We start from the raw sequence: 280,183 nt of genomic DNA, 5'->3' as shown, positions 1-280,183 counted from the left end.
TGCATTGTGACCCTGAAATATCTTTATTTCATGACTCTCACCAAGTCTGTAGCCTCTCTGGGCCTCAGTCTCCTCATCTGTGAAATGGGCGCAAGAGGGGAGGCCTGAGAAGTGTAGCCCCATGAGTGCTTTCAAGGCACCTTCTCCGTGTGCGCTCACCATGGTCCTGAGGGGCAGGAGCGATCACGAGTCCCATTAGGTCAGGAAGCTGAGGGTCTGAGAGGGGGAGTGACAACTTGTACGTTTGTACAGCTTGCAGATGTCAAAGTCAGAATTCAAACCCACGTCCCTGCTCTTAGGCAGGATGTCAGCCAGCCTCCCAGAGAATCTCTTGTAAACTGTAAAGTCTATATGTATTCACACGGTGGGATGTGTTGGGGAAGATCAGTCAGGGAGGGAGTTCCTGGTGGGGCCCCAGCAGAGGCACAAGTGTGGAGGCTGAACCCACTGCCCTCCCTTACATGTCCGTGATTGCCCACTGGTCCTGGAAGGCCGGAAATAGGACGAGGCTGAGACACCCGGCCTGGTCGGGGCCCCACCTGCAGGCGCCCGTCCCCCGCCGTGGGCACCGCCCTGGCACACCATCACCCTGACGCCCCGAACCTCCCCCCCCAGATCAACCTGAATGAGAGCATGCAGGTGGTGAGCCGGCGGGTGGTGACAGTGGCCTACGGGGAGCCCGTGCACCACGTCATGCAGTTTGACCCAGCAGACCCTGGTTACCTGTATCTGATGACATCACACCAGGTAAGGCCATAGCCCAGGCCTGACAGGGTTCCCAGATATGCGAGCATTCTTCCTCTCTTCCTCCCAGCAGGAGCACCTTCCTTCCCCGTCCCCTTTGTCGGCTAGCCCTTCCCTTCCCAGTGTGGTCATCACCTCTGCGGGGAAGCCCTGTTTCCCCACACACCCCCTGTTATAGCCTCAGTTTCCCCAGCATCTCAGGGCCCTGGCCATGGCTGCTTCCCCATGGAGCTGGGCCCTCATCTCTGCCTCCAGATGGCCAGGGTGAAAGTCGCTGCCTGTGCTGTGCACACCACCTGCGGGGACTGCGTGGGTGCCGCGGATGCCTACTGTGGCTGGTGTGCCCTGGAGACACGGTGAGGCTCCCTGGGGCAGAGGCTGGGCCCGGGTGGCCGCGGGGGGGCGGGGGGAGGAGCCCACCGAGGGCCTGACCTGTGCCCTGCCGCTCCAGGTGCACCCTGCAGCAGGACTGTGCCAACTCTGACCAGCGGCATTTCTGGACCAGTGCCAGCGAGGGCCCCGGCCGCTGTCCCGCCATGACTGTCCTGCCTGCGGAGATCGACGTGTACCAGGAGTACCCAGTGAGTCACGGGAGTGCCAGCTCTCAGCTTGGGGGCGACACGGGGCGGGAAGCCGCCCTTCACCTGGCCCCCAAGCCCCGAGAGGTAGAGACTCCTGCCATGGGGGCCCATGGACCCAGAGGCCAATAATGAGAATGGCTGGGCTTTGCTGAGCACTCACGAAGTGCCAACACTTGCTCTGCACATGGTGTTCGCCTCTGTTAGGCCTCACACAGCTCTATGAAGTAGACTCTCTTAACACCCCCATTTTACAGATGAGGAAATGGAGGCGCAGAGACGTAAAGTGCCTTGCTCATGGTCGTACAGCTAGGGATTAGGGGAGCTGGGATTTGAATTAGGGGAGGCGGGCTTTGGAGTCTCAGGAGGGAAGGCGCAAGTTGGAGGGTAGAAGGAGAGTGAGTCCCTAAGCCCCATCTCTTCTCAGCCCCAGTACAGGGAGGGGGCAGAGGGGCCACCAAGTGCCAGGCCACTGTTTCTTGTTCTCAGATGAATCTGCCCTGTGGAGGCAATTGACTCCCTGCCTTGCCTTTTCCCAGGGAGGCCTGGAGCTGCCACACCCCCTCCCTGCCCATAGCAGGCTTAATGGGGACAGGGGCTGAGGGACAGACAGGCCTGGGTCCCACCGACCCCTGCCCTCAGTGACTCCTCCGAGGCTGGGTATCCTCATCCATCAATAGAGGGAGATGATGGTTCTAAAGGGCCAGAGGGGGCCTGGGACTCCTCTGCACCCCTCTCCCCATTATTATATATCACAGAGTCCTTCACACGCTTTATCTCATCAGTCAGACTGGGCAAAGTTCGTCCGATCATTCATTCATTCATCAAATGTATTATTGAGCACCTACTATGTGCTAAGTGCAGTTCTAGATTCTGGGGACACAGCACTGAACGAGGCGGACAAAGCCCTGGCCCTTGAGCGGCTGACATGCTTGTGGGGGGTGAGGGAATAGGCAAGATAGACTGCCAAGACAGTGAAAGTACGATGGGGAAAACGGAAGCAGAAGAGAGAGGGGCAGAGAATGGGTGGGGGGATCGTTGACATTTTAGACCAGGTTGGAGCTGGCCTTGTGCTGCAAATGTTGCCTTTGAGCAAAGATATGAAGTAGGTGAGTCAGGTGAGTCTCTGGGAAAAGTGTTCTGGGCAAAGGAAATTGCCCTGCGGTGAGAACTGGTTGGTAGATTTGAGAGACTCTCAGGGGAAGGGGTCAGAGAAGTCACAGGGACTCGACTGCTGTCAGGTGGTCCATTTCATTGTGCAGCTGGGGAAACTGAGGCCTAGAGAGCCCCAGGTAGGATATAGCCCTCTGGCCTGGAGTCTCCGCCACCTGTCCCCCCTTCTCCCAGGGTTGTTAGGGTGGGGGCGGGGCCGTGAAAGGAAGGGCCTGCTCCCCACTCCCCCAGCTGAGGGGCCCTGGCCCCGCAGGGCATGATCCTGCAGATCTCGGGCAGCCTGCCCAGCCTCAGCGGCATGGAGATGGCCTGTGACTATGGGAACAACATCCACACCGTGGCCCGGGTCCCAGGCCCTGCCTTTGGCCACCAGATCGCCTACTGCAACCTCCTGCCGAGGGACCAGTTCCCGCCGTTCCCGCCCCACCAGGGTAAGCGCCTCACTGGGCGGTGAGTACAGCCCTGAAGAGGTGGAGTGGTGGAATGTCAGGCACGGGGTTCCTGATATCACAGCCTCCGAGGTCGCTGGAGACCCCTGACCCCTTTGTCCTTCTCTCCCTGGTTCCCCCGGGCCATTCTAGATCATGTGATTGTTGAGATGTCTGTGAGGGTCAACGGGCGGAGCATCGTCAGGGCCAATTTCACCGTCTACAACTGCAGCCGCGTGGGACAAGTGTATCCCCGCACAGCGTGAGTGGGTCAGGCGCTTGCCTTGGGGTGCGGGCGGGGCGGTGCGGAAGGGTCCTTGCTCTCAGGAAGGCGCTTGGAAGGCAAACCGTGGTGTCCTAGAGGCAGGCTCGGTTACTGTGCTGCAAACCCTTGCCTGGCTGCCGTGAGCGCTCAGGCTGTGGGGGCAGAGAGACGTGCTTTCACTACACTTACTTCCATCTCCTAAGGGCCCTGCTTGTCTCTTCCCTCCTTGCATCCCTCTCGTAGCAGGGAGCTCACTATCTTACAGATGCAAAAGAGCTTCTTCCCCCCGCTGCGTTGGGATCCGCCTCTTGGGTCCCAGTTTCTGGGGGCAGGGGTGAAGTGAGTCGGGGGAGCTGAACGTCTGCGGGGCCCTTGTCTTGCAGCTGCACCAGCTGCCTCTCGGCGCAGTGGCGTTGTTTCTGGTGCTCCCAGCAGCATGCCTGCGTCTCAAACCAGTCACGGTGTGAAGCCTCGCCAAATCCCACGGTAAGTTAGGCCTGGGGGGGATGCCCTCTGCCACTTTCATTACTTTTTTTTTTTTTTAATATGTTGAGAACATTTCCATGTCATTATATTTTCTTCCGGGCACCAGATCTAGCAGCTGCGCTGGGCTCATCACATAACAACACATTTAACAATCCCCTGTTGTTGGATACACTGATCGCTTCCCATCTCTTTCTTGTGTTCTAATGTAGCCAGGGCATGGTGTGCATCCTTGATTATTCCCCGGAGACCAGTTCTAGGCACTTTGGGGATGAAAGCATGGCCATATTTTTACACCTTTAACTCAACTACCTCTAGAAAGCCTGAGCCAGTTTAAACTCCCACCTGCAGTAGGAGGCCCCCTTTCTGCACATTTTGCTATACTGGCTAGTTTTTGCATTTTTTTTTTAAGATTTTATTTATTTGAGAAGAGAGAGAGAAGGAGCACAAGTGGGGGTGGAGGGCAGAGGGGGAGGGACAAGCTGACTCCTTCCTGAGCACGGAGCCCAACATGGGGCTTGATCCTAGGACCCTGAGATCATGACCTGAGCTGAAGGCAGACGCTAAACTGAGCCACCCAGGCACCCCAATACTGGCTAGTTTTTGATTTTACCTGTAACATTTTCAACAGCCCTGTGGGATCAGGGCAGTTGTCCCTGAGTCCAGGAAGTACCAGGCTGGGACCTTGAATCCAAGCCCCTCTGGCTTGGAGCCCATGTTCTCCTGCCTTCCCCAGATCAGGAACTGGGCTGAAAGGCCCTCACCTTGGTCTCCCGATGGGCGCCAGGGACCCCGGGGCAGGTGATTCCTTGGACATAGGAGGTGAGCTGGCCTCAGGAACCACATGCTGCCAGGTCCGGTTGCTTCTGTTGGTCCCTCGAGCTCTACAGCTGGCCAGGACCCAGGCCTCCCGGGTGCTCTGGAATGGCTGGATGGAATCAATTACCCTGGGGTGGGCTTAGTGGGGAGCGTTGGGGGACAGGGAGAAATACAAATGAAAATGCCACATACCTTGTGGCTGGTTGGTTTCTGCGGTGTGTTCACTCACAGGGTGGCCTCCTGCCTTTGCCCAAAAAGCTTCTAGGGCCACCCCAGCCTTGGGCCAAGGATGACCAAATGGGATTCCTGAGGCTTTGGCTTGGGCCGTCATGCTCAGCCAGGTGGGATGGCTAGACTGAGGCAGGGGTGGGGGTGGGGGTGCCGGGGTTCTGAGACCAGAGCTTATCCCCTCTTAGACCTCTGTCTTGTTTTAGAGCCGTGATGGGTCAGGGTAAGGCACCAAGTCCCTGCCTGAGGCTCCTCTCTCCAGGAAAGGGATGTTCCTGCCCATTTTCCAGATGGTACGATTGAGGTAGCCAATATGGTCCTGGGGGCCCTGGTTCCTAATCAGAGGAGGTCACCCTGGGCATGCGTCCCAGGGAAGCAGCCTCAGTCCCCAGAGCATCTGAAGCCCCAGCCTCGTGGCTCTGGGCTCGGAGAATTTCATCAGGAATCCTCCAAGTAGGTGCAGAGATCAGTGTGCAGGTGCTAAGGGGGTGCTCCGTGACCCTCACCTGGAATCCTCTGGTCTCTGCACCTCCTGCCTGAGCCTCAGAACTGCTTTGAAGAAGAGTCATCTGGGAGCTTAGGTCAAAGGACTGACACAGTAACATGGGGCTTCTGGCACTGGGAGAGCCCCAGGGGAGTCTCTGTGGCCAAACCTTAGGGGAGATCCCCAGGCCTCTGCATTGGACGCCAGGTTTCCAGTCTGGGCCAACCAGGACTCCTGTTCTCGTTTGGGGTCCACATCTTCCAGCCCCCAGCCCAGGGCTCGGTACATAGTAGGGACTTGGTGAATGTGAACGTAAAGCATCTGTGTTGTCAGCCTGAGTCCTGTGCTCTAACCTACAGGGATGGTGGGGTGAGGAGGACCCAGCCTCAACACGGTTCATTCAGCATTGATTGGGTACCCTTTGTAGGCCTGAGTCTGCACGAGCACTGGGAAAGAAGCCAGTTAGACACAGTTCTGCCCTCCCCATCATGAGTCAAGAGCCTGAGGTGTGACTTGTGGCTGTGTGATCCTGGGCAAGCTACTGAACCTCTCTGTGCCTGTTTCCCCATCGCCTATTTTACTTGCTTCCTGTAAAATCATACATTTTCCGCTATAAAATGGCCTTGCTTCGCTATGCTGGGAATCTGGAACCGCACCCGTGAACACTAGCCCATGTAGGGCCCGTAGTAGGGACTCGCTAAAACAGTGTCCGCTTTGCTAGGTCGGCCAGGGAGCCCTTCTCTGGGAAGGGGCCCTCTGTGCAGGGTCCTGACGGGTGCATAGGAGCTCACCAGCCTGGACCTGTTTCTGTGGTAGCATCCTATAAACCGTCTCCCCTAGGTCTGCAGCTCTGGGGGCCAGGAACCACGGTGGGGAGCCCAGGGAGGGCCTGTCTTAGAGGATTATGATAATCTCACAAGAGAAGAGGCAGCCCCCTCCCCAGGCCTGCAGAAGGCTCTGACTGATACTTAAGTTGGCACTTAATTACATCTCAGTTAGCCATGTGGGCGCCATGCTCCTGGTCAGGGGGTGGGCAGGGGAGGTTTGCACATCTGCCCACGCCCCTCGAGCGCTGGGAGGAGACAGTAGGGCTTGGGCTAGGCCGGGGAGGTGTCACTGGGGCGGTGCTTGGGGCTGAGTCTCCTGTTACTTTCCCATTCCCTAGTGGGTCCCAGAAGGAGAAAGTAGAGGAGGGGAGAAGAGATGGGAGGGCAGGCCCCCTCGATGGCGTGGGAGCCAGTGGGAAGAGTGGTTTAGTAGGAGAAGGGGACAGCTTAGGGGGCTGTGAGGGTACAGAAAAGTAGGAAGGGATCTGCTGTGGTGGATTCAGGGCCCCTGGGCCAGCCACGTATTAGGACACCAGTTCTTGACCCTTGAACATGGGAGACACTGAGAAAGAGTCTGTGAGTGCCAGTGTGGGGACAGGTGATGCCCTCTGTGAACCAGCACACACTGGGCTCCCATTGGGGTTGATAGTGGCTCCTAGCACGGCTGACCCAGCATGTGTCCTCATTCCTGGTGTCCCATCTTCTCAGCTCTGCTGGAGTGGGGGCAATTGGCCCTGGTTTCCTGAACCAGCAGGCTGTGTCCCGCGTGGCACTCCAGCAAAGGGGAGAAGCCACTCAGCCTCTTTCTGAGGTGTCCATGGCTTGGCTTGGGATGGGACAGGGAGGCCCCTGTCCTTTGGTTACATGTAGGGAAACCCTCATTCAAGCTGGCCTTGCCCCAGCAGAATTAATTGACTTGCGAGTGTGAAGTCTGGGGGGTGCATCACCTTCAGGTATGGCTGGATCCAGGGGTTCCCACCATGTTGTTGGGGCCCCCTGCGTCTCTGGGTGGGCTCCATGCTCAGGCGGCCCTCTCCTTTTGGTCGCCAAGTCGGCCTCAGCAGCTCCAGGCAGCCTCCTGATTTCCTGGCAGCCCCAGAAAACAAAAGAGCTTCTCTCTCCTATTGGTTCTACAGAAGTCCTGTAGCTGACTTTCACTGGCTGAACTAGGGTCACTTATGCTCCCTGAACCAATTGCTGAGGCCAGGGCAGGCCCGGGACACCCGCCTGTCCCTGGGGCTAGGGAGTGGAGTCAGTCTTCCCAAACCACAAGCCTGTGGGGGAAGTTCCCCAAAGGCCAAGCCAGACTTGGAGGCAGATGGTGGGGGCTGGAGGCTAGCAGCAGATGCTCTAGCTGGCCCCATGGAGGGTTAGCCAACTCTGGGGGGGGAGGTACAGAAGGAGGGCAAAAGTGTGCCAGGACCCTTAGCCTTGGTTCCACTCCTTAGAATGGGTACAAGCATCCAGTGGCCAGGGGATCATAGATAGGGATCAAGGAGAATGGGGGGCCCTCAGGGGTGGTCCCATGTCATTCCCTCTGGAGGACCTCCTGTAGAAGCTCCCCTGCTCTGACCCTCACCCCCCAGCCCCTCCTGTCAGCCACCTACCCACTGGTGGGGTGGAGCTGGGAGGACAGAGCACAGAGCCCCGGCCAGTTGCAAGGCAGAACTGGCAGCAGCCATGAAAACTGATTGCAAACATGTGGGTTCCATTCTCTGAAATTCCATGGGGTTTACACACGAGACCACGCCAGACAGCAGCTCGGAGGGACAGAGATTTGTGTGTGCTCGCACTGAGCCGGACATAAGCTCCTCCCTCCCAGCCCCGCAGAATGGTCAGCTCAGGAGGCCTCACCCGGGCCTGGCCGTGCCGCTGCTTCAGCCAAGGCCTCGGCGGCCCACGCCAGGCGCCGCTCCCGGGGAAACTGACCGGTCTGGGCGAGGGTTCTGGCCTGGTGCTCAGCAAATAGTCGGGACAACTAGGAGGCCTCTGGTGCCGCCCCTTCCATCTTGGGCAGACTGCTCTGCTTCTCTGTGCCCTGATTGCATAGTCTGTAAAATGGGCGTGATGACTGTACCTACCTCGCAGGGCTGTTGGGAGTTAGGATTTGGTGAATGAATAGGGCGCGGCGTGCTCAGAACCATCCAGAAGCGCAGGGAGGGCGGTGTGCGCTAGAGGCTAGCGCTGATCCTGGCACGGCCATCTTCACTGGGCTCCCCTCAAGGCCCAGTGTTATGCTGCGTGCCTGACGTACCCCTTGAGGAGCTCCCTGTCTGATTAACAGTAAGGGGAAAAGAAGCCAGGGAGGCCTCCAAATTCTATCCCCAGAGGCCTTTGCCCTATTTGGGTGACCTCGAGGTGGACACACCTGGATCACTGTGTTTCCAGATCTGTCCTCAGCCAGACTTGGGCAGGAAGCGCTCGGCTGGAGAGTGGTCAGGCCTTGGTATGGCGTGATTGCTGCAGGGTCTCCAGTCTCCTGTCTCTGGCTTTCAGTGGTCGGCCTTGGAGTGTGAGGAGACAGGACATGGCCCACCAGGGCCCTCAGGTCTGAAGAGCCTAGTGCAGGGTGGGACTTAGAGCTCAGAGAGGTCACTAAGGTGGCAGGGTGGGCCCAGGCCTGCCCCTGGTCTCCGCGCCTCGCCCGAGGCCTCGGGTTCAGGCCTGTTTCTGGCCTGGCAGGTAGACAGTGGGAGTTCAAAGACCAGCCCCGCCCTCTGACCTGGGTATATCACCATGTTTCTGAGCCTAGGGTTCTTGCCTGCCCGCCCTCCCTCCCTCCCTTCCTTTTCTGAAGTAGCCCCTACTGCATCAGGCCTCAGTGGCCATACCGCCAACGTGGGAATGCTGATGCCCAGGCCTGCCCCAGGACTCTGGGGGCTGGCGCCTCTGCCTGGGGGCTGTGACTCTTGCCTGTGGAAGTGGGGAGGGGTGTGGAGCCCGGTGGCACCAAGGTCCTCAGAGCCCGTGTCCCATGGACCATCCAGAAGTCTGGAGTTTCTTTTTGCTGAATCATGTAACGTGTGTCAGCCTGGAAGCCGAGTCTCAGAGAGTGGGTGCAGCCCCTCATTTTATAGCTGGGAAAGATGAGGCCCAGAGATGGGGAGGGGGCCAGCCCTCAGCCCCAGCCTCCTGACCTCCTCGGCAAGGCATGCCCCCGGAGCAGCCACGGGGGCACTGCGTCCATCACTGGGCAGCTTATTTCATCACTTTGTGCCTCAGTTTCCTCATCCGTAAAATGGGGCCAATAAAGCCTTCTGCCCAGAGGTTTGTCTTGAGGGTCAAATGAGATGGTGTGTGGGAGACGCTGCGCACGTCGCCTTTGGTGGCGGCGGCCGTCGTGATTTTATTCCTGGTGTTTTTGACTGCGCAGGCCGGCAGGCGTCTCCGTGGGGAGGCAGGCTGCCGTGGCCGTGAGTCCCACCCCTTCTGAAATGCTCCCGCGTCACCCTCGCCTCCTTGTGTTTTGACTGCAGAGCCCGCAGGACTGCCCCCAGATTTTGCCCTCACCCCTTGCACCCATGCCCACAGGCAGCTCACGGAGCATCCCAGTGCATCTGGCCAATGTTGCCTTCCAGGTAGGTGGGGGCCAGGCCCAGGTGGGCGCGGGCGGAAGGCTGGGGAGCATGCCATCCTGGATGGGGACCCACGCTCTGGGCCCTCCATGCAGCCTTTGGTTTTGTGTCTCTAAGTTTCCAGGTTCTGTTTGAGAAAACCCCAGTGTGGTTGCAGGGGCTGGAGGAGAGAAGTGGGTGGTGAGGGCCCAGCCCAAGGGACAGCAGGCTGCTGACAGCTGCTGGGTAACTCTGGCCAGGACCCGCTGTGGATGGAAATGCTTTGGCCGGGAGCCCCAGACTCTCCTACCCTCTGATGCTCTCCTGGCAGAGCTGGGCTGCAGCCCACGGGTAGCCTGGTCCATGTCCTCCCGCCCCGCCCCTAGGCTGAATTGTGATTCTGGACACACTTCCACAGTTCAGGGCTGACCTGTCTTACCTGAAGAATGCCCTGTGCGGCCCCATTCCCCATTGTCTAGATGGGGAATGTCTAGAAAGGGGAAGTAGGTGTACATGACATAGGGCTGGACTTGCATCTTAGCCCTGGACTCCGGAGACAGTGCTCCTCCCTGCAATCTGCCTTCACCTCCCCACCCCCGCATGGGGAGGAGGAGATGCGGCTCCTTTCTGGGTCCCTCCTGGGAGGATGTCTTGGGTGGGAAGCGTTGACGAGTTCTGGAATTGTGCCAGCCATCCCCCTCCCCACCTCCTAGGGAGTCACCATCTGTTGCTTCCAAGGGGGAGCGGAGGCCTATGACAGCTGTCACACGTGGGGGCCACGTGCTGGGCATCTGGGATGTGTCAGGCAGCCTCGTGGCTGGGGCTGGAGCTCTGCGAGGGGCAGGTGCCCTCGCCCTCTGACTCCACCCTGCAGCGGTTGGGACAGAGCCTCCGGAGCACGAAGGGGCCTGGGCTGGTGTGGAGGGCAGTGCTGCTTCCTGGGGTGACAGGAGCCTGGCGTTTGGATCCTGGCTGCTGCTTCCCAGTTGTGGAATGTGGGGGACACGTGTCTGCCCTCAGCGTGCCTGAGTGCTCCTGGCCCTCCTGGCCCTGGTCCTGCTTCCAGAACACAGAGGGAAGGGCGGGCAGAGCCCCCTGCCTGGGCTCTGCAGCAACCCTGTTTGCTGAGCCTACCCCTTGGGGAGCCTGATGCCTGAGCTCAGAGCTCAACAGCCACCTTCCCATGTTAGTTTCAAAGTGAAGGGGGAGGGGGGCAAGCGGGAGGGGGAGGGGGGTGCTGACCTGTGTTCTCCTCAGGGTGTCACATCTGCTAACAACAGGGACATAAACAGGAAGTCCTGCCACGAGGCTGGCCTAACACACATGGAACCTGAGTGTTTTCAGTCAGCAAATATTTATCGATACTGTTCCCCAGAGGCCTGTGCTGGGCAAGATGAGGCTGGGGAGTCGCGCCCTGTTTATTTAGTCAACAAACATGTATCGAGCACCTCCTGTATACTAACAGTAAGCATATATTACTTACCCACGGTGTGCAGCCGGCTAAAGAGACGTGATTTCCCGTTTCCCCAGCAACCCTACAGAGTCGGGAAGCCTGTTTTTACCGCCAAGTTTAGGAGTAGAGAAGGCTCAGAGAGGACAGCCACTAGCACAGGGCTGCACAGCTAGGAAGCAGCAGAGTGGAGGATTCAAACTGAGCTCATTCTCTGCCACCCACGGCCTTGGAGGTGTCGCAGGTGCCTAGACCCAACCCCAACCCTCCCCAGGGGGCAGGGAGACCAGTGTAAACAGAGACTGGGCAGGGGGATAAGGGTGGTCCTCAACATACAGGGTGGGGGCAGGCTTTAGGAACTTCCTAGAGCCCCTAACATGCACCCACCCCCTGCTAAATGAACGAATGATCTAATGAGGGGTGCCCACCTGATGTAAAGGGAGGGTCTGGGAAGTCTTTGGAACATGGAGCATTTGAACTGGATTCTGAAGGCTGTGTTGAGTTTTGCTGGGTGGTTAACGGGGAGACAAGTTGTTTGGGTAGGAGGAATGGACCGGGCAAAGGCCCGGGGGCAGGACAAACCTGTGCCGTGTCAAAGAGTGTCCTGCTATGGCTTGGGCGTCGGTCTGTGGGACAGAGTAGGGGCTGTAAGGTTCAAAGAACAGGTGGAGGCTCACTGGGATGAACCTTGAAGGCCAGGCATGCTGAAGAGTCAGGACTTTATGAGCTGAGTAAAAGGCCATTGGTTTAGGCCACTGGGGGATGTTGGTGAGGTTTTTGGTGGCATGGAGAGAACAAGCCAAAGTTCTAGGATTTCGTGTACTCCTTGTTTCCCTCAAACATTGGACATGAAGGCCGGGAAGGGCATTCTGCGGGGGGTGGGTAGGGGTCTGGAAGTAGGACTCAGCCCACTTCTCAGGGCAATAGGCCATGATGTGCTGCTGACGGAGGTAGAGGGTAATGAGTGCTGATCTGACACTTCTCAACACCCCCATGTCCCCCAGGGTGAAGCCCTAGAATGTAGCTTTGGGCCAGAGGAGATCTTTGAAGCCATATGGGTGAATGAATCCACGGTACACTGCAACCAGGTGGTGGTGAGTGGCGTGGCCCCAGTGCGGGGGGGCGGGGGGGCGGGGAAGGCCTGCACAAGTCCAGATGCTGAGCTCCTTCCTTCCCACCTATTCCCTTCCTCCTTTGGATCCCCCCATCCTCAGCAGCCCTGCCCTCTTCTCTCTCCATGACATCCATCCCTTCCCCCAGCAGAGACCCCGACACCACCCATGACCCTCATGCTCTTTCTTGTCTTTTTGCAGCTGCACACGACCCAGAAGAGCCAGATCTTTCCACTCAGCCTCCAACTAAAGGGGCAGCCAGCCCGATTCTTGGACAGCCCTGACCCCATGACAGGTATGGGCCCCCATCTACCCCATATGGCCAAGGGGATTCCGCCTTCATGGGTGGGACTCTACCTTGGGGGACTCAACCAGTGCTCGCTGCACAGTCACAGGTGTCCCATCCTATCGTTCCCTAACACCCAGGTTCTCAGATCCTAGCCTTGCTGATCCGTACCTGGTCCCTGGCTCAGTGCTTATTCACCGAGCAGCTACTCCGGGCCAGACAGCTCTGTGCTGTTGGCTGTGCAGCTGCGGGCCCTTGCTTAGCCTTCCCTTTCTGAGCCTCATCGTCCCCCGTGACAGGAGGCACAGGCCCTTTCAGGGAAGGCTTGGTGAGGATTTGCTGAGGTGTTGCACGCAAACCTTACACTTGTGTCTGGGACATAGTTAGCACCCCCAAATGGTGGCTGGTGTCCTTACTGTTCCTACATGCATTGAATCAGTTCCCCAAGAGCCTGTCCATGGGGAGTCTCGTATATCCCTGATGGACATGGGGGCCCCCCACATCCCCACCATGAAGGCCGCAGAGAGACTCCATACCCAAGGCCCTGAAGAACCCTCCCTGTACTCCTTTTGGGCCATTCTGAGGGTCTGAGGCCCTGGTGCCCACAGAGCCCACATTGCTCAGTGGTTCCCCAGGATCCTGGAGCCCCGCTGGGGGGTAAACAGTCCCACTCAGGCCTGGCTGTGAATCCCAGCCCTGCCATTCACAGGCTGTGTGACATTAGGCAAGCTGTTCCTCCCCTCTGAGCCTCAGTCTCTTATCTGTCAAATGGGGCTAGTAAAGAGCTCCCCCCAATCGAATCATGGTGAGGACAGATGATTTTAATAAGGCTGTGGCTGCACTGTGCTGAGCGCAGGCCCTGGAGGGCTTGGAGAGCCAGGACTCACCTCTGGGAGGGACGCCACAGTGCGAGGGTGGGTGCAGAAGGCACCGTGGTCATGGCCGGGGGTTGCTGACCCATGCTGCCTCCGTGTCTCTCCCAGTGGAGGTCTACAACTGCGCCATGGGCAGCCCCGACTGTTCTCAGTGCCTGGGTCGGGAGGACCTGGGACACCTGTGCGTGTGGACTGACAGCTGCCGCCTGCGGGGGCCCCTGCAGCCGCTGCCTGGCACCTGCCCTGCCCCCGAGATCCGCGCGGTAAGCACCCCCACCATGGAGGCCCGTCGTACCCACGTGCCTACCTGTGCAACACACACGGCAGCCCGCACGGGCCCTCAGACCTGTGGCTCGTGTGCTCCACACGACAGGGCGTGTGCGTGCAGCAGTACCTCCCCAGCACGTGCTGGGGGCCGGGCCCCCTCCGCGCCAGAGACGCAGCCATGAGCGCAGCACAGTAGCACCCTCAACACGGAGCTAATGGGGTCGTAGGAGAGGAGGATGGGCAGTAATAAGTAAGGAAATAAATAATTTACATATAGAAGATGGTAAGTGCTGTGGAGAAAAATAGAGCAAAGAGGGGAGGCTGGGTGGGAGAGATGCTAGGGCTCGGGTCTAGTTTTTATAGTGAGGTCAGGGAAACCTTGCCGATAGGGTGGTAACGGAGGTTGGCAATAACCACCAAGCCCCGGTCTTAGGGAAGAAAGTCTTAGGAAGGGATTGTCATTGACTTAGCCTGGGTCGGGTGCCACTTAGCTGTGGCCGGGGTGCGAGATCACGTGGTCAGACATGGCCACTGGGAGCGGACCTCACTGTCCCCAGGATACCCCCCCAAAGTATCATTGACTTTGTGCATGCACACTCACATCCCCACACCCATGTGGGAGCAGTTACCCGCACGCACACCCTCACCGGCAGCCCCAGGGACCTGTCAAATGAGCAGTGGTCCCAGCCCTGTCAGAGCCAGAACCTTCTAAGCAGCAGGTGGCCGTGGTCCTGCCTCCTCCTGGGTGCGTGAAGTAGTGGGGGAGGGGGGAAGCTGCTGACGGGCCAGCCTCAGAACGTCATTCATCCTCTGTCACCCGGCAGATCGAGCCCCTGAGTGGCCCCTTGGACGGCGGGACCCTGTTGACCATCCGAGGCAGGAACCTAGGCCGGCGGCTTAGTGACGTGGCCCATGGCGTGTGGATTGGCAGCGTGGCCTGTGAGCCCCTGGCTGACAGATACACGGTGTCAGAGGAGTGAGTAGTGGGCAGTCCCGGGATGGTTCTGAATGACCTCTAGTGACCCGCGCCCAACAGCGCCAGCCACAGCTCTGCCCTCCCCTCTCCCCTCGGCCGTTCCACCCTCCTCGGTGGCCTGCTGCTCCCCAGAAATGGCCCACCGCCAGGTCTCCTGGACCTTGCTCAAGCCATTCCCCCTCCCTGTGTGTCCTGCCCTTTTCTGCTCTGGCCACTCCCCTTTAGCCTTCAAGTTCCCATGTTCCCTCCCATGTTCCCCTAGACCAGCTCCACTTCCACAGAAGCCTTGCGCTGATAAAAAAACCAAACAAAGCAACAACAACAGTGAAAACCTTGCAATTAACAAAGTGTGGGGCTGCTGGTGTGGTACAAAGGTCTGGGCCTACAGCTGTGGGACCTGGCCCAGAGGGGCTCTAGAAAAGTCAGGAGTGAGCTGGATTTCCTTTTGCGGGGGCTGTAAGTCCGGCTGCAGGAAGGCCATCAGTCTACCAGCTACCAGCCTAGCCAATGTTCTCATGGTTGGAGAATGTTCAGGTCCAAAGAGACCATCTTAGCCAGCCCCTTTTCCATATAATTGCAGAACTGTGGAAAGTCATGGGGTGGGGGTAGTCCTGAGGAAGAGCCTGGCATCAGGGTGACCCTGTTTTCCAACTGATCAGTATTTTGATGTGGGTGATGCTGTTGGGTGTCCTGGCCACATGGCAGCCCCAGCTGTGAGTGGGAGGGGTGGGTATCTGAGTGCAAGCGTGGGGAGCTCACACACCCTCAGGGTATCCTGGGGGGCATTACTCAAGGGAGAATACCCAGCCCCTGAGACCCTCCGGCTGCTCTGCTGACCAAAGCTGCCTCCCCCCAGGATTGTGTGCGCCACAGGGCCAGCCCCAGGGACGTTCTCAGACGTGGTGACCGTGAACGCCTCTAAGGAGGGCAAGTCACGGGAGCGCTTCTCCTATGTGGTAAGGGAGGACGCGCCCACCTTCCGCCCAGCCCACCAGGCACACTGCTGGGGGATAGCCTGAGGCCTGACCACCTGTCTTTCTGCCCACAGCTGCCCTTGGTCCAATTCCTGGAGCCTGACAAGGGCCCCAAGGCCGGGGGCACCAGGATCACAATCCATGGGAGCGACCTTCATGTGGGCTCCGAGCTCCAAGTCCTGGTGAATGACACAGAGCCCTGCACAGAGCTCGTGTAAGCCCCTGGGCCTGGGCCACCTCTTCCAGCCCCGGGCAACTGGAGGGCTGAGGGGCTAAAGGAGTGGAGGGACATCCTTGCACCAAGCGTTACTCGGGTCCTCACTGGTTCTGTCCCTTTGGCCAAGCCCCTCTCCCTCTCTGAGCCTCAGTTTCCTCATCTGGTAAGAACAGTAGTTGTGAGTAGTACTCTGTGCCTGGCATACAGTAGGCGCTTCATAAGTGACAGTTGCAGTGAAATGGTGATGTTTGTACACATTCTGAGATCCTCTGGCTGGCCCAGGGGTGTGTTTGCTGGCAGGGGTGTGGTCTGCAACCTCTTGGTGAAATGCCTCTGTCTTTATTATGCACTTAGCGCGTACCAGGCCCCAAGGATGGGCATTGCTGCGGATACCAAGAAGAGCGCAGCACAGTCTCCACCCTCATTCTCGGAGCCACTCCTCAGCAGGGGTGACCATTGAGAGAGGAGCTCTGGGAAGGCTTCTTGGATGATGTGGGATGGGGCAGAAAACGGGGAAGGACGGGCGTTGAGGAGGCCTGGCACCCAGGCCGAGTGCGCGGGCTTGCGCCCTGGGCGACGGGGCAGGCAGGAGTGACCGGGGAGGGGGGGCCGTGCTGACGATGTCCCTGCCCTTCCGCAGGCGCACGGACACCAGCATCGCCTGCACGATGCCTGAGGGCGCCCTGCCAGCCCCTGTGTCTGTGTGCGTGCGCTTCGAGCGCCGGGGCTGCGTGCGTAGCAACCTCACCTTCCAGTACATGCAGAACCCGGTCATCACAGCCATCAGTCCCCGCCGCAGCCCCGTCAGGTGAGACCCCAGACCCGGTCCCCCCGGCTGAGCTCGCTCTCTGGGGCTGCAGGTGGGCTGATGGGGCTTGCTGTCTCCCATAGTGGCGGCAGGACCATCACGGTGGCTGGCGAGCGTTTCCACATGGTGCAGAATGTGTCCATGGCCGTGCACCACATCGGCCGGGAGCCCACGGTGAGGGGGCAAGGGGCCGCGGCGGGTAGGGGGCAGCCCGTACCCTGATTGACCAGCCCTCACCCTGCCACATCTCCCCTATCTCTGTCTCTCACTCTTTCTGTCTCCTGAAACTCAATCATCTCTCCCCACTTCTCCGGATCTGTCTTTCCATCCCCAACCTCGGCCCTGGCCCTCCCCTACCAGCTCTGCAAGGTTCTCAACTCCACCCTCATCACCTGCCCGTCCCCGGGGGCCCTGAGCAATGCCTCGGCACCCGTGGACTTCTTCATCAACGGGCGGGCCTACGCTGACGAGGTGGCCGTGGCCGAGGAGCTGCTGGAGCCCGAGGAGGTGCGGCGGGGCAGCAGGTTCCGCCTGGACTACCTCCCCGACCCGCAGTTCTCCACGGCCAAGAGGGAGAAGTGGATCAAGCACCACCCCGGGGAGCCCCTCACCCTGGTCATCCACGTGAGTGCCAGCGGGTGCCGGGGTGGGGGGCATGAGTGGGGCCGGGCTCCGCCGTGGACCTCGGCAAGCGCCCCCGCTCTGCTCCCGCAGAAGGAGCAGGACAGCCTGGGGCTCGAGAGCCACGAGTACCGGATCAAGATAGGCCAAGTGGCCTGTGACATCCAGATTGTCTCGGATAGAGTCATCCACTGCTCGGTCAACGAGTCCCTGGGCACAGCCGAGGGCCAGTTGCCCATCACGGTGAGTGAACGGGGCGCCCCAGGTGGAGGCGGCCTGGCCCCCGGCCCTGCCCCATCTGCCTGAGTGCCTCCCCTTCCCTGCATGTCAGAGCTAAGCATTTTCGTGCTCAGTGGATGAGGCAAGGGGAGCAAAGCGGAGCTTTACATGCCCGCTTGACAGATGAGACCCAAGAACTTAGTGACCTGCTCCAGGTCAGTGATCAGCCCCGGACAGGTCTGCGGGGCTGGACTTTCAGAGACCATAAGCAGTTGCCCCCGCTCCACCTGATGCTCCCCCCAGAGTCTGGGTTGCCAGTCACCACGCAGGGTCACAGAGGGGAGGGAAACAGGAGGAGAGCAGAGAGGGCCCAGAAGTGGGACCTTTTCTATGCTGTACCTGCTTGCATGCCTCCTGGGATGGGGAGCTCCCTCCCTCCTAGGCAGCTCATGCTGCCCAGCATGGGCAAACTCTGACCGGGAAAACTCCCATTCACCCACACCCCAGTCCCAGTTATGCCCTCTGAATCCTCAGACTTTGGCTGCTCCCCGGGTCCTTGAACAGCCCTCCAGGTACTGGCTGTGACAGCAGCCTGGCCCTGTGAACTGCCCTGCCTCTGGCTTCTCCATCGCTCCTCACAGGCTGCAATAATAAACACAGCCCCCTGTACTGTGTCCCCTCTCTCGGCCAGGCCTGCCAAGCAGCCTCTCATTTAGCCCTCAGGGCATCCCCAGGGCATCCCTAGGAGGTGGGCGTGGTTATCTCTGTAATAGATGTGGCATCTGAGGTTCAGAGAGGTTAGGTGGCTTGCCCAGGACCCCACAGCTAGTGAGGAGAGGAGCCAAGGTACAAGTCCGGGGAAGCTATAGCCCCCTCCCCCCACCTCCACACAGATCCAGGTAGGGAACTTCAACCAGACCATCGCCACGCTGCAGCTGGGGGGCAGCGAGACGGCCATCATTGTGTCCATCGTCATCTGCAGTGTCCTGCTGCTGCTCTCTGTGGTTGGTAAGGAGCCCTTCACTCATGACGCCTGGGAGGGCAGACCTGCCCCACCTGGTCCCAGCCCCTCCGAAGACTGGCAGATGGGAGAAAAGTCATGATGGGCTGGGGACACAGCTTGAGCGAAGGCCTGGTGGTGGGTCACTCACTGACAGGTGTGCCCTGGCTATGGCTCACGTGGGCGGAAGGGGGTAGATGCTGGGGGACGTGCTGTGTCCAGGCTGCGGGGCCCTGAGTTCCTGGCAGAGGAACTTGGAACCTTGTCCTCTGGGCAATAAGGAGCTACTGAGGGAACTTAAAAGAAGGTTGTTCAGGGAAGATCAACCTACATATTTGGTAGGCTATCCCACTATTAAAATAGTGGTTATGAAGTTGATACAGTTGATCTTTGAACAACGTGGGGTTAGGGGCGCTGACCCCCGCACAGTCAGAAGTCCATGTATAAGTTTTGATTCCCCCAAAATTTAACTACTGGTAGCTTCCTGTTGACTGGAAGCCTGACTGATAACATAAACAATCAACACATATTTTTTGTATGTTCTACATATTACGTACTGCATTCTTACAATAAAGTAAGCTAGAGAAGAGAAAATGTTATCAAGAAAATCATAAGGAAGAGGGGCGCCTGGGTGGCTCAGTCGGTTAAGCATCTGCCTTCAGCTCAGGTCATGATCCCAGGGTCCTGGGATGGAGCCCCGCATCGGGCTCCCTGCTCAGCCGGGAATCTACTTCTCCGTTGCCCTCTGCTCCTTCCCCCCACTCGTGTGTGTGCACTGTCATCCCCCCCCCAATAAATAAATTTTTAAAAATCTTAAAAGAGAATCATAAGGAAGAAAAAATACATTTACAGTTTTTACTGTATTTATTTTTAAAAAATCTGCATCCAAATGGACCCGCACCGTTCAAATGCAGTTGTTCAGGGGTCGGCTGTGTGTGTGTGTGTGTGTGTGTGTGTGTGTGTGTGTATTTCCCCCTTCCCCACCCCAGAAAGTTAATATAATACTGCTGTGTAATCTTTTAAATGTTTCATAGTTTTTTGATCTTTTAAATGTTTCACAAGTTAACACCTGGTCATTGTGGAAAGAATTGAAAATGATTAAAAAAAAAAAGAAAGAAAACAGCAATCATTCATTAATTCTCTCACCCAGGGAAAGTCACTGTTTTCCCCTATTTTTTATTGAATTATAGTTGACATACAATATTATATTAGTTTCAGGTACACAACATAGTGATTCAGTATTTTTATAGAGTTACCTTCTGTCACCTTACAAAGATATTACAATGTTATTGACTATATTCCCTATGTTGTACAATAGGTCCCCGAGGCTTATTTATTTTATAAGTAGAAGTTTATACCTCGTAATCCCCTTTACCTATTTCATCCAATCCCCCACACTCCTCCCCTCTGTCAACCACAAGATTGTTCTCTGTATCTATGAGTCTGTTTCTGTTTTGTTTTGTTGGTTTGTTTGGTTTTAGATTTCAAATATAAGTGAAATCACATAGCATTTGTCTTTCTCTGTTGGACTTCATGGCATAATACCCTCTAGGTCCATCCATGTTGTCACAAATGGCAAGATTTCATTCTTTTTCAGGGCTGAGTAGCATTTCATTGTATCTATACACGGCATCTTCTTTATCCATTCATCTATCCATGGACCCTTGGGTTGCTTATGTCTTGGCTGTTGTAAATAATGCTGCAGTGAACAGATGGATGCATGTATCTTTTTGAATTAGTCATTTCATTTTCTTCAGACAAGTACCCAGAAGTGGAATTGCTGGGTCCTAGGACAGTTGCATTTTTAATCTTTGAGGAACCTCCATACTGTTTTCCACAGTATGATGGCTGCATCAATTTACGTGCCCACCAGTAGTTTACCAGGGTTCCCTTTCCTCCACAGCCTCACCAACACGTGTTATTTCTTGTAATTTTGATACCAGCCATTCTGACAGGTGTGAAGTGATATCCCGTTGTGGTTGTGATCTGCATTTCCCTGATGATTAGTGATGCTGAGCATCTTTTCATGTGTCTGTTGGCCATCTGCATGTTTTCTTTGGAAAAATGTCTATTTAGGTCCTCTGCCCATTTGTTAATCAGATTGTTTGTTTTTTGTTTTTTTAGTTGTATGAGTCTTTATATATTTTGGATATCAACATTTTATTGGATATATTGTGTGCCAGTATTGTCTTTCATTTATTTAGGAAGTTGCCTTTTTGTTTTATGGATGGTTTCCTTCACCGTCCAAAAGCTTTATAGTTTGATGTAGTCCCATTTGTTTATTTTTGCTTCTGTTCCTCTTGCCTGAGGAGACAGATCCAAAAAAATACTGCTAAGACCGATGTCCAAGAGCTTACTGCCTACGTTTTCTTCTAAAAGTTTTATGGTTTCAAGCCTCACATTTAGTCTTTAATTCATTTTGACTTTATTTTTGTATATGGTGTAAGAAAGTGGTCTAATTTCATTCTTTTGCATGTGGCTGTCCAGATTTCCCAACACCATTTATTGAAGAAACTGTCTTTTCCCCATTGTGTATTCTTGCTTCCTTTGTTGAAGATTAATTGACCATGTAAGTATCGAGTTTATTTATAGGCTCTATTCTAGTCCATTGATCTATGTGCTTGGTTTTATGCCAGTACCATACTGCTTTGATTATAATAGCTTTGTGGTATAGTTTGAAATCTGGTAGCATGATACCTCCTGCTTTGTTCTTCTTTCTCAAGATTACTTTGGCTATTTGGGGTCTTTTGTGGTTCCATTTACATTTTAGGATTACTTATTCTAGTTCTGTGAAAAATACCACTGGTATTTTGATAGGGATTGCATTGAATTTGTAGATTGCTTTGGGTAGTATGGGCATTTTAACAATACTTCTTCCAATGTATGAGCAGTGTATAACTTCCCATTTTTTGGTGTCCTCTTCAATTTTTCTCATCAATGTCTTAGTGTTCAGAGTATACTTTTTTTTACCTCCTTGATTAAATTTATTCCTAAGTATTTTATTCTTTTTGATGCAATTGTAAATAATATTCTTTTCTTATTTCTCTTTCTGAATACTTCTTTATTTGTGTATAGAAACACAATAGATTTCTGTGTATTAATATTACATCCTGCAACTTGACTGAATTTGTTTAGTGGTTGTAATAGTTTTTTTGGTGGAGTATTTAGGGTTTTCTGCATGTGACAGTTTCTGCAAACAGTGACAGTTTTACTTCTTTTTTTCCAATTTGGATGCCTTTTATTTCTTTTTCTTGCCTAATTGCTGTGGCTACGACTTCTAAATGCTATGTTGAATAAAATTGGTGAGAATAGGCGTCGTTCCTGATCTTAGAGGAAACACTTTCAGTTTTACACCATTGAGTTTAGTATTCGCTGTGGATCTGTCCTATATGGCCTTTATTGTGTTGAGGTACATTCCCTCTATACCCACCTTGTTGAGAGTTTTTATCATAAGTAGATGTTGAATTTTGTCAAATTCTTTTTCTGCATCTATTGAGATGATCATATGATTCCTACCCTTCATTTTTATGTTAATGTGGTGTATTACATTGTGTGATTTGTGGCTGTTAAACCATCCTCTTGTCCCTGCAATGAGTCCTACTTGGTCATGTAGTATGATCCTTCTAATGTATTTTTGGATGTGGTTTGGTAATATTTTGTTGTGGATTTTTGCACCTTGGTTCATCAGTGATATTGGCCTGTAGTTCTCTTTTTTTGTAGTGTCTCTGTCTGATTTTGGTATGAGGGTAATGATGGCTTCATAAAATGAGTTCAGAAATGTTCCTTCCTCTTCAATTGTTTGGAATTATGTCAAGAGGATAGGTATTAACTCTTCTTTAAATGTTTGATAGAATTCACCAGGGAAGCCATTTGGACCCGGACTTTTGTTTTCAGGGAGTTTTTTGATTACTGATTTAATTTCATTACTAGCAATCAGTCTATTCAGATTTTCTATTTCATGATTCAGTCTTAAAATATTGTATATTTCTAGGAATTTGGCCATTTTTTCCAGGTTGTCTAATTTGTTGGTGTATAATTGTATAGTATTCTCTTTTGTATTTCTGTGGTATCAGTTATAATTTCTCTATTTTCATTTCTGATTTAATTTAGTCCTCTTTTTTTTTCTTGATGAGTCTGGCTAACAGTTTGTCGATTTTGTTTCTTTTCAAAGAACCAGCTCTTGGTTTCATTGATCTTTTATATTTTTTAGTCTATTTTGTTTATTTCTGCTCTGTTCTTTATTTCCTTCCTTCTCTGAACTTTGAGTTTTGTTCATCTTTTTCTACTTCCTTTAAAATTAAATCATTTGAGACTTTTCTTCTTTCCTGAGGTATCGCTATGAACTTCCCTCTTAGGATGGTTTTTGCTGCGTCCCAAAGATTTTGGACTGTTATTTTTTTTCATTTTCATTTGTCTCTGTGCATTTTTTTATTTCCTCTTTGACTTCTTCATTTTCTCCTTGGTTGTTCGTAGCATGTTGTTAAGTCTCTACATGTTTGTGCCTTTTCCCATTTTCTTCTTGTAATTAATTTCTAGTTTCATACTGTTGTGTCAGAAAAAATGTTTGATATTACTTCAGTTTTGTTAAATTTATTGAGGCTTGTTTTTGGCCTAACACGTGACCTATCCTGGAGAATGTTCCATGTGCACTTGAAAAGAATGTGTATTTTGCTGTTTTTGGATGGAATGTTCTGTATGTATCTGTTAAGTTCATCTGGTCCACTGTGTCATTTAAGGATGATGTTTCCTTATTGATTTTCTGTCTGGATGATCTATCCATTGAAGTAAGTGGGGTGTTAAAGTCCCCTATCTTATTGTGTTGCTGTCTATTTCTCCCTTTAGGCCCGTTAATATTTGCCTTGTATGTTTAGGTATGTTCAGTGCATCGATCTTTACAAATGTTATAATTCTCTTGGCAGATTGACCCCTTTATCTTCCTTCTTTGTCTTTTATTACAGTCTTTGTTTTAAAGTCTATCTTGTCTGATGTAAGTATTGCTACCCCAGCTTTCTTTTCTTTTCCATTTGTGTGAAACATGTTTTTCCAGGCCCTTACTTTCAGTCTGTGTGTGTCCTTAGATGTGAAGTGAGTCTCTTGTAGGCTGCCTATAGATGGGGCTTGGTTTGTTTTTGTTTTTGTTTTTATTTTTTTAATCCACTCATCCACCCTATGTCTTTTGATTGGAGAATTCAGTCCATTATTTTTAAAGTAATTATCGATAGGTGTGTAATTACTGTCATTTCATAAATTGTTTTCTGGCTGTTTTTGTAGTTTTTCTCTGTTCCTTTCTTCTTCTCTTTCTCTCTTCCCTTGTGATTTTAGTTTTCTTTAGTGGTATGTTTAGATTTTTCTTTCTTTCTCTTCTTTTGTGTATTTTATATGTTTTTTTCTTTGTGGTTACCATGAGGTTCACATATAATATCTTATGTATATATGTCTCTTTTTAAGTTAATAGTAAGTTAATTTTGAATACATTCCAGAGCTTTATGTTTTTACTCCATTATATATATAAGATATATATGTATATATATTTTAAGACTTATTTATTTGAGAGAGAGAGAGCAGGAGAGGCAGAGGCAGAGGGAGACGGAGAGAGAGGATCTCAAGCAGACTCTGCAATGAGCATGGAGCCCGATGTGGGGCTTGATCTCACAATCCTGAAATCATGACCTGAGCCAAAACCAAGAGGCAGATGCTTAAACCAAGACCCAGGCACATCCCCCACCATTTTATATTTTTGATGACCACATTTTACATGTTTATTTTATGTATCTAATTATCGTATTTTAATAAATTTTACTACTTTTGTCTTACCCTTTATACTTGCTTTATAAGTGTTTGACCCACTATCTTTATTTTATGTTTACCACTATTTTAAAACACACACACACACTTCTTTTTATAAGAATGGGACATCAGAATTATTTTCCTGGGCGTTCCCCAGCCCTTTACCCTGCAGGAGTTTTCAGCCCACCAGGGAGGGGAGGACTGCAGGCTGAAGGCACCCAGCCACTTCCCACACCCTGCCCAGAGGAGGTGGAGAGGAAGCCAGCAGGACCTCTCCCTCCAGGCCTGCCCTGTATATGGCCACGGGCCAACGAATGTTTTCCAAAGGGCTCTCCAGGCCTGACCTGCCTCTCCACTGCCCGCAGCCCTGTTCGTCTTCTGCACTAAGAGCCGCCGCGCGGAGCGCTACTGGCAGAAGACTCTGCTGCAGATGGAGGAGATGGAATCTCAGATCCGAGAGGAAATCCGGAAAGGTAGCCGGCGGGGACCACCGAGGGCTGTGGACCTTGGCTTTGCCATCTGGGGAATGGGTTTGAGATCTACTCACAGCTCCCTGCCAATCCTCCAGGCTTTGCCGAGCTGCAGACGGACATGACTGATCTGACCAAGGAGCTGAACCGCAGCCAGGGCATCCCCTTCCTGGAGTATAAGCACTTTGTGACCCGCACTTTCTTCCCTAAGGTCAGCCCGCGCCCTTGCCAGCCACCTCAGGGGCTCCTTGATCTCGTTCTGAGCCATGCCAGACTAGAGGGCATTTTTAAGCAGATGGGAAGACGTGGTGCCACGTGGGCCCCTTGAGCAGTGCGTAACCTGCATACATGCTCATGGCAGCCTTGGCCACGTGCCCTCACCTGCCAAGGGAGGGGGCCCAGTTTCTCCCCTCATTTTTCTTCCATACTCATTTGATGTCTGATTGTCCATATGGAAGCCGGCTACTAGCCCCACTGTCCTCCTGGGGTGTAAGACTGGCCTCTCCCTTCACTGAGGGGGCGAGTAGAGGTGTCCCAGGCTCTCCCAAGCCCCCGGTGTCCCACCTGCCTCTCTTAGTGCTGGGTCCCTTCCCAGCCAGGCTTTGGTCTCTACATTCCCTCCTCTTGCCCACTGGACTCTGCCTCAAGCCTCCCACCCCTCTTTGTGTTCTAGGGGCTACCGCCCTGTCCCTTCCCTGGCCTGGCCAGAGCATTTATGCTGGTGGCCGGTGACCTGCCTCTTGCCCTGTCCACACTACTCACCACGCAGCAGCCCCAGCAAGGCCATACCGTGGTCCTTGCTGGCCTCTCTGCTCTTTCTCCCATTCTGTGCTGTTTCTTTTGCTTCCTCTTAAGCCTTGTGCCCTCTTACATTGAACACCCTGCATCATGAGGTTCTGTTCCTTCCTTTTCCCCCACGAAGCCCCTCGGGCCACCCCTCCCTGCTTCTCTGGACCCTTAAGGCCCCTGGGCATGGCCCACTGCCTCTTCTTCCTTTACAAGTTATCCCTTTGCATTTGTTGAGTGGCCCTGGCATGCCAGTCAGGGGAGACCGCAGCCCTGCTGAGATGCCGGGGGGGTGGTCTACCCCTACAGTGCTCCTCCCTCTATGAAGAACGTTATGTGCTGCCCTCCCAGACCCTCAACTCCCAGGGCAGCTCCCCGGTGCAGGAGACGCACCCACTGCTGGGAGAGTGGAAGGTGAGTACCCCACGCACGTACGTGCATATACACACAGGGCTGCCTCCGAGCCACCCCTCTGGGCTTCATTTTCCTGTTCATCTGATCCATTGATCAGTGGAGTTGGGAGGAATCAGTCATTGGAAGACAGTGAGTCCTCCATCCCAGGAAGCATTTAAGGTATAACACCATTCAGTGTGTTAGAAGTGCTGACCCTAAGCCAGGTGACGAGGGAGGAGGATCGGGCCTTTCTGGACATCCCACTCCACCTGCTGCCTAGAGAATGGAAAGCTAGAGGGTCCTAGGCACAGGGACTCTGGGTTACCTCCAGGCACTGTTGACCTTCTCTGAGTGCCACTTTTCAACTCAACTGAGCCATTATTCCCAATCATGGGGTGTGAAGAGACATCTGGCATGAAAAGGTAGTGGGTTTCCCATCCTAGGAGGCATTCAAAGAGCCATTCAGGGCATTATAAGTGCTGACTCCGAGGCCAGGGAGAGGCAGCAGACCCCTGTGGACAGCACCGATTGCTTCCGCAGATCCCGGAGAGCTGCCGGCCCCACATGGAAGAGGGGATCAGCCTGTTCTCCTCATTGCTCAACAACAAGCACTTCCTCATCGTGTTCGTGCACGCGCTGGAGCAGCAGAAGGACTTCGCAGTGCGTGACAGGTCAGGCCGCGGGCTCTGGGAGAGGGACGGGGGCCGCTGGAGGCCGCACAGCCCGACCTGGCTTGGCCTGGCCAGACCAAGTCCCCTTGCCTGCCGGGCAGTAGGCATCCACCCGGCGCCGGGCCCGCGCGTGCCTCCCTTTCCTGGGCCCGGACGCCCCAGATGGGGGCCCACAGGCACAGGGGCTGCTGTGGACGGCAGAGGCGGTGGCCCCTTCCCCGGGTGGGTTTGAGCCGCATTCACCCGTCTGCCAGACGCCACCCACGCAGGCACGCCTGCGGCCGCCGGGTGCACAAGGCCGCGCCGGAGCGCCACGACCCGCGTCGGCTCCCGGCGCGCAGCGGGTGCTGACGCCCTGCGCCTGCCCGCAGGTGCAGCCTGGCCTCCCTGCTGACCATCGCGCTGCACGGCAAGCTCGAGTACTACACTGGCATCATGAAGGAGCTGCTGGTGGACCTCATCGACGCCTCGGCCGCCAAGAACCCGAAGCTCATGCTGCGGCGCACGGAGTCGGTGGTGGAGAAGATGCTCACCAACTGGATGTCCATCTGCATGTACAGCTGTCTGCGGGTGAGGCGGCTCCCGGGCCGGCACCCGGATCCGACTCGGCGTCAGCCTCGGGCGGCTCCGGGGGGACGGGTCCTCGCGCCCTCGGTGCCGACGAGGAAAGGGGCTCGGGGAGCAGGGACCGGTCTGTAGGGGCCCTTCTCCAGCTCGGGGACGGCCTGGCTTCCCGCGAGGGCTCAGAGCATGCCCAGGGGCTTTGTTCCAGATTGTTTTCTTAGTCATCAAACCCTCCCTTGTGTCCTTTGGGCCACGGCTCTGGGTTCAGATGGTAAATCAGGCCCCGTCCTAGCCCTTAAGACCCCCTCAGGCTTAGGGAGACAGATGCGGAAATAGTGATTAAAATACAGGGCAATAAAGGCCACACAGTGGAATTCAACCGCTGAGGCCTCGGACCCAGCTGGAGGGTTCAAGGTGGCTTCCTGGAGGAGGTGGCTCTAAGCTCAGGTCTGGGGCATAGTAGGAGGGCAGGGGTATGAGGCCCAGCCTGGCGCAAGATGCTCTACACTCACCAGTCTGGGATTTGAGACCACATCCTGTGCCCTGGTTCCACCTTAACTCACCCTGGGCGGCTTAGCGGAGTCATGGGCTTGGGAGCTGCTGATTCAGGTGTCAAGTCTAGCTCGCTACTTCCCTGCTGGGTGCCCCTGGGCAGGCTGATTGTCCTTTCTGAGCCTCAGCAGTGAGGGAAGAGTTGCTGGATGATCAATTGAACGCGCCTATCCACAGCCAGTCCTCAGAGACGCGGGGAAGGGGGACAGAAGGCAGGGGGAGATGGGGAGAGTGGCTCTAGGATCCCAAAGGGGGGTGGTACCCAGGCAGCCATGGTGGCATTGGTAGAGGGGAGGGGTGAAAACGCTCCAGATGGGGGCCACAGCAGGGCCAAAGGTTTGGGGGCTGGAATATGGAGGCTGGGCTTCAAGGCAGTGGGGTCTGGGCTGGGCAGGCTGGGCCTCAGCCCCTGACAGCCCCGTGCCCACCCCAGGAAACAGTTGGGGAGCCATTCTTCCTGCTCCTGTGTGCCATCAAGCAGCAGATCAACAAGGGCTCCATTGATGCCATCACAGGCAAGGCCCGCTACACGCTCAACGAGGAATGGCTGCTGCGGGAGAACATCGAGGCCAAGCCCCGGGTGAGTCAGGCGGCTGGGCAGCCAGGTGGGAGCCATCTCCCAGGCTGGCTGGGCGGGGGATCCACATGCCTGGAGCACCCCGACCCTAATCATGACCCAGCTGTCCCGGGCGGGTTGTTAATCCCGCCTGGGCCCAGGGTACTGAGGGGAGGGGCTTGCTGACTGTCTTCTCTTCTCTCGGGCAGAACCTGAACGTGTCCTTCCAGGGCTGCGGCATGGACTCGCTGAGTGTGCGGGCCATGGACACGGACACGCTGACACAAGTGAAAGAGAAGATTCTGGAAGCCTTCTGCAAGAATGTGCCCTACTCTCAGTGGCCACGTGCAGAGGACGTTGACCTTGGTGGGTAGGAACTGGGTGGCGGGCCTCAGCATTGGGTCACTCCAGTGGGAACTGTCCCCCGCCTTGGTTGTATACTCCTTTCACTCAGGAAAGGTACATTGGTTGTGGCCCTGGGGACATAGAGGTGATCAGACAAGTTGCCCATCACCAAGGAGCTCCTGTTCTGGCAGGGAGATGGGTCCTGGGTGAGCAAGCTGCAGACAACAGCAAAAAGTATTCGGGAAAGGCTTGCTCAAGGAGGGGAAATGGGAGTGGGTTTTGAAGGATGTGTAGGAGTTCTGGTTCAGCCAAAAGCTGCCATTCGTTCTAGGACCACAAGGCCTGTTCCAGGCACCAGGTTGCGATGATAAATAGACGCAGTGACTGCTGTTCAGAGCAGGGGCTCACTGGGTCTGGCGAGCAGGAGCCGGGATAGGCTAGGAGATGAGGTTAGGCAGGCACTCAGTCCCCCAGAGCCTGGAAGGGCAGAGTCAGTACCTAAGGACGGTGGGAGTCATGGAAGGTGCATTATCCCTTTCACACATGGTACCTTTTTTTTATTTCATCAGCAGTAGTAAAGTAACAACCTTGAGGATGAGGACATTGCCAGGCCTCCTGCTTTGTGCCTACCACCCCCCTCTCCTCTGGACCTTTTTCCTTCTCTGCATTTTACACATGGAAAAATAGAGGCTCAGAGAGAGGCATGGCTTGCCCTAGGTTCCAGAGAGAGAGCGAGGGGCCTCTCCCTGGGTGGGCCAGGCTGGTGCTGCCCCCTCCGGCCAGCCCCTTGTCCCTGACATCCTGTTTCCTGCCCCCAGAGTGGTTCGCCTCGAGCACGCAGAGCTATATCCTCCGGGACCTGGATGACACCTCAGTGGTGGAAGACGGCCGCAAGAAGCTCAACACACTGGCCCACTACAAGGTAGGGTCCCCAGCCCCACCCATCCCCCACTTGCACCCTCCCTAACCTCTGACCTCTGACCTCGGCCTCTCCCCTCCTGTCAGATCCCTGAAGGTGCCTCCCTGGCCATGAGCCTCACAGACAAGAAGGACAACACACTGGGCCGAGGTAGCACCGGTGGACATGGGGAGGGGGTCAGGCCAGGCTTCGGCCCCTTCTGAGCAGCCCTAGTAGGGAAACTGAGGCTCCAAGAGGCAGGGCTGGGCCGGGCTATGGTCTCCTTTATCGGGGCAAGGACCAGGCCAGGCCCCTCTGCCCCAGTACTGCTTGGGCAGGGCCTGCTGCCAGGCCTCCTCAGGCTGGGATCCTGCGGGCAGCCAGAGAGAGGCCCCGAGAGGGCGGGATGTGGTTTCAGGAGGTCTGGGCAGCTGCCAGGCTGGAGGGGGAGGCTGGCATGCCCATCTGGGCTTTGGGCTGTGTCCCTGCCTCAATTCCACCCCAGTCCACACCCTCAGGCTCCCAGGCCTAGCTGCTCAGCTGCCAGGCATGGGGTCCTAGGCTCTTTGGTCTCAGGGTCCCCTGCTGAGGTCAGGAGCAGGATCTTGGGTCTCTCCCCGCCGCTTACAAGGTCTGCGTTGGCAGGAGCTCTGGGCTGGGCAGTGGAGGGGGTGAGGGCAGCCATCCTGTCCCCTTGTGGGGGTCTCCCCCATGTCCCTCTGTTTCTCCTTTCTCCCTGTGTGCAGCTCTCTCTCATGGCCTTTTTCTCTCGGTCTCATTCTCTGTGTCTCTCTGGATCTCTGTCTCTTCCCTCTTTCTCTGTTTGCATTTTTATGTCTCTCACTTTCTCCAGGTATTGCTTTGGGCCTCTCTCTCTGCCTCTCTCCATTTTTCCGTCCCCATTTCTGTTTCTCTCTCTCCCCCCTCCTCTCTCTTGTTTATTTATTGTGTTTTCCCTCTCACAGTGAAAGACTTGGACACAGAGAAGTATTTCCATCTGGTAAGTGCCCGGCCTCTGGCCCTGGGGGTGCCCACCCTCACTGGGTGTGGACTTGGCTTCCTGCCACCCTGGGGCTCTGGGGACAGTACTCCCAGGCCCTGGGAAAGGCTGGGGACTGGGGAGCAGGGATGGGTCCCAGAATCACCCTCATGCCTTGTGCACCACGAATCATCTGTGGAGCCAGGTAGCTGCGGGGTGCGGGACAGGACCTCCCACAGGACGGCCAAGGATGGCGCCAGGCGCCAGCCTGACCACTGCCCCGGCCTCCTAGGTGTTGCCCACAGACGAGCTGGCAGAGCCCAAGAAGTCCCACCGGCAGAGCCACCGCAAGAAGGTGCTACCGGAGATCTACCTGACTCGCCTCCTGTCCACCAAGGTGGGCCTGGCCTCTCCTCCCGTCAGCTGTGGGCATGGGCCTGGGGGCGGGGGAGGAGCTCCCCCTGCGAGAGGCTCAGGGCTTCACCGTTGCTCCTGAGGAGGGGTTTGCTCTCAGCTGTGAAAGCTGCCTGACGCCCTCTGTAGTAGCCAACATGACAGGGCAGCAGAGGCCCACATGGGTCAGTGCTGTCCCTGAGGTCACACGGCTCAGGTGGCAGAGCCACCCCCCCCAGCCATACCAATTCCCCCACCTTGTGCCCCAGTATCTGGATTAGTCCTTACAACACCCCTGGGAGGAGGACTTCACTCACCCATTTCATAGACAAGAAAACAAGGCCTGGAGAGGTTAGGTGATCAGCTCGATGGTACATGGCTTTCCCAGTCGCCAGCCCAAGCACTTGGGGCTCCCTAGGGCTAACAGAGGTGCCACTCACCTTTGCCAAGTGGTCCCGGGCTGACGGCAGCCACCCCACTCCTCTGCAGGGCACACTGCAGAAGTTTCTGGATGACCTGTTCAAGGCCATCCTGAGCATCCGTGAAGACAAGCCCCCACTGGCTGTCAAGTACTTCTTTGACTTCCTGGAGGAGCAGGCTGAGAAGAGGGGGATCTCCGATCCTGACACTCTGCACATCTGGAAGACCAACAGGTCGGTGGGCAGGCAGGCAGGGATGGGTGGCTTTATTGTTTCAACATGGGCAGTACTCGTGCAGGGGCGAAGAGCCTGGTCTGTCAGCCCACCTGCCTGGATTCAGTCCCTGTTTGCCACTTCATAGCTGTGTGACCTTGGGTAAGTGACTTACCTCTCTGTGCTTTAGTCTTCCCAGCTGTAAAACTAGGGGGATAAAAAGTAGTCCACCTTACTTGTAAGAATTAACCAAAAGCAAGCATGATAGAAGGTTTGCCCTCAGCATCATTTCTCTCCCCACTCCTCTTGTGTGGGCACCATCAGCTCTGTTTTACGGATGAGAACAACGGCCCTCGCAGGGGCAGAACTGGGCTTAAACCCACCTGATCAGAGTCCCATACCCAGTTCGTAGCTTTCCTTTAAGGCACATCTTTCTTAGCTTTCTGGGTCACAGAACCCCACAACTTCAGCCTGAACCTCAGGAGAAGTGACACAGCCTAGAAGTTTCTGTGCAGTTGCAGGGGCTTCTCAGAGCTCTGGTGGGCGTGTGTGGGGGGTTTGTCCATGCACTTCAGGCTGCTGAGTCGCTGGGCGGCCCTGGGACAGGGGTATTACCAATCCTCTCTGGCCGCCTGAGGCCAAGGACAAAAATCCAGACCCCCCCCCCCAGCCCTTTCTGGCTGCTCCGTGGCCCCAGCTAATGGTGGACTTCCTGCTGCTGTGCAAGGGCCGGAAGGAGGAGCCGTGTGCTGCCAGGCAGGGCGGGGTTGGGGGGTTCTTCTAATGAGAACCAGGACCTGGCTTGAGGCTCCGTCATGAGAGCAGAAGGCTCGGTGGGGGCTGGGGGCCGGCGTGAAGGTAGCCTGGCCCTGGCATCCTGCCCCACTGCACACGGCAACCTCCTTGGCTCTTGGCCCCTCTGCCACCCCAGCCGGCGGGGGTGGTCGTCAGCCCCCTGCGTGGATGAGCAAACTGAGGTTCCCTCTTGAGTCGGAGCCTTTCTGGCCTGGAGGGGTAAAGCCAGCCTGTCCTCAGCGCCTGGCTGCCTCCCTCCTGTGAACCGCCCCTCCCCCGCCCCGCAGTGCCTGCTTCCTTTGCTGCACATCCTCAGGGTGGACTCACCGCGCCTCCCTCTCCCCCGTCCCACAGCCTTCCTCTCCGGTTCTGGGTGAACATCCTGAAAAACCCCCAGTTTGTCTTCGACATCGACAAGACGGACCACATCGACGCCTGCCTCTCCGTCATCGCTCAGGCCTTCATTGACGCCTGCTCCATCTCTGACCTGCAGCTGGGCAAGGTCTGCCGCTCCAGGGCTGGCTGCCACGGGCCGGGCAGGAAGCGGGGGCGTTAGATCTTTCCGGGAGGGGAACCCAAGGAGCTCGGGTTTGGGGAGCATGGGATGAACAGGGACCTTCCAACGGGGGCAGATACCCAGCCTGGCCCCCATGGTCAGAAACTGCACCTGCCTCAGGCGTGCTTAGCACCTCCTTCCCATACTTAGGCCCTAGAGCCGGGCCCGGGCAGCCAGTGTCAGTGTGGGAAAGGGGCGCGGTCAGCTGCGACATCATGAGCACTGTCAGCCAGGCTCCAGTTAGCAGGCCCCTGGTCTAGAGCCCTCCACGTGGGCACTGAATGAGGGAGTGGGTGGGGGAACAGGCAGCCAAGACCTCTGAGCTGCCCACAGGAGGACAGCCCTGAGAGGTCTGTCTGCGGGGAGAGGATCTGGCGGGCTCTGGAGACGGGGAGAGGAGGGTGAAGGGGCCTCTAGGCAGCGGGAGCTACCTGGCCCAGGGCAGGGCGGCGTGAAGGCGTGCTGGCGGCTGTGAACACTAATGAGATGGTCTCAATAGATGAGCACTGCAGGATGGTGGGTGCGGCCGTGCCATCAGCCCCTGACTTTCTGAGGCCGAGAGAGAGAGAGAGAGAGACAGACAGACAGACAGACAGAGACAGAGACACGCAGAGAGAGACACACACACACTATGAATGCCCTCCTCACTTCTCACATACGGTCTCCGCAGGCAGGATGCCTGTGACAAAGCCCTGGGAGCGCACTTGGCACGTTTTGCTTTCGGGCGTTGGAAACACACAGTGGGAAATATTCCACTGAGCCAGCACTCAGGCTTCCAGCAACCTTAGCCACCAAGACCCACAACCCTAAGCAAGGATGTAAACGAAACAGCCTGCATGCAACAAAGAGCTGGCCCACAGCCCGTGTACTTTTTCCCCCAAAGAAAGCAGGTCCCCCTCCAGGTCATCCCCTGACAGTGCCGTAGAAAATAGGGCAGGGGTTCCGTGCCAAAGGGCAGCACCGGGAGCGGGTGAAGAGCCCCGGCCTGGTCCAGAGCCGGCTGTGACGGGGCCGTGTGCGTGGCAGTGGGGACACGCGCGGGTCCAGAAACAGGTCTGTCCGGTGTCCATCCGCCACTTACGCCCGCCCCTCCTCTATGCCCAGGATTCGCCCACCAACAAGCTCCTGTACGCCAAGGAGATCCCTGAGTACCGGAAGATCGTGCAGCGTTACTACCAGCAGATCCACGACATGATGCCGCTCAGTGAGCAGGAGATGAACGCGCACCTGGCCGAGGAGTCGCGGGTGCGGCGGGCTCCAGAGGGGCCGGGCGGGCGCAGGGGGCGCTGCCTGCCAGGGAGGGGCTGTGGGAAGCTGGGGGTTTGTGTGTAACCGCCCCCACCCCGCCTTCTTCCTCGTAGAAATACCAGAACGAGTTCAACACCAATGTGGCCATGGCTGAGATTTATAAATACGCCAAGAGGTATCGCACACAGGTGGGTACCCCTGCTGGGAGGCACCCACCCTGGGGGCCGCGGTGCCCCCCTCTCAGCCCTGCGCACCACCTCCTGTCTGCTCAGGAGAGCCCCAGGAGAGGCTCGTGTTCAAGTAGTCACACCCCGGGGTGTTGGCGCTGTAGGGCCGCTTACCAGCCATAGAAATCCAGGCATCGCTGCTCCCCACCTTCTGCGGTGGGGGCCTCTGGGTCCAGGGCCTCGCACCGTGACCCAGCTGTCCCTTGCTTCCCCCTCAGATCATGACGGCCCTGGAGGCGAACCCCACTGCCCGGAGGACCCAGCTGCAGCACAAGTTTGAGCAGGTGGTGGCTCTGATGGAAGACAACATCTACGAGTGCTACAGCGAGGCCTGAGCCTGGGGCAGACGTCCGGGGAGGGGCACACCGCCCTCCACGTCACCTTGCGCCCCGGGCCTCAGGCTCCGGCTGGGAAATGACTGAGCAGGGTCGGCTTCTGGGGGCCGTGCGGGGAGAGGGGGCGGGTGGAGGGGCTTCTCTGAGCCAGGCAGAGGAGCCCCCAGCCCCGGGCTCCTCCCGCCTGCCCCCCAGAGCTGATCTCTGGGTTGGGGACTTGAAAGCCACAGTCAGCCCCTGGTAAGGCTCCCGCCAACCCCCAAGCACAGCCTCGATGGAGCCCAGGCTCTGCCGCCACCACTGCTGCTGAGAGCCCCGCCCCACAGGGCCCCGCGCCCTCCCCCGGAGACGAGCCCCCGGCCCAGAGGCCGCTGCCAGAAACACTACCTCATCCAATGTGGCGGAGGGGAGGCCTCCTCGAACCAGCCCTCAAGTGGATTCGGCTTCAAGCATCCAAGTGTTCTCTCCGTCTTCCGTCACCCAGAGAGGACCCTGGCGACACACAGTTCACCCGGCATCAGACGCTGGTCGCTCTAGCGGCTGCTCGTGGAGTGGGCAGCGCCCACTGCCCGTGGGCAGGCTCTGGGGGCTCTCCCACCAGCCGGGGTGGGCAGAGGACTAGGGGACAGGTGCTGAGCGCTGCTGGCTGGAGGGGGGGAGAGGGGCTAAGTCGTATCAAGGCTGTAGCTGGGCTACTTGATCTTGCTGGAAGTGTTTCTAAAGATAGCACCACTTTTTTTTTTTAATTTTAAAGCTTTTATATATTAAAAAACTTCTCACGCGCCAACTGTGAATAGCTGCCGCTTGTGCAGAGGACCCGGGGAGGGGTCCCCAGGGGCTCCCACCACAACACTGGAAAGGACTGTTCCAGAGCACAGGCAGACCTGGCAGAGACACCCCCCCCTTCCAAATCCAAGGCCCTGAAAAAAGCACCCATTCTCTTCCTGTCAGAAGCCACCCTCTGTGGCTGAGCCGGCTCCCCATGCAGCAGACCCAGCCAGTGCCGGGACTGGCTCCGAGCCCGCAGGGCTGGGCTGGAGGGGGTGGCTGGGAAGCTCTGGAACCTTCTTTATAATAAAAGCCTGATGGGAAAACCTGCTGTGGGCTCCAGCCTTTATCCAGAGATGGCCAAAGAGGGAAATGTGTGTGTGAGTAGAAGGGAGAGGGGCAGCTGGGTGTAGAGCTTTGCCTTGGCCGTGCTCCTGCGTGAGGTTTGGGCAGACATCGGACTTAGCCCTGGGGAGGCAGCAGCAGGGTTCAGTGGGACAAGGTCTATGTGCCCTGGGCCTGGCCCACAGCTCACCTTCTTGGCCTTGGAGGGCACTCAGGGGACCTCCAAGAAGAGGCCATGGCAGCCATGTGCCACCTATCCCCGGGCAGGCCCTGCTCCTATTATCTTTATAACAGGCCTGTGAGGAACGGGACATTATGCCCATTTTACAGATGTAGAAATGGAGTCTCAGCATGATGGACGGATCCCCACAGGTCATAGAGCCAGGGAGCAGCAGAGTGGGGACCCAAACCAGGTCGCATGGGCCCCCATACCTCTGTTTTGTGCTTCTTCCAGGCAGTCTCCACAGTGGCCCCCAAATGTGTGGGGAGGTCAAGGTGACAGCCCTAGAAAGAGAACTGGTGTTTACACATGCCCCCTGAATTTCTCATCAATCTTGAAAACCCCATTTTTTCATGTGAGGAAATACGCAGTTTCCCCAAGGCCAGTGTAACCCTGGACTGTTCCCAGTGGGGCAGTCCGTTCCTCAGGATGGTTAAGCTGACTTGGGGTCTGCACTTCCACAGAACCCCCAGCCCACCCGGTGGGCTCTGGGCCTGAGCTGGGGGTGAGGTTCATTGCCGTCCCCCAAGAAAAGGTCGTGAGAGAACTGGCTCCAAATTAGAAGCAACTCAAGTTAATCATCTTTCCATCATAATGGGGAAAAACGAAGCACCCATTTATCAAGAATAAGAACAGGACAGAAAAATTCATACAATTTAAAACAAAATCCCACAAATACCAGTTCTAGAATTAATGAGGACAGAGAAGTGAGAAAAGAAAAATAAACAATTTTTAGCTTTAAAAATAGCCTTTTCCTGTAGGGGCTTCTGGGTGGAGACAGATTCTTTATCTTTTCAAATTTTATATTCTGAGCACTGATTCCGTTTCATTAAGCAGATTTTCTAATTTAAGTTATTGACACATTTGATACGGATTTTTTTTTTTTTTGGTCTGATTTTAGAATGTGTTTCCTGCAGACATGTCAGGAAATAAAAGCTACCCTAACCCGCCCATGGTTCGTGCCCCAGAGCATGCCGGCCCAGATCGTGTGCCCGCCTGGATCGGGGGCTGAGGAAATCCGGGACACCATTCTGTAACCTGCCTTTTCCCCCGTGCAACAGTATGTCAGTGACACCTTCCCGCGGCATTAAATATTCCGCAGCCTGATTAACATGCAGTTCCTTCTTGAAGTTTAGAAACACATTGGCACATGGCGGAAAACTCTCTAGTTTCTGGGGTCATTTCTAACACAGAAGGTGGGAGACTTCTGTGAACCGCCCACAGTTCTTATCTGGGGCCCTGAAGACTTGCCTTGCAGCGACAGGCGTCCCTTGGCTCTCTGAAGGTCATGGGAGGTCATGGACACTGGCACCGTGTCCTCAAGAGGGGCGGAGACTTGACCGTGTCTCACGGGTGCTGGATGCTCTGCGTCCCCTCCCAGGCCAGGGGTACTAACTCGCCCCAGGCTTGTGGACGCATGAGACCCAGGGATGCCATCCAAGGCATCGCAGGGTGGCTCCCACAACCCCCTGCCAAACCGTGAAAAGGAGCAGAGGCACAACCCCCCCGCCCCCCGCCGCCCGCGTAGGAAGTGCCAGCCCCACCCCTGCCATCTGCTCACAGTACCCTCGGGGGCCTGCTGGCAGCCGCACTGCAGATCCCCCAGGGAAGCTGGCAGCACAGCTAGACAGCACCTCACGTGGGATTCAAGGAAGTGAGGGCAGGGTTGAAGGAGCAGGGGCAGGAAAGAGCTGCCTGATGCCCCATGCCGGCCTGCATCGCTTTTCCTTTGTGCCCTGTCTGCCTGCTTTCCCAAGTCCCATCCAGTTTCCCACCTCCTCCCTTCTAACTCACCCCTTCCTTCTCCGCCCCTCCCCGGCTCAGCTGTCACCCCTCAACTGGTCTCCCTCTCCGCAGCCTCCCTCCCGGGCAGAGCCGTCACCCCAGGAAATGGTCACCCTGGAGTCACCAGGCTGTGTCCACTCCAACCTGCAGACTCATCCTTGACCCCTTTCTTCCACCCAGTACTTAAGCAAATCCCATCCACCCTGCTTAAACTTCTACCCAGAACCCACCACTTGCAAGCCCTCCCTCCGTGAACAGCTGTCCTCACCTGGACCACGGCGGGGGCCCTCTAGCTGCCCGTGTCCCCTGCAGTCGCTCTGCTGCTCTCACGGCCCTTCCTCGTGATTACAATGAAACCAGAAGTTCTTCCCCTGGCTTACAGGGCCCTGCCCACTCTAGCCCTGGCCACCCCACTGGCCTTGCTTGGCTACTACTGCTGTGTAACAAACCACCCCAACCCTCAGGGACTTAAAACAATAGCATTTACAGGAGTCCCCCACCCCCGGCCCCGCTTCTCCACGGGGCATACATTCCAAGACCCCCGGGGGCAGCCTGAAACAGCAGACAGTGCGAACCCTACGTATACTATGTCTTTTCCTAGACATACATACCCACGATAAAGTTTGATTTATAAATTAGGCACAGTAAGAGATCAACAAGTAGTAATAAAAATCGAACAATTGTAACAATATACTATAATCAAAATTACGTCACTGTGGTCTCTCTCAAAATAACTTACTGTATCGTACTCGCCTTCTTGTGACGGAAGAGGAGAAAATGTCTGCGTGAGGAGGTGCGGTGAGGGGCCAGACAGAGGCAGTGGGCCGTAGCGGTGGGCTACCACCAACCTCGGGCTGATACCTCAGAAGGAAGGTCACCTGCTTCTGCAAACCACACCAAGCGAAACCGTGGGTAAGGGGACACTGCTGTTTGTTCCTCGTGCATCCACGATTGGGACAGGGTTCGGCAGCGGAAGCTTGTCCCTGTTCCACGTGGTGTCAGCCGTGGCAGTTCAGCTACAGCTAAAAGTTCCGTTTCCGGCGCACTCCTCTGGCTGGTAAATTGGTCAGGGATTGCAGCTGGGGCTGAAAATCGGGGTGCCTCTGTTCCTTTCCTGTGGCTGCTTGGGCTTTCCCACAGCATGCCTGTGGAGTTCTAAGAGCAAGTGTCAAAACAAAAACAAAAAAAAACCAGGATACACAAGGAGTAGAAGCAGCCAGTCCCTTAAGGTCTGGGCCCAGAGACTGTCATAATGTCCTTTCCACTGTATTCTACTGTTTAAGCAATCGCAGATCCCAGAGGTAAGGGGCAGGGCCTGCACCTTTCCATGGGAAGAGGGTCACAGAGATTTTTAAAGCACCCTGGGCCTCATCTCCCACTACTGCCCCTCCTCACTGGTCTTCAGCCCCATGGATCTCCTTGAGGCTCTCTGAGCCTGTCAAGCAGGTTTCTACCCAGGGCCTTTGCACTTTCTCCTCCTTCTGTGGATTAGAGCAGGGCCCTCTCAGTAACTAGTTGTTGGATGGTCCCCTCCGTAGCCAGAGGGCTTTTTCTAAACACACACTAACCACCTTAGTCTCTCCCCGGCCTATAACCCTCCCCACACCCCCTACTGTCTACCTTCCCTCGTCCACCCCATCCCCTCCCCTCCCCTATCCCCCATGCTCCTCCCAGAGCCACAGACCCCCTCCCCTTCCATCACACCATCCAACCCCACCTCACATGCTGGGCCTTCTGCCTGTAATGCCCTTCCCCCCTCAGCTGTCTCCTGCTTATCCTTTAAGACCAAAAGCCACCTCCTCCAGGAAGCAGTCCCAGATCTCAGGCTGGGTTTAACACCCCTCCTGTGCCTCCACAGGCCCCTACATGCCATGGACCCCTGAAACAGCCCTTTACATTGTACAACCTGTTTCCGCCAGGGAAGGAATCCCTATCTGGGCCTGAGCCACAGATGGCCAAAATACTTGGACCTCAGCCTCCACCCACATGGATTTGTGAGGGAAAAAAAGCCTTTATTGATAAATAGGTTACAAAGAAATAAATAGAGTGATGGTTTGTTGGGGAATAAAAACTTGGGCAGGATCTCCGTGTCTCCACCCCAGCTCTAGCTTCCAGCCTCCGCCTTCCTACTGGCCAGTTTGGACGATGAGGCTTTGGTGGGCATGCCTGGCTTCTTCGGGCCCTTGGGGGCCTCTGTCTTCCTGGCCAGGGGTTCAGGCACCGTCTTAGACCCGCCACCCCTGGCAGGAGCAGCCGCCTTGGCTTTGGGCCCCTTCTTGGCTGCATAGGCAACGAACTCTTTAGGGACATGGTTTTCCTTCTTTTTGGCTGGAGAAGCAGCACCATTCTTGCCCTATAAGAAAGCAAACCGGGAGCAAGAGGACAGAGTGGGGCAGGGTTGGACACATAGCTTGGAGCCCACAAGGATAGGGCTGAAATCCCAGTGGGCTCCAAGGAGTGGGGGGAATCTAGGTGGCTTTGGGCCAGGGACCCCACCTCTCTAAGCCTGGGTCTTACATGTGGAATGGGGCTGAGGACCCTCAGAGCACTGGAGGGGCACACAGAAGTGAACCGTGCTTTGTACAAAAGCAAACTACCCCCTTCTCCACAGACCCTCCCAGGGGCTGGGTGTGGGACACCGGAGCTGTGGCCTGCTCGGCATGGAGATCCAGACCAGGGAAGTCAGTCACGCAGGGCCTACCTTAGGGACCGTGGATTTTGCACTCCGACTCCCAGCTTTTGTCTTCCTGTGGGCCTCACCACCTGTCAAAGGGTGGGGGAGAGCCTGTGGGCAGGAGCCCTTTCAGGAGGAGCTGCTGGTGGGCAGAAAGGTTCAGGGGCCCCAGTCCTCACTCTGACACTTACAGGCTGTGTGACCTGGGCAAGGCAATTGGCCACTCTGAGCCTGGGTCTGCAAACTGGAGATAACAGCATCTCTCTCATGGGATGGCTGGGGGATTAACTGGGTGGTGGAAGACCATCTCTCACCCTGAGCGAGGCACCAGGCAGAGGCCCCCTTGCTTCATGTTCACCGCACAAAGACCCCTAACTGGTTTATTAGTCTCTAGTCTTTAGCCTGTCTTCCACATGGCAGCTGTGATACATTTAAAAAAATACCTTGTACCCTAGCTGTCCCCTGTTCAAAGTCCTTCCACGGCTCTCCATTGTTCTCCAGATCTAGTCCAGACTCCCAGCTGCCCTCCCCAGGCTGCCCCTTCTACTTGCCACACTACACACAGAACTATTTGCACTTCCTCAAAACCTCTACCTTCTTCATGCCTCTGGGCCGTTGCACAGGCTGTTGTCCTCCTTGGGATACCTCCTCCAGGAAGCTTCCCTTGACTCCTCTCAAATGAGTGAGGCTCTTCTACTCTCTGGGTTTCCCCTTCCCTAAACCTACCCCCCTCCCCAAGCTACCATGAGTTCTCCAACTCTCCAGGTCAAGCCAAGCACTCAGACACAATTACTAGATAAGGACCCCCTCCCCAGAGCAGGCCTCTCCCTCCCTCCCACCTCATATCCAGTGGCTGCCACAAACCCCTGTCCCAGGCCCTCTTCTCACCCCACTCACACGCCTACCTTGGCTCTTCCTTCTGACTTTGACCTTTGACTTCCCACTGGGTCCGGTAGCACTGGGAGGGGCGCGTGTGGCCTTGTCTGGCTGTCGGGAGGCCTTCCTGGCCTCATTCACTCTTGTCTCTTGGTCTTTGGTCTGGCTGCCTTTCTTGGGAGCCTTCTCCTTGGCTGCACCTGGTTTGGGAGGAGCCGTCCTCACTTCTCGTGGCTTCCTGGGTCCCCTTTTCACCTCGCCTGGGTTGGGAGGGTCCTTCTTTGCCTCCCTTGGTTTCTTGGGGACCTTCTCCTTGGCCTCACTGGGCTTCCTGGGGGCTGTCATGGTGGATGTCTTCCTGGGTTGGACTTTCCTTTTATGCTTGGGAACCAACTGGTGGAGGATAGAATGGGGTGGAATTGAGAGTAGAAGTTCTCAGGGTCTCACACCCCTACACCCTACACAAGCTCAGAGAGGAAGGCCTCCTTCCAAAAGAGGGGGCGAAGAAGGTGGTCAATGGCATGGGGAGCAGATGTAGGACCACCTCTTAAATGCCTGATCCCAAAGACACGTTCTATCCCCGTATTGCTCTTCGAGGGAGGGGTGTTGCCATTGAGGAGCTGGGGGACCTGAGTCTCCTAGACATGCCCTAGGTTCTCTTACCTCCTGTGCAGGTGGCTGTCAGGAGGGCAAAGGCACCCCTCCAACCCCCCAAGCCTGGAAATCTCAAAGCCAGGCTCCTGAGACTAAATTGCCCAGCACACACTAGGAGTCCTGACCCCAGTCCTCTGAGATGCTAATCCACACATCTCCTTGGACCTCCCACCCCACACACCTTCACATGCGTGGTGGCTCTGACTTCCGCTCCTCCTCCCACCCAGGCCCCGCTCCCCCACCTCAGGCCTCACACCTCGATGCCTCCCTGAGTCTCCCTTTCTCCTTTTTGCCTCTTGGGTGGACCTTCCAAGTCAGACAGCTAAGAGTTCACAGCTTTCTGTGCAACTCAGCCAAGTCTTCTCCCACTGGCCTCAGTCTTCCCATCTTTACTATGGGGCCATCAGGGAGTGGGTGAGAGGCAGGGGGATGGGAGGGCCCCTGGCAAACAGGTGGTCTCATCCTTCTAGAGCCTGCCTCTAGTGATGTTGCTTGCTCCCTCTGCCCCCAAAATATCATGGCTCCCCATTACCATCAAACCCAGAAACAACCCCCTCTCCTAGCACACACACATTCCTAACCCCATGACACTCCGGGCTCCCTTCCCCACCTCCCCTCCCCTCCCCTCAGCCTTTCCTGATGGGCCCACTTTCCTGACAGGCCCTCAGGTCCTGCACCCTAACCCAGTCATGCTCACCACCCTTGCTCTCTGTCACCCCACCCTATGCACCTGGACTTGCCATAGCTTGTGTCTAAGCTCTGACCCTCACCTGGGAGTTCTACGAGCAACTTGCTGTCCTCAGCCACCTGGTTACCACAGGGACTGGAACATGGTAGGTTGAGAAAGTTCCAGTGTTCTATGGTAACTGTCAGAGCAACTGCCACATGCTGGGGCCCAGCAATGACAAGACAGACCCAGTGTCTGGGTCCCTGAGGTTTCCCTGGTGGCAGCTGGCCATGACAGTGCTAGCTGTCCCTGGACGGCTCCCCTCCAGGACCCTCCCCTCTGAAAAATGAGGATAGGGGTGGCTCAGGGAGGCGCCAGCCCTGGTCTGGAGACCTGGGGTTTAGAGCCAGAGAACGAGGGGAGCAAAGCCAACTGTGGCCTTCTAGAGCCCATGGTTGGGTGTGCCTTGTCCGTGATGGGGAATTCCAGGTGGGTGCTGTGGGCACTAAGGACTCAGACTGAACACGGCTGAGATGGTCTCTGGTCAGTGGACACACGTGACAGGGAAGAAGGTCGACACAGCGGGGGAACTGAGAAGGCCCTCAAGGTCCCACCACTACCCTTCCTGGAAGAGGGGGTATCTCCAAGAAGGCACAAGGAAGACAAAGAGAGAAGCAGGGGGAGGGGGAAGCGAGGTCTCTGGCAGGGGAACAGCCCGGGGGAGGGAGGGCGGAGCAGGGACTGAAGCTCAAACTCCGGGGCCCAGTCCCTCCCACCCCGTGGCCTCCCCGCACCCCACTCTGCAGCCCCAGCAGGCTCACTTTGAAGCTGCCAGTGGCCCCCCTGGCCCTGGAGTTGGTGGGCCTGACGAGGAGGCCGCGGTGCATGCCGGTGGCCAGGGCCTGCTTCAGCAGGTACTTGAGGCGGAGGACATCCACCGCTGGGTACTTCTGCAGGATGTAAACCTTGATGGCCGCCACGGACGTGCCCCGGCGCTGCTCTCCCGCCTGCAGCGCCTCCAGAACCATGCGCAGCACGGGGGGGTGGCGGCGCGGCCCGCGGACGGTGGGGCGGCTGGGGCCTGCGGGGGGACAGCAGGATGTCACCCGGAGCCCCCACCACCCGCCGGCCCGACTGGCCACAAACACGCCCGGCAAAGCAGCCGCCGGGCACCGGCCAGGCCCCACGGCGGGCGGGCAGGGGATGGGGGGGTTCGGATGCACCCCGGGTCTGTAGCACCGCAGGCGGCCTGTGAGCAGCCCGAGGGCAGGGTGGGGCGTGTGGCTTGTCTGGCCACCATCTCCCATGTCCCGGCCCAGGGCTGGGCCCACACGGGGCGCTCCGTAGAGAGTCACTGAAAGAATTAGAGTCCTTTTAGAAAACAGAATTCATCAGGTCAGTTGTCTAAATCTAACTACCAGTTTGCAGGAAACCCAGGGGCTCGGCCAGAGGGCCACAGGGAGGAAATCAGCAAAATGCAGACTGTGAGGAGCTCTCCAGGACACACAGCCCGGCCTCTTCTACAAATAAACAAGGAGGAAAAGAAGAAGTGGGAAGGGGGCCTGGGGATGAAGAGACTGCAGAGCCCTTTCAACCAAATGCAATTTGGGATCCTTTGCTCAAACTCAGAATGGGATTTATTTATTTATTTAAGATTTTATTTATTTATGCGACAGAGATAGAGACAGCCAGCGAGAGAGGGAACACAAGCAGGGGGAGTGGGAGAGGAAGAAGCAGGCTCCCAGCGGAGGAGCCCGATGTGGGGCTCGATCCCAGAACACCGGGATCACGCCCTGAGCCGAAGGCAGCCACTTAACGACTGAGCCACCCAGGCGCCCCCAGAATGGGATTTAAATGAGCCAACTGGGGTGGGAGGAAGGCAACCAGATAAATATGAACATTGGAAGTATTTGATGATATTAAGGGTGATATTTTTTCGGGTTTGCTGATTGTATTGCAATTACATTGTAAGAGGCTCTTTTCTTTTAAAGATAAATACTGAGGGCAACAGAAGCAAAAATAAACTATCGGGATCATATCAAACTGAAACACTTTGTATAGCAAAGGAAATCCTCACAAAATGAAAAGGCAACCTACTGGATGGGAGAAGATACTTGCAAATGATATAGCCCATAAGGGGTTAATATCCAAAATATATAAAGAACTCCTAAACTCAATAACAAGAAAACCAATCTGATTAAAAAACAGGCAGAGGATTTGACTAGACATTTCTCCAATGACACAGATGGCCACCAGGCACATGAAAAGTGGTTCGACATCACCAATCATCAGGGAAATGCAAATCACAACCACAATGAGACAGCACCTCGCACCTGTCAGAACGGCTAATAGTAAGAAGAAATAGGGGTGCCTGCGTGGCTCAGCCAGGTTAAGCGTCTGACTCTTGATCTCAGGGTTGTGAGTTCAAGCCCTGTGTGGGGCTCCATGCTGGGCATGGAACCTACTTTACATATTTGTCTGAAGAAAACAAAAGCACTAGCTCAGAAAGATACAAGCATCCCTATGTTCATTGCAGCATTATTGCAATAGTCAAGATACGGAAGCAACTGGTGTCCACGAATAGATGAATGGATAAAGAAGGCATGGTATGTGGATCCGGTGGAATATTAGTCAGCCCTAATCTTGTCATTTGCAGCAACACGGGATAGACCTAGAAGGTATTATGCTAAGTGAAAGAAGTCAGACAGAAAGACAGTTTGATTTCACTTACAAAGAGGGTAACTACATTTAATCATGGTAAGCATTTCATAATGTATACAAATAATGTATCACTCTATTGCACACCTAAAGTTAATACTGTATATCATTAAAAATAGTTTTAAAAATCAAAGACGGGGTGCCTGGGTAGCTTAGTCAGTTAAGCGTCTGACTCTTGATTTCAGCTCAGGTCATGATCTCAGGGTTGTGAGATCAAGCCCTGCCTCGAGCTCTGGGCTGGGCATGGAGCCTGCTTAAGATTCTCTCTCTCTCTCTCTCTCTCTCTCTCTCTCTCTCTCCCTCCCTCCCTCTGCCCCTCCTCCCTCCCATCCCCCTGCCCCCTCACCCCGCTCCTCTCTCTAAAAATAAATTAATTAATTTAAAAAAATAAGAAACAAAGATAAATGCTGGACTTTTTATAGGTGAAATGATAAGCCTGGCATTTGCTTTAAAATAACACCGTAGGTGAAATAAGATTAACCAAGAGCTGATAAGTGTTGAAGCTGGATGACAGCTGCACAGGGAAGGGAGTGGGGGGTCACTCTATTTTTGCACACATTTGGAAATTTTCATACATAAGAAGTTACAAAAGAAGCCTGCTCCTAGGTATGTATATCCAAGAGAAATGAAAACATATGTTCAAATGAAGATTTGTACACAAATGTTCATGGCAACATTGTTTATAATAGCCAAAAGTAGAAACCCAAATGTCCATAAACTAATGAATTGAATAAACAGAACATGATATGAACCATAAAATGGAATATCATCCAGCAAAAAGAAAACATGCTTGAAAACATGCTCAGTGCAAAAAGCCAGTCGTGAAAAGTCACATATTGTAGGATGCCATTTATATGAAATATCCCAAATGAGCTAATCATAGGCAGAAAGTAGTCAGTAGTGGCCAGGGGCTGGGGATCGTGGGTGGGGAGGGGAGTGACTGAAAGGGCTACAGGTTTTCTTTTTAAGGGGATGAAAATATTCTAAAATTGGCTGTGGAGATGGGTACACAGCTGTGAATATACGAACAGCCACTGTACCCTTTACATGGGTGAATTGATGTGAATTATTGAGATATCTCAATTATCTGTTTTCTTTTAAGTTGCAAAAGAAAATCGGATCAAGGGGAGAAAAGCTGTTACTCACTGTAAGCTGCATAAAAGTGGTTTATATAGGAAACCTGATTTGAATGTGGTGATGAGAAATGTTGTCTTCTGATCGATTTGTAAAAATTAAAGACTTTTAAAAAGGAATTGATTGGCTAAAATATATATATGTAATTCTAAAACACATTTTAAAGTAGAAAACAAAAAAGCAAACTGTAGAGACCTAATCCAGTTTAACTACTGCTTCCTCCTGGCCAGGAAGAGCCCAGTGTCTGGGAATATTCATTTTGGGCCAAAGCTTGTGAATGGGTGGAATCCATTCACCATCCAAGCCACAACCAGGACCTTGGGGGTTTCACTCTCCTCTCTGGGCCTTAGTCTTCCCATCTGTACAGTGGGGATGGGGTCTCCAAGGAAGTTTGCACCCTCCCAGCTGCAGTGTCCTCCGGCCTGGCCTGCATGGACAGTTCTAACCCCTCCCCTGCCTCCCCCAAGTCAGTCCTTGTCCCAGAGAGTCACCCCAAATCTCCTCCCTCCCCAGTCCCTACAGCTGAATTCAGTTCCTCATTCTGCATTATTCAATGCTGGCTAGATCCCGGGATGACCAGAACAGAACTCACAGCTCCCCCAAACTTGTCCTCCATCCTCTCTCTCCCAGAAATGGCCCCCACCACACTTACCTGGACACCGAAGCAAGAACCTGGAGGACACCCTGGACCTTGACTCCCACCCCTTCTTCATGGACTTCTCCCTCCACCATTCTGAGGACACCAGCCTTCTTCCCACTGCACCTCCCCTCCCTCCCCTCCCCACTGCTGTCAGTGTAAGGGTCCAAGGCCCTGGCTGAAGCCTTGGAGGCTCAGGGTGGCAGGTCCTGCCCCTCCCCTCCTCCTGCCACGCCACTCTGCCCCTAGCCAGAGGAGGGCCTGTGACTCCCCAGATGCTTCCCCAACCTCCTCACCCCTGGACCTCCGCCCACGCTCTTCCCTTGCCTGGGTGGCCTTTGTCCCCGTGGTTACTCGGGTAGCTCTCACTCATCCTTCAAGGCCCACACAGCACCATGATTTGGACACCTGCCCTGACTTCTCAAGCCAGGGGGAGCAACTCTGTCCCAGGCTCCAAAGCATCTGGAGCCCAATCCAACCTTTCCTCTGAAGGAGCCTTTACTCAGGACAATTCCCCTGCCTCACCTTCTTTCTCCTGGGTGAGACTTAACCCTCCTTCAGGGGTCACCTCCTCCAGGAAGCCTTCCTTGACCTCCCAGAGTGGGTTAGCAATTCCTCTGGGCTCCTACAGCCCTCTGCATTCCCGACGTCAAAGCACATGTCACATTATGAAATGACATCTATTAATGAGGAAGTCTTGCCCATCAGACTGGGAGCTCCTGGAGGGAACGAAACTATCTATATCCAGAGAAACCCTGAGGCATTGTTTGTAGATGGCCAATGGGGATGCAGCCCTAAATGCAAGGCTGAGCCATCATTTCCTTCGCTCCTGTTCCTCCAAGGAGCTGCCCTGCAGCTGCAGCGTGACCGCCAGCCCTCCCCCAAAAGGAAATGGGCTCCAGCTGGGGAGGCCCGCTCTGCCCTCTTCCCCTGAGCTGGGGAAGCCTCAGCCCCCAGACCAGAGGGCCCCTGCTACCTCGGGCATCAGCTCTTCTGCCAAATGAGCATGTGAACTCCGCGGCCTCTAGGATAGGTGCTGGGGCCGGGCTGGGAGAGGAGGCTTGGTGGCACGAAGAGGGTCCAGGACACCCAGGGAACGGGCTCGCAAGGAGCTGCCTCCTTTACCTACCTGGCTCTTCAGACCCAGACACTCCGGATGCCCCCACTGTGGAGGGGAAGGAGGTTGAGGAGGTCGAGATGTCGCTGGAGGCAATGCTCCCAGGAGCCATAGCATAGGCAGACGCAGACGCTGAAGATCAGACCCCCTCCCGAGGCACGAGACCTGCAGGCCTGCTCGCTTCTCTTATATATCAGCGGCCCAGCCCCTCCGCTCCAATTAGCCCCTGATTGGGCTGGGAGGCTCTGAGTTGCTGATTGGGGCGGGAGGGCTGGGAAGGGGCACTGCAGCCCTGCCTTGGGTGCTGACACCCCAGCTTGGCCACCCACTTCTATGTGACCTTGAGTGAGTCCATTGACTTCTCTGGGTCTCAGGCCCGTGGCAAAACGATGGGAGCTGAGACGACGGGCCCTCCGGCGCCCTCTGCCCCCACAGGGCCTGGAGATGCTGATGGGGAACTGGGCACACCTGGGGTGTGGAAGTGGCCACCGAGGCCTCCAATCCCACTTGCCCCAATGCCACCCCCGCTCCCAGGCCACCGCCGACCTTGTTTTTTCAAGAAGTGGCAGTTGAAGGCCGACTGGTGGGTTTGCCTGGAGCAGTCACCCCCAGATCAACCTGCGCCCTCTTTTTGTTTTGTTTTGTAAGAAAAAAATTTTAAGGGCTGAATGAACAAGTTTTATTATTTATTATTATTTTTTAAGATTTTATTTATTTGAGAGAGAGAGGGCATGAGGGGGCAGAGGGAGAGAGAGAAGCGGGTTCCCCACTGAGCAGGGAGCCCAGCACGGGGCTCAATCCCAGGACCCTGAGATCATAACCTGAGCTGAAGTCAGATGCTTAACTGACTGAACCATCCAGTCACCCCTAATGAGCAATTTTCAAATAAAATTGCCTAGCAAAAGTGTCCATAAATTGGTAAAAAGGACAAAGAGTATGAATAAGGCAATTCACCAGAAAGCCTGACAAATACAAGAAAATATTCTTGACCTCCTTCGCATTCAGGAAAATGCACACTGAAACAGTGATAAGATCCTATTTTCCCACCAAACTGACTACAATCGAGGACAGTGTAGGCAAGACTGCGGGGAGCCAGCCCTCCGTGCCTCCCTCATGGGTGTGCGTGGCGTGCAGCCTGCTTTGGAAAGGTATTCCCTTGAACTCAGCAACTCCACTTCTCCGCCCTAGAAGCGCGTTAGTCAGAAAAGAAACAATTGATGCATTATCTGGAAAAGACAAAAAAAAGAGAGAACTAACTTCCGGATGAGTCCTTCCAGGCTCTGCTGAAATACTCCCTAAGTACAGAATACCATGCAGCCATTTGAAACGATGCGGTGAATTGATAAGAGCGTGAGGGGGTTTTCCACGCCCGCTAGTGTGACAGGTGTTTGGATATCGATCAACGCTGGGCGGCCAGTGCGGCGAGAAACACACAGCTGCTGGGAGGGAAAGCTGGTAGTCGTTCTGGAAAGCAGTGCGGTGACGCCTAGTACACCAAAGCTAGATTCAAGCCACGTCCCGCCCGTGGCACTCCGGGGACACGTCTGGGAGAAACTGAGAGAGAAGGATGCTCACTGCAGTCTCAGCAAAAGTTCAAAACAACCGAAATACCCACCAGGAGGAAAATGGACAAGTAAACCATGGTCTGTTCCCATGGTAGAGTAGTACATGGCAGGGAAAATGAGTGAGCCAGAAGGGCGCCTGGCCGGCTCCGGCAGTGGAGCACGCGCCTCTTGATCTTGGGGTCATGAGTTCGAGGCCCATGTTGGGGTGGAGCCTACTTTAAATAAATAAATAGATAGATAGATATCTAGATGATAGATAAATAATTTTTAAAAATGAAAATGAACTAGAATGTGTCTGTGGAATATGCTCTCCTGCCCCTGCTTCTAAGGAGAGAGAATGTGTGTGTGAGCGTATGACTGTGTGTGTGTGTGTGTGTGTGTGTAAGTGAAGGCACAGAAGAAGGTCTGAAAGGATTTACACCAAGGTAATAGCAGTGGTTACCTCTGAGGAGGGTGTAGCATTTGGAGGGGACAGGTTTGAAACAGACTTGCCTTCTTCTCCCTGTGGTCTCCTTATCATTGGGATTTTTCCAGGGGACTCTCCATGACCAGATGTCTGGATTGAGGGAGGTGGAGGCCATCAAGGTGTTCTAAAGTGAAATTAGATACCACTCCCCGGCCTAGCACCCTTCATAGCTCCCCACTACCCATAGGTGGAAGCTTGACCTCTTGAGTCTGGCTTATGGGGCCCCTTTCCCCCTGGAACCCCGCAGTCCACCCACTGTGGCTCTTGGAATGGAAAGAATGTCAAGAGCTGGCCTTTCTCCTTTGTGTTTCTTGTGTGTGTGTGTGTTAGATGGATGCAGAAATGGCCCCAGTTTCTCATCCCTGCCCATATCCACGTCCATGTGCATGGAACTCTGCAGCTCTTCTCACACTCCTTAAATCTCAGCTGGGCTTGTGACTTGCTTTGACCGACAGAATATGGTGGAAGTGATCCCATGCCAGTCCCAATCCCACGTGAACAAGCCCTGGCTAGCCTGCTCAGAGGCACACAGCTTAGTCACCCCTGTCACCCAGCCCATAGCTGGCCCACCAGCTAAACAACCAGTTGACTACAGATGCCTTAATGAGCCCAGCAGAGATTAACCAGGCTGAATTCAGATCAGCAGAACCACCTGGCTGACCCACAGAGTCACAAGCAACAACACATGGTGTGTTGTTTTAAGCCATGAGGTTTGGGGGCTGTTTGTCATGCAGCATAAGCTAGCTGATACAGTCTGCCTTTCTTCACCCCCATCTACCTTTTCTGGATTGTTTCCCATTCATCCTTTTGGCCTCAGTGTAGCTCAGAAAAGCCCTCCCTGACCCCTTGGAGGTTAGGATCCCCTCCCCTGGTTCCAGCAGGCCCTGGGACCTCCAGCACCCTGAGGTACAGCTCTCCCACACTAGCCCCTGAGCTCTGGAGGGCACGGGTTGGGGGGTGAGCAGGGCTGTTTCTGTCTTGTTCCTGGTGGTATCCCAGGTGCCTAGCACAGCGCCTGGCATACAGTAGGCGCTCAGCACCCATTGCTGTGGAACCCCAGTGCCAGAGCCCAGCCTGGCTGAGCGGAGGGAGGTCTGAGATCCATCTGCAGGAACCATGTTAGAGCAGGAGGCAAGATGAGGCAAAGAGGCACATGGTGCTGGCAGAAACAGGGGCAGCAATTTTGATCACATTGTGGGGAATTTCCAAGAATTGAGAAATAGAGAAAGACTCAGAGATACAAACATTCCCACAAGCTTCAGATGAAACCCTGCTCCCTGGCTGTGCCAGGATAGAGTTTTGCATTTGGAGGGAAGAAGTTCTAAAATGCGCTGCAGATCTAAAAATTCTTCTAGAGGATTGCCTTTTTACAGGAAAATGATAACTGTAAGGCTCAGACTGCTAGAGAGAGGAAGGGCTGCTCTGTGTACTTATGTGATTCCTACTGAGGCCAGTATGGGATTTAAGTCCTGCTGACAACAGTTTTACCATCTTCGAACACTGAGTGGGGGCCTCCTACATGTGACCTCTCTCATAGGTCTGAAGATTTCGGTTCTAGACTTTTAGAAGCTGTGATGTCTGTTTTGTGTAACTTGAGCCCCTGTAGCATCAGGGCATTTGTGACTTTAGTCAATAAATGCATAGAGGGCAGGGTAGAAATAGTAATGGCTACCATGATCTATGTCCATATACATTCTTATATTCATTATTTTATTTATACACGAAGGAGCTAAAGTTCAGACAGGGCCCGCACGGGATCTTCCTGAGTCCAGACCCTGGGCTGGAAGCCAGAAGCCCTCTGTGTTGGTGAAGAAACCAGCTATAACTCCAAAATAACAGTGGTTCAAACAAAAAACCATGAAATCATTCTCTCATGAGACTCTTTAAGAGTAAATTGTGCAGGGCTGGAAGGCAGCATGGGAGACCCAGCCAGGCTCCTTCTTGCTTGCTGCCGTGCTGTTCTCTGACCACAGATTCCCCCTCATGATACAAGATAGCTGTTGTAGCTCTGGTCATCATGACCACATTCCAGCCATCGGACACAAGAGAGGGGGAGGATGCCTCTGTTCTCTGAAATGTGCAACCCAGAGCTGCACATACCATTTCCGGTTATACCCCACTGGCCAGACCTTGATGTCATGCCACCGCAGATGCAAGGGAAGCTGGGAGATGCTGTTCTGTGCTGGGTGGCTAGGTGCCCAGCTAGAACTTGGAGTGATATTACTAAAAAAAAAGGGAATGAGTATCGGGGGGCAGTTAGCACTTGCTTCCGCCTTTCCTGAGGCCCCATTCGTTATTTTAATCTCTTGACCACCATTCCAGGGGCTCAATCTCCCACCACACCAGGGGCTGCTCCTTTGAACTTGGCTCACATCTCTGGGAAGGAAACTCGCATTTATCGAGTGTCTACCCTGCACTGCAGTTTTTATAACAATAATCTCATTAGTCTCTACAGACAATTCTACCAACTGGCATGAGTCTTGTCTTTAAAGCTGAGGGGCCTGAGACCTAGTGAGGTTCGGGGACATGGTCCAAGGTTGCATGGCTGGGAAGGGCACCCACTCTCTCCCTGGGGGCACCCTGGGGTGTCAGGAGTGCATGTCTCCACTGAGGGTCATGAGGAAGGCTGCCATCAGGCTTTGCCGACTTGGTGGTGGTGTGGGGGTGGGAGGGTTGGTTCATGCTCTCTCCTTCCAGAGGCAAGATCAGGGGTGCGAGAGCTCTGTGTCCTTGAGGCTGACCAGGTCACAGCCCAGACACTTGCTCCCTCCAATCCATCTGAGTCCCCAGCCCATCCTGGCCCAGGGTCAGCTTCCTTAGATCAGGTTGAGTGGAGATATGATCGTATACAGCAGGTATTCCATAAACCTGGTTGCTACCCAGAGCTTGGAGATGAGGGGGGTAACACCCTCAACCCAACCTAAGTCAGCAGCTGTTTGCCTTTATATATGGCAAGTGCCCCTAAGTGGCTGTCAGATCAATGATAAAGAGGGAAAGAGGATTTCCTCTCTACCCGGAAAAAACAGAGACTTTTCTTATTTGAGAGTAAATTTTTTCCTCTGGATGTGGGGCTGAAACAAGCATACCACTCCTCAGAATAAGTGGACTGAGGTGGGGCAGTGAGGAAACAGGGATGCCTGCAAGGCAGGGCAGCTGAAACACCACCGTCCCTCCCACTGCCACACCTGCTCAGCACATTTGAAATGGGAGAGTGAGACCTGCGGGACCAGCCACGGCGTGGGAAGGAGGCCTGGTGGAGCCGGACATCACCCACTTCCACAGAGGCCAACCCCTCTGGGCCACTGTTAGTTCTTCCCACTCTGCCTCCGGCCCTCCTCCTTCTGGCAACGATACCCCCCAGGTACCCTTTGGGCTCCTTCCTGTCCCCACCCTCACTCAGACCATTTGGTTTATGTAGGGCTGCAGGGGGTGATCAGGTGACCCAGGCCTGGCCAATCAGAGGATGAACCCCCATTTTAGCCTGGTGATGGGCTCAGGAGTGGTCGGGTGACTCAAGGTGGACTAGTCAGAGGATGAATCCCATTCTAGCCTGGTTCTGGGATTAGGGGCAATCAGGTGACCCCGTCCTGGCCAATGAGAGCCCTACCCAGGAACTTTGCAGGAACTGTCAGGAAAGAGCAGCTCACTTTCTGCAGGGCTTGCTGAGCCTGGGACTCCTGGTAGCAGTTTGTGCCACCCCTTGGGAACAGTGAGACTGTGCGTGGAGCCAACACAGACAAAAGTGTAGCCAGAAGGGGAGATACAGAAGTCTGAAACATCTGAGCACCCGCATCCAGCTGTGCCTGAAACCCTGGGCTTTTTGTTTATGGGAGCCATAAATTTCTTCCTCTTGCTTCAGCCCTATTTAGATTTCCTGCGACTTATGGCTGAAGAGATCCTGACTGACATCACTTAGGGAGGCAGACTAAAGATGGGCCACAGTAGAGATCCCAGCTATTATCTGCTCCAGCCCCGCCATGGCTCTGAGGACCTTCTGTCTCAGGCTCCAGCCACCCTTTCCCACCTTGGAGGTTGAGGGTAACTCTTGGGACTATATCTCCATCCTTGTTCCCCTTGTAGATGATGTTCTTGGTAAGGCCTGCTCTGAACTGAGGCCCAGTAATGTCAGAAGTCTCCCATCGGCTGCAGTGTGCCAGGAAGTAGGCTAGCCACGTGAAGTTTGCAGTCCTCTTAAGCTCAGTTTAAGATTCCCTTTTGCAGATAAGGAGACGCAGAGAGATGACAAAACTTGCTTGCAGTTTCACACGCCACGTGGGTCTCTGTGACTCCAAAATTGGGGGTTTTCTTGTTCCCAGGCCTGCTCCCTCTACCCCGTACCCTGAGGGGACTCTGCTGGTTGCCCAAACCCAGCATCCTGGGGGTCAGGGATCAGGAAAATGCTGCCCACTTTCAGTCCACTCTGCGGATAAAGAGCTTGAGAGCAACAAAAACCACCACCGTTAACACCAAGTACAGGAGCTGAGCTTTTAATGCCCCAATTTGCCTAGTCTCCAGGCAGAGCTGGGGAGAGCTAGAACTCCAGCTTTGGTTATGTGGAGGAGGGGCAGTTATGGAGGCAGCTCAATTCTGATGCCCAGAGCTCTGGTCAGCTTCGCAGCAAGGACTCTCCAGAATGGAGAATGGACTGGAGCTACCAAAGACAGGCTCACCCAGCAAGGGAGCTGGAATCTGGGACCTGTGAACATCCCCAGGGAAGGTGGGCCCATCTGAATTTCCAACTTTTTGTTTCTAAGCTCTTTGAAACAAGGGTGACTCAGCTTTTCATTAAATGTGGGTAAGTCAATATGGCTTCTAGAAGCTCCAAGCCGGCCCAGAGTTGCTGAGGCCTAGTTGCTGGGCAAGAGAGCAGGTGGTTTGCAGACACTGAAAGAAAGGCCTGTCTCTCCCTAGGCTGTCTTGGGAAGGAAAAGCACCAGGCCTGGGGCTCCATGCCAGAGGTGAGACTCTGGGCCTTGGCCCCAGACTCCAGTCCCCCGACATTTTTTCAGTCCTGATGACTGCATTCCCTTGACTGTCCCTCCCTGCAGCCCAGCTGTCAGCCCTGGTCTGGCCTTGACGCCTGGCTAATATTAAAAAACCTGCAGAGTCTGGATGCTTAGGACTTTGCCCAATCTCAAAATGGTCACTATCAAGAGGAGATGATCATAGTACTTCATTAATGATATTAATTGATATGATTCATAATGTTAACTACAATCTGTACAGCTCTTTACCATTTACAAAATGCTTACACTGTCACACACACACACACACACAGGCACACGCACACACAAAATCCTATTCGATCTTCACAGCAGCCACATGTTGGCAGGGCCAGGGATTTGGGATTTCCATTTTGCAGGGAAAGAAAGCGAGACCCAGGGAAGGAAACCACTGCTCAAGGTCGTCAGCTGAGGGGGAGCAGCTGCTAAGGTGGCTTTGAGAGGATAGATATGCTCTCCCAGCCCATTCATTCCTTCACTCATTCCTCCATTCGTTCCTTCCTTCATCCATTTAGCATTTATTAAGCACCTACTGTGTGCCCCACTCTGTGCTAGACACTTATCCCTAAGCTGGGACACTTTTCCAGAGAGCAAGAGTCCTTGTGTTCCTGAGAGTTGAGTTGGGGGAGGAGGGGCAGAGATCCCCCTGGTCCCTGGGAACTCAGGACTCCAGATGGGGCATCCTGGCCGAGTGGGGAGTCTCATCTTTCTCTCAATAATTCTTTTTTTTTTTTTTTTTTTTTAAATTCAGGGAGCCTGCACGACCTGGTTCCGACAGGCCTGGCTCCTGCGGGGCAGCTGTGGCTGGGGGTAGGGGTGGGGAATGGGAGACTCCTACGGTCGGCTGGAGAGTCCTTGGCAGGGCTTAGGCCGGTGCCACCTGGCTGGTTTCCGTCTTGGAGGCGCTGGCAGAGGCCTCATCATCACCCAGGGGGTTCTTGCCACAGCACAGGGTCGTGATCATGCAGTTCCGGAACTGGAAGGCAAGGGACACGAGTCAGGGTCAGGGTCCACCAAGAGTGTGTGGAGCAAACTGTGGTGGTTGGCGAGATTTGCCTCCAACCCCTCCCCTGCTTCTGGCCCTCACAGGCTCCACTCCCCTCTCAAATCTGGCACCCCTGGTGGGACCTGAGTGAGCACACATGGCCCCACCCTAGAGCCGCCAGGGACCAAATCCAAGGGGGCTTTGCTACTCATGACATTCCATGATGCCCTCTGGGTACCAAGGGCTATCTGTAAGTTATCTTATTCAGCCCTAGAGTCTAGGAGATTCCCCTCTCTAGGAATGAAGACACTGTGGGCCAGAGAGGGGAAGTGATTTGCCTAAGGTCACACAGCTAGAAAATAAGAGCTGAGATGTGAAACTGATGTGCCTAACTGCAGAGACCATGTTTTCCCCGCAGGATCATGGATTCTGCAGAGAACTCACCGGTCAATGTGAAAGAACTGCTTTATCCCTTCATCCCTCCGTATAAGACTTAGCTCCTTGTTCAGCTTTGTGGAGACTGGCACCATCCCAGTCCCAGGCTTGGGACCTAGACTACTTGACTTTTAAAGTGGGCTGCCAGAACCATCTGGACTGGCACCCAGAAACCTTGTTAGAAATGCAGGTTCCTGGGCCCACCCTGAGCTTCTGATTCAGCAGGAATCTGCATTTCTCCCAGTGGACTCTGATGCCCTGCGAGATACCAGCCTCCCTGCGTGGTTTTGCAGGCGCAATGACCGAGGCCCAGTCCAGGACACGGCTTGTCCTCTGCAGGCCATGCCCGCAGCCTGGGGCCCCCAGACCCTCCTGCCCCACCATCAGGCACCTGCTTGTTCATCATGATATAGATGACGGGGTTGTAGATGGAGGAGGACTTGGCGAAGAACGCTGGGATGGTCATGAAGATGGGGCCGAAGTTGGAGCCCTGGTGGGTGAAGATGTAGAATGCGACGCCGGCGTAGGGCAGCCAGCAGATCAGGAAGGCGATGACCATGATGACGACCATGCGTGTGACCTCCTTCTCGGCCTTCTGGGTGGTGGCTGACTCCTGCTGCTGGGCCGCCGCCTGCGAGGACACAGGGCCTGCTACCCAGACTCCCTCGGGACGGAGACCGGGCTCCACCCGACCGACGCGTGTGTCCCCAGCACCCAGCCCGGGACTGTACCTCCTTGACCGTGAAGACGAGCTGCCCGTAGCAGAAGAATATGACAATCATGGGGATGGAGAAGTGCACCACGAACATGTAGATGACGAAGGACTCGTTGTTGACCTCCGGCTTCAGCGTGTAGTAGTCGATCCCGCACGAGCACTGCATGCCCTCTGGGATGTACCTGAGCGCCAGAGGGGTGGGACGGGAGAGGGCGGAAGGGAGAGCCACGGGTGAGGAACCTGGGGACAGGCCGCAGCCGGTCAGGGCCCACACCTGCTGGGTGGCTGGTCTTGCTCTGGGCCTTGCTTTCCCCCCCTGTGAAATGGGCGTGATAAAATATCTGCTTAGCTGCCTGACTGTAAGGGTCAAATCCACCGAGATGAGGGATTGAAATGCCTCTGGTGAAAACAGTGTGGCTTTTTCTTACGGCCGCTGTGGTATCACAAGATGGCCAATCCCTCGCCTAGCAGAGCCCGGACGCTGCCGACCTGCAACCTGAGCTGTGTTTCCTCACCAGACCCACTGCTCCCGTGGCTGGAGGCTGGGCCTCAGGCTGTGCAGGGCAGAGGTTAGTGGGGAGAAGGGAAAAGCTCCCAAACTCTGTATCTGAGGCACTTCATACAAACCAGGGTCTTATTAACAGCGTAAGGGTATACTTCTAGGCCAAAGACGGCACACAGGGTAACTGAGGGATCTTTGCACATTTTCTAGAACAAGAGGTCCCAGGGCCATGTGATCGGGATGTTTCCATGAATTCAGAGGATGGTGACAGTGGAGTGGCCGTTGGCTAGCCTGGGGAGATGGAACTGGGCAGGACTGGAGAAGACAGGGAAAGAGGCTGGAGCGGGGAGCTCAGACTCAACAAGGAACAAAAAACTGACCCCAGGAGGCTGAGAGAGGAGGGAAGGGAAGAGAGATTGGAAATTTCCTGGAAGTAGAGGGACACAAGGCCTCTGGGAACCCATAGGTCACCAGCCCATTTTCCCAAACCTCTGTCCTCCCATCTCTCATCTGAGCCCCTTTTGGAGATGACGGACTAGAGTCTGTACAGGACCCCATTCCCAGGGCCTGCAATGTCACCACCTGCGCTAGACAGGCTTGGCCTCCCCAGGTGCTGAGGCCCAAGGTCAGAGGGAACTGCCTATGGGGCAAAGAGGATTGGAATCTGGCCCTGGCTTAGTCAAGGATTAGGGTCACAGCCAAGGTGAAGGGTTGGGGCATCTTGGATTCTCCTTGCCATGGGGGCTCAGGAGGTGGGACCAGCCCTCGTAGCAACGCTAGAGTCTGCTTCCCTCTTCCCCTGCCCCAAACCCCTCCCTTGGGAGAGCTGCCAGGGTGGACGTTTGGGGTAGGGGGCATATAAGCTCAGTGCCCAGAACCAGACTGCGCCAGGTTTGAGTCCTGGCTGGGGGACCCTACAAAGACCCCCCCGGGGACTCTTCTCTTCTGCTCAGTGTCCTTACCTGGACCAGCCAACCAGGGGGGGTGCAGCACAGGCCAGTGCCATGACCCAGGTGAAGGCGACGCCCATGATGGCATGGTTCTCCCCGAAGCGGAAGTTGCTCATGGGCTTACACACCACCACGTACCGCTCAATGGCCAGGACCACCAAAGACCACAGGGCAATTTCACCTGCAAGACCGTCAGGGATCAGTCAACACACCACCTGCCTGGCGCCTGCCGTCTGTCTAAGGAGGGGGCACGCCTCCTGGGTGGGTGAGGGCGGCCAGGAAGGCAAGCTAGGGCAGGAAAGAGCCAGGACCTGGGATGGAGAGGGCGTGGACTCTGGGAAGAGAGGCGAAGGGGCCGTGGGGCAGAAGGACCAGTATGCTGAAGGAGAGTGAGCAGAGCACCCCCCAGGAAGAGGAGTTAGTTCAGCTCTGGGTTTGTGAGGGATGAAAAATCAGATTCCAGGGTCATCGTTAGACTGGGAGCCCCGTAGGGAGTTTTTACAGAAGAACTTGTGCTTCGTGGGGTGACAGGCAGAGGGCCTGTTGGAGTTGGAAGGCCTTCCCTCCCTCTGTGCCGTGACCTCTCCCCTCTGGGGAATGAAATACCCTGGGCCTCTGGGTCCCCCACCTCAAAGCCAGGAAGCCGGGGAGTGATTTACCCAAAGGAAGAAGCAGGAAAGAATGGGGCAATTCAGACATCACCCCCAGACACTCACTAGGGAGGTTGGCCATAGAATTTATCAACCAAATCGGGACATTTCTGAGAGAAAGTGAACACGACTATTACTCCAGGAAAATAATTGTAACTGGCACCAACTCTGCAGAGATGTGCCCGCACGTAGCACCCGTTTCACCCCTGCCTTCTAGCTGAGACTCGTAGCCCACTGCCAGCCTTTTTGTGTGGGGAAGCTCCTCCCCTTGAAAGAAACCCCTTCCATAGGAAGGCATTAAACTGTGAGGTGATCTGTAGCTTTGAAAGATGCTTTCAAATAGCTTCTTTGGAAAACCGATGGGGTTGCTGCTGAGATAACAGATCCTGTTTAGCAGCTGAGAAAAGCTAGGCCCGGAGAAGGGAAGAGACACATGCAGGGATGNATTGAGGAGCCTGATGTGGGGCTCGATCCCATAACGCCGGGATCACGCCCTGAGCCAAAGGCAGACGCTTAACCGCTGTGCCCACCCAGGCGCCCCTGAAAGATGCTTTCAAATAGCTTCTTTGGAAAACCGATGGGGTTGCTGCTGAGATAACAGATCCTGTTTAGCAGCTGAGAAAAGCTAGGCCCGGAGAAGGGAAGAGACACATGCAGGGATGTGGCAGGGCGGTGACCAGGACCTAGGCCTTCCGGCTCAGATCCAGGAATGGCCCCCCTTCTCTGGGACGTACAGGCTCTCAGGCAAGCACGAGAGAGCAGGGGCAGCTGGCAGAGCCCAGCACCAGCCACGAGGACTGCTCTGCCTCCTTGGCTTCTCTTCCCTTCAAGTGTCCAGGACGCCGTCTCAGCCCCATTTCCAGGGAATCTCGAGCCATCACCAGGTGTTTATCACTTTCGATGACCACAGATCACCCAGCCCCAGGCCACAAGGCAGGGGTGAAACGGGGGTACCACATACAGACGGACCCTTCTCCGCAGGGTCGGAGAGATGCTGGTGGGGAGAGACTGAGCCCATTGCCCAGCACGGGCAGAGTCCAGTGGCTGGAGGACTGGTCATCTGTGTCCCCCCCCGGGGCTGAGAGCCCTGAGCACAGGGATCTGTCTTGTCTGCCTCTCTCCCCACTGCCCGGCATGGGGCTGACCCAGCCCGGCGGCTCCGAGGGAAACAAAGCAAGGCCCGAGGGCCCACGGCCATGTGGGCTGGAAACTCAGCTCTATCCCACCACAGTGTGACCCCAGCAAGGCCCTTGACATGCCTCATGCTCCGTTTCCCCACGGTGACCCCCTCTACCTGAGATCAACAGTGTCCAATGGCCCCCCTCAATAAACAGCCTAGCGTATCCTCCCCAACGGTGTTTGTTGACCAAGCGACAATGCTGACGACTGTAGCGGGGAGAAGGCCTCTTAGCCACCAACCCCACGCATGGGGCTATCTCCAGATCCCTGCACCCCCCGCCCGGGTCCTGGACCCCCTGCCCCGCCACCCCTCCCCCGACTCATACCGCCCAGGGTGGCGAAGAAGCCCTCCAGATTGCACCCCGTGGGCCCGAAGACGAAGTATCCGTGCAGCGAGGTGTAGAGGGTGCTGGTGAAGCCGCCGAAGACCATGAAGAGGTTGGCCACGGCCAGGTTGAGCAGGATGTAGTTGAGAGGCGTGCGCAGCTTCTTGTGCTGGACCGTGACGTAGAGCGTGAGGAAGTTGATGGGGAAGCCGAGCACGATCAGCAGGAACATGTAGGCGGCCAGCATGGAGAACTGCCACGGCTCAGCCAGGTAGTACTGCGGGGACTCGAAGGGGCTGCGCACCACCCCCGTCTTGTTGGAGAAGGGCACGTAGAAGTTCGGGCCCTCCGTCCCGTTCATGGCTGCGGTCCTGGCGGCTGCCCCGTGGGTGGCTCAGACCCAAGAGTGCTGCTGAGGCCTGAGCTCGGCCACCCAGGGCTCCGGCTGGACGACTCCGGGCTCTGACCCCCCCCAGGCCCTTATAAAGTGACCTCCCCTCCCTAAGCTCCTGGCTGAATCAGCACCTGGGAGATTGGGGGCGTTATTAATCATATTAATCCCCACTGCTGCAACTGGGGCCTAATTGGCTTCCAAGAGGGGCCAAGGTGACTCTAGACAGAAGCCTGGGGCCAGAGAGGGGAGGTGCTGGGGACCCTGGGAAAGGGCAGGAGGCCCGCCCCCAACTCTTCTGATCCCCAGGAATCTCTGCCCATATCAATCTGGTAGCCGTGGACTGGCATTGGGACTGTTGACTGCATGCCATGTCTCCCTCACTTCACATGAGCTGACTATGTCTCCCCACTGGACCACGAGCTCCCCCAGGGTAGAGGCTCTGGTTACGCTCTTAGTTTCTCAACCCCTCACTCAGCCCCTTACCTGTTTCTTCCCCACCTGTCACCTCCTGGCTCGTCCAGGGGCCAGGCCCTGACCCTAGCCCACCTCACCAGATCATGAGCTCCGTGGGGGCGGGGGGGCGTGTCCTGCCAGCTCTGGCGCTCTCCATGCCAGACACACAGCCCGGCCTAGCCCAGGAGCTCAATAGGTGTTCAAGTTGGAATTCACTCACTCTCTCATTCATTAAACATTTATGATCAGGCCACTGGGGATACAAAGATCCAGAAAGGAGGTGGTGATGGGGTGAGGACGACTCTGATGTGGGAAGAACAGATCTAGGGCCAGGGAGGGGCTTCCATAAGGACAAGGCAGGGGAGACTGTCTATAAAGGGGAGGTGTCTGTGGAGGGGAAGTTTGGGTCTTTGAGGAAGAGGAGTATTTTGCTGGGTTGCCAGTGGGGAAGACAGGGGAGACCGAAGACAAGGGCTGGCAGAGGCCTGAGGCCTGTCTGGCTGAGGCCCCACCTGGGCTCAGGGGCCAGCTTTTGAAGGTGCCCAGCTGAAGAGCCCAGGCAGCGGGCAGTGGCTTGGCCAGATATTAGGAGCAGAAATGTGGCTCAAATGCCCCCAAAGATGTATTGGAGGAAGTGAGGGTAGATAAGGGGACCAGGGAGAGGGTGACTGGAGCAGGAAGGGGGCAGAGGCTCTCAAGGCTCCTGAAGCAAGGCCTTGCATCCAGGAGGTGGCTATGTGCCAGGTGCTGTGCACCAGAGTGCTGCCATGAGCAAGGCAGGCTTGGTCCTGGCCTCCTGGGGACTCCAGTGTGAAGGCAAGGCTGAGCCTGGACACAGAACTGGTTGGACACTGAGGCACACAGGGCACATCCAGGGACATCTGGTGAGACTGGGCTAGGTCAGTGGGCCTTGGAAGCTGTGTGACAGGTAACGCCATGAGGGTGGGTTCTGGGGGCAAATGGAAGCTTGGCATGGACAGGCTCCCCCCATCAGTGAAGGGAGCACAATGAAGCTTCTGAAGAATGACGAGGGGCAGATGGGAGTGCCCGACACAAGGGTGCTTGATGACCACCCTCCAGCCACAAATGTGTATGGAGCACCTGCTCTCCTCCACACACGGTGCTCAGTTCTGAGAAACAGAAGAATGATTCCCGCAGGAAGAATCGTTCTGTGGGGTTGGCAGGACTTACACACAAACATGTATTGAAACCAGTGGAATAGGAAAAGTTCAGATCGCGACCTACTCCCAACACACTGTCATTTGGAGCCGCCCAGGAAGGTGACGTTTGCACTGTCTTCAACTTGGTGATGGAAGGAGCCAGCGTGGGGAAGTGTCCCTGTCTCCAAGTCTTCCTTCCCTAGCACTCTTTCGTGCAGCCTCTTCCCGCCTGGGATTCCCAGACCTGTTCACTCAGGAAAGTACCCCTTCGCTCCAGCCCGCCTGGGGCTCCAGACCCCACCTGTCCCGGGTGGTATCAGGACTTGCATGTTGGGGGCTGATGAAATGTGTGCTGGTGGAATGAATGAGCGCAGGGGAGGGCAGGCCGTGTGACCTCTCACAGTTTAAGGTGCCTGGCTCAGGGGATTAGGCCCAATGCTAATGAGGTCAAGGTGGAGGGTTTGATTCTGATGTGGGCCCAGCTGCCAGACAGAGGGAGGATCCCTGATTCCCTGGGCCAAGACCAGCCCACACACAGCCCTGTGCTGGCCGGGGTGAGCCCCAATCCTAGACCTCAATGCGTTGCCTTCACCTCCTCCTAACGCTTAAGACAGCCTGGAAGCTTTTCATTTATGTTCTGTTCATGTGTTTTTTGTCCATCTCACAGGCTGTCATGTGAGCAAACAGGGGTGGAAGGGGCCTGCCCAGCTCTCAACAGGGTTCCCGGAGCAAAGCACGGTGCTCAGCACATAGCAGAACGCTGTAAATCATTTCCCCATGCACTGGAAAGAGCTGGGATTTCTGGGATTTGTTCACGGATGCGTCATCCTTAGGGTCTGGCGCATAGTCGGTGCTTAGCATTTGTGGATCAAGTGAATAGATCTCGGTTATCTCAGTCAGTGCTTCCCTTTCTAAGTCTCAGAGTTTAATGACCCTCCCTCACTGGACCATGGCCATGGGGACTTAAAGGCCTCACAGGGTGACATTGCACTGTATTCTGTGAGGCATGACAAAGCATCATTTTTTAAACTAAAAATGCTCTTTGTTCAGAGCAACAGGCTCACAGTGACCAGGAAGTCATTAGAAGTCACCTACTCTGACCCTCCCTGCTACATTTCACAGGTGGAGAGACTGAGGCAGTAAGTCGGTAACCAAGGTCACGTGACAAATCTGGGCTATCACCTGCTGGGCCTTGCCTCCCTCTCCACACCAGAGACAGCTCTCAGGAAAGATCTGCTAGCCATTCACACCATGGTGTAAATGACCAAAAAACGGTTGTGCTGGGCTGATGCGAAAGCCACTAGCCTGAATCACACAGGCCTGGGGCAGCAGTGGTGGCCCAGAGCGCAGGGGGTGGCACTGGACTCTAGCCTGGGGAGTCCCACTTCCCCTCTCCAGCCTCAGTCTGTTGGAACTAGGTAACCTTGGGGATCCATGCCCATCTGCTGGGTAAAGGTGACCTGCTTTCCCACCAAGGCCCAGTCACAGATCTTCAGACCTTACAATTTAGGTGTCATGGTCCCCCTCAGTTGGGCATGTCCCTTTATACTTACCCTTACATCTGGACTGAGACTCTGTAGGCCCACAGCCTGGGCACAGCCCAGCCCCCTCCCTTCCCTGTGCCTCAGTTTCCTACTCTGCTGCCTATAAGTGATCAATGACTATTGCTGACGGTGTTAGCCTCTTAAGAGTCTAACTTAGGTTCTGAAGGTCTGGTCTCAGTTTACAAAGCACTCCTTAGAGAGGCCCCCAACTCTACCAACCAGGGCCCCCAATCCATCAGGTTGGTTTTCTATTTAGTATGTATCACTATCAGCAATGGTCTTATCTGTCTGCTTACTGACTCCCTGCCCCCTCCCTCCAGAGTGCAGGGCTGGCCTCGTCTGTACTTCACTGCATCTGAGCTGGCACTTGGAGCAGCAACTCAGGAAACATCTGTCAAATGAATGAACAACTCCTGGCCCCTTGTGAGGAGGTCTCACTCTCTACCCTCTGACACTGAGTAAATGGGCTCAGAGGGTTAATGTTCCTCAGCAGAACCTGAAGTGAACCGGCTGTCTAACTCCCCAGCCCAAGCTTTCTTCTCCCACGCCCTCCCAGGGAGGCCCCGGGAACACGCCAAGGGACAAGTCCCAGTGTAGGTGACTTTCTGAGCCACTGGCCCCTCAATTAGGCTTGGGGATGGTCTGTGGAGGTGGGGAGCTGGGGGTGGCTGTCTCTGAAGATGGTGGCACCTATCTCCAAGCTTCCCTTGGAGCCCAGGTGCAGGGCTCTGACTTGGCCACGGGGATTAGGGGCTTAGCAGGTAGCGCACAAATAGCTCTTAAGCCTCTGCATAGAGGTGCTGCTGGTTCAGCAGCTTCCTCCTCCTTTCCTCCTCCTCCTCCTCCTCCTCCTCCTCCTCCCTGCCTCCTCTCCCTGGTTTAGCCCCACCTGGCTGCGTCACCATGGCCCAATGAGGCCTTAGACTGAGCTGAGAATGTCAAAGGGAAGAAAGGAAGGAGACAGACCGACTCTCTTCCCTTTCCTTCCTCTTCTCCTCCAGTCCCACTTCCTCCCTGCTCCCCCCCCCCACTTCCCTCTTACCCCAACATTTGCCAAACACCATCTACATGCCAGGCTCGGGGCTAGGTGCTGGGGACGCTCAGGTGAATCCTGTACATTCCCTGCCTTCAAGGAGCTCCCAGTTTCAGGGGCCAGCTGACAAGGAGAAAATAACCACAGGAGGCAAGGCTCTGCTCCCAGGCCCAGCGCTGTGGGATCCCAGAGCAAGGTGTGGACCAGGAGGGAGGTGGGAGGCCTAGGCAGGGGGACAACTGGGTCAAGGCACAGGGAGCAAAGGGCCAGCTGGCCCTAGGGCCTCGGGTGGAGTGACAGGCCAGGGAGGGCAGGCCTAGGAGTCCGGATGCTAGCCAGGAGGGTTATAAGCAGGGGAGGGACATGATCAGGTTCCCGTTCTAGAAAGATATTCTAGAGTCTGGGTGGAGTATTGGGATAAGTGCTTGACCCAGGATGAGAGCCCTGCCCAGCGCAGGCCTCTTTGCTGAGGCCCCCACCGGCCCTGTGGCTGGCACAAGTGGAAGGTCACCTGGTATCTGCCATAAGCAGATGGGGCCTTGGAGATGGGGCATCTCTGTACCTGTGTGAGAGCCACAAGGGGCTCCTGGGTTCAGTAGCCTCACTGGGGGTGCATGGGGGACACCCAGCTGGTTGAGGCCAGGCTAGAGCCAGGCCCACCTACGGCCTGGCCTGGGGCTCTATCTGGGCCCCACGATCCCCCTCTTACTAGTCCTTCCTTCCAGGGACATGGGTAGTGTTGGGGACTTGGAGGATCAAGTCACAACCTGAACAACCAAGCTGTGCAGCCTCCAACAGCCATGTCTCCCGCCAGGCCCCAGCGTCCTCTTAGTGAAATGGGCATCTCAACATCCCCACAATGCCTTCCTTGTTGCATGAGAAGGGTCGTCAGGCTCATCAGATAGAGACTGAGGCTCGGGCCTCAAGGTCAGAGCTGGAGTACGCCCTTCTGCACACATGAGGAAATTGAGCCTCGGGGAGAGAACGGGCCTGATCAAGACCCCGTCTAGTCTGGGACAGGGGAGACACAGAACAGAATGCTTAGGTGCGAAGTCTGTGCCTGGGTATGAATCCTGTCTTGGCTCAGTAAGTATTTGTTGAATGAAAGGAGAGAATGCTGCTGAGCCTTGGTTTCATCATCTGCATAATGGGCAGCCTTGGAGGCTGTCGAGGATTAAATAAGATGACGCATGGAAAGTGCTTAGCATGGTGTCTGGTACTCAGTGAGCATTTGATTTAAAGGCAGCTACAGGGATTGTTTCTTAGACTCAGACCTCCAGAGCTCAGCTACCCCACAGCAGCAGAACTTGGCATGGCACACCCCGGTTTTTGTGTTAGTCGGCTGAGAGGCTGCCTGCTGGAGTCTCAGACTGGGCCCCCTCCCCCTGCCTCTAGCCACGGAACCATCTGATCTGTCACTGTGATTGACGCCTGTTGGGTGGCTAGGGCTGTTTTCTCTCTCTCCCCCTCTTTTTCCCAGCCATATGCAAATGATTTTAGTTCAAGTAATGCGCTAATGGAAATCCTAACACATTAATAAATGTTTAGCAAGAGAGAGAGCATGCATGATCGTAAGTAATTAGACACTCAACGGAGGAGTTCTGTTGGCACAACTGTCTGGCTCCCTTTCTTTATTTTCCTCCATCATCTCCAAAGAGAAATGCAGAGGGAGGCAGGGGGAAAGGGCTAGGGCAGGGGGCCAGCTTCAGCACTCACCACTGGGTGGCCTCTGCAGCCGTTCCCTTCTCTAGGTCTCAGTCTTCATCCCCCCAATGGGGACATTTGTCCTGTTCTGCCCACTTCAGAGATGAGCTGTAAAGTATCAATATCTAATCACGGGGTGGGTTTCTTATCTGACAGCCCAGTCTCTTTCCCCTGCTGTCAGGACTTCACATAAAGCCCTGGATCATTGACACCTCCAGGGAAGGTAGAGTGGAGGGCAAAGAGAGCCGGGGCCTCACAGCAGGACAGATCAGGGGCTTCCACTCAAGGCTGGGTGAGCCCTTGGGCCCCCATACCTCCACCCAACTTCATGGCTGCAGAGTGGAAATCATAACCCTTCCATCACAAGGCTGGTGTGAGAACTGAGACAATATATGAAACTCAGCTGGCACAGAGAAGGTCCCCAATAAATGTCAGCTCTCCCTCCCCAGCCTCCCATATGCTACCCACTCTTGCCCTTAAGCTGCTGAATCCGACATTGTTGATGCTCAGGGGCAGGGACCTTTGCAGACCCTCAAACAGACCCTCTGGCTTCAGGAGCTGGAGGGAAGGGGAAAGCCTCAGTGGAGTTGGGGCCTCTGTGGGGCTGAGGGAGGGGGGCCTGGCCCTAGCCAGGAAGCAGAGGGTGGGCTCTAGAACCTCTGAGGAGAGACCCTCTTTGCCATCTTCTTTGGAGCCAGGAACCTTATTCTCTGGTCAAGAAGGAGCCCCGCTAAACCAAAATAAACAAATACCCATTCCCCTACCCATTCCCATATTGCCGTTTCGATTAGATTACATTTTAAGAGCAGGCAAACGTAATGTTCCTCTCAGATCAAATTAGAAACAGGTGCACTTTTGCATAAGGAAATTAAGTTGCAGACAATATGAAGATTTGCTAAAATGCAGACACTGATGAAAATAAGTAGCCCTTTTATTTGTAATTATTGAGGCAATCTGTTCGCAAAGTGTACATGTTAATGGTCTGACAGATCTGTGGACTCCAGCAGGCTGCCACGAACAACTCAGAGCCTCTCTGAAAGTAACAGATTTTTTTTCTTAGAAAATATATGTACATTCTCTTCTCCATCTCCTGGTGCTATTTACAAGGCACGAAATGCCATAAATAGGAATTCCGTGGTTACACAAGGCCCCTCCCTAAAATACACACTTGATCTGGGCAGAAGACACATTCTGACAGTTTAACTCTTTCTTCCTTCGACAGCCCAGCCAAGTGCGAGGTGGCCCTGGTGGGAGTGGTGGTTCTGGGGGGGCCAGTCACGGGCTGGGCTCCTCGATGCGCCTCCGACAGTAGGGGCAGCAGGTGTGCTGAAGCACCAGCAGCTCGTAGTCCTCCGAGTGGAACATCTGAGGAGAAACGGCCCTGAGCGTGATCGAGGCCCAAGCCCTGAGCCTGGCAGGGACTGCCACCCTTCCAAGGGAAGGAGGCATGGCAATGAGTCAGGGCTAGAAACACCAGATCCAGAACACCTTTGTCTAAGGACTGAAAGGGACAGGGAGAAGGGTTTGGGGTCTGAGGTCCCTTTTTTCTAAGTGAAATTCAAAGGTGCCTCACACCTGCCTGGCCCTCCCGGATTAGAGGCAGGTACAGAGAGCACAGGGTCAGGGGCAAGCCCGCTCCAGATGGCATTCGGAACCCAAGTGAGAGGAGGGAGGGACTAAGCATGGCCAAGTCTCTTCCCAACTCAGAGCCTTAGCCTTGGGATCACTTGTGCTCCTCCCAGATGCCATGTGACCCCAAGGGGACACTTGGGAAATGGAAAAGCAGCAGAAAGAAGAAACTGGTAACCACACATGAGCTGCAGGCACAGTACCTGAAAGCAAGAGGGGCACATGGTGATGGAGGCATCCGGCAGGAGCGAGCGGAAGTACTGCCACTGCAGGGGCGGGGGCCAGCGCTTGATGAGGACGTCCCGTCGGCTCATGGAGCGCAGCACTGACCGGCTCACCACCACGGGCACAAACTCGGAGCCACCTTGCTGCAGGATGGGCAGGTGGGAAGCAGGCAACACCGGTGTTCTCACTCAGCCAGGGCGACGTGTTTATATGGATCATGATCCCAGAATCTTTGAGGCAACCAGGGAGGACCCCAGAGACTTCCCCTGCTGGGCTCCTTCACAGAACCGTGCCAGGTCATGTAGCTCCTGCTAGCCATCTCTAGCGATGGGGTGCCCACCACCTCGACTCCACCATGGTGCGGACAGGGAACAAGTCCACTTCATGCCAAGGAATGAGTATGGAGAAGGGACCTCCAACCCCCCTCCCAACAGGCCTCACGTGCCTCCACAGCCCATCACTCAGAGAGGCAGCCTCACCTCAAAGCTCAGTTTTGCTGTGAAAGGGTCATCATCTCCCATGGAGTCCACTGTCTCATCCAGCCTCAGAGTCTGGGAATCTGGAAGGGTCTGGTCAAGGACAGAACCTGAGGCTGAGTGGGAAATAGGCCCCACCCTCCACTCAACACAAGATTCACAGGAACTCTCTGTAGGCCTGGTATGTTTCTCCATGAGTCTGTCTGTGGAACAGTTTTCTAGATGGAGGGAATGCAGGCCAGGGAGGAGACAGTCCTGGTCACACAGAGGCTGGGACCACGTGCCAGTGCACAAGCGGGAAAGGGGCTCTGATGGGACCTTTGCTGCCACACACAGACCACGCCATGACCCACGCAGGTCTGACCAGAGGCACCAAGCGAGCAGAGGCTGTAGGCCTGCTGTGGGTGGGAGTAGAAATAATGGGCCAGCTGGAAACCATGGCCAGCAAACTTGGCAATTCCTGGAGAGAAACACTTAGTAATCACCAGGTTGTCTGTAGGCAGGTCCTACTTCATGGAGAAGGGGGTGAGCTCCTGCAAATCCTAAGGCCAGCCAGACCAGGCTGAAGGTGCCTGAGGAGCTGCGCCCTCTGCCAGGCAGCGGTAGAAGAGCTGATGTGAGACCAGGGTGGGTGGGGTTCCCACAAGGAAGGGCCCCAGGGGAGTGGAGGCTGCTGGTGCTGAATTAGGTACAAGATGCGGTCCCACCAGGCAGCAACAGCCCAGCCAGAGCACCTGATTTGTCTCCCATCTTCCGCAAACAGTACATACTTTCGCCTCTGCTCCTCAAAATGCAAAATGTGGCCGATGGACCCGTGGCCAGTGCTTCCATTACCTGGAAGCTTATGGAAAGTCAGGCTCCCAGTACACCCAGACCTGCTGAGCCAGCCACTGTGTGCTAGCAAGGTCTGCAGGTGCTGAGCGTGCACAGTCACAGGGGAAGCCCCCCTCCTGTGTCTAGCTGGGACAGGGAACATGGTCCTAGCCAGAGGCATACGCTGAGGTGTGGCCTTTGGCCCAAGCTGTCCTGGCGAGGATGTGCCCTGGGGTTTTTTGCTGTCATGCTGGGAGTCAGCACTTTGCAAGGATTTTAAGGTGGACAGGATGCAGGGTTGGTACTGCTGCTGGGATGGGGTGGGTGCTGCCAAAGAATGAAGCCACCCAAAAGGCAGCAGAGCCAACAGGGTAGGAGACAGCCTCCCACCAGCACCGAATGAGCACTTGGATCCAGCTGAGTGTCCCGTCTATGGCAAGGCTCTTTACACCCTTCTGTTTGCTCAGCTTGATTGTGGTTTCTGTCTCTCATACATAAAAGAGACCTGACTAGAAAAGCTGATACAGACATCATATGCTGTGTTGGTTGCTCATCAGCTGTGTGTGGCCAGAAGCACAGACGGTACCTTTTAGGAGCCAGGTGGGTGGGAGACCCTCCCAGAAACGAAGCAAAGGTGAATACCAAGGAACCATGTCCTCTTCCGCATGCCCCTTCTGGGTCTGTGGGCATGTACTGTCCCCTCTAGTATGTCTGCACACTGGCCAGCTCTCGGCCCATTCCCAGCCCCCGTCCTGCCACCATGTGGGCCTCTCCAATCACTAAGCAGCGGCCTGCCATGTCCTTGCCTCCACTGGTCCAGCCAACCCCCAATGCCCTCCTGCCTCCTGTCTCACACCCAGGCCTTATGCTCAGCTGACACACACAGGGGTCCAGCCCAGCATCCAGGATACCGTTGCTTGTGATCTCTTGCCATTTGTTCTCACGCTTGTGTCTTGGTGCCTCCAGGTCAATGAGGGAGACGGCTTCTTCATCAGTGATCCCCTCTTCCAGGTAGAATTCAACCAGGTGCAGCACCTCTAGAGGGCACAGGACATGGGGAGGGGCCATGGGATGGCTGCCTCAGGGGGAGCTAGGGCTTGGGATGCTCTCACCAGGCAGCATGAGGGGAGGTGGGAGGATGAGTTCTTCCCCACCCAGCAGCTGGCTTCTCTGTAAGCAAGGAGACAAAGCAGGGCCACCTCTTTTTGCCCACCACATGTCCGGAGGAAGGAGGTGCGTATGCATGTGTATGCATGTGTACATGTGTGCATGGGTAAGAACGTGGCCTTCAGCCCCTCCTTCCTGCTAATAGCTGGATGGGTTCCTTTACAAGGGAGGAGGAACAGCCTCTGCCCAGCTACCCGGAAGGGGCTTCTGATTCTTTGTCAACATAGAAGGAACTGGGGCACCCATCTTAGCCTCCCAGACCAAATGCCCAACCAGTGGCATCTGGGGCATTTATGTCATGCAAAGCCCCACCCCAGGTTCTGAGGGGTGGATGCTTCAAGTTTAGGCAGCACTGGGTCCTATTTCTGGGAACCCTTAGTGGCTGTGCATCTGGTGGGGTGGGTGTCACACTGTCCCCAATTCTAATAAAGGACATGTGTGGCCAATCAGCAGTGGCTAGAGCCCACCATCCACTGGCTGCTCCATCTGCACACGCCAGACTCACCATACGAAGAGGCAGAGAAGACGAAGGGCTGGCGGCAATTGATGCAAACGTTGCCCAGGTTGTTCAGCAGCGGGTTGTTGGTGGAGCAGCGGTAGCACAAGGGCACCAGCTCCTATGACAGCACAAGAACCACAACTGCCTGAGGGCCAAACCCAGAGTGAAGAAATGCTCCGCAATGCTCCGCACTCTGATTTCAGTCTCCTGGGGCCTGGCTGCCAAGAAGGAAGGCCACCTGTGTGGGTGGGGAAGGGGCACTGGGCTTGGGGCTCCATGCTGTGGTGACTCAGGAGAGGGGCCTACAGAGAGGCGTCGGAGGCCCTGTCGCTTGGGTCCCACTGCCATGGACACTCCTTCACAGGTAGGGCTCAGCAGCGCGTTTCTCCAGCAGGAAAGACAATACCACAGCCACCATGTACCGGCCAATTAACGTGCACCACGTGCTCGTTGAGCACATTATCTGGGCTGGCTATTTATCCTGTGGGAAAGCTATTATGTGTGTCCCCATTTGATAGAGGGGGAAACTGAGCCTCAGAGAGATGGAGACATAGCTAGGAAATGGTGGAGCTGGGATCTGAACCCAGGTCTGTTTGATGCCAAGTCTCTGCTTTGAGCTTGAAGGAGGGGATTGTGAGAGACAACAGGTTAAATTGGAAGAAAGGAGGCTGGGGCACAACTGGGCTACAGATACATGGAAGAGTGATAACCTGGTTCCAGAAGGAAGGGAGCTAAGGCAGGAGCTCCTAGGATAAGGTGAAGGCAGAGGCATCTGGGCATGGAGGAGCAGAGGGAGGTTAAGGGCAGAGCAGTGTGGGCTGGGCTGCAGCCAACTCAGAGCCTCACAGGAGGGCTAGGCAGCAAGGGAGGGCAAGGCTCTGGGGCCCACGGGGGCCAGGGACTGTGGCTGGAGCACAGCAGGCTGAAGAGAGAACAGAGGAGGCAGAGAGGGAAAGGCAGAAGGAGTAAGCAAGCTAGGGCTTGGGCAAGGGAGGAGGGCACAGAATCCTGAAGGCATGGTAGCCATCTTCCAAACAGAACCCGGCCAGGAAAGGAGGCATCAGGAGACATCCAGGAAGAAGAGGGGAAGCCTCCTGCCTGAGGGAGCTGTGCCCTCACCTCGCTGTCATGGAAGGGCTTGGAGCGAATGGTCAGGCTGCCCAGCTCAATGGATTTCTGGAACCTGGCGGGGATCTGCAGACCCTGCAGTTTGTCGTAGGCATGCCGGGCCAGCTTGTAGGCACCCAGGGCTTTGCTTTGCTTGGCCAGAGTGAAGAGCGTGTTCCTGCAGATGACAGGGTTAAGGAGAGCAAAGGCCACACTGGGTCCAAGAGCTGGCACTGCCTACCCCCAGAATGAGCCCCGTGCTGGAATGCAGCTGGTGCTAGTGCCAGGAGGGCATGAGCAAGAGCCTGAGGAATACTTTGCTCATTTGTGGGATGTAAGTGTACTTCTCGGATATCAAGGCATAGAGATTTTTCCAGAGATAAAGACAGTGCAGTTTCCATTAATATTTTAACCTTGCTTAGGTTTTCTGGGCCTGCTGATGGCTCATCTTGTACCCTAACTAGGCCAAAATGGCTCTCCCTACCTCGCTCAGCCTGCCAGCCAGGTCCTAGGAAGCCCAGCACCAAATGCCATCCTGCTCTAGCCTTGCCAGGTGGGCTGGTCCCAGACTGCCTGTGGCGCTCACTCAGATGAGCTCACAGAGGCCACTGGGTGCAGGGCACTTCCCTCTGCCTGCACTTCACCAGGAGCCACAGTGATTTCTGAGAGGCAGCCTCCCCTATTCTCTGAGACTCTCCTCTGAGCTACTCAATCTGAGGCCACAGGCCTTTGTGCTTGATCCCGGGTCACCTGAAATGCTGACTGCACCCAGGCCAGGCCTGCCCTTCCGCCCCTACCCTGCCTGTGAACTCCCTTCCCCACTTCTCCCTGGCAAGCCTCAAGTACCATACCTCCTTCCCACTCTTCCCCCATGTTCCTGCTCCCCACAACCTCAGTGTAGCTCCTTCCACTCCAGAAGTTGCATGGCAGTAAGTTTCCTTGTCTGTGTCCACTGTCACTCCTCAAAGTCAGGAACCATGTCAGGAGCCATTTCCAGGTCCCCAGTGAACAGTATAGGGTGCAGCTTAGGGCAGGGGTTCAAACTCTGCTGACTTGAACAGAACTTGCTGGAAAAGTTGGGCACAGGTGCTGAGGCTCTGGCAGGTGTGGCCTTGGCCACTCCTCTGCAAAGGTCTCAATGAAGGTACCACTTGATTCCCCTGAAATGTAAATGATGGGCCTGGAACCCTTTAGAGAAGCCATTTCTCACCGATCAATACCTCTGAGGCCTCTCCTGGGAAGGTCTTTTCCTTACAGAAAGAAGGCAGGGTTGGGACTGGGAAGGGGCTGAGAGAATATATGATTTAAAAGAGGACAGGGAGAATTATGACTTTTACGACTTCAAAAGATTTTGGTCATTTCCTGATAGCTTCTGGCAGCATGGGTCCTTAGCCCCCTTCTTTGCTTACAGCCCTTTAATGGCCCTCACAGGTCCAGAGAAGGTGAGGCAAACTCACGTGGAGGCCCTCAGGCCACTACCTCTCCAGCCTAGGGTGGATTTCAGCTCCCCCCGTACAACCATGCTTACTTCACTTCCGTGCCTTTCCACGTGCTGGGTGCTTCCCTGGAACATCTACTCTACCGTCTTCTCTGGTAGCTTTATGGGATAGACATCAGCTCTTCCAGGCAGCCCTCCCTGACCATGGCCCCAGCCTTAGCTACATTCCACCCTTGGACACAGCACACATCCCACTGTACTAAGCCTACTAGATGGCAGCTTTGTCACCTACTGCCTGGCCCGGTGTCTAAGGCACAGCAGGTGCTCCATCCCCTGGGATGACCCCCACCCCCAGGGAAATGCCCAAGAGTCCAAATGCTTCCCGTATTTCAGCTATACCCTCATTTATGGATTCCAGAAGGGCTTGAGCAGTGTACTAGTTAGAGACCCACTGCTGGGCCAAGGGCAGCGAGCCCTGGAAGCTAACCTTCTCTTGGCACTGGCCCCTTGGCCTCCCGGCTGAGCTGCTTCTACAGCAAAACAGTAGCAGCAGGACAAACTCTCTCTCTTCCCTGAGGGCTACGGGAGAGAGGGAAGGTTCTGCCAGTAAAGTGCTCTGGAAAGAACTTCACAGGGGCCATTAGACAAGAGGGGTGGGACAGAGAGTGGGGGTGAAAGGATACACTTTAGAGATGCCCAAGGGGGTATCTTTGGTCAGGCTGTGCAGCAGGAACCTGGAGATGTTGAAGAGGGTTTCAGGAAGATGGAAACTGAAGGGCTCCTCCTGCAGTGAGAAAAGCAAAGAGGGCTTGAATTCCTCAACAAAGCATCTGCTGGACTGGCCAAAAGGCAGCCACCAATAATTCCGCAATACCTCAGTAAAAGAGCAGTGTCCCTTAATGAGCATCTACTACGTGCTGGGAGCTTTACAGCTACTGTCTCGTGTGGTCTCGTGTGGTCAGTACATCTTCGCTGTACTGATGAGAAAACTTGCCCAAGTCACCCAGCTAGGAAAGAGCCGAGCAAGGATTCAAGCCGGTCTGATTCCAAAGCCCAAGAATGCCTCACTCCTAGGCTGTGCTGCCTCTGGGGTTGGTAAGGATTCTATTTCCCTGAGCTCAAGTTGTCTCCAATTAGCTCTGAGAGAGAAGACCTTTTGTGCAATTTAAGACATGACCAGACCAAGCATGTCTTTAAATGGAGGCAGTTAACTCTTTAGAGCATGAAATCACGAGCCTCGTCTCAGCCCTCCAGCAGCAGCCTGGCCGTCTGATGCGCACCAAATGTGCACCTGAGCTGGGGCTCCTCAACTGCTCATCCCTGCCCCCCCAGCACCTGGCAAGGGCCCTAACAGACCAGGCACTAACACGCATGAACAGGTCTTCTGTACCTCGAGGCTGCCAAAGGTCCATACAGTAGACCACGGGGAATTTTCTACCATGAGGGGGTCCGTAAAAGGTTACGAATACCATTTTGAAGGTATATGGCACATTGTATGCAAACTGAGACTACTTTAGATGACAAGATGAAAGCAGGCCAGCTCCCCTCCCCCTTGAGCATTTACATGGTAATAAACTGACATTTCCTGAAGGGTCTTACCAGGACTTAGGCCCTAATTGGTCTAAATTTGTAAGGACTTACTTTATACTACTACTTGGGTTTGGAGCCCAGCATTCCCTCTTTAGCTCTCATTTAAATTTCTACAGCCTCTGTTATTTCCAAGTACCCAAGAAAATCTGAGACTGCATCCTTTTTTGGGTGAGAGCCAGGGAGAAGCCTGCCTCTGGTTATATTGCACTAGGTGTGGAAGCTAAGAACCGTCCCAGGAAGAACAGAATTGGTGGCGGGGAGTGGGGGGTGGGGTCCTCAGGATTAGCACCTCTCCTCTGGGAAAGAAGCCATTATCTCAGGAAAGGTCTGGTGCTTCCCTTGGCAGTCTGCTCTGACTCAAGCTGCTCTGCTGGGCCCTGATGCCAAACGCTAAAGTACCACCCACCTCCAAGCCTCTGCACATGCTGTGACCTCTGCCAGGAATGCCGTTTCTCTCCTCTTCCCTTACCCCATTCTTACTAATCTCCCTCCTCTTTGCTTAGGTTCACTTCCTCCAGGAAGTCCTCTTGGTCCTCTTAGTTTCTCCCTTAGGAGAGCTGGGCTACACCTACTTGTTCATAGACTACGAGCTCTTCAGGGGCAGGTATAACATCTTGCTCACCACTGTGTTCCTCAGCAGAGGGCCTGACACACAGGAGGGATTTGTTGAATGAAGAAATGGCCCAGTGAAGTCTCAGCTGGGATGAACAGAAAGATACCCCAGCTGGTGTGAAGCTACTACAAGTTCACAGCTGTATGTAGGTCCTGGAGCAGAGCTCAGTTGTTACAGAAAAGAGACAAAGAGCCCAGCTCCAAAGTGGCTCAGCAAACCAACACTGAGCGGGGGCCCTGACTTTCCAGCTGGAGTTGAGTTTGGGGTCTTTTTTGGGGTGGCTTCTTTCCAGGTGAGCACCTGACAGAAATGAGGGGCCCTGAAAAGACTGTAAGGGAAGATGAGTTCCCTTGAAACCACTGACCGTGGTGTGGGGAAGAGATGAGATGAAGGACTGACAGCTGGCTCAAGCAGAACCCAGGACAGGAGTCTTTCTTGCCAGACTTTCCTCAGAGACAAAGAATGCTCAGTACAAATGTGGGGGAAAGAGGTGCCCAGTGTGGAAGGGCCCTTGAGATGGTCAAAGAACTGAGAAATGCTGGGCCTGCTGGGGAATGCTCGGCCCATGGAAAACGGGTTGAAGCCTCCACATAGGGCAGGAGGAATAGCTGACACTCATCTGTGCTTTTCCAATATTAACTCATTTAATCCTCACAACCCCATCAAGTAGGTAGTTATCACCCCCACTTTAAGAGAAGAAAGCTGAAGCACAGAGGCAAGTAAACAACTTCCCAAGGTCACACAGTGGAGCTGGGATGTGAGGCCAGCGGTCTGTCTTCTCCAAGTTAGAGGGTGTGGGGGATCAGAGGCTAAGAGCACAGGCTCTGGAGCCAGCCTGTCTGGGTTCCAGCCTGGCTCCTACTTACTAGCTGTGGGAATCTCTGCTTGGTGCCTCAATCTCCTAATCTGTAAAATGGGGATGACAGTACTTATCTCACAGCATGATTGAAAGGATTAAATAAATTAATATAATAAAGCTTCCGCACATTGCCTGGTAAATAGTAAGTGCTCAATAAAGGTTGGTTATTGGCATTATCCTCCTAGCTTATCAGCAGAGGATAAGCTCACCCTGAAGGCGCTTAATCAACATTTTTTTTTGAGCGATTGAGGATATACAAAATGAGGAGGCTGATAACAACCTATCACCTGTTCCCATTGTCAGGAGATAGACTTAAAATGGCTAATCAAAAGAATCAGGGAGTGACTAAAAAGAACTATTTGGGTCTCTGGAGATCAAGCCCACACTCATTTTACAGACAAGGAAATTGAGAGCCAGAGAGAAAGTAAATTGCTCAAGGACACACAGCAATTCAGTGGCAGGGCCAAGGAGAGACCTCAGGCCTTTGGTTAGAGCTGGGCCTTCGCCATCTAGAGCGGGACAACCACCCTTGATCATTTTACTTTATTTTTATTATTTTTTAAAAAGATTTTGTTTATTCATTTGAGAGAGAGCAAGAGCTAGGGGGAGGAGTGGAGGGAGAGGGGGAAGCAGGCTTCTTACTGAGCAGGGAGCGCAATGCCAGGCTGGATCCCTGGACTCTGAGAATCATGACCTGAGCCGAAGGCAGACGATCAAACAACTGAGCCACCCAGGGCTGATCATTTTAGAGATAACCGTTTGTCTGGCTAACCTGTAGTCTCCCTGAGTCTTACAAACATACAGCCGGCAACAAGAAAGGCCCATTCTAGCTCTGACTCACTAATTCAGAAGCCCACAGCTTGCAACAGGTCAGAAAGGTAGCTAATTGAGGAAAATCAAAGTCCCAAACTTTGTCTCCCAGGAGGAGACCAGAATTTCTTGGCAAGTCATTCTGTCTGCTGAGTTTACTTTCCATCCAGAGATCTGCTGCTCTGTAAGACATGCCCAGGGCCCCTAGCTCAGTAGGCAGCACCCCCACCAGGCCCCCGTCTCCTAGTCACCTTACCGTGTACCGCTGAATGGCATGGTAGCCGTGGTACAGCTCGGCCAAGTGCTGGAAGTGGCGGAACTTGTCAAGCATCGCGTCCTTCTGGGCAGGGTCTGAAGTATGCAGTGGGAAGGGGGAGGGCAAGAGGGGGAAGATGTGTCAAGCCATGCCTACAAAGAAGCGTGAGGCAATGGCAACATTGCCAGTGTCAGCAGAGATGCAGTGATAGGAAAGGTGCTGCTTAGGAGCTGGGACTGTCCCAAGACAGGGAAAGTCTCAGCTGGGCAGAGCATGTGGCCATGAAAAGTCTGAGAACATTTCTTGCAGGTTCTCCCAGATCTGACACTACAGCCTACCAGGTCATTTCACTGGGGAGCACCAGCCTGAAGAGGGTGATCACTGGTACCCAAACATACCAGAGGAGCTTGGCGTGGAGGACGAGCAGATGTCAGCTTTATTCATCTCACCTCCAGCCTCTTCCTTCTGAGCCATGCCTTATCCAAAGCATAGACTACTGGCCAGAACAGAAACAGGACACCTTACACCTGGACCTAACAGTTTCCAAACTATAACCACAGCTTCTGTGAGGCTCACAGCAGCCTTATGAAGGAAGCAGGATAGGATTACCCCCACACCACATACGTGAAGGTAGAGTTCAGGAAGAAATTGTGACTTGTTACAAGTCACCTAGCTGCCTCCAATTCCAGTGTTTTTCCCACTCTGGCATGCTGGCCTTAGTCCAGTGAAGAACATCTCCCTGTCCCCTCTGCTTCCAGAACTCCCTCAGTGCATCATGGGAAGTCTCAAGAAAGCAACACTGAAACTATTTTCCTGCCTGGAATGAGTGAGAATCTGGAGTGTGTTATTGTAAAGTGATCTCTTTTTCATCTTTCCATTTAATTATTTAAAAAAGCGCTCACCTGGGTCAGTTACAGGCTCCCAGGTAACAGGGGAGAGACATATTCTGAATTAGCAACACAGGGCAGGACCTCCCAACCATAATAACCCCAGGACAGTCCTCATACCACCATTAAACTTATGGGCAAACTGGAAAAAGATGACACACCAGATTATGCTGCTGCAAGACAGGGTTACGGACAATACACCCAATAAAGAAGCCCAAGGCTTTAATTAAAACGTCCCGGCTCCTTCGATGTTTATCTTGGTGCCAGAGCAGGGCTGGGGAAAACAAGCGGCCTGGCTGATGTTTACTTACCTTGAGCTATATCAAGGCACTGCATGGACAACATCCAGTAATAATAGGCAGCGTCATTAAATCTGCTCTCGACCACAGCATTGTGTGTGAGCTGCTCCAGCACCCTGACTGCTTCCTGCTGCCGCCCGGCCTTGTGGAACGCTGGAGGGGCACAGAAACACACACAATTTGGGGAGTGGGATGGAATTCTGCAGGCTTGCGAGGGGCTGCTGTACAAGTAGGACACTCACTGGGAGCATCTGCAGCACTTCGTTGCTGGGATGCGCCTCTCAGGCCGAAGGCTATAAATAACTGAGGCTACATCCTGAAAAAGTACAGTGAGATCTATCCCTTCCTGGCTGGGAAAAGGCAACTGACTTCAGAAAAGCATGGCAGAAAGAAAACCCTCAGGGCCAAACTGCAGGGCAAAGTCTGAGGATAGCACTGCTGCCCAGCATCGGTGAGGTCTTACCCTCAGCCCATTCCAGGACAAAACTTCGTGACATCTGGGGTGACACCAGTAGCACCTGACATTTGAACAGGCTTACCAAGTGTTTTTGTTGCTGATTCCTCATTGGATGGTCACAACAGACTTACGAAGGTGGAGGTAAAGTAGCATACCCAAGGTTACAGAACCTAGCCCCACTCAAGTCCTCCATCAGTCTTCAACTGCGTGCTTTTTAATGACAACCTTGAAAAATATGGCTCTGCTCTAGCAACCAAACATTTGTGAAAACATGCAAAAAAAAAAAATCTCTCAATAATTCCTATATCCATTTAATAGAAATTTCCTCAATCTTGACTGTGTGGCCAGACCCTCAGGAAGTTGGAGGCTGCCAGGGAGTCATTTCTAGCTGTGACACTTGCTCACAGGTGGGCACTCAGATGATTCAAATCCTCTGCTTCAGAGAAGGAAAAGGTCTGGCCTTTGTTCCAACCTCATCTCCAATCTCTTGTCTGAGTACCAAGTTACTATGGCGATGGATTCTTGGAAGGGCAGACACAGACAGATGGATAGGTTGATGTGTTTTGCCCAAACATGCACATACTTCAGCAACTGGGTGCTCTGGAAATGCTAAAGCAGAAGAGAACATGCTGTCTTTCGATGGGGCTTTTAGCTGAAGAGCTCCAACAGGGAGACATTTGTTCCGCAATGTGTCCGGAGGTGGCAACTGTTACCATATAGAAGTGTAAATGAGATGCTATGGAATACGACACACCCAGCTTCAATTAGAAGACTTCTTAAGGAGGCAGCAAGACCTAGTCACAAGAATCAGGTTCCCAGGCAGATAGATCCCGGTCCAAGCCTGGCTCTGCCACTCTCTCTGGCTTTGTGACTTTGCAGGGCACAGTCAGCCTCGGCGTCTCTGCAGGGCTGCTGGAGAGGTTCAGGGTTATGTAATTAAGTGCCCAGCCAGTGCCTGACACAGAGAAGGCAGTCATATTTTAAAATTGCTATTACCAGTTAAAGCTCTATGCCTCCTTTTGCTCCTATCTCAGATACTGCCATATGTGGGGTGCAGCCCACTTTACCAGTGGAAATGCCAAGGAGTGGAGGACCTTGTTCATCTGAGCCAAGTTACTGTTTGCAGTAGAGGAAAGTGGCAGGTGAGACCATGCTGGACACTCTGTGGGAGTTCTCATATTTTGTCCCCATCCCAGCCTGGCTCAAATTCCCTCTCTGCCACTTCCTTGCTGTGGGACTTTAGGCAAGTCCTTTCACCTCTTCCAACCTCAGCTTTCTCATCTAGAAAGCAGTACCAACATCATAGGGCTACTGTTAGGATAAAGTGGGAAGCTACATTTGAGTGCACGGTGCTTTGCTCACAGAACAGACAAGACCTGCCTGAGGTCCAGAGGCAAGTGAGTGATGGACCCAGGTGTGTCCAACTCCAAAGCCCATGTTCTTTCCACTGCTCCCCAGTCTTTCACCAGGAAACACATCACATTCCCAGGACGAAGTCGTCCATCTTCAGACCTGTGATGGGAGGGGCTTAGCAGCCTTCCTGAAATGTGGGTCTTGGCAGTACTGTCTCCTGCTCCTTCTGCAAGGCGCCAGTCTGTGTGGCCTACCTTTTTGGGCTTCCTCAAAACGATCATTCTCTGCTAGCCACTGAGCGTAGGGCACATAGATGTCATCCTTAAATTCGGGATGCTTCTCACCCAAAGCAAAGGCCTGGAGGAAGGAGCAAATGCATTCTTAATAAAGCAGCCCCCACAGCCACCATGAAAACATGGCACTTGGCTGAATCCATTAGGGATGTGTCATATTTTGCCAGCCTGACAACTCAGAGGGGGAGAGTGCCTCCCCCTACCACCACCCCCAGAAACACAAAAACAAATCAGCTCTTTGAAAACAAAAGGCAATTAACAGCAATATGCAAGCGACTGGATTCAATAACAACACAGTCTGTTTCTGGACCACAGAAGCAGCACAGAATCGGAAACATTTTATTTTGAGGGTTTGCGTGGGCTCCTGCAGCGCTGCAAACAGATTTCTTTTAATTGCAGATGACACCTAAGGAAACAGAATTGACATTATCATCATTACTGCTTATTAGCTGTCAAAGATGACTGTGGACTTGGTGCTGTATGGGACCCAGCGACTGCTTTATCTAAGCCCCAGAACCACCTGTCAGGCCAGGAGAACTGGAAATGAGTCATGAGGGACAGTATGTAGCAACAGAGAGAAAGTTTGCCTGATGCATAGTCAGGACCAAGTGTTTCTAAAATGCTCTAATTTATGCTGCTTGAGAAATCTCCTAATAAATTTGTCTTGAGAAGGCATTATTGCCTCTGTCCTTGGCCCCACCTCTTCTCATCAGTGACCTCGTCACCTCACCAAATGGAGCCACTCAGAGGGCGAACAAAAGCCAGACAGCTTTATCAGAAAAGATCTTGGGGGCGCCTGGGTGGCACAGCGGTTGAGCGTCTGCCTTTGGCTCAGGGCGTGATCCCGGCGTTCTGGGATCGAGCCCCACATCAGGCTCCTCCGCTATGAGCCTGCTGCTTCCTCTCCCACTCCCCCTGCTTGTGCTCCCTCTCTCGCTGGCTGTCTCTCTGTTGAATAAATAAAATCTTAAAAAAAAAAAAAAAAAAAAGAAAAGATCTTGGTATAGGTCTGTAAACTAGACCTCAGTGGGTGGATGGGTGGGTGGAGTGGAGTGAGGACCGTGGGTGCAGCCCCTGATCTTCTCAGGAATGAATTTCAGTCCAGAGCACAGGTAGCCAGTGACCTAGAGGGTGGGAATCAAGCCACAGAATGGGCAGCATATTGGCTGCTTCTGCCAGCCTGGCCTTAGCCATCTTTCCCTCTGGCCTGGCTAATTCTTCCCATCCACCCCTCACACCAGAGGAGTCCAGGTTAGAGGGAAAGAAGGAGGAGAAAGAGCTGCCTCTGAAATGGCTTTGGCAGCCTGCACCTGGAGAGTATGGGTGGCATTTTCTTCAAATGGCACCCAGCAGGTTTTGAAAACTACACAGGTGTGTCTCCATGTCAGAGATCTATCAGCCTGTGGTGCTGGTCACAAGCAGCTCAGACCAATAGCAGGCACAGGGCTGTCCTGTTAACTCTCCCATCCCTGATGTCTATCACAGGGCTAACACGAAGCCAGCAGTGCATAAAGATTTTCTGAATGAATGAATGAATGAATGAATGAATGAATGAATGAATGGGTCTATAAGAAACCCCGGCTCAGAGAATTCGAGGGTTAGTCTCCTGATTACCAGGCCAATGTTCATTCTCATGATGAGGGTAGCTGCTCTCCATCTAAACCCCAAAAAGCCCCCTGTGGTCCACGGCTCATGTGGGGCTCCCTAGCACATGAGGCATGCTCTACCCTCACCTCGTCCCAGCGCTGGGTCTCCACATGCAGCTGAACCAAGGACTTCAGGTCACCAATCTTCAGGTAGGTTTCAGCAGCATAGCCAGGGTTATCCAGTTTCTTGAAGTAGTAAGCACACATCAGCAGGGGCTCCCGCTCGGCCTTGTCCAATTTACGGGCAATGTCGATTAACCTGTAGAGGTAAAAGCACAGGGACGAGATGGACTCCTGTAACAGGAACCTGATGGAAGAAAGCAGCATGGGCTTTTGGGTAGTCTTGAGGGCAGGCTCCATGTCAATTCATGTTGATGTCCCCAGTGCCCAGTATGGTGCCATGGTCCCTGGTGCTCGACAGGTGGTTATTAAATGAGTGAATATATAATCCAGTGACCGGGAGAAGTCACTGGCTAAAGGACACCATCTCCCCCACTTTGTGCATGCCTTTCACAGAGTCATTATCTATCCAGTGGTATCTGGGGATAGAAACGAACATCTACTGATCACCTGCTGGTACCAAGCACAGCACCGTGAGCTTTCACATGTGTGATCTCATTGAATCTTCACTGCCCTAACAGGTACTATTATTCTCATCTTACAGATGAGAAGATGAGAGGCTAGGCAGAAGGTGAAGCAGCCCTCTCAAGACTGCAGCCAGGAAGTGGCAGAAGGCTCTTTCCACTGTTTCAGGAATTCTCATAGGAAAGCAGAGGTAGAGGTGTGAGAATTCTTCAGTCAACAGGACTTTAGAGGAAGAGGCATGTGTGGAGCCTGCTCTGAGCTCTGGAAGAAAGGCCTCAGGAAATCTTGGCTGTGCCTCTCCTGCTGGCCAAGGTGCTGACCACGGAGGAGGGGCCACAGGGACCACTGGGGCTCACCACTTCTTCCCAGTGGTAATTGGCCCTCCCACTACTCGTGGGGACATGGGGGGGTGAATGAAACACGCTTGTTCCTTCTGGTCAGGCTGGGGTTTGAAGTAAAACCAGCTCTCTCAGGGGAAAGGGGTTCTACCCAGCTTGCTCTTTGTGAAAAAAGAAGGGGGAGCAGCTGTAACAGATCGCTGTCTCAGACACAGGCAAGCTCAGGGAGGCCTGTCAATCTGTACTTAGAATAATAATGGCATCTAAAAATAACATTTCTTAGCAGAGAAAGAACACATTTTTAGGGAAAGGTGGCACAGCCAACCCCTTAGAGCCCCCCAGCCCCTCCCATCAAACCAAATGTCCCTGGAGAAGAGGCACCTTTTACAGCCAGACCTGGAAAAGGGACAGAACATGCTTAAATATCTCTTTACTGAACTAGTCAGATATCTCCAGGGTAACCTGATACATGTCAGTTGCAAATGAAAGTGACATGAAAAACCAGAGGGAAGAGCAGGGCCACAAATCTGCCTGGTTCTCTCTGGTACCACTCCTTTTGTGAAAAGAATAATTTTGGAGGCAAGATCTGTGCCTCTATCTTCAAGAAACTTCTTTCTTGCACAAGAGAAAGATGGGGTGGTAGGTCACATACATATGGCATGTATGTGAGGGGCATACATGTCAACTACATGGTGGGGTTCAGGGAGGTAACTTAGTCATTAACCAGCCCTCTCCTTCCCCAGGCCCTGCCTAGGCCACCATTACCTGTGGACCACAGTGTGGCTTCCAGAATAACCAACAGCCTGTAGGGCTCAGACTGAGCCACCCTCAGGAGCTGCTCCCTCACCTGTTCTTTGCCAGCTATGGCAGTGTGCACCTGTATGTGTACACACACACACACGCGCGCGTGTGAAGTCTACCTTCCTTGACTATGCGAGAAGAAAGCCCTCCCCCTGGAGGTCTGATGTTCTAAGAGTCTCAAAACTGAATCCATCATCTCTCTGGGCAGCCCCACCACATGCCCGCCCTTCTTCTGTTCTCTACGTTGGTGAGTGGCATTATTGACCATTAGGCCCAGAACTCAGAATCAGCCTTCAACTCCCTTGCTGAGTCAGCCCTGACATCCACATCCAACTGGGTCCTGCCAATTGTGGCTCTTCCATGTCTCTTTCATTCCCTCAGCCACCATGTGTCCCCCTGGTGCACTGCACTGGCCGTTTATCTGGCCTCCCTCCCTCTCCTTTTCCCTCCCATTCTACACCCACTGCCTGCATGGGCTTGCAGCAACACAGCCCTGACCCTATTGACAAATCTCAAGGCCTCAGCATGGCACCCAAAGCCCTCCACAGGTGGCCAACCCAGATCCACCTGCCTGCAGCCAGCTGTCCTCCACTCTCCTGCCCCTATACATGTATTCCAGCCCCAGCCAACTCCTGGTTTGTGCTGTTCTTTTGGCCTCATGCCCTTCCCTTCCCTACCACCCTCTACCTCTTAAAATTCAAGGCCCTTCACACAAAGACCACATCCATGGTTCCTCCCGTGAAAATTCTTGTCTCCTTCCCTGGTTTGCTTTAGAAGTATTCTTGTTCTTTTTTGATTCCTACCATTACACGTGCTAGGGGCACTGAAATCAGCCGGGTCAGTCTGAAGATGATCTCCATGGTTTCCCAGCTGTTTTGCCTTGTGTGATCACCTGGTCCTTAAACCTTGGTTTCCTCATTTGGAAGCTGGGCATGGAAACACCACAGCTTAGGGTGTGAGGGAGAATCAAATGCCTGCAAGATATCGCAGTGCCTGGCTCCTAGGGAAGGCTCAGTGAATGGCAGCTCTAACGCCTGGGTGTCTGCCCCTACTCCTCCCCCATACCCGACCCTTTCCCTAGGGATTCACTAAGCTCCTCAAAGGCAGTGACTGCCTTGTTCAATGTCTGTGTCTCCCAAAAACCTAGTCACTATTACATTTGGATCATATACTCAGGGAAACTATTTTTTCCCTTGTCAGTCAAAACCAAGAGCTGACATGACATGACATGCTGCCAAATGCTTCTTGGGGCAGGGACTGAAAACCCACGTGTCAACCCAGCCATGGTTGCCGCTGATCTCTATGGCCTTGACGTGCTCTCCTGCTGAGATGTACATCTCCACGGCAGCTTTAGGCTCATTGATATTTCTAGCCCAGTCAGCCTGTTTGGTGATTAGCATCTTTGTTTCTTTGGGGTCTCCAGATCCAAGGAAATCCTGAGGAAGCACAACAAACAAAAACACTCCAGATTAGAACTTCCTGCTGCCAGCATTACGTCAGGCTATCGAAAGCTGGAGCAAGGAAGGGCTCTGTTTGGCTGAAGCAGGCAATCAGGATGCAGGCGTGAGCCCATCCCTGCATGGCTGACTGGGGGGCAGTCCCAGGTGTCAGGGAGGAGTGCTCATAGGCTGCCCCACAGGTGTTCCTCGGGAGTATGGGACAGTGTCAAGGACTATGGCCCTGAACGTTTCCTGCCCCTCCCACTAACAGACATTTGTTCTTCGGCTAAATAGTACTTTCCGGACTCTTTGGAGTACTGTACACAAACTGCAGTGCTGAGGTTTTATGATCAGGTTACTTTGTCTCTCTGTCTCTCTCATACAGAGTCGGATATATGTGTGACTGTTCACATATAGTGACTCTACAACCTGGTTGCCTAATTTCCAATATCCACACTTACAATCTTTATTCAGATAATAGAGATGATACCACATGCCTCCGAGTGAGGGTAAGCATGTGATCCCATAAACCTAAATGGACAAAATGACGTACAGAGTTCTCAGGGAGCCCCTCTACGTCCTCTCCTCAACTGCCATCACGCAAGAAGTACTTGTTCACATCTGTTTTCTGATTCTGTTCACATTCTGTTGCCTGAACTTAGGGCATCATCCCATTGGCTTCTCCCCCCATTATGTGCCTAGAGCAGATAAGGAGTACAAGTGTTCTTGGTTAGGTACTTTCCAACTGGATGATATCAAACCCTGTTCTGATATCAGGTCTGTAGAGATGGGGCAGCAGGAGGCCACGGGGGAGGTGAGATGGGAGGAAGCGGCCTAGAGAGAACCTGGGAAGGAAGAGATGTTCTTCAACCATAATAGGGGGCCTCTGAAGGCCCATGCCCAGCTTCCCTGGGTTAGCCCTGGAATGTGTGAGAAAGAGCCTCAGAAAATCACCTCTTTTCAGGATATAATTACTCCAAATATATACATTGGAGTTTGCCATAGTTGAGGCAGTTGTGGTGCTGACATTTTTAAAGGTGGGGCTTTTCAAAAAGGGAAATTGAGAGTGCTCAGAGCCCAGATGTGCATTACTAGTAAGAAGTGGTTTGTCTTAGGAATAATGTACCCTGCAGAGAGTGCACTGTGTCAACCTCACAAAGTATAAAAAAAGCATTCCTTTCCCCAAGATTAGCACTCATTTGTCAGGAAAGTACAGTCAACGTATGCTAAAAACCCACTTGAACAATTAGCTCTCTTTTTTTCCATTTGCTTTCAAGGGTAATTGTGTAGCCCCTAAAATAATATATTGGATTGGCCTAAGACAACCAACTGCTGTAAGGGGAGGATAGGGCATCATTTACCCTGATGCTGAGGATCCAATAAAAGACAGGCCCATCTCGCTGGCCTCTGGTCTCTCTGGAGTTCACACATGGGAAGAAGCTTGGAAAGCATATACTCACAATCTGAAGGTGCCTAGTTTGGGCTGCTACAGACACAGCCTTTACTCTTGGCAACTAGTACAACACGTACTGTTTTTGCCAGCACAAAGCCAGAAACTCTACTAACCTGGTTGGTTAAATGAGATTAACAGCTGGGGAAAACAGGCATCATAAGATAACAGAAATGTCCTTCAAAGTGAGTGCTCAGTGGACTCGGGGTGACTGTAGTGAGAAGGATCAGAAGCCATGAGCAAGCCACAGATTTGGGTCATCAACGAGGAGACCAGCCAGACACACAGCTCACAGGCTTGAAGGAGCCACCTCCAGCCCAACAGCCCAGCTCAGGGAGCTCTGACCTAATTGAAGCTGAGTCTAAATGATTCCTTCGAGGCTCAGCAAACTGGGTTTTCAAAAGTTCTTTGGTTCCATGAAGCTAATTTACATGTTATCTGGGGCCATGGCAAAGACTGTGTCCTGGAGTGGACAGAAAGAGGCTGTGCTGAGTGATGAATGAGACTAAACAGTGTTCTCATGCTTGGTGATTTTGATAAGGACATACTACATAAGAGTTAAGAGCATTATAATTCCCTTTATCACCATATAAACATGTCACTTATCCGGAAAGCATACAATTTATTTGTACGTGGGAATGTAATTTAAAAATTTTCCGAAAACCAGATTGAATCTTGGGAAGCAATTTTCAAGTAAACAAAAACATGCCATGTTAATAAGCACTGTATCCCCCCCGCCCCCCAACATAATGTGTATGTACACATTTCCTCAAAATCAGACTATTGGGGGGGATTGAAACAGAACCAACCTACTTGGAATTGTGATCAAAAACTAAAACCAAAACAACCCCCAGAATATTTACCTTCATAGAGAGGCAGACCAGATGGAGTATGTAAGTGGGCTGCATTTCTGGATGGGAGATGGTGGGTGCACAAAGCCCACCCAAGGTGTGAGGAGGGGCCTCAGTGTAGGGAGAGGAGTGGGGCTGGCTGGGGAGAGGCCTGAAGAATAGCCACTCTGTGGTCACATTTAGTCCTCTCATTTTCCCAGCCTTTCTATAGTTTGGCCTTTGCAAAGGGCTTCCTCATATATTATTTTGTGCAATTCTCAGAACTGAGCTGTAGCTATGTTACCCTCTGAGAAGAAAATGGAGGCTCAACAAAGTGAAGAGGCCAGGAAGGACCCACAGGAAAGACCAGAACTCACACCGGCTCTCCAAATGCCAAGGTGAGCACCACGGCTGCCGACTGGGAGGCTTCAGAGATTCCAGGAACAACCACATCCTGCTGTTCCTAACGCCTAAATTCTACTCCTAGGGATTCAATCCTTTAGTTAAGGTTTTGTCCTCAGCTTAAATGTTGTTATCCCCAGAAAAAGACACACCGATTTAGCTGTTCTCAGTGTGAATGCAATGTTAAATTGTGTGTGTATGTTTGTGTGTGGTGGGAGTATAAGGAAAAGGTAAAAAAGTGGAAGAGGACAAAGTGGGGGAACCTCAAGCACTCGGATCTGGGGGATGGGGTGAAGGAACCATCAAGGTAAAGAGACAGGCTAGGACCAAGGTGCTCATTCAGATATTGATGACCAGAAACCCCTGGGCCACATCACAGTCACTGAGATGCAACCTTCAGCCCCAGGATCTCACAGGTGAAGGATAAAAGAGCATAGCCATCTTTGGGAACAAAAAAGGAGAAAAAAATGGGGAAGATTTTCCATCTTGATCTTGTGAGCTAGATAATTACCATTAATAGCCACTAATTGGTTGTGGGTGATGACTCACTTAATAACATTCTGAAGCCTACCCTGACAGTACTAGGAAAGGCAGGTTAACAAAGGCATCTCTGCGGAAGGAAGAGCCTGGTTGCTCAATGCACCCAAGGCTCTTTTCACCTTGCATTAGGCTGAACTACAAATGGCTTGATAGCCTGGGCTCCCCAGTGGGACTTGTTCTCACACAAACCATCAGGAGCCTGCTCTAGGAAGACCCCTGTCATGTACCCAGACCAGCTGGGGACTAACCTTAACAAAGGACCTGCAAATGCAAGGGAAATCTCCACCATCATGTGCATACAGATGCACCCCTGGGGTGACAGGAAGCATACTGAGCTAGTATTGGAGGGCAGGGACTCGGTCATGGTGTCTTCAAAGCCCAGTGTAAAGCCTAGTACCAATCAGAGAGCTGACACTTAGGAAACCTTGGCCTGTATAACCATGGTAGAACCAGCTCGTGCCTGAGGACACTGATTCTCAGTGGCTTCTACAAAGGTTTGAGAGAATTTGTGGGAGAAAGACCTGAAGCCCTGAACCCTGAACACTTAATGAAGGGACCATGCGGGTTCAGGCTCACTCTTCAGACAGTCCATCCAGCTCTGTCACTGACAAAGGTCTGAACTGTCATACTCTTGTCCCTTTGATGAGCCTAAAAGGTGAGTTTTAGGTCAGCTTGAACCAGTGGCCATTGATGGTTCCTTGGTTTTCCAGTTTGTCCAAACCCTTTCTAATAGGGCAGTTGCTATTTTCCATCTGTATCACTTCTTGGGGTAAACATCTTGGGCAGCACAGTGTCAGAACACTGGTGGGTTCCATGTTGCAGCTTGGGCCCAGGATGTGGCTGGATTACCTTGGCATACTCAAACATGCGGAGGTCAGTGTACATGTCAAGTGCAAGGTTCTCGTGCTCACTCCTCTTGTACAGTTTGGCAGCTTCATGGAACTTCCCCTGGTAGGAAAACACATCTGCCAGAAACAGGTCATTGTTGGTCTCTCCCCGCTTCTTCCTCTCCTGGAAAAATTAGAAGCACAGGAAATAGCCCCTGTAGCCATGGCAGGAAGCAGCCTTTACAAAGGTTAGATGTTGCTATTTCAAGTTAAGCCCCTGGGCCTTTCTACTGGAACCTCCACTTGGCTCCTGGGCTGTTGTGTCTCTCACCTAGGTTTCTGGTGGAAATGCCTGACAACAAAAGCAGATTTCTTTCCCCAGATGAGTGAACATCAAAAGTAATGCAAACTTTTGTTTGTTTAGTGGAAATTCCTCAGGGCTGCTTTCTTGTATATTCTTCCAAGGAAACAACTGTATAGTTAGGATGGTGTATATATTTTTCTAAAGATTTATTTATTTATTTTAGAGAGCAAGAGCATGCATGCATGCAAGTGGGGAGGGGCAGAGGGAAAGAGAGAAAATCTCAAGCAGACTCTCCACTGAGCACAGAGCCAGATGCAGGGCTCGATCTCACTACCCATGAGATCGTGACCTGAGCTGAATCAGAAGTTGGACACTTAACCAACTGAGCCACCCAGGCACCCCTACGATGGTGTGTATTACCCACCTGTTGGTGGGCCCCAAGCCCCTAAGATCTCCCAAGTCCCCAGGCCTGGTTTGGCTGAGCTGTGACCCATTATGATACAGACAAGCAAAAGTTTAGGGTCTTTTCCCAAGAAAAGAGACCAATAAAACAGGATAATGAGTCTTCGTACATCCCTGTCTCTAACGAGAAGGTGAGTCACATGCTCAGCATCCACTAGGTGCCGGGTATGCACTTGCCACAAGGACCCAAGGGTAAGTGGTACCACCCAAGTAGTACCGCCCTCGTGCTGAGGGAAGCTGAGATTCAGAAGAGGGGCAGGTCAGGCTCATACAGAGCTGGCATTTGGACTCAGTCTGTCTGACTCCAGACGCTCTTTGTACCACAGGATACCACCTCCGGAAACAAGTGACAGTCCCCAACAATATACCTGCACACACACACACACACACACACACACACACACACACACACACACGAGCAGCACTGAAGGTGAAGAGAAGTAACTGGCATATTCCTTCCTTCCATGTTAGGGAACATTCATTAGTCTATAGCTCAAGTATTTGTGAACACTCAATAGCACCCAATCTCTCATCCCCAGCAGTTTCCTTTTGCTTGTTTTCTAGCAAGTGTATCACAGTGGAGGAAGATGAGACATTGAATCAAACTCCCAGACAAGCTGGTGAAGTTTTAACAGCTGGAGGCAACACGCTTTCCCACTGACAGAAATAATTTTTAAAAACCAAAAAAACCCCAAAAAACATAACAAAAAACCCCCCTATACATAGTTTAGGCTAATCAGTCAAATAAACTAATTCCTAATTGTAGGGATTGAATCAAAATCTAGCAGTGAGATTAAAAAAAGTTTTACTAGGCATGGAATTTAGGCCTAGGCCACAGAATATCACCATGATCAGTAGAAATGATTTACATAGATTCAGTATGTACGTAGCCATAGGGGCAGATTCTCTTTCTCCTGTCATCAGTATGGTTATATCTCCCCTATCAACTGAGTTCCTGTCTTAATGCCTCTTCTAGTGTGCTATGAGCTGGGCAGTTGGTTAAACTTGTAAGAATTGCCCTTTGAAAAAGAGCAAATTGCTTTCAAGTGATGATCCATTTTGGCTGCTCTGAGACCTTTGTAGCTTGCTTCTGGGCATTTGGCATTATTCTAGAGAACCAGCGTTCTTTGCTAGGCTCCTTTGGGATCAAATGCCCAGAAGCAAGCTACAAAGGCCTCAGGGCAGCCAAAATGGATCATCACTTGAAAGCAATTTGCTCTTTTTCAAAGGGCAATTCTTACAAGTTTAACCAACTGCCCAGCTCATAGCACACTAGAAGAGGCATTAAGACAGGAACTCAGTTAAGTCATGATAAATGGTGAGAGGTTGCCCTCACAGAGGTCAGTTACTTTTGCATAGAGAACATGTTCCATGGTTTCAGGTTAAGGCCCCTAGATCCAGACCAGTGGATTCCCAAATGCCAGCCCCTGAGAGTAAGCAGTACTGGGCATTACTAGTAGATGGCTCTTCACACATGCACATAAGTAAGCAAGGGAAGATACAGATGCTTCCTATGAAAGTACTGGGGAGGGGCGGGTGTGCATCAGAAGCAACTTCTTAGATGGCAATATGGCCTCGAGTAAAGATAGCTTGAGCATTAGACAGAACTAGCTTTGAGTTCCAACCAAGATTTTGCCCATGGACCCTTGGGGATGTGACATAGCCTTTCTGAGCCTTAATTTCATTATTTTATTTATCAAACAGGAATAAGAACAGTATTTGCGCTTCGTTAAGTCAGTGTGAGGATTTAAAATACAGTTGACCCTTGAGCAACATGAGTGTTAGGGGCACTGACCCCCACACAGCTGAAAATTGAGGCATAACTTTGGACTCCCCAAAATTTAACTACTAATAGACTACTGTCGACTAGAAGCCTTACTGATAACATAAACAGTTGATTAATACAGATTTCATGTGTTGCATGTATTACATACTGTATTCCTACAATATTAAGCTAGAGAAAAGAAGATATATTTTTTAAAGATTATATTTTTAAGTAATCTCTATACCCAACGTGGGGCTCGAACTCACAACCCCAAGATCAAGGGTCACATGCTCTACTGACTGAGCCAGCCAGGCGCCCCAGGAATATTATTAAGAAAATCATATAGGGCACCTGGGTGGCTCAGTCAGTTAAGCATCTGCCTTTAGCTCAGGTCATGATCCCAGGGTCCTGGGATAAAGTCCCATATTGAGCTCCCTGCTCTGTGGGGGACCTGCTTCTCCCTCTCCCTCTGCCTGCCACTCTCCCTGCTTGTGTGCTCTCTCTCTCTGTCAAATAAATAAATAAAATCTTAAAAAAAAAAAGAAAAAAAATCACATAGAAAATACATTTACAGTACTGCTGTATTTATCAAAAACAATCCAAGTATAGGTGGACCTGTGCAGTTCAAACTCATGTTGTTCCGAGGTCAGCTGTAGTGTGCACACTGATCATGCATGGGACATAGAGCAGGCACTCAACAAGTGGCAAATATTATTCAGCTGAGCAGTCTGTGAACTCCTGCAGGCCTGTCTTCCACTCAGCTCTTTGCCCATGGGGCTCAGCACAAGGTTTAGCCCATGACAGGTGTTTATTATTCTGAACTGAATTGCAGGGACAAGACATTTGCTGATTTCCTCCCTGCTTCCATATGGGAATTCAAATGTATCTCACATTCCCTCAGACTCACAATAAATCTGTTCAGGAGAAAAAATATGTACGCCTTTTTACAGAGAGTCACAGGAATTAAGAGTATCGTCTACAGTTACCCAGCAAATGGTGCCCACAGAACCTGCCTCTTTGGCCCACCCCAGCCCACCCCAGCCCACCCCAGCCCACATGGCTCCCTCCCCAGGTGCCATTGCTGTGGGTGGGGAGCAGATCATGTGCATTTGGGAAATGCTTCCTACACTGGCACACTTTTGGTGCCCTAGAGGATGGTAACCACCTAACAACCACTGTAGGGATGAAAACCAGTTACTGAGAACCTATTTAATCCTCCTGGCAACCCTAGGAAATCAACCCGATTCAGAGAAAGAAACCAAAACTCAGAGAGATTAGGGACCCACCTGCCTCGCCTCACCCCACTACCAAGTGACAGACTGCACTCCTTGCTCCCATGTGCTGTCTCCCAGCCCCACGGCCTTTGTACCCCCAGAGCAAGGCTGTGGTCCAAATACCCAGACACCAGCGGGCTCTGTTTATGTGCCTTCTTGTCTGCTATAAGAGCTCCCTCTAGGGGCGCCTGGGTGGCACAGCGGTTAAGTGTCTGCCTTCGGCTCAGGGCGTGATCCCGGCGTTATGGGATCGAGCCCCACGTCAGGCTCCTCTGCTGTGAGCCTGCTTCTTCCTCTCCCACTCCCCCTGCTTGTGTTCCCTCTCTCGCTGGCTGTCTCTATCTCTGTCAAATAAATAAATAAAATCTTTAAAAAAAAAAAAAGAGCTCCCTCTAAGCCACTGACAGTGAGTCTGTGCTTTCTTAAGAAGGAAGAACATTTTGTCTTTTACCTCAATGCTGTTGATGAGCTCTAAATATCGGAGGTCTTGTACTCTGGTGAAGGCCTACAGAGGAAGAAATAAAAGAATGAAATCAGCTGCCTTCTGGGCTTCAAAAGTGGGTGACTGGCTGGGGGTGGGAAGTCGAGCTTTAGAAAGTGAGCCAGTAAGGAGGGAAAAACAGCATTGATTAATCGCCATGTGTTCAGGAGGGTTATACCACCCAGTGAGGCACGGCTTTATCCTGGGATTAGTCCACACAAAGAACAGCAAAGAAGTCCTGGTTGCATCAATCACTTTGGGATTGGGTAAAACAAAACTATGATACTGCAGTCTGTGATGGTGCCCGCTTGGAGGAATCTCTATGCAGAAGAGAAGAACAGGGCAGTCTGATACTCTGAGGCAGTGTCATCGGAGTGGGAGTGGGGAAGATGTACTGACTGAGGAGAGACTGCTATACATCTTGGTGACTAGGATGGAAAGCAGGAGACAGCTATGCTTACCAACAGTGCATAAATACAAGGCACCCAGAGCCCACAGTACCAGCACAGAGGAAGAGGAGGAGGGGAAAGCTGAGAAGGAATAAAGATGGTTTCTGGAAGGGAGGGGGAGGTTAGGGAATAAATCACTCCAAGTCCCTGGAAGGCAAACTCTTACGTAAATCCTAAAAGTGTAGCTCTTGCCTTGGACTCATAGAAAAGCCAAAGACTTTAACCCATGGGCTCCTAGAAGTTTCTAGGCAGCCTTCCTCAGGAAGATTGGTGTTAGCTAAGTCTGCTTTGGTGCTTTCTGATTCTGCAAGGGATTTAGAGGACTATAACCCACCATGTCAGGCTGATATTCATATGGCTTTGCTGTCAATGTTTCTACGCAAGTGTGCTGTTTTACAAGGTCCCATTTGAAATGGGCTGACACACACCTAGAGGAAGCAGCAGGCCCAGGAGTCCTTGAATATGAAATGCAGAAGAACCACCCTGACCACTTGCAGCCTCGACTTCGCTGCATGACATCCACCATTCCCAAAAGACTTGGGGAAATGAGCAAGTCATCTGGCTTCTGGCTGCCTCACAGAGGACCACAATGTGACTTCATCTTTTTATCCTGCAGGGCCAGCCATCCTGTCGGGGACTAGGGTTCCAGAGGTGAATATGTCCTGTCCCCCTCCCCATTCAGGGGCCCATGTTCTCAAAGTGGGGGCACGTAGATTAAACAGATCATTGAATCTCCATGAGCTAAGAGCTATGCAGGTATGAACTAGATACCCTGAAGAACACCAATTCACTGTCTGAGACAGCCAGTGGCAGAGGCAGGATTATGAAGAGCATCACAGAGTAGGAACCTGGCAAATGGGTACTCCTGAAGAGGAATTCTTTGAAAGGGTAAGGTAGGCATCACATGAGCAAAGGAAGGCTAAGAGTACCTGTGTTCCTTGCTAGAGGTCTTATAAGCTATCTTCTAGATCTGGGCTTCCTTAAAGCAAAAGGAAAGGGGAAAACCTGGAATGTCTGGCAAAGGGGCAGAAAGGAAAGGAACGTTCTAGGTGTCAGTCCTAGCTCTGAGATTTTACAGCTGAGGGGCCCTGAACCTACCTCTTCCCTGCCTCCAGGCTCCCAGTGTCTGCCTTAAGGAAAGGGGCAAACTAGCAATGCCTTCTCCCAGGTCTTTCTAGTTCTGCTCTGCTCGGATTCTAGGATTTGCCACTTTGAGAAATCTGTTTCTGAGTTCCTTCGACCCTCACACATTCTGCAGAGTCAGGGGTGCCCTGGTCGGAGTGGTCAGAGTCACGAGGCCCGTGAATAACCTCAGCAGAGGAAGTGTGGGAACAGGGAAGCAGCTGCAGTTAAGCTCACCACAGCGGTCCCAGGCGGTAAGCAGCTCTCCACTGTCATCTAGTGGGGACACCAGTTTATTGCTGGAACCACCCTCTATCTCCCGTGTGCCTGAGTGATGGCAAAGCAGAAAAAGAAAGGCTGGGGATTCGGAATTTGGATAAAATGATCTAGCTCTAGTCTATGTCAAAATCTTGTGGCCTTAATACAATAATTTTTTTTCTCAGGGAGTGTTTGGGGAATACAGACTGGGAGTTAGTGTTAAACAAACGAAGGGTTATTCCAATTTTGTTTTGATCCATTCAAACATTTGCTGAGTACCCAACCCCATGTTGGCTGAACTAAGCTGAGGTAGGTGTTTAGTTCTTGGGTGTGAGGAGATGACAATCTCTAAGAAAAACTTTAAATTTCATTCCAGGCTGAAAACAAAGAAAACTTAGTCTAGGAATACTTTGTTATTCTTCATCCCTCCTGACATTTTTGGGGGAGGGGGCAGGAGAGGGACGCTCCCTCCATGAGAATGTTTCCTCCCACCTCTGAATTCTTAAAGCCCTCCTCTATTACAAGTTTTCTGACACTTAATTGATATAAAAATATCATTAAGTAACAGCAATTTTACTTGTTTTAATAACAGCTAGCATTTGTATAACCATTGCTAGTTCTGGAAGCCCTTTTACAACGTGGTAGTTAAGCCTAATGACCCTGTGTCAGGAAGGCAGGGCAGTTAGCATTTTTACCATCCCCACTGCAGACATGGGAGGATAGAATCTATGAGAGAAGCGGCTGGCATGGGGTCATCCAGCCAATATACAGCAGAGCTGGTATCTGGCCTTGGTTCCTCTCACCTTTCATGCCTACAAGTCTTGACCTAGCATAGGGTGGGCATCACATACTCCTGCGATTCCTTCCCTGCATGCTCAGTAATATAAGCAAATGAGTATATGATTAATTGGCTATGGGAAGATAAAGAGGGAAGGGAGAAGTAGGGGAAAGAGAGTTGAAGGCCATTCCTTTTCTCCACCTCAGGTTGTAGATGAAAACCCACTAAGAGCTGGGCTTTTTCTGATGCGTGGCAAGGGGTCAAATGTTGTCAGCCAGTTTCTGTAGTTTTAATATACTGGCCAGGAAATGACACCACAATTGAAGCCATGAAGGTATGTGGGGAGTGACACTGCTGTCAGAATCCGAGAGCTTGACCATCTCTTTGGCCATACCTAGCAGGGTACAAAGAAAAACAGCACTGTGTAATAAATGGCTAATACCAATACATGCTCATACCAATAATAAAAGCTACCCTTTATTGCATCCCTATTATGTGCCACGCTTTCAGCTAGGTGCTTTACATAATGATAGCTGATAAGGGTGACAGCTAGAATCTATCAGATGTTTCTCCTGTATCAGGCTTTACAGGCATTACCACATTAGACCCTTAGAACTTTGTGAGGATGGGGCCAATCATCACCCTAATTTTATAAATGAGCAACCTCAGAATTGAGTTACCTGCCCAGATTCAAGAGGCAGCTGAGCTGAGATCTGAACCCAGGCCAGTCTATCTCCACAGCTCACTACAGTATGCGTCTGCCTCTTCGTATGTCACCTGGAGTCCCTTCTGCCTCCTCAAGGGACCCTCTAAGGGCCAGATTCCAGCTCAGGGTAACTAGATGCTTACCTTCTTTGCTGTTTCAAACTCTAATCCTTCTAAAGCTTCCATAGCCAGCTCACGCCAGTCAGTGTCTGTCACTCCCAAGCAAGCAATCTGGTAGGCTTCTTTGAACATTTTCCTATCCAGGTACTGGTACATCGGAGCAGACTGCAGGATTTCATCAAAAGGAAAGAAGATTGTTTTCAGAGCAATGGAAAAAATCAGTCATACAAAGCCTGACTCCAGATGTGTGCCGCTGACTTATAACAAATGCCCATACAGCAACACTATAAAGATTAATCAGTACTCTCCTCACCCCACACACCCCACGTGCCTTCCAGCCACCGCCCCCTTTCATAGCCAAAACATAGTGTTTAGCAGCACAAACTTCTTGCCTGTCCTTCCCTCTACCACCAGCTTTCCCCACCTCCAGGTCTGCTTTATCACAAGATATCACCCTTGTCTAGAATGCCCTTGTTCCTCCTCACCCTCTGGAAAGTACCTATTTGGCTCTGAAGGCCCGGTTAAAAATGTCACCTCTTCCAGAAAGTCTTCACTGACCCCTCAAGGAAAGGAGTCTGAGCTTTCTCTGCCCTTTATCCAGATCTCAGTTGTGCTGTAATTACAAGCCTGCCTCCCTCACAAGTCTGGGCATAACCTGAGGGTAGTGGTGGGGTTGTACTTACCTCGCCCAGCAGGCCCTCAGTCTATGTTTGCTAGAGTAAGGAACAACATTACTGTGAGGAAGGGGTCTGGGATGGCCTCTTACAAAGAGGGCTGAGAAACCATAGTATCCAAGAAACCTAAGTGATTTGCTCCAGGTTACTCAGAAAGGCACATCTGTCTGAGTTCCCTAGAGCTGGGAACCTTCTTGCTGTCCCTCCTTCCAGATGGGGCTGCCTCACTGTGACACCTGTGAATGGTTCCTAATAACTTCTCTTCTTAGGTTTACATGGTGCTTTTGGATCTGTCCCAATGGGTCTGTGTTGCAGGTTATTATCAGTTCCTGATAAAATGGTCTGAGGACACAGAAGTGGCATAGGGAAGACCTGGGGCTTGAGCCTGGGGTGAGCTGAACCCAGGTTCTGAGCACTTCCCTGGCTCCTGGGTATGGGGTATGTGTATGTGTGCATACAGGAGAACAAGTCTGAGCTGCATCTGGCATCTTGAATAACGAAAGGCCCTACCCTTGTTTTAGGCCAGCATGCTGAAGGGAACTGAATCTCTCCCAGGCAATAGAGATCAATCAGCTGTACCTCACTCATGCTAATAGTTCCCAAATGTGAAGCTGGAAGTGCTGTTTTCTCCATTTGGAGCCTTTATCTTTGAACTTTCCTGCCTCATTTTTTACCTTTCAAGTTAAAGGATTCTTTTCTTCTTTTTAAAGCCATTCTGCTCTCTGATAGCAAGGTGTGGCTGCTTCAGAGTGCTCATCTTTTCTCCTGTACTATTCCACCTACCTATCTTCCCTTTAGTGGGGTAGCAGGGTATGGATGGGAGCAGCTGCGCCAGAACCCAGGCCTAGCTCAGCCACATCCTAGCTGTGTGGGTTTTTTTTTGGCTAAACTGATTAACTCCTGTTTAGATGCCCTGCCCAGCTCACAGGCTACCAGGGGCAAACAAAAGACATGCTCAGTACCTCCACTGTACTTTCTCAGCACCAGCTCCTTGCCATCTCCCCAACTCTCCAGACTTTGCCTACCCCCAACGTTCCCCATGTCTGAAACAACCTCCCTGCTCCTCTCTGCCTTCCCTGACCTTTCAGGGCTCAGATCAAGTGTCACCACCTCCTGGAAGCTTTCTCAAACTCCCCATGCACAATGAGCTTTCCTTTCTAAACTCCTTTAGTGAGCACCCTTTGTTCCAATGTAGTTCTGTTTTGTAGTGTTTGCTGCTTTAACATGGCTAATAACAATAGGAATTGGGCCAGACAAAACCTGAAAGATAGGTATATTTAACTGCACAAAAAAGAAGTGAGTCCCCAGAGAGTGAAAGGAGTTGCTCAAGATCACAGCTGGTTCAGAGTCAGAACTCAAAGCCAGTGCTCTTTCCCCTAAACTGCATAGCTTCTTGCCATGCTGAATGCCCCACGAGGCTGGAACAGGGACTTGGACAGGCATATGAGAATCAAGGATACGATGAATGGTTAACATTTGGGCTTGTTTGGGAGGCACAATCTGAGAGTGGAAGTTTTAAAAATATCCTAACTGAACAAATGCCCTCTGAGTTCTACTTTATCTCACTGTTGCATTCCAAGCATGAAGTCACCACCCGCCCTGAGAAGCCTGACTAGGGCTTGCCGCCCTACTTGGCAGCCCTGACAAACCAGTTCTTGCACAAGATGATGTAAATTTCGAAAGGAAACCAGAAATCCCCAGAGTGCGTCTGATGCTCTCTCTCTCTCCTCTCTAGGCCAAAACCACAGGATGGCTGGAGGCAGAGGCAACAGATAAATAGCCTTTGTCTTGAGGCTGCCTCTTCTAACCCTTGGCAGTTCTGACCTGCTGCATCAGCAGGATGGCCTTGGTGAAGCCATGGGGGCTGTGGGGGACTACACGGGGACTCTGGCTTCTGAATTTTAAGGGCTTGGCAGAGGAAGCCCCAGGCTGTCCCTCCGGCTCCTCTTGGTCAGCCGAAGTCAGGGAGCAGCAAACTGCATTTATCTTTGAGGTCAGGATGGCAGTCTTGGGAGAAAAACTTTTAATCAGCATAGCCTGTTTGGCACGATTAAGGAAGATTGGGTTTCTGGTGGATGTGGTGCATGGGTTTGGGATGGGGAGCAGATGAGGACTACAAGGAAACAGTCCAGAAGGGGCTGTTCTTGCCCCTCCTCCTGCTGCCACTTCCACCTCTCTCCCTTCTTTCTTCCTTATTCCTTTTCCTCAGGTCTGAATTCCACTAACATTTATTGAATAATTGCTCTGTGTCAGGCACTAATAATTTCTACACAATGAGTAAAAAGTACCATCAGCTTTGAGGAAGAAGCGGACCCCAGTCCCACCCTTTACAAGAAGCCAAGTCAGGCTTTTGGTGACTATGAAGGTGGGGGAGATCCTGGCTGGGCTGAGGACATAGGATTTCACTGTCCTCCCAGCCCTGTGACCCTCCTCTTGAAGCTCCTCAATAAAATGGTTTGATGCCCTCCACCCCTACCCAGAAAAAGGAAGCCGAGCTAGGGAGAGTAAGGCAAGTGTGTGGAAGGAACATAAGATGGATGTAGCTTTGCTGAAGGGCAAGCTAGAAATGTGTCTAAAAATCTGTCAAATGTACATGGCCTTTTATCCAGCAATTTCACTTCAAGGAATTCACACCAAGGAGCTAAGGTGGGATAGGTACAAAGACTTGACAAGAAAGATGCTATCTACGATAGCAAAAAAGCTGTAAGCAGTGTAAATGTCGAACGACAGGTACTGGTTGAGTCAATTGTGGAACATCTATGTGATAGGATAAAAAGCAGTCATTAAAAACAATGTGGGGGTGAGGACAGCAGGGAGGTGGGTGTGGTTATAATAAAAGGACAACCCAGTGTCAGAGATCTCATGGGTTGGTGGTGGTAGCTACATGAACTTACATAGATAATACATTTGCACTGTAGTTCTGTAAACTGTTACCAATGGGGAAGCCGGGCAAGTTGTACAAGGGATCTCTGTATGATTTCTTACAACTACAGGTCAATCTACAGTCATCTTAGTATTTTTAAAATGCTAGCAAAGTACATTTATTGATGAGGAGCCATGCTTCCAGTAGATTGCTGAGAGAAAAAGCCACACTGCTAGTTGACAGCCAATAATTCACACAAAGTGATGGGTCTGCAATATGTAAATGTTAGGTTAAACTGGAAGATAGTAATAAAGGACAGTGATTAAAAATCTCTCTTATTTGTGGTCCACATTCAGTAAAGGAAGTATAGTAAATCTGAGGTTTCATTTATAGGAGCAATATTTATAGATAAAAGTCACAAAACAATATTTACAGTAGATTCCACTTTTGTTTAAAATGTTCACATAAAATTGTATACTTATATATTCTGCATATATTACATATACATACAGAAAAGGCCTGGGTGAGTATGTTCTAAAATGTTTAAGACTGATTCCCTCTTGAGGATGGGACTCTGAGGGCTAAGTCTCTCCTTCGTGCTTGTCTTTACTTAAGGCAGTTCCACAGTAAGCATGATTCACTCGGGAAGCATAAAGGCAGCTGGGACAGCTGGGATTAGGCCAGCCCTCACTTGGGTAGCCAATCTCTGCCCTCCTGTCTGTGTTTCTGCCCTCCCCCATTTGTGGCTCCATGCCCCCCTTTCTGTTCTGGCCTCCTAATTTGAGGGACTTGTGCAGATAGTCCCATGTTCCCTTCTTGGCTCTCAAGACCTCAGGCCCCCTCCCCATTCCACCTATATTCTCTTTCTCTCACACCCTCCCCCCACCTGCATCTGTGCGTACACCCTGCTGGACTCCCAGCTTTGCTGGCTTACTCCACTCTGCCCCAAGCACGGGCTCTCAGTGAAACACACTCTGTCTGAAGCCAGACAAGCCTGAATACCCTCCCTGTCCCAAACAGGAAAGGGGAACCAGAAAGAAATGGAGGCTCAGTGAGGTGGAGCTGTTTGCCCAAAGACACACAGGTTGTACAGGTGGAGAGGGTTTCAGGTTCTAGTCCAGAGTACCTTCCATGACATCATAATGCAATTCATCTCTCTTCCCTCTCCCCTCACCATCCATCCCCCAACCCAATGCATCAGTGAGGGGCCTGGCTTTCCTGGTCTTGCCCTGCCACTCACTGCTGAGAGCTGACAAGCACCCCAGTTACCTGTGGCACCTCCACAGCTGACATGGAGAAGACATGGAGGCAGAAGATCTTGGAGCCATTGTAGCCCACCACGAAGCCCTGTAGCTTCTGCTGGTGCACGGGGAAGGTACTGGCTTTGATGTTGAGGTAGCCTCCTCCCGAGAAGCAGAGCATGTCCTCACACTGGGTATTCCAGGCCACGCTGTTGGCATTTGGTTCCTGAGGGACAGGGATAGTGAGGACCCTATGACAACCACCCTGGCCTTAGGTACCATTCCTGCACTCAGTCAAGCACTCTTTTTAAAGCCTGAGGCACATTAAACTGCTAACAGTGAGATGGGGGGAAAGCGAGGAAAAGGGAACCAGAAGAAAAGGCTAGAAGCACAGAGGCAAAATCCTCTATGCACTTGTTTATGTTAGAACTGTTTTTAACAAGCAAGCATTACTTTTGAAAAAAAAATATTATTATCCCAAATAGTAATCGTTACACAGGGAGAAAATGAGCAAAGCAGTTTTACTTCTGTTAGAAAATGGGTATACACAGCTATGTATAGAAAATTTAAAAGGGATATGTTCCAAAGAATTAACAGTGATTGTTTCGGGGTAGGTGGAATTGTGGGTGCTTTTTATTTTCTATGTTTTTTGTTTGCCTGAAATTTTCTTTTGGTCATGAACATCTATTGTTTTTTTTATAAGACAAAAAGTGTTATTTTTTACATTAAAAATAATATATTGCCTCTGCATTTAAAATTCTCACACTGTAGAAATACAGTCACCCTGGGAGGCACCCCTTGCCCCCTACCTCCTCTCAAAGTTTTCTGCTTAGCTCTGGAGCCCCAGGGACTAGCAGGTGTTCATATCTTTCTGCCTAGAATCTTTTACAATGTCTGACTCTTTTATAATGAGCATGAATTACTTTTACAATGAGAAAAAAACAATATAGCTGTTTTCATTTGCAGGGGGCAGGAGCAGCAGAGAGAAGAAAAAGACAGCTGGGAATGTTATGTCTCCTGGCAAGGTCTGAGAATTACCTTCCCTAGCCTACTACAGACCCTCAGTGGGGACAGGGGAGGACATATGCCCTTACATTCCTATATGGTTCTAGGTTCAGGCACAGATTCACAGCTGGGGGCCTGCTAACCTACCTACAGGAGGTGGTTTTGAGGCTGCGGAGAGAAGTTAACGGTTAGGGTCCTGTTTTGTACCAGGAACCGAGCTAGGTACTATGGTATCTTGTTTAGTACTATAGCAATTCTGCGAGGGGGCATTTGCTAGTTCCATTTCTGGGGTAAGGAGAAATTTAGGCTCGGAGAACTGCACTGACATGCTAGCTATCATACAGTAAGTGGTGAAAGCAGGACTGGAGCCCAGGTCTGTCTAAAGACAAAATCTGTGCTCTTTTTTCCCCCTTAACCACTCTGCCTTGATAGAGATGTAAGCAAGTTGTTATTTACTGGACTCACCTCGGGCTAGCAGTAGCCAGGTAGACCCTTCCAACTGACAGAGGCAGCTCCCTAGACTCCAGCACCCTTCTGCCCTGCTGATTGTACTCCCAAGGACAAAGAGGAGCCCTGAGAAGGGCACTGGGAGACCTGTTGTGGCTGAGAAAGCTAGACAGGGGAAGTTTCAGCTTCAGGGAGAGCTTGCTCCAGGCAAATGGGTCCTGACCTTTTACAAAGTCCTAAAGAGGCAAAAAGTGGCACTGAGTATGGCAGAAAGCCAGCCAGGAGCTGGGCATGAAGCCTTTGGGCTCTTTTCTCCAGTGACACACTTCTACCAGCCATAGGACCAAATGGTGTGTAAACAATGCTTATCTCCTAAAACAGTTCACATTTTGTTGGCTCTTACAGCATCCTCATGAAGTAACTGGAATGGAGAACCCTTCCCTCATCCTTTCCCTTCTTTCAGATATCAAAACTAGTCCTATTTCTTTACTGTGTCTTCGGTCACTTATAGATACAGGCAGACCTCCAACTGGCAAGAAGCACTTTTGCAAAAGAATCATCCTCACATTAACCAATGCACTGAGAGCCTACCAAGTGCCCCACTTAGATTTACTATTATTCATTCACTGTTCACAGAAAGAAAGGTGTTACTTGCCCATCATACCTTTGAGGAAAGCAAAGTTCAAAGAGGCTTACCCAGGTCCTACAGCTCCTGTGTGGGAGGAGTGGGCTGTGCCCTGGGGCTTCTTGGGCTCTGTGCCCCTGCTCAAAGCCTACACCCCTACACGTCACTGCTCTTCCCAGAGACCTGCCTGGGAACCAAAGGGTGAGCACCTCCTGCAGGGACTGGGAAGCTAGAGAAGGAGTCAAAGGACCATGTCCTAGAAACTCTCTGGGATTTTACCTGAAAAAGCAACTCCTTGGTGTGGATGTCATACACCAGGCACGTGTCGTTTTCATCCACCACGGCCAGCTTGTTACGGGAAGCACTCATGTCCAAGCAGCGCACCGCTGTGGCCTGCTTCAGCAGGACAATGGCAAAGAGATTGTCCACAAAGATCTTTAGGATCTGGCGAAATTTCAGAAAAAAAAGTGTGAGTCACCATGGCAACAAGACCCTGGAACTGTGCCAGGCTGTTGGAATCCCATGTGTTCTACAAGAACAACTCCCACTAACTTCAACAGAGGCTCCACGCAGAGAAGAGGACTTATCAAGAGAAAGAGAGTGAAGGCTTATCCTCAGGAGACCAGAAGTGTGGTTCATCGAGGTTGCCAAAGTAATGATGGGGCCAAGACATGACAAATTTACTTGAACGTCTGCTTGACTGGGGATTTGTTAGCAACATTACCCAAACTGTGGGATTAGGAGACACCACCTAGCGAGATCTGAATCACAAACTAACACAGGAAGAGGCTACTTTAAACTCTGACAAGACATCCGGTATAACCACAGCAGAATAATGATGATGATGATGAAAAGGATGACGACAGCCATCAGTTATTGACTATTTCTGACAGCCCTCTGAAACATGAGGCATTATCCTCATTTGCAAAACCTGAGCCTCAGAGAGGCAAAGTGATCTGCCCAGGGTCACACAGCTAGTGAACAGCTAAGCACAAACATGACCCCAAGTTGACCTGCCCCCAAAGTCTATGTTCTCAGGCCTCACACTGGAAGTGACAGCTGACCGTGAGAAAGAAGCAGACTTTCCATCCCTTTGGTATTGCTACCCTTGCAGCCCCCACTAATTTCATACTCCATGACTTCTGTCTCCATGAAAGGCCTGAGAAACTTTAGCCACAAGCCATCTGCTAGACAGCCTGGCTCTCAGGCTAATGCAGTTATATTTTCACTTTCAAATTTCCATGTAGCCCACTTAGAGCTTTTCTTATTTCGAGCAAAGAACACACGCACAAATCTGTTTAACTTTGTATAACCTAGATTTTCCACATCTATATGAGCAAAGGGCCCATTTTTCTTATAACACCTAGTAATAGCCTAGTAATAGCCCTCTAAAATACAACACTGCCTTAATCCATTCATTGCCCTAACAGGGATCTGACCTAAGAATGAGCTCTGCCTCCCTCCCTAGCCAGCTACTGTAACTGTATGTCTAACAAATTTCCCATCTTCTGGGTGCCCTTAAACCCACTAATCCACTCTATGGGCACGACACAGTGCCAACTCTGTAGCACACTCTAAGTCTAAAGGCCACTGCATCTTTGGCCTGAAGCTGTCCTCAACAAATGAAACTCTGGGCTGCCCTCCAACGTGCCTATGGTGAATGTGGGGTGGGGGAAGTCCTTTTTTCTACCCCCAGAAAACCATCTTGGGTCATAATGAATCTGATCCCTATGTCTGCATACAGACAATCAGCCTGATGGGAGACACATAAGAGCACTCACCTGTCCATTCTTCAGGCCTACTAACAGACCTTCCCTTCCTGGAGGGCCACCAATCACCTTGATGTAGCGAATGAGAGACTCCATCTGCCACTCCCGCTCCTTCAGTCCACTGAAGGACAAGCACTGTAGCCGTTTCTCCTAGAAAGCAAATTCAGCTCTGCATGGATATTCAACAGAGTAAGTGTTCCCAGCCCTCTCAAGGAGGTCTTCCTGCATGTGAGGGATGAAAAATACCTACACATTCAGTGTCTACTGAACCCCATCTAGTCCTCATGATTGGCATTGTTCGTTAATTCTTCACATAAGCCTTCACCACAGAGACCAGCTCAGCCTCACATCTTCTGTGCAGACGTCTGGGAAGCCACAGAGGCAGCATCCAAAATCACACTTTTTTGCCACATCTGTAACTTGTGGCACCTCTAAACTGCTTGAAGTTCTAGACTTTCAGAGAGATTTTAATTATATTTTACATATAGTGATTTCTAAAGGATTTCTTCTACTTTATCACTTTCAACAGACCTACTTTCGTGAAACTAAATCCACCTCTACTTCCAAGAAAGATGCTGGGCTGGCCTTCCCTCAAAGTCTTTCCAAACTTCTCTTAGCATTGCCCTAGACATTTTGTAGGAAGCTCTAAGTTGAGAATTTTTTTCTGTGAAAAAATCTTTCAGAAAGTAAAACTTCCTTTACTATTTTTGGGTTGATGTATACAATTTTTTTGTTGTTTAATAGAAAGATATTATAAATTTTTATGTGTATATGTTTACCAAAAAAAAAAATCGATCTTCATTTCTATCAGTGTATGCTTTGAGTCATTAAAACATGTATAATCCTAGGATAGCAAAGTGCTTTGCAATACAAAAAACTATTCTCCAGGTTATGGCCCAGGACTTTCTAGTAGAGTCTAACTCCTCTAGATGTCAATAAAATTAAAGCAATGAACAGCTATTGAGTTTGATGGAAAGAGACTTGTTTTTTTTGTGCTCAAGTTTAAAACCATGATTTTGGTACCCTATCCTTGGAGGAAACATGAAGAGGATTCAACCCGACCCCTCCGACCTGCCGCCCACCTGGCAGAGGATGATATGATCGGCACACACCACCAGGAGGTTGCATTCAAACTTCTTGACAATCTTCTCCTTCACCCGGTAATGCATATCTGATGAGTCGTCTGAATACAACTCATAGATGAGGATTTTCTCTGGCAGTTGGATAGCTAATCGATTTTTGTAGATGGCAATTTTCTTGACAAGCTCTTTACATTTAATCCGAACTGTCAAAGAAAAAAAAAATCCAGCTCTAGCAAGAGATTGTTAAGGTGGAAGGCAGGAAAATTAAAAGCTATCATTTACTTAATGTTACTGGCAATTAAAGGAGACACTCTCATCAAAAAATCTTTAGAGTGTCTAATATGTACAATCAGCTCTACTAAACACTGGGATCCAAAATCATATACAATCTTTATGGTCCAAAGCTTACAACTGAGTATGGAAAGTAAAATTCTTAGTGCTACCGTCGCTTGCTGAATATAAGTTTAAACTCCTCTGCACAGCATCAATATATTGCCCCTGATGATCAGAAGTCCATCTGGATGACTACCCACGCCTCTAGCTACTCCCCACCCACCACCCTCAACAACAGGGAGCTGCATGTAGTTTCTGGTATATAATAGGCTCTCACACTCTAACTGCAGACCAGATGGAGAAAATGTCCCCAGAAGGGAAGCTGGGGAGCTGCCCAGGTGGCTATACCCTCACCAGCACAACTGGAATCTTCAACCAGAGGTGCTCCCAGATGGGAACCAAAGGATGCCAGCTGAATCTGTAAGACAACCCTCAATGTGTATCCCTACACACAGGCACTGGGCAGGGCGCTGTGGCCAGCACAGCTGTCTATGACTACGCTTCAAGTAAGTGGATCCTTAGCCCATTTAACCAGCATGGTAACTTGGGTGGATAGTGGATGAAACTGAGGTTCAGACTGACTGTGCTAGGCCTGGAACTTGGATCTTCTGACTGAGCCTGTGGTGACTCACTGACCCTGCTTACCCCTGGGGTAAGGACCCATCAGGAGGCAAGTGGAGATGAAGCTGAGAGAGAAGCCCTCCAGTATATCCATATCAGAATGGATACAGGTCCACAAAGACCTATGCAGCTCAGCCACCCTGGCTCTGATGTGCCACACATTATCCTCCCCTAGTCAGAGAGTCCATGTTCCCCCTTGGAATTAGCAGCAACCAAGTGAGTCTGTAGCCAGTTTTTTTTGTTTGTTTTGTGTGTGTGTGTTTTTTAGGGAGGGTTTATTGCTCTCATTAGATTCTCAAAGACATCTACATTCTCCCCTTACCCTCAAAAAAACAGAAAAAAGAAAAAAAGCAAGAACCAATGGTCCAACGTGTTTCCAAAAGACTGAAGAGGAACATTCCCTATCATTTCACTTGCCCTATCAGCAGCCCGCCCAACCTACTCCTCTTCCCAAAGGCTGGAGGGCAGAGGGGCCTACCTGCCTTTTACCTTTCTGCTCGGTGATCAGGTGCTGCACGATGACATCAGTCATGCTATCCCTGTAGGCATACCGGTCCTTGTAGAGCCCATGGACAGTACTAAAAATAAGCTGGTAGAAGGAAATGGTGCCATCTTGGCAGCCTACCACCTGCAGGGAAAGAGAGTTGTTAATTCCCAGCTCTCTGTGGAGAAGGAGTCTGCCCTTCCCATTGTCAGGAGCAAATGTCAACGATCTGACTGGCTACACATGGCTGATGTCTGTGCCTGCTCAGGCAATGGTCCAACAGAATGAACTTCCTCTTCTTACCACGTAGTTGGAGTCAGGCTTCACTTTACACGTCCACACCCAGGAGTTCTGCTCCCCAACAGTCCCAAGCCGCACTCCATCCTTGGTGAAAAGGGATACTTGCTTGTCTGACCCTCCCAGCAAAATGTACTCCCCTTTAGTAAAGTAGCTGAGGCAGCAGGGGTCAAAGTTCAGTGACCGATCCTTCCCAATCTGAGGAAAGAAAACACACACCAAGGGAAAACCCACTCATGAATCCATAGTATTCATAACACAATGTAGGGCTTTTCCTACCAACTTTAATGAGGGGAGTCAAGAAGACAAAGGCACGCTGGTCACCATTACCCCCTGTGGGATTCCATCATGAACACAGGCTAGTCTCCTCTGGAACACCTTACTCCTCCCCTCCACACAGATGAATCCTCCACTGCTAGGGTCGGCAGCGTCTCCCCCAGTCCCACTGGCTGCTCCAGGTGTATGTCTCAGCTTCTCAACCAATCCAGACCCAGGGATTGGTCTTTCTCCCATAGGCCCTCTTCCACACACAGCCCTTGCAAGGGGGTTCAACGGTTCCCGTCAGCTTCTTTCTTTTCTTTTTTTTTAAAAAGTATTTCATAAAGCCAAATACATCCAATTTAAAAAAACTGTCCTCTATTCCGAAACTATAACCATCCTACTTCTCTTTATAATAACCTTATTAAGGTATAATTCACATATCATACAATTCACCCACTTAAAGTATATAATTAATTGTGCAAACATCATCACTAATTCAGAACATTTCTATCACCTCAAAAAGAAACCACATACCTGTTAGCTGTTGATCCCAATTCTCCTCTCTTTCCCTGGCAACCACTAATTTATTTTCTCTGTCTATAGATTTGCCTACTTTGGAGATTTCACATAAATGGGATCACATAATTTGTGGCCTTTTGGGACCAATTCATCCATATTGTAGCATATATCAATCCTTCGCTCCTTTTCATTGCTGAATAATATTCAATTTCATGGATATACCACATTTTATTATCCATTCATCAGTTGGTGGCCATGCCTACTTTTTTGAGCATTATGAATAATGCTGCTATGGGTTTTTGTGTACAAGATTTATGCAGAGATGTTTTCATCTCTCTTGGATATTAATACCTAGGAGTGTAACAGCTGGATCTGTAGTAACTTTATGTTTAACCTTTTGAGGAACTGCCAGATTTTTTCAAAGTGACGGTACCATTTTATATTTGTACCAGTAGTATATAAGGATTCCAATTTCTCCATCCTAGTGGGTGTGATTTTGATTTGTATTTCCCTGGTATCTAATAATGTTGAGGATTTTTTATGTGCTTATTGGCCACACGCATATTTTGTTTGAAGAAATGTCTATTCAGATCTTTTCTCCAATTTTTAATTGGGTTGTCTTTTTATTATTGAGTTGTAAGAGTTCTTTATATATTCCAGATACGTCCCTTATCAGATAGATGATTTGTAAAAATTTCTCCAGGTCTGTGAGTTGTCTTTTCAGTTTTGGTAGTCTCCCCTTATCTGTTAGGGTGAAGGTCAAGCTCCTGAGCTCAACTCTCAAGAGCCTTTTCTCAGCCAAAATGAACATCTTATAATTTGCCAAGCAGACCATTCTCTTTCAGGCCTCCATGTCTTCATAAGTGCTATTCTCCACACTACCCCAGCCCCAGCCAGGACTGTCCTCTCCCTCTCTCTTTCTACCAGGTGTCAACTCCTACAGAAAACATCTTGCAAACTCTCCGCCCCACCGAAGGCCTGATTTAGTGCCCCTTCCTCTGTGCTCCCATGGCCCTGTGCTCACCTCCCCCACAGTACCTCTCTCACTGCTCTGTAGTTACAGGGTTAATCTGTGTCACCCACTCCCCTTACCACCCATTAAAGTCCCAGCTCCTTATCATCACTAGAGTTTTTTGCTGCCCCTGAGGAAGCTTTTTGTGAATAAAAAGATTATTTGTGATTGCCATTATTAAACTACTAGTTTATTAAAGAAATAATTCTAAAAACCTGGTTTCTCATTAAGTTGAATTTATAAATATTTTCCTACTTATTAGTATAACAAACGTAAACAACTAATTGAAAGGGAGCCTTTGATTACCATTTACTGAATTAAATTCTGAACAGACTTTAAAATCCCTTAGTGTTGGGGCACCTGGGTTGCACAGTTGATTAAGCGTCCAACTCTCGGTTTTGGCTGATCTCAGGGTCATCGGGCTCCACACTCAGCCTGGAGTCTGCTTGGGTTTCTCTTTCCCTCCTTCTGACCCTACCCATGCCCCATGCTCACTTGCTCTCTCTCTCAAATAAAGAAGTAAATCTTAAAAAAAAAAAAAGAAAGAAAGAAAAATACCTTAGTGTCATTTACAACTTAGATGATTCCTTTAAACTAATTTAAACTGCAATTATTCATTTCATATATTTAATTTTCCTTTATAAGAATTTCAAATGCCTTGGGCACCTGGGAGGCTCAGTCGGTTAAGTGTCTGCCTTCAGCTCAGGTCATGATCTTTGGGTCCTGGGATCTAATTCTGCATTGGGTTCCCTGCTCAGTGGGAAGCCTGCTTCTCCCTCTCCCTCTGCCTCTCCCCCCCCCCATGCTCGTGCATAAGCACTCTCTCTCTCAAATAAATAAATAAAATCTTTCAAAAAAAAGAATTTCAAATGCCTAACAACAAAACTTCCCCTAGTACTTATATAATGATAGTAAATCTAGTAAGAAAACTAAAAAAATCTTTTTTTAAAGATTTTTTTTATTTTTGAGAGAGAGAGAGAAGGAGAGCAGGAGGGGGGGGACAGGGAGGGGCAGAGGGAGAAGCAGACTCCTCACTGAGCAGGGAGCCCAATGTGGGACTCGATCCCAGGACCTGTGATCATGACCTGAGCCAAAGGCAGACACTTGACCAACTGAGCCACCTAGGTACCCGAAAACTAAAAAATCTTATGAGTCATGACACGGAAGGCTTGCAGCTTCTGGTAATGACTCACTAGTGCCCACTGGGCCAACTCTCCTGCAGACAACTATAAACTCTGGACCAACTATAATTACAACCACCGGAAGGCACTACAGAGCAAGAAGCAGACAAAAACTGAAGGCACAGGGCATTTGGAAGAAAGGACTGCACTAGGTGAGTTTCTCACTTTTTTAATAGCTTTTTGCCTAAGGGCGGGCCCTATCAGCACCCTGCTGGTTGAGCACAGAATCTGGAGTGACTACAGCAGCTTGAAAATGAGGGGAAATCCCAGAAAAGAGACAGATGCAGAGAGAGGAGGGAGAGACAAAATTCTGCACATACACTCTGTTGAATATCTGGAACTCTTTGAACTACACACATGTGGGGCAGATGCCAAGCAGCCGAGCAAGGCTAAAGAACTCAACAGAGACTTCAGCGGCTGCTTACACTGGAAAGATGGGGTTTGAATGTTGAGTCCAGCAAAGTTAACTACTTCTTTTTTAAAAAACCCAACTACAGGGATGCCTGGGTGGCTCAGTCGGTTAAGTGCTTGCCTTCGGCTCAGGTCATGATCTTGGGGTCCTAGGATCAAGCCCTGCATCAGGCTCTCTGCTCCGTGGCGAGTCTGCTTCTCCCTCTCCCTCTGTGATCTCTCTTGTTCTTGCTCTCTATCAAATAAATAAAATCTTTAAAAAATAATAAAATAAATTAAAAAATTAAAAACCTAACTACAGTGCTCCTTCAGTAGCACAATTACTAATACTGGAACGATATAGAGAAGATTAGCATGGCCCCTGTGCAAGGATGACACACAAATTCATGAAGCGTTCCATATTTTAAAAAAAGCAAAAACAACTACACAATAATCCTCAGAGGAATATGACAGAAATGCATTATTTACAATGTCCAGAATATAACCCAAAATTCCAAAAAGCAGAAAAATGTGAACCATACTCAAGAGAAAAGATAATTAGTAGATATTGACCCCAAGATAACTCAGATACAAATTAGCAGATGAAAATTTTGTTTTATTTTTTTGTCTGTTTTTTAAAAGATTTTATTTACTTATTTGACAGAGAGCGAGTGAGTGAGAGAGGGAACACAAGCAAGGGGAGTGGGAGAGGGAGAAGCAGGCTTCCTGCTGAGCAGGGAGCCCAATGCGGAGCTTGATCCCAGGACCCTGAGATCATGACCTGAGCCGAAGGCAGATGCTTAACGACTGAGCCACCCAGATGCCCCAGCAGATGAAAATTTTAAAATAGCTATTATAACTATGGTCAAGGACATAAAGGAAAATATTCCTATAATGAATGGACAAATAGGAAAAAAGAACCAAATGGAAATCTAGAACTAAAAAATGCAATAACTGAAACAAAAATTCATTGGATGGGCTTCAAAGAAATACTACAGATGACAGAAGAGTCAATGAAGTTGAAGACTGAGCAACAGATCAGAGCAGGGGGGAAAAAGATTAAGAAATGAACAGGGCCTCAGTGACCTGGAGAACAATATCGAAAGGTCTAACATATAATTGGAGACCCAGAAGGAAAAGAGAGAATGAAGAAGAAAAATTATTTGAAAAAATAACAAAAAATTATCCCACATTTGGTGAAAGAATAAAGACATAAATATATAGATTCAAGACCAGTAACTATCCCCCATCCCACCCCAAGCCAGAAAATATAATGAATCTCTTTAACATTCCAGTATTAGGTACTTAACTAAAATTTCATATACCTTTCAATTTAAAATTGGATGTATAAAATTGATTACTCAATTACAAGTTTTAAATGGTCATCACAAGACAGATCTGATAGATATTCTAATATGGATTCTAGCACCAGTCTGCCTAGGTGCCAAACCAAACTTGGCTACTACTACCCTGTATGGCTTTGGGTGGTTATTGAACCTCCCTGTACTTCAATTTTCTAACATGTAAAGTGGTAATAATAATAATACATATCCCACAGAGTTGTTACAAAGATTAAGAGTTAACCTTGTAAAGAGTTTATACTATATAGAGTAAAAGAGTTTATATATAAAGAGTAAAATTCAATAAATGTTAGCTAATTCAGATACCCTTAAACATAACAAACACTTAAAATGCCAAAAGTACACAAATTATACCTAACACAGAAGTATAGACTTGATTTGCTTCATCATCCTATATTTAATTCTAAATCTTCCTAGATTTAAAAGACACCCAACTAAGGAAACAATTTACTGTCCCAAGCCAGTTGGGTTATCTCAGCAGAGTGAGGTTGCTTATCATTCAAAAACTCTGGGCCACAGCAGGAACTCTAGTGCTACATACATGCAAGAGATTGCTCATGGCCCTGACCACCAAGTCAGGTTCTTTCTTATTTTCACTATAGCAACAAGACTCCATTCCTTCCCTGTGAAGTGTGGTTATTTGTGCCCAAGAACTTCCAATACCCATGTCCAGTGCCTCATACACAATAGATATGCCAATAAATATTTGTTGAATAATGATATACACACATTAAGTGAATGAACAGATAGGCTAGGGCTAAATGCAAGATAATTAAAAGTGAGGGTTTGGGGAAATCAGCCAAGGCAAACTCAGAAGACACTTCACTATCTACCTTTACCTTTTTTTTAATCAGCTACCAAAAAAAAAAAAAAAAAAAAAAAAAGACCAATGGTAAGATGAGGTAGAAAAGAAATGGCCTCAAAGCTGGGCTACACATAACTGAAACCCCTCCGTTCTAGCAGGACATGTTCTGAGGAATAAGGATATTGTTAAGCGAAAGGCTCCACTGAACAGGCTGTATTTCTCACCTGCTTGGCTGTGGTACCTAAGCCATCCCCGCCACCTTCACTCTAATCCTTGGTGTCTTCTGCCTAACAGGTTTTCCTACCATCACGTTCTATTTTAATCCACCCTCCACAGAAACAAGGAATTCTTCTGAAACAGGAATCGGATCAAGTCACTCCCTACCTACGTTGACGGCTCCTAAATACTTACAGCATATGAAGTTCAAACTCCTAATTCACATGACTCAGGTCCTTTAGAACCATGTCCCCATCTTCCTTTCTAGTTCCATTTTTGTCTACAATTTTTGGGATCCAGTCACTCTGAACAACCCACTGTTCCCTGAGTTGACAAATATCTTCATTCTTCCCTGCTTTTGCACATGCTATTTCCTCTGCCTGAAACACTATTCCCAATGTCTTCTCCCCAGCAAATTCCTATTTATCTTGCTCAAAGGTCACCTCTACAAAATCTCCCATTTCCACCAAGCAGTGACGTTATCCTCTTTTGTGTCCCTGTAACAGTCTATCTGTACATCTCTTTAGGATGCCATGTATCGTGCTGCACTGGGGCTATTAGCTATCAACTGTGCCCCTACCAGCCTCAATGCAGAGGCATTAACAGCTCTGTCAGTAGCACAGGTGAAATGCTGGCCTACGTGGGTGCTCATTAACATTTGTAGAATGCATAAAGCAAATAAAAGAAGATAGAGTCATAACTAAGACCAAGTCTTTAGAGTCAAAACAATCTGGGTTTCAATCTCAGGTGCCACCCATTTACTAGCAGTGTGGAACCTTAGGCATAATCTTTATTCCACTACTCTGAGCCTTGCCTACTCATTTCTACAAAGTTGATAACCAATGTATCGACTTCACAGGGTTTTGTAAGAATTAAATGAGATAAAGAATGTAAAACACTGAGCACAGTACCTGGTATTAAAGTAAATGCTCAATAAACAGAACCTAACAATAATAAAGTATAATTACTAATAATATAATCTTCGAAAGTGAAAATAGATTATAACACGCATGACCAAAACTGTATTTCCCACTGGGTTTCTATAGAGCTACATACCTGTTTTCCACTTAGTTGATAGAAGGAGAGTTTCTGTCCCCAATCAGCTACAGCCAGGATGTCATTATGTTCCTCTCTAATCAACAGAAGACAAAAGAGGTTATGTGGGGCCATGGCCTACTGATAACTGTAGCCCTAAGGGTTTAACAAACAACAGGAAAAAGAAAGTGCTGGCCAGACTGTCAGACTGCCAAATGTTATACAGCAATACTGAGGCCAAAAGTTGTAATGTGGGCCAACCCATCAATCAGTCCAGTGGGATGAGGCAAGGTGATCCTCCTGGGATCTGCTACTTCACGGAATGCCCTACTATGTGGCTCTGCCACAGCGAAGAGGCTAAACCCCTCATTTCGAGTCTTCCTGAGAGCAGTGCTAAGAAAGAGCAAGGTGACAGACCCAAGAGTGCTTTTTTGCTTATGTACTACAAAATGTGGGAGCATGGGTGGAGAAACAGGTCAATTGCAGTGGAAAGGCATGTGCTGTCTGATTTTTTAATGGACGAAGAGGAAGCTGGCTTGCTCTTCCTGAAGAAGGAAAACTAACACCTAAAGCTAAGTTCTCTCACAGCTGGGGTTCTCAAACAGGTGAAATGGTTTCTGACTGGATCTAATAAAATATAGTGGGCTCTCTGAAGACCAATCATTGACTTTGAAACTGAGTACCTATCAGTATCCGTGCCTTGGGACAAGGGCTGTAGGACCAGCACACAGGAGAACCCTCTTCAGCTGAGGCTGGGGATCAAGCTACTTGGGAATCTAGTTCAAGAGAGAGACGTTCCCAGTCCTTGAGACCCGGTCTTACTCTACCTAATGTCGCCTCCTCTTTGATTGATTATTAATTCAAGCTTTTCAAGCCCAGGGCCTGCGGTCATCTGATAGCACCATTAGATATGCTGGCAAGGCATGGTGCAGCGTCACCTGCAAAACCCAGCCGTGGGCAGCAAACTGGCAAATATAGGCACTAATTCACAACTAAGGGAAAAAAGACAAAGATCGACAGGGATGTTAACGGGAAGAGACCCGCAGGGGAACTCTGTGTGATTTGCACTGAGGTCCAAACACAATCTAGGAACCCAGCCCTATGGTAAGCCTTCTTACGGAGGCCACAAACATGACCTGGACTGGTGCCTTTCAAGTTCCTTCTCCCCTTTTCCCTTTTTTATTCCTGGCAGTGGGACTCTTTATCAAAACAAAAACTCATGTCAAGCAATAAAAGGGGCTTTTCTGGTTGGAGCAAAGATAGGCATCTGAAGCCCACCCTTTCCTCCTTTTCTTGTCCCCCACCTCCACCTCTTCTTCCAAGAAACCCCACGTACCATAGAGCAGCTTCACAAGTCCCAAGCTAGATCATTTTTTGCCCAATCAGAACATCCTGGCTCCCCCAGGTCTCCCCAGTCCAGTCTGCCAATGTTTTCCTTATAGGTAAACTTGATCAAAAAGAAGAAAGAATGCCTAGACAGCCAGGATTTGGGTGTGAGGATTGTGGGTAAGGCAAGGGCTCCCTCTCTGATACATGTCCTATCAAACGCAAGGTAAGGTACAGGGAAATAGGCTAAGAAAGGTGTCCAGTAAAGAGGAAGTGTTCAATGAACTATGGTGTATCTACACAGCACATCCTATGCAGGTATTAAAAATCATGTTTTTAAAAGGACCACTAATGTTACCAGAAAGAGTTTACTTTATGATGGTCAAGTGGGAGAAAAGAAGGTCGGATATGACTTAGTTAATCATATGAACACACTGAAAGACCGAGGGGAAATACACTAAAATGCTAACAATGGTTCTCTCATGGGACAGTGTTTTACAGAAAAGTTGAACTTTCTCCTTTAGATTTTTCAGTATTTCCTAAGTTTCCCAAAGAATAATTTTATAACACAAGTTATAAGGGTGTGCTCCCCCTTATTGGAGGAGATTTCACCAACAATTCCACCAACCCAACTTAGAATGGAGCTTCAGAGCAGTATCTGCCCTGGCAGGTCTACACTGGGGCCTGGACCCCTCCAAGGAGGGTTCTTGTTCCTCGGGACACACTCACGAGTTGTCGTCCCTGGGACTGTCGTCCTCTTCCTCTGGCTCTTCCTCCTCTGCCTCACTACCCTGACTACTGTACACTGCTGACTTCAGAGTGGAAGGGATTTCCTGAAAATATCTGTTGACAATGACTTCCTCAGCATCCTCGTTTTCTCTGTTCATCCAGAAATTCTCCCATCGGCTGTAGACAGTAAGCGGTTGTTCACAATCACGTTGCCTAGAACTGCACTAAAGCTATAATTTCAAACCTGTCAAGGAGCCCCTAAACCCTGCCCGGAAGAGGACAGCAACCAGGTACACTGGGCATCCTGCTTCTCATGAATTAAAAATGGTACCCTGAAGCCACAAAGTCATCTGTGGCCACAAAATCAAACAGCAGGAACTCTGGGGTAGGCTAATGGCCTTTGAAGGCATTAGACATGCATGGTGCAGCCCTGGGCTGGACCCAATTATTCAGGAAGAAGCATAATAATCTGGTGTAAGAAAGGCAATGGAATCAAACAACCTTCTAAATCAAGTAGGTACCACCTGTAAAATGACATTGGGCTGGTAAACAATGAAGTCCTTTCCCTTCAGATGACTCTTTGGGGGATACTGGGAATTTAATATTAGAGAATTATACAAAGAGCACCTAAAGCTATTAGTCTACCTTTAAAGTCACATGGGCCGAAGAAGGAAAGCGTAAGGTTTGAGAAGGTAGATGCCAATTTTTTGTGGAACTATAGGCTTTGGGGACACTTCTAGACTTAATTTTTATTTTTTGGGCAAGGGCAGCAAAAAAAGGCTCATGAAATAGCTATTTATTATCGGTGGGCACATGTTCTGCCCAGACTTGGAGGGAAGAAATTAAAAAGGGAAAAGACCAAAATAAAGCCACAGCAAAAAGGTGAGCTATTAATTCATAAAGAAATGGGCTTTTTGTAGCATGCATGCGTGTGCGCACACGCACACACGCGCACACACACATTAGGCTGGCCTAGATAGTTCATCTGCTTTGCTACAATCTCTGGGATTCATTCCAAAACTCAAGATGGGCTCTTAAAAAATTCCATTCAAATGGAATGGGTTCCAAAACAGATCAGTCAAATGGAGTGAGAAGGTTTTGAATGGATGGAGACCTTAGGAAGAGAGAAAGAACTCAGCCTGCAGAGAAAGCCCTTTTTCTTAATAGTACTTGTCCTAGAAGGGGAAGAGCTATAAGATCACCTTGAAGGGTTCCAACAGATGGACCATACAGGGGAGAGGGAGCCCCCCGGCCGCTCGATCTTCACTTTCTCCTCGCCATTTTTATTCCGTATGCTGATGATCCCATTGAACATCCCAAGAGCCAGGTACTGACCATCATTTGTCCAGCTGTTCATACAACCACCAAAGGGCATGGGAAGAAGGAAAGGAACACACAGAAGAGAAGAAGAGAAAATTAATGAGGATGATGCCTTGGTTGAAATACAGTCTGATGTGGCAGCAAGAGCAGAGCTCATCCTGGTCCTCATGTAAAAATCAGAGGACCAAACTTCAAACCCCATTTATTTTTAGAATCAACAGTGAGACGTGAAGGCAGCAGCACCTTTTTCTGAGCTCCCACAGCTTTCTGTACATACCTCCATGACAGTCCTTAGCTTGTGCCCCATCACTGGGGCAGCCTCCATTCCCCACCCCATTTCAACCTCCTCCCACTTCAAGAACACCTAAAAACACAATCTGTGTCTGCCTAGCCTCTCAAATAGGTAGATGCTTAACAGATGTTGAGTGAAAGAAAGGCTACACTCAGAAGCTGCACAGACAGAATAACTACCACTTATAGAGTCTCTACTGTTTGTCAGTCACTGTACTGTTTGCTTTACATTCCTTAGTTTGTGTGCATTTCACAGCAACCTTAATAAGTCAGTATTTCTATCCCCATTTGTGAAATGAGGAACTTCCTAGGGTCACAGAGCCTCTCAGTGACTAAATCTGGATTCAAATCCAGGTCTAGTATCAAAGCCTGTGCCTTCTCTAACATAGATGCTGCCTGGACAAGGACAGCCTTGCACTTCCAGAAAACCTCTACTGAGTGCAGCTGCTGGATGAGGAGGCTTGTTGCCAGGTAATTGGAGGAAGGCAACTTGTAGTTTTCTTTTGCTTGATGATCAAAGGCATGGGTCCTTCCCATCAAGGAGACCATGAAAGAAAAGAGAAAATACAGGGGCCCAGACCACCTAGGTCACAAGAGACCTCTTCCACTTTGTGAGCTAACTAGAGTTTGAGAGTCTGTTTGGGAGAAGGGAACATAAAACCTACCTTCAGAGCTGCCTTTAACTCACCTGCAGCAGGTGATCTTGCTATTGGATTTGTGCTTGGAGACAGACTTCTGTTCAGGAGACCACAAGCCTTCAACACAAAATAATATAAAAGAAGACAGACTGGATGGAATATTTCTCAGCAATAAAAAGGGAATAAACTATTGACACACCTCCAGGGCTTTATGCTGAGTGAAAAAAGCCAATCTCAAAAAGTCATGTACTATATGATTCCATTTTATAACATTCTCAAAATGGCAAAATTCTACAAAGATGGAGAACAGCTTAATGGTTACCAGGTGCCAGGGGTTAGGGAATAATAGGAAGAGGATGGCGATAAAGAAGTGTCTTTGTGGCGATGGCAATCTACACAGGTGATGAAAGGACAGAACGGTATATACATGCTGTACCAGGCCCCGTTTCCCGGTAGACTTCTCTACTACCTTTGCACCTGACGGAGAATCTATAATTATTTCAAAAGGATAAAAAAAAAAAAAAGGAGGATAGATTGGTGAATTTCTAAGTTTTCAGAGCTTTAACTCAAAGAAATGGCAACTCCACAGTTCTTAACTATTACACTGCAACCCGAGTACAACTTAGTATTTGAAGTAATGAACGATGCTTCCTGAAAATCAGTTTCCTCTCCCGAGCCTCACCCACAGCACATGATCCGGTCCAGGCTGTGCCTTGTCCAAGGTACACTGGCCACTTTTGGCTTGCTCCCTCCTGCTAGTGGTTCACTGCCCTACAACAGGTGTATGTCTAGGCGACATGAGTAAATTCTACCCTTTGCCTGAACCGTGAAGTATGGTCAAAAAGGTAAACGTAGGGCAATAATGTAGTTACATAGTAAAGTGCAACATCAAGCAAGCTATTTGTTTCCCCCTCCCCCTGGTGCAGAATGCCTCCCCCAAATATTTCAACCTGTGCCTATTTTATCTATGCTCCACTGAGCCTGTCTGGAGCCTCCAGCGGAGGACACCTCTTTCTCCCAGGCCTCCCTTAGCACTGTTGGCCAGATCATGCTCTAGATGCAATCCCATGGCCTAGGTCCAAGCCCTGGTTCCACCACTTATCGGCTGGGCAACCTCAAGTGAGTCACCAAACCACTCTAAGCACCAGTTCTTCTTCATCAGTGGTGTGAGAATGAGAATAATACCTGACCTCAGGGGTGGTCACAGACCTCCAACAGGAATTCATTTTTACTATCAGCACAGTGTCTAGCACATCTTAAACATTCAACAAATATTATTACTTGGTGTTATATTTTTACAAATTCTACCTCCCCACCTGCCCCAAACCACAAGCTCTTTGAGGACAGTGATTCTATTTTGTCTTTTTAATCACAAAAGTAAGCACACAGACCAGTGCCTCACATGGAGGAAATGCTAAAAATTTTAATGAGTGACTGTCCCTTTCCCTTTTATTTATACAATGTGCTTTCCGTTATATTCTCTCTTTTGAACCTCAGAAATCTGTCAGTGAGATAGATAGGGTAGGAACGTGTTCATCTGAGATAAGGACAGTGAAACACTGAGAAGGATTACATGGTCTCTCATTCCTTGATAATGTCTGTTCTGTTGTACTCAGCAAGGAAGAAAGAACAGATGAGCTGAAAACCAGAATGGACGTAAAATAGAGATAACCCATAGGCCTTTGCTCCTTCCCTCCCTGCCTCAATGGCCATTCCACTGGCCTCTCCTCTGTGCCAACACTATGTCAATGCCATAAATGGGGCCACAGTGAGCTCCTCAGGAAGAACAGCTGCAGCCACTGAACAAGTAATGGTGACAAACTACACAAGAAGCACAGCTGAAACAGTGAAGAATTTCACACACACACGGATGTTCGGGAACACAGAAGTGGGGATAATGACCTATGCCTGCCAGGTGATGTGGGTAGGCTTCCCGGAGGTGGCAACACCGTTATACCTGTGCTCTCTCACCCCTCTTACCATCTTCTTCCCTGGGGCCCTTCCTGCTGTCTCCCAGATTTCTTATCAGACTTAATGTTACCATTCACACTCTCGGTTTCTACATAGTTTAAAGAATAACTGTCAGCCTCCCCTCAGCCACTGAGGGGAGAGAAGTAGCATTAACTCTGTCAGGATGAAACAACCACATTCTGGATGGGTTTCAGCATTTTTTGCCCAGATTTTCAGTAATTCCAGGACAAGACATCGGGAATCAGAACTTACCAAAGTCACTGGAGGAACAAGATGCCAGTTGGTGGGTAACAGGGTTGTAGGAGACACACTGGATAGAATCATTGTGTCTAAGAAGTAAACAACTATAGATTATTATACGGCAAACCACAAATGTTTCAGTGGCTACAAATGAAGATTTTATGATGAGCCCACAGTCTCTCTGACTACACACCACAAACTCTCATGCAAGTGAACAACAAAAAGTGCTGGGATGAATTCTCCTGCCCTGGATTGCCCCTCACCCACCATTTTCATCTCTTAGACATTACCCATGAGACTGGGCTAGCTTAAATGCTACCCCCTCCAGGACCAGCGTGCTAGGTACCTCTGGTTTGTGAACTGATAAGGTAATGAAGTAAAGCACCTAGCCTAGCACCAGGTGCACAGGTGATGGCTGTTACTTTTCGCTTTGTGGAGGCCTGGAAATACAGGATGGAGGTGCAATGAAGATATTATACGCCAAGATTTGGAAACGTGGCAAATCCTGAGACAACAATGAAAGATGAGTAAGCCATGTACCACACCTGGCATCTCAGCCTGTTTTATTCCTTCACTTCTGGGTAACACTTCACTTATAAGCTCATTCATCATTCATTCATTTATTCACTCATTCAGAGTTGTTGGTCTGTATACCCACGTTCATAACAGCAATCAAAATAGCCAAGAATTGGAAGAAACTCAATGTCCATCAATGACGGATAAATGGAAAAACAAAGTGTGTTATATATATACACTAGAATATAACTCAGACATAAAAAGAAAGGGAATTCTGGTGGCTCAGTTGGTTAAGTGGCCGACTCTTGATTTCAGCTCAGGTCATGATCTCGGGGTCCAGGGACTGAGCCCCACGTTGGGCTCCATGCTCAGCAGGGAGTCTGCTTGAGGTTCTTTTCCTCTATGCCTCCCCCCACTTACTCGCTCACTCTCTCTCTCTAAAATAAATAAGTATTTAAAAAAAAAAAAGGGAAGGGAATACAGACATATGCAATAATATGGATGAACCTAGAGAACATTATACTAAGTGAAATAAATTAGTCACGAAAGGACAAATACTGTATGATTCCACTTATATAAGGTGCCTAGAGAAGTCAAATTCATAGAGACAGAAAGTAAAATAGTGACTGCCAGGGGCCAAGGGCCCAGGGAATAGTTGCTGCTGTTTAATGGGTACGGAGTTTTAGTTTTGCAAGATGTAAAGAGCTATGGAGGTTTTGTACAACAATAAGAATGTATTTAACACTACACTTAAAAGATGGTTAAGATGATAAATTTATGTTATGTTTATTTTACCACAATTAAAAAGGAAAAAAATCATTTGCTAAGTACCAATTATGGGCCAGGCATTGTACTAGGCACCGGGAACACAAGAGTTAGCAAAAACAGATGCAATGTTTGCCTTCATGGAGTTTATAGGCTGATGGGAGATATCACTCAATCACCACAATAACTGTGAAACTACAATTGTGAGAAACGCCAGGAAGAAGACCTGACTGAGTCTAGAGGACCTGGAACAGCTTCACAGAAGAAGCAACATCTGAGCCTGAGCTCTGCAGAGCAAGTAAGGGTTAACTTGGTGGAGGAACGGGGAAGAACATGAGCAGAGCCCTTACAGAGAGGAAGCCTGGAGCACACTGACCCCAGGTTTCTGGCTGTTGAAACTGGGTAGATGTGAAGCCAATCCCTGAAATGGGGACATTAAAAGGGGACAGGTTTGGGTGGGGTGGAATCTGTTGTGTCAGATTAACTAAACCGAGATATATGAAAACACCTAGCTCAGTGCTGGCCAGGCTAGGCATGCTCAAGAAATGTTCGTTCATGTATTCATTACCCAATCTTCCTATACCCACCATATACTCCTACAACTTAACTTCAAGTTCAACTGCAGAGAACAAAGTTCTTCCTAATATTATTTCTAAGGGGCCTTTGCTACAGTAGGTCAGTAAGAGTCAAAGCAACATTACCGTACACCTAAATGCTTACTTACGTGTACTTCAGAATGCCTTCCAATTTTGAGGTCCAGATAATAACACTTTTGTCAGCTGATCCAGAAGCAAAGCGTTTGCCTAAAAGGGTTTTAAAAAGAAAACTGTCACATTTATTGTAAACCAGCATTTCCCAAAGAGTATTTCTTAGAAAACTAGCTCTTTAAGGTAACTAATAAGTATCAGCTGTTTCTCTACTTCTTTTTCTTATTAGTACTGGATGGCAGTCAGGAAATTTGGGTTCAAATTTTGCTTTGCGTGGGACTGAGTAAATATGATGTACTGAGAGCCTACCACATGCTAGGTATCATGTTCTGTGCTAAGGATTAAGTCGTGATTAAAGCACATGTGATCCTTACCTTCACAGAGTTTAGTCCATTGGGAAAAGAAGGCATTAAATGAAATTAATCCAACACAAATATAACGTACTAAGAGTGAGTCCTAGGAAAGAGAATAACTGGGGGACCTAATTTAGATGAGGGAAAGGATTCTCAGAAGAACCTTCAGCTGAGACCTAAAGGATAAGCAAAGCTTAGCCAGGTGCAAAGAGAAGCTAAAGACCCATCCACAAGGACAGAAAAGATATGCAAAGGCCCTGAGGTAGGAAAAGCCTGGTATGTCTGAGGGGCTGAGACGTACCATCATGGAGCACCAAGGGCCAAGGGGCAGGTGGGTGGAGGATAGATCTCTAGAAGCTTCAGGGTCATAGTCAAGATCTGGCTCTTTATCCCAAAGAAAGGCTTTAAGCAAGAGCAACAAATGAGATTTTCATTTCCACACTAGTTGGGTTTTATGAAAGAATAGGACTAGAGAGAGGCAACATATAACAAGTAATTACTTAATTACGTTGTCACAAGTTTACAAGTACTTAGAAGTGGAGCAGGGTATCATGGCAGCAAACAACAGGGAGCCTTCACCTACTCGGATGAGAGGTGAACACTGAGAAGTAACCATGGGCCAGATTTTGTAAACCTTGTTAAGGATTTTTAGACTTTGTTCTTAAGGCAAGTGGAAGTTGACCTTGGGCAAGTCACTGTTTTCTGAGCTTCTACATCTGAAATGTAAAGGAATAATAACATCTTTCTCACAGGCTCTGTATAGGGAACAACTAAGATAATATTTGTAAAACACCTTTCATGATGGCTGGAACGATAGATATTTGGGTGAGCCATACAACATTGCTGCATCTATTAAATACAGAAGCTGCTTTTATTTGTTATTATTTCTGTCACTCCTCCCTCCACACTGGCAGACAGCAGGTGATGAAGAGTGTGGGCTATGGGCTCAGAGTCTGAGTTGGAATTCCTAGTGATGGTACAAGCTGCAGGACCCAGAACAAGTTCCTGAACATCTTATGCTTTCATTTCCTCATTTGAAAAATGGATGTAACAGAATTTACCTCATAGTTGTTGTGAAGATTAAAGGAGATTAAAGTATTTTGGACAGTGCCTGGAATAGAATCAGTACTAAAAAAAAAATTAGCTATTATTAGTACAATTATTCTTTATTGTCTTGTTTTTCTTGAACCAAAAACTAGCTCTTTCATACCTTTGTATCATGGTTGCTCATTAAATATTTCTTAAACTAGGGGAGACACTGGAAACAAGCAAGCTTTAAGAGCAATACCATAATTCAGAGCATTTCCATTGCTAGGATCCAAGGGGAAAAGACCAGGTTAGAGGAATTAAAAGGCTTCTGAATCAAGATGTAATGTCCTGGAGAAGCAGCGTGATCTACAAGAAGGGATGAAGGCTCTGCAGTCTGAGGACCTGGGGCAGGTCTGCTTTGTCACTCTCACCTGTAATTGCTCCAAGCCTGTTTTTTCATCCATGAGAGGGGCTAAGAATCCCTCCCTGCCTGCTTCAGAGGACTGTTCGGAAAGTCAAATTTGATGATGTGTGTGTCAGGACTCTGCCAAGTGTTGATAACTGCCACTAAAAGTAGGCCACTCTCTGACACCCTCAAGGCCCCTAATGGTGTAGGAAGCCAAAGGACCCCTAGGTTTATAAACTCCAGAGGCCCCAAAGGCATCCTCACAGTATTACTCTGAATTTGAACTCAAACACGCACATAAAAAACAAAAAACAAAAAAACCCATGACTACTGTGGCACAGCCCACTGACTATGAGGCAAGAAAGAGTGTTGTTTTTGCCACTAACTTGCTGCATGATCTTAGCGAGTCACCTACTTCTCCAGGTCTTTAAGTAGGGCTAAAATGAAGTCACTGGGCTAGATCCGATTAAAGCTATACTGACAAAATTGCATGTCTACATAAAGAATGTGCACTTTTCTACAAAGAGGTCTATAGCTTTCATTGGATTCTCGAAGAGGCTCATCATCCAGAAGTTAAAAACCTGGAATCTGAATGATTTCCAAGGTTCGTTTAAGCACTGTTAACATTCTGATTCTGGGTCTTCTCACCAGTGGTCACAGAATGTTACCTCTCCTCCTATATCCATTTGACACAAGAGGAAATTGAGACTCAGAGAGACTCAATAACTACCTCAAACTTACTAGTATCTTTGGTATTGGAACTTGGAGTCATCTCATGCCAAAGTCCATGTTCTTCTCACTAATCCCACACAGAGGATGACAGAGATTTATTTTTAATTCTCAATATCAATTTCATGCACCCATTCTCTGACTACCACCTCTCCTCTTTTTCACCTCACCCATCCAGTAACCCCCAAATCCACCAGGACCTAGAACCTCTCCACTGCCCCACCCCCTGTGGTCCTCTAACCTCTCCCCCCGCAATTACACAGCCAGCAGTTCAAAGTCAGTGTGTATAATTACTCCTTTGCATACACCCTCCACTCCCTTGCCCTCTTATTTCATCTTCAGATGTGCTTGCAAACCTACCAATCTGGTTAAACACAACTCTCCCCAACCCTGCATCTATACAGCTCAAAGTAGTGGAGAAACAGACATAATCACACCAACTGATCTTGATGTCACTTTCTACTGATGATCAGCTTCAAGTAGGCCCTTCATGTTGCTCGGGATTTCACTGTACATCTACTCAGCCATTCTCCTAAGTGGCAACTTTCCATTTTTTCCTTGCTCCTCAACTCTCTGACACCTCCCTCCCCATCCTTCCTCTGAGGTGATGCTGCTTCCTATTTCACTGAAAGAATGGAAGAGAATTTCTATTAGATTCCTAATACCACATGCCTCCACCTGCCAGCACCTGTGGTGACACCCTCTACCTTCCACCATGCCCCATCTAGGTCCTAGATCCCATGTCCTCTTGCCCACTCAATGACTGTTCTGACAAGTCCTCCCCATCTCTCATTGATGATAAGCATCAATGTTTATCATATTCAACATGTCCAAAACTGAACTCCTGATCTTCCACTGTAAGTAACACTACCTGCATTCTTTCCCATCTCAGTAGAAAGTAACCTCAACCTTTTCAGTAGTTCAGGTCAAAATCTTTGCAGTCACCCCTGCCTCCTTTCTTCATACCATACACACCATCTGTCAGGCAATCCTATCGCCTCCAACTTCAAACCACATCCAGAATCTGACCACTCCTTACTACTTCCTCTGCTCCCACCTCTCTCAGAGGTCCAAGCCATTAGTGTTATAAAACTTGCCTGGATGATACTTCTTCACTGGTCTCCCTGCCCCAACCCTCACCCCTTGCAGGCTGTTTCCAAAACATCAGCTAGAGGGATCCTTTTAAAATATAAATCAGATCAGTTCTCTCCTCTGCTCAGAAGTCTTTAGTGGTTCCCCATTTTCACTGAGAATCGAAGTCAAAGTCCTTATGACAGCCAACATGATCTGGCCACCCCATCCATACCTTACCTCTCTACACATATCCCTTACTCCTCCCCCTGATTCTCTCTGCCAAAGCCCCCAGGAAGACACATTCTCACCTGAGCCATTTGCAATGGCTTTTCCCTCTGAGAGGAGCTCTGTTCCCCTAGATGCTCACTATCAGAATCTCACTGCCTCCCCACCTTCGTCTTTGCTCATCTGTCCCTGTCTCAATAAGCCCACCCTCATCACCCTACTGGTTCTTGTACTCAATACACTGCCCCACCCAACATTCTCAATTCCCCTTATTCTGCCCTACTGCCAGCATACTGTTTACTTAATTATTTCAAGCACCTAGAATAGTGCCTGGCACATGGATGGCCCTCAATAACTACTTGTTGACTTGAATGATTGAATTGAAGCCTAACAGACTTAACTATCTTCTGCAAGTGTAAGTTGTATTAAGGAGTGACTAAGGAGAAAAATGAGCAGTTATGACGCCATTACAGACAGTGTAAAATCAGAGCAGACTCTTACCATCCTTTGCATATGCCACACAGTACACCGTATCTTTGTGTCCCTTTAGGGGCTGAAGTAAGGTGCCATCAGAGGTGTCATAAACCTGGTAAAAAAGAGGGAGAAGTACAGTGGCGCCTGGGTGGCTCAGCTGGTTAAGTGTTCGCTCCTGATTTTAGCTCAGATCATGATCTCAGGGTTGTGAGATCAAGCCCCACCTGCTACAGGCTTAAGATTCTCCCTCTCCTTCTCCCTCTGTGCCTCCCCCCTAAAAAAAAAGAGGTAAAAGTACAGATTATCCACATGACATCCATTAGTTAGAATTCCTACAGGTTGCTGCTATGTTTGTTTATATAACAAAACATTTGTCAATATTCTAAATTTGTACCAAGTAAAAACTACACTGAGAAACCAGAAAGAATGTGACTTAAAGTAGAGAAACCCAAAAGTAGAGGTCCCAACTCTGTGAATTACATGGCCAGGAACATGCCATTAATCCTTGAGAAACAGTTCACTCTGTGGAACTTCTCTGCAAAGTTCACTCATCTTATGTGAATTTGGATATATGACCAATCAAGCTAGACCCTCCCAAATAAAGCTAGCACACACAAAGAGCCAGCTACAACATGATTAAGTTTTAGTACTAGCCCTGCTCCAAGTATGAACATCAGAGAGAGAGGTTTCATATCTGCTACGAGTTTGAAAGTCATAGACCTGAACTCCGGGTTTGCAAATCAGAGGAAATATTATAAAACCTAGCTGTAATTTGGATTTAGGATATTTTGTAGCACTGTGACATCTATAAATATGTGGAAATTTTAAAAACACACTGAGTAATCAAGGCAAAACCCTCCAGAAATGGTTAGTGTTGGAGAAGATAACCTTTGAAAAAAAAGTAAAAGGATTTGGATTGTTTATCCTGGCAAGAAGGAGTCTGCAGAACAATTTAACCAGGGTTCTAAGATTATGTAGTTACCATACAGAGAATGGAGATCAGTCAGTCTGCATATCTGGAGACAACAAGGGAGCAAGGGGAAGTGCACTTACGTAGGAGGAAGGAGAGATCATACAAAGGTTTTTAGGTCAAATATAAAGAGTTCTCTGAAAATTACTTTTATATACTGGGATAGGTTCCAGAGGGAGCTTATATTCTTTGAAAATCTGCAAAAAGGACAGCATCCATATGGAATTGTTTAGGTAGGCCAATGCCTAAAAGTTGGGGTCAGGCTATCTGGCTTCTCAGGGAGGGGGCCCCTCCAGTCATGTTGCCTGAATTTTTCAGGGGGACAAAATGTGAACTGACACCAGTCCAGTTTCAAAGGCATTTTGATTAATTGTTTTGAACTCTTTCATGGATGTCTCAAAGTAAAAAAGGAAAGATTAATGACTCCAAAGGAGGTATTGTTCACAGGTTCCTATCTGATAGACAGTTTACTTACCTGTTTTAAATAGCCCATTTCCTTCCCTATTAAAAACTAATGACTGGTTTTTCCGCCCTTGCCTTTTTTATCTTAAAAAAAAGGGGGTCAAATTTCAGAGCATTTACAAGAGGGAGAGGGAAAAAAGCACTTAAAAAGGAAACTCAGACACAATCCTACCAGTAATCTGTTTCCTGCAGCCAAAATCAGTTGCGTTCCATCGGGCTTAAATGCGAGGTCATATATACTAAACAGGAGACAAAACAAGACAAAAGGACAATTAGGAACCAAAATGATGAGGTCTGCTAATGGTCAGGAAAGCAAACTTTATTTCCATTATGAAACACTGCTAGTGTATGAGGGAGAAAAATAATGGCTAAGAATTGCATTTGGTTGCAAATTCCATTCAACCACCACACCTTGGCAGCCTATTAAATCACGATTTACTCGGCAGTTAGCTTTATGTCCCAATTTCCACTTGTCCGGAAGCCAGATGCCAGAGATGATTCAAAGGGTCAACAGTCGAAGGCATTAACTCTTCTATAAAGGCTAGACAAACTGAGGACTACTAAATTCACATGTCTCTGAAAACTGGTCATTTATTAAAATAGCATTATTCTTTCCAACCAATTGGATACTTAATGCATGCCTCCTAGGTGCTAGGCAGTAACAGATACAAAACGAGCAAATCACAGTCCCTCCCCACCCTCAAGGAAATTGCCATCCAGTTGGAAGGTGTGATTCAGACACATTCACAAAGAACTATCATATGTCATGAACTCTAAAGCATACATTTCTTCACATTTTAACATCTCTGAGGTGGGGATATGTCTTATAATTGATGATATGTCAGCTTAACCAAAAACATTTTTTGCTTTCTTAGTGGTATGTAAAATAATGGTATTTTACAATCAGTGACCTCTTAGATTAGATGAAATACAGAACAATACTGAGTAAAGGTTTTAGGCAGAATTCAAAGGAGGAAGACACAGTGTTCTGATCTGGAGAAAGGATAAGAAAAAGCTTCATGAAGAAAACAGTATGTGAAAAAAGTAAGGCTTTTGAGACATGCAGGAGGAGATCTGGAGGGGCAGATTTCAGGCAGAGAAAAGAGAACAAGCAAAGACATGAAGGTGGGGAATAACAAATAATCTAAATTATTGAATTTGACTGAAACATCTGACTATGCACAAGGCAGCAGGGAGAGATCAGGCTAGAATAACACACTAGAGCCACATTACAATGATTCTTGAATGCCCCAGGCAGAGGATTTCGTTAGTTCAGGTGATTCTAGTAAGAATGCAAAAGACAGCACTGCCAGGGCAGCCAATTGTAAAAGTTTAGCCTGGGATAAATTTACCTGATACCTGTAGTAATCTAGAATTATAGACCCTGGGGAAGAGTACTTGGACCGTGTTCCAGAGACACTCTTGCTGAGCTCTTCAAGTTATTATTATTACTATTTTATTTCATCACCACAATTCCATAAGGTAAGAATTATTACTCAGTTTGGTAGTTGAGGACACCACAGCTCAGAGAGGTCAAGTATCTCACCCAACATCATACAACCAGCAAATGGTGGGGCCAGAATTTCAACTTAGATAGGACTCTAGAGTCTGTGCTATATTGCCTTCCACTCTCTCAAGGTATTGTCAAATATGACAAATCTCTGTTATCTTTAGTACTTGAACAGTAACAGTGGCTAACATTTATTAAGCACATCTATTTACTGTGTGTGCTAAGTAGAGTTTAAATGCTTTACATGTATTAGCTTACTTAAGCCTCATAACCCTATACCCATTTAGCAGATGGGAAAAATTAAGACCCAGAGAAGTTAAGTAACTTGCCCGAAAATAAATTGCTACTGAGTGGAGGTAGCACCAGATTTCAAATCCAGGCAGTCTGGCTCCAAAGCCCAAGCTCTAACCACTACGATTTGTGGCCTTCATTTTCATTTTATTATTAGCATATGCCATAGTTGACAAAATAATTAGCAATAGTTTCCACACTTTATCAATATAAAAAAAAAAGGCATTACATGTAGAATTCAGAAAGTTTTCTATATAGGTTCTGTTGACCTCAGAAGCTTCCTTTAACAAAAATAATTCTTAAAATAATAACAATAATAACTCTTCATATATATTCAACAGCTGGCTGATGTAGAAGCTGGAACAAGGGTGGGCATCCCTCCTGATAGATGCAAATACAGACACTGAGTTCTTCAGCTTCCTCCCTATTACATGGTAACAGATCTGGGCCTTATCATTTCCTGCACTTTCTTTCTCTGAGCCTAAGGGAAAATACACTTGGTGTGTATCACAATCTGAGAAGAAGCAGGGAAGTAAAGTGAAAATTAGAGGGGACCTGGGTCCAGCAGAACTGATGTCTTGTTCGAGCTTTCATTCTCACCTAAAAAACAAGGCTAGAGAGCTGCCCTCCCACCTCTGGGTGCATAGGCCAGCCTTGTGCAAGCACCTGACACCTGTGGGTTGCTATTATGAGGTACCAGATTTTAGAGAGGATCTGTACCTCTCTTTTATATTCATTTGATCATGTGGCTTCCTTTCTGCATTGTAGATAATCTAAGCTCATGAAAGTGGTTCCTGTGGGGATCTTCTTCATCAGGATCATTTTGGGTTGAATTCTCAGAAAATCATTTGCCTGTCTGATTTGGGCCAAGCCTTAAACTGTCTTCCTCTCAGATGTGAATATTCATTTTCTCTAAATGTCTTGAAATTTGCCTTCCTAAAGTATAACATAATGTTCAACTTACCCCAATCTAAACTCTTAGTGCACTTAGGATCTGTATAATTCACTGTAGCTCTGAATTATTTTATTTTCTATATTTTACACTGTTTCAAATACTATCTTGTCCCCTTAATGATAGTCATGGGCAGTTTAAGGGCAAGGACCCTATTTTAGACATTTGTGGGCCCACTGTGCATGGCATTGTCCTAGACACAAAATGAATATAATTGACAAACTATTTTATCTTGAACCCCTCAGACTTTAACTGCATCATGAGGCTGAAAGTCGGTGAAACCGAATAAAAGAAACCTCATTTAAAATGGAGTCCAGAGGCCAGAAGGGGGAGCTCTCATAGTGTTGTACTTGTTGGCAGCCTTTTGAAGAACCAACAGGAAGAAGCCTATACATTATCCTACATAAAGGAAGATTTTTCTCCTTGCCTAGCAACAGCCCAGCCAATGAGAGACCATCACAACTCCACCAATGAGAAGCCACTAACTTTGAACTCCCAGTTTACTCCAATGGACTTTTTGTTTACAATGGCCCCTCCCAACTTCCTTCCCCCTTTCCTCTACTGAAGAATGTTCCTCTCCTTTGTTTCCAGAATTTGCCGGTGTTTCACCATAGCTTTCTTCTCCCAGATTGTAATTCCTCTCCTATTCCTGAATAAACCCACTTTGCTGGTAAGATGACTGGCTGTTTTATTTTCAAGGTGGACAAGATCACAAAAACTCAGAACTGGGAAAGATCCTAAAATTTGTCAGGTAGTCCAGCTCCCCCACACAGCAGGAATTCCCTATAAATGGCCATCCAACCTCTGAACACACCCAAGGTTGGAGAGCTCACCAGTCTGCAGGCAGCTTATTGTACCAGAGGATGGCTCTCTCTCCCCATCCACCCCCTCTTAAGAGAAAGATACACTGTCAAATTCCATTGCAGAAAGACAGAGGGCAAATCCTGCAAATTGTCCTCCGCCAACCTTGTGCCCACCCAACTGTAAATTGAAGTCCCAAGGTGGCTCTCCAAATCCTGCACAATCTGACCCAAGCTTTTTACTTGCTTTGAATCTTAGGCAAATTATGTCACCTTGTTAAATCTCAGTTTCTTCATCTATAAATGGGGTAACAATTCCAACCTCACAGGTTGTTGTGGAGATTAAATAAAATAATGCATGTGGACACTGACTGGCCTGTAGCAAGTACTCAGTAAATACTAGCTGGTGTAACTGGAGGGTAATAGCAGATGCTGTCCTGACTGGAATAAGGCAGGCTAGCCAAATAAGGCATCACAGTTGAGATAAACCTGGAGCAGTGCTTTTAAGGAAGAAAGGAGGCAGTTCAGGGACACCTGGGTGACTCAGTCAAGTGTCTGCCTTCGGCTCAGGTCATGATCCCAGAGTCCTGGGATCAAGTTCCGCATCAGGCTCCTTGCTCACCCAGGAGCCTGCTTCTCCCTCCGCCTGCTCTGCCTGCCGCTCCCCCTGCTTGTGCTGTCTTTCTCTGACAAATAAATAAATAAATAAATAAACAAACAAATAAACAAATAAATAAAATCTTAAAAAAAAAAGAAAGAAAAGGAAAGAAAAGAAAGGAGGGAGTTCAGAAAAGAATAAGAACATTTGGAAAGGAGTTTTGGATAGGAAAATAGAGTTTTCAACTTAAGAGCAAAGCATAAATTTAAACGTCAGCAAGCAGAGGGTGAGGGGGGAGGATAAGCAGGACCACCTAGTTAAGTGCATAATCTGATGTGGAAGGGAACTGGGAGTGAATCTAGGGTTATAGGAAGTACAATAATGGATCACAGCAGCAGGACTCAAAAAAGAGAAAAAACCTGCTACCAAGTGAAGTTTAGACTAGAAGCCAAAGAGCAGACCGGGAGACAATGGCTGATTCAGTTGTGGAGCACTAATCTTACACATCTGAGATCTCCTAGTTCCACTATCTATTTTTTAATAGTTTTTGTTTTGTTTTGTTTTATTCTAGGCTTCCAGCTGGCATATGTAGCTGCCATCAGGATTGCTGGTCTATAGAATCCCTACAGTCCCTAATCTAGTAAGTTGTTTCAAACCTAAAATGGGCCAAAACCCAAATAATCAATCTAAACTCATCATTCATTCACTCACTTATTCATTTATTCATGAATATATCTATCCATCAAATAGTCACACCAACCACTGATTTGTTTAGCTCTGAAATATGCCTTAGAAATGAATAAGAAGCAGTCATTGCTTTTAAAGGGTTTATAGATTTCTGGGATAAACAGATGCACAAATAACTCTTTAAACTAGACAGATTCTAAGAACCACAAGAGAGGAATGAACAAAATTCTATGCCAGGGGTTGAAAGCTGGGAGCAAATCAGGCTGTATCTGGACAGCAAATGTTTTGTTTGGCCCACATGGTGTTTTATTTCAGTTTTAGATTAGTTGCCAACACTTAAAAATTAGGGCATTTCACATAAAAACCCAGATTCATAGCTTCTGGTACAAACAGGAAGATCTGAGCACACTAGGCCAAATTCCTGCAGGGTGATAACTGGCAGGAGCTGAGCAGCAGCTGCCCTTTTTAGGCAGACATGAGATCTCTAGTTTGCCACACTCCTTGCGACTCCCTTTTACTCTCTGACATGAAAGTCAAATGTTCAAGGTGCTAGTTATCAGCAGCCTGTGGTGGGTACTTTCATAACAAAGTTAAGAAAAAAGTAAAAAGAATTTTTAAATTTATTTTTTATTTTATTATTTTTTTTAAGTTGGCTCCATGCCCAGCGTGGAGTCTAACATTGGGCTTGAACTCAGGACCCTGAGATTGAGAACTGAACTGAAATCAAGAGTTGGACACTTTACCAACTGAGCCACCCAGGTGCCCCAAAAGAATTTTTTGAAACTCAAATTTCTATTAAAAGTAGAAGTGAAAGATATACTGGTAGGGCTATATGTTTCAAGAAAAGTGGGGTGTAGAATAGCAGACTACTCCTAGGAAAGACGGACAATTCCTTGAGTTTAAGATGCGAATAAACATCTCCCATTATATTGCCTGCCTGACTCCTGCAGGCATTTGGGTTTGCAACCTCTGTAACAGGAGGAAAAATTAATGTAGTAGCTAACAGTATGGGCTCTGGAGTGAGGAAAAAAGCTAGCTCCACCACTTACTTGCTGTGTGACCTTGGCAAATTAGTTACCCTCTCTGTGCTTCAGTTTCCTTTTAAGTAAAAAAGAGGTAATTACAGTACCTAGCTCAGAGGGCTGTTGTGAAGTGACGATGAGATAAAAGACATGAAGTTCTTAGCCAGGCCTGGTGCATAGTAAGCATTAGCTATTACTAGTGCAGAATACAGAAGAGAGAGAAACCATATCCGAAGGGAACATTACAGAATGTTTATAATTTCAAATATAAGGAGACAAGGAAAGAAGTCATGCTTTCCGCACACAAACAAGAGAGGGAATGTTAAAGGTCCTGTTCCAGTGGCCAAAACAGAGGCTGCACCATGAAGCTGAAAAGATCAGCTAAGAAGATTTTTAAGGTCAGGCTGAGGGGAACTATCCAATAAGTCAGTATTTCCCAAAATGTTTCCTTGTATGACGGATTTAGTTGATAAAAATGGAATAGGACATTAACATCAACTCATAAGGCGAGAGAGTCATTCTCTTTTGATTCTTTTTCAAACCTTCTTGATTAAGAATAGGAGAAAGTCTTGCTCTGATGCTATTCACCTCAAGCACCTCTCGGACCACACTTGCTAAATATCCAGTTTTCCAGGACAGTAGACCAGAGGCTTAAAGGCTTCCTAGCAGCAGTATCTAGCTACAACTTACTAACACCGTTTTGTTTCTTCCAACTTTAGTTTCGCATTTATCTCACAGCAACTGAAACTGTCAAATATGGAGCAATAAAATTTCCTTGTAAAATCATAAAGTGTAAAATCATATTTGAGTGAAAAATCAGTGAGACAATTCAGAGAAAAATGCCAAGTATACGTGCATGTGGCAAAAACTGTGACGTTTTCGAGAAACATTGTCGTGGGTAGTAAGATGAAGCCAAGACGGATTCTGACAGGCCCAGACTGTGATTCTGTGTAAAACCGCCTCGACGGGCCACTACCTCACGCGTGGTACACCCCCTGGCTCCCTCTCCAGGCCTCAGTTTCTCCATCCGCAAAGGGGTGGGAGAGCGACCCTGCAGTTGCTCAGACCCGGGGTTCAGTGTCCTGAGCCGGGGCCGCAGGCCCGTTGCCCCTAGCAACCACGGGGGTTCCCGCCATCCCCGCCAGGCTCGGCCTCCCGCTCCTCCCGGACTGCCCGTCTCCTCACCACTGCTCGGCTTTATCTCTCCACGTCAACACGGCCCTCATCGCGGCTTCCCTCACGACTCCGGCCCCTCCTCCCGCCTCAGCAACAGGCCCCACTCCGCCAGCCACTTTGGTTACCTGCGCTACCCCTGGCAACACACATGCGCAGTGAGCCTCGTGCGCGCGGCAGAATTCCGAGTGCGCATGCCTAAAAGGCAGAGCTAAGAAAGGAGCAAAAGCGGAGGGAATGGAGCCTAGAGGAGTCTGCGCAACTAGGACGCGCGCGACTCGTCGGAATGGGCGGAGGGCGATACGTCTTCCTCGACGAAGGATTTGATTGGCTGCCACTCGTGACCCGAGTGGAAATGGCGGCTGTGGTACACTGGGCGGCCGGGAAGCGGCTGTGGAGTCCGCCAAGCTTTCACCACCTTCGTCTCTTGGTTTCAGCCTAGCGCGCTGAGATGAAGTTTTCGCATCTGATTCTGCTCCGTTCCTAGGGCGTCGCACCCTCACGGCCCGTTGCTGCCGTCGAAGCCCACCTGAAGGGCTTGGCTGGGATGGAGAGTCCGAGCCTGGGGGACTGCGGAGCTGCCTCCTCGGTCACCTCCAGTGAGCGCTCAGCCCCAGACCGGCCCTGTGATCTCCGGCAAGTTATGAGTCCCCTTTCGGGACTCATTTTCACCATCTGTAAAATGGGAGCGGGGGCGGGGTGGGTAGAAGGCGGGTGGGCCTTTCTTTTTTTTAAGATTTTATTTGACAGAGACGCAGCGAGAGAGGGAACACAAGCAGAGGGAGAGGGAGAAGCAGACTTCCCGCCTAGCAGGGAGCCCCACGGGGGAGAGGGGGGGGCTCGATCCCTCTACTCTGGGATCGTGACCCGAGCTGAAGGCAGTTGCTTAACGACTGAGCCACCCAGGCGCCTCCGGGTGGGCCTTTCTAATTTAGGATTGACAGATCTCGAGACCCACAGGGTTAGTTACGCCGCGCCATGTCTGTAGCTCAGGAACTCTTCCAGTGGGTTCAGCCCTGGGGTGGATCCTGCTTCGTTAGCTGCAATGAAGAAAGAGCTGGAAGGAGCAGAGAGGTTTTGTGCAAGGGGAGGTCCCCTTGGGTTGGAGGATCCTGGGAAGACCTTGGAGGAGATGTCATGTTAAGCAGCCAACGGTGCCCCCAAAATGGGCCCTATAAGAAGTTACAGAGGCAGCCACAGGCATGTATCCAGTACAGTACTTGTGTATGTGGGATAAGGGGCTAAGATGATTTACCTACTTTTTTTTTTTCAAAATTTAATCCCCAGAACTATCGTAAAAGAAGTATTACCTCCTTTTTACAGATGAAGAAAGGAGGCTTTGAGAGGTTAGGTAGCTTGCTCTTGGACACATAGCTAGTAAATGACAGAGCTGTGATTTGAACCCAGTCTGTTGACTTTAAAGTTTGTGCTGTTTTCACCAAGCTTCAGTTTCCTTATTCCTAAAATGTGAACTATATAATTTCTTAAGATCCACCCAGCTCCCCAAAATTATTAACCCCACATTACTTCAGAAGAGCTTAATTCTAGTTCTAGTGACTAGCTTTTGCTTAGTTTCCATAAAGAAGTTGGGTTAGATATCTCTATAGACCCATCCAACTTTTAAAATGTGTGATTTAGCGATTAGGATACACTTTACTGAAGTTTTTCTATAATGATACAGAGGGAGAAGTAATAGACCAAGATTTAGTGAACCTGGGTTCCAGTATCAATTTTGCAAGTACTTAAATCTTTCTGTCACTCATATTTTGTCAATAAAATTACCTACCTCACAAGGTTATCGTAAGGATGAAAGAGATTTGAAAATTCTTTTCAGAAATTATTTACCTTTTGGAGGGTTACAACCTCTGAAGAAAGCAATAGACACTCTCCCCCAGAAAACTGCAGATACATATAAAATTTTTACCTCACTTATTGTGGGAGAAGGAGGGTGTCTTCACAGACTGTTTTAAGCAGTTCTGTTGATCCCAGGTTAAGAGCTCACCTGTTGGTTCATATTTTTAAATTTATGCCAAATGTCACCAGAAATTTTTATAATAGCCCTATTCAGTGATTAACAACAACAAAAAGTTTCTAGCAAATAGCTTGAGCTTTTCATTGTGCAGAGACTTCCAACCCTTTGTAACCCATGTTGGAGGACAGGGAGATATTCACATAGCATAAGACTGGTCCATGCTGATTTTAATCTCTCCTGTAGTCTAAATAGTCCATATGGTTCCTGCTCTGTCATGGATTGAAATTGAATAAGCAGAGGAAAGTAAATTTTAAATGAGCTAATCATTTGTACTTTGTTTTTTTCAGCGAGGAAGATGGTGCTCTGGGATCGGAAAGAGTGGGAGAAGATGAGAAACAAGTGGTGATAAAAAGCAGCAGTGAGTGTAATCCCCTGCTGCAAGAATCCATTGCTTCTGCTCAGGCTGGGGATACTACAATGACAGAATGCCATAAGTCTGTCCCATGCGGATGGGAAAGAGTTGTGAAGCAAAGGTTATCAGGGAAAACAGCAGGAAGATATGATGTATATTTTATCAGGTGAGCATGTAAGGTGGTACAGATAGTACAGGCAAATCATTTTATCTAGACAGGTATCAGGAAAGCATCACGAGAATCTTGGCTTTTTCCTCTTCTTACCAGAAACCATTATAGATTTTATTCCTTGAGTGTTACTGGTTAGTTATATCAAGTGATATGGGGACAAGTACATATATCTTCTACTGCAAATGGTTGCCCTTAAATTTGTAAATAATTGTAAAATTATTTTATACTATCATAGAGGAAACTATTTAAAAGTACCACTTTATTACTTTTTAAAAGAATTTCAAATGACAAATACCTGTGGCAACATTTGGAAATTATTAATTAAAAATCTGAAATGTGCTCTAATTCTTTTTAAAAGTCACTTTTATTTACTAGCAGTAAGTTTTCTTTAATGTCATTTTCTAGCCCAGAAGGACTGAAGTTCAGATCCAAAAGTTCACTTGCTAAGTATCTTCACAAAAATGAAGAGACTTCTCTTACGTCAGAAGATTTTGATTTTACCGTACTTTCTAAAAGGGGTATCAAGTCCAGATATAAAAACTGCAGCACAGCACCTCTGACATCCCAAATGCAAAATGAAAGTAATAGTTCAAACTGGAGCCTCAGGACACGAAGCTCGTGGAAAAAAGATATCTTTCCTCTACCAAGTGGTAGTTTGGAATTGCAAAAGAGCAGAGGACTATCTCACTTTAAAGAAGATGAGGGTGTTAATGATGTTGACTCCAGAGAAGTTAGAAAGTCCAAAGGAAAGGTGACTATTTTGAAAGGAATTCAAATTAAGAAAACTAAAACAGGGCGCCGGAAGGGTCTTCCAGATTCTGCTCAAAATAATAAGAAAAGGAAATCTGAGTATAAAAAGGCAGATGCTGAAAGTGAACCTGTTGTGCAAGGTCAGCTTGATGCAACACTCTCCATTTCTGATGCTGGAGCAAGCAGCAAGACCCTCAGTGTGACCAATGAAGAAAAGAGACTTGTAAAAGAACAATCATTGAGTTCAGGATCAAATTTTGGTCTTGAACAAATAACTTCTGGCATCATAAATAAATTATGTTCAACGGAAGAAGCAGAACACAACAAGAAGTGTGAGGAAACCTTTTTAAAATCTGAGGAAATAAAATCAAAAGTAGAAGTTGGGGAAAGGAAGGAACATTTGCATACTGACATTTTAAAATGTGGCTCTGAAATGGACAATTGCTCACAAACCGAGAAGGACTCTATTTCTGTGAAAACATGTCAAGGTATTCAGAGCACTAAAGCTGCTGATAAACACGTGATGAGTTTATACTCCCAGATACTGTATTTCATGCCTGTATCCAGTTAGGATGTGGGAATAGAACAAAGAAATAGGACCAAATATCAGATACATTCTACCAGTTGATCCTAGTACTTTATTTAACCGATCTTCAAACCCTTTGTTACGGCATACAGGGAATTGGCTGGCTACTGCCTTGATAAACCCAGCTAAGGAGAATTGTGCCATTTACAGCTGCTACTGTCTCTCCCTGGTGCAACAACTGGGACTCTGTTCAACAGTGCTTTCCCTTCCCATCCTCTTTCCAGCCAGTAATATTACAACTTTAGGGAAAATGAAAGGCTTCACTTGTGAAAAGGTTTGGGGAAGACTCCTTTTTTTTTTTTTAATTTTATTTATTTATTTATTTTTAATTTTTTTTTTTATTATATTATGTCAGTCACCATACGGTACATCCCTGGTTTCTGATGCAAAGCTCGATGATTCATTAGTTGTGTATAACACCCAGTGCACCATGCAATACGTGCCCTCCTTACTACCCATCACTGGTCTATCCCATTCCCCCACCCCCCTCCCCTCTGAGGCCCTCAGTTTGTTTCTCATAGTCCATAGCCTCTCATGCTTCATTCCCCCTTCTGATTACTCCCCCTTTCTTTATCCCTTTCTTCCCCTACTGATCTTCCTAGTTTCGGGAAAACTCCTTGTAATGCGTAAACTAGTTGAGAATAGTCCCCGTCTACTCTTTTGCACCCCTCCTGTTACTTATGCCTGGTGTGTGACTTCCAGTTTCAGTTTGTACAGATCATAGTCACTTTTATCTTCTATTATAATGTAATGCTTCTCTAAAATGCTTTAGAGCTCTAAATAATTCAAACTATAATCACAGAGTTCATCTATTATTTGTAATATGCTCTTAATAGAGAGTTCAGAGCTTAGCAGTTTTGCCTTTATAATACCTCAGTGAATAAAAAATAAAAAGAAGACCTTTTGAGCAGCCCTATATTAGTTATTCATTATGCCGTTATGGTATAATGAATAACTCCTTTAAAGAAGAAGACGAATTTTCCTTGAAGTCCTGTCAGAAGACAGCTTGGATGAATTGGTGGAACAGCGGGTTAGACTTGATTCCTGTACTCAGTCCCAGTTGTGATTTTATGTCTTTGCTGTGCCTGGAATTCCTTTACCTTTAATAGAAAATGACCATATATACCTAGGAACTGCTTAAGAATTCAAGTTTGTCCTTTTAAGACTTTAAGCCTCTTAGAGCTTTGAGGTTTATGTAGCTTTATTGCTAGTATAATGGGCAAGTAAAATATTAAAAATATCCTTTTGTGACTAAAATGGAAGTATTCTGTTCATCCTATACATAAAAAAGTCTAGTTCTCAGCACAAGATGAGGAACCCTTAGTTTAAGAGGCTTCCAGTGAGATTGTAAAGACTTTCTCATTGGCTTAGTTAGAAATTGCAAAGTAAACTGAGCATCAGTCTCCTACTAATAAAGGACACTAGCTAATAATTATTTATGGGAACCCACAGAAGAAATTATCATGTAACTAGTAAGAGCAGTTTCCTTTGTCCTATTTTTTTACTTTCTACTAGGCTTTGTCTATTTGAACTAGAATAGCAAAAAACAGTAGCTAATTATCAGGAGAGCTGGATACCTATCCCAGTCTGTAGTCAGTCCCACTCTCATTTTGGGATCGTTGTTTAATTTCTAAGCCTTAGTTTGTTTTTCTGTAAAATGGAGGTAATAATCCTCACCGTACCAGTTTTTCACATCAAGAATATTACAAAGTAAAATGAGAAGTGAAAAAGATGGCTTCACGCTCTACAAATGCAAGATATTATTAACTAACATTCAAATTTAGGGGGTAAGGCTAAGGAGAGCATTAAATGTGATGATTTTAGAAACTTGGGAAGCCCGATAATGCTGGTCAGGTAGTCTTTGTTACATTAACTGAGCTTCCCAGTAGATAGTGGTCTCAGTATTCCAAGGTCCAATCTTAGGTTTTCCAATAGGTTTGTTTTGTCTGTGTCCTTTTTTGTTTTTTGTTAGTGTAAAAGTGTTCACTGCAGGAATTTTGGAAAATACAAAAAATTAGAAAAGAAAGATTAGCAACAAATCATTTTGGTTTATTTCATTCTAATCTCTATTTTTTCTTTATTAAATTGGGATCATATGTAGAATATTGCGTTTTCACTTAAAAAGGACATGGGGGGCGCCTGGGTGGCACAGCGGTTAAGCGTCTGCCTTCGGCTCAGGGCGTGATCCCGGCGTTCCAGGATCGAGCCCCACATCAGGCTCCTCTGCTGTGAGCCTGCTTCTTCCTCTCCCACTCCCCCTGCTTGTGTTCCCTCTCTCGCTGGCTGTCTCTATCTCTGTCAAATAAATAAATAAAATCTTTAAAAAAAAAAAAAAAAGGACATGGGGGAAAGTATTCATGATATAGTCTCAAAATGTTTAATGACCACATTGTATAAATGTGTCAAAATTTGAAATATTCCATATTATGTCTAATTTTTCAGTACTATGAACTCTGAACATAAATCATAGAGTACTAGTGTAACAGAGTGGTTAAAGTTATGGACTCAGGAGCCGGACTGCCTGGATTTGAATTTCAGCTCCGACACTAGCTGTGGGACCCTGGCCATCTTACTTAATTTATCTGTACTCAATTTCCTTATCTGTGAGGTCAAAGTAAATAGTACCTAGCTTGTAGGTCATTAGTAGGATTAAGTATTAATTTTTATAAAGTGCCTAGAATAGTGCCTGACATGTACTAAATGCTTTATAATAGTAATGTGTTGTTATTTGTACCCCTGAATATTTCTCTAGGCTAAACCATAGCTTCTATAAACAATGTTCACTATTCCTTTTCAGAAGATACCATTCCACGGACACAAATAGAAAAAAGGAAAACAAGCCTATATTTTTCCAGCAAATATAACAGAGAAGGTATCCCTTTCCCAATCAGAAAATTAGATTTTAAATCTGTTTCAGGTGTCAGCTCTGATGCAGCTCTGATGTGTTTGTTTAGCTCTTAGCCCCCCGCGACGCAAAGCTTTTAAGAAGTGGACACCTCCCCGGTCACCTTTTAATCTTGTCCAAGAGACACTTTTCCACGATCCATGGAAGCTCCTCATTGCTACCATATTTCTCAATCGGACCTCAGGTTTGTGGATTATTTTAATCTTTATCTTAGAGTGTGTTAAGAAGAAAGGGCACTGGATTCTTTAGGAGGTATGGGTTCAAGTTTAACTTTGAGTCTGTGTGATAACCTCAGGCAAGGACTTCTCCTTTCAGCCCTCAAACTTTTCTTCTATGAGGAGGTTAGAATAGATGACATCCAAAGCCTTTTTAGCACTATGGAACAGATTGTCAGTATTTTCTACTTCCAAACTAGTTTTGGTCAGCAACGAAAATCAGTTACCTAACATTCCTTCACCCTCTGTCATGTGTAAAAGCATTTCTTTTTCATTGAATGCTTCATTTAATGTCATTGGCACTTTGCATTCTGTATGCTTTTATTCTAGTTATTTGATGACTGGATTATTTGAAAACTAATAATCAGGCAAGGCTAGGTATCAGTATGATTTAGACTGTTAGCCAAACAGCCGACAGTGCTGACTTTTGACTCTGAAGGTGGTTGCCAGATCAGGTAATGGCTTCTCTCATCAGGGGTTTAAAACAAACAAACCCCTCTATGTGAGATTTCTAGAGGAGGAACTACCTGAACTTACAAACAACCCATCTAGAGGCTTGTAATCACAGTTACTTTTACTTCCCAGGCAAAATGGCAATTCCTGTGCTCTGGGAGTTTCTAGAGAAGTACCCTTCGGCTGAGGTAGCAAGAACCGCAGACTGGAGAGATGTGTCAGAACTTCTTAAACCTCTTGGTCTCTACGATCTTCGAGCAAAAACCATTATCAAGTTCTCAGGTACTTTCCTGTATACCCAAAGGAAAGAACATAAACTGTGCCTATTTAAGAGAGCCACACCTTAAACTTTAATGTCCTTGGATCCTACGTTAATCGAGGTCATTCAGCTCAAGCACTGAAGACATTTAAAAACAGTCCACTTGCCCCAAACCACAGTCCCTCACTGACCCAGGCAATAAATCTTTAGCCAACACTGGGACAAGCCATGTGGACAGGATTAGAGGAAGAAGTCGGTGAAGCAGAAAGCCCTGTTGACCTTAAGGACTTTGCCTCCGTCTAGTTAGCACAGCACAAAATAAGAATGGTTAGTAAGTGGCAGATGAGAGGTTCGGACAGGGTGGCTGCAGGAATTCAGAAGAACGAGCCACCCGAACCGGGGTTGTTAGGAAAGACTTCTTGCTGTCCCTTTCTCCCATTCTCACCATCTAGCTCTGCATCACCACATATTTAGGGAAAGTATCTTTCTAGAGTCTGACCTGATCTGTGCGGTGTTGTATTTTCAGATGAATATCTGACAAAGCAGTGGAGGTATCCGATTGAGCTTCATGGGATTGGCAAATATGGCAACGACTCTTACCGAATTTTTTGCGTCAATGAGTGGAAGCAGGTGAGACCCACTCCCAGCCATAACATTTCCAGCACATTTTGTCTCTGAGGCAAAATAAGTCCATCCTTAGAGCTAAAACTATTTCTTGAGCACATGTGCTGTCACCTTCACAACCAGTTTTGTTCCAGGCTTGAGGGGCAAGTGGTGGCATTGGGGCTATTAGCAGCAGGGAGAGGGTCCGCAGATACTCCCAAGTCCATAAAGACTCCTTGGTGTGGCCTCTGATTGACCTCCAGCAGTTTGTTACTTCTGGCCCTGTGCTGTCATTCTCATTCACGAGTGGTCTCTAAGCCTGACATGGTTCTCTGCCTGTCACAGTCCTACTAGCCTTCAGAAATGTACCACTGAAGGGAAGCAGGCAGGTTTGGGCTGGAATGCATGCTTGTTGGGTTTTTCCTACTGGTCTCAGACTGCTTTTGTGGTAACTGTTTCAACTACCCAGTCAATTGAGTATGCCCTGCCCACAGATATCCGGGGCATGTCGTGGCAGCTGGTGGTACGGTCCGGTGTCCCAGTACACTGGCCTCTTGGTCTGTGACTCGCCTTAAAGCATTCAGCCAGTAGGTCTGGCCAAGCCCATCCCTGCTCCACCATTTATTGTGACCTGAGCAATCAATCCATGTAACTCTCAAGGTCTATAACCTCCTTCTGGAAAATGGTATATTAATACTTGACTTGTGTTATCATCACCCCACATGGTAGGTCACGGTGAAGATCAGTACTAAATTGGAAAGTACTTTGTGAAGGATTAGTATAATTTTATTTATTTATTTATTTATTTATTTATGTATAAACAAGCTGTGGCCAGTTTTATTAAAGAAAAATTTTGCGTGATTTACATTTCACCAGTCTGTTCTGGCATGCTTCTGATGATGTCAGAATCACCTGGATCAATGAGAGCCAGCGTGCATACTCTGTAGTATTTCCCACATGCTGTGCCCGATTCAATATTATTGCCGCTGTAGTGATGGACACCAGTTTTGGCCAACACGGCATAGTATTCTATTTCAGATTTCCTCAAGGCTGGGCAGTTGTTGGCGAGCATGACCAGTTTCGCTTTGCCACGTCTGATCATTTTCAGAGTCTGCTTATACCCCAGCACGTACTTCCCACTTTTCGTAATGAGCTGGAGCCTAGAGTTGATCGACTCCAGCGACTTTTTCTTTTTCTTTGCGGCCACTATCTTCCTGCCTTAGATGCAGGACGGCCCCAACCAAGAGCAGCCGCCAAAATGGACAGGAGAGGGAAAGGCTGGATTAGTATAGTTTTAATGTAAGACATTGTTTTAAGCATTCATGGATCCAGTTAGGTTAAAGGTTATAATTTTCAGGTATGCTATCATATGGTTTTGTTCCCCTACCACACCTTTAAAAAGCCCATTTTAAGAATGTATTTCTGACAAACTTATATAAGGCCTCTGTCTCCTAATGTGTTGTATTTCTTCCAGGTACACCCTGAAGACCATAAGTTAAATAAATATCATGACTGGCTTTGGGAAAATCATGAAAAATTAAGTCTGTCTTAAAATTCTTTGAAGTTTTCAAAAATATTTTTTATACATTACTTTGCGCTTAATTCTTAAGAGCTCCATTAAGCAGCACCAACTGCCTTTACAGGTATACAGATTTTAATTAGTCCAACTAGAAATGTAATGTACATTTTCCTAATGTGTGTAACACTGGTAGATCTTTGCTACTGAATGTACTAGACGTGTTTTGAGTTTCTTTTTAAATAAATTGTTATTTGATAAGAATCCTAAAAATGTAAATGACTTTTCCAATAATAAAGTGTGATTCCAAGTTGAAAAAAAAAACTTTCATAAGCTCTCAGTAATACAAAGCCGATTTCTTTCAATGTTGCTTAAGGAAAGATTGGACTTTTTGTTCTCTTTCTATAAAAATGGGATTACACAGTTGTTATATAAGACACAATCAAAGAGTTTGCAGCCAAATATGTAAGAAAAGATATTACAGGGTATGTTGGGCAGTTAATGAATAATATTTTTACTAAAAAAGTAACGGTAAGGTTCTTGTGTCATCGTGTGTACTTGACAACTCTGTGCCAGCTTTTAGGAATTAGAGATTTGGCCCTAGCATCCATTGATAACCTGTGAATATCTGCCTGCAGCCTTGTTTCCGAAGATCAACTCATGCATGTTACCTTGACTTCCTTGTGAAAGCTCGAACATTTACCCTTCTCTCATCTTCCAGATGGACCTTTTAAGTTTTGTACCCCCACTTTTTTAAAGATTTTATTCATTTATAGCAGAGGGAGAAGCAGGCTCCCCCCTGAGCAGGAAGCCCAGTGTGGGGTTTGATCCCAGGACCCTGGGATCTTGACCTGAGCCAAAGGTAGACACTTAACTGACAGCCACCCAGGCACCCCTTGTGCCATTTTTAATACAGGTATTATAATGTTGTTGCTCAAATACTGAAACACTTACCTTAGAAAGAACTCACCAAACAGTAATAAAAAATCCCAAGTTGTTAAGTCTCATGTACCAATTGCCATTTAAGGTATAATTTGAAAATTAAATTGAATAAATGAAAAATAAATTGTTAGGAAGACTACATTTGTTGTCAGGTAGAGTGTGCTGTAGGACAAGTTGGTTGTTTCCACTTCAGTGAGTTAGCTTCAGTTTTTAGAGAGATGATTTTTTACCAGAAAATGGGAAAATTGGCCATACCGCCCCCCCCAGCCAACAAGGCAAACATCCACTTTATAACATCCCATCACGTCTTTAACAATCCTCAAATAGCACTTACTAAATGCAAACCTTGTGCTGGTGAGGGACACAAAGATGATAAGGTTCTGTAAAGGGTGCCTGCTGCCTGAATCAGTAGAGCATGTAATTCTTGATCTCGGGTTTGTGAGTTGGAGCCCCATGTTGGATGTAGAGTTCACTTGAAAAAAAATCTCAAAAAAAAAAAAAAAGGTTCTTTAGAGACATGTGAACACAGGGAGAGAAAAAGGCACACAAAATAATGGAAGGGAACAAAAGGAGTAAGTTGTAGGGACAAGATGCCCAAACCCTGCAGCTAAGAGTGTAGAGGGGCCTCTGAAACACTGGGCCCCAGCTGGGGTTGGAGGATAAGGCAAGCTAACCAAGCCTAAGACATCAGGTGTGACTGGATGGCAGGGCCTGCGGTCAGATACCCTGGGGAGTATGGGCCTGCGTAGACAGAGCAAGGGAGCTCCTGCCATGGCCATATCTGGCTTTTCCCCTTTGCTCAGCGGGTGAGGTCGCCTGCCTTCTGTACCTGTTTCCTCGTCTCTTTCAAAAGTGATAGGGAGGCTATCTCCACTCATAATACCTCACATGGTCATAATGATTATTGAGTTAATGCATGTAATTGCTTAAACAGAGCCTGGCTTATAAAAGTGCTATGTTAATGTGGCTGATGGGGATGGTCTGAGTGACTACCCCGGGTTGAGAGGGTCACAAAGATAATGCAATTCATTGAAGATGGTACCTTACGCAGAGTGAGCACTCAAGAGTTTGGGGTTTGTTTTTTTTTTAACTTTTTATTGAGACAAAATTCACATAATATAAAATTCATCATTTAATCATTTTTAAAGTATACATTTAAATTATTTTTAAACACTCCACAATGTTCTGCAACCGTCATCACTAACTCTAAAACATTCCCACCACGTTAAGAAGAAACGCCATGCGTCTTAGCAGTCAAACCCAAAGTCATACACCTCACCTCCAGCCAATGGCAATTACCAGTCTGCTCTCTGTGTCTACAGATTTGCCAGTTCTGGGCATATATTATACGTAGAATTGTATGTGACCTTTCATGTCTGGCTTCTTCCGCTTACCATAACGTTTTGAAGGTTCATTGTATTGTAGCATGCATCAGTACTGAACTTTTTATGACATTCCATTGTGTGGACAGAACACATTTTATCTGTTTATCAGTTGATTGGCATTTCAAGTGTACATTATTAATACTCCTGTTATCAGGTTCTGTATTTCCAAACCATGGCACCCTGTCATTAGGGGGCAAGCCATGCTGCCTCTATTTGGCCAAGACTGTTGTGTTTCTACAACCCCCTCTGGAGGAGGCAGGGCCTGTTCCTTCGGTGAAAAGGAAAGCCGAGGAGGCCGGCTGAAGATCCTACACCTTTCAGGAAAACAGGGAATTTATTACTCCAGGTTCAGGGGCCACTGAGACATACTAAGAAATTCTCTTTCTCGCCAAGCCGGGAAATCTGCATTGGCTGGGATTGCCTCTCAGGACCCACGAAAGGAGCAGCACTGGGGCGTTTGGGAGTGGGAGGGTCCGCCTCCCCAACCCCGCTCCCCCCGCCCCCGCGGACTTCAGCCAATCAGCGCAGGGCGTCTGTAGTCCTGGCAACAGTAGCTTCTAAGCTTGCGACTTCAGCGTCTCTTGCAAAATTTGGAATTACTGTGTTTTGGTACCCCGACACAAGCGCGCGCGTGCACACACGCACACACACGCATTCACACACACTCTTCAGCGCCCGCTCCCGACGCTGCCACCATGGACGATGATTCCAATGAAACGTCTGAGGCTCTGTTCCTGTCGCTGGTCGGTAAGCTCCTGGGAAGCAGCGACGTACAGATGCGTGCAAGCGGGGTGAGGGCAAGGACGGGGCGAATATCTCATTGTGCCGTCCCCGCTCTGGGTGAGGGGTTGCCAGGGAGCCGGGGCAGGTCATGCACGTTTCTCAGACTTCCCAGCCCCGGCTGGAGAAGTGGGCCAAGTTGCCTTGGTCTGAAATCAGAGGCCCAATCCTTGAGCCTGGGAAAGACATCCACAGCTCTCTGGCTCGTCCTCTGCCCCATTTCTTCTCTGGATATTAATGTGTTGGGTACTGGAGAAGAAGCATGGAGAAAACTATCAGTTCTCAAACCTTCCATGATAGCCTGCTGCGGCAAAGCCCTGCAACTTCAGAGGTGAAGGACAGGCAGATAAACAGATAATTACAGAAGAAAGGGTGGATGCCAGGCCTGGGAATAACACTCAGGAGTAAGAGGTCTCCTAAGTGTAGAGGACGGGGAGGAACAGTTCCAAGGTTCTGAAAGATATCTTTAAACTGGGATTTAAATTAAGGATACAAGGAGTTTTCCATGCCAAAAAGGGCAGGAAAGGCATTCCAGGCCAACAGAACCACAAGCAGAGAGGCTCAGACATACGCTGTCTTCAGGGAACTGCTGGTAGTTTGAGTGTTACTGGGGATGAACAGTGAGAGAGGTCAGAAGGGACAAGATCATGAAAGACCTTGTGAGCCAGGAGATGGAGAAGCCACCAGGACTAACAGCATTGGACTGGGAGCATCAGCAAATGGAGAGTGAATTGGCAGACTCAGAATGCTGGAAGCACAGATCGATGAGATCTGGGGCTGTCCAAAACATCCAGACCAACAATACTGAGAGCTGACGGAGAGTGGCCAGGCTAGAGGGGACTAGAGGGACTTGGGGGCCGACTGAACAGGGAACATGGAAAGAACAATCCAAGATGATGCTCGGGTTGGTAGCTGGGGTGACCTAGAGAGGGAGGTGCCTTTCACAGAGGTCGGAAACCTAACAGGAGGAACAGATTTGGTGGGGACAGGTCATGGAGACCAGTGCAGTCTTCGTCGGTTGAGTCTGAGATACTGGTAGGCCATCCAAGTGGAGACGCTTTAGGAGCGACTGTATGTAGAAAGTTGAAGCTAATTTCAAGTCATAAATATTGGTGTGGGTGTCCTCAGCATACAGAAGTCACAGAAACATGAGAGTAGAGAAGATTGTTTGAAAAAAGAAGAAAGCTCAGGAGCCAAACAACAAGTGGCTTGAGAGGTAGAATGGAACTTTGGGGAAGATTTGAATCAAAGCCAAGACAAACAATTTCAAAAGAGTTGAATTGTCTCCAGATACCTGAAGAGCTGTCCCAATAAGGAGGGAACAAATGTGTTTTCTGGGACATCAATGGGGAGGACTAAGACCAAGAGGTAGAAATTCCAAGGAAACAAAATCTGAGGCAATGTAAGGAAGCCTTTTCTAGCAATCAGGATTAGGAACCCACAAGAGGAAGTAGAGAACTCCCTGTTGCCAGAGGCGTATATGAGCAGAGATCGAATCTGCCAGGGCCATTGCAGAAGGAGTTCCCTGGCCTGGGAAGGCAGCGGGACTAGTTAGCCTCTGAAAGCTTTCCTCACCATCCCTTGGGGACATTTTCACACAGTCTCTACCCACAACTACATGGTGACCTCTTTTATTATAAAAGCCCACCTCACATTCCTATCAATGGACAGAGGACCCCAAAGATCACTGGAATGGAAGTTCCATCGTGTGGTGGGCATGTGACCTTTGATAGGGTGGGCAGGGTGACTTTGGGGGGTGCACTTGGGCTGAGAACTATGTGGCAAAAAGGACTCAGCCAGGGGAAATCTTGGGGAATCCCATGCCCTTCAGAGGGCACAGCAAATGCCAAAACCAAGTTGGGACAGAGCTAGGAGAGCTGGTCAAAGAGAAAGCAGGCCTGCGCAGCTGGAGCGAAGTGAGCAAGGCAGGGAGACGTGGGGGGAGATCAGGAAGAAGTGGGAGCAGGGCCCAGGCCAGGGCAGTGGTGCAGGCCACTGCGGGAGGGGGTGGTTTATTCTAGGGGCACTGAGAAGCCATTTCAGTGAAGCCATCGAAAGGTTTTGGAGGGTGTGACTCTTCTGGCTAAGGGAAGATCACGGATGTGCCCCTAGGGAGGGCACAAGTAGCAGTGGCAAGGCCAGGGAGGAGCATATTTTGAGTGTATTTCCATGGTCGACGTGGTAAAGTTCAAACCCCTTAATCTGGCATTCAAGATGATTCCAACTTTATTTCCCATTAACCTCCTCGTCCACACACAATGTGCTTCCAACTGGTGGAACTATTTAGTAACCCTAAAACCCCAAACCCCACCCCTGTCCTTTCCCCACGCTGGCCCCTCCACCTCTTGAAATCTGACTCCTTCTTGAAGGCACATGGCAATGCCTCCTCCTTCATGATGACCTCCAGGGTCCCTCCATCAGCATTTCTCCCCTAACTGAGAGCATCTTATTACCCCTCTGGTTACCCCTACCTTGTTCCATGCCAGCACTCTGTGGTCGGGCATCCAGCCTCATTTGGATCTGCACCTGGCTGTGCCAAGTACTGGATGATTCTCAGCAAATACTGGTTTGTTGAATGGCTACATTCTCAGCTGCACCCAGTATCGTGTCCTCAAAGAAATGATACATGGGTTGTTAAGAAGTGCTCACTTCTGTCCACATTGATGTGTACTTATTGTTTTCTGACCATGAAAGAAACACATGGGCATTATAAGGAGACTTAACAAATGTCCTGAATGTTCACTTTGTGCCAGGCTGGGCACCAGGGATACATGGGAACTAGGACACAGTCCTTACCATTGGAAAACTCACAGGCTGTTGGGAGAGAAAGACTCAGAAAACATCTTCATCCAGAAAAATATGGTAAATGCTATGATGGGGATGAGTACGGGTGCTGTGGGAACCCAGAGAGGGCATGAGGGTGGTGGTGGGTGGGAAGGCTTTATGGGATGGTGATGCCTAATCCAAGTCTCGAAGAGCATTCCAGAGAGAGGAAAGAGCATGTGGCAGGGCAAGGGGACCAAGGAACCGTAGCCAGCTCAGTTTTGGGGTACAAATACAGTTTTGGGGAACAAGAGAAGGAGCCCATTAGAGAGGCTGGCAGAGGTGAGTAGGTCCAGTGAGGCAGGGTAAGGAGACTGAATTTTATTTTGGAGGCAATGAAAGGGTTTTAAAGCAGAGGAGTTTGGGTTTTAGAAGGAAAATATGGTGACAATATTTTTAATAATAATGTTATATCCCTTCTGAATTTTAGAACATATCTGTTATTCATTTGATCTATCCCAGCTCTGCTACTAATCAACTGTGTGACCTTGGGCCTCTCTGGGCCTTAGTGCCCCCATCTGTAAAATGGTATAATCATAGAGCTAACCTATTAGGTGTGTCCATTTGACATCCACTGATACACCAAAAATTACTGAGCTCCCTCTATATGTTGATACATGGAAGTTCTGGGGCTCCAGCAGGGAACAAGAGAGACGAGGTCCCAGTCCATAGTCTGTATTGATAAAATAAACATCAACCAAGTAATTACACCAGGGATTTCAAACACAAATGTCTGCTTGAAGCACACACTTAATAAATGAACTGATGTGCATGTGAGACAATAGAGAATGGTGGGGACTATGGCAAACTGGAGAGGGCATGTCCCAGCCTAAAGTAACTCAAATTGGAAAATTTTAAGGACTATATCAAAAAAAAAAAAAACAAGCTTCATTCATCATGAGGGCCACCTGATTTACATACCTGTGATAAGTGGTCCAAAGGAAAAGTATAGGTTATATTATGCAGAGATAACATGAGGTTATAATGGAGCTTGGGAGCTGGAGAGGTAACATGTGGTCTGAGGATGAGGACTGAGGAAGGGATGGATGGGGGAGGGAACATTTCTGGAAAATGGAACAACACAGGCAAAACCCTTAGGCAGGATGGAGCTTGGAGCCTTCAGGGATCACTGAGAGAAGGTCAAGTCATCTGGGATATAGTAAGGAAAGACAGGCAAGTGATAAGGTGGGAAAGGATGACAGAGAAGGGTCATGAGACTTGACTTCAAAAGTCATGGAGGGGTTTCAAAATAGGTGAAGGGTGAGTACATAAAAAAAATCACTGTGCACTTACTACAAACAAGGCACCTCCCAAATGGCCTGATTCTAACCCTCCGCACCACTCAGTGAAGTAGGTACCCTCTTTCTCTCCATTTTACACACGAAGAATTGAGACAGAGACACTAAGTAACTCGCCCAAGGTCATGCAGCCATGAAGCAACAGAGCTAGAGCGTTCTGGCTCCAAAGCCTCTGCTCGGATGATCAGACCAAATCAGAATGGAATTTTTATTTTTATTGTTTTAAGATTTTATTTATTTATGGGGCGCCTGGGTGGCACAGCGGTTAAGCATCTGCCTTCGGCTCAGGGCGTGATCCCGGCATTATGGGATCGAGCCCCACGTCACTCCTCTGCTATGAGCCTGCTTCTTCCTCTCCCACTCCCCCTGCTTGTGTTCCCTCTCTCGCTGGCTGTCTCTCTCTCTGTCGAATAAATAAATAAAATCTTTTTTTAAAAAAAGATTTTATTTATTTATATTAGAGAGAGTGCATGCACAAGCAGGGTGAGGGGCAGAGGGTGTGGGGGAACCAGACTTCCCACTGAGCGCAGAGCCTGACTCAGACCCCAAGATCATGACCTGAGCCGAAGTCAGATGCTTAACTGATGGAGCCACCAAGGTGCCCCCAGAATGGCATTCTTAAAAGATCATTCTGGGGGCGTGTAGGTGGCTCAGTTGGTTGTGTCCAACTCTTGGTTTCGGCTCAGTTCATGACCTCAGGGTTGTGAGATTGAGCCCTATGTGGGGCTCCTCACTGGGTGTGGAGCCTGCTTAAGGTTCTCTCTCTCCCTCTCCTTCTGCCCCTCCCCCTGCTTGTTCTCTCTCTCACCCTCTCAAATAAATAAATAAATAAATCTTTTTTAAAAAAAGATCATTCCAATTGCAGATAAGGAGTCCTGGGGTGGGGGTGGGGTGGGGAGGAGTGAGGTTAAGTAAGGAAGAGCATACGAAGCTCTTAGCCTTGTGCCTGCCATCAGGAGTGCGCGATCATTGTTAGAGCGAAGCAATGAGAAAGCCAGGCCTGGAACCCAGATGCCCATCACTCAGGCTCCTACTGTAGCATTTTTCCTTCCTGATTCTGTCAGTCCTCTTTCCGAAAGAAACTCACCTCTTAACACTCTTCCCCCAAGGGCTCTGCCAGTCTAAGACCTCGGGTGATGATGAGAACGCCGGCAAGGAGCCCGTCTTCCATCCTGAGCGGGTCATTGCCCATTGCTTCAAGCAGTTCAAGCAGAAGGATTTCCAGCTGCCTCAGAGCCGCCGGCGGATCATCACCTTGCCACAAAACGAGGATCCGACACCCATCAGTCTTGAGACCCAACCCCAGACTCTCCCACAGCCAGTCTCCAGCTTCAACACCCTGGGAGCCGGGGACGTCGCAGGGCAGCCGGAGAACACGAGGACCTGGCTCAGCCAGAGGCTGAAGCTTCGGCAGAACCTGGAGTCATTTGGCGCCACAGAGAAGTGGTCACAGAACAAGCCCTGCCTCACCCCTTCAGAGGCCAAGGTCTTGTACACAATCCAGAAGGAGCATGAGGCCCAGTTGCTGGCCTGTCAGACTCCCACCAAAGCCACCAAGGTGAGCTGCCCCATTTGCTGACGAAGACACCTGAGGTGCTAGGGGCGTACTGTCATTTCCTTCCCTCAGGATAGGGGTCGTTGGCCCCATTTCAAAGAGGAGCAGAGAAGTCCCCAAAGGGGTGTGTACTGGTTCTTTATTGCTGCATAACCAATGTCCCCAAACATTTAAAGCCACAAATGTTTGTTACCCCACTGTTTCTGAGAGTCAGGAATCTGGGGGGAGCTTCGCGGGTGGCTCTGGCTTTCATCGCAAGTGACAGGCACGTGCCACAGACATCTGGAGGCTTGACGGAGGCAGGAAGATCCACCCCCACACGAGCTCGCTCACGTGGCTGTTGGCAGGGGGACCTCAGCTCCTGGCCACAGGGACCTCTCCACAGGGCTGCTCGAACGTCCTCACCACCCGGCAGCCAGTGTCTCCCAGAGGGAACGGTCCAAGAGACAGAGCAAGGAGGAGGCCTGCAATGCCTCTAATGACCTCATCTCAGGAGATCGTGGTTTCAGGAGAATCACATGATCACTTTCCCCGTATTCTATTTGACAGACGCAAGTCATCAAGTGCGGTCCACGCTCGAGGGGAGGGGAGTCAGGCTCTACCCCAGAGGGGAATAATGGAGGAACTTGTGACCGTATCTTAAAATCACCCGAGGAGGGATGATTCCTGGCAGTCCATCTATGGGGCATTTTAAAAAGCTCATTGTTCATTCGTTCATGGACGCATGTTTGTCGAGGGCCAAGATGTGCCAGGCAGGTGCTCTAGTGCCACTGTGAGGATCACAGTTGTGAGGTTGGAAGAAAAATGAGGAACTCCCTTTTCTAAATACAGAAATAGAAGCTCAATGAAGCCAATCAATTGTCCAGTGTAGTCAGTGGAAGTCAATATCAAAGCCCTCATCCCCCAGTGCTTGCTTTCTGTGACATTTCCTTGTAATGCAAACACTTGAAATTTCTCCCTGGTCGGGGGAAGTTGGGGTAAGAGGTCAGATAACTTGGGTTTAAACCTAGCTCTGCTACTTCCTAGCACTATGATCTGGGCCTCAGTTTCCCAATCTATTAACTGGGGATAACCATTGTACCTACTTCCTAGGGCTGCTGTGACATCTAAATGGATGAAGTTATATAAGGTACCTTGGACAGTGCCGGCCATAGAGTGAGCGCTCAATATTATGCCTGCCATTTTGATTACAATCTCACTGACATCAGGGTCAGGCCTTGGTGTAATCAGAGTCCAAACCCAAATTTCACAGGCCTAACACATGCTTCCTGACAGCAACACAGTGTCTATAAAGAAGGGCTAGACTTGGGTTAGAAACCCAGCTCTACTGTTCAAGCGTTGTGTGACCCTGGACAAGTCACTTCACTTCTCTGAACCTGTTTTCTCAGTTGTAAAAAGAAAAAGTCATACCTAATACCTAATTTGCAACATCACTTATTCATTCAGCAAACAATGACTGCCTACCTGCCTAGGGCTGGGGAGCTTTTTCAGTAGGGGGACGGGAGATAAGGGTATGTAGCTTAAATAAGACATGGTCTTGCTTTCGAGATGTTCCAATGTTAATGAGGGAGGAAGACACATCAGATCGCTAACTACAGTTTGCTACAGGCCTTTAATAGAGGTGGGTCCCAAACACAGAGGAGCTCTAAACTAGGAAATGGAAAGGTCCTTTGTAAGCCGTCAGGTGCTGCACCAAGGTAAGGGGGTATTATTCTGAAATATATCCAATAACCTGGGATTAAAGGAGGAGTGGGATTTGGACAGGCAGCAAAAGAAGGGGAGGCATTCTGGGCAGGAGGCCCAGCAGGAGCAAAGGCTGGGAGGTAGGAGGATTAGAGAGCCCCGTCTGGTTGCTGGCAGGGGCATGTGTCTGGGGGCACTGAGAGCCCAGTGGGATTATAATCCTGACTGGTTTGACAGGAGACATGGGGGTAAGAATGAAATGTCGGTTCTCATAACGTCCAGCCCTCTTGTTTCTGATGGGAAAATGGAGGCTGCGAGGTGCAAAGTATCTCTGGTGACCCGCAGTTGCCCTGAATCCACTGCTCCTTGGCCTCCATCTTGCTGTCTGTTTAAAGCTGCTTGGCCCCTCGCTCCCCCTGTTCTAACTGCGGGACTCACATTCCAGTGGCCTGTCTCCCTGAATTCTTCCTCTTGCAGAAGAGCCCCCGGCCTTCCCACCGCCCTGTGCCCCAGCTCCGACTGCCCAAGCCCGCCGCCTTGGCCGCCTTGTACTCCTACCTTCGCAGACGCAAGATCAAGATCCTGGAGATATTTAGCAAGGTGGACTGGGGTGAGAACCAGAGGATCTCTCGGGAGGAGTTCATTGTGGCTCTGAAGACGGTGAGTGCCTCCCGTACTCCCTCCGGGCTGGCCTGAGTGGGGAAGATATCCATGCACCCTGCCCCCACTGCTGCCTCCACCGAGGTCCTGGACCAGCTGAAAAGTAGACGCAGGGGGCTCAAGCCATCAGCCCTATTACTTGTAAAGCCAGCTTGGAAAATGTGGTGTAATTTGTGGCCACATCAGACCCCAAAACCACCCCTGCACGGGTCTGACCTTGAAAGCCCCAACCTGAGTGGGAAGTCTGCAGAACCAACCCCATAACCAGTCAGCTGCATTAGGAATCATTGACTTGCCCATCGGACCCCAAAACTGTGCACAGAGATTGCTGGGCCTTCAGTCCTGCCTCTAGAACCTTCTAGAACTTCTCCAGCTGTCACTGGCATATGACTACACAGAGGTCTTGTTAAAATGCAGCTTCTGACTCAGTACCTCTGTGCAAGGCCCAGGATCCTGCGTTCTAACAAGCTCCCAGTGATGTCTATAGTACTGTCCCTCAGGCCACACTTTCAAGGGCTAGCCAAGATTTTAAATTAATTATAAATAAATAAATAAATAAATAAATATTTAAAATCCAGTTCCTCACTCACACCAGCCACATTTTGAATGCTCAGTAGCTCCACGTGGTGAGCAGTTCCTCTATTGGACCACACAGATATAGAACATTCCATCATTGCAGAAAGTTCCATTGGTCTAGTAGGGGTCTACTATCACCCAGAAGTCAAATGCAGCCAGCCTCTGGTTTTGTAAATAAAGCTTTATTGGAACTCAGCTACACTCATTTGTATGTATTGTCATGGCCGTTTCCATGCTACGATGGCAGTTATCAGAGGCCATATGGTTCATGGAGCCTAAAATATTTACCATCTGGCCTTTATAGAAAAAGTGGGCTGACTCTGGTCTGCATGAATTCAGCTTTTACATACTCTGAATACAAGCTACATTTACAAAACACTTTCGGAAGCTGACTGCTACTTCTTTATGGTTTTAAGTCATCACCAGTGTTCACACTGTTTCGTGACATGTACTCATCTAAACAAACTTTCAAAACATGAAAAAAAAAGATAAAGGGTTTTTAATCATCATAACCAAAAAAGATAAAATATTACATCCTTTCGTCCCAGGAGAGTTCTGACCCTCTTTTGGGAAAGCTCAGTGAACAATGACTGCAGTTTAAAGGAGCTGAGGAACAAAATTATATTTCCTGTAGAACTTTTCTTCTTGAATATTCGGTATTGATGGCAAGCATTATACGCTTACAAAGTTGCTCACTGTCCTTCAAAGTCGTAGCGTGCAGTGTATTTCTGATTCTATTTTACTCCAGTTAAGAGAGGCTTATGTGTTCTCATGGACAAGGATGGTAGACACGAAATCCTTTCTCCAATCCAGCCTGGGAAAACGGGCATTGACGTATTGGTACGGAGTGGGGTGGCGGTCCGGAAGGAAGAAGTAGCAGACTCTGCAAAGATGCTGGCTGACCTGGACTGGGTTTTGAAGGAGGGAGAGGAGTTCTTCAGATAGGTGGAAATGCCTGAGTAAAGGCAGAGGGTGAGAAAGCACAGAGTGTGTTCAGGATCTGGGAAAGGGCTCTGAGTTCCTACAGCAGAGGCCTCGGGCCTGAGCTGGGAGTGGTGGTGGATGAAACTAGAAACTGGATAGGAGAGGTGGGGTGGGGCTGCTATGGCTTTGGCCATACTGGTGGAATGTTTGGATGGGAGCCCGCCCACCTTGGTGGCTTCTCTTCTCTCCTCAGGTTGGAGTCCCTCTGAAAAACCAGGAGGTGGAGGAGGTTGTGATCTATCTCAGCTCTCTGGGAAAGTGCAACAGCATCACCACGGACATCCTGGCCAACACCTACAAGCAGTGGTCCTTGGCTCAGCAGAGGAGCACCCTGCCAACTGCAAGGGAGTGTATGTACCCGCCCCACCCCCATGCCTCTACTTCCCCACCCTGGGAGCAAGCATGAGCGAGGCAGCCTTGGCTTACTTTCTGAGTGTGTTCTCCAACTCTGGCTTACCATAGTTGGGCCAAGCTTCTGGAATCCCCAGGCCCACTAGTCAACTAAAGAGGGGATATTCTCTCGAGTGCCCAGCTACCATATCCATTCGAAGATGAATGAGGCCCAGCCCTTGTCCTTAAGGGAGGATTTTCGAAAGGTGGTTTCAGCCCACCAAAGCTTACCTGACAGACTGAGATCTGACCCAAACAGGAAGCCCTTCCATTTGTATGTGGGCCCAAGGCCTTCTTACTATTAATCTATATTTATTGATAAAAAGTTAACTGAAATTAAAAAAACAAACAAAAAACCCACTAAAATTCAGAAACCAGAATTAGCACATGTTTAGAGTTTACTGGAAAGTCTACTTTGATATTCTATCAGAGATATTAGTAGGGTTGCTGTGAACAGTTGTATGAGCTGTGCACAGCTCAAGTTCCATTTTCCAGGCCATGTGCTTGTGGAACCACATCTGTCCAGGTATAGCACAGAGGCAAATTAGAAATGGACGAACCATGGCAGTGTCTATGAATTTACTCTACAACACAAGGGTATATCATTGTTCTTTATAGCTTAGTGCCATTGTTGTTGTAAAAAAAAAAATTAAAATTGAACAACTACAGATAAAATTAAAGCCCTCCTTTAAACCTCCCCCCACCATTCCAGGGCCCTCTCCAAACGTAACTGAACATATAATAACAATTATAACAATATAACATATTCCCAAATATGACCTCTTTCTTTTTCTAAATAAAATAAATCTTGCTTTGCCCCCACCCAGCAGGCCGGGAGGAGTTTCATTTCAGACATGTTGGCGTGGGGTATTCCTCACCCTCTCTGAGGTCATGTTAAAACCCCGGGAGGGAGGGTGGGTAATGCAGGAGCTTCCTTACCTGCGTGAAGATCTGGGCCAGGGCCTCTGGAATCCAGGTCCCACTGAGCTGGGGGCTGAGTGTCCTCACTAGTTGGCTCTTTCGGAGGCAGAGGGCAGCTCCCACAGAGAGGCTGTTCCACAGTCCTCCGGAGCTTCCCCCACGGTGCAACACAGATTTCCAACCTCTGGTCTCAACAAGCCTGGGCAGAGACCCCATCAGTCCCAGGCAGGGGCTCCGCCCCTCTCAGAGTCCCAGGGAAGCTGAGCACCCTACAGTCACCTCCTGCACGCGTCACCACCCCCAGTCGTAATCTCTGGCACCCTTCATGTCCAGCACATGCTCGGGACTGCCTCGAGTTGGGCGTGCTTTCCCATCCGTGCTCTTTTTGCCTTTTCATTGTAAGTTACCAAAGCTCACCGTTACTCGTGTAGTTGGCTGCGAGCCATTTAGTGAATGACACAGTGCCCCCCGATGCCTGTTTGCGGCAAAGGTATTTGGGGCCTCTTATTTCCCAATAAATAGACTTGAAGCCAAGAGCAGGTATTTGCTTGAATGGCGCCATCTCAGTGTCATCACGGAGCCCCTTCTCCTGGACAGCGCCAGAGGGCAGGGTAAGCGGATTCGGGTATCTTCTGCTTTGCCTATAGGGGCAGCAGCGTCAAGAGTCTGGGGGCCCAGCTCCAAGAGAGAAGGCAGTAGCATTTGGGGGCGCCCACTGTGGCCTGGATCGCTTTACCCACAGCAGTGGCTCAGATTATGCTTCAAGTCCCTGGAGGTCAGAGCCACATTTCACGCTCGACAAGGTGGAAGCTGAAGCTCAGGGAGGCTGAGCCACCAGTCTCCAGTCTGAAAACTAGAAGGTGGCTGGGCCACGATTTCGTATCAGCCCAGGATAGTGGAGGTCTGAACCGGGGGGGCAGGGGCAATGGGATGCTTTCATTCATCCAGATCTTTGTCGAGCACCTGGTATGTGCCAGGCCCGCTTCTAAAAACCAGTAACTGGGAACACGGGAGTGAAGCAGCCAACGAGCTTCCATGTAGAGGGTTAACCAAGATGATGTCTAGCAGCGATTAATGACTTGAAGACAACAGGGCAGAGTGAGGGAGTGGTGTCAGGGAAGGGCTCTCTGCAAAGCAACCCTTGGAGCGGACACTCGAGTGACCGATGAGGAGCCGGTCTGGCAGAGGGCACCCTAGGCAGATGGAGCTACAAAGGCGAAGGCCCTGATCGGGAAAGTTTTCAGGGGACGGAAAGCAGTTAGGGTGCTGGGGGGGTGACGGAGGGGTGAGCAGGAGGAGACGGATCAGGTGGATGTTGAACTGAGCCAGATTCCGCAGAGCCTTGCAGACCAGGAAGCGGATTCTGGGTTTTAGTCTGAGTGCTGGGGGAAGCCAGCAGGGGAATGAGGTGACCACGTTTTTTAAAGGTCCTATTTGCTGTTGGGTGGAAAGAGGATGCTGGAGGATGAGAATGGCAACAGGAAGGCTGCGGCCATGGTGCAGGTGAGGGAGGAGGCAGCCTGGCACGAGGGAGGCCATTGTGGAGGCAGAGAGAAGGGATACCTTCGAGGTCCGTCTCAGATGGCATTGACCGGCCACACGGGAAGTGAGCAGAGGGGTGGCCCACACCTGCTTGGTCACATCAGTTAACTGCTCGATGGATTCCTTAGCTGGGCCTCCTCTCAGTCTCTCCTTCCTTTCAGATTATAGATCCGCCAGGCACAGAGGGTCCCCACAGAGCGCATCCAAGAAGCAGGTGGATTTGGGCTCACAGCCTCGCAAGATGGATCTGCTGACGGTGCCCGTGGTCGACACCCAGATGGAGGCGCGGCCCATGACTCTGGAGGAGATGGAGGACGTTGGCAAGCGGTACCGCGAGAGGAAGCGGCAGCACAAGGTACCTAGGCCAACGGGAAGGGCATGGGGCTCGGCGCCTGGACAGGCTCGGGTTCGAGTCCACTGCACCTTCGGGCCGGGGACCTTCTGGGAGCAGGCTTCTTCATCTGATGATGAGAACGCCTACCTCACGAGGTTTCTCTGAAGATGAAATGAGATCATGTTTCCAAACTATGGAGTCCCCCTCCTCCCATTCTTTAACTGTGACTTTGCACCCTGAGACCAGGGCCATGGGCTGCCGTCCTCATCACAGCTGGAATCCAAGCGCCCAGCACAGGGCCTGCCACCAAGTGGGCTCTCCAGAAACACATGGCCAGTGAAGGAAGAATGGATGGTGTGAATGAATTCACCCAACAAATAGTTATCGACAGAGGCAATGTGCCAGGCACTCTCTCAGGGGTTGCAGAGAACAAAACAGCCCCTGCCTTCAGAAGGCAGACGATATTCATATTACACTACATATAAATACAGATTTTATTATGTATAATAAAGATAACATAAAGATAGATAATATTATAATGTTATATGTTAAATTAATTATATATTAAACATAATATAATAAATATATAAGTATATATTATATTTATTTTATATATATATATAATAAAATGTCAGGCATTGTAAGCGCTATATCGCCTAAGATCTGATTCACTTGCATGACAAAAAAACCTCAACATATTTGAGCAGGGATCAGCAAACTTTGTAAAGAGCCAGGCAACAAACGTTTTAGACTTCGGTGGCTTTAGCATTTCTGTGGCAACTACCACCCCAGAGCAGCCGCAGACTGCAGCTGCTAAACGAATGAGTGCCTCTGTGTTCCAAGAAAAGTGTCTTTATAAAAACAGGTGCTGGGCCAGATGTGGCCTGTGGGCTGTACTTTGCTGATTCTGCTGTTAGATGCTGCGAAAAAGATTTTTATTTCCTTGTAAATAACTAACTAAGAAGGCCACAAGTGGCTCCACATTCCACAGGCCTCTTGGCGCTTTGCTCTGCCGTCCTTGACAGCGGGCTTCCGCCTCAACGGCACAGATGTGTGCAACTAATTTAAACCCTGGTGCAGCCAAACCCTGGATGCGGTGTTTCACTAGGGCGTCTACACTGTACCCTACTGTCCGTATGATACAATGATGGCAGGTCCACGTATGGGGCTGTGCACACAGCACTGCATGCCTTAACCGTAGCCATCCAAGCGTGCTTCAGGGTAACCTTGACCTTGTGTGATTTCTCTGCCAAGTCACTGACTTCAGAGCCTGAACTTTGGTCCCGCCCTGCATTCTTTGCCATTTCCCCTCATGGGGACAGCGCGATGAGGCTCCGCATGTGCCTTCTGGCCGGGAAGAAAAACACAAGGTGGAGGGAAGTGTGTGCCAACCTCTGTTCTCTTTGCAGCTCAAGATCCCCACCATCCAGTACTTAGAGCGGTGCCGCCTGGTGCGCAGTGGGAATAAGCACTTCGATGAGCACTGCCTCCCATCCACCCTCCAGGGGGAGATGAGGGCGCTGGTCGACATGTCCCGCAGGGACAACTTTCTGGTCTACCTGCAGTGCTACAAGCTCTGTGAGTACTACGGCCTCCCGCTGACGGAGGATGTCCTCATGAAAGGTAAGGGCTTTGGGGGCTGGCCCTTGGGAAGTTGCCAAGAGGGCCCAGAACCCAGGCGAGGGTGGCATCCACCTGAGGTCTGTCCTTGCCCAGCTGACATGCACCCAGCTAAACTGCTGTGGCTGTGATGGGGACATTGAAGGAGGGGGAGGTGGGGAGAAACAGCCCAGTCTGTTTTGCTGTTAGAAGGGATTTCTAGAATCCTGGAGGTACCCAGGCTCCACAGGCCTAGAGGTCTGGGTTGCCCCAACTGAGCTGCTAAGCATTCTAGAACAGGAGTTCTGGGTGAGGGAGCCCTGAAGTTGAGCAGAAAGAAAGAGTCCCAGTTTCAAAGAGGGAGATCTGCTAGAAGTGATGACCGCTATGCTGTGTTGGGCTTTTCCGAAAGCACTTCCCTAGGTCGGGTCTGTTTCTGGGTTCCTCTGCAACACCGAGGTAGGAACGCACCGGGGATGGGGCCAGGTTCTGCTGAGGCCCTCTGCTCTCTGCTCAGACCGCAGGACTGGGTGCTGAGATTTCCACACTGGTCTCACCCTCTGTCTGAGGGAGAACTGTTTCCACATGTCCAAGCAGATCTGAACCCTCCCCGTCTCAGGGTAGAGTATGTGCTTCTGAGAGATGGGGCTGGGGGAGTGCCCCATAAGCCACGGACGACCACACAACAATGCTGGCACCCCAAATTTGTGAATGTATAAATTTAACGGGCAGGTCCCCCTTGTGCTTTAAAAGCACGAAAGAGCAAGCCGCGCCTGAGGGCAGAGGTTTCCCAAGTTCCAGGAAGGAATCATGGCCAAACTGGGAAGTATGGCTTTCAGAGAAAGGGGCACACAGACAGTGGTGTGACTTCCCTGAGAACAAGTTAACCGTCACAACTGACTATTTCCATCTTTTTCCCAAGAGAGAGGGAAGCAAACGCACAATGCATAGGACCCTAGGTCTTGTATTAATTTGCTCAGGCTGCCACGATAAAATACCACAGACCGGGTGGTTTGAACAACAGAAATTTGTCTTCTCACACTTCTGGAGGCTAGAAGTCCAAGATCAAGGTGCCGAAAGAGCTGGTTTCTCCTGAGACCTCTCTCCTGGGCTCACAAGATGGCCACCTTCTCGCTGCCTCGTCACATGGTTTCCCCTCTGTGCACTCATGCCCCTGGTGCCTCTCTAGTGTTCAAATCTCCTCTTACAAGGACACCAGTCAGATCTGAGCCCACACTCATGTTGGCCCGATCACATCTTGAAAGATCCTCTCTCCAAATACAAATTCTGAGGTTTCGGGCTTCAATATATGAATTTGGCCTTGGGATGGAGGGACACAGCTCAGCCCATAACAGGCCTGTATAATCGCGTGTGGCCAAAAGCCTCCAGAAACACAGGCAAACCAACCTAAGTGGTCATTGTCTCCTGGGCACGCTGCACCTCCCCACTTGGGTGGCCACCTGCTGCCCACCTGAGCTGGGAGGGCAGAGACAAGGGCTCCTGCAGCTCTGGACACGGACGTTTTGCACATGATCCTTCCTTCCTTCCTTCTCGCTCAGGGAGCCTCATCCTCCTGATTGTGGACATTCCCTCATCGTGGCTAGTGGCAGAGCCGCAGCTAACTGTCTTCTGAGCTGCAGGCAGGCTTGCCACGCACGCACCCGGGACTGCCCTGTGGGCCAGGCCTTGCCTCTGGATATGCCTCCTTTGTCTCCACCAGAGCACTGAGCCGCTACGAATTCCCTCCTCTGCTGGCTCCTGGGCCTGTGAACCTCACTTGCTGGGAGGCTCTCACACTCATGGGCACACGGGAGCATCGTGGGGGGGCTTCTTTTTGCTTCTGATTGTTCTAAACTGAAAAACTCTGGTCCATCTCTGACCACTATCCTGGCCACTATCTACAGGCTATCTCTAGGACAGAGGCCTGCTCTGCCGTGAGTAAAGAAACTCAAACTTTGAGACTTCCAGGTCTGTGTTCTAGACTAGAGTTTGGTGGGCTCTGACTCCAGGCCTCAAGCTCAAGGGCCAGAGTTCTAGAACTCTGAGGCATTTCCCCTCTCCCCAGTGAATACAGCTTTATGTTTTTTCCCCCTGATTTTATAGATTGCTCACTTATGCTTTTTTTGAAAACATGAAGATAAAAAAATCCCCCCAGCTTGAGTTGACACCATTAATATTTTAGTAATTGTTCTCTCACAGACCTCTTTTTCTTTCCCATTTATACAAAATTATTTATGTAAATTATTTTTAAATCATATATATCTCTCTATATCTTTAAATGTAGTTTTAAAAAATCCTGTGTACCTTTTTAAAATGTGATGCTGCATATCCCCCTTCCCTCTCCCCTCTTATCTGCACAGTCCCTGCCGTGTCCCTCCCCCACACCATAGTCAGTGTTAATAACCTGGAGTGTAACCTTCCATTGCTTCTTCTAGAATATGAGTTAGTCATGTGTTACCGTCTTGAGACAAGCACTCCTCAATGGCTGCAGGAAGACAGAGGCCCTGGCCCAGGGATTTTTGTGCTCTGACTTCTCAGAGCAGTCTCCTGAGGTTATCCGTGAGACTAATTCTAGACAAGGAGAAGACTGCCATCAGCTAAGTCTAAGTTAACGTAGTGAAGTCTTGGGCAAATATCCCCTCCTCCTTGTGGGTTCCTGACCAGCACGCCCCCTGCAGACTGGGTTATGGGGCTGCACGCTCCATCCTAACTGCATGCAGACCTTGGGGCCGCGGCTGACCTGGTTATAAACAAGCGACCCCATCTCTAGGCCAGACGGCGGTGTTGTAGCAGCCCCACTTCCTTGTGTGTGTGTGTGTGTGTGTGTGTGTGTGTGTTTTTATTATATTATGTTAATCACCATACAGTACATCCCCAGATTCCGATGTAAAGTTTGATGCTTCATTAGTTGCGTATAACACCCAGTGCACCATGCAATACGTGCCCTCCTTACTACCCATCACCAGTCTATCCCATTCCCCCACCCCCTCCCCTCTGAAGTCTTCAGTTTGTTTCTCATAGTCCATAGTCTCTCATGTTTCATTCCCCCTTCTGATTACCCCCCTTTTCTTTATCCCTTTCTTCCCCTACCGATCATCCTAGTTCTTATGTTCCATAGATGAGAGAAATCATATGATAATTGTCTTTCTCTGCTTGACTTATTTCACTTAGCATTATCTCCTCCAGTGCCGTCCATGTTGCAGCAAATGTTGAGAATTCGTTCTTTCTGATAGCTGAGTAATATTCCATTGTATATATGGACCACAGCTTCTTAATCCAGTCATCTGTTGAAGGGCATCTCGGCTCCTTCCATGATTTGGCTATTGTGGACAATGCAGCTATGAACATTGGGGTGCATATGGCCCTTCTCTTTACTACGTCTGTATCTTTGGGGTAAACACCCAGTAGTGCAATGGCTGGGTCATAGGGTAGTTCAATTTTTAACTTTTTAAGGGACCTCCACACTGTTTTCCAGAGTGGCTGTACCAACTTGCATTCCCACCCAACAATGTAGGAGGGATCCCCTTTCTCCACATCCCCTCCAACAATTGTTGTTTCTTGCCTTGTCTATCTTTGCCATTCTAACTGGCGTAAGGTTTCCTGATACTGCACTAGGTTATATGCCACGTCACCATCGCGGGAAGCTGGGGGCAGAGTCTAAGGGACCCTCTACACTCCTTTTGCAACTTGCTGTGAATCTACAATCATTTAAACATAAAAAGTTTAAAATGTATATAAGAAAACATCTTTCCAAACAAAAATGTCGATTAAAAAAAAAAAGCCCCCCTCTGCCCCAAAGTCTCAGGGCAGAGAGGGGTCCTGAGCTGACAGGTCACATTTTTCTTGCTGCTTACAGCCCTGCTGTACCCAGGGGACAAGATCATTTTCCAGAAGGACCAGGTGCGCCCAATCCGGCAGCCGGGAGGCTACTACTCAGACTTGAAGATCTTCAGTCCAAATTTGACCCTGCTCAAGCTCCAGGGCTTCAGCGAGGCTCTGGCTAAGAAGGCTGACAAGCTGAGTGTCAGACCCCCGTCCCTCCTGCCATTTGCCCTCTGTCCTGCTGCTGCTCCTTCAGCTCTGGGGGTGGGATGCTGGCCTACTTGAGGTGTCATGGTGTGCCAATGCCTTTGTCCAAGCATGCCCAGCATGTCCACCCACTGGTCACCAGGGATTGGCCAATTTTCGGTGTCACCCCTGGCATGTGTCTGAGGGCCCCAAGCCTCCTTGCCTCACCCCCATACAGCTACTCTCCCGACCACATCCTACATGATCTCAAGCTCTCTAGGAAAGATTAAAAAGAGGGCCTTCTTTGAGAAATAGGGAGGCCCCTTCACAAATCATGGGCCGGCTGTCAGGGGCCCTACAGAGGACGGGGGTGGCAGGCCCTTCTTTGTCCTGCCTACTCTGGCAAGAGGTGCGCTTGCAGCCCTTAGAAGGAGGAAAGAACTCTGCACTGGGGCCTGTCGCTGAGCCTCAGACCCCCGAGTCCTCTCTAAGGAAATGTCCTTCTTTGGAAGGAGGTGACCCATGAGCAGCTAATGAGCCAGCATCTGTTGATGATGGCAGATTGGAAAACGAGCAGCATCCCAGAGGCGGAATGGGGCTAATGTGGGATGAGGAGGGGCCAGGTGACCACAATGGGGAGGGGACCAGGAGCTGCCCACATGCTGGATCACTGCCAGCTGCCCACTGGGGCGGTATGGCCAGAACGGATAGGATGCAGCAGAGCCAAGTGGAAGTCAGACAGGCTACAGGTTAAGTGGACAAGATGCTTCACTGTCTGAGCGTCACATGAACATACCAGCTCCTGGGTGGCTGACTTCCATTTCTGCACCCTGACCTAGGGAGCGGGTGGGAACCTGAGAAAGGGACTCTTGTCCATGCTTAGGTAGGCCACAGCCATAAAGGATAGAGGGCCCCAAGGGCAGGGAAGGATATTTGTTTTATCTTGCTACTTGAACTGTGTTGTCAAAGATTCTGAGGCCAGGTGCAGGCCTGCTGGGAAAGAGTGCTGTCTGTGGTCGATTAGTGATGTCTGCCAGGCCCAAGATTTGGGGAGTTAGTTTTCACCACCCGTGTTCCAAAAGCTGGATTCAGCCCTGGCAGGGGAAGTGGGAGTAAGGGGCTCCCAAACAATTCGGATTATTGAGCATCTCTCCACTACCCCGGGAGGTCTCTGTTCTGGGTAATAAGAAACATGAGGCTCTGCAAAAGGAAGTGACCTGCCCAGAGCCACCCAGCCAGCCAGGCTGTGAGCCCAGGCCTGGCTGACCAAGCCCACTGTGTGTCCCACTGGAGCATGGAGGGACAGAATCAGGGTCCCACCCCTGGGAGAAGAAACTCTCCTTTTGGAGCTCTGGTTTGGACTCACAGGCCCACCTCCATGTACTATCTGAAGCCCCCATTAACTTAGATTTTGCCTCTCCTGACAAGAGACCTTTCTCTCTTATCCACCAGGAAAACATTGAAGAAAGTCAAGAAAATTCGCTTTAAGGAGTTTGAGGAGTTCACCAGGTCTGCAGCAATTACCCAACTCTGGAAGGGGGTGGGTGGGAGGGAGGACTTTGGAGGAGCGGGCTGAGACTCTGTGTGTTACACGGTGCACAGTATCTTGGGCTCAATGCCCAGGAACTGAAAAGAAGTAAAACTGCTTAGGGTGCCAGGCAGACACTACTGTGGTGTGTTCCATGTTTTAACTCATTTAAATCCTCTTAGCAACCCTGTAAAATGACTCTTAGCATACCCATTTTACAGAGGAGGAAACTGAGGTACAGAAACATGAATGATCTCACTCAAAGTCACCCATCTATTAAGTGGTGGAGCAGGGATTAGAATCCAGCAATGCTGGCCCCAGAGGCTATACCCTGAACCCCACATGAGAATGCCGTGAGCGAACAGATGGTACACCCTTAAGAATTTGGTTTTTAGAAGCAGCCTGCACTCTGCCCCTTGCACACTGTGCGGCTTTGGGGAAATGAGGCCTTCATGTCCTCATGGGTCAGGTAGACAGGATAACAGAACCTACCGCGTGGAGCTGAAGTGCTTGGCCCAATGCTACACCTCCACTCTGGTCACAGTTGGTCTGCTCTGCTGAACAGGAGCCCCGGCCCCGGCTCGTCGGCCATGATGCACTTCTGTCTTCTTCTTTTCCAGGAAGCTGGAAGTGAAGAGCCCCAGAGGTTCACAGCGAACTCACCCCAATTTCTTCTGGCCGGGTCACCTCCTGGACAAGCTGCAGCTGTATCTGCCCACTGTGGCTGTGGATCAGAGCCTGGCGCTTTTCAGTTGTGTCCAACCCCGGCCCCATGCCTACTCAGCCACTTACCACCCCGACCACTGGTGGCCCATTGGGACCATGAACTACATGACCTGTGCCTATTACGATGCCCCCAAGGTCTACTACATCAACTAGAGTGGCCCAGGTGTTGTGGGATCCAGCCATCCCGGGGCTATGGCCAGTGCCCCTAGCAGCCCAGAACCACAGTCACCGGGGAAGTGTCAAGAGCCAGATAAAAAAAATCATTTCAGGGGCGCCTGGGTGGCACAACGGTTAAGCGTCTGCCTTCGGCTCAGGGCGTGATCCCGGCGTTATGGGATCGAGCCCCACATCAGGTTCCTCCGCTATGAGCCTGCTTCTTCCTCTCCCACTCCCCCTGCTTGTGTTCCTTCTCTCACTGGCTGTCTCTATCTCTGTCAAATAAATAAATAAAATCTTTTAAAAAAAATCATTTCAGCGGATTAGCCTGGAGCCAGCTCTCTCTAGAGCAAAAGTATCCAGTGTCTCAGAGGGCAGATGTACCCGGGAAAGAGACACAGTTTCTGAGTATTTCCCTGTCTCGACCTCTGCCCTTTTGAAATAAACTGGGTTGGAGGTTTTCTTCATGTCACTCACGATCCAGCTGATGTGATTTCTTGCTCAGGAGCTGTGTCCAGAGGAATGTTTGGAAAGCTGAGGTCCTGAGCCGCGGGGGACTAGAACAGGAATATTCACTGGGATGCTGGCAGGGATGCTGATATGGTACCTCCAGCTTCTTGTCCTGGGATCTCAGTGCTCAGGGTAAAGCAGCCGGCAGTGTGGGTACCCTGTGCCCTTCTCCGTGAAATACAGTGGCAATGGGTCTCTCATCCCCCAAAGATGGAGCCATTTTGGTTACTGCTTCTCAAATTTCTTGGGTCTTTCACAGTTGGCGGCATGCTCTCTGGTTCATGAGCCCTTCGCTTGATTAGCCCACCTGACGCCATCAAGACCTTTTTCTTCACAACGCACATAATGCGGGCTGCTGTTAGCTCAGTGATTTCACGCTCTGCATACCATCCGACTTCCCAGAGCCCGCAGGATAAGCAGGATTCATGAGGTTTGGTATAGTCATAGGCACAAAGGGGTTCCAGTGTCAACCTTATCGGTTGCCAGCTGTGTGACCTCAGACAAGACATTTCACATTTCACTCCTCTGGGTTTCCTCAAACTCCCCTATCCTTTACAGTCAAAATCTCATGAAGGAGCTGTCAACACTTTCTTTCTCACATCTCATCCAATGAACAACACAACCCAGTGTAGCTTCTGTCCCCATCTGGCCCCTGGAACTACTATCAAGATCAGTGGAGGCGTCTGGGTGGCTCAGTCGGTTGAGCTTCTGCCCTCCACTCCATGGGGTGGTGGTCCCAGGGTCCTGGGATCCAGCCCCATATCCGGCTCTCTGCTCAGTGGGGAGCCTACTTCCTCTCCCTCTGCCTGCTTGTGTGCGCTCTGTCAAATAAATAAATAAAATCTTTAAAAAAACAAAAAAAATGATCAGTGATGACATCTGTATTGTGTTCAAATTACGGAATCAAGGCGCAAGTTTTTTATCCTGAAATGTGATTTTTTACAATAATCTTAAAAACAAAATCTAAGTAAAACAAAACCAAGAACAATTTAACACTTAAGCCTAATGATTAGAAGTGTGGATTTTGGAGTCGAATCCCCAAACTTCCCTTTCTACATATGTGAAATAGGGAAAATAATGGAACTACCTCACAGAATTGTGGGAAGGAGAGTATAAACCTATCGAATGACGGTCTCATTGCCATTTTACTCTATTTTACTCCTCAATTCACTTGAGGGAATTAGGAAGTCTCCGTTTTGTTCCCTCCTGGCCACTAAGAGGCGCACTTAGTAGCAGAAGAAACGCGGACGGAAATAATAAAAAAAAACCGGATTATTCTCCGGCGGAATGGCTTCAATTTCTGGCGGAAGTGTATGTCCCCAACAGGTCTTAGAAGCTCAGAAAGAATTCTAAATGTTGTACGTAGTTCCAACAGCAGGTACGAAAAATTCTCAGTACTACTCGCAGATATTAATATCTAGGAAAATAAAGGTATCCTTCGACTTTTTTTCGGTATTATTTCTCTGAAGTGTCTTTCTTTTCTTTGAAGGACCAAGAACCGAACGCGCTCTTTTTTCCCTGCCAGGACCCAGAGGTTAAGTCCCATCAGCCCTCGCGCGCCACCTTCCCCTCTCTTCCTCGGCGCTGCCTGCGGAGGTGGCAGCCATCTGTTACTGGGTGAGTTTTAATCGTTGACCATCCGCATCTCTGCGGCCTTCATCTGGTCCCATCGCTTCTTGGTGAGGAGGCTTGCCCTTCCAAGCAGTCGTCTTGGTGGGCTTTGTCCTTAACGGTTGGCTGGAGTACGTACAGGAACAGCGGAGCGGCCCAGCTGATGGTGGAGGTTCGCGTCCCAGGGCCACTTGCCCTCCTACGGAGGCCGCCTGGTGTCTCTCTTAGAGTTGTGGACAGCTTGTTGGAGCCCTGGGAGTGAAGGTCGCCGTTCGGGTCTAGACTGAGGGGGCTTGTGGGGGCCGTGGAGCGACCAGAGGTTTCCGGTTTGATGACTGGAATACTCGAATCACCTTGGTCAGTGATGTGTGCCCGCGTGTATTTTCGGTTTCCGCTGACCGGCGCTCTCCCTGCAGTTTCTGGTCTTGGGGTTGCTGCTGCGGCCGGACCTCCAAACAGACCAACCACCGTGAGCTGCGAGTCGATTAGTTCCATTAACAGGCTGATGGCGGGTCAGGGTCTCTGGGAAGATAAAACTGCGTCCTATTGAATTCGAGGAAGTAATGTTGCGGGCGGGGGTGCATTCGTTATCGAACACGACGTTCGCTGAGCGCTTAAACCGGGTGCTAAAGAAATAGAGGCGGGAAAGAGACGAGAACAAAAAGTGTGCTGCAGAAAAAAAAAAACTAGGATAACCGGCAAGGCCGCTTTGAGGAGGGTTTTGAATTGAGACTCGGATGATCTCAGGTAGAACAGGAAGTTCAGAGGCCCAGAAACATGTTACAAGTACATCGTGGTTTTGTAGGCCTCTTGTGAGGGAACTGCAGAGCAACAGCATTCGGGGAAACACGGGTTTCTCTTCACATCTGCTTGGGTTCAGTCGCTGCAGGCATTCAGTGTGCGGTATCATTCCCATTTTACAGGTGAAAGAACTAAGACTCCAGTTCTTGTAGGTTACCCAAGTTCTGCATAACTAAAAGGAAATTGGACCGTCTGGGGTTTGGGACACTAGAAGTGGGATTTGCTGACTTGTGCAAGCTGAGAACGTTTGGGGGTCGATTTGTCTTAGATCAGCTGTTAGCATTCTTCCTTGGCTTTAGTGGGTGAGGTGACCCCTGACCTCCCAGGATCGCGTCTGGAGAGTGGTTAGTATTCTGCCAGCTTCGGAGACGGGAGGGAGAGCAAGCCTGGCAGAGGTACCCATTCCATTCCCAGTTTGCTCAGTAGCTGGTGATTGGAAGACACTCTGCAACAATGTTTAAGCCCTGAGCGGGAAAGCCTCCTTCCAGGACTGCTTGACACTATCTCTTCCTTTTTCTTGAAGGCATCATGGCTGCCCTCAGACCTCTGGTGAAGCCCAAGATCGTTAAAAAGAGGACCAAGAAGTTCATCAGGCACCAATCAGACCGTTATGTCAAAATTAAGGTACGTATGGTCCTGGGATGGAAGTGTTTATTGGGGTGGAGAATGGGCTGTTGGACATCTGGCATCCCCTGATCAAAAGATCACCTTTGACAGATGAACCAGTCTCGGTGGTAGAACTCTCTAGAAACCCAGGTCTCCCTGAGTATGCCTTACTGGCACTCAGTCACTTGACTGTAATATAAATTGAAATTTAAATGATCGCAGGGGGGCGCCTGGGTGGCTCAGTCGCTAAGCACTTGCCTTCAGCTCAGGGCATGATCCCAGAGTCCTGGGATTGAGCCCCATAGCGGGCTCCTCGGGCTCCTCCGCTGGGAGCCTGCTTCTCTCCCACTCCCCCGGCTTGTGTTCCCTCTCCCGCTGGCTGTCTCTCTCTCTGTCAAATAAATAAATAAAATCTTTTTTTAAAAAAACGATCCTAGAGACTTGGCTTTTTTGTCTAGAGGCTTGACTCATTTTAGGTGGCCTTAAGCCATTATGAGAGTAGTAGATTATCCTTATTTTTATGATGAGAAAACATCTTGAGTGCAGTGCTGAAACCCACGCTCTTCACTCTTCATCTTAACTGTGTACACAGTCCCCTCACATTTTATCAGTACGTAGTTTGCTTTTCCTTTGTTGAGGAGTATGGATGTGAGTCTGTATTCCTGGTAGTGAAATTCAGGAACCCTTATTTTTTTCCACCAAAAAAAAACCCAAAAACTAAAGATGTATTGAAATACTGTAACCCAAAGACAGCTACTGTTTGACATATTTCCTTTCCACTTGGGTCCCCCCCTTTTTTTCCTCCAAAAGGAAAAGTTATTTATCAGCAAAGACACTAACCCTCCTGTGTTTATTTCAGCGCAACTGGCGGAAACCCAGGGGCATTGACAATAGGGTGCGCAGAAGATTCAAGGGCCAGATCTTGATGCCCAACATTGGTTACGGGAGCAACAAGAAAACAAAGCACATGCTGCCCAGTGGCTTCCGGAAGTTCCTGGTCCACAATGTCAAGGAGCTTGAAGTGCTGCTGATGTGCAACAAGTGAGTTGGGTCCCACCTCTGGGTTCAGGTGTCAGAAGTCTGCATCTGGGAGCATTTTTGGTAGGGACTCTAGACTTACACAATGCAATTGGAAGAGTTGTGTGTTCTCTCAGGAACTTAAAGAATGCTTGTTGGGGACTTTGAAATGTTTCCTTTGCTGGGGCAGGGAAAGGGAACTTGTCCTGAAAAGTGTAGAGACCCAAGATCTGGAAAGAGAAGGACTTTGCTCAATAATAAAAACACCATGGTATCCTTTGGGCAGTTCTTTGCAGAACGTTGCTTGCTTTATGTGGCAGCAGGGGGGACATCAGATATAGCCTCAGACCTAAGGGACACTCAATGCTGTGGCCACGGTTATCTTCCTTCAGAAAGCGACATGAATGATTTAAGAGCTCTGTGATCTGAGGTGGAAAAGAGGAGGAAGACTTGGCAGTCAGGATGGCTTACACAAAGTTGTAGAGATGCAAGACTGCGTGGCGGGTGCACAGCATTACTCTTGAGAGTTCTGTGAGGGATACTTGTCTGCTTAGGCCAAAACTAGGGCAGTGGGATGAGAAAACAATTCACGTGGGAAGTGATTTAGATGCTTTGAATCTGGATTGGAGGAAGTGGTGTCTTTTTGGTTAAGCAGAGGACCATTTTCTTCCCTTCCTATTAAACAGAAGCTGAAAACCTGGGGTTCCTAATTAGGACGTGAAAAGGGTGACTAACTGTAACATCTGTGGGTGCGTGCTTACAAAGGTCTTTTAGCTATAGCGATTGTAGACACAAGTAATAGAAATAAACGCAGCCCTTATTCTCATTTTGGTTGCGTTTTCTAGGTTGGGAATTTAACTGGGTGTTGGAATGCTGGAAATTTTCCTCAGAAAATCCTTGGGTGAGCAAAGGAATTAGGGGTGGTTGCCCAAACTGCAGTTAGGTGGGTGGAGAATTACGACAGAAGGATGCGGTACCTGTTGTGTAGCAGAAATGCTGCAGTGCAGATGTCGCTGGTTGCCAAAGAGATACTCTTTAAATAGCTTGGCATTTTGTGTCAGGATCCATAGAAATACTTGAAATCTATGACCTTCAATCCACGAGTTCCATTTTTGGGTGTTATATCCCTAAATGAAAATTGAAACAATTGAACAATTGTTCAGTTTGAACAACTGAAAATATAATTTGTGAATGGTTAGGAGTACAAGCGCTGGGTGGAGTGTTACATGTATATTTAAAATGATTATTTCGTGTGTGTTTTGTGTGGGGAAGACACTGCAGCAGACCGGAAAGTAAAGATGCTGTGTATAGTGATTGGTTATTAAATACAGATGTGGACAAGGACTTGCAGTATTTTGGGGGAAAAAAGATTTCAGTGTTGTAAACAAAGATTACGGAAGCATTTCAAGATAATGCTACTTAGAGCTTGAGTGGACTCCTTTTATAGAAGATAGAAATTCTTTGGGTTTGCTTGTCTCACACTGTTACACTATTTTGCTAGAGTTCTTTAAAAGAACTTAACTATTTCACTGCCTGATTTAGTCACTCCTTAGAGCTTTCTTTCTTTCTTTGTTGAAATTCCTCCAGGGGTAGAGTGTCCTTTCTTTTTTAAGATTTTTATTTTGGGGGCTCCTGGCTAGCTCGGTCGGTAGAGCATGCGACTCTTGATCTTAGGGTCTTGAGTTCAAGCCCTATGTTGGGCTGGGTGTGGAGCTCACTTTTAAAAAATATATATATATATTTATTTATTTTTAAGTAAGCTCCACGCCCAGCCCAATATGGGGCTTGAACTCACGACCCTAAGATCAAGAGTCGCATGTTCTACCGACTGAGCCAGCCAAGGTGCCCTTTAGAGTGTCTTTTGTTAATCTGCAGTTGATGGTGTCATAAATCACCTCTTCACTGAAATGTGCTCATTAGGCCAACTTGTTACCAAACTGGGGCCTGGTGCAGCGGTGAGGAATGAGTAGGTTAGAACAGTATCTGGCAGCCAGATACTCAGGAAATACTAAGCATAGCTACTTGCTGGTTGACTTCAGGCAATGTTACTTCTCGATTTGAATTTGTCTGCAGCAAACAAGTAAAACGTTAATGTCTGGGCCAGGAAACCCTTGGCTTAATCAAACTGTTGGATTCTGCTCTTGCTTACTTTGCAGAGTTTAAGAACTTCATGGGCAAGTCCACGCTCCCTGAGACACTGCCCTGTGTTGGGCAGATTGAAAGGATTGGGGGGTAACTTTGAACTTGGAATCTGGGACTGAGCCATCCTAACCCTGTCCATCTCTAAATATCTGACTTGGGAATTCACTTCCGCCTTTAAGGCTCATGGTTTATTTGTAAGAGGTGGCAATACCTGGATTACAAGGCTGCTGTAAGGATTAAATGAGTGGGAACGATGAGCGTGCTTCTGTCACTGCCGGGGAGTACTTGAAAAGCCTTACTGCTGGTACCGTGGAAATTAGTAGGAGAGTTGGGATTTGGGCCTGTGTGGGTCTTGTTCATCAGCTTTGCCGGCGGACTCGTGGCTCTGTGATGTGACCCAAAAGTGCGCGCTCCCAGGGAAATTCAGGAGTGTGTGTTCCATCTGGCTTGCTCCTTACTCACGAACTGCTTTTCTTCCAGATCTTACTGTGCAGAGATTGCTCACAATGTTTCCTCCAAGAATCGCAAAGCCATTGTGGAAAGAGCAGCCCAGCTGGCAATCAGAGTCACCAATCCCAATGCCAGGCTGCGCAGCGAAGAAAATGAATAGACAGCTTGTTGTGGTCATATTTGTGTTAATAAAACTACCGTCTGGCATTTCCCTCTTTGGTTTTACTCTTCAGTGTCTTACTCTGGACAGTTTTTCATGGAGATTATTCTTTTGCAGATTAATGCTCTGTGGAATCCTCCGTTTGAAAGGGATTTATAAAGGATACTCTGTTCTTCATAGGGCATAGGCTTCTGGTGCCTATAGCAGTCTTGTTAGCTCCAGTTGGGCCTGGGGAAGAGGGGTTGGAAGAGACTTGGGCTTCAGACCAGGGAAGGTTCTGAAACCTTTGATTTGCAGGACCTTGCAGCTCAGAGCAAGTAGTCATCCTTAGCCTCTCTTTGTAAATTTGGCTGACAGTCACTATATGTAGTTCTTGTGAGGATTGAGAAAATGTACATGAAAGAATCCAAATGAATCCTTTACTCCCTTATTTATTTGGTGCTGAAATAGCATCCCATAGCTTCTGAACAAAAACATGACAGGATGACCCACAATTCTCTCTACTGCAAGATCAGCCTTGGATGTCTGAAGATAACTTTTGGTCTCCCTTTTATAGCCCTCCTCCAGCTTGCTGCTTCAGCTAACTTAACAGCAGTTTCTGAAGGTGTGGGATCCTTACATGATCATTGGGCCAATCTCTTGATCGGTACTCAAGATTTAACAAGCTGCCTTTTCAACTACAGCCCTAAACCTGAGGCCACAAAAGCTAGAATTTAGCTTTGTGGATTACAGGCATACCTCTGGAGACACAGGTTTGGTTTCAAACCACTGATGAAACAAGTCAAGCACACTTTCTGGTTTCCGAGTGCATATAAAAGTTACGTTTATACTAAATTTATTATGTGCAATAGCATGTCTAGACAATGCATACCTTAATTTAAAAATGAGTTAATTGCAAAAAGACTAAACATCTGAGTTGTAATCTTTGCTGGTGAAGGGTCTTAACCTCCATGTTGATGGCTGCTGACTGATCAGGGTGGTGGCTGCTGAAGGCTGGGGTGGCTGCGGCAATTTCTTAAAATTAAGACCATGAAGTTTTCTGCATTTACCGAGTCAAGAATAATTTCTCTGTAGCATGATACTGCTAGGTAGCACTTCACCCAAAGAGCTTTCAAAATTGGAGTCCATCCCCTCAGACCCTGCCACTGCTTTATCAACTAAGTTGATGTAATGTTCAGTTCTTTGATGTCATTTCAACTAGCTTTAACAGCATCTTCACCAGGAGTAGGTAGATTCTATTTCAAATTTTTTGTTCATAAGAAGCAACTCAGTTTTCTCATGAGATGGCAGCAGTTCAGTCACATCGTCAGGCTCTAGCAGTAACATCAACAATCACATCACCATAACAATGAAAAAGTGAACTATTCTGAGAATTAGCAAAATATGACCGGAAGTGTGCAAATGGTGTTGATAGACTTGGCTCAACACAGGGTTGCCTCAAACCTTCAGTTTGTAAAAATGCAATACCTGCAAAGCACAGTAAAGTGAGGCATGTCTACAAGGTTATGATAGCGCTTTTCAAAGAACTGATCGTGAGTGGCAGTATAGTCATGGGAAATGGCATGGGGTACTCCAGAACAAGACAATTGCTTATAATGTTTTTGTTTTTTCCCTACCAGCCTGGCTAACTGTGCAGAAATACTAGCCTGCTTACAATTTTCTTGGCCTGCTAGCCATGAGTGGATGTAAGTCCCTTTAATAAGATAGGTAAATTACAGGTTGCCTGCCTCCAGTCAAAGCCTAGTCTGAAACATTTGAGATAATTGTTGGTCATGGGTTCATGATTTTTTTTAAATTGACTTGGGAAGTATGCTGACGGTGGTCTGCTGAGTAGAGGAAGCGTGCAGAGAAAAATTAACACTGGGATCTGTCCTTTATTAACCTGGGATAGCACAGAAAATTCTTCAGCCTATTGCTTAATATTTCTGTGTCTTCAATACTAAAAACTAGAAACAACATGTTCAAAATCTTCCTCAAAAGGACACAAACCAACTGGTTACACCTAGGTGGGTGACATGAAAGGTGGTCTGTACTTTGTGCTTATTTCCTAGTGGGCTACATAAGAGTTTTGAAATTAGGGAGAAAAACCCCTCAAAACATTAGATCTAATTCCCTATCCTGACCACCTCCCCCTGCAAAAAACCAAATTTCAGATTCATTACTGCCAATTAAAAAGTAAAGCATTTTTAATTCTAAAACGTGAATAGCTCAGAGAAGTAGCTTGAGTTTTTAAGATGCCCAGCTGAAGCACTAATGTTTGGCCTATCAGATCAAGTGAAGTGGAAAGTGGGAGAGGTGTGAGTGACAAATCTGGGACACTGGTGGGCAGGAAGGCCAGCTGGCTGCCTCCTAATCTTCTGCAGCTGTGAGCACAAGACTATTTCTAACACTACTTAGTCCTTTGTGAGGCAGGGACTCCCCGAGTGTGAAGTCACACATCCATGTTTATCCGTGTTTGTGCAGAAGGGCTTGGAAAATGTCCATGCCCTGTTTCTTTGAATGACTGTCCTGAGTTAAAGGGCCCAACTGTTGGCAGCCTTCCAGCTCCTGCTGGGGGCCTCGAGTGGGGGTCCCTGGAGAAGGCACTGTAAGCCCCGACCAGGAGCAGGAGGGCCCCCAGTGAGATGAGGAGAGGGCAAAAGTAGAGGCCTGTGGCGGGCAGGGGGACGGTGAGGTCTTGGGCTTGGGTAGGCCCCCTTCTCTTGAGTTAAGGGCCCACCTGGGGGCTGGGAGAGGACTAGCTGAGCTCCATTGAGTCTGTGCTGGGGGCTGATGCAGAATCCTTCTGGATGCTTTCAAAGAGGGCAGCAAGTTCGGGGTTGGATCGGATTTGGGAAGAGAAGTCAGCCATGATGGGGCTTTTCCCTACTTCCGGGATGGTCAGCAGGGCGGCCACTGCCCTCATCGCAGAGCGTTTCAGCTCGTCTTGCTTCTCAAATTCCTGCTTCACAGAACCGGCTTTGACCTAAAGTAGGAAACAAGGAGCCATCCTTTATTGAACCTAGCCCCATGCCACAGCTACCTCACTGGTCTCTGGATTCCTCTCAACCACCTGTAATCCTTCCTCGTTTAAATCACAGCACACCCCCCTACTTCAGTCTCTGTGGTCCCCGCCTCCTGAGGGTTCTGCGCTTTTACCCCAGCGGGTTTCCCCAGAGGGGGATTCTTTGTCATTCAAATCAACTTCAAGGTCACCTAGGGGGCCTCTGACCAACCAATCTAAACTGCCCACCTTTCTTTTCATTAATATTTGGATGGTAACAAATGCTGTGCAGTGTTCAGTTAATTATCTCCTTCCCTCGACAGGAGGATTCAGCCTATCTTTTCTTATTGTGCTTAAAACAGGCTCTTGGTACCATATGACTTAACTCAATGGGTCACCACGACAGTCACCTAGCTGACCTTGACCCCCCTGCAAGCCATTCTGTGCAGGCAGCTGCACAGGAAACCCCCCAAACTGCCTTGCCTGCCTTGTTTCTTCACCTCCCACCCTCTCCCAGTTAGAGAATCTCAGAATTGCCCCACTCCTTATGGAATAAAGTCCAAATTCCTTTTGAGGCCCCTGACTTAGCCCAAAGACTCTTCCCCCTGAAGAGTCCAGTGTAGAGGTTAAGAGCTTGGCATTGGGGTTGGACAGCCTTGGGTTCGAAGGCTCTGCCCTGTAAGCGCTGTGACTTAAGGTCATCACTGTGAGCAGCACTTCCCTTACTATATTGAAGATCCTCCTTTCCAGAGAGTTGCTTTGAGGGTTAAATGGCTTAACACGGGTCCATAGCCCCTGCTCTGAAACCCTTGGGGCCAGGTGTGCTCTTGGAATTCAGGATTTTGGGGGGTTTTAGAAAGGGGATAGTGTGCAGACAACACGGTACAATATCCTGTAATCAAATACAGGAATATTTCCCCTACTAAATGAAAAATGAAAGAATATTATGAGTGTCACATGGAGAAATAAAAGTCATAAACAGTCTCAGGCCAGTTCAAGTCAAGTTTTGTTCCCAAACAAGTTCCAGAGTTTTATAGGTTTCGGTGGATGAGGGACTGTGGACATGGACGCGCTAAGTTCTCATCTCAGTGCCCAACAAACAGCACCCTCTGTGCAGCCAGACAGTGGCCTATGTGTGGGCCTCAGATCAAAGCTCCTCTTGGCATCTGGGCTGAGTGAAGGGGGGGTCTGCAGCCCTTCCCCGTGAACTGGGATCTTTCTCCATGCCAAATGGTTCAAAGAAAATTAGAAATGATCTGGCCACTGAAATGGTCAAGACTGCAAGGGCCCTGCAGAACCACTGTTTCCTTTGACTTCATACCCGGCATATGTTAAAAACGGAAACTTACAAGGCAGGTTTCTATCTATTAAGAAATGATCAATTTTATCTGTTTAATCCACAGAAGATTTTATTTTATTGGAAAAGGTTTTGCTATTTGAAAATCACTGTTCTATGGGTATCTCTCTTCTTTAAGCTACAATCTGAAATCTTTTTGGTTAATTCCTACCCTTTCAAAACCCAAATTAGTTCTTTCAGTCACCAGGTAATTACTGGATACCCCCTGGGTGTTCCAGACTCTGTTCCCAACACTGCAGCTTTCCCCCAGGCCTCCTGCTCCAGATCCCTCCCCTGGATCCTTGAGGCACTCCGCTGAGCAGCCACTCTGCCCTGTATCAATTAACCAATCAATGGTTTTATCTTTCCAGGAGTCTGACTCGATTTCCCAATTAGGATGTGGGAGTAGGGAACCCACCACGTTCAATGTTGTATCCCTAGTACCTTGCAACAAGGCCTGGCACCCAGGAAATGTTTAATGAATGAAAGAAAGAGCCAGGTTTGAATCCTAGCTCTGCAATTTCCTAGCTGGGTAGCCTAGGTCCATAACTTCACCTCTCTGAGTCTCTGTTCCCCCATGTATACAATGGTGACAATAAAGTACTTTATAGGATGATGACAATGGTTAAATGAAGCACCTCATACACCACCTATAAATGGTAACTATGAACGACCCGCAGGTGTGCCCAGGGCTAAGTGGGGTGGGGGGGAGGAGGGAGGTACCTTGGCGGTGCAGGTGGCCCTGAGTGGCTCGATGAGCCGGTCCACTCTCTGCAGAACGGGTGCAGGACACAGGGTAGCCAGTCGGGCGAGCATTATGAAGGTCAGCATCTGCCCAGGAGGAAGGAGACAGAGTTCACGGTGAAATGGCCCAGGACCAAAAGGAGCAGAGCCCAGGGAAGATCAGAGACTCTGGTACCAACACCTGGAGCTCAGGTCCAAACTCTAGCACTAATTCCCGCCAGGGCCCTGCCAGAGTCTCTCCTGCTCCGGGCCTCAGTTTTCTTATCTATAAACTAAACGGCGATGGCTACCATGCCAACTACACCCGGCTGACCTGACGAGGATCAGATCAGAAGAGGCACCAGGGAGGGGGCAATTCTCCAGCTCAGATGCTCACAGGGCCAGGCAGATACTGCCCATGAGTGAAGAGGGCCAGGGGGCAACCAGGAAGGAGTAAGAAGCCCACACTCCAGATAGCTGCTCTCAGCTCCAGCCAATTGTGACTGTGGGAATGTGGCCCACAGCGGATGGCCTGTTTTCAAAAGAAACTTTGATTTTCATGGAAGATCTCTCAACTTTGAAATGTTGGCACCCAGTTAAAAAAAACAACCTACTGTGTGAGCTAACTAAGCACATCTACAGGCCTGGATGCAGCCTGCAGGAGATTAATGGAGGCCTCTCAGGAAAATGGTCAAGTTCCCACAGGCGCTCCACAGCATGAAGGATAGCTGTCCAGATTCTTTGTGCCCTACTCACCCCACCAGCTGTTTACCCTGCCCTGATTCCCCCACAACTCATGGCAAAGGAGGGGGACCGGGGCCAGAGCAGCAAAGAGGACAGCACTACACAGCACAAGCTGGGACCCAGGGCTCCTCCCCTTCCCAGTGGTACCCTTGAACTCTGGTCTCTCCCCTGTAAAGCGGGCATCATAAACCTACCGTCCAAGGATAGGGCACAGACTCGACAAGATGACGCTGGGGGCTCAATCGATGTCATACCCACCCTCCTCAACACCAAGAGGGGCCCGGACATTGCGGTCCAAATGGTGCACTGATGCCCAGGCCCCGTCCTGTGCTCCCGGGAGAGCAGACAAGAGGACAGTGGGGCCAGAACGGGTGAGAACAGGAAAGCCCCGAAAGCCAGGGAGAAGGCCTGTAAAAACAACTGGCTTTTATCAGTCGACAGTGGGTCTTGGCCGTCTCTCACATCAGTACAAAGGGACCTGGCTCCCTCTTCTTAATGCGGCTAGCAGTCCATGACCACAGGTACCCAGTTTACTGAGTCAGCTTCTGACGGGTGGACATTCAGAAAGCCGCCAGCTTTCTCCAACCCCTCCCCCCCACCACAGAGCTTTGAAGAACAATCTTGAACATAAAAAATCCAAACACGTTTTTAAGAGTAAGTCCAGAGACTGTTCACAGAGACAGAACTGCTAGGTCAAATGGTGTCTAAGAATTCTAAATGTTTCTAGTTACTGCTAAACCATCCTCCAAAGAGCTCACCCAGTGTGGACTCCCACCAAACGTGTTTGAGAGCCTGGCTCTTTTTCTTATTGAAAAAGAACAATGCAGGGGCATCTGGGGGGCTCAGTCGGCTAAGCATCTGCCTTCAGCTCAGGTCATGATCTCAGGGTCCTGGGATTGGGCTCCCACATCGGATTCCCTGCTCAGTGGAGAGCCTGCTTCTCCCTCTCCCTTTGCTGCTCTCTGCTTATGCTGAGAGCATATGCTTACGCTCTCTGTGTCAAATAAATAAATAAAATCTTAAAAAAAAAATGCAGTTATCTTCATGGGGGTACCTGGGGTGGAGAGTGGGGAACAAACAAGTAGTGGGCCCCAGCAGTTCTTGCCTGTCCCCTTGGTACGGGGTGGGCACGGGCCTGGCAGGGGACCCGTCGTACCCGGATATCGTAGTGATCCTTCAGGCCATCCTCCACGTGGTTCAGGAACTCGCAGATGTCCAGCCGGCCCAGGCAGCTCTCAAGCAGCGAGTACATGCACTCAAAGGCTGCCTTCCGCACGTCCAGCCCGTCGTCCACCGTGTGCTTAAAGGGCCCCATCTCCACCTGCAGGATGGAAGGATGACCTCAGGGTTACGGGATGTGACTCTAGGGTGTATGAACACTTCCCTTAGTCCCTGCTGCACACCCCACCTCCCTTGTTCAGTACTGTGTTCTGTCCCCAAATCAAGCCTCGTACTCTCAAGTCTCTGGCCTTTGCTCAGCCTGCAGTGCCCTCTGATGATAACAGTAACAGGGGTGCCTGGGTGGCTTGGTCGGTTTTAAGCGTCCGACTCCTGGTTTCAGCTCAGGTCATGATCTCATGGTTGTGGGATAGAGCCTTGCGTCAGGCTCCATACTGAGCACGGAGTCTGCTTCAGATTCTCTCTCCCTCCGCTTGCTCATACCCTCTCTCCCTCTCTCTCTCTCTCAAATAAATAAAATCTTTTTTTTTTAAGATTTTATTTATTTATTTGACAGAGATAGAGACAGCCAGCGAGAGAGGGAACACAAGCAGAGGGAGTGGGAGAGGAAGAAGCAGGCTCATAGCGGAGGAGCCTGATGTGGGGCTCGATCCCACAACACCGGGATCACGCCGTGAGCAGAAGGCAGACGCTTAACTGCTGTGCCATCCAGGCACCCCCAAATAAATAAAATCTTAAAAAAATAAGCAGTAACAGTAATTATTATGGTCTACTGAGCAGTGATAATGTGCCAGCTGCTGTGCTGAGTGCTTGACAAATGACGTTTTACTCAAGCATCACAACCACCCTAGGGAGACAGTGTTACTATCAACCCCATTTAACATGAGGAAACTGAGGCTCAGAGAGGTTTATCAACTTGCCCAAGAACATACACCTAGTCAGTGGCTGAACTAGACTTAAAAACCCAGGTCTCTGAAGCTTTTAACCACAAGGCTCTGTTCCTCATGGTAAACTCCTTCTCACCCCTCAAAGCCCCGCTTAAATGCCCCCTCTTTTGGGAAGCTTCCCGAACCCCTCTGAACATAGTCATTTCCACCTCAGCAATGCCCGGTGGTTCAGACCTTTTTACTGTATCATGCGATAACAGCTGTTAAGTCACTTTTAATCTCTGCCCCTTAAATCCTTATTTAAGGATTTAAATCGGTCAAATAACCGGCAGAACGGGTGTCTCTATCCTTGGGGAGGCCAGGAGCTCCCTGGCAGCAGACACCGTGTCTGGTCCAGCTCTGATCCTGGCACTCTGACACAGGGCTGGCACGCAGTGAACACCTGCCGAATGCTGAGTGATAACACGAAGCACCAACACTTCCTGAGGCCGACGGTGGGCCGGGAGCAGTTCTGAACACCTGCAGGACATAACTCATTGACTCTTCTCAGCAACGCTCTGAGGCAGACACAAGTTATTTTCCTCAGTTTGCCCAAGAAGAGAAACTGAGGCTCTGAGCAGATTAAATGGTCCTGGGCCCACGTGCCCAGGGTCACACAACTGGAAAGTGGAGAAGCAGGACTTGACCCAGGCCACAGGCGACCCGAATCCTTGCCACAGCCCCACCAGTCAGGCCCAGGGCTCCCTACTCTGTCCCTCACCGGCCTTACCTCTCGGATGAGGTCCCTGCGGATCTTCGTCTCCTGGTAGAGGAGGGGCAGGATGTCATCCAAAAGGTCCCGGACCAGCGAGGGCTTGTTGTGCACAGCCGAGTTGAAGAAAGCCAGAGTGGCCCGGCGCACGTTCAGGTCTGGGTCCTGCAGGCTCTCCATAAACTCTCCTGATGGAAAGATGAGAAGCGGTGTGAGGGATGGCTCGGCCAAGGCACAGACCACCTCCACCCCCTACCTCGGTTATCTGCTTCATGTGAGCTGGGCAGAGCTGGCTGAATGGGGACATCTGCTTTTTTACCAGGCACAACGAGTCCTCAGAGCCCAGATAGGAATGTGAACTAGAGTCTGCCATGGGTTCAAATCCACGTTCCACTACTTCCTAACTATGGGACCTTGATAGCCTCAATGTCTTCATCTATCAAATGGGAGTAATAGCAGTACCCATAGTGTAAGACTGTTTTTAAGATTTAAAATGTAGTGATGTAAGATATATATATATATATAAATTTTTATTATACATATTATGTATTTATTTATATAATTTAAATATATATAATATATAAATACATAGCAGAGGGCCTGGCACAGAGCAAGGATTCCATAAATGGTAACTGGATATTATTATAGATAAGGCTGTAGAAGGTCAGAGAGGTGAAGACACTTACACATTCACACAGCACTTCTCTTGAGTATACCACCTTTTTATATAGCTCAGACTTTTTAATAACTTAATGTTCTACGTGCTCTGTAAATAAATAAAATCAAGAATGAGGGGACTCCCTAAAAAAAGCACAAAAAACAACAAAATCCCTAACTACATTTCAAATGATTAACATAACCAGCAGGTTATGAAAGAGTAAAACAACTCATCCTAGTAACTTATAAAACATTTTGACTAGATGCCATCAGGCTACAGACAAAAAGCCCCATAAACAAATACTGAATTTTCACAGATATAAAGGTTAGCAATTCTCAGTCTCCTTTCTGTGTATTCCAGAATAAATACCTTACAGATAGCAGGAGCTGGTTTCCTCCCTGTAAGAGAAGGGTATGGAACAGGAAGGAAGGAGGCTAGGAGGAGCCCTGCAGTGCTGGACTGAAGTTAACTCACATACATGCGTGTCTGTCTGCGTACATACACTCATAAGCACAGATACTCCCAGTTCTGTCTGCTGAGAGGGCCTCGCAGCAACAGCACCCCAGGAGCAATGTGCACACCCGGGGTCCAGATCTTAGATTCTAAGTACCATTCTCATCAAAGGAATCAGGGCTCCCTGGAGAAATGGCTGGTTCCTGAGCTGGGGCAGGAAAGGTTCAAGGTGAGTCCAGAGCATCTTATTGCCAAAACGTAAGGATATGTTCAAAGGATGATGGAAACATGTCAACAGAACATTGGAACCTGCCTGAAGGGCCCCCCACTGGCCACATCTGAGACAAGCTTGAGAATCAAATAAATGAAGACAGCAATAAATTATAATTCACTGAATGAAACAGGAATCCATGAGTCTATAATGACATGAGTAAATAAATAAGGGGGGGGGGAGAAGGAAACATTCTTTCAGAGAACTGAAGGCAAACTAACAAATATGAAAGGAATGCTGGAATTGAAAGTCACTATTTGGCAACTGTCAGAAGTCACTGAAGCAGGAAAGAAACCACAATGGATGCTCAACGCAGTGGGCAGAAATCTGATGAAGGGACACCTGGGTGGCTCAGTCAGTTAAGTGTCTGCCTTCAGCTCAGGTCATGATCTCAGGGTCCTGGGCTCGAACTCCATGTTGGGCTCCCTGCTCAGCGGGGAGTCTGTTTCTCCCTCTCACTCTGCTTCTCCCCCTGCTTGTTCTCGCTCTCAAATAAATAAATAAAATCTTTAAAAAAAAAAGAAATTTGATGAAGAGGAAGACATTTCAACAGACTCAAAAATACTTACTCATTCCAAAGGAAAAAGTAATTTTAAAGATTTTACTTTTTTGAGAGAGAAGTAGGAGAGGGGCAGAGGGAATGGAAGAGAGTCCCAAGCAGACTCCACACTGAGCATGGAGCCCAATGTGGGTCTCGATCCCACGACCCCAGGATCACAACCAGAGCCAAAACCAAGAATCAGTCACCCAACCGACTGTGCTACACAGGTGCTCCAGGAAAAAGTAACTTTAGAGTGAAGAAAACTGGAAGTCTCCATCTTAACCAGGTGATCAGAGTTACCCTCACCAATCATGCGGCAAACTGCCATCATATGCCTCCCAATATGACGCAGTGGGAAGAACATAAAGTCTCCCAGCAGAGGGATGCTTGGGTGGCTCAGTCAGCCTGCGGCTCAGGTCATGATCCCAGGGTTCTGGGATTGAGTCCCACATCGGGCTCCCTGCTCAGTGCGGAGCCTGCTTCTCCCTCTCCCTCTGCCTGCCACTCCCCCTGCTTGTGCTCACGCTCTCTCTGACAAATAAATAAATTAATTAAAAATCTTTTTTTTTTTAAATCAATGATTAAAAAAAGTGTCCCAGCGAAGCAGGATTCAAACTGAGAGCTGGCAACCTCTGGCCCTGGTAGTTCCTAGACCCCCCACTCTGAGAACACAGCTGGCAAGACCTGCTCCCCTCTGAGCCTCTGCTTCCTCGTCTTTAAGATGTGGCCAGTCCCACACACCATGTAGGGAGCTGTGAGAATGAACGACGGTGAGCTACATTAAAGGACCTAGTGAGAGCTTGAAAACTGGTGCGAACATACAACAAGAGCCAAACACCCAGGCACGGGTCCCCAGGGCTGCCAGCCACGGGCAGCTCAGGCAAGATGAGGAAAATCGGGACTGGCGGCATGTGTGCCCCCTGCGCCAGGGGATGGGATGAAGTTGCTGCTGATACCGCTATGGCCTCTGGTCGTGTTCTCCAACCCCGAGCGTGGCCACGTCTGCTGACTCCTGGTCTCATACAACAGCGCCCCGGCAAGTGCGGATCAGCACCCCCATTTTATAGCTGGGGATGAGATGATCTGTCCATGCTCACACAGCCAGAGAGTAGCAGAGCCCAGCTGTCAACCCAAGACTCCACACTCCACTTGGCTGCCTGGAGGAGGAGGGCCAGACTCCAGTGTGGTCCAGTGACAGGCCTGCAGGCTTGGAGCTTTGAATGTCTGCCTTCTCTAGGAAGAGCCTGGTCCTGCAGAGCCCCAAGAGAGGGCTCACCAATGAAGGCTCCTTGGGCTCCTCAGACAGGGGATGAGCTGGGGAGCCACACTCCCCAGCTCCAGTGCAGTACTACCCAGCTTGGTGCCTGCTGAGGCCAATGCGTGTGAGAGGCTGGTGGTTTTCCACTTGTAAGAGCCTGGGGGGTACCTCCCCTCAGTAACAGATAGGGTCTCTGAAATAAACTTAGAACCTTATCCCCATTCTACAGAGGAGGAAACTGAGGCTCAGAGGTGTGAAGGGGCATGCTAGGCTCACCCAGCATTCAGTGCCAGCACAGGGATTTGAACCCAGGCCCCGCTGCCCACTGTGGGAGTGAGGTAGCTGCCTGGGTCTCCAATGCCCCTTGGCTCATGTGTAAGAAAAATCAGCCCAGACTCAATCAGCCCAGACTCAAAGGCTGGGAGGGGGGCCTGAATGGGGCCAGGGGCAGAAGGAAGGGGTACTCACCAATGAGGCTCTTCAGGAGGGGGTCAATAGGATGGGGCTGGTCAGAGATGAGGAACTTAACCGCTGTAATAACTGTGCTCCGGGTGTGTGGCCGACCTGCAGGACGGGAAGCATCAGCTTGGTGAGGGGCAGGGTGGACCCTGGACACTCACAGCTTGGAAGGTGCCAAGGCTCTCTGCCTCCCTGCGACACAGAACTGGACCCCTCCCTATTCAAAACACCCATCTCTGGTGACGTCAACGCTCTCATTTCCCTTGGCAGCCTAAAATTCATCCCTAAATTCTCCCTGCTGTGGCTGACAGGAAAACTGCCAGTTCTCAGGTAACCCACCCTGCAGGATGCAAACAGGGAACCAAGAACCCAAGACAGTGGTCAATCCACAGCCCAAAGAAAGACCTTTGCTCAGGTCTTAGGGCTGCGTTCTATTTTTCAGATGCATTATCTCAATTAATCCTCAGGATGGTCCTGTTAATTAATAAATGGTAAGATAAATCAAAATGTTTCATAAAAATTATTAATCTCTATTTTACAGATCAGGAAAAAGATCCAGAGAGGTTAAATTCACATCTAAGGTCACACAGCAGATTCAAAATTCAATGGCTGATTTTGAGCCCTGGCTGGGCCCTCCTCCTCAAGCCTGCATCCTCCAGGCAGGGGGCAGGTGTGCTCCAGGCAAGCTGAAGGCCAAGGGGATTCCAACAGAATTCAGAACACCCCCAAACCTTGGTGATGGAGAAGTCACTTACTTTTACTTTTCTGCATGCTGAATAGAGAAGGTAAAGAAAGGAAAGGAAATATACCTCCCATTATGGTGAAGGAAACAAACCGGAGCTCCTCGCTCCTCTCCTCCCCCAGCACACAACAGTGATGGGTTAAGGTTGCTTCCATCAGTAGACTTTACATTCGACACTCAGGAAAAAAGTTTACATTTTGGTGCCAGGGTGTGAATAAGAGAAAGAGTTGGTGACTTTAGACTTGCAGCTTCTTCCCTCTTACTCTCTCCATCCTGACTGGCTCCTGAGAAGATTTGGGGTGGCTGATGAAGATATGGACAATAGGACAGGATGAAGTAAATTTAAAATGAGAAAAATGATGGGGCACTTGGGTAGCGCTGTTGGTTAAGAGTCCAACTCTTGGTTTCAGCTCAGGTCACTACCTCAGGGTCGTGGGATCGAGCCCCGCCGTCGGGCTCCCTGCTCAATGGGAAGTCTGCTTAAGATTCTCCCTCTCCTTCTCCCTCCGTGCACACACACTCTCTCTCTAAAAAATAGACCTTTTAAAAAAAACTTACTAAAAAATAAAATTAAAAAAAAATGAGGCTGAGGAAAAATATAGGCAGGGAAGTAAGAGGAAGATTAGAGTGAGGGTGGGGAGAGCCAACCGGAAAGTCCCACACACTTGCTAGAAGCAGGCCACGAATTTGGCTCCAAGCTTCCAGGCAGCTAAAAAGGAAATGTGACCCGTTAGCTGGCTCAACAGAGTGTGCAGGAGGCAGAAACCAATCAGAGCTTGGAAATGGCAGAGCAGCTCCTCATCCCAAGATTCTGGCCTCTCAAGGTTCCTCATGAAGAGCCCTGAGTGTCACAAGCAATGTCCTCGATATGTTCTTCCTGTCCACACAGTGGTGGTACAGGCCACAGAGCTGCTGCTTCCAACCCAGCATCCCAGTAAGGCCTTAACTGTAATCACTAACAGCAATGATAGCAGTTACTCGCTTAGCATTAATGACATACCATGTACTATGTACCCAGCACTTTGCCTCCATTCTGTCAATGAATACACCCACTGACCCTATCAGGGGCCAGCTGACCAGCTCAAGGTCTGGAGGCCTTTCACGTGCCCTAGTGCCCCACAGTCCCACCCACCTGTCTGCTTTCTTCCTCCCTGAGCTTCGGAATGTCCTGACATGCCCTTGCCTGACCACCCAAAACCTGCCCTTGGTTTTTGCTGGACCCTCCCCAAACTCCGGGGAGTATGGCACCCAGTCCTGGTCTACACAGACATTTGCTCCTGGCTCCAACTAGCCCAAGATAGCTGCACTCTCTGCAGGCAGAGAACTGCTTTCATTAACTTCCGCCCAGAGCATGAGGCTCCGGTCCACACCAAGGAGCACAAAAGTGGCATCATACAAGTCTTATTTTTTGAGGGGATATATTAAGGATTCTCTCTCCTGCGTCCCAGAGAGACCCCAGGAGGAGGCCACAAGTCTCTGGAAACACTGTTTTTAAAGACTCCTCTGCCCACGCTGTGACTCTCCGACCCAGTCGCTTGAATTAGCTCACTCTGAGTGGGCCGCTCAGAGGCAAACTGCCCACTTCCGATCTGGACTGCCTTCGCCCACACCTGCGCCCCTACCTGCAGCAAGCTGCTTCCGGAATCGGGGCAGAAGGAATGGAGGGTTCACAAGGACCAGCCTGCCGATGCACTCAGCCACCACCCCCCGGGTGCCCTCCTCGGCGCCCTCACAGCGCTGGAAGAGCAGGGTCCAGATGTCCTCGGCATAAGGCTTCAGGCTGTCGGGCTGCGCGGCCCCCAGGGCCTCCCTGAGCGAGTGCAGCAGCAGGTACTGCCGCCGGGGCTCAGCTTCGATCTGCCCCAGAAGGAAGGGCAGGAAGTCGGGCAGGTTCCCGGCGCCCACGCGGCCCAGCGCATAGGACGCGGCCGCCCTCACGTCCTCACTGGGTGACCCCAAGGCTTCCAGGAGCACTGCCTTCAGCTCCCGCTGGGGGCCTGGCCCAGCCACCTGGCCCACCTCAGCCAGCGACAGGAACGCCAGGACCTTGACCCCTGTGCTTGAGTGGGGTGACCTGGCGTCGCAGACCAGGCGGTTTGCCGTGCCTGCCGCCTTCTGGGGACAGGCGGCCGCGAGGGCTGCCACACACCGAGCCAGAGAGTGGAACACCTGCTTGTGCAAGCCTGGCCCACCATCCGCAGCCTGGTCATAAACAGGTGCCGTGAGCATGCGGATGAGCTCCTCATAGTCCACGCACGGGGGGCGGGTCCCCACCAGGGCCTGCAGGAAGCCTTCAGCAGCCGCTAGCACGCTGGTGGGCAACAGGGGTGAGCGCAGCAACCGCAGCAGCTCTGAGAGCATGGGGCCGCTGACCTTGGCCAAAGAGGCTGGCTGGGCCTGGGTCACTGTGGAAAGGAAGTCCACAGCCAGCTGGGCCACGTGCATGTCACTCTCACTGACCAGGGCAGGCAGCTCGGCCAGCACAGCCTGCACGGCACTTGGCGGCAGGCTAAGTCCCTGGCTCTGGGCCAGGGCGTCCAGAGCAGCCAACGTGGCCAGCCGCAGTGCCCGCTGGTTCTTTCGCAGGAACGAGGCCAGAATGGGCAGTGCCTCAGCCACGATAGGCTGCAGGTCAAGCCGCAACGGGGACACAGCCACCAGCGTCAGCGCCTTGACAGCAGGCAGCCGGGTGATCTCATTCCGCAGGCGGTCCAGGAGGAGCAACAGTGACGGCCCTAGGTCATCCCCGAGCCTGTCACCCAGGTGAGCCACAAGGTGGCCCATGCAGGCAATGGCGCGCTCCTTCACTTCCTGGTCCAGGTCAGTAGCACGGAGCCGTGCCAGGGTGGCCGCAGACATCTCTCCAACATATGGTTCGGGGTCCAGTGTCTGAGGCCTGTCCAGGGGCCACAGGGCCCGCACCAGCTCCTGGAGCACCAGCAGGGCCTCGGCCGCGATCTTGTAGAAAGGGTCGGCTATGCAGGCCATCACAGGTGGCAAGAGAGTAGGCAGGTGTGAGTGGAAGGCCGCAGCTGGCTCTGTGCCCAGCAACCCCTGTAGGAAGGCCAGGGCATCCATCCGGATAGTGGAAGAGCTGGAACGGTCCACCAGAGAGAAGACAATGCCTGTGGGGTGGGTGCAAAGGTTATGGGGCTACCGGCAGGCCCTGGATATGGGGGTGGAGCACCTGCAGGCATCTGAGCTAGACCCAGACCCTGAGGCTCTTAGGCTGCAGATTCTGAAAGGTCAGGGCTTGGCCAGGGCCAGGACTGAGGGACGCGAGGCCAGGAAACCCCTCCGAAACCAGGAAGTAGGGCCTGTACCCCAGCTTTGTTCTCACTGCTGGCAGTGGGGAGCCACCATAGGTGGCTGAGCAGGGGTACCCACAGGGATTGAGGCCTGGGGTCTGGAAGAGCGCAGGACAGCAGATACCTGGCTGCAGTCCATCCTACCTGCTACCAGCATGGGCATGTGCTCTGCCAGGCTGCCGGGGAGGACACCCGCCAGCTCGGTGAGGAGGCTGAAGCAGCCCTGGCGGGCCCTGATGCTCCGATCCTTAAGCTGCCGCTGCAGGGCCTTGATCACAAGAGGCACCTGTGGGCAGTTTGAAGGAGATCAGTGACCACCCAGGAAACCCGGCTGTCCATTCCAGTACTGGGGGGCTTTGCCCAGGCACATGCCCATGGAGGACCCCAGTGTGGGAGGATGGCTCCATCCCCAGCTTTCCATCACACATTCCGTACCAGGCACCTGAGTCCACACGCAGACCCTCGGTGGTGGCTACTCTTTCTGGGCCTTCTTTACAGATGGGGAACAGGTCAGAGAGATGAAGTGACTTGCTTCAGGTCACCCAAGGCAGTCTGGCTCTCACCCCTACACCCCATGAGGGGAAGCACGGAGGTCCCTTTCCATTCCCCGCCTAGCTTCTCTCCCCAGATGAGCCCAGCTCTTCCCTGAGCTTCAGATGCCAGTGAGGCAAAGGCTTCCAGATCTACATCTCCAACGTCAGACTCGTTCGTGGGTAAGCCGCTGGCCGGACCTCTCCACGTGGGCATCCAAGGACCTCCCCCATAAATGTCCATAACAGAACTCCAGATATTCCCTTCACCACGTCAAGGAGTGGCAGTTTATCCTTTAGCCGGAACCTAGCACTCACATGACACCTTCCTGTCCCTCACCCTCCAATCCAATCCGTCAGCGAGACCCAAAAACTAACCCTCCAGTCTGACTAGTCCTCTTTCCCCTACTCCCAGCCCACAGCACCATCCCTTCCACTCGCACAACTACAGCGGCTTCCGGCCGGCCTCCAGAGGCTACTCTTTCCCGCCCTGTTACGGTCCATTCCCCACGCAGCAGCCAGAGTGAGCTCCTTCAAATGGGAATGGGATCCTGTAACTCCTGTGGCTTCTGGGCCCTTAGAAAAAAACGGAAACTCCTTCTCAGGGGGCCGGAAGCCCTATTTGTGCTGTATGTCTGCTGTTAGCCTGTGTGGTCCAGGGGCCAGTGTGTCTCCTGCCATCTTCCCCGCTGGGCCTCAGCGCCTAACACAGGGCCAGGCAGAGTCTGGGCTCAGGGCGCACACTTCAGTGGGTGGACAGGTAGTAGGGCAGCGGAAGGATGGGAAGGCGGATGGCTGGGAGGGTGAGTCACGAGTCGAGGAACGGGGATGGGAGACAGGAGGAGGCATACTCACCTGGCCACGCAGCGCATGGAGGTTGCTGACTGTTTGGGTGGGCTCCTCCATGGACTCCAGCCACCCCTTCGGGGGTCGCGTCTGCCGCAGCAGCACAATGTAAGCGCCAAAGACATCAGCCTTGACGTTCTCCTCGCGCTCCCTGAAGCGGTGGATGAGCGCAGGCGCCAGGGTGCCGTGGAAGTCAGGCAGCAGGTCAGGCCGAGAGCCAATCAAGGCTGCCATGCACTTGGCGGCGGCCCGACGCACCTTCCAGCTCATGTCATCGTCATCACTGTATTCGTCCTCACTCTCTGGGGCAGGAACGGGACGCCCATGGAGCCAGCGCACTGCAGCCTGGCCCCACCCAGGCTGTCTCTCAGGATGGGAGCCAAGCCTGTTTCAACTTTTGATGACTATTTATAGGCTATTAGGAATGTTACCTGCCATTTAATGAACACCTACTATGTGCTAGAGGTGATGCCAAGCACCTCAGATCCACAACCTCATTTGAGCCTCACAACTACCTTGTGAGACAGGGACTATTTTCCCTCTGTAGAGATGTGGAAACTGGGGGGAATGGCTCACCCCAAGTTACATGAGCAGGGATATAGCTGGAATTAGACCAGGATCCTCCCTTTGCCTCTAGCCGTTCCTGTTTTGCCTATATCAGGGACAAAACCAATTTCCAAGTCATTACTGAGGATTCCAGAGAATCCACTTGGGGCACAAAATCCATCCTTTGATCAGAATTGATTGTGTGATGTTTCACTTATTAGGATTCCAGAAAGGAGACATGACAGGCCTCCCCTTGGCCTCCTCCCTCCCTCCACCCCCAGCGTCCCAAGTCCTGATTCTGGCTTCCAAGCAGGACTATACTAACAAGGAAAAGCTGTGTTTGCGTGGCTTTCTACTCTCCAAGCTCCCCTGAGAGGACAGAGCTCATCAGGTCTTCACCACACCTCAGGAATGAGGGTGTCTTGAGCTCCATTTGATAGATGACAAGAATAAAGCTCAGAGAGGGTGAAACTCTCCTGAGGGCACACAGCTAAGAAACAGGCCCACGGGGCCCACGCATACACCTGGGAAGATGCACATGAAGCTAAGAGGGGGGTGGCCCTAACTAGGGACACCACCAGGCGCAGACCCAGAGGCCAGTGTGTTGTTTCTACCCATGCCACTCTGTAGATGACTCAGACTTTCAGAGCACTGGTGTCTGGGGAAGCCATAGCAGGCCACGTGGATGGTCCCATGGATGTGTCCTGTCGCCAGAGCAGATGTCCTCTGATGGATTGTGATTTGTTACCTCCACCCTATGCCACCCAGGAAGAAAACATCCATAGCTCCAGGCTACTGACAAGAAAATGCCCATTCTCCCTGACTTGGCATTCGAGGCCCCAACACGCCTGTCTAATCTCATCTCCCACCATCCCATCTTATTCTGAGTACCCCACCAGGCCCTAAGTCCCTCTCCTCCATCAATGCTCTGCTTCTAGGGTCCAGGGCCATCAGTCTGAGTGACAGGTAGGACCATGGGCAGAGAAGGAAGGAAGCCACTGCATCCATTCTCCATCCAGGTATCTCTCTCCCTGTTAGTACCTATCATTCCATTATTAGAGCTTCACTCTGCTGGGTTAAAGCACTGGCTCTTGAAAGCCATTACTAAGCAGGCATACAGATGACAGCATAGAGGTGGGGGCTCCAAGTCCCAGTTTGGCCACTTCCTAGCTGTGTTATCTCAGGCAAATCTCTAAGTCTGGGTTTCCTTGCCTGAAATATGAAGATAATAACAAGCACCTGGTTTTCTAGAGTTACTGGAAGGAGCATGAAATGAGAATGCTCAGGACACCAGTAGATGTTCAATAAATGACAGCAATTACCACTATCATTACCCCGATCTATGCAAGGTGGGGACCTTGGGGAACCCAGATCACGGAGGGCAAGGCTGGAGACTGAGGAAGAGTTAAGATCAGGATGGGGGTGCGAGATGTGTCTTTGGCTGGGGGGTGGGCGGTATCCCAGGAAAGCTGTACCCATTTCCACCTTCCCACCCCAGTGACAAGTTGGCCACCCACCTTGTTCACTGAATTCATTATCTTCTGTCTCCATCTGCTCCTCATCCCCATCACTGTCGTAGTTATAGTTTGGGTCGTGTTTCATGTACTGGAGGCAGAGGCTGGTCACGTTGGGCACGTGAGGACCCATCTCCTTGGGGCACCTGTGGGGCAGGATGGGTGAGGCTCTACTGGACAGGCAGGAGAAGGTAGGGGGCAAGCCCAGTGGTGAGTCCTGAGATCTCACTGCTTTGAAGCCAGCATCCTGCCCCACCCCTTCCCCACCGACTTCCCAAAGAAACCCTGGGCCCCCGTCTCCTGGCACCCACACTGCACCTACTTCCTCAGGAAGGCCTCAAAGGCCTGGAGGCAGGACTCCCGGAGCTCATCGTCATCCAGGTTGCAGAACTCCTCCACCAGGGGCACCAGGCGGTCCAGGTGGGCCCCTACAGGGCCAGGTGTGTCATGAGGGCAGGCCTTTCCCAGCCTCCCTCAGCCCACAGCACTCAGCCTGTCCCTGCACTTGAGTCCTGACCACAGCAAACTCAATTTGGTGGCTTCAGAGTCAAGCAGATGTCAAGGTTCTAGCTTTATCTCTGCCACCTATGAGCTATGCGACCTTGGACACAACACACTTCTCTGACCATAGTCTACTCGTCTTTCTAGGAGAGATAACAATGCCAACCAGGCAGAGATCTGGGTGAGGATTAATGACATGGTGCACTTAAAGAGCTCCGCCTGGCACAGGGTAGGCACCAAAGCAGCATCTGTCCTTAAACTGTTACTCATGTCCTCATCTTCTTTCCTGCACTAGGTTGTGGCCCCGGATGGGAAACATGGAAATGCACCAGGCAAGGGCACCTCTTGGTGCTTTAAAGGGTTCTGTCCTAGCCCTTCTCCAGTCACAGGCTTCCCCATTTTCCTGCCCAAAGGACCATGAACCCTAGTCTGGTCCTCTGCAGGCTCCCTGGTGGGTTCATACTCCTGAGAGTGACTAACAGGTGGCTGTTGTTTGAGGGTGGATACGGACAGAGCACGGACTTTGGGGTGGGGTCCCCCTGTGTGTTTGTAAAATCCCTTACAGTGAGAGAGCCAGAGTGGAAAGAGGGGCAGACCATGGCCAACTCTGCCCACACTGCCTTGTTCTAGCCCAGAACTCCAAGGTGCTTGAAAATAAATTCAAACCTGACTGCAGGATTCCATTTCTATAAAATTCATCCCTGGTGACAGAAAGCAGATCGGTGCTTGCCTGGAGTGGGGCAAGGGGAGGGATGGACTGCAAAAGGGCATAAGGATACTTTTGGGAGGTGATGGAAATATTCTGCATCTTGATTGAGGTAGCAGTTTCACAGCCGTACACAAAGGTCAAAACACACTGAACTGCGTACTTTAAGTCACGCAATTTATTATATGTACATTATGCCCCAATAAAACTTTTTTAAAATTCAGACTTGGCTTCTGGGTTGTTATTAAAGTATATCTGTCAAAGTAGGAGGATAGAATATACAATATTTTAAGTTTGGTGGCGTGATTTATAATTACCCGAGAGCCTCAGCAGAGGTAGGTCAGTCAGGCTCAGAAGCACGTGGAGCTCAGGTTCCACCCACTGCCTTTCAAGCTCCGCCTCCCGCTTTCAGGCGTGTCAGCCACTCCCCCTTACCTGGGAGGTGGCTGACACTCATGCCCCACCCCTCTCCCCCCAGCGCCAATCTGCCTCGGCCACGCCCCCTCACCTAAGAGGCAGCCCGCCCCAGGCTCCGCAGCCCCTCCCCGCCTCGGCCCCGCCCCTTGCAGAGGGGCTCCACCCCCTTACCAAGGCGGTGGCCTGCCTGCCGGCCGACGCTACCCAAACATTGGATCAGAGTGCGGATGGCGGCGGGGCTGGCGGGTGCGTGCGGCCCGGGCAGCCGATCCAGCAGATGGTCCGCGAGCTCCACGAAGAGGTCTGTGCTACAGGCGGCCGCCAGGTGGCCCAGTGCCCCGACGGCCCGCTTGCGCACGGCCAGGCGTGGGCTGCTCAGCTGCGGCAGCAGACAGTGCAGGAGGCTGGCATGGAAGGCACCCAGAGGGGCACCCAGCCTGGGGAGTCGGAGGGGATGTCGGACGGGGCCCACCCAGCGGGCAGCCTGGGCCAGGCACCTCTCCTCTCCCCATCCTCTCCAGGCCTCCTCCCCAGAATTATGATAACCCAATGGCCCTTGATAAATGGAAAGGCGCCCTGCAACTGTGTGGAGTAATTATTTATTTATTATTACACAAGAGAAAGCAGAGAGGGGAAGGGACTTTCTCAAGACCACTCAGCCGAGAAATACAAGGCCAGGATTTGAATCCAGATGTCCAGGTTGCTAGCCTGGGGAGAAGGCCTGATGGTAATGGAGTGTGGGGGACTCCAGTGGGGCTGATTTCCTGGGAGTCTGGGCTTTACCTCTAGGCACACTCTACACACACACACACACACACACACACACACCGTGTCAGTCCATTCCCTTCACTGAGACCACAGTGGTCTAAAGTCTACCTCTGACCTGGCCAATCCTCTGCCTAACTGCTTCAGTGGCTCCCCAGTGCTCCTGGGTAAGCTGAGCTCTGGGCCCAAGGCGAGAGGCCAAACCAGAGAACGGCTTCTGCACAGGGAAAATGCAGCCCTCTACCCTCAGCAGCTTCTATCCTCACCTTCAAAACCAGGCCTGTGCATTTTCTGTTCTGTGCATATGCTGAGACCTTTTCTTCTCTCACTCCACACAAACACATTGGCCTCACATTCCCATATCCAGCCCAGCTCTCACTCCTGGATTTCATTTTTTATTTACTTGTTCACCTACTAAGTCACAGGGCCTGTGCGGGAAGCTTGGGTGAGATTAGACTGGCCCTAGAGCCTGCCCTCATGGAGTCTCTGACTGAGTGCGTGCCTCCCAGGCACTTCAGATTCAACATGCCCCAAATGACTCCATCACCTTCCTCCCCACACACCTGCTCCTGTTCCCAGAGTGCACCCCATCACAGCCAATGGCCCTGTGTCTGTGCCCCCCAGTCAGTAAAGCCAGACCCCCAGGTGTCATCTTTGAGTCTTTGCCCATCACCCACCCCGAGTCTTGTGGAGTCTACCTCCTAAATACAACCTGAGTGTACCTGCCTGCAGAAGTCTCCTAACCAGTCTCCCTGCCTATTCGACCCCTGCCGTCAACTGTGCACACGGCAGATAGGAAGAGGAGTCTGAAACACAAATACGCACAAGGCATTCCTTGACCCCTGAGCTGACGCCCACTCCCACTCCTCACACAGTCCATGTCATTTTTAGTCACCCACCCCGCAGCTCCTGCCCAGCCCTCGGCCTCATCTCTCCATACCAGCCTCTCCACATGACACCCCAGCCCCACGCTGTCTCACAAAACCCCCAGGACCCCGTGTCTTCTCCAGCCTCTGCCCCCTGGGCCGAGGGCAGTCTCTACCTCCAGTGTCCCCCTTATGCCCACCCAACCCTGGCCAAGTCCTGCCCATCCTTGAAGGCTCAGCTAGCAGGACCCTCTCGAGGAAGCCTTCCTGCCCCCAGCTCCTCCTCTGAGCTCCTAAAGGCTCTGCTCTTCTCCTTACTGTTGGTCTTACTCCACTTAGTTTATGTTATCTGTGAGCTCCTCCCTAGGAGGGCCCAAGACCTGTCCAATTTCATATTCCCACCACCAGTTTAGCACCTGGCATTTTCCTGGGTCACAGAGTAGGTGTTCAAGTCTTGGCAGGTTGAAATGAATGAACTTGTAAAATGTACAGTGCAATTTAAAACAAAGGCCCAGTGCTATTAGCTTAAAAGAAGAAAAAGAGAAAGAAGGGGAAGCGGGAGAGGATGAACACACATAGGCTTCGGAGAGACCTGAATTCAAACCCCAGGTTCTGCCATTTACTGTTACCTTGGCACTGACAGTGTGACCTTGGGTAGGGCCCAGAGACTAGAGAATTGTGAAGGAGCCCTCCTTGGCAAGGCTGCTAGGACACTTAAGGAGCGCCAAGCACAGAGCCTGGTGTGCAGTTAAGCACTGGCTCTGTGGCTCTGAATCCCTCTCTGTCCCCATGTCGCCCTGCCCCGGTCCTCCCTGCCCAGGGTGGCCTCCCCCACCTGCTCAGCATGTCAGAGAGGATGTCCAGGGCTTCCAACTGCACAGCCACATCCTCTTGCTGGGCGATGGCACTGGTGAGCTGGCCGGTGATCTTCCGGCACACGTTGGTAGCCAGGCCAGAGCCTGCACAGAGCACAAGGATGGCACAGTGAGGCCCAGGGCTGGCCACCTCTGTCCGGCCTTTGCTCTCATTATATTTCTGAGCCTACATCCCCGAGAATCCAGCTGACCCTGGCCTTGAGTGGTCCAAGGTTTGACCCAGAGTCTGACTGAACTAAAGGGGACAGCTAGGGAAGGTGAAGAATTGATGGCTGACTCGCCCCACCCCCGGTCCCTCTGCCTTCCACCTGCTAACTAGGGAGGCAGGGAAAGCTCCTTGCCTAGACTCCCTTGCTGCTACCGGGGGCCAAGTGACCTGGCTAGTGAGATATAGGTCGAAGCCTTCTGAGCTCTTCTGGGGAAACGTGCTTTTCTCATAAAGGACAAAAAGCACAAGCAGAGACCTTACCCCTGTCCTAATTGAGATGCTAAATGCATTGCTGCAAAAAATGGAATGCCTGATCCCTCCAGAATTCTGTGAGAAAAGCAACCCCATACTCCCTCAAGTTGTCATTGGTTAGATTTTTGTTACTTACAGCTAAAGCGTTCCTGACACAGAGCCAGGAACTTAAACAGAGCTGGGTTTGAATTCTCTGCCACTTACTAGCCAGCTGGCCTTAGTAAGTCCCTTCACCTCTCTGGGCCCCAGTTTCTTTAATCATAATGTAGGACAAATAACAACAGTGCCTAATCCCTGGGACCTGGGTACCTGTGGCTGCAGGGGGGAGCTCTGACAGGACAGTCTTGAGGCCGATGCCAGCGATGTCTCGGAGCTGCTCCTTATCTGACCGCATGTTGGCACAGAGGGCATCCACGATGGTCTCCACCTGGTACTCCTTCACTTTGCCCACCAGAGGACCCAGGCTGAGCAGGGAGGGAAGGAGGGTGTCCAAAAGCCCCAGGCTCAGTCTGAGTCATGCTGCTCTTTAGGTCCCCTCAGGCCCATGGGGCTACATGTGCTGAGGAAAAGGCCCCAGATCGACAGGGGACTCCCTATTTTGCCAGAAAGAGAGGCACCCTCTGGCTCTGCCAACTTCATTACTGGCACCTCCCAAACCTGCACCCCCTCCTGGGTTTTGCACGTCAGTATATGGCCAAACCCCTGAGCCCAGTAACCTTGGCTGGAAACCAAGCAATGCCCGAGAGCAGCGGTTGTCAAACTTCAGTATATATAAGAATCCTCTTAGAGGCCTTGTTAAAACAGATTTCTGGGCCCCGCCCCAGATTTTCACATTCAGAAGGTCTAGGAGGGGCCTGAGAATTTAAATTTCTAGCAAGTTCTCAGTGGATGCTGATACTGGTGGTCCAGGGACCACACTTTGAAAACCTCTGCTTAGAGCCTTGCTTTACCAATCGTAGTCACAGGTCAGCTTCACAAGCATCACCAGCATCACCTGGAACTTGCCAGAAATGCAGAATCTCAGGTTCCTATCCCAGAGCCACCGAACTAGAATCTGCAGTTCAAAAAGGCCCCAAGTGATCCTGAATCCATATTAAAGCTTAAAAATAGCTGCACGACACACACTAGTTCTCAGCCTTAACTGTGCATTACCATCACCTGGGGCCTTTAAAGAACTGTCACTGGGTGCAAGCCCCAGGGAATCCGAGTTAATTGGTTTTCAGGTGTGACCTGGGCATTGGGAGTTTGTTTTTGTTTTTTAATTCCCTACATAGATTCTAACATGCAGTTAAGATTAAGAACCTCAGACCTAAATGAATGGTTCTGAGATGTTGGTGTGCGTTAGAATGCAGATTCCCCGATGCTACCTTCTCATCTGCCCACCTCAGACTCCTCCCTCCACCCCTCCTGCTCCTGAGTCTGAATCCCTGCTGGGGAATACTTAGTTTAACAAGGGTCCCAGGGAACCGCGATGCATACCAGTTTGCAAACCGTGGCTCTCCTTTGACGGTTTTCTCCATCAGCTCTTCTAAGTACTCATGGGGTCCCCCCCCTTTCTGCCTCCTATAGTTCCTGATTGGGGTGTAGCTCCCTCAGGAGAGTTCTGGAAATTTATGGGGGCCTTTTTTGGTCATAACTAATGAGATGTCACCTCTGGCTTCTATTTGGGGGTGGGAGAGGGGGGTGCATGTGACGGGGAAAGACAATACTGCAAAACAAAACATGTTCCACATCCTGCTGGAGTTTCTAACACCCCACTGGTCATTTGTACAGGAAAAAAAACCTTTCCATAATTATCTGAGTCCAAAATCTAATTTCACATATACACAAAAAGTACCTTTTACAGTATTTTAATGTACTCTAAATTTCTCAAGAATGTAACTATCCAGTAAATTGAAGGAAGACTGTACTTTGTTTTCTGGAAAACTACCAGGAGATATTTACCGTTTCAGAAAATCTCATCACTAATTCAGAAAATCAGCACCACAGTGCTGCTTGTGGGAGCTGAGTCCCCAACATCGACGTCTGTCTCTACCCGCCAAGTGCCATGGCACCCACAGTGAGCCTACATTTAGTGCAGACTTCTCATGACTTTATTATCCCTTCAGTCAATGTGCCCAAGCATTCACATACTGGAACACACACTACCGTACTACCGGTTCTGCTGGTGGGAAACCACCATCCACCCTATCTCTACCGCATGGCCAGAGAGACGCTTCCAGACTACAGACATGACCACGTCATGTTCCTGCATAAAACTCTACTGAATTCCCTCTGCTCTTGGGATCAAGTTGAAATTCATTAAGACAGCCCAGAATGCCTGTGCCCAGCTCACGGAGTACTGTTCCACAGGCAATGCCCCAATTCTCTGTTGACTGTTGACCCCTGCCATTCCTCAGTCCTCCACCCACCCACATACACGTGTGCCCTGCACATACCTCATCTTGCTTTTTTAGCTCTAAAGGTGACTGGCCAAGGTCTCAGGACTGCAACCTCAGGGTGCCTAGGGCAAAGGCTTTGAAGCCCCCCCCTTCAGCCCTCACCCTCCTTCTGCATGCCAGCGTGACCTTCCAGCTGCCAGCACCTGCGTCTGTGCCTGAGGGCTTTCTCTGGCTGGAGGGGTCATGGAATACATAATCCTGTGCGCTACCTGCTACCCCGGGAACAGCCCTCAACAGGACTGACAGCCCTTGGGTGGAACACTCCATAGGGCATGTCCTACACTGTGTCCCAAAGGCCCCCCGTAGGGTTAAGCTCCACTTGCCCACAGCAGTAACTTGCTTGATCTTTCACATGTTACCGGCTTTCTTCCTTCCCTACCTCACTTCCCTATTCCCCTACTGGAGTTTTCTGGGATCACTTCCCAAATAAACTTACACTTGAATCCCCGTCACTGGGTCTACTTCTGGGGGAATCCAGACCAAGGCACCATCCAACTCCTCTGGGGCTTCAAGAACTGCTCACAGCAAATACTCTCTTAAAGACTGTACCCCAAAGGGGCAGGGACCCCAGGGTTCTCTCACACCTGGCCTTGCCCCATCCCCACCAAGGCTGGCACTCACCACTTGACAGCCAGGTTCTGCACCTCGCCGTTCTTGTCCTCCAGCAGCCTGAGCAGCATCTTCACCACCTTGCGCTCGCTGTCCTCATCCAGCTGGATGGAGTCCTTCTGCAGCTCCGACATCAGGTCACTGGTGGCCATGAACCTGGGCAGGAGGGCAGAGTTGGATTACTGAACAGCTCCTGGGCCCCAGTGTTTTGGGCAGTGTCTGAGAGTGCCTCCAGAAGCAGACCTCGATACAAAGATTCAAGGGCAGGCAGATTATCTGGGCTGGAGACATGGTCGGGCCACCACCAGGAGACCCACGGGTGAGATACCAATTGCCACGTCATGGCAGACTAGGAGTGGTACAGCACGCTGGCTAAATGCTGAGCGCTTTGAGTTTGGTGGCTCCTGCTTATACCACTCGTGTAAATGTGAACTTGGACAAGTCACTTCACCTCTCTGAGCCCTAGTTCACCTGTCAGAAAAATGGGGATAAGAACAGCACCTGCCTTGTGGGGTTATATGGAAGTTAAAACGAAATACTGTATGTGATGCGCTTAGCACTCACTCCACTGAGTGAGCACTCAGTAAGCAGCACCACCATTATTATAACGGCATGTTACGTCATTCACCTCATTCATGTTAGCAGGTCGAAAAGATGCCTCCCTACCAGACAGATGGAGTGGGGCTAGCCCTGCCCACCTCCGCCTCAGAGAACCCACTTAGCCCCTGCCTTTGGACCAGTGGTTCTCAAACTGTAGCTGGCGTCAGAATCGCCTACAGGGCCTGTTAGACACTGGGCCCCACCCCCAAGGTTTCTGGAATCAGGTCTGTGCTGGGGCCCAAGAATTTGCATTTCTAACAAGTCCCTGAGAGGCAGGGACCACACTCTGAGAGCTCCTGCCCTAGGCCGAGCCGATGGGCTGCAAGCGTATCTTAGACACTGATGTCAACAACTGGCCAGTCCCCAACCCCGCTCCCTGACCCAGGGGTGGGCATCAGAGCCAAGTGCTGTCCCAACCCCGCCCCCAGGTGGGCAGATCCATGTGGCCTGATACTGTGTTCTAGGGAGTTGCAATGGTAGTGGGAGTCTGAGCTGGAAGGCCATGAGCTGGAGCTGCTAGGATCGTCATGGTTCCTGCTGAGATTCACAGGGCAGAGCAGCCTTAAACTGGCAGCCCTCAGCTGTGTCCACCTTGCAGATGTTTTTCAAACATTTGATTTAACAACACTTAGAAACTCCCCAGTTGATGTAAAAGTAATTACCAGATTCTCTTGAAAATAGAATCTTTGTTTTTTCTTAAGATTTTATTTGTTTATTTGAGAGAGAAAGAGACAGAGAGCATGAGCAGGGACAGGGGCAGAGGGAGAAGCAGAAGCCTCGCCAAGCCCCCCTACATGGGGCTCAATCCCAGGACCCCAGGATCATGACCTCAGCTGAAGGCAGACGCTTAACTGACTGAGCCACCCAGGTGCCCCGAAAATAGAATCTTTGAATATACCTGGGCCAACATCCCCTGGTGACAATAACTGGTTGGTGCAGGCATGGCTGCCCTCATTAGGTGGGACACTATCTCCAGTTGACCAGGTTCCCACCAGGCCCACTGCACCTGTTCACTGGATCTTGCAGGCACTTGCAAGGAAAAACCAGATGGGAAGGCCAGGGCAGCAAGGAGAGATGCGGCAAAGTCAGGGCCAGAGTGTGGCAGCCCCCAGAGAAAGCCCCCAGCTTTTGCTGACCTACCAGACCACCCCACCTCCTCACACCAGCCTTGTTTTAGGCTTGAGCTTGCTCCACCAACAAGAGTCCTACCGCTCCTCCCAAGCTTCCTGTGGCAAAACTGATCACAGTCAGGGTTCCAGCCTCATCTTTGCAGGCTCAGACCTGCTGCTTGATGTCATGGGGAGACCCACAGCGCCCTGTTACCCGGAGAGCACTTGTCGATGTCACTGCTGTTTATTTTTAATAGCTGGAATTAGCGTCAAGCTGCTGAGAGAAAGAAGGAGGCTGGGCCGGAGGCCAGGAGGGAGTGGCAGGGCTGACTGTGCCCACCTCTGGGCCTGGTCATTGCAGGAGAAGCAGCCATGGGAAGGTGAAGGAGGAGGTCTGCTTCTGAGCCAGGACAAGGCCTGGGGTAGGCAAGCGCACTCCTAGGTCTGCCCGGCTGAGGGGACATTCTGAGATGGCAGGCAGTGTCTCTAAGCTGTGTTTCTGCTGCAGTTCATGGAGACCCAGCTCAGCCTGGCAACTGAAGGAATGTGTTCGTTTTCCAAGATGAGCCTCCTGTCCCCATCTTTCTTCTCTGTTGAACTCCTATTCAATTGTCAAGGACCCAGCTCAAATGTCCCAGCCTCAGAAATGACTCCTCTGATCACCCTGCCCTATCCCCAACCCACACTCCCAAATCACACTTGGGGTTCCCCTGGATAGGATTCTCTCAGAGCACTCTGCATTCCTCATCAGAGCACTCTTCAAACTGTATTGCAAGCTTGGTTACCAGTGCGTCTCCCCATTAGAATATGAACTCACAGGGGCCCAGCAGGTTCACTCCTGGGACTCCAGACCCAGCAAAGAACAGGTCTGGAGAGGGCCTGGGAAGTAGGGTGAGGGCAGGAGGGGAAGCAGGGAAAGAGCCAGCCCCTAACAGCCAAGGAGCTGTGTGGAAACCTGAACTCAGAAACCAGCCCTTCTGAGATATGCCTCAGCATTTCAGACACCTCCGAGTTTCCGCAAATAACCAGCTCTCAGAGAAAGAACGCTGGACTGCGCATATGTACGTGGTGGTGGCAGTGGGGGGTGTACAGCAAAGCATGTAATTTGGTAGATAAGAGTTTGAGCCCTGAAGTTTGCCTTTTTTTTTTTTTTTTTAAGATTTATTTGTTTATTTGAGAGAGAGAGCATACGCGGGCCGGGGGGGGGAGAGAATCCCAAGCAGACTCCATGCCAAGTGCAGAACCTGACACAGCAGGGCTCGATCCCACAACCCTGAGATCATGACCTGAGTTGGAATCAAGAGTCAGATGCTCAACCGACAGAGCCACCCAGGCGCCCCTGAAGTTTGGCTTTAAGTAAATATATAGGTCTTGCCACTTATCAACTAGGTGACCTTGGGCAACTGACTCCTGAGTCTCAGTTTTCCACTTATGAAGTGGGAATGTTCTTTGCCTCACCTCATAACATCTTTGGGAGATTTCAATAGGACAACCAGCTCTTAGCATGAGGCAGATGGGGAAACCAGGCTCAGGGGGGCTGCACGAACTGCCCAAGGTTACACAGCAAGCTGGGAGGGGACTCAGCACACCTGTCAGGTCTCTCGGCTCCTCAACAATTACTACTGTGTTATTGAAAAATGATTTAGGAATTCCTGCACGACCCCTCAGTTTATCCACCTGGCTGCTGGAGTCTGAGTGGGAACTGAGCAGCCTCCCACCCACAGAGGGACAACAGGGATCAATGGCTTCCTTGACCCTGCCTGGGACCCCCACTCGCAGTCACCACCTGCCTCCAGAAGCCAGAGGACACAGTTTCAGTTTCATTCCAGAGAGACAACTCAGCTGAAACACTCAGCCACATGGGCACCTGGAAAGTTGGTCAGCAGGACCCAGCCTTCCCGGTATTCGGACTTTAAAAATAGACAGCATTCTCATATGCTTGGGATGGTTTTAAGTGTTCTCCGGCAGAGCAGGCTGAAAGGCCTTCTCAGGCTCTAGGTGGCAGGGCCAACTCCCTCTCCTGGAGATTGGCCTCAGGGCCCAAGAGACAGGGGTGCAAATTCCCTCGGCCACTAGCCAGCTATGGGCAAGTCACTTCACTTCTCTGAACCTCTGGAGAACAGGAAGGACTGTTCTGGACTGCCTGGGTGGACTGAATGAGCCTGCACTGGACGGCATAGCAGAGAGCCTGGAACCCAGCAAACATTCACCCAGCACCTTCTGTGTACCCAGAACAGGCTCTGGGATGCAAAAAGGAAGCACACGGTCCCGGTGCAAGGGTTCTGAGTATCTCAGAGCTAGAAGTGATGCCGTAGAAACATGGGGCAGGACAGGTGCTGTGGGAGCACAGGGGAGGTGCCCAACTCTGCCTGGGTGTCAGAAGGCATCCCAAAGAGGTGACAAATGAGAAGGAGCTAGCCAGGTGAAGGGAGGAAGTGAAAGGGGGGAGGGGTTGCAAGTAAAGAGTGGGAGAGTTCATGGCAGATTTCTGATGTGCATGGAACCATAAAAGTCAATTTATTAAGCACCTATCTGGTGCCAGCACTGTCTAAGCACTGCACATGTGTTAACTCTTTTCAAACTCACACCAACCCTCTGAGGTGGGTTCTATTACTATCCCACCTTAGAGAAACAGAAGTTGAGGCTCCGAAGTCCCCAGTCACACAGCCAGTAAGTGGTGGGGGGCAGGATCTGAACCCAGCACCGTGGTTCTAAGCTCTACTAGAAGCTCTTGAGGGGGCTGAGGAATGGGCGGCAGGAGAAGGCAGGAGTCAGGCCAGGAGAGGGGGGCCTCAATCTCCTCACATGTTGGAGGGCTGGATCCGATGGCCTCGCTAAGGTCTCAGCCTCTGTGTTAAGACTGGCCTGGATTTGGACCCCACACCCTGCACTTCATAGCTCTGTGACCACAACTCTGACTGTGACTTTGGGGCTCTGAGCTCCCATTTCCCTATCTGTAAACTGGGGATAAAGTGACAGAATGTTCAATACGTGGGCTATGTTGGTCTCTGTGGGCTCCTCTCAGCTCCCAGGGTCCAGAACTGGCTGTGTGACCAGAGCCAATCCCTTCATCCCCCGGGGGCCTCAGTTTCCCCCTGAGGAAGAGGGGGTCGGAGGAGAGGTTTCCTCCATTCTTTCCAGCTCGGTTCCGGTGTGGCTCAGTGGTGTCCGGGGAACTGGGAACAAAGAGAAGGGAGTGGCGCCCAAAAGCTAAAAGCCCCCACCCCAACCATCGCCTCCCTGTGCCAGCAAAGCCCCTCAGCCAAGCCCCCTGCTTCAGGCTGTGTCAGAGCAAACCTGGGAGGGGAGGGAAGGGCAGGGGAGAAGGTGCCCTGATGAAGCGCAGGCAGGACGCCTGGGGTGACTTTGAGGAGAAGAGGGCGGAGCGGAGGGTGCAGAGGCTAGTGTGGAAAAGTCAGTCCCGGGGTTGTGGGCCCGGGAAGGCGCGGGGGTTCAACGCGGGCAAGAAGAGGCAGGCGCTGGGATCCCCAACGAGAGGCCGAGGGCTTCCCCGTGGGCTGAGGTGGGGCCCTGGGCGCATCAGCTGCGGGGAGAGATGAGGGCTGGCACGGATGGAGAGAGAAGGCAGAGGAAGGGTGCAGAGGGAGGAGCTGGGGCTCCGACGAGGGGACCGAGGCAGGGGCCGACGCGCGCACGGTGGGAGACGAAGCAGGGGCTGTAGAGAACGCAGGGCTGAGACGCGAGGAGCAGGGGGGCCGCAGCGGCAGGGCGGGGGTCACGGGAGGGGTGGAGCTTAACACGGCAGAGGGGCAGGGGCTGCACGCTCGTGGGGGATGGGCCGGCGCGGCGGGAGGCGAAGAAGACCGGGGTTTCGATGGGAGGCGGAGAGGCGGGGGCCGGCAGCGGGGCGCACCTGAAGTCCTTGTCGCTGGACGTCATCTTCTCCAGGAGGCTGGAGATGTGGAAGGCGGCGGTGCTCATGGTGGCTGCGCGCCGCGGGGCCGGCCGGCGGGAGCGAATATGGCGGCGCGGGCGCCCCCTCCCCCGCCTCGCGGCGCGGGTTGCGCTCACCGGACAGAAATAGCAGCCCCCGCCCCGCCCGGGTGGTGCCGCGCTAGCGCGCCTCGGCCGGGGCCGCCGCGGGAGGCGGAAGGGGGCCTGCGAGAGGCTCTGCGGTCTTGGCCCGGGTACCAGCCACTGCTCCGTGCGTGGTCCGGCACCGACTTGCACACCCCTTAGAGACGGGGAGCTCACCAGCTTTCACTGGTAAACGCCCTCCTATGATTCCTGTGGGTCCTGACCATGGTTGCGTGGCACCTGCACAGGATCGGAGAGTCTCGGCTTCAAATCCCAGTTCTGCCAGTTCTCCTGCTATGTAACCTGGGCCAAGTTACTTCACCTCTCCGAACATCAGCGCTTTCAATAGTTGGCATTCCAGAAGCAGGAGCTGCTATCGTCGGTCAAGCCAACCAAAGCACTTCCACCCCCACTCCACTCCTCATGCTGGCCTGCCTCAGAATCAGGCAGAATCTGAAGAGTGTACCCAGTCACCAGGCTCCCTGCCTGCCATCTCCCACCCTCAGGCCACAGGGTCAGTTTCTTCATTTTATAGAAATGCAGCTGAGACCCAGACAGGCATAGACACTTACTAAGGGTGGAACAGCCATGGATCCCAGATGGAATCAGGACTGACCCCAGGTCCTTCAGTGCCTCGGGCAACAATCCTCACCTGAAGCTCCCCACACTTTCTCCACAGTTAGGTACAAGCTCAACCTTGGAGAATGTGTAAGAGTACAGGAGAACCCGGTGCCTTTTTAAATAGTCCGGAGGCTGCTGGCTCTTAAGAAAGAGAGTAGCATATGCTTTGGAGCAAAACAGTCCTGGGTTCAAATCCCTGCTAGGCTGCTTCCTGGCTGTGTGGCCTTGGGATAATAACACAACCTCTCTGGACTATGTTTTTTGACCCATAAGATGAAGATTAAAAGTATCTTAATGAGTAGCTGGGTTCTAAAGTGGTGCTGTCCAACAGAACTTTCTTCAGTGTTGGAAATGTTCTTTGTCTGCACTATCCAATATGGTAGCTACTAGCCACAGGTGGCTATTGAGCACTTGAAATATGACTAGTGTAATTGAGGAACTGAATTCTTAGTTCTATTTACTTTTAATTAATTTAAATCTATATAGCTACCTGTGGCTGGTGGCTACCATAGTGGACAGTGCAGTTCTGGACAGTAGGAACACAGCAGACTAGACACACAGCCCCTGACCCTTGGGGATTTCTACTCTAGTGGAGGATATGAACATTGAGGAGGTAAGTGATTACATAAGGAAAACAAGAAGATCTATACAGAAAAATAAAAGGGGGTGAGGGAATAGAGAATGCCTGGCATATGGAGGGGCAACTTTAACTAAGATGGTCAGAGAAGGCATTTTTGAGGAAAAGGCATTTGGGTTAAGACCTGAACAGATGAGAAGGAGACAGCTGGGCAAAGATTTGAGGAAATTTCTTATCAGGCAGAGGGAACAGCAAGGGCAAATGTCCTGAGGTGGGAACAAGCCTGATGTATTTAGGAAAAGGCAATGGCTGGAATGTGGTCAGTCCCCTAATGGAAGAGGAGAGGTCAGACAGATGGTCAGGGGCCAGATCATTCTCAGCCTTTCAGGCCAAGGTGAGAAGTTAGATTTCACGTCAGAGGGCTAGGGAGCCACGGGAAGACATTAAGCAAGAAGCTGATGTGATTGGTTTATTTTTTAGAAAACTCCCTCTGGCTGCTGAGCAGTCATGCTGTCAGGAATGATGGTGGTTTGCATTAGGGGAGCAGTGGTGAAGGTGGAAAGAAGTGGACAGATTCTGGATATATTATAGAAATAGAGTACAGCCGCTTCACTGAAGGACTGGACATGGAAGTGAGGGAGAGGGAGGAGTTACAGGTTTTTAGCTGGAGCAGTTGTGAAGATTGTGACGCTTTTTATGAGGATGAGGAAATCAGAGGAGGGAACCCTTTGCAAGGAAGGAGGACTGAAGAACTTATTGACCTGTTATCTGGGAGATGCCCACAGGACATCCAAGGAGAAATGTCTTATTGACAATTGGATCTGCAATTGTGTGGCGGGAGAGCATTGGGTCAGAGATAGAGATCAAGGCAAGGTCTTCTGGTTTTTGAAGTGGTGGGAGTGTACAAGGATGGATAACATTAAGTGTTACTGAGGACATCCCACAAACAGAAGTCTTATATTGTGCTGGTGGGAGCTTTAATTGATGCAACTACATTGGAAGACTGCTTGGCAATATTTACAAAAGCTAAGCATGTATCTACCTGGACCTACTCACATAAGCAATTCCACTCTCAGACATGTATCCAAGATATATGAACACATGCGTATCCAACAAAAGAATGAATATACATGTATACATACATATATACCATGGATATACATATATTTATAAAATAGAATACTACATAGCAATGAAAACCAACAAACTGCTCCTATGCGAAATAATGTGAATGAATCTCAGAGATATTACACTGAATAAAAGAAGCCAGACACAGGAGTGCATACTGTGTGATTCCTTTTGTGTGAAGTTCAAAACCAGGCAGAACTAAGTGATAGAAATCAGAATAGTACTTACACTGAGGGGTACTGATTGGGAAAGGGCCCAAGGTAGGCTTCTTGGGGTGCTGTTAATATTCTCTATCTTTATGGGAGTTATATATATATATATATGTATATATATATATATGTTTATATATGTGTAAATTAATCAAGCTATATTTTGATATATGTAAGTTTGCCTCAGTAAAAGGAGGAAATGAAATAAATATATAATTTAATATATTTGTTTTTCTGTTTAACAATATTTTTGTAATAATTTTGCAAGTTAGTAAATATATTTTTCTAGTCAGAAATAACTAAACAGTTTGGCAGTTTCTTATAAAGTATACTTACCATATGACCCGTGCTTACACTCATAGATATTTACCCAAGAGAAATGAAAACCTATGTCCATACTAATACTTGTACATGGATTTTCATAGCAGCTTTCTTCATAATCACCAAAAACAGGAAACTCAAATGTCCACCAACTGGTGAATGGAGAAAGGAGCTGCCGCATGTTCACGTGACGCAATTTTACTTACCAATTGAAAGGAGTGAATTACTGATATATGCAACAAAATGGATAAATGTCAAGAACATTATGCTATGTGAAAGGAGCCTGACATGAAAGCCTACATATTATTTGATCCCACTTATGTGAATGTCCAGAAAGACCAAACCATAATGAGAGAAATCAGATCAGTGTTTGCCAGGATCTGGAGGTGGGCAATGAAGATTGAGTGAAAAGGGAACAGTTTGGAGTGACGGAAGCGTTTTGTACCTTTATTGTGGTGGTGGTTACATGACTACATACATGTGTCAAACTTTATCAAGCTGTGCTCTTAAAAAAGATGGAGTTACGGGGCACCTGAGTGGCTCGGTCAGTTAAGCATCAGACTCTTGATTTTGGCTCAGGTCATGATTTCAGGGTCATGAGAAGGAGCTCTGCATCAGGTTCCATGCCGGGCATGGAGTCTGCTTGGGATTCTCTCTCTCTCCCTCTGCCTTTGTCCCTCCTCCTGCTTGCTCTCTCTCTCAAAATAAATAAATGAATATTAAAAATAAAAAGGAAGGCAGAGTTGCTATGTGTAAATTACTCCTCAATAAGGCTGATTAAGAATAATTAATGAATTAATATATAAAGTCTTGGAAGTCAATGAGATCATTTAGAGAGGGAAGAGAGCCTGGGACCACGAACTGAGAAATTCCAACATTCGAGGTTGGGGAGAGGAGAGGGAGACTCAGAAGGAGTAAGGGTAAGGTAGGAAGAAAACTTGAAGATAGTGATAACTCAGAAGCCAAGGAAAGAGAGATTTAGGAAAGGGTAAATGGACACATAGAGGGCTATCCCTAGCACACATCAAAAGATATCTGTAACAGCCATTAGGATAGATATCACTTAAAAAAAAGGAAAAAAGGAAAGAACAAGCGTTAACAAGGATATAGAGAAATCAAAGCCCTTATGTACTGTGCAGAAAATTAAGAATATGACTAACCATATGATCCAGTAATTCCACTTCTGGGTATATACCCCAAGAATTGAAAGCAGGGTCTCAAAGAGATATTTGTACAACTGTGTTCAAACAACATTACTCACAATAGCTAAAACATGGAAGCAACCCAGGTGTCCATTGTTGGATGAATGGATAAGCAAAATGTGCTCTGTATATGCAATGGAATATTCTTCAGCCTTAAAAAGAAGGAAACTCTGACACAGGCTACAACATAGATGAACCTTGAGGACATTACGCTAAGTGAAAGAAGCCAGTCACCAGGGTCGTGAGTTCAAGCCCCACATTGGACATACAGCTTACTTAAAAAGAAATAAATAAAAACAACAGAAACTTAAAAAGGCAGCTGTGGGAGGGGGTGTCAGGGGGGCAGCTCCTGGTGGTTCAGTCTGTTAAGCGTCTGGACTCTTGATTTTGGCTCAGGTCATGATCTCAGGGTCATGAGATCGGCTTGCATTGAGCTCTGTGCTCAGCAGGGAGGCTGCTGGAGATTCTCTCTCCCTCTGCCCCTCCCCCCAAGCGGGCGTGCGCATGGGCGCGCACTCGTTCTCCCTCTCTCTCTCAAATAAATAAACAAAACCTTAAGAAGATAGAAAGAAAGAAAGAAAGAAAGAAAGAAAGAAAGAAAGAAAGAAAGAAAGCCAGGCACAGAAAGACAAATACTGTATGATTTCACTAACATGAGGTATCTGGAGTCATCAAAGTCAGACAGAAAGCAGAATGGTGATTGCTTAGGCTGGGGGTAGTGGGGGAGTGAGGAGTTGTTCAGTGGGGACAGAGTCTCAGTTTTACAAGATGAAGAGTTATGGAGTTAGATGGCGGTGATGGTTGCACAACATTATGAATGGATTTAATACCACTGAGCTGTACACTTAAAAGTGGTTAAGATGGTGAATTTTATGTTACGTACATCTTACAAGAATACAAGAAAATTGAGGGGAAAAATAACGGGTATTTTCAGAGATAGGGATGAGAGGAATTAGTATTAGACTTACCAAAAAGTTGCATAGAAAGAAGAAAATAAAGAGCTGAACAGAAATGAATGAAATAGAGAATAAAAAGACAATAGAAAAGATCAATGAAACCAAGAGCTGGTTCTTTGAAAAGCTAAACAAAATTGACAAAATTTTAGCTAGACTAACCAAGAAAAAAAGAGGGAAGACTCAAATAAATAAAATCAGAAATGAAAGAGGAGACATTACAACTGAAACCATAGAAATACAAAGGATCATAAGAGACTACCAGAACATTTATATGCCAACAAATTGGACAACCTGGAAGAAATGGATAAATTGCTACAAACACACAACCTTCCAAGAGTGAATCACGAATAAATAGAAACTCTGAGCAGACCAATAGCTAATAAGGAGATTGAATCTGTAATCAAAAACCTCTCCAAAACAGAAGTCCTGGACCAGATACTTCACTGGTGAATTCTACCATACGTTCAAAGGAGAATTAATACCAATCCTTCTCGGGCACCTGGGCGCTCAGTCGGTTGAGTGGCTGCCTTTGGCTCAGGTCATGATCTCAGGATCCTGGGATCAAGCCCCGCATTCAGGTTCCTACTCAGTGGGGAGCCTGCTTCTCCCTCTGCCCCTCCTCTCCCACTCATCCTCATTCTCTCAAATAAATAAATAAATAATCTTAGGGAAAAAAATACTAATCCTTGGGGAGCCTGTGTGGCTCAACCATTAAACATCTGCCTTCAGCTCAGGTCATGATTCCAGGGTCCCTGCTTGGCAGGAAGCCTGCTTCTCCCTCTCCCACTCCCCTTGCTTGTGTTGCCTCTTTTGCTGTCTCTGCCGAATAAATAAATAAATAATCTTAAAAAAAAAAAAACAAAACCCAATCCTTCTTAAACTCTTCCAAAAAGTACAATAAGAGGGAACATTAGCAAAAAGTTGCAAAATAGCATGGAGTTTCCATATATCCTTCACTCAACTTCTTCCCTTAATGTCAGACCTTACATTACCATGTTACAGTGATCAAAAGAGGAAATTAATATTGGCACAATGCTACTAGCCAAACTTCATGTGGCTTTCACTAATTTATCCAGTAACGTCCTTTTCTGCTTCCAGAATCCAGTTCAAGTCCCCACATTACATTTAGCTGTCATCTCTCTTGAGTGTCCTCCAATCTGTGACTGCTCTTCCTTCCTGCCTTGTTTTTCATGACCTTCACACTTAGAAGAAAATTGGTCAGTTATTTTATGGAATGTCCCTCAATTTGGGTTTGCCTAAGGTTTTCTCATGTTTAAATTGATGTTACACATTTTGGGGGCAGGAATACAGCAAAAGTAGTATTATGCTCTTTTCAGTGTATCATATCACGGGCTTCGGGATGTTGTTAAGTCTTACAACTGGTGACGTTAACCCTGATCACTTAGCTAAGCTGTGTCTTACTTAAGCTGGCTTTCTCCACTATAAAGTTGCTCTGCTTCTCTTTGTGACCTTGTAAATTTACATTTAAATTTTTATAATTTATAACATTTTATATGTTATACTTAATAAATATTTAGGTGGAGATCATTTGAGACTATGCAAATATTCTGTTTCTTTTCAAATTTTCACCCACTACTTTTAGCAGCCACTGGTGGATCTTCCTGTTACTATTATTGAGCCAATTGGCAATTTTCTATTTCCTTCTTTCCTTCTACATTTATTAATTGAAATTCTTCTGAAAGGAAGAGATGTCTCTTCTCCCTCATTTATTTTTCCCAGTTATTTATTTATATCCATGGTCACATGCATATTCACTTTATATTTTGGGTTATAATTTAGTACTATTATTATTTATTTTGTTGCTCAAATTGTTCCACATTGGCCCACTGGGAGCTCCTTTTTTTATTTTTATTTTTTAAGGAGGCTCCATACGCAACGTGGGGCTTGAATTCACAACCCTGAGATCAAGAGTTGCATGCTCTACTGACAACCAGCCAGACACCCTTCTGTGGTCCTTCAGATTGGCTTCTGTGCTCTTTTGGGAAAAAAAAACAAAAACAAAAAACCAAACAACCACAATCTTTTTTGAGCACTTTCTTTTTTTCTAGGACCAAATGATGTTCTAGGCTCATCTTGTATTTTCCCTGTTCCAACTCTATAATCATCCACTTTTTTCAAGGAGCATTGGTTCCTTTTGTTGTAGAATGGTGTTTAGAAACCAAGATCTGGGAGCTGGGCTTGCTCATTGCTACTGGGATATCATTTCTTCCAGGTACTCTCTGCAGATGGAGCTGTGAAATATTACGTATGTATACTAATCCCCATATACACACATCTATATCTATATGCTATGGTCTGAATGTTTGTGTCCCCCCAAAATCATATGTTGAAATCCTACCCCCCCAAAGTGATGGTATTAGGAGGTAAGGCCTTTAGGAAGTGATCAGGTCACGAAGGCAAAGCCCCCATGAATGGGATTAGTGTGCCTTATGAAAGAGACCCCAGTAAAGAGTTGTTGAATTGCTACGTTGTACACCTGAAACTAATGTAACATTGTGGGTCAACTATACTTCAATAAAAAATAAAATAAAATAGGGGTGCCTGGGTGGCTCAATTGATTGGGTGTTGAACTCTTCGTTTCGACTCGGGTCATGATCTCATGGATTGTGTGTGGAGTCAAGCCCCATGTCGGGCTCGGCGCTCAGCAGAAAGTCGGCTTGAAAGATTCTCTCTCTCTGCCCCTCTCCCCACTCACTCTCTCACTCTCTCTAAAATAAATAAATAAATCTTTAAAAAAAATAAATAGAGGGGGCGCCTGGGTGGCACAGCGGTTAAGCGTCTGCCTTTGGCTCAGGGCGTGATCCCGGCGTTGTGGGATCGAGCCCCACGTCAGGCTCCTCTGCTATGAGCCTGCTTCTTCCTCTCCCACTCCCCCTACTTGTGTTCCCTCTCTCGCTGGCTGTCTCTATCTCTGTCAAATAAATAAATAAAATCTTTAAAAAAAAAAAAATAAATAAATAAATAAATAGAGGCACCTGGGTGGGACAGTCCAACTCCTGGTTTTGGCTCAGGTCGTGATCTCAAGGTTGTGAGATGGAGCCCTCCATTGGACTCCACGCTCAGCACAGTCTGCTTAAGACTCTTTCTCCCTCTCCCTCTGCCCCTCCCTGCCGCTCTCTCTCTCAAATAAATAAATAAATCTTTTTAAAAAATTAATTAATTAATTAAAATAAATAAAAGAGACTTCAGAAAGATCCCTCACCCCTTCTACTGCGGGAGGACTCTGTGAAGATGATGCCCTGAACCAGGAAGCCGGCTCTCACCAGACACTGAATATGCTATTGCCTTAATCTTGGACTCCCCAGACTCCAGAACTGTGAGAAATAAATTTCTGTTGTTTAGAAGTCACCCAGTCTATGGTATTTTGTTATAGCAACCCTGACCGACTGAGACATTATATTTATAATAAACACCACGAGTTCATACTGATGTGATTTCAGTCCAACGCACAAGCAGGGTTCATTCTAGCCTTCCCTCTTTCCTTATATGTAACTTCTTTCTTCGACAGTGGTAAATGTTGCTTTTGTTACCTATAATGCATTTATTTATCGGTTCGATCCTGGTGTTCTAAAGGAAAACGATTTCTCTACTCACACTTCTGACACCAAATATGTGCTTTTTTCCTCACACCAAGCAATCCTGACACTAACTACCCATATTTTAGCACAAACCCCAAAGGTTAAGAGCTTATCTGCACAACACTGTCCCCATTTCAGATGCCAGTTGCAAGTCCGAGCCTCTCATATTTCTGACCAACTAGCTAGGAATCAGGGGTTCCCATGCCCTCCTCCTCGAGCTCTTTAATTTACTAGGATGGCCCACATAATTTCAGGAAAGTTTTACTCATGTTTACTGATTTATTATAAGTATATAAAGAATACAGATGAACAGCCCAATGAAGGGGTACCTCAGGTGAGGTCTGGAAGGGTCGCAAGTGCCGAAACTATTGCCTCCATGGAGTTTGGGCACACCAGCCTCCAGCAGGTGGATGTGTTCAGTGACCTGTAAGCTCTCCAAACCCCACAGTTCAGGGATTTTTATGGCAGCTTTATCACATAGGCATGATCGATAATTAACTGAATCTCCAGTCTCTTTCCTCTCCCCAGAGATTGAAAGTTTCAGGCTCCTAATCATGGCCTGGTCTTTCCGGTGACCAGCCCCCATTCCGATGCTATCCAAGAGCACTCCAAGATTCAGCTCATGACAACAAAAGACGTTCCCACCACCCAGGAAATGTCAAGGAATTTAGAAACTCTGTGTGAGATGCTCCTATCACCTCCATGAGCTCAGGAAATGACAAGGGTTTTAGGAGCTGCTTGTCAGGAACTGGGGGCAGAGGTCAAATATTCATTTCTTATTATGCCACATATATGTATACAGTATTTTCAGAATTGCTAACCCTTACTCCTGTGAGAAATTAATTTACTGACTACAGTTTTTGTATGCAGTTCTCTTTGTCTTTAGCCTTAAAGAATCCAGTTCAAATACTATATTCCAGAGTTAATTAGGTTGGCCCTTTCTTCCCCGCCCCCTTCAGTAATACCGTTAGGTGCACTTGTTAGTGTGTATATTCTGAGTTCCCCTACTGTCCTGGTTGGTTTTGTTTTGTTTGTTTGTTGATTGTTTTTTTCTAAGATTTTTTATTTATCTATTTATTTGAGAGAGAGAGAAAGCAGAGAGAGCACACAAGAGCAGGACTGGGGGGATGTGGAGGGAGAAGGACAAGCCGACTCCCCAGTGAGTGGGGAGCCTGGTGCGGGACTTGATCCCAGGATGCTGGGATCATGACCTGACCCGAAGGCAGCCGCTTAATGACTGAGCCACCCAGGCACCCCTGTCCTGGTTGGTTTTGTGTATTTATTTGGGGAGAGATGTGAACATCACCATTGCTGTAAGAGTCAAAACAATAAAAAACCTACACTAAGGGAAGTGTTGCTTCCTTCTCATTCCTACTAACCCATTCCCATTCTCCCCTCTTTTCACCCCTTCTTCCCTGTAAGTAACCAATCTCTTTGATTTCTGGTTCATCCTTCCTGGATTTCTTTTACACAAATGAGCAGACACATGTGTATTTTCCTATAACCTCTTCTTTCTTACAAGACAGGTAGCACACCATAGATACTTTTTTTACTTTACTTTTTCCCCCTTAACTATCTATGTGGAAATCATTCCATAGTGACTCATAGAGATCTTTCTCATTCACTTTTTATTTTTATTTTTTTATTTTTTTTTTAAAGATTTTTTATTTATTTGACAGAGATAGAGACAGCCAGCGAGAGAGGGAACACAAGCAGGGAGTGGGAGAGGAAGAAGCAGGCTCATAGCGGAGGAGCCTGATGTGGGGCTCGATCCCATAACGCCGGGATCACGCCCTGAGCCGAAGGCAGACGCTTAACCGCTGTGCCACCCAGGCGCCCCAGCTCATTCACTTTTTAAAAGAGAAAGCGGCATTTATTAAGCACTCACCTTGTTACAGATATATTTCATAAGGTACACTGATACACTTTATTTCACCCTCACCGTCACGCATGAGGATGTGTCTTCACCAGGCTTCCTTGCTTGCATTCCTGATCCACTTGCCAGCAGTGCTGACTTCTATTTGGAGACTTCCCTTCTCCACTTTCAGTCCATGGGTGAGGCAGCACCCATAGCTCTGAGATGGGCTGCATGACCTAGGTTTAAACAAATGCATTAGACCATTCCTCCGGCTACGGTAATTGACCCAGGAAGGGGCCTGTGACCCAACCAGAGCCATTGTATTACAGTGAGGCTGTGACTGGGGCTTCTGGGAAATAGATTCACTCTTCCTATGGATCTTGAACTAGATTCTTCCCACTGAAGGTGAACCTGGAAGTTCATAGTCCAGAGCTGTTGCTATTTGAGAATGAAGACAACATATGTAGAAGAAATAGACTTCTGGTTCAGATGACCTAAAGGTCTGATCAAGTCATTCCTGACTTAACTCTAAGCCTACAAGATCCTATTACATCAGTCATGGAGTTAATTCTATTTTCACTTGAGCCAGAAATGAGTTCTAACTGGTTCACAAACTCATGCAAAAAAACTCAAGCACAAACGGTGTTTAGAGCAACACTGTAGGGGATGCCTCAGATCCCAACTGCAGGGAGCTATGCTCTACCTTCTTCTTCTTCTTTTTTTTTTTTTTTTTTTTTTAAGTTTTTTTTTTTTTTTTTAAGATTTTACTTATTTGACAGAGAGAGAGAGAGAGCACAAGCAGGGGGAGAGGCAGGCAGAGGGAGAAGGAGAGGGAGACTCCCCACTGAGCAGGGAGCTAGATGCGGCACTCAATCCCAGGACCCTGGAATCATGACCTGAGCCAAAGGCAGATACTTAACCAACTGAGCCACCCAGGCGCCCCTATGCTCTACCTTCTTGAGGGTAGAGTATCTACATATATTATTTTAAATTCTTCTGCACTAAATATTTGTTTCTTCTCTCTCATTTATTTATATATTCGATCATTTTTTTATATCAGTATGGACCTATGGATATTTATTTCATACTTTGGGTTATAATCTGGTACTACTTTATTTTACTGCTCAAATTATTTCAGCTTTGGCTATTGTGAGCAGTTTCAGTTGGTTCTTGTGTCCTTTTGACATACCCTGATCAGCGTGTGTGTGTGTGTGTGTGTGTGTGTGAGAGAGAGAGAGAGAGAATTTCCTTATTTTCTGGCACTACAAGGTGCTTCAGACTCACCCTGTATATTTCCTCACCAATCCTAATGTTAGCCATTTCTCCAAGGAGTCCTGATTCCTTCAAATGGAAAACCCAGAACTTCTGGGTGCCGGATGTACTTGCTACTGGGATGTCATTGCTTGTAGGCGGTCTCAGCTGACAGAGCAAGGAGCAGCAAGAACCTACTTGTATCCAAATACCTATACAAATGTCTATATGGAACCATTTGTATCTCTATTAAGCCTCCTTCCTTTAATAACTGCACCCTTCTACTCCAACAATGAGAAACCTAGCTCCACCATCAGCTACCCACTGACCCAATTATTCAATTCCAGTGTATATGTATAGCAATATCAGAATTGTTAACTTGTATCTCCATGGGAAACAATTTGATCAAGTCGAGTACAGTACTATGTATATCTTCTTTGGCCTTTAGTTTTGCAGTTTCCACTCTTTTCCGAAGGATTTAAGTCAGCACCCTTCTCCCCAACTCTATTCAGTGAGGTTGTTGCATACATTTTTAATGTGGTTAGATGACTTTGTCACATTCTGCATTCCATCCTCAAATCCCCTGACCCTCCTAAATGGTTTTATAAAATTTGAATATATTTAGATTCATCCTTTGTGCCTTAAAACTCTGAGTTTTGAGAAACAGTGTCATGTATTCACTATCATATAGAATAATTTCATCATCCTAAAAAATCCTCTGTGCTCCCTCTTCCCTCCCCTGGATTCCCTGGCAGCCACTGATTTTTTTTTTTTTTAAGATTTTTATTTATTTATTTGACAGAGAGAGAGACAACCAGCGAGAGAGGGAACACAAGCAGGGGGAGTGGGAGAGGAAGAAGCAGGCTCAAAGCGGAGGAGCCTGATGTGGGGCTCGATCCCACAACGCTGGGATCACGCCCTGAGCGGAAGGCAGACGCTTAACCACTATGCCACCCAGGCGCCCCGGTTTTTTTTTTTTTAATCTACAGTTTTGCCTTTTCCAGAATGTCATTTAGGTGGAATTATACAGTGTGTAGCCCTTTCAGATTGGCTCTTTTAACTTAACGACATGCATTTAAGATTCACCCATGTCCTTTTGTGGCTCGATAGCTCGTTTCTTTCTTTCTTTCTTTTTTTTTTTAAGATTTTATTTGTTTACTTGAGAGAGAGAAAGAGAGATAGTGCACAAGCGAGGGGAGTAGAAGGCAGAGGGAGGGGGAGAAGCAGGCTCCCCGCGACCTGAGCTGAAGGCAGATGCTTACCAGCTGAGCCACCCAGGTGCCCCAGTTCATTTCTTTTTATTGCTGGATAATATTCCATTGCATGAATGCACCACAGTTTGTTCGTCCATTCACCTATCAAAGGACATCTTGGTTGCTTCCAGTTTTTAGCAATTGTGAATAAAGCTGCTATAAACATTCACCTGCAGGTTTTTGTGTGAACATGAGTTTTCAAATCAGTTGCATAGATACCTGTGAGTGGGATTGCTGGGTCATATGCTAAGCTATATATAACTTTATAGGAAATTTCCAAAATGTCTTCCAAAGTGCCTGAACCACTTTGCATTCCCACCAAAAGTAAATGAGAGTTTCTGTTGCTCCACGTCCTCACTAGTATTTGGTGGTGTTAGCTTTTTGGATTTTGGCCATTCTAACAGGTGCCTTGTTTTATCTCATTGTTGTTCCAATTAGCAATTTCCTAATGACAATGATGATGAGCATTTTTTATATGCTTACTTAAATTTGTATGTTTTTGGATACAAGTCCTTTGCCAGAAATGTGATTTGCAATTATTTACTCCCAGTCTGTGGGAGTAATAGTGTCTTTTGCAGAGCACTAGGTTTTACCTCTTTTTTTAAAAAAATATTTTACTTATTTATTTGACAGAGTGAGAGCAAGACAGCACAAGCGGGGGGAGTGGCAGAGGGAGAAGGTGAAGGAGAGGCAGACTCCCCGCTGAATAGGGATCCTGACACGGTCTCGATCCCAGGACTCCGGGATCATGACCCGAGCCAAAGGCAAACACTTACCCGACTGAGCCACCCAGGTGCCCAAGTAGGTTTTACTTTTAGTAAAGTCCCACTTCTTATTTTTTTTTTCTTTCATAGATCATGCTTTTGGTGTTATAGCTAAGAACTCATCACCAAACCCAAGCTCATCTTGATTTCCCCCCAATATATTCTTCTAGATGTTTTATACTCTGTTTTATATGTAGGTCTATGATTAATTTGGGGTTAATTGTTGTGAAAGGTACAAGGTCTGTATCTATGTTTTTTGCCAGTGTCATTTGTTGGAAAGACTATCCTTTCTCCATTGAATTGCCTTTGGTCCGTTGTCAAAGAACAGTTGACTATATTTATGTGGGTGTATTTCTGGGTTCTCGGTTCTGTTCCGTTGCTCTATTTGTCTATTCGTTCACCAGTGCCATCCCCTCTTGACTCCTGCAGCTTTATAGCGAGTGTTGAACTTGTGTAGCATCAGTCCTCCGACTTTGTGGGGCTTCAGTACTGTGCTGGCTTTTTGAAGTCTTCTGCCTTTCTGCATAAATGTTAGAATCGGCTTGTTGATGTCTATGAGATGGTTTGCTGGGATTTTTATTAGGATTATGCTGAATCAATAGATCAAACTGGGGAGAATTGACATCTGAAGTCATTCTTTCTTCAGCCACGTCCAGTCTACAAATGAGCCTATCAAAGTCATTCTTCATGTCTACCACAGTGTTTTTGATTTTTAGTATTTCCTTTTGATTCATTCTTAAGTTTCCATCTCTGCTTACTGTACCTACCTGCTCTTACATGTCATCTGCATCTCCCATGAGAGCCTTTAGTGACATTAATCACAGGTATTTTAAATTCTCTGGCTGATATTTTCAACATCTGTGCCATATCTGCATTTGGTCCTGACGCTTGCTTTGTCTCTTCAAGCCGGGTTTTTTTTTTCCTTGTCCTTTAGCATGCATTTTGAGTTTTTTGTTGAAAGCCAGGCCTGGTGTTTCAGTGAATAGAAACTGAGGTAAATAAGCCTCTAGTGTGAGAATTTATGTTGATCTGGCTAGGAGTTGGGCTTGCTTAGTGTTTTCTGTAGTTACTGCTGCTAGAGGCTTCACATTCTAGTGTCTTTGTTTTCATCTTCCCTGTTGACTTTGGGCCTCCCTAGATTCTCCTCCTCAGAGAGAATCTGCATCTTGCAGTTCTTTGAACCATAATCTGTTATTATCTGGAGTCCTGTTGGGGTGTGGTAAGGAGTAGAAGAGGAGAAGTGGTTTATAATCTTATGATTAAATCTCAGTGTATCAGTGTCCCTGGGCTGTGAGTCTTGTGCATGTTTCTTAGCTTTATTCCTCTACTTTAGGAGACGCAGAACGGCTAGTGGGATCTGGAGTAGGAGAAATGTCCCGTGCCCCACCCCCCACCCGAGATGGAATAAGGATTGGTAAAGACATTTTCCCTGGAGAGCAGGGCTTTGTTATGGAGAATACTCTGGGTGTATTTCACAGTGGATACTCTTTGCCTCCCCCGTCAGAACCAGGAGGACATCGCTCCTGGCCCTTCACTCCAAGAATTTAGTGAGATTTCTGGAGGTAAAACTCACAAAAGTATGGGGTACCCCTTAAGGCTTTGGCCCCCAGGAGTTTCTTACCTTTGTGCTAGTCCACACTTGGCCTCTGGCAATTTTTAAAAATTACCATCTAAGGATTGCTATCAGGTTAGGATTCTAGTGGCTTTTGCTGGAGTAAGCAGATCTCAGCTGTGACTTTTGTTATTTTTTTGTATGGTAAGAGATATGGATCTAATTTTATGTTTTTCCAAATAGTGACCCAATGGTCCCAGCATCATTTATTAAAAAGTCCACAAATATAAAGGAATAGTTCCAGGTAGTTTATTTGTGGTGCTGTAAAGCTCTGTATCTTGATTATGGTGGTAGTCCCGGGAATCTATACATGGGCTAAAATGCATAGACTTTGCACCCAACTGAACACATGTAAAAAATGATGAAAGCGAAATAAGGTGTGTAGTCTCATTAATGGTATTGTACCAATGCCAGTTTCCTGGGTTTGCTACTGTACTACAGTTATTTAAGATGTCACCATTGGGAGAACCTGGGTGAAGTGTAGGTGGGACTCTGTATTATTTTTCCTACTTCCTGTGAGTCTATAATTCATATCAAAATAAAATTTTTAAAAATTCATCTCTGCTACAGTGCATTGAGATGCCTAGATTGAATGTCTTCAAGTCCAATTTGTTCAAGTGGCAAAACTAGCCCATTTATATTCATTATGATTACTGATATGGTTAGTTTACTTTTTTAAAAAAACATTTTATTTATTTATTTATTTATTTGAGAGAGAGCAGGAGCAGGGGAAGCAGCAGAGGGAGAGGGAGAAGCAATACAAGGTTCGATGTGGGGCTCAATCCCAGGACCTTGGAATCATGACCCAAGCCAAAGACAGATGCTTAACCGACTGAGCCACCCAGGCACCCCTGGTTGGTTTACTTTTATCCTCACTTATATGCTATGTTGAGCAATTTACCCTACCTTTTCCTTGCTATTTCCTGCTTGTTATTGGATTGATTGAATTTTCTTTGTCCCTCCCTTCTCTCCCCTTTAATAGAAGTTGTACAATCTATTTTATTAGTTTAGGGATTATCTTAAACATTTTAGCAGATGAACTTGATTTACTGAAATCCAAATTTAATTTATAAGCTAATTAATACCTCTACTCACCTCCTGAATCATACAAGTATCTTATAATACCTTAACTTCAAAGTCTCCAGGCTGCTGTGTATTATTGTTTATTATAAATTTGACTTCTATCTTGTGTTTATACATCTGAAGTTATGTATTATTTCAGAGACCACTTACTTAGATTTACTCATGTTTACCAATTTCTTTTTTTTTTTTTTTTTAAAGTTTTTTTTTATTTTTTCGACAGAGATAGAAACAGCCAGCGAGAGAGGGAACACAAGCAGGGGGAATGGGAGAGGAAGAAGCAGGCTCACAGCAGAGGAGCCTGATGTGGGGCTCGATCCCATAACGCCGGGACCACGCCCTGAGCCGAAGGCAGACGCTCAACCGCTGTGCCACCCAGGCGCCCCTATGTTTACCAATTTCTTTACTAACAATTCCTTCTTTTATTCTTTCCTTCCTTCTGTGTTTGGTTTCTTTTTTCTTGATCAAGGAAATCATGAAACTTTCAGCAAAAATCTGTGAATGATAAATGTACACACTCTGTCTGAAAATGTCTTTATTAAGCCTTTGCTCTTAAATACTTAGGTGGATTTAGAATTCTAAGTTGATACTTATTGTCTTTCAGCACTTTGAAGATGTGATCCATTATTTTCTGGTTTATATTGTTGCTAATTACATGTCTGCTCCCATTATAACTAACTTTCCAGTATTGCCTCATGGTCAAATATTGCCGCTCTGACTCCGGCCATCACCTTCACATTCCAGTTGAATTCAATACTTTCACTTACAATCTATTGGCCACACAGAGGTATTAGAGCACTGGAAAATATAGTCTTTATTCTGGTAGCCATGTGCCAGCTATTATTCTAGAATGGGGGTCAGAACTGGTTCATTCCTGGATTTCCACCAGTAGGTATTCCATAGGTATCTGATGATGGGTTTTGTCAACAAATCTTCCTCCTCACTCATACTGGTCCATGATCGGGGCTTAAAGTGTTGCCTGAGAAGAAGGCCCAGGCAACAGAACCAGCTCCTTTCCCCCAGACACAGCTCTTTGCCCCAGGGGTTATTTCACTTGGTCCTGGGAGGGGGAGGCTAGGCTGCGCTCTCTGTGTTCCACTTCTGTCTGGATCTCAGTAGGGCTCTCTGCCCATTTCCTGGTACTCGGTGTTGTGAGATCCTGGCCCACTTCAGAGGGGTCTGGATGAATTCTTTAACCTTCTGCTGCAGAACTAAAAAGAAACACTTATTGAGCACTCTCAGACACTTCCTCCTGTGGGTAGGTGACTTCTCCACTTGCCCTCTGAAGAAGATGGGGCTCAGAGAAGTTAAGCAATGACTAAAGTCATGCAACTAGAGCCAGAACTCAAACTGAGGACTCCCAGCTCTCAGCTCTGGGCTATTTATAAGACTAAACTTTTTTCTGAGATGGAGAAAGATGTTTGTGGCTTGAAGCAAACAAGGTTGAACTCTTGTTCCATCACATAATTGGGGAGTGAATGAGGCAGGCAGGTTGCTGGGAAACGGTGGCAGACCCCCAGCCATGGGGGGAAGCCAAGGATCGAAGTGAGTGTTCCTTCAAGCATTTACCTAGGTGTCAGGCCATTTGCAAGGCACAGGAGGGTATAAAGGCAAGCTGATTAGAGATGCAGCTTAGAACAACTACTTTGTGGGAAGACAGAGCTAAGTTTGTGTACCCTCTAGCTGTGTGAGCTTGACCAAGTGACTCAATCTCTCTGAGCCTCAGTTTCTACATCCATAAAATGGAAATCATAGCACCCACCTGGGGAGGTAAAGCTTTTTGCAGAATACCTGGCACATGGCAAGGCTGCAGTGAATGGTCGCTGTTAGTTTTTGCCGTTTTATTTAGCAGGAGAGACCTACACCGCGGAGGTGTGCTCGCCGAGGAAGGATTATGGGAACACAGGGGAGAGAGGTGGGACGTCTGAGCCAGGCCTTGAGGGACAGGTGCGTCCTCCAGGCAGAGCACTGGGCTGCTGTTCCAGACACACAGACTTGCCTCTGGACAACCTCAGGCTTCATCACTGGGTGTCCTGGGCCTGCCCCTCATGCCCACAGGACAGGTGTGTCATGTGACATTTGGGGTTGAGCTCAGTCCAGACAGCCCTTGCAGGGGAGTCACTTCCCATAGTTCTTAGGAGAATTCCTGGGCTGAAGACACTGTCTCCTCCAGCAGAGATGCGCTGTTTCCAAACTCTTGGTCTTGGATCTCAAGATACTCTCATAGGGGCGCCTGGGTGGCACAACGGTTAAGCGTCTGCCTTTGGCTCAGGGCGTGATCCCGGCGTTGTGGGATCGAGCCCCACATCAGGCTCCTCTGCTATGAGCCTGCTTCTTCCTCTCCCACTCCCCCTGCTTCTGTTCCCTCTCTCACTGGCTGTCTCTATCTCTGTCGAATAAATAAATAAAATCTTTAAAAAAAAAAAAAAAGATACTCTCAGAAATTTCCTTTTTAAAAATCTTCCTCCCGGGGCACCTGGGTGGCTCAGCTGGTTGAGCACCCCCCTTCAGCTCAGGTCATGATCTTGAGGTCCTGGGATCAAGCCATGTGGGCTCCGTGCTCAGTGGGGAGCCTGGTTCTCCCTTTCCTTCTGCCCCTTATGTTCTCTCTCTAGCTCTTGCTCACTCTCTCTCAAATAAATAAATAAATAAAATATTTTTTTTTTAAAAAGTCTCCCTTTTTCCCTCCCTCCATTTCTTCTTTCTCTTTTCTTTCCTTTTCTCCCTTCTTCCCATCCTTTCTCCCTTCCCCCCTCTCTTTTTTCCATTCTTTCTTTCTGTCATAGAGGTTAACAACTCACACTTCCCTACTTACAGAGATTGTTGAACCCCTCCTAGAGAACATGACTGCACTTGCAGATCAGAAAATACTGGGATCCGTTCCCAGTTCACAGCTGGAAGTTCCACAACACTGTTTCTAGCTGGGAGTCTCCCGGTGTCCGATTGCTAAATGCTTCCATACTGGGTTTAAACAAAGATGTGGAAGCCACAGTCCGGACACTCTTAAAGAACAGAACCTCGTTGATGCTGTGGAATGTGGGTCCAGTGACACACCACATTCTAAAGACTTTTTTGATGGAAACTTCAAACATACATAGAAGTAGAAAGCGTTGTGTTAATGAACTCCCACCTACAATCACCCAGCTTCCGCTCTTATCAACATTAGCCAATTGTGATTCCTCTCTCCCCCTCCCACATTTTCCCCATTGCAGGAATGCTTTAAAGCACATCCCAGACACAGCATCACTAGGAATCACTTCACTCAGCATCACCAACAGATCAATTGTTTTTACATAACTGACTGTGCTATCATCACACCTAAGAAAAATAACAATGCACCTTAAATAATCTAAGATTTAATCCACATTCAGATTTCCGGATTGTGTCAAAGATGTCTATTTGCAACTAGTTTCTTAGAAAAGCATATTATCTTCCCCATTCTACAAAAGTAGGAAACTGAGGCTGCCCCCCCACAAAGTCACAGAGTTAGTAAATAACAGATCTGTTTTATATCAAAGACACTGTCTTTGGATCTCAAGATATAAAACACACTTTACTCTGTGTTGCTGACTCAAAGCTTCAAAAGCCCTAAGAAAAAGAGAAAGAGAAAGAGAGACAGAGAGAGGAAGGAAGCAGGGAGAGAGGGAGGAAGGAGGGAAGGAGGGAGGGAGAAAGGAAGGGAGGGAGGAGAAAGAGCAGCCCCTGCCATCTGGAAGCTGGTCCGTGCTCACAGTTGGGCCATGCTATTCCCTGCCAGGACATAAGCAATTTCACGGAACACCAACCTCAGATAAGGTCCCTCTGGGACCATGATAGAGACAAAGCAAGGCCACTTCACAGTTGTGTCTCAGCCCAGACGAAACAAGGTCCCTGTGCCACCACGAAATATCAAGCATCCCTCTCTTGGCTAAAATCAGTGTGACTGCTACATTTTTATGGATCATAGCTCCCCTCCCTGTAGATGAGATTTATCAAGATTCCTCATTGTAGGATTGCCCTTCATTTCTGACAGCATCCAATCTAGTGAGCCCCTGCTAGTTTAGGCCCTCCCCCAAATTATCCAGCCAAAGCACCAATCCTATAATAGGTTCTTTCTAGTACCCTCTATCAAGACACCCACGGGGGTGCCTGGGTGGCTCAGTTCTCATTAAGCGCATGTGCCTTTTGCTCAGGTCATGATCTTGGGGTCCTGGGATGGAGCCCCATGTTGGGTTCCTTACTTAGCAAGGAGTCTGCTTCTCTTTCTCCCCTTCCCCTCCTCCTTCCCCTGCTCTGCACGCATTTGCTCTCTTTCTCTCTCAAATAGATAAATAAAATGTTAAAAAAAAAAAAAAGACACCCCATGGTGCCTACAGGTGTGTTCGCCCTCACCTTAGTGAGGAGCAAACCCACCTGGTTTAACCACAGGTGGCTCCGGCAGCCTCTGGCTGGAGGGCAGTGATGGCCCTCGAGGTTCCATTTGGCTCTTGGTTCCGTAATGATGACATTTCCACAAGTGTTGTCTCCTGGACCAGCCATAAGGCACTCAGAGACAAGAAATGCACCATATCCCTTCTTGAAAGCTCCACCTGGGTGCTGGACACAAACTAGCTCCCAGTAGGCCCTCAAGAGGAGACCAGGTTCCCCCCTAACCGCTGCACTGAGTCCAGCAGTCGTGAATGGGGTCAGCCCTTGATGTCCTGTTTCCCTGGAGGCCACTTTCTGGGGCCCCGGCTCGGAGCAGCAGAGTTCAGAGTTTTGCCTGTGTTCTTCCCGTCCAGCAAATGAAGGGCATTCCTATTTGGCCAGACGTGTGGGGCCCCAGCACCTGAATAAAGCCCCGTCTGATGGGGAACTTGATTCATTTCTCCTTCCCCCGATTCTCTGACGTGCAGGAAAAACAAACCCTTAGGACCCCAGGGCCCATAGTCAGCCGTAGGACCCAAGTTCCCAACTCACTTCTCCCCCTTTCTTCTAATGGCACCATAGCCCCCCAGGACAGAGGACTCCCCCACACTATCCCTGATTGTCATTGTTCACTTTTCTCCAAGAAGTGCTGCTTTTTTCCTTTCCTGAGGGCCGAATGTTTATTTCTATGGGATCCATTGAATACACCCGATTTCTCTCTTTTCCTTCCCTCTATAAAGCCAGACTCAGCTGAAATGAGGGTGCTGCTAGGAGTTTGGTAACTGTGGTTCAACCCCAAATCTCATCATTTCATCACTGTGTGACCTGGGGCAAGTTACTTAACCCCTTGGGGCCTTAGCTTCTCCCACGAAGCTCCTCGTGTAGTGGCTGCCCCAGGGTCAGACCCTTCCCTCGCCTGCAGGAAGGTGCACATTTTCTGAACACAGGTCCTTTTGGGAGACTGGCACATCTTCAGGAGCAGACATCCCTCTTTTTTGACTGACAGCCTCAATAAGGGCAGCAGCCCCAGTCTGCGCTATGAGCCTCTGAGGTGACAGTGGAGGAAAGAGGGTTGTCTTTTTTTCTACAAAGTGGTGTGTTCACTGGGCTGAGGGTCAGGAAGTCTGGGTTCTAGTCCTACCTCTGCCCCAAACTCTCAATGCATCAGTGGTCAGGTCCCTTTAATCTCTGGACCTCGGTTTCCTCATCAGTAAAATGTGTTCAAGAATTCTTGTTCAGGGGCACCTGGGTGGTTCAGTCGTTAAGCGTCTGCCTTTGGCTCAGGGCGTGATCCCAGAGTCCTGGGATTGAGCCCCACATCAGGCTCCTCCTCTGGGAGCCTGCTTCTCCCTCTCCCACTCCCTCTGCTTGTGTTCCCTCACTCTCTGGCTGTCTCTCTTTCTGTCAAATAAATAAATAAAATCTAAAAAAAAATTTTTTTTTCAAGAATGCTTGTTCAGGGGCACCTAGTTGGCTCTGTCAGTTAAGCATCTGCCTTCAAGTCAGGTCATGATCCCAGGTCCTGGGACTGAGCCCCGCATCAGGCTCTTTGCTTGGTGTAGAGTCTGCTTCTCCCTCTCCTTCTGTCCCTCCCCCTGCTCATGCATGCGCTCTTGCTCTCTCTCTCTCAAATGAATAAATAAAATCTTAAAAAAAAAAAAAAAGAATGCTTAACAACTGAGCTACCCAGGGGCCCCAGAAAATTTATTTTCATGCAAAAGCCTGTATATGAATGTTTGTAACAGCTTTATTCATAATAGAACTGGGAACAACCAAGTGTCCTTCGGTGGGTGAATGGCTAATGATCTGTGGCACAACCACACCATGGAAAAGTGCAATAAAAAGGAACAAACTATTGATACAACAACCCGAATGACTCTAACAGAGAAGTTTGCAGAATGAAAGAAGCTAATCCCCAAAGGTTATAAACTATATGGTTCCCTTGATATAACATTCTTGAAATGATGAAATTATAGAAATGGAGAAGAAATTAGAGGTTGCCAGGGATCAGAGAGGAGAAAAGTGAGAAGAGTGGGTGTGGCTCTCAAAAGGCAGCTTGAGGGATCCTGATACTGATGGAAATATTCTGTATTTTAACAGTACCAATGTCAATATCCCCTTGAGAAATTGTCATTTAGTTTTTCAAGATGTTCCCATTGGGGGAAGCTAGATAAAGGGCATATGGGATCTCTGTATTATTTCTTAAAACTGCATGTGATGATCTCAAATAAATAATTATCTCAAATATATTATATATTATAAAAAGTTTCATTAAAGGAAAAAAATGTGGTCAAACAGGGATAGTTTTTTTGTCTAAAGATTGTTATTTATTTATTTGAGAGACAGAGAGAACAAGTGGAGGGGAGGAGCAGAGGGGGAGAGAGAGAGAGAGAGAGAGAGAGAGAGAGAGAGAGACGCAGACTCCCCACCGAGCAGAAGGCCTGATGCGGGGCTCAATCCCAGGGCCCAGAGATCACGACCTGAGCTGAAGGCAGCCATTTAACCAACTGAGCCACCCAGGCATCTGTCTTTATTAATTTTTAAAATTTAACTTTAGGCCTCGTTCTTTAAAGTAGGCATAAGGACCCTGGAACCTGAGAGTTAGAGGCACTGTCAGGGTCACCAGGTTCAACCTCTGCCTTCAGCCAAGGCTGGTTTTCATTCTGCCCATTTTACAGATGGAACAACTGAGGCCTGGAGGGCAGCATGAGTCACACTTAATCTGGATTTAGGAATATTTTAAACTCCATCTCCTATAGCATCAGCTGCTGCTGTTGTTTCTCAAAGAGTATGGAGTTGTAAAGATTCCAGTCTAGGCCAGAGGCTAACTCTTCCAATGTGAATTTCAATGACATATACAAGGGCTTTTAAACCAGAAGTTTAGGTTGGGGTTTCTGCATGGAGGAGTGGAAAAAGTCCCAGCTTTGCAGTCAGGGAAACCGGGCTTCGAACCCTGACCCAGCCACTTTCTGGTTAGTTATGTGACCTGGAGCAAATCATTTCAGCTCTCTGACCCTCAATTTTCTCATCCATGAAATGAGGCCAATGCCCCCTGATTTAGAGGATCCATTTAATAAATGTTTCAAGGTGATTAAGACAGGCCCTGTCCTCACAGACATTTGTTTGGTGACTAAGTAAAAATTCACGTAGAGAACCAGGCTCCTGGGTGTGCATGGTAGAAGCATATTCTTTCCCCCCTACAGCTGCATGGCATAACTCTCAGATCTGACAAGTGTCTGGGGGGTTCCCATCTGCCTGAGGGATCCCAGTGGCCTCATCACGAGAATGCCAAGGCATAGTGAGGACTGACTGTGTGCAGGCACTGCTTCCAAGCACTTTATACAAATAATGTTGCCATGGATAGGGGCTGCCATTTTGATGGATGTGGAGACCAAGGCTGAGCTTTCTGTTGCGTTCAGAGTGCACGTGCTTGCTGAGTCAGGTGGGCCCCAGCTGGTAGTTCTGGAATGCAGGGAAGCCGGATGCCACGCTCATCTGCTGAGTTGGCTTCCCCGGGGCTGTCAGCTGTGCCCACAGGACAGTGGGAGGTTGTCTCATGAATCACCCCCACCCCGCCCCCACACGCACACACAGAGGGCAGTGAGGTCACCTCAGGAGGGAGCTGAGCTGGGGCTTCCCGTACACTTCGGGCAGCCCTGTAGCAGGCCTGGCCATCTGCCCATGTCAGAGAGACAGGAAATGCCCTGAGCTTGTGCCTCCGTCCTGTGTCAGGTCCATACAGCCTGGTGCTACAGGTGAGGCAGGAAGCAAACTCTTCAGTTGCTCGGAGAGGGGAAGTACCTTCACCTGGGATTAGGAAGCAAACAGAAGGTGAAGACAAGGGGTTTTTCTGAGCACTTACTATGTGCCAGTCATTGAAACCTTTAAATGATACGCAGTATTCTTTTGAACAGGCGTCAGAAGAACCTCGGGAGGGCGGGGCGGGGGGGTGGTGCAGGTGTTTGTTAGAGTTGCTCATTCAGTAGGACGGGAATGCGACCTGAGAATTTGCATTTCTAAAAGGTTTTCAGGTGCTGCTGATGCTGCTGGTCCAGGGACCACATTTTGAAAATAACTAATCAGTTCAACTTCCTTTCCCCTGCTTAATGGTGATCTTCAACTTTCTGCTTATATACCTCCAGGGACAGAGGACTCACTGCCTATTCTATCAACCTATTCCATTTCTGGATTGTTCTTACTGTAAAGGTGGGAATTTTGTGTGTGTGCTTGTGTTGAGATGAAAACTAACTGTATCAGCCCTTCCCTGTAGCCCATTCTTTCTGCCTCTGGACTACATGGTCTCATCAGACAGGAGCAGCTGGAAGGGAGAACAGACCTGTAATTAGACCAAGGGTCTCCCTCACCCTCCCAGTCCATCAACCAAGCCCTGTCTGTTCTACCTTCTAAATCAGGGCTGTCCAACAGGATTATATTGTGAGCTCTATGTACCTACAAAAAATTTTTAATTTTCCAATAATTACTTAAAAATAGCAAAAAGAAGCAGGTGGAACTAATTTTAATTATGTGTTTTCTTTAACCCAGTGTGTCCAAAATATTATCTTTTTAACAGGTAACTAATACCAAAATTATTAGTGAGCTATTGCATATTCTTGTTTTTCATAGGAAGTCTTGGGTGTGTTTCACCCCTACAGCGTATCTCAATTCTGACCAGCCACATTTCCAGGACTCCATAGCCACATGTGGCTGGTGGCTACTGCTTGGGATGGTGCAGTGACCATGTCCCTAGTCCTTATCTCCCCTGTCATGGCTCATGCTCATCTGGATGCCTGCCCCTCACAGCCTCATGAGTCCACAACAGAGCAGCCAAATCGTTGTCTAAAATGTAGATTTGATCATGTCCCTCTTGTGCGGCTCCCCATAGCTCTCAGGATAACATCCAGCCTTCTTGGCCTGGCTCCCAAGGCCCGGCCTCTCGCTTTCCCTTCTCCCCTCTTCCAGGCCCCACTCCTCTGCTGTACTGAGTTACTTCCAGATGCTCAGCACAAGCAGTGCTTCTTCCCCCTAAGCCTTGGCATGCATGGTTCCCCCTGCCTGGAATGCCCTTGCCATGCTTCTTCGGCTTCCCTTTCAGGTCACTTGTTCAGTCAACAAAATTTATTGAGCACCTACTATGTGTCAGACACTGTCCTAGGTCCTGGAGCAAACAATACATAAGGAGGAAATATGCATAACAAAAAACATATAGTATGTTTCAGTTGGCGAACAATAAAGCAGGATGACAGGGAAAGGTGGTGCTGGCAGTTACCACTTTGTATCGGGTGGTCAGGGAAGGCCTCTTGGAGAAGGTGACATTTGAGTAGAGACCTGAAGAAGTGAGGAAAGGAGCCAGGTGGCTGTTGGGGAAAAAGCATTCTAGACAGAGGGAACAGCCAGTACAAAGTCCCTGAGGGTGGAACCTAACTGGAGTGTTTGGGGCACATTCCAGTGTAGCTGGGCAGAGTGAGAGAGGAAGTCATTGGAACAAGAGGTGGGTCCCAGGTGGTGGAGGGCTATGTAAGAACCTGAGTTTTATGCTGAGTGAGGTGGGAGTCCTGGGAGGGTGCTGAGGGGAGGAGGGACATGAGCTGACTTGGGTTTTAACCTGATCCCTTGGTTGCCATGATTAGGACAGCCGCTGGGCTGAGGGCAGGAGCAGACAGACTAGTAATCTAGTGATGTTGGCTGGACCAGAGTGGTTGCCATGGAGGTGGAGAGAAGAGGTTGGCTTTGGGATACGTTGAAGGTGCGGCCAATAGGGTTTTCCAGATATGTCGAATACAGAGTATGAAAGAGCGAAGAATCAGGGATGACTCTGAGATTTGGCCTGAGCTCAGGATCCAAATGACTCCTCTTCCAGGAAGACTTCCTGGGAGCCCACAGCTCCCTGGGCCTTGCCTTCATGGGGCCTGTCATGGCCTGTCTTTAGCTGGCCTGGGTGCTTCCCAAGGCAGTGTAGGACTTGTTTACTATCCTGCTTCCGAAATGTTTGATAAGTGAGTAGGAAGCAAAGGCAGGCTGAGCTGGGGTTATTCTTGGACTCACTGTAGGAGGTCAGTCCCCACCTTTCACCCCCTTGGGACCTGTGTTTTCCTGTCTGCACAAGGCAATAGATATTCTAGCCTTTGCCCAGTTTCCTCACCAGGAGAGGGGACTGCCAGTCCCATTCACAGGAGTCCCCCAGTCCTCTGAGCCCTGGGCCTCCTGTCCTGCCACCTGCCCAACCTCACCCCTTGGGAAAGCATTGGGTTGGCCCACACGGCTGGGTCCTGAGTCAGTCTCACCAATGAGGTGGGATCTGGGACACACCCCACCTCCTCCCTGCCCAGAGCTTGGCCCAGACTAGAACTACCCCTTACATCACTGTCCCCTGAGTCAGCAGTTGTGGCCATGCCCAGGGGGTGGGTCTAGGGGTTTAGGGGCCCCATCTGCTGTGCCCGGGGTGTCATGAGGAAGCTTCAAGTCAGACAGGAAGGCCTGGGGCCGATAACACCAGCAGGAAGGAATGCCACCCGGGTGAACTGGAGAACGAGTGGTGCGTGGTGCGGCCCAGGGCAACTCATGCCCTGCCCCCTCCCTGTCACGGGGGTGTGGCCTGGCCTCGCCTTCCGCCCTCTTCCCCTGACCAGCCTGGCATCGGCACAGTCCACACACTGCTCTCCCAGCAGCCAACACGGGCCTCCAGACCACAGGTAATGGGACACGTGCTGGGTGAGGGGAGGGGTGAAGGGTTAATTTTGAGAACAGGCTCTTCCCCCGGCCTGGCCTGATGTTGTGTGGTTCCTAGGTGGACCTGGATTTGAATACCCGCTCTGCCCCTTCCTAGCTGGGTGAGCACCTTGGTCTCCATCTCTGCAGGTGTCAGGGGAGGATGACAAATGTTCACCTCCCTGGGTTGTTTTGGGCTTCAGCCAGCCCATGTCTGGCCATAGCAGGTGACCAGCTCCTGTTTCTGTCGCTAACTTGCTGCGGGACCTTCAGAAAAAACCTTTGATGCTCCGAGCCTCCGTTTCCCCATTTGTGAAATGGAGGGCCGAACTAGGTCTTTGAAGTCTTCGTCCACTCTGCCCTCGTGGGACCAAACACTTGGGAGGACGAAGGTGTTCCCCCCGCCCCCAAACATCCCGGTCTCTGTGCTTTGACCAGCAAGCGAAGGCAGCTGCCCTCCCGACACCCCCTCCGAAGGCGCTCTGAGCCCTCTGGGCCGGGCCTGGTAGACTCGAGAAGACGAGGCCAGTCGTCTCCTCTGCCTTGGGCTCAACTGCACCTTTGGGGAGAAAATGCTGAGCAGGCAGAGCCGGGCCTTGGGGGAGGGGAGCCCGGCTGCCTGTCAGAGGCTCACCCGGGTGGCGGGTGGCTTGGCCTGGAAGGGAGCCCCGCCCCCCTCTGTCCCGGCCCCCAACCCCGCCACCAGCGTCAGGAGCGCCCCTCCGCTCGGGGGAAGCATCCCAGCCCCTCTCCTCAGAGGCGGCCCTCAGGCCTCCAGCCAATCCGTTTTCTTTGTGAGGGGGACAGAAGATGATAGTCACGTGCTTATTATTTTATACTGCTTTGTTTAGAAACTGCCAGAAAAGTCGAGTCAGGAGTGTGTGTTAGGGGGAGTTGTGGCGAGGGAAGTGTGCGGTGTTTGGTTTGGGGTCCAAACCAAGCAGATCTATAAATAATGGGACCTCTCCTGTCTTTGAAACCCGTGGAAGAGCGGCTACTGTCGTCCTCTAAAACGCCTCTAAACCTGCGCTGGAAGTCCCCTCCAGGCCGCCCTCTTAGACGGCTCTCTCCCGCTTGGGGTGGGGGGGCCTCATTCTTTTTTTTTTTTTTTTTTTTTTATCAATAGTACCTTTATTGAGGTATCATTCACATGCCACCAAAGTCACACTTTTAAAGTGTACAAGTCAGTGTTTTTTAGTATATTCACAGAGTCGTGCAACCATCACCACTATTTAATTGAGAATTTAGGATTTTTATCATCTTCAAATAAACCCCAGGCCCTTTAGCAGTCATCCCAGCATTTCCTCCTTCCCCTGGCAACCACTAACCTACGTTGTGGATTATCTCTATGCATTTGTTTATTCTGGATTTTTTATATAAATGGAATCATATAATAGGTGCTCTTTTCTAACTGGGTTTTTTTTTTTTTTTTTACTTAGCATCATGTTTTCAAGGTTTATCCATGCGGTAACATGTCATCAGGACTTCATCCCTCTTTCTGGCTGAATGGTGTTGTATGTTTGTATCACATTTTGTTTATCCGTTCATCAGTTGATGGACACTTGGGTTGTTTCCACTTTGTGGCTATTATGAATAAGGCTTCTGTGGACATTTGTGCATAAGTTTTTGTGTGGACATAGGTCTTCAGTTTTCTTGGATGTATACCTAGGAGTGCACTTAAAAGGTCATGTGGTGAATCTATGTTTGACATTTTGAGAATTCACTAAACTTTCCCAAAGGGGCTGTATCATTCTGCAATCCCACCAACTATACATGACGGCTCCAAATTTTCCACATCCTTGTTAGTGCTTGTTGTTGAATGGATTTCTTGTTGTAGCCATCCTAGAAATTATGAAGTGGTGTCTCATTGTGGCTTTGTTTTGTGGTTTTTTTTTAAAGTTTTATTTAAGTAATCTCTACACCTAACATAGGGCTCGAACTCATGACCCTGAGATCAAGAGTCATATGCCCTTCCAACTGAGCCAGCCAGGTGGCCCTTTCATTGTGCTTTTGACTCTCATTTCTCTTAATAAAGAGATGTCGAGCATTGTTCCAAGGGCTACTGACCATTTCTTTAGAGAAATGTCTGTTCATGTCCTTTGACCATTTTAAAATTAGTTTGTCGTTTTATTGTTGAGTCCTAGGCATGTCTGTTTTTTCAGGGTGGGATTGTGAGGCTCTGAGAATGAATGTGGCATGCCGTGGTCCCAGTCAGTGGAGGGTAGTGGTGGGAACTCAATCCAGGTCTGTCTGACATTCAAAACCCAGCAAGCTCCTTTTCTTGCACTAGACTCCTCCTTTCTGGTTTTCGCTGTTGCCAATTATATGTGTGTATGTGGGGTAGGGCGAGTGGAGACAGGAGAAAAGGTGGAAAAGAGAGAGGAGACAGAGAAACTTAGATGACAGAATGAGAAAGGAGGCTGGATTGGCTCTGGCTGTTTAAATAGGCACCCACCTTGGAGAGTCAGAGCCGGGGAGAACCTTTTAAGAGTTTTTGGTTTCTTCCCATTAACCTTCAAACGTTGTGGGGGAGGGGCTCAACAATTTTTACTGAGGGACACACTCCCCCTTAGTTTTTCTTAGTTCCTAAATCTGAAATAAGTCTGATTCAATCCTGAAATCCAAACAGGGAGCAGCATTCCCTAGTGTCCAGCTGGATCTTAGGATCTAGAGCAGTGGTTGCCACAGTTTTTTGGGGGGGGGTACAGGAAGGGACAGAGGGAAAGGGAGAGAGAGAATCCCAAGCAGGCTCCGCACCCAGCAGAGAGCCTGACCCAGGGCTCAATCCTGCGACCTGACATCACCACCTGAGCCGAAATCAAGAGTCAGGTGCCTAACCAACTGAGCCACCCCGGTGCCCCTGTCACTTTGCGATTGCACGGGCTTCTCAAGAAAAATACTTTAGGCACCCCCAACAGATGCATATTTATAGAATTAGAAATGATATACAAGGATTGTGATTATTAGTTAATGTCTAAGGGCCCAATATACACTCAGTGTGAATTTAATAATCAAAACAGTGGATGGAAGTCCACATTCCGAGTAGTTTTCCTATTATTACTTCAATAAGCAATACCGTGTATATGAGATCCCATTCATTGTTGTTTTCAACATGGTAAAGTGGCTGATGAAGGCCTTGAGCGAGGAGCAGACAGCGGTCTGTCCCACACTTTTCCTGCCGTTCGCTTGCACTTTCTGGATTAGAGTTATCTCCATCGGTGGTTTCTTTGCAGGGACTCTTTGAAGCCACTTGTCTGCTCTGCGGGGGCTGATGCAGTTAAAATGCATTGTTTGATCCTCAGTTCCACCCAGCCCGGCACCAGTGTCCCATAGTACATGGCAATAGGCTGAATGTAGAGAAATGAAAGACAGGGTGGGAGCAGACCTATTGTGGGGCTTCCCACTGGCCTTGGGAACCCCACTTAATAAGCATGACATTCAGTATCGGACATATAGCCGAGGGTGCACATCCTATATAGTATGTCCCTCCTGTACTTTGGAGATTATAATTTGAGATACTGCTAGGTTCTGAGCTAAGGACATCTAAGCCAACCTCTGCCATCGTCACGGCAGGGTGCCCCTGACCATCCAAAGCAGTTCTCCAAAGAATTTTGGAAAATTCATTTATATATTGAGCTGGCATCTGTCCTGGTGACATCCCAAGCTCCTGACCTCTGGAGCTCACAGCTCCACGTGGTCCCTCTGTCCTGCAGGAAGCCCTGCAGATACTAGGGGACAGTGACCAGGTCTGTCCACGCAGTGCTTATCCCTAGGCTTAGTGCCCTGCTTCTCCAGCTGCTTCTCTTGGCTTTGTTCTTAATATCCCACACATTCCCTGGATTATCTCTGTTTGTCCAGACCCTGCTCTGTTCAGAACCCAGGATTGAACCTAGGATGGGAGATGGTGAGCTATGGGCCACCTTCTTCACTGTAGACTGTGTCCTCCTATTAATATGACCTAAGGCTGTGTTAGCTCTGCTCCGTAGCTCTATCACCTTGTTGGCTGATATTACACTTTAACAAACATTGGTTATACACCTACTATGTGCTGGACACCAAGATAGATGCTTGCGCTAACATTTACTTACATTTCAGAGGGTCTTTTAAAACTCCTAGGTCTTCCTGTATGAGAGGCCTCCAAGCTGGGCTCACCCATCCTCTTTCTGCATAGACTTAATTTTGTCCCTTTTTAACCTTCTAGGTTCAGCCTAGTTGCCACCCTGCACTGCTCAGAGGCAACCTTAGGCCCCGGCTGCTTTGTTGGGTGTGCTGTGCCCAAAAGGGTCACGTAGATTCATAGCAGGTCCGTCTGCTTGTGGTCTCCTGGCTGGGCAGCATGGGTTGTTATCCCATCGTTATACTGCCTGGACGGACTTGAGACAGGATGGTGGAGGAGGTGGAAACTGAGGCATCTTCCTTCTTTTCCTCTGTGAGGTTCCCCTCACACTTGACTTCAGGCTCAGATCTGAGTTCATATCTAGACAGCTTGCTGTGTGACCTTGGGCAAGTCCCTTACCCTTTCTGGGCCTCCGTTTTGGTCTCCTGGCTACAGGAGGAATTGTAGCTGGGAGAAAGGGAGAGACCGCCAAACCTGGGGAGCTGGGGGTTGGGGTGGGGGTGAGGTGAGCCTGGGACAGGAAGGGGGAGAGTGTTGAAGAAGAAGGGGTGTGAACAAGTAGTATAAAGGAGAGAAGGAGATGCTAAAGAAATTTTGCTAGGCTAGCATTTCCCTAAGCTCTTAAATTCAGTACTTTTGTGACTTTGTCTATGCCAGGGGCTAGAATATAGTAGAGAGCAAGAAAAACGTGATTCCTCTTCCCAGGGAGCTCAGAAGTAAAGTCCTTTTAATCTCTATCCTCACAGCAACGCTGCAAGACAATGACACTAATCCCCATTTTACAGACAAGGAAACTGAGGCTCAGAGAGTTAACATGATTTACCCAAAGTCACAGAGCTGGGAAGCAAAGTGATAAAGCACGACTTGAGTGGGTTCTGTCAGATTCCATTGCCAAAGTGACTTAATCAAGGTACCTCTCAGTATAATGTCCTGGCAAAGGGCATGATAATTGTACCACGTATTTTCCTATGCACAAGCCCATGTGCACTCCAAAATGTGAATAAAATGAATGACATTATTCTCTGTTTTGTAAATGAGAATAAAACCTAGCAGGGAGAAGTGATGTGCCTTAGGGCCCAGAGTGGTTTGGAGGAAGGGCCAGGACTAGGCTCTTGGGCTCATGACAGCTGACTCAGTTTCCTCCCCTACCCCGGTCCCTGCCCTGGGGGTGCTGAGAAGATTTACCAGCCACACCTTGGGATCCCAGAACTGATGAAAAGACCACTTCTGTTCCATGGCCCTGGCTTCCGAGGGTCTGTTTCTGATTCCTTCCCCTCCCTAGCTATCCTGATGGAGGGATGGAGGAACTCCGGACCCGGGAATTGGTACTGTCCAAATGTGCGGCAGAAGTGTCCAGGCCTGGACGCCAGGATGGAAAGGCTGACCTGGAGAATGTCAGGGATTGAAGCTGGTGGCATTTCCCAAATCTGCACCAAAATACACTGAACCATATTCTGGGGAAAAGGACTGTGCTCTTGCATGGTGTGGGGAAGTGTCGGAATTAATAGGGTGAAATTCCCCTTGTCAGATCTCTTGGGAGGGAGGCAATGGGAACAGAAAAGCCAGGTTCTGTTGAAGGGAAAATGGGACAAGCTTGGGCTTTAACTGTCTGTGGAGGAAGGAGCCAGGGCATCCTTCCTATCTTTGGAGTTTGGGGGCCCAGGAGCATGGTGGAGTCAGAGAGGGAACCCGGTTTAAGAAGGAAGATGTTCAGAATCTGCAGGGCTCCAGGCTGTGGCAGGCACTGAAGTTAGAGACCATGGAAGCCCGAATAATGGCCCCCAAAGAGGTCTGCATCCTAATCTCTGGAAACTAACTAAGTAAGTACACAAGGCAAACGAGAATTAATATTGCAGATGGAAGTAAGGTTGCTCTTCAGCTGACCTTAACGTGGGGAGATGATCCTGGATGACCTGGGTGGGCTCAATGTCACAATAACACAAGGGTCCTTAAAAGTAGAAGAAGGATGGGGCACCTGCCTGGCTCAGTCAGTAAGGCATGCGACTCTTGATTGTGGAGTGGTCAGTTCGAGTCCCACATTGCATATAAAGATGACTTTAAAAAAAGGAGAAAGAGTGGAAGAGGGAGGCAAAAGAGGTCAGAATGGTGCAAGGTGAGGATTGACCTGACATTGCTGGCTTTGCAGAGGGAAGAAGGTGCCACAAGCCAAGGTCTGTGGGTGGCCTCTAAAAGCTGGACAAAGCAAAGAAATTAAGGGGCGGAGCGCGGTGCATGTTGGAGAAATAGCAGCAGCGGCGGCGGCAGCAGGAACAGCAGCAAGTAAGTGGATTTTCCTCTAGAGCCTCCAGAAAGGAATGCAGTCCTGCCGACCCCTTGCTTTTAGCCCAGTGAGACCTGAGTTAGGCTTCTCACCTACAGAACTGTGAGAGGCTAAATTTGTGTTATGTCGCAGTCAGATTCCCAAGAGGGAGAGGCTGATGGTCTAACCCGGGTACAGGGCTGGAACTGTGTCGGCCAGACCAGGATATATTTGAAATTAGGGTGTATGCCTGTTTGGAGTGGCTTGGGAAGCCGAAGGAGATTCCGGAGGGCTTTGATATAACCACCAGAAGAAGGGGCTTCAATCCCAGTGGGCAAAAACAAGCATCCACCCTCAGTCAGCTCTGTTCTCAGCATAGCTGCTGTTTCTGCTTCTAATTCCCCCAACCCCATTACTGTCCTGGGCCTGTGTCACTTAGCTGGCTCTGCGTTTGTGGTTCACAGGCACAACCCTACAGTCTACCTACAGGAAAAGGGCCATTCACCTGACATTCGAGGCCCAGGATGATTTTCCCCAACCTCACGGGCTTCCTACCCCTTCAACCGTCTGCCACCCACTTCCTCTAGTAAACATTTATCCCATTCTGCCTTTTTCCACCTGTTGAAGTCCACCTCAGTCCCCTCCTCCAAGGTGGGACAACAGGGAAGGGTAAGCAGCTCCTGAATCAAGAGTCAGGCCTCTGGAGTCAGCCTTGCCCCTGAGTTGCCTTAAGACCTTGTGCAAGCTCCTCTCCATTTCTGGGTCTCAGTTTCCCTGTCTGTAAACCAGGACAATAATCCCCACTCTGCCTCCCTCCTGGTTCACATGAAGATCAAGTGAGCTGGACAGGGAAAGCACTATGAGGCCGTGATGGCTTGGTGTCCCCTAGTATCCCTCTCACCCTGGGCCAGCCCCTTGTGACAGCAGGAGCTTAGGAAATGTGGGCTGAACTGAAGGGGAAATCCAGTTTAGCAAGACTTGTCGGTACAGAGGCCCTGGCCTCACCACTGACTCAGCAGGGCTGGGCCTTTGGGAGAAAAGTGCTGGGAAGTCAGGCATTCCATTTCCCTGTAGGATCAACCTGGGATGGGGGTGGCGAGGAGGGAGCCCCTGTGAGAGGGGATTTTAGGGGCCTCTGACCAGGGTCAGGGAATGGGGCTTCTCTGCTGGGGCAGGGGTTGGATTTGAGTCCACCTGTCAGCTGGGAGACCTTGAACAAGCCCCGTGTCTGTCTGAACCTCACCTTCCTGCTGCATAAATTAAGACTTGCATTCATGAAAGAAGATCTTGGGGAACATGCCATGTTCTCTTTCCTCATTCTGCTTTCTTCACTTCTCCTGTCTCAACACCCCACGGTCCATCTTGCTTCAGAGGAGGTGACAGGCTGTGCACTTGAGCTGTGGAAGCCCGTCCAGAAATCCCTCGGCCAGGGCCTCAGGCTCCAGCACCAGCGCTGCCCTTTTGAGTTAGGCATTGCCCTGCACGCCGGTCCTTGAACTTTAATTTTTTTTTTTAATTCCATTTACCCTTTCTCGTAATAGAAATGTGGGTGGAGGAGGGATGGGGCAAGGGCATTAAAAGGAGAAACAGGGCTACCTCAGGTCCCACCTCCATGATAGTTCCATTTCCCTCGCTTCTGACGGAGGAGCTGAGCAGGTGCCCCAGCCATGAGGACACTGTTCAGGGCCCCTCGGATGGCTGACTACAAGTCAAGTCACCATCATTGGCATAGCACTCCCATGACTTAGCAGCTTCAGTCCTGGTGCTAATGACAGGGGCCTGAGGAGAGGTGACAGCTTCACTCCTTCCATCTCCCAACACGGACTAAGCAACTCCCTTTGCTCGACCACTTACTAGCTATGGCCCCGAGAAAGTTTCTTAGTCCCCCCGTGCCGTCTAGAAAGTGGGCTCAGCCACAGTGAGCCGTCACGGAGTGGTGGTGAGGAACACGTGAGGTGACACCTGTAAAGTGCTAAGAGGGTTGCCTGGCAGATGGGAAGTACCACCATCATCATCATCATCACCATTTTTGCTCTTTGCGGGCCCCGTGCAGGCTTCAGGTGACACAGAAGTGAATCAGTCTTAGTCTCTCCCCCGGCTGGGCTCAGGCTCTAGTGGAGGAGACACGCCCCACCGAGCCGAGATCTGTGTGTGACTAAGAACAGTGGCCCTGGAGTTGTGCAACAAAGTGCCCTACCGTGAGGAAGAAGAGTCTGGCACAAGACAGAATTGATGAGGCTCAGGAGACCAATATGCCCGGGGACAAGGCGGGGGTGCCCTCTGGGCCTCCCCCAATCTCTTTCTTCTTTAGAGTTGCTTCCTGCAACTTTTTCCCATGTGGGACAAGGACCCTTGCCCCTCTGGTCCTGCTAAACTCACCCCAGCATTCCCTCCTTCAGGAACTTTCCCTGACTGACCCTGATCTGATTTGGCCTCTGGGCTCCCACAGCGCCCTGGTCTACCACAAAATTCCTGGAGGACAGGGATGCAACTTGTTCACCATGTATTCCCCAGTTCTAACACACAGTGGGTGCTCAATTAACAGATGTAATGTAGGAACGGGGACGTGTGTATAAAAAGTCCTGCCTATAAAGCTTTATTTTTCTCAAATAACAAGAAAGCAGGCAGCCGCTGCTCAGCAGCTCAACAACATCTCTGCATTTGCATTGGCTTTTCCTCATGGTCACAAGGTGGCCGCTGTTGCTCCTACTATCACATTCATGTTCAAGGAAGAAAAGAGAGGCAAAATACAGCACCAGCACTGTTGGCTTCTTTTGTCAGACGTAGCAACACCCTTTCCAGAACCCCAGCCAACTTCAGCTATAAGGGAGGCTGACAAAACAAGTATTTAACTGGAGCTGGCAGAACAAAATTGCAGTTTCGTTAACAAGAAAGAAGGGCAGGGCTGATGGTGGCGAGGAGGATTAAGGGAGTGGGGTAAGGAGGATGAGGACTGGCTAGGCAACTAACATTGGACTTCGTAAAGGAGGTGATATTTTAGCTGTGCCTGGACGGTCAGATACAAATTTGATGGGGCCTGGTCAGGGCTGGGGCTGGACACTGAATGTCTGAGGGTAATAGGAGGTGTGTACAAGAGGAAACTCACATTCACTGAGCACTGCTTGGGGCAGGCACTGGCCATCTTTCCTCCCGAAGGTACTACCATCACCAGTTCACAAACTGAGGTAACCAGAACCAAAAGAAGGGGACTGCTCTGCCCAAGGTCATGCCGTGCATAGGTGACAGGAATGTGGTTGGACCCTGGTCAGTCTGCCCCCAAAGCGCATGCTCTTGCCACGGTACACACACTGTCTTGTTGCCACTCCCATTGTGATAATGAACAACACTGCAGTTTGGTTAGCAAGAGAGAAGGGCAGGTGTGCTGGGGGAAGGAGGATTAAGGGAGTAGGGTAAGGAGGGTGGGGATCGGTTAGGCAACTAGCACAGGGCTTCGTGAAGGAGGTGGCATTGGAGCTGTGCCTGGAAGGTCAGATACAATTTTGACAATAAGAAAGAACGGCCTAGGTCTGGAGGCCCCAAGTCATCCCATCTGGCGTTTATTCCACACCTGCTCTATACCAAGCATTGTTCTAAGTGCTCTACGTGTTTTAATTCATGCCATTTTCACAGTACTATGAGATTAGCACTCATATTGTCCCATGTTACTGATGAGGAAACTGAGACAGCAAGAGGTTAAGTAATTTGCTCAATTTGCTCAAGATCCCACAACCAGGAGTGTTAGATAGGACCCAAGCCCAGGTGGTCCACGTCTGGGCACAGGGAAGGGTATTGCCTTGCCAAGGTCTTGGTAGCTTAAGAGTAGATTCTGTACCACAAACAAACATACAAAAACCCAAACTCATAGATACAGAGAATGGATTGGTGGTTGCCAGAGGTGGGGGTGGGGGGTGGCTGAAATGGGCAGTCGAAAGGTTCAAACTTCCAGTAATAAAAGAAATAAGTCATGGGATGTCATGTACAACATGGTGACTAGAGTTCCTAATATGGTATTGCGGGGGGTGCCTGGATGGCTCAGTCCATTAAACGTCCAACTCTTGATTTCTGCTGGGCTCATGATCTCAGGTTGTGGGATTGAGCCCTGCGCAGGGCTCAGCATGGAGTCTACTGGAGATCCCCTCCCTCTGCCTCTGCCCCTACTCATGCATGCATATGCACATGCACTCACTCTCTCTCTCTCTAAAATAAATAATAAATATTTAGTAATAATAATAATATGGTATTGCATATTTGAAAGTTGCTAAAAGAATAGATCTTAAAAGTTCTTATCATAAGAAAAAGAATTTGTAACTATGTATGGGAATAGGTGGGAACTAGACTTATTGTGGTGATCATTTTATAATGTCTAGAAATATTGAATCATGTCACACACCTGAAACAAATATAATGTTATATGCCAATTACACTGCAATAAAAAATTTTAATACAATTAAATTTTTTAAAAGATTTTATTTATTTATTTGACACACAGAGAGAGAGGGAGAGCACAAGCAGGGGGAGCAGAAGAGGGAGAAGCAGGCTCCTCACTGGGCAGGGAGCCTGATGTGGGGCTCGATCTCAGGACCCTAGGATCATGACCTGGACTGAAGGCAGACATTCAACAAACTGAGCCACAGAGATGCCCCTACAATTAAATCTTCTAAAGAGAGTAGATTCTCTAAACCAGTGGTTCTCAAGTGGGGGTGGTTTTCACCCCCAGGGGACATTTGGTAATGTCTGGAGACATTTTTGATCATCATCACAATTGGTTGGGGGGGGATGCTAGTGGCATCTAGTGGGGGGCTCAGCATCTTACAATGCATGCAGTGGCAAAGAATCATCGGTCCCAAATGTCAGAAGTGTTGAGGTGGAGAACCCTAATCTAAACTAATCAGAGAGTAGTGAAGCTCTCCCCTCTCCCAGTTGAGGGCTTAGACTCAGAGCTGGAAGAAGAAATAGGGGAGGCTTAAAATGAAGGCTGCACAACTCAGCGATGCTGCTGTAACAAACAGACCAAATCACAGGGTTCAAATAAGAGAGAAGCTTATTTCCTGTGCACGCAGCTGATCAGAAGCAGGTTCAGGTGGGCAGGTGGCTCTGTGCGTGCGGACTGGCAAGACTTAAATTTCCTTTTGACTTCTTGCTCAGGAATTCCCTGGGGTATTGGCTTGTTTTGCATGATTGAGGTGGTTTACCACCCCCACCCCCCACCCCCAAGTCTGCGTTCCAGCATACACAAAAGCAGGAAAGAGGACGTGGAATGCAAGCAGAAGTTGTTATGTCCAGAGCTGACACTAGGCTGTATCACCTGGGAAAGCAGATCGTTAAATCTTTAGGAATTTTGGGAGCCAACTGGTAAACCCAACCATTATTAAATTCTAGAAATGTACAATTAAATAAATTCTATTAAAAATAAAGTTAATAAGTACACCAAATGTATCACTTCCTGATTTATTTTACTACCTTCTGCTATTACCCAGGCACTTGAGATTTTCATACCTGTTTTATCTGTAGGGTAGAAACACCACATGATGTGTTCTATGGCACGGCCCTTCCCAACTTTGCACTCCACAGCCTCATGCTGGTAGCTTGAAATCAGCCGCGGTGGGAGTGTTTACACCGTAGAAACCAGGAAACTCTACAAATCAGAGCTCGATGATTTGTTTCGTGGATTGTCTACATTTTAGAAAGTGATCAAGAAAACACTAATATTGCAGATTGAACCTAAAAACTGCATTGCACCTGCAGCCATCACATTGTGAATAGCACGAAAAGTTGAGAAAGTATTCTTCCAAAATTTGAAAACTGATTCGATTCAGCATTGCTCATATCACTGACAAACTATGACAACAAATGCCTTAGTTGATTCACTTTGCCTTACCCGTTTATGTGAAAGAAAACAGCAGCTTAACGTTCACCCTGAAAATACTTCTGTTCATCAATGATGTCGACAACTTTTTTGTTAAAACTAGTAGTAATCAAAAATGTATTAGTAGTCTGATTTTGTGACCCTGTTGTTGGCAATGGACTTATAAAAACTGATAGTGGGTTTTGCAAGAAATTCCAAAGCACATTGAAGTTATAGATGTGTGGAATTTGCAGTAAAGAGTACTGTGTATTTTATTATTTGTAAACTGTATGCTATACATTTTTTACATCAGCAAAATGTGTAACAAATATGTGTGTACGTGTGTGTATGTGCATGTGTATATACTTTTTTCTTTTCCCCTGGAGAGCCATTAAACAGTTCTGGGCACACCACCACACATATCCCGTCCACCCCGCATTCCATTGGCAGGAATGTAGTCAAATGGCCACACTTAGCTTCAAGGGATGCTGGAAACTATATAGTCTCTAGCTGGCTGGCCATATGCCCAGCTAAAATAAAGGCTTTGCAGGAGAACCCCACTCCATGTGTTTTCCCCAGGGGAGAACACTAGCTGACTGAAGTTAGCCATTTGGATTTTCCAAGGCCACGGTTATGGCCTTCTTGTGGCCTCACCAAAAGGCTAGCCTCCAGAGTTTCCTTTAGCTCCCACTCAGAATTTCAGGAAAGTACAAAGTCCTGTCCTGAAGGGACAGTTTCCCAAACTTTGCTCTTCACTTCAAGTGCCTGCTTTCTGCACTTACCTTCATTGCTTACATCCGTAATCCTGACAGGCATGCCGGCCCGGCCAGACTCTGGTTCAGGGCCCCAGACCAACGTTTTGGGGTGTATTAAACAGAATGTGGGTTCTGGAGTACCTCTATAAAATAGGGATAATAAAACGTACCTTGCAGGGTTATTGTAAGAATCAAATGAGACAATCTTTGGGGAAGTTTTGTTGTCTAGAAACTACAATTCAAGCGTGAGGAGCCATGAATCCCAATTCCTACCTGACTGGTTTGTGACCAGGCTCAGATAAGCCCTTTGTAAAACCATGAAGTACTACACTGAGACAAGATATGGGCACATGACATTTATAAGTACATAAGGAAAAATTATTGGCGATTTAATTTTTTTTATTTTTTTAGATTTTATTTATTTATTTGAGAGAGATTGAGAGAGCAAACATGAGTGCGAGAGGGGAGGGAGGAAGGGAAAGGGAGAGAATCTCAAGCAGATTCCACACTGAGTGCAGAGCCCAAGGCAGAGCTCAATCCCATGACCCTGACACCACGAACCAAGCCAAAATCAAGATCCGGACGCTCAACCAAATGAGCTACCCAGGCATCCCTCATGGCGATTTTATTATAACAAAAACAATACTGTTAAAAATTTAGAAAATTGAAGTAAAAATAAGAAGCTAAAAATACCCATAATACCGCCTCCCAGAGATAACCATTATTTATATTTCGATATAGCCCCAATAACTATTAACTCAGGGCCATGTGTGGTTATTTGGACCCCCACCTATGCCCTCGGACTCAACAAGATCATGTTGAAGAAATTCCCAGACATCATATAATTCCACCATAAAAATTTCAGTATCCTTACATTTAAGGACACTTCAAATCAATATAACCTCAATATAAATATCACGCCTGAAAAAATTAATACTCTGGTGGAGGATGTTGACAATGAGGGAAGGCTATGCATGTTTGGGGCCAGGGGGCATGTTGGTTATCTCTGTCTGTCCCTTCCACTCAATTGTGCTGTGAACCTCAAACTGCTCTAAAAATTAAAAATAAGTTATTAATATTATCAAAAGATGACCAATTATTCAAATGTCCCTAATTGCGTATTCTTTTTTTTGTAAGTTGTTCTCTTATACTTTTGAATCTTGGGTGTTTGTCTTTTTCTTCTTTATTTGCCAAGCTCTTTTTATGTTAAGGGGATTAACGAAGGTGATATTAATTAATCACTTATTATTGTTATTCCTCCAGGGAAAACCATGGAGACTTCAGGACCTTCCTCCCAGACTCCAGATCACAGTCAAGTCCATGAAGAACCAGAAGATCTAGACTGTATGTTTGTCTTCTCTCACTCTCTGGGCAAAGCCCCATGGGAGTCAGAGTCCAGCAGTGGGTGGAACAGAAGACCTTCCTCCCCCATGTGGCATAATGGCTCAAGTAACAGTTGAATCCTCTAGAAAAGTAATGTTTTACACACACACACATACACACACTTGGTCCAGTCTGTCCCCTAGAACCTTCTAGCTTTGGGGACTTTCAGTTGCTCCCCAAATCTCAAGGGGGCTCTGGAGGCTTGGGCTGGCACTAGGGAGGGTCCTCAGAAGCAGGGAAGGTTCCTGCGTTACACCAGAATTGGGGATGAGAAGGTTCACTTGACCAGATCATACCTGCCCTGTAATTTACAGTGAATCCTAAGTTGGCAACTATTGTACACAGTCTAGTGGCCTCTGGGCAGGATGGGGGGCTTAGAAGCCGCTCTCTGGTTTCCATATTCAGAGAAATTTATGCCTTGAGGCTTCCTTGAGCCCCTGGGGCCTCTGAGAGCTCTGATCTCCTGCACCTTCCACTGGCCCTACGTTTTTGGGAAAAGTGTCCCAGAGAATCCTGTCATTCCTGGCCCCCAAGTCCAAGTAGATGCCCAGGGAGGTCTTGGTGGTCTCTGGGGTGGGAAGGGCAAGAAACAGCCTTTTCTCTGTGTGCCTCCCAGATGACGAGACAGAGATCCACAAGCCAAACAGGGAGGCTGGACTCTTTTCTCAAGAACAACCTAAAAGAGACAAGCCTTCTACCTCCTCCTCCTCGTCATCCTCCTCCTCCTCCTCGTCATCCTCTAACTCGGGTACAACGATATTAATATATATGTATATATATTCACAGCATTATTCAAGAAAAGCATTTACATGGAAAAACAATGCCCCATAATCTCCCACCTTGATACTTTAATTCTATTTTTCCATATCCCCTTCCAGACCCCACCAATCAGTACACATAATTTGTACACAGTTACAACTACCAGACAGACAACATTGTCTTCCATTTAAAATGCTTTGCTATCGTATCCTGGGCATTCGCCATGTTATTCTGTAATACCTTTGCAGCTAATTTTCATGCTTACCAAAAAGCCCCTCACGGGCTGCGTCTCATGTAAAGTCACACTGAGGTTTATCGGGAGCACTCTGGTGTTGAACTCAATGTATCTGTCTGCTCAAGCAGCCTGCTAGGTCCAAACCCTTTCTTTGCCACTCACTAGCTATGTGTCCTTGGGTAAACTGCTAAACCCTATATGCCTTGGGGTCCTCATCTGGAGGCTGGGGACGATAACAGAAGGTACGACCTCATGGGATTAAGGTGAGGATCACATTCTTTACACATGTAAAGTCTTAGCACTGAGCACGTAGTAAAAGCTCTAAAAAAACAACCTTAAGATTATCCCCCAACCTTCCACCAGTTTACCTTGCTCAAAGCCTTTTACTTTTTGAATTTTGGCACAAAACGTGTCCTCAGCATCGACTCCCCACAAGTCCTTCGGTGGGTTACCAGGAAATGAACATCTCCCATTGGGCCTTGATTACAAATTGCCACATTATTCTCTGATAGAAAGCAGAATGTCCTTTCATTTTTGTTCTCTTAATTCAAAATGCTAGGCTGAATGGATGGCAGTGGCAATGTCCTGGCTGGCATTTAAAGCACTTACTATGTGCCAGGTACTCTTCCAAGCACTTTACGTGTAATAACTCAGTTCATTCTCAAAGAGACCCATTGAGGAAGGTGCTATGATTATTCCCATTTTATAGGTGAGGAAACTGAGGCACAGGAAATCTAACTGACCTGCTGTCAGAGGGCTCAGTAACCAAACAGGGATCCCTGGAGGTCTTTCTGGGACTGGGGAGGCTAGGGGGTGGACTCTGGTCTACTCCTCCCCCAGAATGCCTGCACTAAGATCTGCTTTACAGAGTGGGCTGGGGCCTGAGGTTTTATTTGGAGAAAGAATTCTCTGGCTAAATCCTAAAAAATGCTTGCAAAGCCCTGGCCTCACATCCTCACATTGCAAATGTTGAGTCTGAGGCTCCAGACCACAAAATCTATGCTTGTTTCTCCAGACAGAGGAGAGTGAGTGATGGGTGGTCCAGTGGGTTCGTTTGTAGCCAGTCTCCTCATGGGACTGGAAAGAAAGCCACTGCCCTTATTTTTTTTTTAAAGATTTTATTATTTCTTTGAGAGAGACGGGGAGAGACAGAAGCAGACCCCCCTGCTGATCAGGGAGCTTGACATGGGACTCGATACCAGGACCCTGGGATCACGAGCCGAGCCAAAGGCAGACGCTTAACCGACTGAGCCACCCAGGCACCCGAAAAAGCCTATTTTTTTTAAAACATTGATTAATATTTATAAAATACAGAAAAGAAGAAAATAGAAGCCAACCCAAATCCTATCTTCTGAGATAAATACTGCTGTCATAATCTTGATGTACTTCCTGATACCTTTTTCTATCTAGCTGAGATCGCAATGCACTGATTTTAAAGCACAGTTAATCTGGCTTCCCGGAAATTAGAAATGTATCCGCGGTTGAGCGGGAGCTCCCCAAGCACACTGAAGGACAGCAGCCTGCCTGAACCTCGGTCATCCTAAGGAAAAGGGAGTCCGGTGGACCTGAAACCAGGAACTTCCTGCAATGCTGACCGTCCAGGAGTGCAGAGAAATCTGTCGTTCTTCAAGTCTTGATCGAGCTCCTCCTGCAGGCACCCTTAGAACAGCGAGGGCCCAGGCCTTGTCCTTCAGGAGCTCGAGATGGTTGGAGAGACGAACAGCGCCACTACCGGCCTCGGGCCCACAGTGTCGAGCACAGACAGTTGATGCTACAGTAACCGCAGACGAGGGAGAGCAAAGATGAGTGTGAGCTGGGGCGGTTGGAAAAGCCTTCCTACCCCTTAATCTTCAAGATAAGGGGCACAAATGGGAAGAGACTTCCAGGTGAACACAGAGTCAGCATGATGTTGTGGGGACACCGAGACGACACAGCCCTGTGCTTGTAATAGGATACCTCGGATGACCTTGTCTTACCTTCATGAAAGCAGCAGTGGAAACATTAAATGATTTGTCCAAGATCACACAGAGAGTTCGTGGCAGATCTCCTACCCCTCCCACCCCACCCCCCAAGAGCTATCTTTCCTCCAAACCACACTCCTCGTATAAGCTTAATTCCGAGAACACCAGAACGATGTGTTTCAGGCTCATTCCAGGCTGAGGTTCTCCTACAGCTTGTGTTTGTTCTCCGCAGAGCGCAGTGACGAGGACCAGCCCCCAGGAGTAACTGGACAATGTCCGTCAAGCCAGGGGCGGCGCGCCCCCCAGAGACAGCTCACCCGGTAGGCAGTAGGTCTTGCCATTTCTCCTTTGCCCGCCCAGCTCACTGTTAAGCTTCTCCGCCGGACTGAGCGCGCCTGCGCAAGGACGTTCCTCACAGCATCGTTTGTAGTAGGCGCCAGGAGCAAGCACACGCTGTCCTGCCTACAACTCTGTTCTTCACATAGCTCCGAAGTGAGAAAGATAGATGTAAAATCATATGCTTCGTCTGCTCTCAGATGTAGTGTGTAAAAATTCACACATACGTGGTGATAAATAAGACTGGAAGGAAAAATAGCACAATGTTAGTAGTGGCTATCTCCGGATGGTTAAATCATGGGTGATTTTTATTTTTGCTTTTTTGACCTGTCTTATACTACAAATATTATACAACGAGCATGTTTTATTTTGAAGACCAGAAGAAAATTTTTGGAAAAATAAAAATTTTAAGTAAATTTTGGCTTAAATGGATTGTGGGAAGAAAAGAGCATGAGGGAAAGAGCCTGGATTAATGCCTAGCACAGAACCTGATACACATGAGATGTTTAATAAATGCTGCCCTTGAAGATGGACTTGAGTTCTGGGTTCTATTTCTGAAGATAAAAGTGATTACGGGGCGCCTGGGTGGTGCAGTTGGTTGAGCATCTGATTCTTGGTCTTGGCTCAGGTCATAATCTCATGGGTGGTGAGATCGAGCCCCACGCTCAGTGGGGAGTCTGCCTGAAGATTCTTCCCTCTGCCCCTCCCCCCACTTGTGCATGTGCTTGTGCACTCTCCCTCTCTCTAAAATAAATAAATAGATCTTTTTAAAAAATGGGATCTGGGTTTGAACCCTGGAATTTCCACTTACTGGCTGTGTGACCTTCAGGGAATAATTTAACTTTGTGAGCCTCAGTTTCCTTACTCATAAAATGGGGGAGGGAGAGGTACTAATACCTTCTTCATAGGATCTCTGTAAGTATCTAATGAAATGTTAAATATAAATTACTTAGTTCCATATTGATACCTAGTAAGTGCTTAATAAATGGCAACTCTTATTACTGACTTTGAAGGAGGCCCAGGTCCACTCAGACCCTCAATTCTCTTTCAGGAAGCTGACCACAGTCACCTCTGAGTGTGCGGGGGGAGTCCGACAGGGTAAAGGGAAAGTACTTGTAAGGCTGTCTTGCGTCTTGAAGACTGCCTGGCTTAGCCGCAGCACAAACAAAGACTGTGTTACTTTTTAAGGCTTCAGGTGTGTGGGAGAGGGAAGCTGCCCTGGGGTGCTGTGACGGGGAGAGCTGATAAAGGGGGTTGTCTCCACTCAGGTGCAGAGCATGAGGACCCTGACCTTTTGAAGGATGAGCTTCAGCTCTATGGAGGTAAGTCATTGTCCAGTGGCTTTGGAGAAAATGGAATTACACAAAGGACATGAGGGTTTTGGGCTTTGTTGGACAGAAACAAGTTCATAAGGGTGTTTCATGGCTGAAAAAGCGCTAGGAAAATATATGAGATATGGCAAGATGAGTGGTTAGAACATTGGCAGATGGGGAAGGAGACAAGCATTTTCTACCATGGCAAGACTGTCCCAGATTCTTTTCTGAACTATAACCTTGAGTTGCACAGTGACTTAGCTCGGTCACCCAGTCTTTCCGGGCCTGAGCTTCCCAGCCAGCAAAATGGACCATGATTAGCACCCACTGTCTTAGAATAGTGAGCTACTTACAGGTGCACAGGAAAATTAAGGATCTCATCTCTAAAAGACTCCTGTTATGGGATAATCATCTCCAGGAGTCGTGACTATTACAGCAAGGAGATATAAACATTATGACACTTTGTTTGGAAGCACTTTGATGAAATGCGGACAATTTGTAGGAATGAACCAGTTTGCCAAAAAGCCTAACAAATGCATGCTGCAGTTAAGAAAACCCACTTAACTCTGTTTAATCTGTGGGGCACCTATGTGGCTCAGTTAGTAGAGCATGTGACTCTTGATCTTGGGGTTGTGAGTTCAAACCCCACATTGGGTGTAGAGATTACTTAAAAAAAAATCCTAATTTTGTTTAACCCAACGTTTCTATAATCTACGTAGTCTCCTAACACTTGATAATAACCCAAGAATCAACAAGAAACACATAGACATTTTGAGAAATGTAAATAAAATATTTTAAATTCTGCATCAAGATATTACCCATGGCTGCCTCTGGGTGGTAGTATTGTGAGTAATGGTTACACTCTTTTTATTTGCTTAACTGAATTTTCTGATTTTCTTTCTTCCTTTTTTTCACACAAAAACAAGTATTACTTGGTTTAGAAAAATGTTTTTAGGGGCGCCTGGGTGGCACAGCGGTTAAGCGTCTGCCTTCGGCTCAGGGCGTGATCCTGGCGTTATGGGATCGAGCCCCACATCAGGCTCCTCTGCTATGAGCCTGCTTCTTCCTCTCCCACTCCCCCTGCTTGTGTTCCCTCTCTCGCTGGCTGTCTCTATCTCTGTCAAATAAATAAATAAAATCTTTAAAAAAAATGTTTTTAATTACTCAAGTAGTGTAAGAATAGTTTCACTGGGTGTAAAATGAGAGAGAGAGAAATTGTTACATTTACATATTTTTAAAAATTTTTTGGGGACACCTGGGTGGCTCAGTCCGTTAAGCATCCAACTCTTGATTTTGGCTGAGATCATGATCTCCGGGTCATGAGATTGAGCCCCACATCTGTCTCCATGCTCAGCATGGAGTCTGCTTGGGATTCTCTCTCTCCCTCTCCCCCTGTTCCTCTCCCCCCCCAAACGATAAATTTTTTTAAAGATTTTGTTTATTTATTTGACACAGAGAGAAATAACCAGCAAGAGAGAGAACACAAGCAGGGGGAGTGGGAAAGGAAGAAGCAGGCTCCCAGCTGAGGAGCCTGATGTGGGGCTCAATCCCAGGACTCCGGGATCACGCCCTGAGCCGAAGGCAGACGTTAAATGACTGAGCCACCCAGACGCTCCCCCAAAAATAAATCTTAAAACGATGTTTTTGGGGCACTTGGCTGGCTTAGTCAGTGGAGCATATGACTCTTGATCTTGGGGTTGTGAGTTCGAGCCCCACATTGGGTGTAGACACTACTTAAAAATAAAATCTTTTTAAAGTGTTTTTTTTCTCATCATAAAAGTAATTCATATTTACTGCAGAAAACATAGATTTAACCACAAACTTGTGAATTACTTTTCCCCCCAAGACATTGGAGGTTCTTAGTAAATTACACTCTTGGAAGTCTCATTTCGTGCTGTTCTAAAAGGTATATTCTCTGGACCCTCAGGACTGGCCACTCTTAAGTCACGTGCAGATGATGCTTACCGTTTGCATATTAGCCCTAAAGACAGTTTAGTGTGTTTATTATCATGTGCCGAGTGCCCCCTTCTGGTGTCTGTGTCCTGGGGCAGACCCGAACGATGGAAAGTGTACAGGCATGGTGACTACTGGTGGTGGGGGCGGGGAGGGGCCCTGCTACATGGGGGCCTGCCTGCGCTTGAGGGGAAGGATTTGGCAGGCTAGGAAAGAGGTCACCAGGAACTAGAATGGTCACCAAGATTCAGGGTGAATAGGGTGGGTAGACTACCCTAGACCAGATTAATGGGGAGGCTACATCTTGGGACAAGTACATAGGGCTCACATCACCCTCAGCAGCACAGACAAGGAACTCAACACTCAGGGTGTGCGGCTGGGGTTCCCAGCGTGCAGCCTGGCTTGGCTCCCACGAACTCGGCCTTTTGGGGCTGGGTCCACGTGGCTGGGTGTCATCACCTGCAACTTGCAGGTGATAGTCAAGAACAGGCACCAGTAGCAAACTGGTGCCCACGTGTGTGCAGGTGTGTTTTATCTGGCTCTTAGAGCATTATTATTATTATTATCATTATCATTATTATTATTATTATTGTTATTACATTTCATCAACTTGTATTTTTTCACATTTAGACATCTCTGAAACCAGGATGCATCTTAAAATCACTGGCAACTTACAATTAAAATTGGCAGCAGTTTTCCTTACATAGTAATGTATAAAATAATGTCATGTCTCACAAACGATGACATCTTTGATTCCGTGGAATCCAAGAGTTGCCAACCTTTTTTTTTTTTTTAAAGATTTTATTTATTTATTTATTTGACAGAGATAGAGACAGCCAGCGAGAGAGGGAACACAAGCAGGGGGAGTGGGAGAGGAAGAAGCAGGCGCATAACAGAGGAGCCTGATGTGGGACTCAATCCCATAACGCCGGGATCACGCCCTGAGCCGAAGGCAGACGCTTAACTGCTGTGCCACCCAAGCGCCCCATGTGCCACCCAGGCGCCCCCAACCTTTTTTATAATCAAGAAGTTGATGTAAAAACCTGGATTTCTGGCTTCTCATGGGAAATTGGATGACCTATAATACTAGACAGGCATTCCTACCGTGGCTGGTGGGTAGTGGATGCCCCTTTAGATGGAATGGCCCTCCAACTTGCTCCAGTCATGACTTGGCCCACTCAGATCACATGGAAAGTCTCTGAGTGAGATCCACCTTCCTCACAGTGTAACTTCTCCCCACCCAGAGGATAAGGGATATGTGATCACTCATTTTCCTTCCATGTAGGTACCCCTGGAGAGGTGGTGCCCTCTGGAGAATCAGGTGAGTGTCCACTTAGGGGAGAGGGGTTGTCAGCGCCGATGATAGACAGGTTTGGGCACTCTCTTTCCCGGGGACAGCCAGCTACTGTCAGGGTTCACGGGTGGGAGGTGGAACTCCAAATCTACTTGGGGCCCTGGGGCTCTGACCTGGGCTCAGAGGGTTAGAAAAGGGTTTCAGGCAAGAAGCAAAGGGATTACAACCAGCAACTGATGGATGGAAAGCTCCTTTGGGGGTTGGAGAATTTGACACAGCATTTTCAGAGGTCACCTGCTTCCTCCACTAGGGTGGAGGCACCTGTTAAGATCCCAAGCTAGCCTGGCACTAATGTTGAGTTTCTAATTTCCAGGACTCCGAAGAAGAGGCTCTGACCCAGCAAGTGGTAAATACACAAACTCCAAGAAGAGAGGGGGAGGGGGACGGGATTTCCGGGGAGGGGATTAGGACAGGACCAGACAGCCTGAGAGAGTGGGTCAGTCACAGCAGGGATGCCATCACCAGCCAGAGCGTCACCTTGATTCTGGAAAGGGACCTCCAAGCTCAGGAGAAAGAAAACAGAATGCCAACCTGTGTAGAGAGGAGGGGGGTGAGTGGGGGCCCCAAGGACAGATACCCCCACCTTCACAGCTTTGCTCTGACTGGTCCTGCGGCGAGTGCCTTCTGACTGAGGAAGAAAAACCCAGAAGAGCCAGTCTCAGTGAAGCAGGGAAGAGAAAACCCCATCTGCCGTCCCTCAGCAAAGTTCAACAGTCATCTCTCTCTTGTTCCTAAGGAGAAGTGGAGGCCTCTGAGTTAAGAAGACTGAATATAAAGAAAGATGGTAAGGAAATTGGTGCCCCAAAGCTGCTTCTGCCTGTCTGGTCCAGATTTCTATGGGTAGAAAGTCTGCTGGTGGCCTAGAAAAACAATGATTGTAGCCCACCTCTGTCATGCACCCTGTTTTCAGACTCCTCAGCTTAGAATCACCTCAAGAAGATGGTGCAGTGACTCCCATTGTGCAGATATGGAAACTAAGGCTCAAGGATGGACTGTGGGCTTTCAGCTAGCGAGTGGCACAACCGGGACTTGAACCCTGGTCCTGTGCTGTTTCTGCTATACACGGAGTCGGAGTCACAGGGATGATAAACTCCTCCCAGCCCTCTGGCCACAGTGGGGAACTGGAAGTGGGGTGAGGAAGCCCTGAGGTTAGATTAGCCTAGACTCTAGAGAAGGAGCCATAGAACTGGAAGGAACTCCTTCACTCTAAGCCTGCGGTCTGTGAGGGCTTCAAGGAGGAGGGTGCGGAAGGGGCAGGACACCAGGGTATTTGATTCAACAAATGGCAGTTGTCCTAGAAATATCTGGGGTCGTTGCAAAGGCCCACCTTCAGGGGGTGGGAGACCTGGGTGTGAGCCCCTGACTCTGTCTCCATCCAGGTAAATGAACCAGGGTTTTAGAGCTTTCCTGGGCTCTGAAATGGGCCTCATTGGAATAAAACTGAGATTCCCAAAGTGCAGGACATGACATTATACCCCAAAGCAAGAAGGTGATTCCCCTTTCTGCTCTCCTTCCTAGAGCACGATCTCAGGTTGGACCCCCTGTGCCTTTAATGCCACCCTGACCCTTGCTGATTGCCCTCCAGAAACAAACAGCATAGCTTCCTCTAATAAGAGCCCCTTGACTGAGTCGAGGGCCCTGTGTCATCTCCCTAGTGACCAACCCAGCGCCTGGCAAAGTGCAGGAGGGCCTCACTCACAGAGCACACTGAACACCTGCCCAAGGCACAGATCCCACTCTCAGCGCCTCTCCTTGGAGAACCCTCCAAGCTACACTTCCACTGCTGGGCATGGGGCCCGCAGAAATACGTGCACAGAGATTCATGTGTGGCGGTATTTGGTGCAGCATCAGTAACAGCAAAAAATCAGACACTTCTAGGTTCTTCAGTGGGGGACCAGACAAATAAATTAGGTTACGGTTCTACCGTGGAATACTACGCAGCCATCAAAAAGAACAGGGCAGATCTACATCCGTTCTGAGATGGAAAGATGGCTCTGATCTATCTATGAGAGGAAGAAAGCAAATGATAGAGCTGCAGATGAACAAATTGGTCCTGCTTTTTTTTTTTTAAGATTTTATTTATTTATTTGACAGAGATAGAGACAGCCAGCGAGAGAGGGAACACAAGCAGGGGGAGTGGGAGAGGAAGAAGCAGGCTCATAGTGGAGGAGCCTGATGTGGGGCTCGATCCCATAACGCCGGGATCACGCCCTGAGCCGAAGGCAGACGCTTAACCGCTGTGCCACCCAGGCGCCCCGGTCCTGCTTTTTTTTTAATTCAAGTATAATTAACATACAGTGTTATACTAGTTTCAGGTGTGCAATACAGTGATTCAATAATTCTCTACATTTATCAGTGCTCATCCTGATAAGTGTACCCTTAACCCCCTCCACCTGCTTCACCCCCTCCCCCTCCCCTCTGGTGACTATCAGTGTGTTCTATTTAAGAATCTGGGCTTTTTGTTTGTCTCCTTTTTTCTTTGTTTGTATGTTTGTTTTGTCTCTTAAATTCCATGTACGAGTGCGGTCATATGGTGTTTGTTTTTCTCTGACTGACTTGGTTCATGAAGCATTATACCCTCTAAGTCCATCCATGTCCTTGCAAATGGCAAGATCTCATTCTTTTTATGGCTGGATAATATTCCATGATATATACATACCACATCTTTTTTTTATCCATTCATCCATTGATGGACACTTGAGTTGTTTCCATAATTTGGCTGTTATAAATAATGCTACAATAGACATAGGGGTTCATATTATCTTTTCGAATTAGTGTTTTCTTTTTGTTTGAGTAAACACCCAGTAGTGGAATTATTGGATTGTATGGTAATTCTATTTTTAATTTTTTGAGGAACCTCTATCATTGGTTTTCCACAGTGGCTACACCAATTTTCATTCCCACCAACAGTACATGAGGGTTCCTTTTTCTCTAGATTCCTGCCAACTGTTGTTATTTCTTGTCTTTTTTATTGTAGCCATTCTGACAGGTGTGAGGTGGTATCTCATTGTGGTTTTCATTTGTATTTCCCTGATGATGAGTGATGGTGAGCATATTTTCCTGTGTCTACTGACCATCTGGATGTCTTCTTTGGAAAAATGTCTGTTCATGTCTTCTGTGCATTTTTAATTGGATTATTATTATTATTGGCATTGAGTTATATAAGTTCTTTATACACTTTGGATATTAACCCCTTATCAGATGTATCATTTGCTAATGTCTCCTCCCATTCACTAAGTTGCCTTTTTGTTTTGTTGATGGTTTCCTTTGCTGTGCAGAAGCTTTTGTTTTGGTGTAGCCCCATTTGTTTAATTTTGCTTTTGTTCCCCTCGTGTCAGGAGACATATCTAGAAAGAAGTTGCTATGGCTGATGGCACACAGATTACTGTCTATGTTTTCTCCTAGGAATTTTATGGTTTCCTGTCTCACATTTAGGTCTTTCATCTATTTTGAATTTATTTTTGTGTATGGTGTAAGAAAGTGGTCCAGTTTCAATCTTTTGCATGTGGCTGTCTAGTTTTCCCAACACCTTTTGTTGAAGAGACTGTCTTTTTTCCATTGGATATTCTTGCCTCCTTTGTTGACAATTAATTGACCATAAAAACATGGCTTTATTTCTGGACTATCTATACTGTTCTATTGATCTGTGTGTCTATTTTTATGCCAGAACCATACTGTTTTGATTATTACAGCTTTGTAGTATATCTTTAAGTCTAAGATTGTGATACCTCCCTGCTTTTTGTTTTTTAAATGTGCATATATATGCCTGGAAAGGTTCTGTCAATCACTGCTTGCTTTTAAGGAAGGGGATTAGGGAGGGAAAGTGGGGCGTTGTGAAACTTTTAGACTTGACACATTTGCATTCTTTACAATTTCATTTCATATTCATTTGACAAAGTATTGGGCAGCTCTGCATGCCTGGCGGTGCTTTAGTCTCTGGGCAAAATCCCTACCCACCATCCTACTGAGAGGAACAGAGAATAAATCTGTTTCACATTTTTTTCTTTGTTTTTTGAGAATAAGTGTGGAAATAAAAATATAGCAAGTTGAGTGGTGTCAGTGTTAGAAAAATAATAAAATGAGACAAAGCCTGGAAAGGAGTGGGGCTGGGGTGTTTTTGTTGGGCTGCTCAGGGGCAGCTGTCTCTGAATGAAGTTACATTGGAGCAGAGACAGGAATACTTTTAGTAACAAAGAGAAGAGAGAGAGAAAGAAGCGAATAGTAATTCCCCGCCTCTGCCTTTACAGATGAGTTTTTCCATTTTGTCCTGCTCTGCTTTGCCATTGGGACCTTGCTGGTGTGCTATCACTATTATGCAGGTGAGGGCCTTGGAAACAGGTGGGGGGATAAGGGGGTCCAGACTAGCAAACTGACCATTCTCTCCCTTGCTGCACTTGCAGACTGGTTCATGTCCCTTGGGGTCGGCCTGCTCACCTTTGCCTCCCTGGAGACCGTCGGCATCTACTTTGGGCTGGGTAAGGTCCCCCCATCCACACACGTGCACATACACACACACACACACACACACACACACACACAGACTCTTTAGGGGTGGTGGCTGGACCGCCACAGGTGCCCACCAAGGGCCAGAGAGCCACCACCTAAACATTTTTTAAAGATTTCATTATGCTCCTGTTTTCTTCCTGACCACTGTCAAGGTCACGGTGAGGCCATTGGCAGAAACCGAATGGAAAAAATGGGCAGCTCCACAAAAATGCAACAAAAACAGTTTAAAGTGGCAAACAAACAGAGTTAGCCAGAGATCGAAAACAAGGCCGTTCACAGCGTGGGGTACTGAATTCAACGAGTTTCCTGGCACTGTTATTGCTGTGCGAAGTCATTGTTTTTAATAATAATAACTCCAGTACTATTATCTAAGCTCAACCTGCTGCCTGAAATTCCACCGCTAATCCCTGTTTGTGTGGGTTAGGCCATTGTCCGGGGGTGGGCGGGGGTGGGTGGGGCACAGAGCTCAATCTCCTTTCTCTCNGGGGGTGGGTGGGGGGGGGAGCCCTGGATCCCTCGCTGGGGCACAGAGCTCAATCTCCTTTCTCTCTGTTTGTGAGCAGTGTACCGGATCCACAGCGTCCTGCACGGCTTCATCCCCCTCTTTCAGAAGCTTAGGCTGATGGGTAACATTTCCATCCTTCCTATGTTCACCCTCTTCCTCCCTATCAGGGACTTCAGTTGCAAACGAGGCTTAGCCGATAGGAAACAGCACAGGGCCTGGAGTCAGGGGCCTGGGTTCAAGGCTTGCCCCTGTCTATGCACCAGCTCGGGGGCCCAGGATCATCTCTCAGCCTCTGTTTTCTCCACTGGACCGTGGGTGTAGTAATACCCACTGCGCAAGGGTGTCATGCAAAGCCATGTGAGGAACAGATGCGAAAGTCCTTAATGTGGAACACAGTAGAAAAGTGAAGGGAATCTGGGTGTTCCTCATTCTCTCATAGAACTTTACACTTACCCAAACACTATTTTCACCAGGATTTCATTTGCTTATTAGGTGTCCTTCAGTTATGTTGCACTTGGCTGATGAGGGAACCGAGGCCCAGAGAGGTGGAGTGACTTGCTGAGGGTCACACAGCTAGGGTGGCTGGGCTGGGCTAAAGGAGATCCTCTTTCTTTCTGGCCAGCGGCTCTGTGCCTACCAATACATCTCAAAACTGAGAGCGGGGGGGGGTGCTGTGTGGCTCTGGGCTGGGGATATCTGTCTCCTATAACCCACTTAATTCATAAAGGGGAAATTCATTGCAGGGGCTGTGGGTCATGGAGACCCGTGGTTCTAGGGTGACTGCATTACCCCAGCTGCAAGGAGTATTTGGGCATCTGGGGGAGATGATGGAAGTGAGGCCTGGTTGCCTTCAGAATCCCATGCCATCCTGAGGGCTTTGTTTTCCAGGATTCAGGAAGACCGACTGAGGCCAGTGCTGGGCCGGCAGCCACGCTAGGCCCAGTGTGACCACTGCACCTCCTGAGTGCACGAGGGCAGAGCCCCGCTCTGGCAGACACGCGGGCGGACCAGTCTAGAGCAATAAAGAGAGCACTTTTCCTTCCATGTAGTCTGAACGTTGGCACCGGCCTGGACCCAGGTATCATTTGGGCAGTATTGGCATGAATCCAGCTGCCAGGACGGAAGGCTGAGGCCTATGCCCTCCACGGTTCTAGGAGGTCACCACCCTCAGGAGACAGTAGGAGACCCCTGGGCCCTGCAAACTGTCATCTGTGTAGGCTTCTGATCCCTCTCAAATCCCCAGGCCATCCAGGTGGGCTCTTAGGCTTGCAGAGTCATCCGAGGAAAGAAAGCCCACTGCCCTGAGGCAGGGAGCCGTCATGCCAGGCCCCCAGGGTGAGCCTGATGCAGGCCAGCTGTTGCGGACTAAAGCCACAGCATCAAGCCATCTTCTCTAGCCCCATCACCTGGTGCCAGCCCTGCTGCCTTGGAGTCCACCAAGATTCAAATAAATGTTCTCTTCCCTGGACTAACAAGAGTCAGCTAAATGTTCCTTCAGGTTTCTTGAGCATGAGCACACATGTGGAGTCTCCTTTGACCCCATCTAGTAAGGGAGGGCACCTTGCCTATTGGCTAAAGTGCAAAAGAGAATAAATGTACAGCCTCTCACTTTAGGTCCAAGACTCAAATTGCACAAGTTCAGAAAGAGGGTTTTGCAAACATTCCTATGAAGAGATCTGGGGCTGTTAGGTAATCTAAGCCCAACAAATACCAAAGGAGTGACACAGAAGCACACATACACAAAAACCCATTGCAAACTTGGATTGCATCAATGGAGGTACAGAGTCTAGATTGAAGGAGGTCATAGTAGATCCTACTTTACACAGTCCACACCAACAGCACGTGTTCAGTTCTAGATTCACATCTCAGGAGCAATAGTGACAAGCTAGGGAACAGACAGAAGACAGCCGAGTGGGAGTATAAAGAATGACTGAAGAAACGAGAACTCTTCAATTTACTGAAGGGAAAGTAGGGCCCTCCTGAGCTCACAGACTCTTGGAGGATACTTTCTCAAGTGTTTATGATGCTCCAAGGACAGTCACATGTGTTATCTGATTTAATTCTCACAGTGGCCTAGAGATGCGTCAGTCATCCTCATTCTGCCGATGGAGACACAGAGACTCAAAGAGCTTTAGTCACTTACTCAGGTTCCCACAGTAAGCAAGTGGCACAGCTGCATTGGAACCCAAGCCTATGTTCTCCTAATGCCAAGCTGTCTTACAGAGCGTGGCTAGTCTAGGCCCCCACTCCAGGCAGAGCAGCCCTGACGCAGCTACACTTTCTCCCAGTGTTGCCCAGACTTTGGGATTTCTGACTTGGAGATTTTTTTTTTTTTTTTTTTTAATGAGGGGACCAGACGTCTGGCCGGTTCGATTGGTGGAGCAGGCTACTCTTGATCTTGAGGTTGTAAGTTCAAGTCCCATGTTGGGTGTAGAGATTCCTTAAAAATAAAATTTTTTAAAATAAATAAATAAAATAGGGGTGCCTGGGTCGCTCAGTCGGTTAAGTGGTGAACCCTTGATTTCGGCTCAGGTCATGGTCTCAGGGTCCTGAGATCGAGCCCTGCATCTGGCACCATGCTGGGTGTAAAGTCTGTTTGAGATTCTCGCTCTCCCTCTGCCCCTCCCCAACCCCACTTGTGTGCACCCTCTCAAATAAATAAATAAATAAACTTTTAAAAAGTCAGAGGAGGACTGCCAACTCTTTTCCTTGCTAATTGAAGACAATAAAAACAATAAAAACTATCAACTATCAACATTATTTTATAAAAGAATGAATAGTTTTACACCAAAAAAGCAGGGAAGGGGAGCCTGGGTGGCTCAGTCGGTGAAGCGTCTGCCTTCAGCTCAGGTCATGATCTCAGGGTCCTGGGATCTAGTCCCACATCGGGTTCCCTGCTCAGTGAAGAATCTCCTTCTCCCTCTGCCTGCTTCTCCCCCTGCTTGTGCTCTCTCTCTCTCTCAAATAAATAAATAAAATCTTTAAAAAAAAAAAAAGCAAGGAAATTATCATCAGAAACAAAAGAGGGTTTTAAATGAATAAACGAAGCTTTATGAAAATTTTACTGCGTGTCCTTTTTCCTCAAATCACTGTAGTCTGGTGAAAAAATCATCTTTCAGAAACCACGAGACTGGAGGATTTCCAAGGACTTTTACATTCTCTTCTTTCTACTGTTGTTCTAAGACACCTTTCTCAATGAAGCTTATGGCATTATTTCAGAAGAATAGTGACCTCTGAGTAGGGAATGTTCTCGGTGGTCACAACTGTGCTGCATCAACATGCAGCTCCGAGCCTGGCCCTCACATGGACGCCCGTGGCGCATTTCTCTACTTTACTCCTCTTCCTCGAGATTGTTTTGTTGTTCTGGGTCCCTTGTGTCTCCACACGAGTTTTAGGAGCAACTGGTCAACTTCACAAAGAAGCCAGTGGAAATCGTGGTAGGATTGCATTGCATCTGTAGATAAATTTGAAGAGTATGTTGCTTCTTTTTTTTGGTCATTTATTTCCTTTTTCACATTTACATTAGAAAAAATAATTTTGCCCCAAATGCCCTCACCCAGAATCAACCACAGTTAATATTTGGGTGTGCTTCCTGTGAGTCTTTAGTGCAGGAGTTATTCATTTTTATTTTGGGCTCTTTGCTCTTGCACATAGAATAAGGATTTTTCCATTATATAATAAGGATATTTCCATAAGCATCATTTCCACCCACTGTGCTTTTCTGCTTTGCATAATAATCCCACCAGATGTAGGTAACAATATCAATGGCTGACATCTGCCCAGCACTTGGCGCTGGCTGTGGAGCTAAGCACTTAACGGACACCATCTCATTCTTCACTGAAACCCTGTGAGGTAGGATCTGGCATGATCTCCGTTTGAGAGAAAAGATAAAGAAGACACAGAATGCTAGGTCAGGTATTTATCAAACACGAATAGAACGCAAATTTTCACAATAGAAAAATGAACTTACTGACTCGAGGACAGTGTGGGTAGCCTCATTTCGTGAGAATGCTGGGTCCTTGTGGCTGGCTCTGCCGCTGCCTGTCTGGGACTTTGGCCAAGTCCTTCTCCGTCCCGGCCTCAGTGTCCTCGTCCATACAATGGGGATCACAGTGGCGCCCACCTCACGGTGTTGTGGCGAGGACTACGTGAGATGATTGCATGAAGTATTTTTAAAGAAACATCCATACGGATTTTTACTAGTTGCCTAGTTTTATGTCTCATGTATTATAATAATTGATTTTGCTAAAACCCTATTATTGGAGAATTTTCTCTCAGGTTTGTATTCTCTTATTTGAAAGCAATCCTTTTTGTGTCTGGTTTTATTATTTGAGTAGAGTTGATGTATAAAGCCTTATACTGGGTGTTATACGCAAGTAACGAATCATGGAACTTTACATCAAAAACTTAGGGATGTACTTACTGTATGGTGACTAACATAATATAATACAAATTATTATTTAAAAAAAGCCGTATACGTGGTCTCTGGCACATAATAGGTGCTCAGTAAGAGTATCTGCTTGGAAGGTACTTGGTCAGAGCAGCGGCACACATCTGATCTCGTAAGCCAGGCAGGCCAAGTCAGCCAGAGGTGGAAAAATGGGGAGTCGCGGGGGGGGCAGGGAAAGCTGATACCTGACTGAAGGGGTCAGCCGTGGTCCAACATCACCAGGCAGAAACAGCAGCACTCACAGAGCCAGCCAGGAAAATGGAACCACACCAGGCGTTTCAACAGAGATCTAACATAGGGGATACGTTAAACAGGCACAGGAGGATTGAGAAGGCAAAAGGGGCCACTGAGGTATCACAGAGCCTAACGGAGGGAGGCAGTTACCACCTAGGGCTGGGGAGCAAAAGCAAGAGGTTTGAGTCCTTACAACCAAGAAGCTCAGGAGAGAGCCCCACAGAGCTGGGAGGAGGGGACACTGCCTGGCGGGGCTGGTGTCTCTCCTGGGGGCCCAATGAGGCTGGTTCAGGACCAGTGATGTCAGACCTCTGATCTCTCAACAGAAGCCAGATTTTTTTAAATGTTGGCAACTAATTTTTTTTAATTTCAAATTCTGTTGTGGAAAATGGCTCCTCAAAAAAAATTAAAAGTCTTAGTACCGTATGATTCAGAAGCAAGTGCACTTTGGGGCATATACCCCAAAGAATTGAAAGCAGGGATTCAAAGAGATATTTACACACCTTCATTCCCAGCAGCCTTATTCACAATTCTAAAAGGTAGAAGCAACCCAAGGGTCCATCAGTGGATGAACGGATAAACAGAATGTCTGTCCATAAATGGAATATTATTCAGCCTTAAAAAGGAAGGAAATTCTGACACAGCTACCACATGGATGAACCTTGAGGACATTATGCTAAGTGAAATCAACCATAAAAGGACAAGTATTGTATGATTCCACTTACAGGGGGTCTCTAGAGTTGTCAGATTTATAGAGACAGAAAGTAGAAAGGCCAGTGCCAGGGCCTGGCTGGTGGATGGAACGGGAAGTTCATGTTTGGTGCGTACAGTTTCAGTTGGGGAAGATGAGAAAGTTCTGGGGATGGATGGTGGGGCTGGTTGCACAACGTGTAAAAGTGTTCAATGTCACTGAACGGTACACTTAAAAATGGTTAAGATGGTGAGTTTTATGTTATGTGTATCTTACCACAATTTTTTAAAAAATTCAAATTACCTGTGGCCAAAAAAACTGGATCCGGCCTATACGCCATGTGTGGGGGGCTCTCCATACTGTAAAGCCGGAGGCGCACGCAGAGTGGGGGAGAAAGTCAGAGCAAGAGCAAGGGCACAATCATTTCTGCTCCACTTGCCGATTTGGGGCAGCCTGACCACAGTGTGGGGACAGGAGTTCAGTCCCTGGTCTGCCTCTGGTAACCTTGGCCTCTCTGAGCCCCAGTTGTCAAAGGAAGGGCTCAGGTGGGTGAGGTAGTAGGAGCCCCCAGGCACTGAAAGAAAGTACCCCCTCCCCCCGCCCTCTGGAGCTCAGTGGAGGGTCCATCTGCCCTAGTGAGTTGCCCCCCAGCAGCCCCAGCCCCCAGCACTGCCTTCAGGCCTTCTCATGCCTCCCCTGCCCAGCTAGAGCTCAAGGCCAGAGCCAGCCCAGGGTCTGGTTACACCTCAGATGTCAAGCAGATTCCCAGTCCAACGTGTGGTCTAAAAATAGACCATTAAATCCTAAGGCCAGGAAGGCAGGATTGCAAGTGGAGAGGGAGGGAGAAAGCTCTTGGATCGGGGTGGGCTTTAGTCTCTGGTTGCCCTGGATTCTGTGCAGTGGGTTTCTGTTGTAACCACTGGAGAGAAGATGGGCATATGAGAATATTTTGAGGACATATAAGCCAGCTTGCTCTGGGAAGATAGGAGCGAAGCCCGAGAGGCTGGTGGCAGCTGTTTTTCCCCTTCTTCTGACACAGCCACAGGAATTCTCTGTCTCCTCGGGAGGATGTGGGCCTGGAGATAGAACTAGGGATGCTGCCAACTGAAACTGGGAAGCTAGAGAAAGCACGTGACATTGAGCTAGCCTTTGATGGGAGAGATGTAAAAAAGGGCTTTCCAGGCAGAAGGCACAATACGGGCAAAGGCATAGGGGAGTAAAAGAGGATATACATCTAGGAAGCGACAGTCCAGTGTGGTTGAGTCATACAGGCTGTGCGTAAGAGTGAGGATCGGTGGGCAGTGGAGCATACAAGGTAAATTGTCCCCTTTCCCCCACCAGGACTTTGAGAACCAGGATAAGGATTTAGGGATTTTAAGGATTTAGCCTGAGAACACCAGGGAGCCATGGATGGTGTTTGAGCTGAGGAATGGCACCCTGAGATTGCATCTTAGAAGGATCATTCTGGCACCTCTGTGGGGGTGTGGGGTTCAAGAAAATGAACCTCACAGACCTTGAACTCCAGGGATGTAACTGACCAAGGGCTGCTGTGTTCGTTGTTTGAGTCAAGGCCACGCTTCCCATGGGATGCTCCCAGCCACTGACTAAACACAAGGGGTTTACCAAGGCAGGCCCCTTCCCCAGAGACACAGGACTGCCTGACATCAACCAGACCTTCCTTGGACAACCTGGCAGACTACAGCCTTCTGCCCAACCTTCCTTCCCTCTTCTCTTCACCTGGGGCTGGATGTACAGCCTGACAGCTCTCCCAGCCTTCCACTCCCTCCTCGTTTCCACCCGCACGGGGGTTTCACCTAATACAATCCTTCCATAGTTTATCCCGTCCTGGCACTAGCTTCTCAGAGGGCCCAGACTAACGGGGTGAGACTAGAGGCGGGGGATATTGGTGGCCACAGGAACAGAAAGAAAGGGTGAATTTGAAGACATTTTAAAGGGCTAAGCCACAGGATGTCTTCAACTGCACCCTCAGCCCCCCTGGGCTTTCCTTAGGGTTACAACCCTAAGCTCTTGACATCCAGCGTGAGGATTGTCTATGTCCATACTTGTCTCTCCCACTAGATTCTGACTTTGTCCAATAAATAAATGAATGAGTGCGCGAGTGAATGAGTGAATGGACGGATGGATGAAGTAAAGGAAAAAGGACCATCTCAGATGCTCCTGGAGCTCTGGTTTGGGGCTTCTAGTGGATGGTTGTAGTTGGTATTTGCTATTTGTCCCTCTGGTGTTTTTTGCCACTCCAATTTTCCTTTGAAGAGTAAGCCTACACCCTTTTGTGCCTCAAAGGACACTATCAAGAGAGTGGGAAGACCGCCCACAGAATGGGAGAAAGTATCTGCAAGTCACATATCCAATCAGGGGTTAAATATATAAAGATATATAAAATATATAAATATATAAAGAACTCCTACAACTCAACAACCACAAACACCCAATTCAAAAATGGGAGGGAAAGAAGGCAAAGGCATTAAATAGACATTTCTCCAAAGAAGATATATACAAATAGTCAATAAGCACAGGAAAAGGTGCTCAGTATCTTTAGTCATCACGGAGTTGAAAATCAGAACCACAATGAGGTATCACTTCACACCATTAGAGTGGCTGTTACATTTAAAACAAAAACAACAGCAAATACAAAAAACCCAGAAAATAGCAAGTGTTGGCGAGGATGTGGAGCTGGACGTCTGCCAGACCTTCCTTGTGTGTTGCTGATTGGAATGTAAAATGACGCAGCCCCTGTGGAAAACAGTTCAACAGTTTTTCAAAAAGTTAGGCATAGAAGCCAGCAGTTCGGGACGCCTGAGTGGCTCAGTCGGTTAAGCGTCTGCCTTCAGCTCAGATCATGATCCCAGGGTCTTGGGATCGAGTCCCACATCCGGCTCCCTGCTCAGCGAGTCTGCTTCTCCCTCTGCCCCTGCTCAGTCTCGCTCTCTCTTGCTGTCTCTCAAATAAATAAAAAAAGCCAACAATTCTACTCCTAGATATACAGTCGAAAAAATTAAAAACAGGGACTCAAACAGGCACTTGCACACCCATATTCACACCAGCATTATTCACAAGAGCTAAAACGTGGAATCAACCGAAGTGTCCATCCACTGCTGAATGAACCCGTCGAGACGGAATGCGCTCTACCTGTACAATGGAATATTAATCAGCCATAAAACGAAGGGTATTCTGGGGCGCATGCGTGGCACAGTTGGTTGAGTGCCTGACTCTTGGTTTCGGTTCAGATCATGATTTCAGGGTTGTGGGATCGAGCCCCACTCTGAGCCCGCACTCAGCGCAGATCTGCTTGCCCCTCTCCCTCTGCTCCTCTCCCTGCTCAAGGTCTCTCTCTCTCTCTAAAATAAATATATAAGATCTTAAAAAAAAAAAAGGAAGGAAATTCTGACATATGCTGCCACATGGATGAGGCTTAAAGACATTATGCTCAGTGAAATTAACCAGTCATCAAAAGACAAGTATTGTATGATTTCACTGATATGAGATACTAGAAGGCAAGAGATGATGGTGGCTCAGCCACCGAGACCAGGCAGACTGGGATGGGAATAGGGGAGCGGGCTTTGCGGTGGGGGGGAGGGGGGTAAGGTTGAGAAGAGCAGGGTTCAGAGAGTAGTGTTTAACGTTTGAGACACCAACAGACATCCAGGTAGAAATGTGGGTGGTTGAGTCTATGAGTCTGGAGATCTAGGGAGTGTCCTGGGCTGGAGATACACATTTAGGAGACAACAGCATGAAGATGGAGTTCAAGGTCCCAAGACTGGAGGAGGTCACCAAGACTGCAAGAAAAGAGTCACAACCCTCCCTGGAGAGGCCCCATCGTCCTTTATTTGTCCCCCCGCCCCCAACCTCATGTGTTCCCAGATGGAGAGGTAAGGAAAGGGTGGTTCAAGAAGAAGAAATAATGTGTGCAGAGACTTGGAGGCTCTCTGATGCCTATGTGGTCACATTGGGCATTCTGAAAAGGTCAGAGTTCAGGGCCATAAGGGGAGTGGCAGGAAATACAGTGGCCCAGGGACGGGGCCAGATGTCAAAGGGCTTTCACTGAGAAGGAGCTGGGGCTTTTCCTAATGGCTGTGGGGAGCCATGGAAGGGAATTGTAGGAGAGGGGCGCAGAGCACTCAGCTCTGAGTGTTGGGGAGTGCCCTCTGACTACAGAGCAGGCACAGGCTGGATGAAGCCTGGATGAGGGGAAACTGACACAGAGAAAGGGGGGATATAGGTCCAGAAGATGTGGGTAGCCCTGAGCTGGCGCAGGACTGGGGGCGGGCAAAGGGTTGGACAACAGCAGGCGGATGCTTCCTTAGGGGCTCAGCTGCTGAGCAAAAGGTTCTGGGAGGATGCCCTACCCATCAGGAAAGACCCAAGGCTGCTGAGCACAGGCCCTGGCCCATCCTAGCCAAGGGGGCTGCGCCAGTGGTCAGAGTGGACCAGCCAGGGGGCGCCTGGGTGGCACAGTCCTTAGGCGTCTGCCTTCAGCTCAGGGCGTGATGGGATCGAGCCCCACATCAGGCTCCTCCGCTAGGAGGCTGCTTCTTCCTCTCCCACTCCCCCCGCTTGTGTTCCCTCTCTCTCTGGCTGTCTCTGTCAAATAAATAAATAAAATATTTAAAAAAAAAAAAAAAAAGAGTGGACCAGCCAGGCCTGCTGCAGAGGCACCCGGCTGGGGCAGTTTTCCACATGTCTGGCTTGAGGCAGGGGAGAGCCAGGCCTTGCCAGGATGTCCTGTGTGCCTTCAGTCAAGTCATTGCCCCTCTCTGGACCTCAGTTTCCTCACTTGGAAAATAGGCTTCCAGGAGAGTACAAAATGTCCAGGGGAGAGGCTATGAGTGAGGTTCAAAGAGGCTTCTAGTAAAGTGGAAAGAAACTGGTTTCTAATTCTGACTGGCCGTGTGACTTCGGGTAAGTCACTTAATCTTTCCCAGCCTTGACTTCTTCATCTGTGATATGGGATGGTAATATTATTACTACCTCATAGAGCAGTTGTGGGGATAAATCAGAGGCACTTCATACAGTGTCTGGTACCCAGTAGGGGCTCAACAAAGGTTAAGGATGCACCTTGTTCCCCTCCCCCATCCCTTCTCCTTTATTTTTATAATTTTTTTAAAGATTTTATTTATTTATTTGACAGAGAGAGAGACAGCGAGAGAGGGAACACAAGCAGGGGGAGTGGGAGAGGGAGAAGCAGGCTTCCGCGGAGCAGGGAGCCTGATGTAGGGCTCGATGCAGGGCTCGATGCAGGGCTCGATCCCAGGACTTTGGGATCATGACCTGAGCCGAAGGCAGACGCTTAACGACTGAGCCACCCAGGCGCCCCACGTCCCTTCTCCTTTAATGTGGACTTTATAGGAGAGAACAAGGGCCCGAGGGATGGGCCTCTGCACACTTGAGACGGCAGACAGAGGGAGGCCTTTAAGGTTTCAGAAGGAAAGCAGCCTCAAGGCCCTGGGTAATTTTAGCATTGGGAAGGGAACCAGGGGTAGAAGGTGGAAAAGGAGAAAGAAGAGTGTCCATGAGCCTTGGGGGGGCATGCAGGGCAGGGAGTAATCTCACCTCCCACCCCTTCCTTTAACAGGGGGGTCTGAGGGAGGAAGAGAGAGAGGGAACCTGCCCTGCCCCATCTACCAGGCCAGTGGGCCCTTCTCAGCATTAGTAATCAGAGAGGGGGACAGCAAGGCTGCCCAGGTCCCAGGAGATAAATTTAAGGAATTGTTAAAGTTTCAGAAAGCCAAGCAAACGCTGGTCTGGAATAGCCTAAAGTAGTTGCGTGTAATTGTAACCTGATCGTCCTTCCTGCTACAGAGCGAGAGCCCTCCAAGCGCGGTCCTAGGACCATCATTAATCACACGCCGCCATCATCACCTCAGAACTTGCTAGAAATGGAAAGTCTTGGGGCCCCTGGGCTGCTCAGTCGGTTAAATGGCCGCCTCTTGGTTTCAGCTCAGGTCCTGATCTCAGGGTTGTGGGAGAGAGCCCTGCATCAGGCTCCGTGCTCAGCAAGGAGTCTGCTTGTGGATTCTCTCTCTCTGCCCCCAACTACCCACTCCTTGCACATGCTCTCTCTCTCTCTCTCCCTCTCTCTAAAATAAATAAATAAACTTAAAAAAAAAAAAAAGAAAAGAAAAGAAATGAAAAGTCTTGGGTCCTACCCCAGACCTATTGAATCAGAAACTCTGTGGGGTGAGGCCTGCAATCTGCATATATGATTTTATTTGTTTATGTGTTTGTTTGTTTATTTATTTATTTATTTGAGGGGGCATTTGGCAGAGGGAGAGGGAGAGAGTCTTAAGAGTCTTAAGCAGACTCCGTGCTGAGCGTGGAGCTGGACATGGGGCTCAATCCCACTACTCTGAGATCAGGACCTAAGACGAAACCAAGAGTCGGAAGCTTAACTGTGCCACCCAGGACCCCCAGCATATGTGATTTTTAAACAGTGTTACTGTCTATAAAGAACTTGTCAAACTCAACACCCAAAGAACAAATAATCCAATCAAGAAATGGGCAGAAGACATGAACAGACATTTCTGCAAAGAAGATATCCAAACGGCCAAAAGACACATGAAAAAATGCTCCACATCTCTTGGCATCAGGGAAATACAATCAAAACCACAATGAGACACCACCTCACACCAGTCAGAATGGCTAAAATTAACAAGTCAGGAAACGACAGATGTTGGCGAGGATGTGGGGAAAGGGGAACCCTCTTACACTGTTGGTGGGAATGCAAGCTGGTGCAGCCACTGTGGAAAACAGTATGGGGGTTCCTCAAAAAGTTGAAAATTGAACTACCCTATGACCCAGCAATTGTACTACTAGGGATTTACCCCAAAGATGCGAATGTAGTGATCCGAAGGGGCACCTGCACCCCAGAGTTCACAACAGCAATGTCCACAATAGCCAAACTGTGGAAAGAGCCCAGATGTCCATTGACAGATGAATGGATAAAGAAGATGTGGTTCACCTATACAATAGAATGTTATTCAGCCATCAGAAATGATGAAGATTTACCGTTTACATCGACGTGGATGGAACTGGAGGGTATTCCGCTAAGTGAAACAAGTCAATTAGAGAAAAATAATTATTTCACTGATATGTGAAATTTTAAGAAACAAAACAGAGGATCATAGGGAAGGGGGGGGGAACCAAGACAAAACCAGAGACAAACCAGAAGAGACTCTAAATCATAGGAAAGAAACCGAGGGTTACTAGAGTAGAGGGAGGTGAAGGGATGGGGTAACTGGGTGATGGACATCAAGGAGGGCATGTGATGTAATGAGCACTGGGTGTTCTTTTTTTTTTTTTAATGTTTTTTTATTATATTATGTTAGTCACCATACAGTACATCCCCGGTTTCCGATGTAAAGTTCGATGATTCATTAGAGCACTGGGTGTTCCATAAGACTGAGGTATCACAGACCCGTGCCTCTGAAATCAATAATGCATTATGCTAATTAATTGAATTAAGAAAAATAAAACCGAAATCTATAAAAAAATAAACGAAAAAATTAATAAAATAAACAGTGTTACTGAGATATAATTCATGTCATACAATCCATCCATTTAAAGGTTTAATTCAACAGTTTGGGTGTTGTCACAGTGTGGTGCACAATCACCACAATCTAGTGTGAACCCCCACAAAACCCTGTCAGCAGTCACTCCCCATGTCCCTTTCACTCAACCTGTGGCAACCATAATCTGCTTTCTGTCGCTATGAATTTGCCTACTCTGGACATTTCATATGGACAGAATCATACAGCGTGTGGCTGTTTGTGTCTGGTCT

General features: G+C 49.1%; 10 protein-coding genes, 1 long non-coding RNA gene and 2 other non-coding genes across 28 annotated transcripts in view; 7 read left to right on the top strand and 6 right to left on the bottom strand.

The window, feature by feature from the left end:
* The window catches only part of PLXND1 (plexin D1), a gene marked incomplete at its 5' end in the record, with an annotated part of 54,915 nt that extends 20,340 nt beyond the window's left edge, over nucleotides 1-34,575 (top strand). Inside the window, 34 exons of the mRNA XM_034657254.1 lie at nucleotides 616-747; nucleotides 1,000-1,100; nucleotides 1,196-1,325; nucleotides 2,749-2,926; nucleotides 3,077-3,185; nucleotides 3,572-3,674; nucleotides 9,506-9,607; nucleotides 12,038-12,127; nucleotides 12,347-12,440; nucleotides 13,415-13,569; nucleotides 14,398-14,549; nucleotides 15,406-15,505; nucleotides 15,598-15,737; nucleotides 16,381-16,548; nucleotides 16,632-16,722; nucleotides 16,909-17,172; nucleotides 17,263-17,412; nucleotides 18,282-18,396; nucleotides 24,541-24,648; nucleotides 24,744-24,856; nucleotides 25,741-25,845; nucleotides 26,365-26,495; nucleotides 26,867-27,065; nucleotides 28,045-28,191; nucleotides 28,377-28,533; nucleotides 29,331-29,434; nucleotides 29,518-29,581; nucleotides 30,376-30,410; nucleotides 30,682-30,786; nucleotides 31,272-31,435; nucleotides 32,564-32,711; nucleotides 33,870-34,010; nucleotides 34,127-34,201; nucleotides 34,459-34,575. Coding sequence (XP_034513145.1) covers nucleotides 616-747; nucleotides 1,000-1,100; nucleotides 1,196-1,325; nucleotides 2,749-2,926; nucleotides 3,077-3,185; nucleotides 3,572-3,674; nucleotides 9,506-9,607; nucleotides 12,038-12,127; nucleotides 12,347-12,440; nucleotides 13,415-13,569; nucleotides 14,398-14,549; nucleotides 15,406-15,505; nucleotides 15,598-15,737; nucleotides 16,381-16,548; nucleotides 16,632-16,722; nucleotides 16,909-17,172; nucleotides 17,263-17,412; nucleotides 18,282-18,396; nucleotides 24,541-24,648; nucleotides 24,744-24,856; nucleotides 25,741-25,845; nucleotides 26,365-26,495; nucleotides 26,867-27,065; nucleotides 28,045-28,191; nucleotides 28,377-28,533; nucleotides 29,331-29,434; nucleotides 29,518-29,581; nucleotides 30,376-30,410; nucleotides 30,682-30,786; nucleotides 31,272-31,435; nucleotides 32,564-32,711; nucleotides 33,870-34,010; nucleotides 34,127-34,201; nucleotides 34,459-34,575 — 4,287 coding nt within the window. The remainder of the gene's footprint in view (nucleotides 1-615; nucleotides 748-999; nucleotides 1,101-1,195; nucleotides 1,326-2,748; nucleotides 2,927-3,076; nucleotides 3,186-3,571; nucleotides 3,675-9,505; nucleotides 9,608-12,037; nucleotides 12,128-12,346; nucleotides 12,441-13,414; nucleotides 13,570-14,397; nucleotides 14,550-15,405; nucleotides 15,506-15,597; nucleotides 15,738-16,380; nucleotides 16,549-16,631; nucleotides 16,723-16,908; nucleotides 17,173-17,262; nucleotides 17,413-18,281; nucleotides 18,397-24,540; nucleotides 24,649-24,743; nucleotides 24,857-25,740; nucleotides 25,846-26,364; nucleotides 26,496-26,866; nucleotides 27,066-28,044; nucleotides 28,192-28,376; nucleotides 28,534-29,330; nucleotides 29,435-29,517; nucleotides 29,582-30,375; nucleotides 30,411-30,681; nucleotides 30,787-31,271; nucleotides 31,436-32,563; nucleotides 32,712-33,869; nucleotides 34,011-34,126; nucleotides 34,202-34,458) is intronic.
* Nucleotides 34,576-39,709: 5,134 nt separating this feature from the next.
* LOC100483686 (histone H1.8) lies at nucleotides 39,710-48,302 on the bottom strand. Of its 4 annotated transcripts, XM_019801834.2 has the most exons (5): nucleotides 48,183-48,302; nucleotides 43,386-43,645; nucleotides 41,273-41,636; nucleotides 40,395-40,456; nucleotides 39,710-40,046 (listed from the first exon to the last, which is right to left on the bottom strand). In XM_019801834.2, exons 1-5 carry the CDS (start codon nucleotides 48,280-48,282, stop codon nucleotides 39,798-39,800), a joined length of 1,035 nt encoding a protein of 344 aa, XP_019657393.2. In that variant the 5' UTR covers nucleotides 48,283-48,302; the 3' UTR covers nucleotides 39,710-39,797. The 4 variants fall into 4 exon arrangements, with proteins under 4 accessions (XP_019657393.2, XP_034513138.1, XP_034513136.1 ...); XM_034657247.1 differs by lacking the exons at nucleotides 43,386-43,645; nucleotides 48,183-48,302 and adding an exon at nucleotides 42,668-42,691; XM_034657245.1 differs by lacking the exons at nucleotides 43,386-43,645; nucleotides 48,183-48,302 and adding an exon at nucleotides 42,638-42,661.
* Nucleotides 48,303-56,013: 7,711 nt separating this feature from the next.
* RHO (rhodopsin) lies at nucleotides 56,014-61,378 on the bottom strand. The gene is made up of 5 exons (XM_002921249.4): nucleotides 60,947-61,378; nucleotides 58,804-58,972; nucleotides 57,356-57,521; nucleotides 57,016-57,255; nucleotides 56,014-56,180 (listed from the first exon to the last, which is right to left on the bottom strand). Exons 1-5 carry the CDS (start codon nucleotides 61,305-61,307, stop codon nucleotides 56,070-56,072), a joined length of 1,047 nt encoding a protein of 348 aa, XP_002921295.1. The 5' UTR covers nucleotides 61,308-61,378; the 3' UTR covers nucleotides 56,014-56,069.
* Nucleotides 61,379-68,155: 6,777 nt separating this feature from the next.
* On the bottom strand, nucleotides 68,156-138,247 carry IFT122 (intraflagellar transport 122). Of its 3 annotated transcripts, XM_002921250.4 has the most exons (30): nucleotides 138,073-138,247; nucleotides 131,200-131,266; nucleotides 129,623-129,707; nucleotides 125,323-125,401; nucleotides 123,330-123,406; nucleotides 121,157-121,223; nucleotides 120,060-120,206; nucleotides 118,858-119,034; nucleotides 116,824-116,899; nucleotides 110,029-110,220; nucleotides 109,731-109,869; nucleotides 108,288-108,490; nucleotides 107,218-107,355; nucleotides 105,716-105,880; nucleotides 103,388-103,585; nucleotides 98,606-98,746; nucleotides 95,120-95,173; nucleotides 90,886-91,047; nucleotides 86,645-86,811; nucleotides 83,739-83,910; nucleotides 81,967-82,069; nucleotides 79,915-80,055; nucleotides 78,717-78,811; nucleotides 75,272-75,372; nucleotides 73,163-73,328; nucleotides 72,050-72,161; nucleotides 71,289-71,414; nucleotides 69,568-69,647; nucleotides 69,067-69,231; nucleotides 68,156-68,599 (listed from the first exon to the last, which is right to left on the bottom strand). In XM_002921250.4, exons 1-30 carry the CDS (start codon nucleotides 138,111-138,113, stop codon nucleotides 68,510-68,512), a joined length of 3,726 nt encoding a protein of 1,241 aa, XP_002921296.1. In that variant the 5' UTR covers nucleotides 138,114-138,247; the 3' UTR covers nucleotides 68,156-68,509. The 3 variants fall into 3 exon arrangements, with proteins under 3 accessions (XP_002921296.1, XP_002921297.1, XP_034514695.1); XM_002921251.4 differs by lacking the exon at nucleotides 118,858-119,034; XM_034658804.1 differs by lacking the exons at nucleotides 68,156-68,599; nucleotides 69,067-69,231 and adding an exon at nucleotides 69,239-69,468.
* LOC117802164 lies at nucleotides 113,707-113,812 on the top strand. The gene has a single exon (XR_004625205.1). It is a non-coding gene; the product is annotated as a U6 spliceosomal RNA (small nuclear RNA).
* A 148-nt stretch (nucleotides 138,248-138,395) lies between the features above and the next one.
* On the top strand, nucleotides 138,396-148,231 carry MBD4 (methyl-CpG binding domain 4, DNA glycosylase). Of its 3 annotated transcripts, XM_011227513.3 has the most exons (8): nucleotides 138,398-138,696; nucleotides 140,380-140,610; nucleotides 141,022-141,854; nucleotides 144,750-144,824; nucleotides 144,907-145,041; nucleotides 145,658-145,807; nucleotides 146,311-146,414; nucleotides 147,862-148,231. In XM_011227513.3, the coding sequence occupies exons 1-8, from the start codon at nucleotides 138,608-138,610 to the stop codon at nucleotides 147,937-147,939; spliced, it is 1,695 nt and encodes a 564-aa protein (XP_011225815.1). In that variant the 5' UTR covers nucleotides 138,398-138,607; the 3' UTR covers nucleotides 147,940-148,231. The 3 variants fall into 3 exon arrangements, with proteins under 3 accessions (XP_034514696.1, XP_019657398.1, XP_011225815.1); XM_034658805.1 differs by lacking the exon at nucleotides 144,750-144,824 and having other exon boundaries at nucleotides 138,396-138,696; XM_019801839.2 differs by lacking the exon at nucleotides 145,658-145,807 and having other exon boundaries at nucleotides 138,396-138,696.
* LOC100483939 (60S ribosomal protein L30) lies at nucleotides 147,207-147,794 on the bottom strand. Its single transcript, XM_011227512.3, has 2 exons — nucleotides 147,775-147,794; nucleotides 147,207-147,601 (listed from the first exon to the last, which is right to left on the bottom strand). Exons 1-2 carry the CDS (start codon nucleotides 147,792-147,794, stop codon nucleotides 147,250-147,252), a joined length of 372 nt encoding a protein of 123 aa, XP_011225814.2. The 3' UTR covers nucleotides 147,207-147,249.
* Nucleotides 148,232-150,925: 2,694 nt separating the features above from the next.
* EFCAB12 (EF-hand calcium binding domain 12) lies at nucleotides 150,926-172,011 on the top strand. The gene is made up of 9 exons (XM_002921253.4): nucleotides 150,926-150,977; nucleotides 156,241-156,689; nucleotides 158,847-159,029; nucleotides 160,783-160,939; nucleotides 163,604-163,797; nucleotides 165,186-165,399; nucleotides 169,232-169,391; nucleotides 170,836-170,892; nucleotides 171,532-172,011. Exons 1-9 carry the CDS (start codon nucleotides 150,926-150,928, stop codon nucleotides 171,788-171,790), a joined length of 1,725 nt encoding a protein of 574 aa, XP_002921299.1. The 3' UTR covers nucleotides 171,791-172,011.
* LOC117801931 lies at nucleotides 156,675-162,048 on the bottom strand. The gene is made up of 3 exons (XR_004624772.1): nucleotides 161,919-162,048; nucleotides 158,928-159,125; nucleotides 156,675-157,507 (listed from the first exon to the last, which is right to left on the bottom strand). It is a non-coding gene; the product is annotated as an uncharacterized LOC117801931 (long non-coding RNA).
* A 3,020-nt stretch (nucleotides 172,012-175,031) lies between the features above and the next one.
* Nucleotides 175,032-175,171, top strand: LOC117802129. Its single transcript, XR_004625179.1, has one exon. It is a non-coding gene; the product is annotated as a small nucleolar RNA SNORA7 (small nucleolar RNA).
* A 67-nt stretch (nucleotides 175,172-175,238) lies between these two features.
* RPL32 (ribosomal protein L32) lies at nucleotides 175,239-179,112 on the top strand (the record flags this gene model as incomplete). The annotated part of the gene is given in 3 exon segments (NM_001304930.1): nucleotides 175,239-175,339; nucleotides 176,181-176,362; nucleotides 178,961-179,112. Coding segments are annotated over 3 exon segments (408 nt in total). The 3' UTR covers nucleotides 179,091-179,112.
* Nucleotides 179,113-181,417: 2,305 nt separating this feature from the next.
* Nucleotides 181,418-212,182, bottom strand: CAND2 (cullin associated and neddylation dissociated 2 (putative)). Of its 2 annotated transcripts, XM_034658803.1 has the most exons (15): nucleotides 212,043-212,182; nucleotides 206,472-206,615; nucleotides 203,719-203,873; nucleotides 202,910-203,033; nucleotides 200,615-200,880; nucleotides 199,142-199,247; nucleotides 198,823-198,965; nucleotides 196,769-197,061; nucleotides 195,528-195,669; nucleotides 193,698-195,200; nucleotides 191,343-191,438; nucleotides 187,712-187,881; nucleotides 186,033-186,197; nucleotides 184,133-184,240; nucleotides 181,418-182,055 (listed from the first exon to the last, which is right to left on the bottom strand). In XM_034658803.1, exons 1-15 carry the CDS (start codon nucleotides 212,108-212,110, stop codon nucleotides 181,828-181,830), a joined length of 3,711 nt encoding a protein of 1,236 aa, XP_034514694.1. In that variant the 5' UTR covers nucleotides 212,111-212,182; the 3' UTR covers nucleotides 181,418-181,827. The 2 variants fall into 2 exon arrangements, 1 of the variants encoding a protein (XP_034514694.1); XR_004624771.1 differs by lacking the exons at nucleotides 181,418-182,055; nucleotides 184,133-184,240; nucleotides 186,033-186,197 and adding an exon at nucleotides 188,380-188,459 and having other exon boundaries at nucleotides 187,776-187,881.
* A 27,282-nt stretch (nucleotides 212,183-239,464) lies between these two features.
* Nucleotides 239,465-269,487, top strand: TMEM40 (transmembrane protein 40). Of its 8 annotated transcripts, none has more exons than XM_019801840.2 (13): nucleotides 239,470-239,712; nucleotides 241,168-241,242; nucleotides 245,992-246,125; nucleotides 253,969-254,049; nucleotides 254,705-254,836; nucleotides 258,648-258,701; nucleotides 261,931-261,966; nucleotides 262,313-262,345; nucleotides 262,736-262,783; nucleotides 266,247-266,318; nucleotides 266,400-266,474; nucleotides 267,069-267,131; nucleotides 267,899-269,487. In XM_019801840.2, exons 2-13 carry the CDS (start codon nucleotides 241,235-241,237, stop codon nucleotides 267,916-267,918), a joined length of 756 nt encoding a protein of 251 aa, XP_019657399.1. In that variant the 5' UTR covers nucleotides 239,470-239,712; nucleotides 241,168-241,234; the 3' UTR covers nucleotides 267,919-269,487. The 8 variants fall into 8 exon arrangements, with proteins under 8 accessions (XP_019657400.1, XP_034514691.1, XP_034514693.1 ...); XM_034658801.1 differs by having other exon boundaries at nucleotides 241,168-241,246; XM_011227517.3 differs by lacking the exon at nucleotides 241,168-241,242.
* The last annotated feature ends 10,696 nt before the right edge of the window (nucleotides 269,488-280,183 follow it).

This window comes from Ailuropoda melanoleuca, chromosome 4 (assembly GCF_002007445.2).
Source record: "Ailuropoda melanoleuca isolate Jingjing chromosome 4, ASM200744v2, whole genome shotgun sequence".
NCBI classification, from domain to species: Eukaryota; Metazoa; Chordata; class Mammalia; order Carnivora; family Ursidae; genus Ailuropoda; species Ailuropoda melanoleuca.
This window is presented reverse-complemented; position numbering and strand designations above follow the sequence as displayed.

Excerpts from the sequence above, each read along its gene's own strand:
- LOC100483686 (XM_019801834.2), bottom strand. The coding sequence starts at position 48,282 with ATGGCTCCTGGGAGCATTGCCTCCAGCGACATCTCGACCTCCTCAACC. Across the intron at positions 41,637-43,385 it reads GGGCCACTGGCAGCTTCAAA|TTGGTTCCCAAGCATAAAAG; the intron begins GTGAGCCTGCTG and ends ATCCTCCACCAG. Across the intron at positions 40,047-40,394 it reads CAAAATCCACGGTCCCTAAG|GGCAAGAATGGTGCTGCTTC; the intron begins GTAGGCCCTGCG and ends GCTTTCTTATAG.
- RHO (XM_002921249.4), bottom strand. The coding sequence starts at position 61,307 with ATGAACGGGACGGAGGGCCCGAACTTCTACGTGCCCTTCTCCAACAAG. Across the intron at positions 57,522-58,803 it reads CCCCTGGTTGGCTGGTCCAG|GTACATCCCAGAGGGCATGC; the intron begins GTAAGGACACTG and ends TCTGGCGCTCAG. Across the intron at positions 57,256-57,355 it reads TCGTCTTCACGGTCAAGGAG|GCGGCGGCCCAGCAGCAGGA; the intron begins GTACAGTCCCGG and ends GTGTCCTCGCAG.
- IFT122 (XM_002921250.4), bottom strand. The coding sequence starts at position 138,113 with ATGAGGGCCGTGTTGACGTGGAGAGATAAAGCCGAGCAGTG. Across the intron at positions 129,708-131,199 it reads CTGCAGGAAACAGATTACTG|GTTTATGACACCTCTGATGG; the intron begins GTAGGATTGTGT and ends CTTTTTTACCAG. Across the intron at positions 68,600-69,066 it reads TGTGCCCCTCTTGCTTTCAG|ATGTTCCACTCGGAGGACTA; the intron begins GTACTGTGCCTG and ends GTTTCTCCTCAG.
- MBD4 (XM_011227513.3), top strand. The coding sequence starts at position 138,608 with ATGGAGAGTCCGAGCCTGGGGGACTGCGGAGCTGCCTCCTCGGTCACC. Across the intron at positions 141,855-144,749 it reads TTCTGTGAAAACATGTCAAG|AAGATACCATTCCACGGACA; the intron begins GTATTCAGAGCA and ends ATTCCTTTTCAG. Across the intron at positions 146,415-147,861 it reads GCGTCAATGAGTGGAAGCAG|GTACACCCTGAAGACCATAA; the intron begins GTGAGACCCACT and ends TATTTCTTCCAG.
- LOC100483939 (XM_011227512.3), bottom strand. The coding sequence starts at position 147,794 with ATGGGCTTTTTAAAGGTGTG. Across the intron at positions 147,602-147,774 it reads ATGGGCTTTTTAAAGGTGTG|GAAGATAGTGGCCGCAAAGA; the intron begins GTAGGGGAACAA and ends CATCTAAGGCAG.
- EFCAB12 (XM_002921253.4), top strand. The coding sequence starts at position 150,926 with ATGGACGATGATTCCAATGAAACGTCTGAGGCTCTGTTCCTGTCGCTG. Across the intron at positions 150,978-156,240 it reads TCTGTTCCTGTCGCTGGTCG|GGCTCTGCCAGTCTAAGACC; the intron begins GTAAGCTCCTGG and ends TCTTCCCCCAAG. Across the intron at positions 169,392-170,835 it reads CTGGCTAAGAAGGCTGACAA|GAAAACATTGAAGAAAGTCA; the intron begins GCTGAGTGTCAG and ends CTTATCCACCAG.
- CAND2 (XM_034658803.1), bottom strand. The coding sequence starts at position 212,110 with ATGAGCACCGCCGCCTTCCACATCTCCAGCCTCCTGGAGAAGATGACG. Across the intron at positions 186,198-187,711 it reads GCAGGGACCTCATCCGAGAG|GTGGAGATGGGGCCCTTTAA; the intron begins GTAAGGCCGGTG and ends TCCATCCTGCAG. Across the intron at positions 182,056-184,132 it reads GGGCCACCTGCACCGCCAAG|GTCAAAGCCGGTTCTGTGAA; the intron begins GTACCTCCCTCC and ends TTCCTACTTTAG.
- TMEM40 (XM_011227518.3), top strand. The coding sequence starts at position 239,468 with ATGAGGAAGCTTCAAGTCAGACAGGAAGGCCTGGGGCCGATAACACCA. Across the intron at positions 254,837-258,647 it reads CTCGTCATCCTCTAACTCGG|GTGCAGAGCATGAGGACCCT; the intron begins GTACAACGATAT and ends GTCTCCACTCAG. Across the intron at positions 261,967-262,312 it reads GGTGCCCTCTGGAGAATCAG|GACTCCGAAGAAGAGGCTCT; the intron begins GTGAGTGTCCAC and ends TCTAATTTCCAG.